This window comes from Leptidea sinapis, chromosome 13 (assembly GCF_905404315.1).
Source record: "Leptidea sinapis chromosome 13, ilLepSina1.1, whole genome shotgun sequence".
NCBI lineage: Eukaryota > Metazoa > Arthropoda > Insecta > Lepidoptera > Pieridae > Leptidea > Leptidea sinapis.
Window position 1 is genome coordinate 14,402,446 of NC_066277.1, and position 288,358 is coordinate 14,690,803.

Here is a 288,358-nt window from a genome sequence, read left to right on the forward strand (position 1 = left end):
GTGTGCTTACAGACAATGTAACCTGACCTGAATAAATAATTTACATTGCTGCTTATTGACCAAGAATATTTTAAGCAACTGAAGAAAATGCGACATTGTACAGATATATCAGTCGAAGCTTAGTTAATAGTGTGACATTTAATTTTAGTGTTAACTCATATTATTTATAAAAAAATATCACATAATTTATTAAAGTATCTTAGTACATGTAATATGTAAAATAAATTCAAAAATCAATTAATTTTATATACAAAAAATAATAAGTACGTCTTTTTTTGGTTTTAAAATATTAGTCTCAATATCGGTGGCAATAATTTGGTGTCAAACTCAGTCAGTTCCGTTTTCTCAATAATTGGTCCTGCGCTGCCCTCATCCAACCTATTCTCGATCTGGTCACGATCGCCGGTCCATCTTGTGGGGGGCCTACCAACACTACGTCTTCCGGTACGTGGTCGCCATTCGAGGACGTTACTGCCCAAACAGCCCTCTGCCCGTCGAGCTATGTGCCCTGCTCACTGTCACATCAGTGTAGCAACTATCTGGGCTATGTCAGCAACTTTGGTTCTTCTACGGATCTCCTCATTTCTTATTCGATCTCGCAGGGAAACTCCTAGCATATAGCCCTCTCCATTGCCCTCTGGGCGACGATTACGTTTTTTTTTTATGGAAAAGGAGGACACGCGAGCGTACGGGTCACCTGTTGTTAAGATCACCGCCGCCCACAATCTCTTGCAACACCGGAGGAATCACAGGAGCGTTGCCGGCCTTTAAGGAAGGTGTATGCGCTTTTTTTGAAGGTACCCATGTCGTATGTCGTAGCACAAGGAAGCTCATTCCACAGCTTTGTAGTACGTGGAAGAAAGCTCCTTAAAAACCGCACTGTGGAGGACCGCCACACATCCAGATGGTGAGGATGATATCCTAATTTGTGGCGTGTCGTGCGAAGGTGGAATTCGGCGGCAGGAATCAGGTTAAACAGCTCTTCGGAACACTCCCCGTGATAAATGCGGTAGAAGACACACAATGAAGCGACGTCTCTACGCAACGCCAAGTGATCCAGCCGTTCACAGAGCACTGGGTCCCCGACAATTCGAGCTGCTCTGCGTTGCACGCGGTCAAATGGATCGAGCTGATACTGGGGTGCGCCAGACCAGAGATGACAGCAATACTCCATGTGTGGCCGGACCTGCTCTTTGTAGAGCGCTAGTATGTGGGCCGGCTTGAAGTATTGCCGTGCTCTATTAATGACGCCCAGTTCCTTTGAAGCCAATTTGGCTTTGCCTTCCAGATGACCACGAAATTGGCAATCGCTCGAGATTACGAGACCCAGTATTCCAATACTAGGCGAGGCTTTAAGGGAAGTGTTGTCGAAGAGCGGTGATACGACAAATAGGATTTTTTTGTGGTAAACGCGCAAACTTGAGTCTTCTGGGGGTTAAATTGGACAAGGTTCAATTTTCCCCATTCCGCGACCTTCCCAAGAGAGGACTCGATAGAAGACACAAGTTTCTCCCGGCACTGGTCGACGATTTCCCGAGAGAGACCTGCATGGCCCATGTATACGGCATCACCAGTGCTGTCGTCTGCATAGCATTGTCCAACATATCATTGATATGCAGAAGAAACAGCGTGGGAGACGGCACACAGCCTTGGGGCACTCCAGCATTCACGGGCTTCAGATAGTAGTCTTCCATGGTCTTTGCCATGATTACGATATTGCCTGCGAAGGTGAGTGATGTATTCGCCGTTGATATTGATGCCCAGCCCGTTCCAGTCTAGAAGCTTAAAGACATCATCCAGTACAGCGGTGTACAGCTTCGGTGATATGGCAGGCTTCGAGAACTGATCCTGGAGAGGCACTGACATGGTGGCGTTCCCATACAAACACTTCAACACTTCGACATATGGGTAATCAATGTGGCACTTCTGAAGAGACTGATGTACCGCCCAGATCTCGATCGAATCAAAGGCTTTCTCATAATCCACGAACGCAAAGCATAGTGGCTGGTTATACTCGTCCGTCTTCTGTGTAACCTGCCGCAGCGTATGTATGTGGTATATGGTGCTAAAGACTTTTCGGAAGGCTGGAAGTCGTCGAACCTGCGCAAGAGACGATTCGTAATAACCCTAGAAAACAGTTTATATATGTCGCAGGCACATTGTCAAAGCGGTAAATTCTACTTCATTCCTTACAATTTAACGGCCTGGTTTTAGAGGTAAGATTGATTACTTCCCAAGATTGCTTAGCGGCCGTATTAATCGTGTGTATGTGTGCGTGCGTCGATTCGCGCGCTCTAGTATGAAGTTGAAGTGCTGTTCTATTACTGTATTGTACCACTACGCGCTCAATGAGTGCCACTCATGTTATGACTACGTGATTTTACAGTCAACTAGCAGTGAAACCCGGCATTGCTCGGGTTAAATTACATCGCATGTTTAATGGTATTTTAGAATTTTCTAGACCATTTCGGATCAATTTTATCAGTTCCACGTATTTTAGAACCTCCCAGATCTATATATAATTATAATTTCACATTTTTGCCACCCACAACCATCCACTTCCACCCATCCCGACCAAAGTCCCTTATGCACCAAGGGACCGACGGGTATTTGCCATCCCAACAGGAATTTGATCGAAGTTGCAGATGATAAAGAAAACCGCGGACATACGTACGAACAGTAGCATTTTATATAATTTATATTAAGATTTGTTTATTAAACAAATTGCATTTCTTATGAATCAGGCATACATCTTTACCTTTTATAAATAGGTACCTACATAATTGCAATAGTCGAAGACGGATGATATTGTGTTAATTATTTATAATTATTATAATCGAATGGAGTATAGCTTCAGTGTTTGATAAAACAACAATTATATTTAACAGATTACATATACCAGGGCTTCCATAACTGAGCGCCACGACGCCCTTGGGGGTCATCCTACATGTGCAAGACAGGTTTCTCTGCAGTTGCAGCAAGTACAGAACGAAAATAAATTAAGAGACAGAGACGAGAGTGGCGATTCCAAATTTTGTTACTCGTTTTGAGAAACTATGCTCAGCAAAGCAAGCACATCCTTCTCATTAAAACCAAACGAAAAGAGAAAAAAATGGTGTGCTTGCCTTTTATCTTTTTTTTGCTTTTATGTTTTGTTGTTTATTTTTTAATGAAAAAAATGATGCTATTTGGATTTTTTCTGACAAATTGCTATTAAGCTAGAACTACAACTAGTAGGTATGGCAATAAGCCTGGCCTTATAGCATGGCGTCGCAAAAACATGGCAACTTCCCAAGGGCGTGACAGTTAAAATAAGTTTGGGTATGTAAATAAGTGTACGTATATATGGGCGCAAATCGCCACCTACCGTCAATTGTTTGCAACTATTGATATTTATGTTTTAGTTTATCGTTAAAATGAATATATTATTATAGATATATCTGAAATATATAAGATTTAAATACAAATAGCTATTTGTAAACATAAAACTGTTATTTATTAAGGTCTAACTAATTTAATAGACACTGTTTTGACTGTTTGAATGTTTTGAAGATGTTTGATGTTTCATTTATTGTTAAAATACTTAATTGTATGTATAAATGTTCAAATTAATTTGTATTAGAATTAATATTGTTATTCTGTATCAAACTTTATTATTTTATGCAAAAAGTCTTTCTTAATTGTATTTCGAAACTTGCTTGCAGCGCCATCTTCTTACTTCGTAATGATTGTTCAAATTACTTAAAAGAAAAAACTATTATATAAATCATTTGAAATTATATAAATTCACTAAAATATTTATTGAGCTGTATTTACGAATTATTTTACAATACCTAATTTTATTTATGTTTTAAAAGAAGTTGTATCTACTCTGTTTCATCTATTGTACGGAAGCTATAAAAGCGATTGTTTTATGTAAAGATGGTTCATATCTATACTAGCAGTTGTGCTTCAATAAACTGAGAAATTCCTAGTGTTGCATTTCTTAATGATGGACTATTCAAGGAAACCCTGGTTAAACGCCGACATATACAATGTAAAATATGGCTACATGTTTCTAAGTATTATATTATTCTCTTTGTAGATATGATTATTATCAAATAATTTAATAATATTTAAATAGCTTTTCAGTGTCCTCTATGCGTAGATTACAAAAATAATGGTAAATAATTAAATTAAGAAAGAATTAGACATATCAACACATTATTATTGGAAATGGGGATTTGATGAGGAAGAAAAAATTGACTTTTTTGTACATAATGGAAGGAATTGACAAGTGGAAGACAGGAAGAAAGAAATCATACGATATGTCGGTGATTGATGTATATGAAGACCTACACGTCATATACTTAGAATACATTTATAGTTATTTATGCAACTGTTGTGTAATAAGGGGTATTAAAACACGAATGTGGGTTATGATAATAGTATCACATGAGTGTTTTAATACCTAATTATCAACAGTTGCATACAAGATTCTATCTACACCCAGAATATGATTCCTTTAAAAGATTCTGAAACAGTTAGCTTACTGCTAACATTCAAATTCAAATATTTTTGTTCAAAATAGGATGTGAAATCACTTATTGAAAGTCAAAAAAAAACTACCACCCATTCCAAAATGAATGCCTCAAGCCTGAGAAGAATGGGCGCAACAAACTCAGCGGGCTTTTTTTTTCATCAAAAATATGTTTTACAATTAAAGTAACATTTACAAAGTAACATTGTACAATTAAACTTATAATTTAATAGCCTGAGGGCGGTCGCTCCATTCCCAATCTGTGGTATCATTAAGAAAGTCATTTTTTTTTATGGAATAGGAGGACAAACGAGCGTACGGGTCACCTGTTGTTAAGTGATCACCGCCGCCCATACTCTCTTGCAACACCAGAGGAATCACAGGAGCGTTGCCGGCCTTTAAGGAAGGTGTACGCGCTTTTTTTGAAGGTACCCATGTCTTATGTTATAGTAACCTTTACCACACAAACGTTTTTTAACAATTCTTTTGAATAACGTAATACTTTTGTTTTGAACGTTTTCTGGGATCTTGTTGTAAAAGCATATACATCGCCCCACAAAAGACTTACTAACTCGACTTAGCCGAGTAGTAGGCATCATCAGTTTATGTCTGTTCCTGGTGTTAACATTATGGTTATGACAGTTTCTGGCAAATTTAAACAGCCAGTCCTAGTAGTAAGCTAATATCATCCACTACTGATTATACATACAAATAAACTAAGTATTAATGAAATAATTATTTATTATAGTATATAGTTTATTATATTTTGTGTTGTGCAATTATTAAAATTCACTTTACAACACTCGTTTAGATGATATAATGGTGGACGATATTGGGTGTTTTAATGTTGGTAATAAGCCAACTGTTTCAGAATCTTTAATAGAGGATTTAAAGCATGGGTGTAGATATAAATATTAATACTTCAAATAAATAACTCAATAACTATAAATTTCTGTCTCTTCCCCGAGAGAAAAGCCACTAACAACACAATCAATTGACTTATTAAAGATTCCAATACGGATTCAAACTAAAGTATTTTTGATGTCAATAATATTACGTGTGGTAACAATGTTATATAATATACGAGATGTTATTAAATTTGCCCATGCATGTAGTCATTTAACTATAGACGAACGAAATAAAAATAACGAGCCATTTTACGAAAGTAACATTATATGCTTAGATCATATATACGTCTAGATAAACTGTGACAGCTATGAAAAAAGTCGAAAAAAATTGAGGTTAACAGTTAACCTCTATTTTGAGCAGTGAGCGCAAAACCAACACAAAGTGACATACAAATCGCTAGTGTAAGACGTAGCTTGTCACGCACACTAAAGTATTAAAACTGGCCTGTTTTCATCGGTTCTCTGGCAGCAAAAGGCTCTATCTAAACGTATATATTACCTAAGATTAAATGTATTATAACAAATAAAAACACAATACATTATGGCGACGCGGACACTTAAGTAAGAATATTCATTTATATTTTATAGCTACCTAAAAATTAAGTTTAACTTATTTTAATAAAGTATTTTAAAACTCAGGACTAGTTGATATTTGAATGTAAAACTTAATCAATAATATTATTTTACACAAAATTAAGTCTGATCTTATTTATTTATGACTTATAATAGTGTAATGTATACAGGATGCTTCGAAACAAAACAACAATGTCATTAAGGTTACATTACCTTCATGATTACATATAATACATAACAAAGATTTTTGTAAGAGATTAGATAAAAAAAAACATTTAAATATTAAAGTTAGCGATAGTCTGTCTGCATTTTTCATAACAATCTGTATGAGCCACTGATCTCTACTATTTATCACTGGACTGGCGGCTGTCAAAGTGCTTTTGTGCCTGTTTGATATTCGCCATATTGGCGCTGTTGGCCATAGCGAGAGTCGGCGGTACTAAAACTAGTGATGACGACCTCAGTTAAAAAAACATCGATAGATGTAGGGAAACTATTTATAAAATATTTGTATTATTACATTATTACGTTGATTGCTGAAGTATATATAACACGGAAAACGAACGAAATTAATTCAAAATGCAAAAATACTTCAGACGCTTCTGTCGCAGCCATTTGTATTATACGTCAAAATTAGTTCTCAGGACCCTCGCGAGTGGCGCTCAAGTAGGCACAAAAGATTTGCTGTCAAACATATGGAACAGCCTGTCCAGAGTTGTATGAGCAACAAAGATATAACAAATATCTTGTGTTCAGTAATAACAAAAAGCTTTTAATGGAGGATATTAATTACCAATTTTATAGGGTTACCGCAAAACCTCTTAAAGGTATCTTAGGTGCAGCAAATCTAACAACAATAGTTCTACGACTTTTGTCGAAACATATTAATACTGTCTCAAAATAAATTTGATATTATTCGTGGGGACTTCTAGAAATTTTAACTCTATGTCTTGTAAATTATACAGTTATATTTATCAATATTAGATTTGTTTAGGTGTATAGCGCGCGACGTGAGCACAATACAAGCAAAAGAACAGTAGCGTTACCAAAGAATATATAATAATATAAGTACGGAAGTTTCACTCCGCAGAATCAATTAATCAAATAGGGACTCTTGCGGTTATACAATAAGGTGTAATTCAGATCGCACAGCGTTCAAAATTCGAAGTTGCCTCTCTATGGCGTGACTCTTACCTCTTCAGACGACCTTAGGGTTGACTTCTTTACCTAAAATTGAAGCTACCGAGAATAAGGTCATATTATAAAAAAAAGCTAAGTTTAAATCAATATTCTTTCGTTGTCAAAACTACATTAGTTGCAGATAGTAATGCGTTGGAAGACCACCACATAGTCAAATAGGTAGCTATCATTAATGGTAATTTCATTAGAATAATAATCACTTAAAATTGTATTAATCAACGTATTTAGGAAGCTTAAAAAATTTAAATTTGGATCGCAATGCCCTTTAAAATTCTCTGGTTTACTCATGTTTCTCTTTTTTTTAAATATCGGTCGGATCTGTGAAGTAGGTGACGACAAAAATCGCGAGTGCGTCACTGCCCACTCGTGAGTCCCCACTGCTGGCCTACTCTGTAGAGGCCGCACGTACTTACGATTTCGATACTGACACGGGGAGTGAGACAGGCCTGACGTTACACAGCGGTCTCCTTGAAATTTGTAACTAATAATAAATAATATAATATAAAGCGCTGCTCATTTAACTCGGACAGCGATCAGTCTCGGCGGCGCGCGTAAGGCGTGACACTCAACAGTTGTGTCTCCCCAAGATTGCCTAGCGGCCGTGTAAATCGTGTGTATGTGTGCGTACGTCGATTCCAGCGCTGTAGTATATATTATTACAGTACTGTTCTATTACAGCTTTTTATTATTCAGGATTGAAATTTTTGCATTGAATACGCGTTTGTATACAGATAATTGAAACCAATTGGTATGAGTGATTTAAGATGATTTTAGTACAGAAAATCAGAATTGAAAAAGTCGTAAAACAGTTGGACACATCTGAGATATATAGGTAAACTTCATGAACACTCTTAACAGACCAGACTTATGAATATACTCTCTAACACACGACACGATCGTACATACAGTGGCGTGGTGTAACACGTACATATAAGTAAGTACGGGGTACTTGTGTGGGGCTACGTACGGGGGAAATAGTGGCCGGTGCGCGCGGGTAGCGGAGGAGGTGTATCCTGCAAACGATAACAGTTCTTAATAATATACACATAGGAATGAGTATCCTTATATTAAACAATTTGTTATTAAGGTTATCAACTGTAAAGTAGATCCAGTAGATGAAGCCATAACCTGAGAGTTGAACAAGGCATACAAGATTTTATCAAGGATACGTCACTCGAACAACAAATTGTTTAGATTTGCAAAAGCGACATCTCAAGCCAATTTCCAAATATTGGGGTTGAGCAGGTTATCAACTGTAAAGTAGATCCTGTAGATGAACAACCTGAGAGTTGCACAAAGCATATAAGATTTTATCAACGATACGTCAATCAAACGGTTGGCTCAGTTGGAAAAGCGCTCGCACGGAATGCGAGAATATTTTTTAAAGTGATATCCCTCACTTCATTCGGGCAAATAGCTCGATGGGCAGTGGCTGTTGGGACAGTGAAGTCCTCGAATGGTGACCACGTACCGGAAGAGAACCGTAGTGTTGGTAGGCTCCCCACAAGATGGACCGACGATCTGGTCAAGATCGCCGGAATACGTTGGATGAGGGCAGCACAGGACCGATTGCCATGGCGATCTTTGGGGGAGGTCTTGTGGCTGATGATGATCCCTCACTTGTGGGATTAATTATACGAATTAAATTTATAACCAAAATTTATGTTTAGATATGAAAGAGAGACATCTCAAGTCAATTTTCTAATATGCAATTATTGGTGTTAAGCATGTTGTCAACTGTAAAGTATCCTGTACATGGAGCCACAACGTGAGAGTTGAACAAGACATACCAAGACTTAACAATCCATGCGTCACTCGAACGGTTAGCTCAGTCTGTAAGAGCGTTCGGACGGAACCCGAGAGGCGCGGGTTCGAGTCCCGCATAGTTAATAAATCGCACGACACGCCACAAATTAGGATATCATCCCCACCATCTGGATGTGTGGTAGTCCTCCACAGTGCGGTTTTCAAGGAGCTTTCTTCCACGTACTACAAAGCTGTGGAATAAGCTTCCTTGTGCGGTGTTTCCGGGACGATACGACATGGGTACCTTCAAAAAAAACGCGTACACCATCCTTAAAGGCCGGCAACGCTCTTGTGATTCCTCTGGTGTTGCAAGATAATGTGGGCGGCGGTGATCACTTCACACCAGGTGACCCGTACGCTCGTTTGTCCTCCTATACCATAAAAAAAATGGTTAAATGTTAATTTTAAATGTTTTTACCTACTTTAACTTTCAAAGTCAAATAAACTTTAATTAAGTTCCAGTTTGCTGCCGTTGCCATATGACAACAATGACACGAGGCCACCGTGTAGTACGATGTTAAAAAGTTAGCACACAAGATATAAATTTGGCTTATACTAAAGCGCTTTTGAATCGTTCCTACAAATATTACCTCTAAATTACGGAATTTACCATATATTTAGAAAAACGTTGAGCTCGTGAGAAGAACATTATAAGAAATTCACCGGGCAGTCTTGTCAACTATTTCTTATTTTTGTTTTGGAACGAAAGAGGTCGCGGGTTGGAGTCCCGCATCGATCATAAATTTTATTTTCAAATTTTATTTGTGTATTTCTATGATGTATATATAGTAACCGGATGGCTTACGGGGTTAAATAGAGTGCTTTACATGCTATGATGCCAGAGAGATATATACATAATATATAAAAGCCATAAAATAAAATTATTGAAACAAAATAAGCTAAAAAATCAACACACCTGCCAACACAAAATGCACACTTGCTACACTACGATCGTGAAATAACACTTGGAGTCTGAAAAAAAAACAAAACATGCAAATTTGTGTGCAGGAAAGTAGAACAAAAAATAAATAAAAAATATGTACGGTCGGGGACTTCCGTCAGCAAAGAAATTCTTTTAACTCTCAAACTTGGATAATATTTACAAACGATTATATATATTTACAATAATTGTCACTCCTACCCACTAACCGTTATATCCGCTGAACTGAAAGTTTCTCTCTATAATCTGCATATTTTTTTTCCTAGTATTTTTTATTTTCAACTTAAATAATGTAAAGTATTGAATATATAATGAAATATCAAAGTGTATTATAATATATACAAAATTGTGAAATATAAATTCAAATAAAAAAATAAAAGAAATAACAAAACAAAAAAAAAAATATCAACAATTTCTTAACAGATTTTGTTCCTGCACTACATTATGTACTATCGATAAAATTCAATCGTAACCCAACTCTATGACATTTTACCAACAGGCATAATAGACAAATATGTCGAAATTTTATTTGAACATACATTTCCTAAGTAAATGTTATGATTTTATTAGACACTGACAGTCCATCAATAATTGTCATACAATCTTTTTCGTGCAAATGTAGACCTAAGTGTGTTTATGATTTAAAAAGAAATATCATCAAAGTTGGTCATGAACATAAACTTATTATACTACCGTAATCGACAACCCCTGTGTGAAAGCGATATAGCTATCCTTACATAAAAACCTAGGTGTGAGAAAGAGACGGAATCGATGAGAGAGAAGACCCATGAAACCGTTTTGAAACAATTTAGTGTCCATTAGTCTCCTGTTAAATTGGACCGCGTTTTAATTTGTGTTTTGGAACGAAGTTTCTTACGGCAGGCTTGGAGGAGATAGGGATATTGCTGCGGGACCGAACTGAAAAAAATGTGGTAGTAAAACCGTAAGAAAAAGTCGTGGAATAAAACCGTTAAATGAGACGTGCGCAGGCGTGACAGTCGTATACACAAGCGAGTAGTGTATAATACCTTTCTCTTTCTAATGGACTTTATCATGTGTATAATAATAATAGTTTCAGCAATAGAATTTAATGACGAGACTGATTAATAAGAATTACTTATAATAATAATAAACTTTTTTTGTAATTATTTCTATTTCTATGTAATTTTATGTTGTCAAACAAAAATAAAGAAACATATTTTGTTATTTTAATTGATAATTTGGATTACGTTTTTTTTTTATTTTACGTAATTTATTATTTCTAAAATACTGAATTTCCTGTACTTAAATAAAAACTCATCTGCAAAATTTAAGAGAAAAATCAAGAAAACCTACATAAAATTGAACACGATTTTTTTTTTACAAATTATGTCGATTCTACATTTGCCAAAGGACCTTCGTTCCTACCTGGTGTCCCACGACACCACATCTTTTTTTTAATTTATACGAGTATCACCACTGAAGTATAATAATAATAATAATATTTTTCCTTATTTTTCTGTGTTTTAACGGATATTACTTAGAAAATTATAATGGTGTCGTGTTCTTACATATAGCAACAAGCCAACTAAAGAAAAATTTAAACATTTCACAGGTAAATACTTATATTCGTCAACACTATTTTCGTAATGTTTATTTTAGTAGAACATATTATGCACTAAAATACTAAATATTACATTTTATATTCGCAGTAAACGCTCCATTTTTAACCGACTTCAAAAGAGGAGGAGTTCTCAATTCGCCGGTATTTTATTTTTATTTTTTTATGTTTGTTACCTCAAAACTTTCGACTGGGTGAACCGATTTTGACTTTTTATAGTTGAAAGCTGGTGCTTCCCGTGTGGTCCCATTGTAATTTGGTCCAGATCTGACAATGGCATCCATGAGAATACCATAAAAGTCGTAAATTTGATATACATACGTATAGCAAAGTGGATGATAAATTTACGAATAACTCAATATCGCGCCAACCGATTTCTTGATTCTTTTTTTATTGGAAAGGATATACTTCAAAGATAGTTTGGTGAGAGTTTGTTGAGGTTCTGATTACGGAATCCATGGCAAAGTAACGGAACTCTTCAATTAAGCGCTTACGTTCATTGCTGCATTAAAAATTTAGCATATGTACACATATTTAGACAAATTCTTAGTTAGTGTACTTCAAATTCACTAAAAATCACAAAATATTTTTTTTTTAACAAAAAAACAACCGACTTCAAAAACGCTATTCCAAAACAATAGATATAATATGCACTAAAAAGTATTAAAATAATTGCGTATTTTTATACAATCTAATTATAGTTACGATTATTGTTATTTTTGGAATCGGTGTCCTTCCGCCACGACCCGCTCTCGCCTCTCACCTCCTCACGACTCAAGCACATCTCACCTATAACTATGTGTGTAGTTACAAACCTATCTTGGATGACACCGACTTCAAAAATTACAATAATCAGATTTATTAATCAGATTGTATAAAAATACGCAATTATTTTAATACTTTTTAGTGCATATTATATCTACTGTTTTGGAATAGTGTTTTTGAAGTTGGTTGTTGTTTTGTTAAAAAAATTTTCATAAAACTATAATCATTTAAAAAAATATGTGTTAGATAATAAAATATTGTATGCGTGAATATGACGTTTATAATAAGCAAAGTACTACACACTTCACTAACTCATTAACACATCTGTAAAACTAGTAGTAGTAGACATGAATATTTTAAATTTAGTCTCGCCGTAACGAGGAGTATTTGTCTATTACGCACTAAGTTTATGGTCATGAGTCAATTTTGTCGATGGTAAATTGCTTGACCAATTGAGCTCTGTAACCAAAACATTGGTCGAATTATTTAAATAAGCACGATCAGAGCTTGACGATTAAATACGAACTACAACGAACATAACCGAACGGTTTCAGTGGGGGCATAAAGCTATTTCGTTACGTGACATTTCAAGTAGGGTAGGGCGGGGCTAGTTGAGCAAATTTTTACTTCAACGGATGTAGCTCCTTAATGATAAGTCTCAATAAATTGTTATGCGGCTTGATGGATTTGTTGTTTATCGCTTAACAAAAGTGTCAATAGTATTTTTTTTTGTAATAAGTAAAATTTAAGAGCTACAGCTGTTTTAATGCAGAAAGTCAAGTACGCTCAATATACCCCATAGGTGGGGTAAGTTGAGCAAAGGTGTGGGGCAAGTTGAGCACTAAGAAAGTATAATGAAACCATAGGTTCAATGTTGACTAGTGATGAAATAAAATAAGTGTTTAACAATCAGTTCTTTATTTATAGTCTTTTAGTGACAGAGAAAACAAAACTTATAGTAATTTTCTTTGAATAATTAACCAAAAGTAGAATCAACAAGACAATAACGTATCTTAGGAATAACTTCACCATTAGATTCAGTCTTTCTGTTTAAAATCAGCTCTACCCTATAAATTAGCTAAGCACGTGAACCCTGGAGTTCATCACGGCATATCAATGACTAAATAAAAAATTACGAAATAAAGTGATTTGAATTTAAAAGATTTATAGCCTAAACACATAATCGGATTTAGTACGGCCGAGACATAAGACGCGGTCTGGTAGCAGACCATATTCGATGGTATGTCCCACAAAATTATTATACCTTTCGGACGGTACCGAGTACGACGGCGGACCAACTAGTGCGATGCGTTCACCGTCGGACCGTACCAAATCCGACCATGTGTTTAGGCTATTATATAAGCTTATTATCCATTTAATATACCTGTACAGTGTTGTCGTGTATGTAGTGACGCGGCAGATGCGGGCGAGGCATCGGCTCGTCGCTGTCGTCATCTTCCTCGAAATCTGGCAACATTGTAATTCAAAAATTTATTTCCTTATTTCAATCTAGGTCGGCAGGTTTTGTTTTTATGGATTTTTTTTTTTGCATAGATATATTACTTTACAAAAGCTAGATTAGTTATTTTTTTTTATGGAATAGCAGGACAAACGAGCGTACGGGTCACCTGGTGTTAAGTGATTACCGCCGCCCACATTCTCTTGCAACACCAGAGGAATCACAAGAGCGTTGTCGGCCTTTAAGGATGGTGTACGCATTTTTTTAGGTACCCATGTCGTATCGTCCCGAAAATACCGCACAAGGAAGCTCATTCCACAGCTTTGTAGTTGTTGTAGAGGAAGAAAGCTCCTTGAAAACCGCACTGTGGAGGACCGCCACACATCCAGACGGTGGGGACGATATCCTAACTTGTTATAACCAGACTTTTTCTTTAATTGAACCTTAAATGTTTAGGCTCATTACATATAAGTATATTGTAATAAGTTCTAATAGAAAAAATAATTATACAAGTAGTTGGATATTTTCTTAGTATCCAAAGAACAAAATATATTTAAAATTGCGTGCGTACAAAGTACACATGACAGAAGTGAAAACTGCATTGTGCATGCATCTGCACCTCTAAACTGCATATGAAGTCCTGGTACATGTTGCTAGGATGACACATGATTTAAACCGCTATGAAAGACATTACTATCACCGCTACCATATTTATGTTCTCCTGGTGTCTATGTAGTGATACGTCAGAATGTATTAAGGTATACTCGCGTCATACATAAGACAATCTCTTCTTCAAATATGATTGCCTGGTATCAAAACACTGTATAATGGTTCCTATCTCATTTTCTCTCACGATAATTCTTATGAATTTAGGTGTCTTTCTCTTTTTAGTTTCATCTACTTTCAAATCACAACGATGCTAAAGAAGTTTGAAAATTAATTAATCCAAAGAATCGAATATACCTACCCTTTTAAAAGAAATATAATAAAACTAGCTGACGTTGTTTTGCCATATAAATTGTATTGATCTTTTCTTTGCTAGTTGATAAGAGATGGCGTTAGTTGTATTCATTAGTAACAATCACACTTCTTTTATATTTTGTATAATTCACACTATAGTTTTATAAATTATAGCCTATTTGTTATTCTGGTGTGTAAGCTATATTATTATAAAGTTTCATCAAAATCTATTCAGTAGATTTTGCGTTAAAGAAGTTCAAACATACATCCAGACATACAAACTTTCACATTTATAATATTAGCAGGATTACTTTCCAAGATATCGGTAACAAGAAAAAAAAACAACATTTATATACCTTCACACGTGTTACAACAAGGAACCATGCACAGATAATGCGTAAAATATGTAACAACACGTACATATACAGCGTGGTGCTTTGATGGCGATATTAAATGAACACACGGGTAAAGCTGTTCACCTTAATCGAAAAAAAAAATAATTCTAAAATTTAAAAATAAATAAATATTTTTTTTAAATTTTTAAACAAACAACTTATATAGGTACTTGAAACAAAATTTAAATCACCCTAACGTGGTTGTATAAAAAGCGCGCGGCTACTAGATTTCTTACAGGTTGTTCCGAAATGATGTTCTCGGTAAACTGATTTATTAAGGTGAATTATGTATTTTTTTTTGTGATTACGGTTAAATAATTCCACCCGTGTGTTTATTTAATATGGCCATTGTATCGTCACGCTGTATGACATGTACAGCCAACACGTGTTTACAAATTAAGCGTATATCGAACCCACAATAGCAAAGTCGATTGACATTCATGAAATAGTATTTTATGCAAAAGTCGTATAAGAAGAGTCAAAAAACGTGAGTGTACCAAAATTTAGGGACGATGCGGGACTCGCAGCCGTGCGAATCGAATCGAATTCGGACGGTTGGCTACTGATACAGTACTGGTAAGAGCGCTCGCATAGAAACCGAAAGGCGCGAAATTAAATTTCTACATCATACTAAGCCGCAATGCATTGTAAGGACGTATCACTTACTATCAGATTAACGCTTTCCTGGTCTCCAACTAATAAATTAATACCTTCTTTATTACAATATCGTTTATCAAAAAACACGAGGAATATTTTTTAAGGATTTTTGTTTTATTACGCCAAAGTAGAATAACTTGTTGCGTGGGTACATAAGTACACGTACACTTTTTTTTTATTGAAACAAAAGTTAATTACCTCTTTGTTTTCTTGCATCAAATCCACCTTTAACTGTCTCCTCCGCATCGGAACCTTCTGGAAAACATTTATAAAATAAACAAATACACAGAAAAGAAAAACACAATTAAATACATTGAGAGTTGTCGAAGGTACGCTAAAAAAAATCTGCAACAATACTAAAAAGCCTGACAACAATTATTACAAGGCCAAAAACAATATTTCACACTTAGATTAAGGATTGGTCTCCGCTGCGCTTCAACTAAATACCACTGGCGTAGTCACAAAGTGCGGCAACTGATACTACGCCCAAATGGGCGTACTCGAGCCAGTCTCGAACAATGTGTGACGTTGACGTGCCACATGTTCTGTTAAACTTTGCTAATAGTTGAAACTATTAGATATAGTCTAAGATTTGACATAATAAACGGTAGAGAAAAGTGTGTCGCCCACCTGTACCCATAGCAGGGGCGTGCATATCATATAGGCAATTAGGCAGTGCCTACCTTATTATGAACCTAAAAAAATATAGCACTAGTAGTGTTAAAGTTAATTTAGTTTAATTTGTTTCCGTTTTTTTAAAACCAAACTTCTATTTAATAACCACCCATAAAAATTTTCCTTACGCTAGATACTACAGAGCTACGATAAGCAATCTTTCATGTTCCAAAGCCCAACTACAACTAGTTAGATCCGCAATGCCTACTTTACCAGAAAGCCAATGCACACCCCTGCCCAATAGAATACTGTTACATAGCATAATCTGTACTGTCTCTATAATTTATTTAATCTATAATGTATTTTAAGTCACTCTTTTCAAATGTAATCATTCCGTTTTACCAGTCCGGCTACAACTTAATCATCCGCCCTCCATTTATATAAAAGAGTATTATAAGTATATTTTATCTTTCAATAAATCACAGTCTACGTGGTTTCAGAAGTGGGATGAATAACAGAAGCAATGTCGTCTAGCGGATCTCTGAACAAAAAGCTCCGAGAAGAGAGAACGGAATACGCTGTCTTATAAAATGCTGAGAGTTTAAAATTATTTCTTGTCACATGTTAAGAATTTGTGCAGCGCGCTTCACACTAAAAGGAGCCAGCGATTAGTAGGACGTTTGCCGATCAGAATTAATTAGTCTCCTTTCCAAAGGACAATGATAGGGTTGATTAGTGGAGAAACTGGGCTAACAGCCGAAAATAAAATAGATCAGAAAAGGGCCGTAGTGTCTTCAGATAAATTATCCTATTAACTCTATATAAGCTGAATGAAAATCCTCGTCCATATTCACAGCACAAATAAAAGCAATAGGTAAATTTATATTCAATTGCAATTTTTTAGTGTTTTGAGTGTAAGCGAATGATATAGTGTTGCATTTGCGTGGAGCATTAGCCTCTGTTCGCTGCCGCCCGTCGCCGGCAAGACCCCCGAATAATTGGGCAGCAAGATTATTGGAATAATAATCTACATTCATTTATCACACACAATACAAATTAAATCCATATACAATAAGATTGGCAGTTAAATTATCTTTTACACTATAAATATTTCATAAAAATGTACCTAACTTTGCCTGATCATCACTCTTTTGCCCGCGTTATACATTTTGGGGTTTAAAAAATAGATGCAACCGATTTTCAGATCTACCAAATATATACGTGATACACTTATTGTATTCGATTGCCATTTTGCAACCCTATTGTGGATCTGTGGATGTAACAGAATAATATGAAAATCGCGGGTGAAAATTTTAAGTTGTATGTGTTTTTTAATGCTTAATCATAATAAAATAAACTAAAAGAGTTTTGTCAACAGAAAAAATATTGGGGGTGGGTCTTAATGGTGGTGGGTATGAAAAATAGATGTTGGCCGATACCTAACTCTCACCCATATCGGGTAGGTTAGGTTAGGGGAAAACAAAATTACACACAAATTGGTTAAGCCGTTTTGGAGCAGTTTGGTAACAAACACCGGGACACAAGAATTCTATATATAAGATAAAACACACTGAGTCATGCAAAACGTGCGTGCAAAAACTATTTGAACATGCGAAAACACCAACATATAAAACAGAACGAATATCTCACCCGAGTTTAGTTCGCGGACAAGTGTGGACATAGCGTTAGTGACCGAATCGGCTGCGTACAATAGATCGCTCCGTAGAGTTCTGTTCTCTATGCCCACTGGAAAACGTTACATTTTTTAGAGCAGGACGTTCAGCTGATGTTAATTGATACTGACCATTACAATATAGTGCCACTCAGGATTCTTGAAAAGCCTAAAAATTCTGAGCGGCACTACAATTGCGCTCGTCACCTTGAGACAAGCGATGTTAAGACTCAATTGGCCAGTAATTTCAATAGCTACGGCGCCCTTCAGACCGAAATACAGTAACGTTTATACATTACTGCTCCACGGCAGAAATAGGCGCCGTTGTAGTAGCCATAATCTAGCCGGCATCCTTTGCAAAGGAGCCGCCCACTGGTAATTCAATCTATGGCGAGCGTGTTTGTGGGGCGTTGAATATGCTTTAACAACAAGATCCCAGATAATGTTCAAAACAAATGTATTAAGAAATTCAAAAGAATTCTTAAAAAACGTTTATGTGGCTAGTATAATGTAAATTACTTTCTTAATGATACCACAGATTGGGAATTGAGCAGCGACCGCCCACAGGATATTAAACAATAAATGTTATTGTACGATTTTACATTGTAACCATGTTTTTATATAAAATAAGAAGCCCGCTGAGTTTGTTGCGCCCGTTCTTCTCAGGTCTGAGGCATACCTTTTGGAATGGGTGGTAGTTTTTGACTTTCAATAAATGATTTTATATCCTATTTTACATAAAAATATTTGAATTTGTACTAAACGCAGAACGAATTTAATCAAAATATGCGCAGACAAATACAGTGTATTTTATATCATTTAACCACACACTGTATTGTTCTAAAACGTTATATGACTCCAGTTGGTGATCATCCTTCTGTTGTCACTTGTCGCAATTAGATAGCACCTTCTGTGCTATATCCCAGCGGATACTCCAAAGGGAGTGCCGCTTGCGTCTCTCTCTCTCTCTCCAAGAGAAGATCGCCTTTGATGAAGGCTTAGAGGGCACTTGCACAAAGCCAACCTCAGGTGGTGTTTAGTGGGTAGGCACTTAGGTTTTTACGTGAGAACCACATTACTAACGCAAATTTAGGCTACGTTGGTATGTATGAGCATTCACCACCTCCCTCCCGTCGTTATAATAATAATATGTAATAATATTGACACACTTTTTAAACAAATTATCTTGCCCCAAATTAGGCATAAAGCCTGTGTTATGGGTTGCAAGACAACGATATATTTAATACAATATACTTACTTAAACATACATATAAACATCCATGACTCGGAAACAAACATCCATATTCATCATATAAATGCTTGCACCTACCGGGATTCGAACCCGGGCACTCTAGCTTAGTAGGTAGGCTCGCTAACCACTCGGCTAAACAGTATATATAGCGGAGAGTAGTCCTTTCCCTGTCTGGGCGCAAAAAAACGTTACAAATTCAAGTGTGATTCTGTGCTGAACGACCTGCGATTGAACGCATACATGTAGTAAGGATGATATCTTAGATTGTGTAGTGTTGTGCATTACATTAGTAAACAGCTCTTCGGAACGGGATTCAAAAATGCGGAAGTAGTATGTTAGGAAGGTGACACGAGGAGTCTCTACTAGGCTCCGTAAAATTGCTCTAAATCTTTTAAAGTGGACTGTGTTATATTTTTTAATAAACTCCCAAATGATATTAAAAAATTACCAACTAAATAACTAATGCATCATAAAAAATTAATTAACATCTAAGGCCTATTATAATGTGAAAGATTATTTGAATGATTTTAGTTGGGATTATTGTTTCTAAATTTATTGTTAATAGCTGATACCCCGCAACTTAGTCTGCGTACACACAGGACGAAAGAAAAAAATGAATGAACACTCATAACATAATACGCTGTCGCAACACTTTTTGTAAATAATTATGTGTTCTGCAAAGCCATGAATACTTTTCGCAGCACAACCGATGTATAAAATATTTTAGGTAATTTTTATTACACCTCGGGTTACATTATTGGAGTTTTAGTAAGGATCCCTAATTTAAAAAAATATATAATATAGCCTATATCACCCGGGGTAGTGTAGCTTTCCAACAGTGAGAGAATTTTTCAAATCGGTTCAGTAGTTTCGGAGCCTATTCAATGCAAACAAACAATCAAATCTTTCCTCTTTATAATATTAAGTATACATGAATACTGTTACACTCAAATTAAATGCTATTGTAACTTGTTTACTTCATCCTGACTTGCACTAAATCTTAATATTTATACATTACATGACACATTGTTTGTCCGCGATAGACTCCTAAACTAACGAACGGATTTAAATGGTGATTACTTCATGGAGTGCAGTTTAGTCCAACTTGAGAGATAGGATAGTTCTTATTTCGATTTAGGACCCATAATTATTTTTATTTCCAATATTTGTTTTGTATCGGAAATATTTTCTGTGAGAGAATTTAATGACGCACGGTTTGACAGTTCTATTGTGAAGCAATTTCATTATAACAACTACAGAACAACGTCTGTCAAGAATATATATATATATCGAAAATGGTCTTTGTTTGAGGCTCTTTCACGCCTAAACCACTGATCGTATTGACATGAAACTCAAAAAAAAAACCACCATTCGAAATTTATCCTAGATGGTTAATGGCTTCTTATTTTTCGAATTTCAACGCTCCTTCCTTTTAAAATTCGCCCAGCGAAGCGGGTGGGAACGGCTAGTAACTTATATAGTTTTAGAGTGAATAAAGATTTTTTTGAATTTGAATTTGTAAAGCTCTACCCACCCGTCTGGCAGACAAACCTGAACATAATAAATGTACTCACTTGTAGTCGGTCTTTGGTTTTGATGATAACCCCTGCTCTCACCGCCCATGCTCTCCATTCCACCTACACATAAACAGGATAGATATAACAATAGCGTCTGGATCTATATTTTATTTAAATGAAAATAAGGGACGAGACGAGCAGGACGTTCAGCTGATGGTAATTGGAACGCCTTGCCCATTACAATGTAGTGCCGTTCAGTATTCTTGAAAACTCAAAAATATTCTGAGTGGCACTACAATTGCGCTCGTCACCTTGAGACATACGATGTTAAGTCTCATTTGCCCAGTAATTTCACTAGCTACGGCGCCCTTCAGACCGAAACACAGTAATGTTTACACAATATTACTGCTTCACGGCAGAAATAGGCGCCGTTGTGGTACCCATAATCTAGCCGGCATCCTGTGCAAAGGAGCCTCCCACTGGTAAATATGTGCAGGCACATACGTTCCCGTGACTAGCGAAATGTAGCTCACATTGAAGAACTATGCTCTCTAATTAGAGTAATCCCTGTTTTGCGCCGAGACTTATTGATGTAGTTTGTGTATTTATATGTATTGACTGTCCGTGTGTCACATGTGTTTCTGCCGAAAATAAATGTAGACTTATACTGTTGTGTTCCAATATTTATAATATTTACACACTTTCACACAAATTATCTAGCCCCAAACTAGGCATTAGCCTGTACAAAGACAACGATATATTTAATACAATATACAGAACAGATTTTTTATCCTTATTACTCACACCAATAAAATTTGAAAACAAAATTTATGAACCCGCGACCTCTCGGGTTCTGTGCGAGCGCTCTTCCAACTGAGCCAACCGTTCGAGTGACGTCACGTTCATACGCCATATCACTTTTACACAAATTATCTAGCCCCGACTAGGCATAGACTGTACTATGGCTACAAGACATTGATATTATATAATAATACAATATACATACTTAAACACACATATTTATGTATGTTTGATGTCATGGATGTTTATATTATGTATTTACAGATAAACATCCATGACTCAGAAACAAACATCCATATTCATCATATAAATGCTTGCACCTACTGGGATTCAAACCCGGGACTTCTAGTTCAGTAGGCAGGGTCCCTAACCACTTCGCTGTATCGGTCGTCAGTTCCAAGGTAATGATACATTTTCTCTTTAAGGCGAAGAGTAAGCAGAAAACACGCAAACATGTTGTTTTTAGACAAGTTTTGTGGTGAAAGTATAGCATTTCGAGCTATGAACACTATTTAATCCTGTTACACATATCCTTAAGTCTTATTTGTAGGTTGCTAATGCTTGCAGTTGGTTATAGTTAACACTGCCGAGCCTTTTTGAACTACCACTTTTCTTTGAAGTTAAACAAGTATTTTGGCATGGCGTGACGCATTTTTTTGGTACTTCTCTCAGAAAAGTTATTCATTTATTCAGATAAGTAGTGAATAACTAGGATTGTAAGCATATACACTGTTTTCCACGCAAGAATTTTGAAAATATTGGCTTTGTCACATAGATGGCGGGCCGGCAGCTGTGAACTCATATCGCTCAAGGTCGCTGGCATTTAGTGTCGCCTTAAGACGCCACCTCCACGAGACGGGAAGTTCTCCGAAAAAATGTTTAACCTGATTCCTGCCGCCGGATTCCTACTTCGCACGACACGCCACAAACTTGGATATATAGATTCGAAAAAGCCCGTACACTTTTCTAAAAGGCGGGCACTGCTGCTGTGATTCCTCTGCTGTTGCAGAATGGCGGCAGTAGTAATCACTTATCATCTGGTAACCCGAACACTCGCAAATAATAATAATCCTTTATTCAACTAATAATATGTGGTACAAAATGTTTTTGTGCCCTACCCTCTGCGATAGGATACCCTGAGTTGCAGAGGCTAGGTCCTTCCGAAAGGCTATCCATTATTAAACATAATTAGCAAACTCACTAAAAAGAGGTATGTGTGTGTGCGTGTATGTGTATGAGTGCGTGTGTGTGTAAGTGTGTGTGAGTGTGTGTGTGTTTTTTTTTAAGTATTTGTTAGTATGTCAAACTGTGCACAAGATTAAATAAATGTTAGTAATTGAATATTAAGTTTTAATTTTAAGAACATTTTCTGTATCTTCGTATTTTAATACTATTAGCCATGATTTTAAAGATTTTGTCAACGAGAATTTATTTATTTTACTTATATTTTTATTATATTTACTGAAGTAGTTGTAAGCGTATGCCGAATTAAATTCATACTGTACATATAGCTTTAAGGTAGCTATTATTTTCAAAGATGTAAACTAAGTGAAATTTCTGTACTATTACTCTTAATTTTATGTCGTATCGATGCAATCGCTAGTGGAGGTACCGCTTAAGTCTCAGATAAGCATGATTTGTGATACCGAGAACTAAGGGCATATTGACACTGTTATGCATCTGCATTATGATGCCGCTAAGCAATAGATTGGTTAGTATCTGGTTCTGTCAATAGCTCCAATAAATAGAACTCGAAGATACTAAAGCTACGGCGAATCGGAGATGTATTGAAATTTTGGTGTGTGGGTACATGATCGCCTTTCTTCTCATAATATTTGTTAGGATAGTCGTTCGTTAGGCGCGTCATATGATGCCAGAATAATCAAAGACATACAGGGCGATTTTTTTGCGCTCGAATTCAAAGTTTATTTACGATTAAATCTAAAAAAAAATGTGATTATATTATAATACACACAATGTTATAATATAATAAAGCAGTAACGTGTCAGGTTTGAAAAATAGACAAGACAACAGTAACAAGCTAATATTATTTCTAGTAAATATATATATATATATATATATATATATGTATATATATTTATTTTTTTGGTTATCTGGATGCTTATGTCCAACATCGACTGCTATTGTTCTTTCTACATTATTAAAAAAATGAATAGGCACACGTCCTTACCTAAGCTGTGTGTCATATCCACGCGTTCTCTATCTCCAAGTGACGGCGTTTGAGGCGCACTTCGGACGGCGCCACGGCCGTGGGACTCTCTGTGAATAAATATACATTCATAATGTCCTTTAATAATTGACGTACACTAAACAAGTAAGACTCACAATCGCGCACACAAATTGTCTAAAGCAAAACTTTGCCTACGCGATTATTAGACTGAGTGTTTCGACCGCGCTTTGAATACAACGCCACGCAATCACGCAAAAAACGTAAACCGATTTCAGGGAAGTTCCTCTTTAAATTAACAAAACTGAGTAACAAACTTTTTTAACATTTTGCTAAATAATTACATTTCAATTGCTAAAACAAAGTGTTATTTTGAATGAATTTTTTAATGTTATTTGTATAAGTTAATGTATAACGTATACACAACGCCGCTTGGACATTTTTTGACGACCTTTTACTAGGCGATTGGGAGTCTAGTTGTTTATTGTTAATGCTTTTCACAAATACCCTCATATTCACCTTTCTGGCGCGGAAGGTTGCACGTGCGCCCCGGGGAGCGGCGGACTCTTGGTGGAGCGTGGAGACGAGTTTGGTGTCGACCGGGGCGAAGATTGTTGAGTCTATACAATGTATTAAAAGATAATATTACACATAACATATGAACTGTCAATAGTCAATAGTAAAGACAGAAACACATGCGTAGAGACGTCGCTTCTTTATGTATGGGCAGGAGACAATACCGCATTTATCACGGGGAATGTTACGAAGAGCTGTTTCACCTGATTCCTGCCGCCGAATTCCGCCTTCGCACGACACGCCACATATTAAGATATCATCCCCATCATCTGGATTTGTGGCGGTCCTCCACAGTGCGGTTTTCAAGGAATTTTCTTAAATATACTACAAAGCTGTGGAATAAGCTTCCTTGTGCGGTGTTTCTGGTACGATGCGACATGCGTACCTTAAAAAAAGGCACGTACACCTTCTTTAAAGGTCGGCGGTGCTAATGAGTACTATGATTTCTAAGATCATCGTCAAAATTCGGCCAAAATACTAACACGCATTTATATTAATGATAATGGAGTTCACTTTTATGCAATAAATGAAAATACAAGTAATAAACGTACCCTGACGCGGTAAAAAAGCGGTGCACGCGGGCGAATTTTAGGCATGCAAGTTAAGTACGTAACAGCGACGTGATAGTTTGCACAGCGTGGCAACGTCGCTTGTCAATGTTCAAGGATTCAAGTTTATGCCACCTAGTTATCCAATACTTTGAGCGTTAAAGTGTTTTTTGAACTAATAATAGCACTGATATCGTTCCCTTCTTGTTTATCGTGAGCAAATGCGATAACAATTATCTTTTTATGCAGTAGGAGGACAAAAGAACAAATTACAGGTCTTCTGATGTAACACAAGAGGAATCACAAGAGCATTAACGACTTTATAAATCGTTGAAGCGTATATATTAATTCGAAAACCAAAAAATATTCGCGGGCGAAGATCGAACCGGGGATTCTGTTTTGAGTGTCAACGGTGACATCTATTGCGCTCCCGGCGGTGATTAACATTGATGTTCAATACACATATAAGAACAAATCATTTTCAGTCTGATAGCGGAACGGCAAAAGTGTGATTAAAAACATTGTAAGCACACTTTATCTCCTTAATCGTGTGTCAACTGTCGCGGTCCGAATCGGGTTCTAAACTCAGAAAACGTAATCTAAGCTGAATAAATGTTTTAGATTGCTGCTTATTGACAAAGAATATTTTAGCCTCTGATATCCCAACACGTCTCGCGCGCCCGCAGAAGCCACGTGCTGAGCTATTTTTGCGCCAAAGCCGGCGCCGGCCACTTGAGACGCTATATCCACTTGTTTACAATAGTCGAGGTATCATTATGCGGTTTATGTTACGGGTTGCTAGACAAACAAGCTTGGTTATTGTAAACTAAAAACGTCATTTATGATAGATTCGTGCTATGATATTGTCGCTCTTACAGAGTTGTACGAGAATTTGTGACGCAACGTAGTGTAAATGCAATGTATAGATATAGCAGTCGATGCTTATTTTGGTGTACTTTGTGGTTAGTTCCATACTTCGGCTTTGTTTTTATTCGACGAGTATTTTCTATATATCTTAAAACTATATATATTAAGGTGTTTAACAACATGGCTACTAAATTTATTGCATATAAGTGTATTCCATACTGTAAATTTCAAAACAAGTTAACTTAAAATTTAAAATGAAATATTTTCTAGAGCATTTTGAAGTGTATACGGACAGAAATAGGTGTGGTGGCATTAGTACCATGACGAATTCTGTACATACAGTTATTCATTAGCGTGAACATTACCTTAAGCATCCTCATCAGCCCCTCCAGCTGATGCATGAGTTGCTTCCTGGACTCCTGCAGCGAAGATAGGTGGCCCTCCAGTTCATCCTTTCTCTGCCTGAGCGCCCTTAGCTCGGAGACTAGCGGGGGAGCGGTGCCACTACCAGCCTCGGCTTCCTGCTGACGTCTGTACCAAAGTATTAGATTTCCATAAAATACTCTTTGAACTACATACCTACATATAACACCATTATTACGTATCTATACCGGTGTTGATACGTCACAAAAGCCGACCAATCACAGCGCGCCATTCATCCGACGAGGGTATAAAAGAGCGGTTTGCGGCTCATCCAAGAATCTCAGCGGATACTCCATAGAGAGTACTCTTTCTCCCCAAGAGAAGATCGCCTTCGATGAAGGCTTAGAGGGCACTTGGCCAAAGCCAACCTCAGGTGGTGTTTAGAGGGTAGGCACCTAGGTTTTAAGTGAGTACCACATAACCAGCGCAGACTTAGGCTGCGTTGGTATGCATGAGCATTCACCACCTCCCTCCCGTCGTTATCCCGGAGGGTAGCCTTTTCCCTTTGTCTGGGCGCAAAAAAAAGCTCATTCAATTCAGTGATCAGTCTCTTGCCAGAATATGGCGAATCAACATCTCCTGAGCATCATGTGTAGGAGCAAAACACGTATCGAATTGGTTGAAGACATCTTGGCGGAATTAACACTTAACAAAAGTCACATAACATCTGGATATATACACCCGCTCGGAAAGTGCTCTTGTATGGAAGTTCGTCACCTATTACGTACAAATATGCTTTACAAAGTTTTATGAAAATCCTCTGATCTTCATTGCTTTTCTTTTCTTGTATTGGTCTTCATTTATAGGTATATTGAACATTTAGACATCCTACGATACGGGCAAACTATGTGCCCGCTAAATCTTTTTTTAAAAGGCTGCGAAAAGAATTTAATCAGAAAAGAATGCATAAGAATTGAATGGCTGGTATTTGCATTTTATTTCATAAAATTATTTTTTTTATTATTATATTTGAGTGTTGTGTAAACTTTTAAAAAAATCGGTTAAAAAGTATGTACTAAATAACAATATAAAAAAATACTACATGCTGTTTAAGGAATGAAATTATATCAATCTATGTAGTTGGATTGATTGATTAGGAGCGGTGTAGGTCAAGTTTTGAATAACAGTTATTTTGTATTAGTTTGTCAATGATTTGCTTTTGCTTGAGATTTTTTATGTACATTTCTTTTTCTCTTAAATGTGTTCAATAATTGTAGGTAACCTATAAGATAGTCCGTTATATATTTTTTTTGACAATAAGGGACGGGACGAGACGAGCAGGACGTTCAGCCAATGGTAATTGATACGCACCGCCCATTACGATGCTGTGCCGCTCAGGATTATTGAAAAACCCAAAAACTCTGATCGGCACCACAATTGCCCTCGTCACCTTGAGACATCAGATGTTAAGTCTCATTTGTCTAGTAATTTCACTAGCTACGGCGCCCTTCAGACCGAAACACAGTAATGCTTACATATTACTGCTTCACGGCAGAAATAGGCGCCGTTGTGGTACCCATAATCTAGGCGGCATCCTGTGCAAGGGAGCCACCCACTAGTTAGATTTAACTTAGAGTCCTAAAACTCTCCTGACCTGAGTCTAGCTATCTCTCTCATGATCTCTCTGTTCTTGGCTTCCAATTGAGATATCAGTTCGCGCTGCTGTCGCGCCGCGTCCACTTCTGAACCTTCGGATGAAGAACGACCCTGAAACGATAAACATCATCGTGAAAGCATGAGTGTCAAGAGATTTGTTATGATAAATGTGAATTAGTGGTATTTAAAAAGAGTGGAGTTAAAGATGTTTGTGGTTTAACTGGTTTTCTTGTGGCATTACTGGTTTTTGAAGTGAACACTTCTTCAGCTGCGTTGGGCACTTTTTGGTAGGGGATAATCTAATGGTTCGCGTCACCAACATGCTCATGACTCGCGCACGCGATAATTAAATAATTTAAAAGCTTATAAACATACATAGTTACGACTTTGGATGTGTGAAATCTCGTAAGTTCGCGTCAGCGATATGCTTAAAGCAGTATATCTGTAGCTATACAGCTGACGTATTGTGCAACATAAGTGCTGTATCATTATGTATATCAGTCTCTTATAAGTGAAATTGAATAGATTTGGTGAAAAGTTTCAATGTATATTATGATGCATTATTTAAATAGTGTGTGTTTGATTAATATATTTATATTATTATTATTATATTACATTACGTCAAATTCGTTCTGACCAATGGCGTCGTTTTTCAAGTATTTGAATTTCTTAGATCAATAATTATGCAAATTTTAGTTAATATTTCAAAGTCATTTATAATTAAATGTTTTTGGATTATATCAACTAATATTTTATCATCGCTAACTAATATATTACTGTAGGCGTAATATTAATTCAAAATATTACTGAATCAAATATATTAAGAAAAATTTACTCAAATCATCATATAATATATAAGTATATGTTGTTATTTCCTTTATTCTATGAAAAAAATCTTATCCCGAAAAAAAAAATGTTAAAATTCAATTAATATATCTTACCAATTCAGGTGTGAGGGAAGCTGATCTGCCTGCGCGTGGCTAAAATAAAACAACAAAACAATACATCAAACTACTCCATTTTGTAATTTAATATTAATGTCAAAAAATATTTGAAATGGCGGGAGATGATCGAACAAATGACTTTCTTAATGATACCATAGATTGGGACTGAAGCGACCGCCCTCAGGCTATTGAATAATAAGTTTTATTGTACAATATTACATTGTAACTATATTTTTTTATAAAAAAAGAGAAGTTTGCTGATATTCTTGCGCCTGTTCTTCTCAGGTCTGAGGCATAATTTTTGAATTGGTGGTAGTTTTTGAATATCAATAAGTGACTATGGCAAATTAGTTTTATTTGTTCCTTTATACATTTTTCATCATAGATTACTTTACATTAGAGCTCTAGTGCAATAATAAGTGTTTTTATTTTATTTAATTTATTCATAAAGGCTTACCAACTAAATACAATTTATTAACTTATGCACTAAGAATTAAACAAATATAATAAAATAGTTTAAATGAAGTTAAATTAAAGGTAGGCACAACATTACTATACGAAATACATGTGATATTTTAAAATCTAAAATCTATAAATTTTGGAGAGCAATATAAATTTGTTTTTTAAAATTAAGAAAGTTTGAAAGGAAAATATCAGTGTTTTCATCTATATTAAAAGTGTTTAATGATATCCCGGTTAATTTTGGGTCTAATGGCAAGTTTTATATTGCAAGGATGCCGGATGATGTCCACAGCTGGACATAGGCCTCCCCTAAAGATCTCCACGAGATACATTTTAAAAAGAAAGTATGTTACTATATAATATATAGTACACTATAGTACACCATAGTACACTATAGTACACTATATATATAGAAACATACTTTTTTTTAAATGCATCTCGTGGAGATCTTTAGGGGAGGCCTATGTCCAGCAGTGGACATCATCCGGCTGATATGATGATGAAATTCTTTTTATGAAGCAATATTCAAAAATGTTTAATGTATATACACTAATCCCCCCTATCCTCTCTATAACGCGATTTCAGTAATATAACCCATCCATAACATGGGCATGCATATATCGCAGGAATTTCTCGCATACATATTTCTGTACTATTACATTTATAATGATTTGTACAGCTGTTCATAATTAGCTTCGCGTACCTTAGCACGTGTGCCAATTGTGTTATTACTAAATTAAATTAATTTATTTACTTGTGTATTAAAAACCTTAATAAAATAAAAAAAACAAGGCAAACATTTGGAAATACTAGTCAGGAGTTGTGATTAAATATTATTATTATTACGAATAACGTGGTCCTAAATAAATAATGAATAACAACTTAGTGTTATAGGCAGGATTACCAGTAAATTTATTAATTACTAGCTGACCCCACAGACGTTGTTCTGTATATAATAAATAAAATATTTTTTTTTATATGAATTTGTCAATAATATATCACAACATCAAAAATTACTTCGTAAAATATACACCCTGCTGTCGTACTGAAATTGTTTCACAGCAGAACTGTCAAACCGTGCGTCAATAAAATATTCTCTCATAGAAATTATGTATGGACACATCAAAGGAAAAAAAAATTGTTGTTTTTATTTAATTTAGCAGCATTTTCCTATTTATTCACCTTTTAAACCTTCCCTGGACTTCCACAAATAATTCAAGACCAAAATTAGCCAAATCGGTCCAGTCGTTCTCGAGTTTTAGCGAGACTAACGAACAGCTATTCATTTTTATATATTTAGATTAGATAAATATTACGTAAATATTTGTTACTGTTTTTCGATGGGTTGTATATAATGTTATTTTTTGTTCCCCGTAAGCGTCATGAATATGAAACGCGTAAGTATCGATCATGACACTCTCGGCTTACACGCGTTATACGACCTTGAGCGTACTGACCAATACAAAACACTAGTTTCCTATAGCCTTTTCTAGACGGGTGTAATCCAGCGTCCCATAAGGGTTCACCTTGCTTGATGCAATCCATGTCGACTGCAGATGTAATCTAAATATTGCCATGACCTTCATCGTCCTTGGATTGTGGGTGCGTGATTCCATCCGCGGTTTGTGAGCGTGGATTACATGCGTTCAGCCGGCGGATTACATCTAACAAAGACACTAACACCAGTGGGAGACTCCTTTGCACAGGATGCCGGCTAGATTAGGACTAGGGTACCACAGCGGCGCTTATTTCTGCCGTGAAGCAGTAATGTGTAAACATTACTGTGCTTTTCGGTCTGAAGGGCGCCATAGCTATTGAAATTACTGGGCAAATGAGACTTAACATCTTACTTCTCAAGCCGCCACTCACAATTTTTGGGTTTTTCAAGAATACTGAGCGGCACAGCATTGTAATGGGCAGGGCGTTTCAATTACCATCAGCTGAAAGTGCTGCTCATCTCGTCCCTTATTTTCATTAAAAAAAACACTTGTGCTGAAACAGGCAGTGAGTGCGGACAGTTTCGAGAATAAAATCTCGCGCGAAGACCATGTCTATGATAATTTTATACTAACTGATACATACAGCGAACGATTGAAATTTGCATAGGGGTGTCAACGTGTGTATGAGATACATACATACCATAGTGCGTGTTTCGTGCGCTAGTCTCGCCGCATAGCGCGCTATCAGTCTATGCTCGTCGTCCACACCGCGTGATATATGATCCGCTATACCTTAAATACATTAATAATTGATTAGCAAAACATGTTATAGAACAAAATCGAATTGACACAGTCTCACACAAAGAATCGATTTTAAAATTACACATAGGGTTGCCATACAACGATATATTGATGTGTGCGTATTACATCAATATACATCCACGACAGGGAAGCAAAACATTAATTTTCAACATACAAAAATTGTTTTTTCCCCGCCTCAAAGAAAAGCTGTCTTTTAGTCCCTGGTACGAGGGACAAAAGTGGCCGATTCTCTCCCGGCAAGACGACTACATATCTCACGAAACGATAAGTAGGACATTTCCAGCCGCTATTGTCAATATTCCTACTTTTCTCCTTAGGTGCATAATATACTATTTCGATTCGATCTCGCAGGGAGCATCAACCATGAGCTTTCTCATCAGGCCCATAGTTAACGACCACATGTACTAATAATATATACCAAAATGTAATATAAATACGTACTTCTATGTGTGGACCTCGAGGAGCGACTATCAAGCGACCCCGTGTTCACGTAGCTGGCCACGTACTCGGGGAAACCGTTGTGTGTCGGTACGGGAGATGGTGGCCTATTTACAAATGTAAGTGTTAAAATGTTAAACAGTTACTTGAAAGAAGGGGCATTCCACGTGAAGCAGACAGCACTATTGTGGTTACTTGTAACACTTGGTACGGGTTTTAGGAATTTTAGTACCCGATAACTATATATTGTAACGAGTCAAGTGAAGTGAGCAGCGGGTGTCTGACAGGTGGCGCTAGTGTAGCGGTGTGAAGTATGACGCGAGTAGAAGAGGAGAGGGGTGGTGAAGGGTCTACAATGTCTTTCTAGGGATTAAATTAACTATTCTGCAGTGATAAAGTGATGGTTAATAATTCCAAGAGTATATATTTAAAGGTTAAAAATTATAATTATAAAATCTGTACAGTAGGTTGTGTTGGAATTCTATTTTTATTTTCCCTGACAGCTTTAAAATATAGTACCGCAAAAATATTGTGTATCCGGGTCGGGGACATACATATGTATTTCATAATCGAATATAACTAAAATCGGAAGCATCAACATTATTTACCACTGCGCTTCATGTGGAATGCCCCATTGGTTGTTGTTTATCATCGAAAATAATTAACTGAGACTCCTTGACGTTCTATAAACAAATAGACTCCCAATCGCCTATTAAAGTCGTCAAAAATGTCCAAGCGTTGTATATACTTACCCCCTTATTCAAAATAGTCTGCTAACTTAAAGCATTGCTAATTCTCACTCTGTCTTCTTCTATTGACCTAAGTCAGAATGAGAAAAAACACTCCTAAGCGGCTGTTTAAAGTTAGCATAGGCTAATGTATAAGTATATACAACGCTCGGACAATCAATGTATGTTTTAATGTTATCTACATACATTCAAAGTAACACCTTATTTCGTGGCAGTAATGCTTAAAGTCTATTGTATAGTTTATACGCCCATAAGAAGTAGTAACACTACGTCACGCGCTAGTAAGACGCGAACACGAGACAAGAACATTTTGTTCTAGAAATTGAAATGTAATTGGCACTCACCTGAAATACTATATATTTGGACAGTTTCTCACTGAACATTTGGTAATAGCGTGGCGTTGTTTTCAAAGCGAGGTCGTAACGCAACTAAACGAAAACTGCCTAATAGACGATTTTGAGCGTGATTGCGAGTTTAGCTGTTTATTGTACGTCAATACTGAGACTGCGCAAACGCTTCTTGATCAACATTATTTTGTGTAACAACGTAACTCAAAATATTTAAGAATTTCAAACAAATTTAATTTGCTAAAAAAAACATTTATTTATTAGGAAGACCAACAGCTATTAGCTACCTTATATGTTAATTTACATAACTGTGACCCAATTATAGGTCTCCGCCAGTAGTTACAGAATAATTAATTTCAACGATACTAATAAACACTAAAGTAAACTAATAAAATACAATGCACAATTTAAATCAATTAAATAATTAAAACAGTTATTACACAAGTAAAGATTCAGTGACATTACAGTACTACTTTTAACTACTATCTTAATACTTATTGACATGAAGTTAGTCTGGAAAAGATCGATTGTATTATCACTACATAATTTATTAAAATTATTACTTGCTCGCCAAAGGAATGTATTTTGTCTATAGTTGGTACTAGTATGAGGAAGATATAAAAGTGGGTTGAACCTAAGCGGCCTAGAATGTATTTAGAGTACATTCCACGGGGGTGTTAAGTAATCGCGCACACGGGGTAGAATTATTAACTCACACAATATGGCTGAGGTCGAGAGTCCGTTCAGGCTGGTCAGGGTACCGTGGTAGAGTGGCACGAGCTCGCTCGGGCACGCAGCGAAAAGACTTGCGCAACGTAGCTCCTATTTGCTTCGATGGTGATTTCTGCAAAAAAAACTATAATTAAAACAGAGAGAGATGACCGAAACATAACTCCGTGAAGCTCCTCCGTAAATTCCAGCGAGAGGTTTTACCAGTGGGAGGTTCCTTTGCACAGGAAGCCGGCTAGATTATGGGTACCACAACGGCGCCTTTTTCTGCCGCGAACCAGTATGTGTAGACATTACTGTGTTTCAGTCTGAAGGGAGCCGTGGCTAGTGAAATTACTGGGCAAATGAGACTTAAAATCTGATGTGTCAAGGTGACGAGCCCAATTGTAGTGCCGCTCAGAATATTTGGGTTTTACAAGAATCCTGAGCAGCACTGCATTGTAATGGGTAAGGCGTATCAATTACCATCAGCTGAACGTTACGCTTGTCCCATCCCTTAATTTCATAAAGGCTGTGCCACTCAGGATTTTTGAAAAACCCAAAAATTCTGAACGGCACTACAATTGCGCTCATCACCTTGAGACATAAGATGTTAAGTCTCATTCGCCAGTAATTTCAATAGCTACGGCGCCCTTCAGACCGAAACATAGTAATGTTTACACATTACTGATTCATGGCAGAAATAGGCGCCGTTGTGGTACCCATTAAGCCGGCATCCCTGTGCAAAGGAGCCGCTGGTAAAAGGATTCATTTGCAACAGCTCTTCGGAACACTCCCCGAGATAAACCCGTTAGACGACGCACGTTTATTAAAAAAAAATGTGAGCCGTCACGGGACGCCTGGCAGATGTGAAACATCGACATTGTTTTGTAAAAGTAATATGCAGAAAAGAACATATTGTGATAGGAACTAATATAATAGTGATAGGATCATAATGATAAAATAAAATATTACGATTTTTTTCCAGATAACGATAGAATAAACATTTATTTTCATTAAATACAAAAATTTACGAATTTATTTCAAATCGTGACTACTTAATTCGTTTTATCAGTGACTTCGGTAATAGTTATATTCAATGTTGCCTCTGAGGACGGTATTACTGTGACAAGGCGACGCGTCGCCACGGCATGCGTCGCCACGCCAGAAATCGGTTTTACGTGCGGCTATAGATGTTTCACATCAAAAAGGATTCGTACGCGCGTTTATCTGTACAGGTTTTTATTTTTTTTATGGAATAGGAGGGTGGAGGGATGGCCTCCGGTCCTCGACACTAACCTATGCGAAATATAGCGGCACGAGGCCGCTACTTCACGCCGGTATTCTGTGCGAGTGTGGTAATTAACCCGGACGAGTCTGGCCCGATTGTGCTGACGTCAAAAGACGGCAGCGTGACTCTCCCACTTCTAAAAAGCCCTTAGTCGCCTCTTACGACACCCATGGGCCTGGGACGCCCCTATTCTTTTTACGCCCCGGGGAAAGTACAGGGCGTACCCTTTTAATATTAAAGTGGTAATGACTCACGTAGGTGGCGTACTCCTTGACCTCGTGTTCGTTATTGTGCGGCGGCGTCACGTGACCGCGCCAGAAGCAGTCCTGGCACAGCGTATACGCGGCGCAACGCGTACAGCGGTACCGGAACCCGCTCAGAGACCCGCGCCGGCACACGCTGCAAGCCAGCGGGTGGACCACTGCAACCACGGGAATACATGCCATAATCCAGATGGTGGGGATTATATCGTCATTTGAGGCGTGTCGTGCGAAGGTGGAATTCGGCGGCAGGAATCAGATGAAACAACTCTTCGGATCACACCCCGTGATAAATAAGTTAGAAGACGCACATTTATTTAAAAATAATAGTTTAAAAAAAAACTAAAGAACACATTGATATAAAATTCAACTAAAAAATAGAAAACTATTATTTATTTTTTAGTTATCTTTTTCAGATTGAATGAAGGGATTTTAATATTTGCGAATAAAAATATTTTAGTTATATTGAAGGATCACTTAATTCAGCTAGCCCGAGATCCCCGAACTAGCTCTTATAATAATTAGATCAGTTAAATCACGCATTAATAATTTATGATGGAAATATAAATTCACCGCCATCTACCTATTCGCTTCTAAACGAATTAGATACTTTAATTTTGTGGAACTGTCTTGACATGTCGCGCGTTTCCTTTGTAGTTTACAATAAATTACTAGATGGCGCGATATTTTTAAATAAATAAATCGCTTATTAGTGATTTAATAATTATATAAATTAACAATAATCATATTTTGCAATTGAAAAATTGAATAATTTTATCAAATTAGTGTAATGTCATCGGTCCTCGATAAATCTACAAAGTTTGAACGAAATCTAGCCGTTTAAAGTGGGTCAAAATCGCGCCCAAAGAAGTCGGTTACAAACATACAAGTGAAGCTAATATAAAGCGTGTAAAAAGGGTTCGACTATCACTGCGACCAATAAATACCACGTAATATAAGGCGAGACTGCTTAAGTAAAAATTGAAATTTAGTTTAGTTTTAAAAAAAAATTTTATGAACCGTTCGAGTGACGTCGTCATAAAATGTAGTATGCTTATGAGCCGGTTATCAACTTTAAAGTAGATCCTGTAGATGAAGCCACAACCTCAGAACTGAACAAGACATACAAGATTTTATGACGATACGACACTCGAGAAGAGTTAGCTTTGGAAGAGCACTCGCACGGAACGCGAGAGGTCGTGGATTCCACTCCCGCTTCATTCATAAAATTATGTTTTTAAATTTTATTTGTGTATTAATCCTAGAAGTGAGGTTAATCACTTTAAAAGCATAACACTCTTTAAAAAGGCAATAGTAAAATTTTTAAATCTTAAAATTTTCGATATGTAACATTTAAATTTTTGTGACAATGAGATAATACGCAATGCTAAAATGAGTTTCAGAATGCACCGAATCGCATTGTTTATATTTTTAACGCGGAGTAATTCCCGGATGAATGGTCACGTGGAGTTCGAAATTTAGATCACTTTGCCTCAAGCTCGCAGCAAAAACGAGTTTTCACGTAGCAATAGCGCCCTTTATGTGATGGTGAGGTGAAAATAACTATTTCAGTTTTATTTGTGTAAAACCTGGATTTCTTTTTTGTGAAACATATAATTGTATTAGATTTAAATAAAATATCCCCAGAACGGTTTTACCTCTTTTAATTCGATCAACCATTTTAACAATTATAATTTCGTTTTATTTCAAAAGTGATATTATAGTTTATATATACACTTCTGGGATTAATAATACAAATTGAATTTGTAACCAAAATGTATGGACGTTGCGGGACTTGAACCAACGCCTCTCGGATTCTGTTCGAGCGCTCTTACCAACTGAGCCAACCGTTCGAGTGAGGCTCAAAACCCCGTTTTAGGGATTTGTCTAAAACGCAAATATTTACCATTCTCGACGCTGGCTAGCCGGTGAAGTAAGGGCAGCCAGACGAGACACGGGGGTCCAGGATCCGACATCAGCGTATCCAGGAAGTCATTCACAGTGACTTTGTTGTTCTGTTGACAAACACACGTACAGTCAGGGGATATAAGTTTATTGTAGTTGTTGTATATTGCAGTAAGTTTTGCTTACTTCGATCTTATTTATAACATAACGGACGAGACGAGCAGGACGTTCAGCTGATGGTAATTGATACGCCCTGCCCATTACAATGCAATGAAATAAACGTTTGTGTGGTAAAGGTTACTATAACATAAATGACTTTCTTAATGATACCACAGATTGGGAATGGAGTGACCGCCCTCTGGCTATTAAATAATAAGTTTAATTGTACAATATTACTTTGTAAACACATTTATTCGATGAAAAAAAAGCCCGCTGAGCTTGTTGCGGCCATTCTTCTCAGATCTGAGGCATTCATTTTGGAATGGGTGGTAGTTTTTTGACTTTCAATAAGTGATGTCACATCCTATTTTGGATAAAAATATTTGAATTTGAATGCCACTCAGGATTCTTGAAAAACCCAAGTCTTCTCGAAATCGAATCAAGGTGATTATAATTATTGAAGCTATATTCCTTTAGCGCGTTAGGGAAAAAATATCAGAGTGAATTTTTACGATGCGCGCGCACACCGTCACGCAAATTCGACACCATGACGTTAGCTGGTCAACTAGACCATTTGTATCATACTTCAGCTACCAAAGCCTCGCCTTGTAACTCATATGCCTCATGAACCACAACCAATGGACGTAAATGAAATAAGTTTCAATATATATACAAGTTTTAAAATAAAATATAGAAAAAAATGTCTCTAATTGCAGTTAAATTATTTTTTACAAAAATAATACACGATAATTGTTGTATTTAATACCTTCTTTATTACAACATTGTTTTTTCCACACACCTAAAATAGCACGAGATTTTTTTTATTTATTTAAGGATTTTTGTAACACAATTGGCAATTCCAGAAAAACTTTCCAAACCACAATCATGCCGAAATTGAGTTAAGGCGAAGAGAATGCAGAAAACACGCAAACAAGGTGTTTTTAGACAAGTTTTTTGGTGAAAATATAGCATTTCGAGCTATGAACACTACTTAATCCTGTTACACATATCCTTAAGTCTTATTTGTAGGTTGCTAATGCTTGCTGTTGGTTATAGTTAACACTCCAGAGCCTTTTTGAACTACCACTTTTCCTTGCAGTTAAACAAGTTTTTTGGCATGGAAAAGCGCATTATTTTAGTACAACTCTCAGAAATGTTATTCTTATAGCTTGTCCTTTTCTGTGTAGGTATATTTATTCAGATTAGTTATGAATAACGAGGATCGTAAGCATATAAAGGCCGGCCGAAGCCATAATAAGAGGCGGGCCGGAAGCCGTGAACCCATATCGCTCAAGGTCGCTGGCATTTAGTGTCGCCTTAAGAACACAAAACCGGACACGCGATTAATATTAACGGACAGACAAAAAATGGCAGCCCTACTGTCACTCTTTAAATGACATCACGACTTACGGCCGTTCCCAATATACTATCTACAGATAGAGATAAATTACTACATTCTACTGTCAGTAATTAGCTGTTAATAATCTGAAGCTGTCCCAAAATACCCGATAAGTCATTCTTATCGCCTTATATTGGGACGCGTGATTTGCAATTTCCCTACAAACTTATATCGCTGGTAAGCTATACGCCGTCCCATTGACAGACGTGTTCTGATGAGGTGATTTACCGTCGGTAATTTTTATCTCAAGTAAGAGATAGACTGAATATTGGGAACGGCCATTAGTAATCATTTATGGATTACACTTACATTTATTAATCTTTAAACACGAATTCCTTAAAATGTGATGTTTGGAACGTTTTTCACGAACTACCTCCAACTACACACATACTTTTTTTTCTTCTTGAATGGAAAGTAGTTTTAGTAATGTATACCTGATTGAATATCGACAGTGCCAGCGAATCGTTGTAACTAAACGAAGGTGACTCGTACACAGCGGCGGGCAGTGATAATACTTCCCTGAGATAATCCGACAGTCTCTTCATAAGCAAGTGTCCATTGCCATCAGACAGTTGGGAAAATATATCTGAAAACATACAAATTCTGTTTAATTTGACCCGATAGTGTTCGCTGTGATAGTGACGCTGTTCTGTCAAAAGAAAAATATCGCAATGAAATTCGACACGAGAAGAAAATATCGACGACATTATAGTACGGTAAACAATGCTTTTTTAGGCCATAGAGAATAGTAGATTGTTAACCAAGGGTCGAAAGAAACAATTCCCGAGGTACCTATTTAGACTTACTATAGTCCGAGTAGGAATTGATTCTTTTACCCGTGTTAAGCACTTTACTTTTCATTTCGAATATGAGGAAGATAAAAGTAGTTGTTTATCTAAACTATTTATTGATAATATGTAATAATATTAGTAGTACCTATTTAAAATTATTTGTCAAATTAGGACAATATATGTCGACTTTTTAAATTTTAAATATGGAATTCACCGCGTAATTGTTGCGGCTTATTCTGTTCAAAGAAGTTTACGCTATGTTCACACTGGCTGTTTAGAAAGGCACATGGCCGCAGTATTGTTTTTAATTAGTTCGTTACATAAAACTCTTCACAGCTGACAACAGTTCTATTTTCAAAGTTCATTCCGGCCCTCAGGTAGGAAGTAATTTGTATGAGTTTTTCCCTCTCTATGCAGGGAAGCAGCATTTTCCACCCAATAATCCGATAAAAATAACATTACTTTCCGAGTATGAGAAATGAAAAATGCTTTTTCAAAGACTCAATAAGGTAGATGCTGTAGATGAAGCCACAACCTGAGAGTTGAACAAAGCGTACAATAGTACAAGCGTATATATATATAAATGAATTGCTGTTCGTTAGTCTCGCTAAAACTCGAGAACGGCTGGACCGATTTGGCTAATATTGGTCTTGAATTATTTGTGGAAGTCCAGGGAAGGTTTAAAAGGTGAATAAATATGAAAGTGTTAGGAATTAAATAAAAACAACAATTTTGTTTTTCCCTTGATGTGTCCCCGTCGTCCGATATTTGTTTTGTATGGACATATTTTCTATGAGAGAATTTATTGACGCACGGTTTGACAGTTCTGCTGTGAAACAATTTCATTACAACAACAGGGTGCATATTTTACGAAATAATTCTTGATGTTATGAAATATTATTGACAAATTCATAAAAAACAGTATTTTATTTATTATATACTGAACAACGTCTGTCGGGTCAACTAGTTTAAAATAAAAACCTCAATATTTTTCTTTTGTAAATACTTTTGTTATAATATTTGGTGTTTTCTAAAGATCTCTACTTCTTATCCTCCGTATGATTACAGGTGATTTGTATTTGTTTTAAAAAAAAATTTTTCGCCCATTCATTTAATATAATGTCGCCCTACTGGGCGAGTCATCTGCTCCTAAATTACAACTTATCCCCATAAATGTTAGTATACTTACATCTCAGTTTGTCCATTAGTTTTCCAGCACACATAGTAGCCAGCGCTACTTTGATTGAAAATACTCGAATCTTGCCAACGTTTTCTCTGAAGCATAAAAAAAATATTTAATATAATTTCAGACACGTTCAATACAATACTAAAGTCTCAATACATTCGAATCAATTGCAATGCTTTATACTTACCCCCTTTTTCATAATGGTCCGCTAACTTTAAACAGCCGCTTAGGAGTGTTTTTTCTCATTCTGACTTAGGTCAATAGAAGAAGACAGAGTGAGAATAAGCAATTCTTTATGTTAGCAGACTATTATGAATAAGGGGGTTATACCTTAAGCCGTTCCCGCCCGCTGAGCTGGGCGAATTTTACAAGGAAATAAATTAAATTTTATTCATCTTATTACAAATACAATAAAAATACATACATACATACATACACTCACGCCTTGTTTCCGTCGGCGTAGGCAGAGACAATAGAATGCCACTTGCCAATAAAAAAAATAAGTAGCCATAAACCATCTAGGATAAATTTCGAATCGAATGGTTATGAATTCATGTCGATACGATCAGTCGATTAGGCGTGAAAGAGCCTCAAGCAAGGACCATTTTCATTATATATCTATATATATAAAAATGAATTGCTGTTCGTTAGTCTCGCTAAAACTCGAGAACGGCAGAACCGATTTGGCTAATTTTGGTCTTGAATTATTTGTGGAAGTCCAGGGAAGGTTTAATAGGTGAATAAATATGAAAATGTTCGGAATTAAATACAAACAACAATTTTGTTTTTCCTTTGACGTGTCCCCCGTCGTCCGATATTTGTTTTGTATGGACATATTTTCTATGAGAGAATTTATTGACGCACGGTTTGACAGTTCTGCTGTGAAACAATTTCATTACAACAACAGGGAGCATATTTTACGAAATAATTCTTGATGATATGATATATTATTGACAAATTAATAAAAAACATTATTTTATTTATTATATACAGGACAACGTCTGTCGGGTCAACTAGTATTATATAATAATATATAATTATATAGAATTTTCAAAATTTAAATTTAGTTTAGTAAGAAACGTGCCGTAATTTGACATAAGTTTGAAATAGTAGTGGCGATTGGCGGATTGGCGAAGAAGTATTATCGGGCTACGTTTGAAAGCGAAAAGTTGCTAAAAACGTAGTGGATTTCGGCTATCTCCGTTTTAAACAAGATTACAGATAGAAGACTAGGTAGAAAAAAATTGCAACTAAATGAAAAAAGAAATCAAAGATTCTATAAAAAAATAAATTTGACAGAGGCACATCCGTTAACGCAAATGAAAATTGTAGCAAATGAAACAATAGAATATAATAATAATGAAATAAAGAACAAAAACTAATGACATATATCTTGCAGTACTGAATTCGGACTTTGATATTATAGTGTTCACAGAAACACAGCGGAGTATTGAATAATGAGTTTATTGATGATAGATATAATGTGTTTCGTCGAGATCGTGAATCTAGCGAGTCATGCAAATTGGATGGAGGGGGAGTATTAATTGCTATTTCTAGAAAATATAAATGCTACAGGGTAGATTTGTGGGAATCTGATCATGAAGACCTCTGGGTTAATATGGTCCTAAACTCAATAACTATTTCGATATGTGCAGTATATATACCTTCACCGCTTAAATATGGAACTATTGAAGGTTTCATAAAGAATGTAGAACATACTATTATAAATGACCAATTACAAGTGATAGTGCTTGGTGATTTCAATATTCCATCCATAAAATTGAGTTATGAAGATACTCACGGCACAAGAATGACCCCATCCAATAGTGGTCCTGTAGTTACAATTATCAATGATTTTATGGCACTAACAAATCTATCACAGTATAACTGCATATGTAACGCATACGGTAAAATATTAGATCTTGTTTTCTGCAACTTTAATAATATAAAAATAGTACAAAGTGACTTTTCTGCTTGCTCTATAGATAAGTATCATCCGCCTCTTGAAATAAACTTTAAAATAGATGATAAAGAAGCTTTGCTGTCTCCTAATGTGATCATAAAATGTAATTTTGGAAACGCTGATTATGAAGGCATCAATGACAATCTTGAGGGTCTTAATTGGTCGTCTCTTTTCAGTGAGTGTCAAACTGTAAATCATATGACAATGATATTTTATGCAGAGCTGCGTAAAATAATTGAAAAATGTGTGCCTAAGAAAAAAATTTAAAATAAAAGTTGTTATCCTGTTTGGTATTCAAAAAACTTAATTAAAAGATTAGCTGAGAAGAATAAATATAGAAAACTGTACTTAAAATATTGTAATCCTATGGATGAAATTGAATTTATGTTATTACGAGAAATATGTGAAAAAATTATTAATTTAGATTATAAAAACTATTTAGAAAGGGTAGAACATAATATTAAATTAAATCCTAAATTTTTTCATTCTTACTTAAAACAAAAGCGTAATAATAAATGTGACTATCCTGCTCTTATGTCTTTTAATGGTTACTCATTCACTGATGGCTTGGATATTTGCAATCAATTCGCAAATCACTTTTCAAATATGTACATAATGTCAGACAAAATATTAAAAACAGAACCATCTATTAATACAAATTCCATACATAACTCACAATTAGACAGTATCAACATAACTAAAATGGATGTTATAAAACTATTAAAAGGCCTTGATGTTAATAAAGGGCCCGGACCAGACGATATACCACCCATATTTGCTAAACGTTGTTCTGTTTTCCTAGCAGAACCGTTATTGCTAATATTTAACAAATCTTTGTGTGACGGTGAATTCCCAAGTATTTGGAAAAGAGCCAGGGTAGTTCCCGTATTCAAAAGTGGGGATCGAAAAGACATAGCAAAGTACAGACCAACATGTATTTTATCAATATTTTCTAAAGTTTTTGAAAAATTAATTTGTCCGCTATTTGTCATGGTACATGAAACCAGTGATGTCAGAAAACCAGCACGGGTTCATTAAAAAAAGATCAACTATGTCTAATTTAGCCTTCTTTGTGGATGACGTAACAATGGCTCTGGATAATACAGCTCAAGTAGATTGTGTTTACGCGGACCTATCAAAGGCGTTTGATGTAGTTGATCACTATATTTTGTTAGAGAAACTCCGGAGATACGGTATCTGCAGGATTCTACTTAGCTGGTTTGAGTCGTACTTAACGAATCGCAAAATGAATGTGGTTTTAGGAGGATATCAGTCCCACACATTTGTTGCGACGTCAGGAGTACCACAGGGCTCCAATCTTGGGCCCTTGTTATTTGGAATATTCATAAACGATATTATTGAATGTTTCAAGTACTGTCAGTTCCAAATATATGCTGATGACCTAAAGATATACAGTAAGATTAATGACATATGTGATTCGATTCATATGACTTGGATAGACTTTCTGATTGGTGCGATCTCAATAATTTAAAATTAAATCACTTGAAATGCAAAAGCATAACCTTCAGCAGAAAAATTAAAAATGTTGAGTTCGATTATAGTATCAAAAACAACATTTTAGAAAAAGTAAATCAAATAAAAGATCTTGGCGTGATCGTAGATTATAAATTAAGCTTTATACCTCATATTGACCATATAGTTAAAAATTCACTAAAATTGTTGGGATTCATCATCAGGAATACAAAGGCATTTAGAAAGTCTTCTACTAAACTAGCACTTTTTAATTCGCTTGTTCGAAGCAGACTTGAATACTGTTCTATTGCATGGAACCCATATTATCAAATTCATAAAAATAGGGTAGAGAGAGTCCAGAAGAAGTTCTTACGGCACCTAGCATACAAGGATAAAATACATAAAAAGGTTAACACCTACACTGATCTTTTAAAATTTTATAAAGCGTCGTCACTGTCTGATCGCAGGGACTTAATTGATCTCTCTTTCCTAAAAAATGTTATAGATGGAGGAGTCGATTGCCCAAATCTGTTGAGTAGGGTTCAATTGGCGGTACCAAAGCGTAATGCTAGGTCACATGTTCTCAAAAAACTAACGTTCAGGCCTAGATTAACTAGATCGAACCTAGGCAGATCCGCCCCTTTGTATAGAATAGTTGTCACCTACAACAACTTGGTTAAAAGAGCTGGTATAGATATTTTTCAGCACTCTGCCACATGTTTCAAAAAAGAAATCAAAAAAATTATGAAAGTACTGCAAGATGGTTAGTCATTGTTCGTAGTTATTGTTTTATTCTTTAGTTTTTTCTTGGTTATTAAGTAAGAACATAGTTATTTTATTGTTTTATCAGCCTTTTGCTTGTGGCTTTAATTTGTAAAATTTTTATCAAAAATTGTTTTCAAAAGTTTTAGTTTAACAAAGGATGTATATAATACTATTAAGCATGTCGAGTTAGCCTGTAAGTGGAGTATACAACATTATAAAAGAATGTTTAAATGTATCTGTAGATTAAGGTAGTTGTATGCACGTTGGCTTCCTAATAAATAAATAAATAAATAGAATATGTTAAAGAATACGTTTACTTAGGACAACTAGCGTCATTTTAAAATAATACAGAGAAGAAAACACACCGAGGGATAACTTTATACTGGAGAAAGTATTGGGGGTTAGAAGAAATAATGAAAAATAATAAAATAAAAATAAATATTAAATAGAAACTGTATGAAGTAACAGTACTACCGTGTGTTACATATGGTTGCCAGACGTGGTCAATAAGGCAAGAAGACGGAAAGAAAATTTCTGAATGTCAGCGAAAAATGGTAAGGAGTATTCTTGGGTCTAAGGCTAGATAAAATTAGTAATGAAAACATAAGAAGAAAAACAAAAATAGTAGATGCACAGAACAGAATAAGGCTCCTTAAATGGCATTGGGCAGGACATATTTGTAGGATGGAAAATAATAGATGGACGAAGCGCTTAACAGAGTGGGTACCACGAGAGGAAAAAAGGGAGACCACGTAAGAGATGGAGGACATCTTAAACGACGACGATGTGGATCCCATTGGATGCGGACGGCACGGGAAAGAGATGTTTGGAAAGATTTAGGAGAGGCCTACGCTACAGAAGCGACTACTACTTTTAAATTTTAATAAAATTACAGTAAACTAGTATAATAACCTATTAAATTAATTAAAAGTCATATATATAGTTCTAACTAGAGAAAGATGTTAATTAATGCTGTAGTACAAAAATAAAGGCTTATTTTATTTTTTTATACATGCGTTGACGTCCGTAAAGGACCGTCCTTCGAGACAAGTTCTTCTTGGGAAACACACTCAACGTTTCGAGAAAAACACCACTAAAAATACTTATAAGTCGATACGATATGAGAATGAGAGAGAGAGGCTAAATTTATTCGTCCATTATTAGGACAGGCAAAGGGTTCAAGCCCATACAGCCGTATTCATTATTTAATAAATAATTGTCAAAGCCATATTTGCAAGACTTTTATACAATTGTTCTTTCTAAAAAACGTAGAATAGCATGAGGAATAAATCATTTTAATCATTTTTGCTTCGTTAGGCCAAAGAAGAAAGAAGCATGCATGAAGAAAAACTTGTGTGCATACATAAGTACACAAACGCTTTATTTATTATTTTCTTTTATAAAATATGTGTTGTGCATTGCTTATAATACTCTAGGTTCCCTAATCGCGTACAAGAACACCATACAGGTAGTTGAAATAATTTTCTAACAATAGTAAAGTGGAAATCCGCCAGAGACAACACATTTTCTATATCCTGAGGAAATAGGTGGTGTGACACAGGAAATCCTAGGGGTCGATCGACTATCGACTATATATGCTTCATATGACAAAAGAAAACATAATAATGAATTTTATTATTAAATTGCCCTTTAATGCAACCTTCTTTGTACAATTTTATGCATCCTGAATTTCCCCGCCCAACTTCATTTAAATGTCTCCTTTCCCTAGTTTTCACTCCTTTTGTAAATATTTTGTGTAAATATATTGAAATAAACAAGATTAAGTTTAAATATCACTAAGTACTTATATTTCCTAATTTAAGTAATTATATTTGTGTATGTTCTTTATAGTCTAACAGCATGAATATTTGTTTATGGGACATTAGAAAATAAAACAAATACCCTAAGCTGGGTGGTCTACCTTAATGTGCCATTGGCACACTTGTGGTATACCTTCCACAGAAGCCACAGTTTGAAGAATAGAAAAGACTAATTAATTTACACTAATATTAAATACATATTCTTCTTTGAGATGTTGAATCAATCTAAAATTTCACTAATATATTGTAGCATGAGTGTATCAATAACAAACAGATTATTTTTTAAAACAACATTTTGAAAGAAATTTTGATATTGAGACCACTACCATAATCATGTAGCTTTCTTAAAAATGAATGTGGAAAGTTGCAATAATATTGAATAAACTTTTTCTTTTATGAGAAATAGTGACGAGAAGATGGTGATAAGTCAAGTTAGATAGGACGATGTTAAGTCTCACTAGCCCAGTAATTTAATTAGCTACGACACACAAATAGTTGAACTGTTGTCTCTCACCACCAACCCCCGGTTGGGTCTTTGTCCACCACATACCAATGTGTTTTTGCTGTTCTAATTCATAAGTAAATTAATATAAATTTAATAATAATAATTTATAATAATAGTAATTTTCAACGCCATATAAGGTCGGGAACTTTTTCAAATTCAAATATTTTTATTCAAAATAGGATTTAAAATCACTTATTCAACGTCAAAACCTACCACCACCCATTCAAAAGAGACTGCCTCGGACCTGAGAAGAATGGGCGCAAGAAACTCAGCGGGCATTTTTTTTAAAAATAAAATATGGATTACAATGTGATATCGTACAATAAACATTTATAATTAAAGAGCCTGAGGGTGTTCGCTTTATTCCAAGTCCGTGGTGTCATTAAGAAAATCGTTTATGCTATAATAACCTTTCCCACACAAACGTTTTTTAACAATTCTTTTAAATTTCGTAACACATTTGTTTTGTACATTTTCTGGGATCATATTATAGAAGCATATACATCGCCCAACAAAAGACTTACTAACTCGACACAACCGAGTAGTAGGCTTAACAAGTTTATGTTTGTGACACTCTTGTTATTCCTCTGGTGTTACAAGAGAGTATGCACTGAGGTGATTACATACCATCAGGTGACCCGTTTTCTCTCTTGTCCTCATTCATAAATTCATGCGGCAATCAGATATGGGGAGTTGCCAACAAAGTAATAAGGCTTGGCTGCAAAGGGTGTAAAATTGAATATTAGTAAGGGATAGTGAAATACAGGGTATTTGGTTATAGCCACAAGGGCTTCAGAAATAGTGCCCATTACATAATAATATATTTAATCAATCACCATCCCAATCCACTCGCCTGGACTGTACTGTATTGTGAAAATTTGAATTGCGATTGTGTCAATGTTAATATGATAACGAAGTTTAAAAGAAACAGTGGGGCTCATTGTCTATTTATGTATGTGGTTACTTGTTCTTCTAGGTGATCACTAAATAAATGGTGAACCACAAGCCCTCCGTAATACTATTCCATTCAAGAAAAATAAGCTTCAGATAATAAATAAATTCATATTGCCATACAAAACATTACAAAAATAAAATGAATAATTAGGCTATGCGATGAAACAATAGGCAAAAGGGAAATACTCAGCTCACATATACGGACACATTGTTCGCAGTCTGATAGTGGAACTGCAAATGTCTGCTTAAAAACAATATATGGACACTATTCTCATCAGTCATGTGTCAACTGCCACTGCCGAAACAAATATGAACTGAATAAATGTTTTAAAGTGGCTGCTTATTGACCAAGAATATTTTAAGCAATTGGAGTAAATGTGGCAATGTATAGATGTAGCAATCGAAGCTTATTGTGGTACAATTTGTGGAGTGTTCCTTATTTCGGCATTGCTTTTATACAACATGATTTGGCTATAGTATATATATGTATAGGTTATTAGCTTCAGATATCAACTTACAAATTATATGTTTGTCACCTGTGTGTGTCACTTACCCAGTACTGTAAGCTGATAGAAGCCAATTTAACAGCAGCGCCGAACATGATTCAACTGAAACCTGGTTTGCCGGTGGTAATCTCTTGTTCAAGTTGTGATACAGAGAGGAAACCAGTGTTTCAAGTCTGGTGACATTGACGCAGGCATTTGGCTCCAAGGTGTTGAGGGCATTTTCCCGAAATGCCTCTATTACATTCCAAATGTCTATAGCATGTACTGAAATTTAAAAACAAACTTGTTATAAACTGAGCAACAAATGGGAACTTAGGGAACTTCAAGCTACATCCACCCACTTCAAAGCCCCAAATTAGAAACATTAGAATACAAATGTAAATTTCGCCACTATATACAAGACTATAATAGCTCAGATGGGACATTGAGTAATCTGGGAAGCAGAAGACCCCGGTTCAAATCCAGATGTCCTATTAGTTTTTTATTTGTTCAAGTTTTGTATGTTCTTAAAAATCCAAGCAAGACTCAGTCATCTGGATATTATATAAATTAATGTATAATATATTATTTTAGCTGTTGACTGGTGCAGTTCACTTAAATAAATTCAAAATTATAATTATTTTTTGTTAATTACGAATTTTTAGAAGTATCTTCAAAATAATTATTATTTAATTTTCTCTATTCATGTAATAAAATAATGTCACAGCAGAACTGACAAACTGTGCATCAAAAATTTATATAATAGAATCATTCATATAGAAATAAATTATGAAATTAAAATATATTAAGTAAGGATCATAAATCTACATAAAAACTGTCACATCTCTCAATTGGGATCAAACTGCATACAGTGTGCAAAATTTTATAAAAATAAGTTTATCAGTTGTAGTTCACCATGGACTTCATATATTGTATTTTAGTATGTAATATGCTAATTATGAATCACTCATCTGGTAGTTGTCATCATTCACATTAAATATACTAAATAAATGTAAAAATGAATTGCTGTTCGTTAGCCTCGCTAAAACTCAAGAACGGCTGGACCGATTTGGCTAATTTTGGTCTTGAATTATTTGTGGAAGTCCAGAGAAGGTTTAAAAGGTGAATAAATAGGAAAATGATGATTGTTTTTCTTTTGATGTGTCCATACATAATTTCCATGAGAGAATTTATTGACGCACACTTTGACAGTTCTGCTGTGAAACAATTTCATTACGACAGCAGGGTGCATATTTTACGAAGTAATTTTTGATGTCATGATATATTATTGACAAATTCATATAAAAACATTATTTTATTTATTATATACAGAACAACATCTGTCAGGTCAGCTAGTACTAAATAAATATTTATTTAAAAACCTAGTTACACTTACAGTTACATTTCTTCTGTACAAATCTCAATTTGCATGCTGTTCTGTATGATGAGAACCTAATCATATCAAAGTTTTGATCCCTCATCTCTTGTAACAGTTGAGTACGAGGATCAACTGAACTAGATGTTGCTACTGGAGGCATCATTCCCATATTTTCGCGTTCCAATGACATGATCACCTATTAAAATTATTTATTTAAGTATGTAACATATGGATATTTAAAAATAAAATTGACAGCAAATAACTGAAAAATTAAGTAGTGAATACATTAAAAAAAATAACTTAATTGTGACACTTGTATGCTGTAAAAATATTTTGACTGTATATTTAATTAGTTCTACTGGTAATAAACGTGATTATTATTAAATAAATTTATCTATGATGGTTCAGACAATCAATATTTTATGGTTGGTACAAAACACAATAATTTTAAGGTAACAATGAAAATATATATAAATAGGCTAATGCTATCAAACATATACACAACTTACGTTGTTGTTATTTCATATCTTATCTCTATCAATTTATAATTAGAAGACAAGTAACGTTTCTTTAATAAATCGATTGAAAGGCAGTTTCAAAACAGTTACGACTGTGTTACACTGTTAAAGCACTCATAAAATACCCTTAGGGGCGCATTGCTCGTTTTTATTCATTTCAAATCATTATTTGAGAAACTCTTAAAGTTTCAAGAATTATTTTTATTAGAAAAATTAAAAATTTATGCAAATCGCAAGACGCAACATTACAGTCCTCTACAGTCTACAGTACGGACTACACCTGCTGTCAACTATCTGTCGACTGTCAGATGTCAATTTTTAAGGAAAAAAGGCTTTTGTCAGGTCTCTTTTTTTGAATAATTGAACGGCATGAGATATAGATTTATTAGCCTGCACGAAAATCATGTACCTAATTCCCAAAAACATCATTCATCATTTCAGCTGGAAGACGTCCACGACGATCGGTCCTCCGCTACACTCATTCAAACTATTTCAGTGATCTTCACCAGAGGAGGGGAGGGTAGCCTGCACTGCGTTTTCCGATACGTGGTCGCCATTCGAGGACTTTACTGCCCCAGCGGCCATATTCTGTCCATCACCCTACCCACCGCCACTTCAGTTTTGCAATCACCTGGGCTATATATTTCCATAAAAAAGATCACTTAGCTGGGGATCTTAGTGTAAACGTCACTCTTAGATGGATGAAAGCGGTTGAGTCGAGCGCTGATATGGCACAAATCGCTTATAGCGACGAGCTTTTCAAGATGTTTTGCAAGTGAAGGAGGAGGTGGAGAGTTGCCAGCCTTGACGAATAGAGACGATTCTAAGAAAAGGAAGATAATGGTAATAGCGAGGTAGTTGGACGGTAATGTTAGGTAGGCTGTGGCATCATTACTGGCTCTCCTACTCAATTGTTTACGTCGTAGGCCAGTGAGTCTGTCCCTGCGAGTAAGTTCTCTTGTGAGCAGTGATTTTTGGCAAAATGGCAAAGTTTTCTTGGACAGCCATGACGAGTGACGAGATTGGAAGAATTCCAGTAAAGTGATGCAAATAAATACTCAAACGTCAAATAGTCAATGCGTTATTCAAGTAAAACATAAAGCAGAGTTTCTGGTTACAGGATCATCCTGCCACCACAAGTAGCGCCTGTTCACCAGCCTGACGTATGTGTCAGCCATCCCTAGACCATATTTAAGGCAGGGGAACAACCCCACCCATTTCGCTGCTCCAAGCAGTGACATTAAAGCGAGCATAATGAATTAGCCTTTGTGATAATATAAGGGAAATCATTTATATAACTAAGGAATAGAAAAGGTCCTAAAATCGAGCACTGTGGAACCCCCATTTTTAACAATTAATCCAGAGGACCGCTTTCAATTGACATCCACCAGTTTACAATTTAAATATGTTTTCATTAAGTCCGATGCTATACTTCTAATACCATAGTGGTGAAGTTTTCCGACTAATGTTTCGTGTTTAACGCAATCGAAAGCCTTGGATAAATCACAAAAGAAGCCAATCGCATTACGAGTCTCTTCCCAGGCTTCAAAAATATTATGCACCAGCATCGGTAGTTGAAAGACCCTGGGTAAAACCAAACTGTTTGGAGTATAATAAATTGATTTAATATTAACTAAGTTAGTAGTGTCACTGCTACAGCTAAATCTGGTCCAAAAATATCAACCAAAGACTTGACAAGTTTAACTGATATGCCCTAAAGATTTTATTATGCCTAATTTTTAATAGATTTAAAAGCTTTTATAACATAAGAACTAGAAACATGATCAAATTTAAAAGTTTTATCACATTCAAGAATATTTTCTTTCAAACGTTAAAGAGCGGAGTTTGGTGATGATTTCAACGAATTCGTAGGTACAGATATATCTATCTGTAAAGAATGTTTCGAAAATGGTTGCAACGTTGAAATTCGACGTTACAGATTTGTTATTAATGTTTAAATTTAACTCAGATATTTTATGGGTCGGAAGGGTACCAGCTTTTTCATTTATTATTTTGCAATTCATTTTTATTACGTTAGAACTATTGATTATTTTGTCTCGTATATAACTTGATTTAGCTATAATACAATGTATTTTTAAATTTTTAGAAAACAATTGAACATATCATTTGAACTCATCACTACAGTTATATTGACGCTCCGCATATAAGTCATAAAATTTAGCCTGATTTTGTGTAATTCAACTGTTGCCCACTCGCTAAAAACTATTGCATTAGTGAAATGGAATTTCTTAAATTATAGAACTTATTAATATCAAACATTTCATTTGATTTTAATGTATTTTGTAATAATCTCTAAAAAGGGTGGCCCTCTTTTTATGCGGTCTCATGTAACTGGCACAAAAGTTGTTTTACAAACAATAAACCTACAACCTACACTTGTATGAAGGTCCATCAAATATTGTTTAAATCAATCGTCTTTTTTTGGTGACAGAAATTCCTATATAGTATAATAACTGTTGATTTTGAGTCCAATTTTATTGCTTTTAGATTTTGTATTAAAATATGATACCTTCACCTCAGCTTTAATTTTTTGAACGCACGGAGGCGTAATTATATTGCTAATTTCTTTTTAGCCTAGATACCAACCGCCGCATCGACACAAGCCTGACAGCACTCCTGTTTTCGGTCCGAGGCCATTTTTTAAGAGACGGTGATGAAATGGCTATGGCCGGGTCTCTGATTAGCCTAATAATACCACCAGTGGACGCAACCGTATTTTTGTACTATCAACAAAAGTTTAAGCAATTCACATGGTATTTTTTTTTATAAAACCGCTTGCGGATGCATTATAACAAAATTCCTTTTAATTAAGTGTTGGGTAATTCAAGTCTATTCAAGAGAGAATAAAAGAGATACCCAAAGTAATAGTATATTGTACTTATTCGTTGTTAAGCTTTGTTGAAGTTATAATAGAAAAATTGCCAGTGATTATGATTATACTGTTTTACAGTCTAAACCCGGAATGAATTTTATCAATTAATCTCATGATATAATGTTTGGTAATGATAGCACGAGATGAGATGTTGTCGACAAACCATCTTTAATCAGTTAGTTATTCGTAGTTAGTTTAACTGCTAGAATGTCTGCTATCCGCCAAGCTGGATTTACCGCGATCGGTAAGTATGTGTTACTCTAAAATTCTTAAGCAATTGGTAGTGGACCGTTTTTTTTAACTTGTTAATTTATTTGTTCGTTTTTTAGTTTCTATGTGTGGTTCAAATCTACCAAGCTGACTTAGATACCTTGTCCTAAAGTATTGAACTTTTAAATGGTTCTGTTCTGATGCGGTTCTGAGCGGTATCTCTCAGTATCGAAGATGCAAAGATAGAATAATTGCCCCTCATCCGGGAGGGGCCGTCTGTGTTTGAATTTATATTTTGTACGTTTATTCGAAGCTTGTGAACAAATACAAAGACTGTGTGTGATGTTGACTAGCTAGCACTAAGCATTTAGGTGCCTTGAACTTAGGGCGGTTAAAAGACAAATAGGCATACCATACGTCGGTTAGGGCGCTTAATATCCCGTGTGTATTTACCATAAGTGGTACCACCGTCTAGAATTGGGATCCACGTATGGAAGCCGAATATCTTTAGTTAGTATGACATAGCTACTTGGCTGAAAGTTGGCTCCTAACAAGGGAACTCCTGAATGTTTAATAGCATAGACATTTCTATGGCTGTATGCTATCTCCTACACTGCATACCAATGATATGTTAGACACCTCCAACAAACAGATGAAACTTGTGTCTAATATAGAGTCCTCTCTTGAGATGGTCGGGGAATGAGTTGAATTGGGTCTTGTCCAATTTACCCCAAGATGACTCAAGTTTGCGTGTTTACCACTAAAGAAAAACCCATTTGTTGCATCACCGCTCTTCGACAATACTTCCCTTAAAGCGATTGCCAAATCTGCGGTCATCTGGAGGAAAAAGCCACTTTGGCTTCGAAGAAGCTGGGCGTCATAAATAGAGCACAGCAATATTGACCGCGTGCAACGCACAGCAGCACAAATTGTTGAGGACCCAGTGCTCTGTAAACGGCTAGATCCCTTGGCGTTGCAAAGTGCGGTTTTCAAGGAGCTTTCTTTCATGTAATACAAAGCTGTGAAATGAGCTTCCTTGTGAGATGCGATACGACATGGGTACCTTAAAAAAAGCGCGTACACCTTCCTTAAATGGCCGACCGATGCTCCTTTTTTAATAATCAAAAACAAGATGCGTCGCAACACACACTTAGGTCGATTGTTCCCCTCTATTGCTTGTTCCGCGCTCTCGCTTGTTCCGCGCTCTCGCTTGTTCCGCGCTCTCGCTTGTTCCGCGCTCTCGCTTGTTCCGCGCTCTCCCTTGTTCCGCGCTCTCGCTTGTTCCGCGCTCTCGCTTGTCCCAACGTGTCACTTTGTCGTGCGTGCAGCCGGCGTTCATCGAATTATGAGACCCTATCACAAACAATATATTCTAACCTTAGATTAAGGATTGGTCTCCGCTGCGCAACAAGTAGATACCGCACTATCTAAGAACAATAGCTTCTTTATTGCGGCAACTATTAGATGCTTGTGTGCGTGGCATCTTGACCCCCAATGGCAACTTGCAAATTTCGTAACATACGCTTCATGTTATCTTACATTGAAATTAATAAAATACAAAATAACTCCTGATGTTATGTGATCTCAGTCTCTTTATTGTTTCTTGTAGTATTATTAATTTTACAAATTTTTACTACGTAAGCCGGCATTTTATTTCAATTATCAGCAAAGTTTAACAGAACATGTGGCACGTCAACGTCACACATTGTTCAAGACTGGCTCGAGTACGCCTCTTGGGCATAGTCATAGTTGCCGCACTCCAACTAGATACTACTCCTGTAGTTGGAGCGCAGCAGAGACCAATCCTTAATCTAAGATTCGAACCATGTTTCAGTCGGGTACCTGGGCCTGAGCATGGGTATAGTATACTCTTGGCCTTCGTCAACTCTTCGCCTGTTTTCTTCAACGAATACGACCCTGGATAGACCCATGACAGAGACAGAACTGGCACTATTCGGCAGTCTGTCATCTATAGCGGCTCTGGTCAGTGTGCCATGCGCTGGTTTCTTAGTTGATGTCCTTGGCAGGAAGTATTCCTGTGTACTCTTCTCTTTGCCGCAAGTTGTAAGTACTTTATATTTTAATTTTGTTTTAGTTTTACACTGAGTACTGGCTCCTTAACAGAAACCATTTAAGTATGCATTTTTTACTAAACACGGAAGTATCTGAAATTCTACTAATTACTTTCTCTATTACTGTTATTCATCATTTCAGCCGGAAGACGTCCACTGCTGGACAAAGGCCTCACCCCAAAAAAAAAAGATCGCAATGACGATCGATCCTGCGCTGCCCTCATCCAACCTATTCCAGCGATCTTGACCAGATCGTCGGTCCATCTTGTGGGGGGCCTACCAACACTACGCCTTCCGGTATCCGTGGTCGCCATTCGAGGACATTATTGCCCAAACGGCCATCTGTCTGTCGAACTACATATGTGCCCTGCCAATTTCCACATCAGTTTCGCAATCATTTGGGCTATTGTTACTGTGACAGAAAGTTGTGACCGTAGCTAGTGAAATTACTGGTCAAATGAGACTTAACATTTTATGTCTCAAGGTGACGAGCGCAATTGTAGTGCCGCCAAGAATTTTTGGGTCTTTCAAGAATCCTGAGCGGCACTGAATTGTAATGGGCAGGGCGTATAAATTTCCATCAGCTGAACGTCCTGCTCGTCGCGTCCCTTATTTTCATATAAAAATATTTAGCCCGTATTAGGAACAAAGTGTAGAGCAAGATTAACTTTAACTATTAAAATAGCGATAACCAAATTCAATATTTGCAGTAAGAAGTTGTTGCACGTAGCTTAAATGCCAATATTGTTTTTAAGTGTATTGAACTTACGACAGATAGTTCAATATATTGGAATCCTTATTCCTAATAATACCTACCGAAAAACAGGCTTGAAGCCTGTTTTTATGACAATTATTGACGAGACGAGCATGACGTTCAGCTGATGGTCATTGACACGCCCTGCCCATTACAATGCAGTGCTGCTGAGGATTATTGAAAAACCCAAAAATTATAAGTGGCACTACAATTGAACTCATCTTCTTGAGGCATAAGTCTCATTTGCCGACCGAACTTCAGACCGAAACACAATAATGCTTACACATTACTGCTTCACGGCAGAACTAGGCGCCGTTGTTGTACCCATGATCTAGCCGGCATCCTGTGCAAAGGAGCCTCCCTCTGATAATATAGACTTATTTCAGCATCAATAGCAAAGCTGTTTGTCAAAATAATACAATTTACCGACGTTATAAAATTCTGCTGTATACTTTATTTTTTCAACTTGCTTCTTGCTACCTAAAAAGATTTTTTTTTTAATTTTGGAAAATATCATTAGAATAATATAAAAGTTTAGGCTTACGACATTACTAATAAGTAAAAAATATAAATCCAAAAATTTGTTTATACTTTGGCAAAGCTAAGTTAGTAAATATTTCTTGGGGACGGTTTTCAAGTATCCGCAGAGATAAAATCGTCGTACAACAAAAGATAACAAAATTAAAGATCTTGTTTGCTTTGTTCAACTCTCAGGTTGTGGCTTCATCTACAGGATCTACTTTACAGTTGATAACCTGCTCAACGCCAATATTTGCATATTAGGAAATTGACTTGAGATGTCGCTCTTGTAAATCTAAACAATATGTTATGTTTTTTTTAAAGGTATAACCATCACTTCTAGGATTAATACACAAATAAAATTTGTAAAACAAAATTTTATGAACGATGCGGGACTCGAGCCTACGACCTCCGGCGATCCGTGCCGTTGCTCTAACCAACTGAAAATTAAAGATGTTTCATTATCAATTATGGCGTACTTATAATATACAAGATTTTATTAATGTTATCGACATTAACTGTATTTGTTTTAAGATTTTTGACTTTCGATATTATTCTTTTAACTTTAAATTTGTATTAATTATTTAGATATGCTTGATTTAAGAACTTGGAATTTAAAATAATATTTGTAGAAGTTATTTGATTCGCCGTGATTGTATAAAAATCTTAGAAGGCCTGATACAACAAGACTACTAGCGCTTCATTTTCAATAACCGAAAATTTTGTTACTCGACCCAACTTTGTATGAAACTTATTCTACTTTGTTGTTCAAGTTAAAAGTAATAAAACAATCCATAAAATAAAGCGATTAAAAGCTTAGATTGAGGATTAGTCTCCGCTGCGCTCCAACTAGATACCGCAGGCGTAGTCGCAAAGTGCGGCAACTAATACTACGCCCATGTGAGCGTATTCGAACCAGTCTCGAACAATGTGTGACATTGACATGCCACATGTTTTGTTAAACTTTGCTAATAATTGAAATAAAATGCCGGGTTGCGTAAAAAAACTTTGTAAAAATAATACTAAGAGAAATAAGAAAGACACTGGGATCACATATCATCAGTAATTATTTTGTATTTTATTAATTTCAATATTAAATAACATGAAGCGTATTTTACAAAATTTGAAAGCTGCCACGCACACAAGCATCTAATAGTTGCTGTCATAAAAAACCTATTGTTTTTAGGTAGTGCGGTCTCTAGTTGGAGCGCAGCGGAGACCAATCCCTAATCTAAGATTAATAGACTGTTTTTCAACAGATTGCCTGGGCAATGATATGCTGTTGCTATAAAGTGGAATTGATCTTAGCAGCATTATTTATATCTGGTCTTGGTGGGTGCATCTTCATGATAGTACCTATGTTCATCTGCGAATTCTGCCAGGAAACCGTTAGAGGAATGATGACGCCAGTCCCTATAATATTCTATGGACTTGGTATGCTTTTGTCGTATGTTTTTGGGGGCTGTTTGGAGTACGCGAAAATGAACTATGTGTCACTTAGCCTTGCTGTCATAGGCTTGTTTCTAATGGGTTTGATGAAGGAATCCCCCACGTTTTTGATGAAGAAAGGACTTGAAAAGGTAAGAATTCATTATCGAATACCTTTCTAAAAGGCCGACAACGCTCCTGTAATTCCTCTGGTGTAACAAGAGAATGTAGGCGGCGTTGATCATTTAAAACCAGGTGACCCGTACGCTCGTTTGTTCGTTCTTCCTTATGTCAACTGGTCCATAAAGCAATTGGAGGTATGATATGGAATGTTTTTTGCGAGGAAGTTCACTACTACCAGTGACCACCACTCTTAATATGCCAGTAAGAAGAAGTATGCACGTTATTCCGTTATAATCCATTTTTTATAAAAAAAAGCCCGATGAATTTCTTCGCCCGTCCTTTCAGGTCCGAGGCAGTTTATTTCGATTTGGGTGGTAGTTTTTGACGTTCAATAAGTGATTTTGAATCCTATTTTGAATGAAAACATCTGAATTTGAATTTATGTTTCTGTTTGAAGGGCGCCTTAGCCTGAAGCTTCAGTTCTACTAAGACTAATGCATGGTGATGATGGTATTCAAATAACCGGGGTCCAATCAAATTTCTACTACTACTACTGGGATTATTTATACAAATTTCATTTGCAATAGAAGCAAACGGTGCAGCCATGGGTCGGTTGGCTTGGCAATAACACCCGTCGGGATAGAGAATTGGGGGCATATTTCACATCGTCCTTTTTTGAGAGGAGGAAAATACATATTACAAATAAAGATCCTGAAGCAGGATCCATTCGTTGGGCTCGGGTGTCAATTCAAATTCAAGTTCTAATATTTTTATTCAAAATAGGATGTGACATCACTTATTGAAAGTTAAAAACTACCATCCATTCCAAAACGAATACTTCAGACCTGAGAAGAATGGGCGCAACAAACTCATCGAGCTTGTTTCAAAGTAAAATTGTTATTAGCCAATTAAATAAGAAATTTAAACTTATTATTTAATAGCCTGAGGGCGATCGCTCCATTCCCGATCTGTGGTATCATTACAACAGTCATTTAAATATGTTATGGTAACCTTTACCACACAAACGTTTTTAAGAATAATTTTGAATAAAGGTAATACTTGGTACAAAAGACCCACAAACGAAGAGACTTACTAACTCGTCTTAGCCGAGTAGTAGGCATTAAAAGTTTAAGTCTGTTCCTGGTGATAACATTATAGTAATGACAGTCTCTAGCAAATTCACTTATGTGCCTATGAACATACATTCTATTATCAAGAATATATTGAGAAGCAACTGTGAAGATGTTCATTTCTTTAAAATTTGCTCTCAATTATTCTTTAGGCCCTAGGTTATATATTTATAACCCAGTCCTAAACGACCCATTGCGCTAATAGCCCTCTTCTGCAGCACAAATATTGTATTAATATCGGCAGCGTTGCCCCATAGCAATATACCATAGGACAAAATACTATGGGAATAACTGAAGTAAACTATCCAAATGACGGCACGAGACTCAAATAGCCAGATTTTGGCGAGTCACCACGTAGAGGCGAAATACGTGTCAAATTTTTTAAAGACAAATATTGGCGGAATTAACACTAAGGAAATCTCAAATCATTTGGATAATTATGGATTTCCGCAAAGTAACGCCTACTTCAATAAATTTTCCTAAAGTAAACTAGTCACGCCGTATCTATGTCAGTTAATTGTCTAATCTTTTTAACCGGGGGCCCCTTAAAAATTTGAAATCCAGAGTAATGCCAAGAAATATTGCAGATTCCACCGGTTTTATCACCTCTCCGCTTAACAAAACACCTGCATCTACATTTTTGACATTTGGTACGCTAAATTTTATATATTTCGTTTTCTTGCTATTTAAGAATCGGTTATTAGCGCTAAATACACGATGACGGTCACTTCGTGATACATAACTTGGTTTCTTTTCACATTGAAAATCAGTGAAGTGTCGTCCACAAATACTACTATTTCATGTTTTTTTTTCTATATATAACATACGCGAACACCCCCTACTGGCTCAAACCCTCCCCTATGCTGGTAGCTCGTAAGCTTTTCCAGTGACATGGGCATCCACGTGGGCCGTGGAGGTCGTAAATACTACGCAATGGTCGCGAGGTGTTTTAGGACACTCGAACCTCGGACCGGCTCATCACCCATAAATTTTGGTTGAAATAAAAAAAAAACATTTTATAATACATTTATTTAAACGGCAGGAGGCAGCGGAATCCATAGCGTATTTCCGAGGTGTGAAAGTGAGCTCGAAGTTAGTAACACAAGAACTGAATACAATCAGGAGAGCGCTGAACCCTGATTTTGAGATGACAGAAGGTAATAATAATAATAAACTGCTAAACATAAGTAAATAAATAAAGGAAACAAATAAAGGACGTTGATGCCTTGAGACCAGATTGATTGTCTGTCATTATATAGAAATGTTCATTGGTCATGTTCATCAAAAGGTGTGTGTGCTTATGTATGCACGCAAGAAGTTATACTTCTTTGGCCTAACGCAGCAAAAATCACTAAAGTGATGAAGTGAAAGTAAATCTCTTTTTTTAAAGTAGTAATGTAGGTATTTAAGTCATTTAATATCATCATTTTTGTTTAACTCTTCATTTCTTTAATTTTAATTGTTCAACTTTGTTACTCTTTTCGCACTATTGTAAATGTTGTTTACACCTGTAAAGACATGTCATATTGTACAATCCCTTGTGTACTTGCTAAAATTTTAATTTTATAATGATGTGTTGTTAGTGTAATTATCTTAATAAATAAAATAAAAAAAATAAGTGATTTATTCCTCGTGCTATTCCACGTTTTAGAAAGAACAATTTTTATTGATTGCAAAGATGGCTTTGACAGTATTAATTATTAAATAATGAATACGGGCCCCATACAGCCGTACTATTACGGCTTGAACCCTTTGCCTGTCCAAATAATGGACGGAGAAACAAAAAAAAAATAACGAATGACGCAAACGTCAGAAAATTTTAGGAACCAACTTCAACCTGTTACTTTTGTGTTACAGTGATGCGAGCGCATCTTAAAATTTCACTCACATCATCAAAAATTTTATTACAGTTTATTGCGGCCCATTCTTAAGTAAACTATTATCATTTGCGAGTACATTACTAGTTATAATTAGCTGTAATATAACTTACGTGATTATAATCTAGTACTTATTCACCGCAAACATTGTTAATAAGTCTGAGGCTTAGTGAACTTGACTGATAAAGATTGTACATTGTAGTCATTGAAACGTAAATAATATAGCAGTTAATATGGTGAATTCTTAGATTAAGGATTGGTCTCAGCTATGCCAACTAGATACCGTAATACCTAAGAACAATAGCATTCTTATTACGGCAACTATTTGTTGCTTGTGTGCGTGGCATCTTGACACTCTTCAAATTTTGTGACATAGCAAAATTTGAAATATGTCATTGTAACATAACAAAATTTGAAATATGTCATTGTAACATAACAAAATTTGAAATATGTCATTGAGTGCTTCGTGTTATTTTATATTGATGAAATGTGATCCCAGTGTCTTTCTTATTTCTTATAGTATTATTTTTACAAAGTTTTACTACGCAACCCGGCATTTTAGTTTCAATTATTAGCAAAGTTTAACAGAACATGTGGCACGTCAACGTCACACATTGTTCGAGACAGGCTCGAGTACGCCCACTTGGGCGTAGTATTAGTTGCTTCACTTCGCGACTACGCCGGCAGTATCTAGTTGGAGCGCAACGGAGACCAATCCTTTATCTAAGGGCTACTAACTCTTTATATGCAGGGTGTAATAGTTAAGTATGCCCAGGTGACTATTCCGTAACTATAACAGATATCAAAAACTTTAAACTGAATAGAGTAGGTACGTTCCCTAATCAGTAAAATGACATCAATAACTTTTTAAAAAACAAATAAGAAATATCTAAAATTTTGATATTAAATTAATATTCAGGTAAAAATTGTTTCAATTGACTATTACTTCCGTATATTAATAAATATTATAATCCGTATATAAATATTATATATTATACAAAACGATAGTTAATTATTATTAAATACTAGTTGACCCAGCAAACTTTGTACTGCCATATTAATGGTAGGTAGCTAAAATTTGTTTTTTACCTCCTGAGAAAGTAAGGCAGATATAAATATTCTAGTTAGCTATTTATTTTAAGCTATTCTTTCAATTTGATTTTTGAATGACGGGGGACACATGAAACGAAAAACAAAATTATTGTTTTTATTTCATTCCATTTTCATATTTATTCACCTTTTAAACCTTCCCTAGACTTCCACAAATAATTCAAGATCAAAATTAGCCAGATCGGTCCGTTCTCGAGTTTTAGCGAGACTAATGAACAGCAATTAATTTTTTTATATATAGATTACTCCAATCGCGAGTAAGGATTAGTACATTTCCGAAAGTAATAAAAATATTTATTTGGACGTCGTCAAAAATCGACGTTGATTTTCAAGTAAACCGAATGTTTTGAAGGCTTTATCACTGACATATTGTGGCAAGCTCACCGTGATGTAATTTATTGTGATAGGCTTAAAGAAACAAGTTTACAGACGTGTTAATTTATAATAAAGCTCCTAAAAATATAAGCGATGGCTCTTACGATTCTGAATATCATCTAGAAAAATGTATCTAAAGTACCAGTAAAGTCATATTATTATAACTAAACGACACATAACATCAATCGTAATTCATTAAACAAGGCGAATGTGCTTTTTAGATTTTTTTTTATAACAATAAGGGACCAGGCGAGCAGGTCGTTCAGCTGATGGTAATTGATGCGAACTGCCCGTTACAATGCAGTGCCGCTCAGGATACATGAAAAATACAAAAATTCTGAGCGGCATTACAAATTCTCATGGCTCAGTAATTTAAGACGAAAACACAATAATGCTCACATATAACTGTTTCACGGCAGAAATAGGCGCCCACCACAAGGTAACCATAAAATAGCCGGCATCCTGTGCAAAGGAGCCTCCCACAGGACAAAAAATTGAGGTTAAGCTCTATTTTGAGCAATTGCACGCACCTCATACAAAGAGACATACGTATAATCTGCGCGCAATAAAGTAATAAACCTGGCCTGTTTTCATCGCTTGTCTAGCATCAAGAGGCTCTATCTAGACGTATAAATTACCTTAGTAAATTAAGATGAAAAAATATTGCATTTAGTTATTCGGTAATAACTCAAACGTGATTAATGTTGTATGAATTTTAAAAATGATTCCAATAAAAAGTTCTGACTCCTGGAAGTCTATCTCTATGATTTAAAACACAAAATATTTTTAAGTAAAAAATTAGATTTTTCGATTGCAATTTTCTTTAACCTTAAAAAACATATGATGGAAATCGTTGGCAAGAATCAGGTTGAACAGCTCTTCGGAATACTGGTGGCAAATGCAGTGGAAGAAGTACAATGCACAGAGTGCCAAGTGTGAGTTCTTTTACATATACAATCGCGTAAAAGTTAACTACGATTTATCTGGCGTTGAAAGAGCGTTATGATGTTTTCCTATACTATCACTAGATGGCGCTCTTTCGACGCCATACAATCGTATTATTGATGCCAAACATAAACCAATCTACACGATGCCAAACGATGTTAATTTTACATTTAGTTAATGTTTTAGATGCAATAAGCGAGGAGGAAAAGCTAAAACCATCAATGACAACGGAAAAGCTCTCATTCTGGCAATTCATCAGTAAGTACCATATAAAAACTTTCTTTTTTAAATAACTCAATCTGATATAATATATATTCTAAGTACACTCTCCTTTCATTTTCTACAATATATACAATAAGCCTGGTTACAATAGTGGAACCGTTTGCTAGCTATTGAAAAACGAAATTCATTCATCAGCGACAGCCTTAAGGATTGAATCAAGGAAATGACACTTATGAATGTCAGAAGTTTGCATTTCTTTTTATATCTACCGCCACTTCGGAAAGGGTTGAGCTTTAACGAGAAGAAGTGGCAGGAAACTCATTACCACTCTTTTAAATCAAAATTTACAGCTTCATCTTTTTACAAATCATATCAGTTATAATATATAAGTAATGCAACAAAAATACTCCGAACGTCAAATACTCAACGACTTACACGAGTTAGTCAAAAAAAGTAAACGTAAATAAATAACATAGCAGATAACCATAAAGTGAGCGCCCATGCTCTGCTGAGTGATCCTTTTTTTTCCAGAAAAATCACGTTCAACAAGAAGAGCCCTGATGCTATGTCTAGTGTTGTACACGGCATCGATATTCCAAGGCTTAGTGGTCGTTCAGGTATATGCGGAGCCACTGTTCGAGGAAGCTGTGCCGAATATCTCAACTACACTATCGAGTGTTTTGTTCGCTATCATCGTCATTGTCTCTGGCTTGATGGCTTCTTATCTCATGGAGAAAGCTGGAAGGCGGGTGAGTTCATATAAAATAAAAGCGTAAGAAACCAATGTGTGTTGCCAGTGATGATTTACCGTACGCAGACGTGGTCGCTAACTATGGGCCTTATGAGGAAGCTCATAGTCGCTCAGAGGGCAATGGAGAGGGTTATTCTCGGAGTTTCCTTGCGAGATCGAATCAGAAATGAGGAGATCCGTAGGAGAACCATAGTCATCGAAATATCCCAGAAGTGGCAGTGGGCAGGGTACGCACCCCGACGGACAGATGGCCGTTGGGGCAGTAAAGTCCTCGAATGGCGACCACGTACCGGAAGACGTAGTGTTGGTACGTCCCCCACAAGATGGACCGACGATGTGGTCAAAATGAAGGCCTATCGTCATGGCGATCTTTGGGGGAGGCTTTTGTCCAACAGCGGAAAACTTCCGGCAGATATGATGATGATGATGAAAAGCTTAAGAATAAATTTCTTCATTATGTAATAGCTGATAAGCGGAAGCTAAATTGTACTATCGATTTGCTGGTGTTTTTATTAATAAACATAATATTTTCATGATTTTATCGATTATAGTTGCATTATTAGATGGACTATTATTTGTGTGATACTTAGATTAAGGTTTGGTCTCCGCTGCGCCCCAATTAGATACCGCAGGCATTGTCGCAAAGTGTGGCAAATAAATACTACGTCCAAGTAGGCGTACTCGAGCCAGTCTCAAACAATGTGTGACGTTGACGTGCCACATGTTCTGTTAAACTTTGTTAAAGAGATAAAGACACTAGGATCATATATCACCAGTAAGTATTTTGTATTGTATTAATTTCATTGTAAAATAGCACGGAGCGTATGTTACAAAAATTTAAAGATGCCATTGAATGTGCCACGCACACTAGCATCTAATAGTTGCCGTTATAAAAAAGCTCTTGTTCTTAGTTGCGGTATCTAGTTGGAGCGCAGTGGAGACCAATCCTTAATCTAGGGTATGATAGTTGACTAAGGGTCGATAAACCGTGAAATAAAGACAGTAAAATTAATACAACTTGTCAAATTGACAGTTGACATAGTACTGTCAATTGTCTCTGTAAAATATGTTTTAACCCAGAATCTCTCACTTATCGCATTGAGATAATGAAATGGGTCAACGTCTTCATAAAATATTAAATCTAAGCAATAATACACAAAGCACATATAAATTAAATGACGTAGAGATTATACAATGAGAATGTAAATCGTTTTTAGAATAACCACAACATATACGTTATCGAGACTTCTATTATCTTTTTCTATCTATATAATATATATATATAATGAAAATGGTCTTTGTTTGAGGCTCTTTCACACCTAAATCTCTGATATGAATTCACCACCATTCGATGCGAAATTTATCCTAGATGGTTTATGGCTACTTATTTTATATTGTTTAATTTATTTTCATTTAAAATTCGCCCAGCGAAACGGGTTGGACCGGCTAGTGTCATATAGTATTATGTATTTATATCGCTTATAGTCGCCTGCGCTCAACGGCGCCTTTTTCTGCCGTGACACAATAATGTAAGCATTATTGTGTTTCGGTCTGAAGGGTGCCGTAGCTAGTGGAATTACTGGGCGAATAAGACTTAACATCTTACGTCTTAAGGTGACGAGCGTATTTTAGTGCCGCTCAGAATTTTAGGGATTTTCAAGAATCCTTAGTGGCACTGCATGCCCATTAGCAGGCCGTATCAATTACCATCAGCTGAACGTCCTCTTCGTCTCTTCCCTTATTGTCATAAAAATTCTAATCTTATTCTAGCAGCGACGCCTCTGTGTCTTGTCAAATCAACGCTGACAAGTCTCAATAGCTGGCCTAGAGGATGGACTATGTCAATTTATATTATTGTGACATCTCACTCATTTCACTGCTCCCATAAACCAATCGAACGATCGGCTTGATCGGTAAAACATAAAACTGCTGGAACCAATTCGACACTAAGCACCCTTAGGAGCTGTTAACTCTCGAACTCTGGAACGGGCGTCGAATAAAAAAATATCATAAATTCAAGAAATTGAAGCGGTTCTTCACTGAGGATGATCAGAGGAAAAAAATACACTAGAATTGTAAACCTCCTTATTATGTACCTAAAATTGCTTCAAGACACTGCACGGCAGAACATTAGTAAATTTATGTTCTTCTAAATGGGCAGTAATACAAGACTCAGGCAGACTTCGAATTTCATGCAAACGATCGCATGATATTCGAATCGAGGACTCTTAAAAAGTTCTAGATAAAATCTGCTCCATAGCATTTTTGCACATGAATATGATATTATCTGAGTGAGAAACAAGGGCTGCATCTAATTTAAGAAAGCAAAATAGATTTCAGCCTTTATTTTAAACTCTGATGTTCAGCCTGAACAAAGTCGGATTGAACAACTAGTTTCTATCCAAATTCTGCCCAAATTTGAAAATCTATTAACAACAAGTAATTGCGGAGTCAACATCTCCTAAGGATACCTCGTGTAGAGGCGAAACACGTGTTGTATTGAATAAAACAGAATTTACACTCAATAAAAAAAATATATGGCCGTTGGCGCAGTAAAGTCCTTGAATAGCGACCACGTACCGGAAGAGGCAGTGTTGGTAGGCCCCTATAAGATGGACCGACGATCTGGTCAAGCACAGGACCGATCGGTGTGGAAATCTTTGGGGGAGTCCTTTGTCCAGCAGTGGACGTCTTCCGGCTAATGATGATGAAAAAAATTTAACAAATAATAAAAAAAATAACTAGTTCCTACTTTGCCTTTATATATTTCCAGCCTTTATTGATCTACTCGTCCGCGGTGTCCGGCGTGGCTTGTCTAGTACTAGGCTCGCAGATTCAGTTCCATTGGGGGCCGCACTGGATATCAGCTATATTTCTCTACACCTACTGCATCGCTTATTCTGTCGGGCCTGCTATGGTGCCTTTCGTTCTCGTCGCAGAAGTATTTTTACCTGAGGTGAGTTATAGTTTCTTGGTAATTGAGAAAGTTGGAAGTTCATCTATCTTAAATGCCAGCAACGGACCTGTGATTCCTCAGGTTACCCGTTCATTTCTTTGTTCTCCTAATTCCTTTATTTTTTTCTTATTTATTCCTAGCTTAATCATTTGAATCTTAGATAATTTATACGTCTAGTTACGTCGGTTGTCTATCAGCAAGAGAGAATCCCTAAACCGATAAAAACAGGTCAGGTTTAATACTTTAGTGTGCGTGACAAGCTACGTTTTACACTCGTAATTTGTATGTCATATAAAAGTTAGTGTACGTGCATTGCTCAAAATAGAGGTTCCTTGTAATCTCTTTTTTTTTTCAATGTTTTCATATCTGTTATATATCTAGACGTATTAATGATCTAAGATACCTAGCTATCTTTATAAGGCTATTATTAATTTTGTATTTTGTGTGGAATAATATTGTTATTTTCAGGTCAAAAGCATCGTATCCGTGATATCCGTAGAGTGGGCCTGGATTTGCAACTTCATAATACTCTTCATCTTCAATCCCCTCGTAGCTGCCGTTGGTCTCGGGCCAGTCTTCTATCTCTTCTCTGCTGTCTGCTTCGCCACTGTAGTCTTCTGTATCTTCTTCCTACCAGAAACTAAGGGTTTGACAGTGGATGTTATACAAACGCTGTTTGTAAGACGCAGAGGCGCAGCAGTAATATAGATTTAAGGCTGTGTTGGGAGTTCTATTATAAACTAATAAAAGAGCAACTTTTCTATGATTGTATATTTATTTCGATGTGTCCAAATTTTTTATTTGCAGATATTTTTTTTTGAATTTAAGTGTTACTTCCGCTAAGTTTTGTTAGTCAACATGCACATCCTGCCCGAACGCCATATAGTTCAACGCGTCCTCCACTAAATAATAATATCTAACCCCATCATTCGGTTGACAACTGCTGGACTATTAATAATTTATGTCTGGATGTATGTTTGAACTTCTTTAACGCAAAAACTACTGAAAGAATGTTGATGAAACTTTACAATAATATAGCTTAGACACCAGGTAAAGTAATAACACATAGGCTATTATTTATAAAACTATCGCGTGAATTATACTTTATATGGCAAAACAACGTTTGCCGGGTCAGCTAGTAAAAAATAAACAAACAACATTGGAAATTTGGAACAATTTGACAAAGCTAATACACACAAGTAAAAACGATGAATGAGTTGCAAAAGTATAAACTGCAGTGCAGCCAACAACGACCTTCTCCGAATACAATAAGGAATGATCTTACATGCACAAAGATCTAAATGATAAACAGAGTTAGCTAATTGATAAGAAGAAATTAATAAATAGTACAGGGCATGTGATTTGGAATGTATACATTAAATTTATGTGTTTAGTTTTGGGAGAATGAGTGTGTGAGTTCTTCTTCTTCTTCTTCTTCTTCTTCCACGAGTTTCTCTGTTTCTTCATAATCTTGTGATTATAACCAGGAGTCAAGATGTTTTTAGGTATTATTATATACTGAATACTTTGGGTGTTACAAGTTTGTTAAAAGTTACAAGCTCTTACGAACTTGCAAGAATTGGTGCCCTGAATCCTTCTGAGGTGTCCCAAGGACTCTTAATGTCTTTATCTTACCTTTGTCACTACCTTAAACTGTACGGTAGGTATACTAACTACCGTAATAGACGAACCCTGTGTGAAAGCGATATAACTATCCTTACATAAAAAACCTAGGTGTGAGAAAGAGACGGAATAGATGAAGACCCATGAAACCGTTTCGAATCAATTTGGTGTCCATTACTCTCCTCTCTAATTGGACCGCGTTTTAATTTTAGTGTTTTTATCGTTATTGTTCTATATTTTAACGGACATTCATTTATAAAAATAAAGGGGTAGTGTTACATATAGCAACGATCCAACTAAAGAAACATTTCACAGATAAATCAGTATTTAATTCGTCAATTCTACTTTCGCGATGTTTATTTAAGTACAATATATGCATTAAAATATTAAAGAATATATTTTATATACGCAGTAAATATTCTATTTTCTTTATTTAGATTATAATCACCTAAGAAAAAATTTGTTAGATAATAAAATATTGTATACGTGAATATGACGCCGTTTATCAATATTTGTCATACGGATTGACCAAAAGCAAAATACTACACACTACACTAACTCACAAACACATCTGTATAACTTGCGCATACAAACATTTTCCCCCTTATTCATAATGGTCCGCTAACTTTAAACAGCCGCTTAGGAGGGTTTTTTCTCATGCTGACTTAGGTCAATAGAAGAAGACAGAGTGAGAATTAGCAATGCTTTAAGTTAGAAGACTATTATTAGGGTTTAAATTTAGTTTCGCCGTAATGAGGAGAGTGTTTGTCTATTACGATAGTATCCAAAGTTTGTGGTAACTACAGAATTTCATGCGAAGACAGCTCATGTTAACAAGAGAGTAAATTCTGGGGCAACACTTCGGGTTTAACCCAATCCAAAACTCTAATCCAAGCAGAAGGGCTCAGTAGGAAAACTTACGCATCCTAGACAGGACGCTAACGGGCACTGCAGATTAAACAAACACTTCGGAAATTGCAGAGCGTGTAGATTCTGTAATCATGTAGATGAAACCTCGTAACAGATGCTCTTTGAATGCATTACTTTTATTATTACCATCTTCTTTGGGATGACCAATTGATTCTTCATCCACTTGAGATACGTCAGCTCATTCCAAAATATATATAATAAGATTCATGAAAATAATCAGTCTTACCAGTGACCTATAATTAACAGTGGATTTCTAGCTGTATCTTTTTATTCATGTCATTGCAAACTTTAAGCTTTCCCTGAGTTCAACCCTATCGATAGGTAGTATTTTGGGTATTCTAGGAGGTGTTCTAAATAAAGTCTTTATTAAGTTATTTTATACTTTTCAGTTTTTGAAGTCGGTTTTTTAAGCGTATTTTTTTTATATTTTACCATGCTATAATTATTTTTTACATTACTATTTTTAATCGAGCGCATCCATTCCATCATACAGTAGAAGTGTTCTTTAACTGTGAAATTTTTCATCATTGATTAGGATATCTTTTTAGCAAACATTTTGAGCAAGCTGCTCCATTTGTAGTAAAGTAGGTAAAAAAAGATTCTGATATAGGTACTAAAGGTGATATAAGTACAATAATAATTATTTACGCACTGACACGAAAGTGTCTCCGTTATCACTGTTTATTTTAACTATGTTTTTTATCCAATTAAGATGAACTAAACTTTATTACTAACTGTATAGAGTTGTAAATACTGGTCAGTATTTTGCCGTTCAGGGGCTATAAACATTTATAATTAATGATAACCTCGCATAGTGATGTATAATATTTCTAATGATTGTCGATAAACGCTATGAGACCGCTATTCAGTTAAATATTTAATTAGAAACGTCAGATATATATCAAAAATAATCTCTTGAAACATCAGAAAAAAAATGTCCCTGGGTTTTCTTTAGGTGTCCCTATTTTAATTTTCGATATCTTATCGAAATACCAATACCGCGTTTATAAGGAATTTCGTTCAAATAATTATGGTTTGCGGGCTACGGTTTAAATTAAATTTACTCATTCACACACACAGGTGTGAATTCAAGTTTGAGGTATGCTGCTGTGAGGATCAAGGGATTACGATGGGGTTTTGGTAGATTTATATATGGTGGTTTTTTGAGAAGGGCGGTGATGGCCAAGTCGGAAGCTACGAGACGAAAAGAAAGTCGCGAAAGGAGTCAAGCCCTCGATTGATATTAAGATTTTCAGCTACAGAGTCCACTGGTTCACTAATACAGGATGTAATTTTTTTTTGAATAATCATTCGATTTCCGTCAAAAATTCAAGAAAATTTAAAAACTAAATATACTGCATATTGGTTTTTTACAAATTGAGGGCATGACTTCTTTTACGACTTTCCTCCAAGTTTCATAGTTAGTTAGTTAAGTATTCTCAGTTATATATTTTTACTGTAAAAGTAACCTTACTCACACTTACTAACAAGATGTTAGAGTTCATAATATCATAAATAGCTTAAGTAACGCTTGAGCGCTAAAAACTGTGAAATGGATCATGTGGGTTGTTAAACTGTCTGTAATGATGTGTATTGCTTATTAAAATTATCGATAGTTTAATATAATATACGAAACCGCTACGACTTTGAACATTTAAACGGATAATTATAACGAAATGCAAAGAAAAAATATATTATAAAAATCATATTGTTATATTTAATTGTGATCTTATACTATCGATACCAAATTTTTATAAGTTTTACCTTTATGATTATAAATTTCATATATTATATTTTACCTTTCATGCTATCTCATTTATTTTATTTTAATTTAAGTTAAAGTAAGTATTTCTGAATCCCAAGCTATCGATTAATTAATTAGCTATTGATATTGAGCACATCACATTTAAAATCAGCATACATGTCTTTGATTCGAGTAATATAGAATTTTTACTGCATTTCGTAGTGCTAGGAATATTGTTTCCCTAAATATTATGTAAATTTATATAAAAAAACGACAAACGTTAGTAAAACTAAATAATCCAAGACTATATTAAATAATAATAATTTTAACTCGCATAATAAATCAAAGGAGATACTAAAAAAAATCGACGTAATTATTCATTATGTATAATATTGAAAGACACAATTATAAAAAACAAACACGATACGATATATTTTTTTTAAAATAAATTTTACCGACTAAGTTCATTCGTGTCCCAGTTAATAAACAGGTAAATACATTATAAATGACATGAGAATAATACTTCTCACAACACAGAACCTTAACCAGGCTTCTTTGCACAGGCTGCCGGCTAGAATATGGGTACAACAACGGCGCCTAAATCTGCCGTGAAGCAGTAATGTGTAAACATTACTCTGTTTCGGTCTGAAGGGCGCTTAGTGAAATTACTGGGCAAATGAGACTCAACTTCTTATGTCTGAAGGTGACGAGCGCAATTGTAGTGCCGCCCAGAATTTTTAGGAGTTTCAAGAATCCTGACCGGCACTGAATTGTAATGTGCATGGCGTATCAATTACCATTAGTTGAACGTCTTGCTCGTCTAGATCCCAATTATCATAAAAAAAATGTTTATTTAATTTTATTAAAACGGTTAGCTGTTGTCCCAACACTAGCCAATTTGTCGCTGCACAATGAGCCCGGCTAGGTCCTTGCATCTTAGTTTGAGCAGTCTGCGTTTGCATGATCCGGGTGTAGTATCGTTGTTAAGTGTTAAGCGATTAAATAATCTATGTTTATTGCATTCCTTGTGTTCATTAATTAATATCGGCATTGAAGTGGCTAATTAGATTCGCGTATGTATCTATTTATAAGTTACATTATGCATGTTTATACTTACAGTTTAATATTAGTTCAGATAGCTATTTTAATATGACTATCATCAAATTATAAAATACTATTAAACGATACTTTATTTCTCAGATTAATACATAGCCTGGTTGTTTTTGAGATGTTTACTTATATGCGTCTTTTTTATTAGTATGTAATTATTTCAATTCATTTATGATTATTATTACTGAATAAATTATAATTGATCAATTAGTTAATATTGGCAATTGCAAAATGCGGGTATTTGTCTTATATTGCAGGGATTTAAAAAAATATATTTTATCCTACAGGTATTTATGTATTCGGGAATAATGTATTCTAAAGCCATCGGCAATTAATGATTTTAAAATATGTAGTAATAAACTGATAAGGATTAATATTGTATTTGTGTAAACAGCAATTCCACTATACATCATTTTGCTATATCTCAACGGGTTTTCTTGAAAAGCTTCCAGATGACTTATTTTTTCCGACAACTCCCTAACAAATATCGTTAATGTATACAAAACATATACAAAAACTAAACAATTTATATACCAAAACCTTCCTCGAGAATCACGCTATCCATTGGTGGCAATCAGTGCAGTAGTTTTAGATTTTAACAGACTTTTTACAGACAGACGCGGCGGACGACTTTTTTTTATATTATTACTAGCCGTTCCCGCTCGACTCGCTGGGCGAATTGTAAAAGGAAATAAATTAAACAATAAAAAAATAAGTATTCGCATTTGTAATTAAATTTCGCATCGAATGGTGGTAGTTTCATGTCGATACGATCAGTGGTTTAGGCGTGAAAGTGCCTCAAACAAAGACTCCAATGTCCAACTGAGTAAATAGTTGCATAGTTCAATAATTAATAACTACTTATTCATTGTCTATTTATTAAATAAGTAAATTTTATTTATGTATGCAAGAGTAGGCACTAATAAGTATACGTATGATGGTACCTCTAGAGGAGGCCTTCACCTTTGAGATCGAGGGGTTCTTAATATAAAAATTTATTTTTAAATTAAAAGTTATAGAAATAAATTTATTTTGTATATAATATGTTAATATTTATGGAATATGTACAAATTATTTAATTTAGTATGAAATATGAGGCTTTTTTATTTTTTATTTTTATTATTATTATTATGATGGTACCTGTGTCATCACCGCGGCCTACCTCTCTTGTAACACCAGAGGAATGACATGAGTCTTTCCGGACATATAAAACGTCGAATACATATGAACAATTTGTTATGTTTTTAAAGTGATAACCCTCACTTCTAGGATTGATACACAAATAAAATTTGGAAACAAAATTTTATGAACGATGCGGGACTCGAACCCACGACCTCTGGCTTTCCGTGCCAGCGCTCTGCCAACTGAGCTAACCGTTCGAGTGACGTAACTTCATAAAATCTTGCATGCTTGGTTCAACTCTCACGGAACATACATACTCGTATTAATTTGAAAAACAATAAAACATTGATACACGGGTCGACGGCGTTTTTTATGTTTGGTTAATAATATTCGTATTATTGGTGTTTTAATAAAAATAATGGTAAAACTTGCTAGTTTATAAATATTAAGTGAATAAGCAAAGATCTCATTGGGGAGGAACAAACTCCATTCAGCAGGAACTTGCCTAAGTATAAATAATTGGGTATTGCATTGTTTAATACTAAGGCCATTAATAAACTTAAGCTAGTAAGAACAAAATATAATATTGTAATAGTGTTATAAGTAAAAATTTATACGCTACTTATGATGTATAGCAATGATTGTTTGAGGCGTCCAACATATCATTGACGAATATGCAGAAGATACAGTCTAGCACAGCACACAGACTTGGGGACTTCAGCGTTCATGGGCTTGGAGTCTCAATCCCGAGGCCATAACTACCATTGACAACAACTTGTATGCTGTGCCCAATGAGGAAGCTGTTAGTCCACTTGCATAGACAGTCGGGAAGCCCAAATAATGGAAGTTTTGGGAGAAGCGCCATGTGCCAGTTATAATTAATGGCCTACCCTAAATCCATGCTACGTACCAGGCCTTCTCTATTGCTTTAGATAGCAAGATTACAAATGTTATATTTTATACCCTTTTGAAAGAAATAGGTTTCTGAGTCCGAAGTTATTCTGATGATGCCAGATGACGTATCAAAAGTTGTTTTTTTAGAAAAGTGATTCTAATCAAGACAATAAATGATGACGATTTCATCGGACGGTAGTTTAAAATACAGCGCCACTTAGATTCTTGAAAAACACAAATTTCTCAGCGGCACTACGATTGCGCTCGTCACCTTGTGACATATGATGTTAAGTCTCATTTGCCCAGTAATCTCACTAGCTATGGCGCCCATTAAACTGAAGCACAGAAATGATTCACATCAGAAAAATATGCCTCTAGCCGGTATATTGTAAATCATGCTAATAATGAAACGAATCTAAAATTGCGAAGATACAAGTCCGTCTGACAGTAAAATAGGGATAGGCAAGTATAGCAGATAGGTGATATTACATGTGCAAGAGGAAGCGAACGATAGCCGTCATTTTAGATTCGTTATTGTTGTTCTTTATTGGCACGAGTTATTTAAAAATCCTCCCACTGGTAGTCAGCTCATTGCCCCAATTTTCGGTCCAAACTTGCTGATAGTAGGTAATATTTTTATCCCTTACTCAGCAATTAAACTGGATATAATATTATTTCCATGATCTTTTACTCTATTCAGTGTAAAAATGTAATGCATGAATAAAGTTTGGATAGCGTGCTTGTAGGTTTTGCTATGGTATTAATAATTTTGATTCAAAGTCATTATTAGGAAAATTATATTTATCGTATTCGCCTTTTTATTAAACTGATACATTTTTTTTAATTTACAGATTGATTTCAAAACATGCGCAGTGTAAAGTAAAGTACCAGGATGGAAGGAAAGACAGAAGTTCCGTTCGAACGAGCCGAGCGACTAAAAATACTTATTCTGACATCAATAGCTATTGTGTGCAGTTTTCTGTCATTGGCCGTTCGACATTACCCAATACTGTTGTGTATCGTTGCAATTTTGGCTGTGTATTTGCTTAGTGGCAACCGATATCAATGGATTTATATATGGAGGAAGACTGTTTACCGGGATTTGAAGTAAGTTTATACTTAAATTTATGCTATAAAATATTTTGCAATATCTCGTGTTAAAGTATAACAAATTAACAAAAAGAGTGCTTAATTTGACTATACTTTCTAGGTTACCTATTCAGAAAAATACAAATAATTAGTATATAAAGCAATACCTTTTTAATATTTATATGCGAAAACTGTTAATGTTTTATAGTTAAATATATCTTCAATTATTGAATATTATAATATATCAATATAGTTTTCCGAATATTATATAAATAAATTATCACAGTAATATCTGGCGTCTTCATGGTTATTATAATTCTGATGAGAAGGGAATTAAAAGTGTAAAATTGTATTTGAACAAATTTTGTACTAAAATTCACCGATACGATTACGTATAGCGTAGCACTGCTATTACCTAGCGGTTTGTGCGCAGGTTCTGTCAAAATAATTGTTTTCCGTTAGCAAGTATTAATAATGTTTAGTTAATTAAATACTAATCATGGTGGCGTGGGCACGGGGAAGGGCGCTGGTGCGGGACGCGACTTGCGTCGACACTCTGGCTCTTTCTCATGTCCAAGTTACGTCAGTTGGTGCTGGGGCTGCTGCTTCGACTGCCGAAGACAGCAAAGGTCGGAAATATGTCGGTCTCAGTGAGTCTACTATCTTTGTGCTGTTTAGTGTCGAGACACTTGGCTCGTGGGGCCCTGAGGCGCGAAAAATGTACAAAGTACTATATTCTCGCCTCAATAAGGCTACTAGCAACCCAATTCGGTCAACGTATCTGCCCAGCTATCTGACGTGAAAATGCTGTCAGTATTCTTGGTACGATTCCACGTAATAATAGTTATAATTTAATGTAATCATAGTATTGTACATATAGTTATAAGATTTGTTTTGTTTGAATAAATATCCAGCAATACAATCATGTTCATCAATAAAGTTTTTTCGATTTATTCACATCTTATGTTTGATCTAGAAATTAGTATAACAAGGTTTATAGCTTTTATCCATGAATTTATTTATCCATTAAAGTGTAATTAGGAATGGATATTTTTATTTGAAGACAGACTTATAGAAGACTTAGAAATTGAAAAGCCGTATAATTTACTTGGCTTAAATCCTCCTAGCATTTGTAATATTATTTAATACACAAGCTTTTAATGTATTAATTACTGTTCTGTCAAACAAGGAGCGTGTTGTGTTGATTAGATTACATAAAAGGTCTCAACGGAATCAAGCCTGTTAATTAATTTAACATTTAATTAAGTTAGTATGTCCACCTGTTCTATTAAAAATATTAGATACTAGCTGACCCAACAGACGTTGTTCTGTTCATAATAAAAAAAAAGGTCTTGCGGATGGAATTTTGGAAAATCCGTTCTTAGCTGACCTCTACTCGGTGAAAAGAATATTCTTACCAAATTTCAAGTCTTTAGCTCTAATGGTTTCAGGGATATCGCGATGAGTGACTATATATGTGGAAACCTATATATATAAAAATGAATTGCTGTTCGTTAGTCTCGCTAAAACTCCAGAATGGCTGGACCGATTTGGCTAATTTTGGTCTTGAATTATTTATGGAAGTCCAGAGAAGGTTTAAAAGGTGAATAAATATGAAAATTTTCGGAATTAAATAAAAATAACAATTTTGCTTTTCCTTTCATGTGTCCCCCGTAGTTCAGAAACCAAATTGAAAAAATAGTTTAAAATGAATAACTAATTAGAATCTTTGTATCTTTCTAACTTTCTCAGGAGGTAAAAAACAAACTTAATTTTAGCTACCTATAGTTGGTAGATTAACTACAGTTGTTGACTGTGATGGCAATACAACGTTTGCTGGGTCAGCTAGTCTCTTATATATATATAGATAAACACAAATTAAGTATGAATATACAGATTTCTTGATTTTTAACAAGAAATGTATTAACAAGGTTTAAACTCGATATAGAGTCGAGAGAAAGGAGTAGCTAACTAAAAATAGTGATTCACAAAATGTTATTTATTTTTTAATTCTATTTGATCTCATTTAATCTTTACCAAAGCTTCGGATGCAATAACGCTCTGTAACAAAACCAGTGCAAGAAACTCTCCTAGTATTCTCGCTATTTTGCACCCTCTTTAAATATCACTCATATACTCACCAGTAGTATACTTCGTTGTACAGGATTCCATTAAAATGTAGTATGCGATCATTATTATGAAATTACTAGACTTGCGAGTTTTAGCATCCTAAAATTATGTCTTAAGTGACAAACGCAAATGCGATTGCTGATATTTTTAGATTTTTCAAGAATACTGTGCTGCATCGGCTGTCTTGTAAGAGGCAGGTGTTACCATGAGGTTCATCTTATTCACCTCGTCATATTTTCTGATATACTGTACAATATTATGGCACATAAACCAATACTTGAATAGTGAGAAGAGTTTAAAAATTCAAACATAATGAATAATAAACTAAGTAATAAAACATTGTACCTATTGTAAAATCAATATTTGTACTAGACTAAAAATTATAAAACTCACACTAAAATTATAAAACATAACAGCCTGTACCTGTAGTCAAATAGTTGCAGGGAAACAAACCATAAAACAAATAAATGAAATATTATTCCACATTTAAAAAAGGCTTACGAACTAGATAAACACGTTATAATTATTATTATAACCACTTTCAAATCAACTAGTTTAGTGTGTAATGGGCACCACGCCAAAATTTACTTAGACTTGGTTGCATCTTATTAGCTGTTACTGATAAGGTTTAAGTCAAATTTAACGCTGATTTTAACATAGACTGCGGAATGTCTTGCACCATTGTATTCCTTGACATAGTTGAGGTTAAGAAGTGAAATATCAAGTCAATATAGAATATTTGTTTGAAACTTTTGACAGGTCACTATTTATCTTTTAACTTTCACAATAGCTTTAACCGGATATAGATATTGGAGAGAGAGAATAGAATATTGGATGGTTACGGATAAATTTATGACGCCATATAAAAATTGTCAAATGGTGCAACTCATTTTTTGCTTAACCTGTACTTTAAAATGTTTGTTATTGCTATAGTTAGTTGGTGCAACTCAGCCTTATTGATTATAGCTTGTCGAGTTTTGACATTTTGTTTATTTGGTTATATTATATATTGTTTTAAATTGAGAAGATATTTAAAGGGTGGTGGTAAAAATTTATCGATTATTCAAAATTGCTCTTTGAACCGATTGTACTATAGTTATAATCACAATAATCACAATATGAGAGTAGTTTTTGAGTGTTGATTTCGCAAACCTTGCAGGCTAAGCCAAGTGTAATAAATCTGTAACTATTGTTTGTGCTTAAAAATAAAAAATATATGGAAACTACAAGTTGTCAGAACGATCAAAGCGGCAAAACGTATCCAATAAAAACAGACTACCAATGACAAAAATACAATACCGACGAAAGTATTGAATCGAAGCCCGCTGCTTGAATATGATTCATAGCATGAGAGTCAAAATCATATCCATCTCATACACCCCTGAAAAGGTTGCCTCCTAAAGCAGTAGGAAGGTAGGTCGAGAAGACGAAAACCTTATTGTGAAACCATATCTTCTTACACGTTGAGGTGTCTTACTTACTATCTTATGAATTACTCGTACCACTCGTCTTCTTTGTGTGCACACATGAAATTTATACCGTATAAGAAATATTATTTAATAAGGCATCATCTTCCGAATATCCATAATCATCGAAATGTAATGAGAATTTCTTGAGTGATATTTCCGCTAAATTTAATCTTTCACCAATTCGACACGTGTGTCACCTCTATGCGAAGCATCTCCAGGAGATGTTGACTCGCCAAATTCTGAAAAGAGACCATCATCATCATTAGCCGGAAGAAGCCCACTGCTGGACAAAGGCCTCCCCAAAAGATTTCCACGTTGATCAGTCCTCCGCTGCCCTCATCCAACGTATTCCGGCGAACATGACAAGATCGTCGATCCATCTTGTGGGGAGCCTACAAACACTGCGTCTTACGCTTCGAGGACTTTACTGCCCCAATGGCCATCTGTCCGTCGAACTATGTGCCCTGCCCACTGCCACTTCAGTTTTGCTATCATTTGGACTATGTCTGTAACTTTGGTGAAAAGAGACTACTTATACAAAACAAAAAATAGTATCTAATTGTAGCCCTGACTATAACTTAAATTATACTTTGTACCAATCAAAAATGTAAGATTATTTCTCTGTGCGTGTGAGTCTATAATTGCGTTTGAAATCAATGACAAGTCCTCCACTATAACAAGCAATACGTGACATTAATTCAAACCTACAAATTAATCATTCCGCATTAGAAAACAGAAATGTCGCGTACGTATAATATCGACGAGCAGGAAATAGCGGCCCTGGTGTGTAACCGCACCGCGGTTGTAATAATAAACGTATGTTGAAAGTAATTTGATCAGCTGGTTTCCATGTTCAAACAAAGTGACAATATTGTTATGCCCCGCGGTTGTGCCTCTATTAACTTTAGCATGCCAACTCTTTAATAGCGGTTTTTTATTTATTAAAGTTCAGTAAAGTGTCGTAATGAAAAATATTTTAGTTTGAAAGTGATATAATAAAAAGACTTAGTATAATATGTAAAATAGCTTTAATTTAATACGGATACATAAACAAATAATTTTCTAGACTTATTTTACTCGTCCGTGACGGAAGCATGTTTATTTTATTAAAGAAGCACCAACATATTCTTTTTTATGGAGTTATGAGGATAAACGAGCGTACGAGTCCATATACCATGTGCCGTATACCAAGTAGATTAACGGCCGTTCCCAGTATACTATCTACAGATAATAATAATAATAATATTGACACACTTTTCACACAAATTATCTTGCCCCAAGTTAAGCATATATAGCCTGTGTTATGGGTTACAAGACAATGATATATTTAATACAATATACTTACTTAAAAATACATATATTCATAGAAACATACATAAATACATTTAAACATGCATGACTCGGAAACAAACATCTATATTCATCATATAAATGCTTGCACCTACCGGGATTCGAACCCGGGACCTCTAGCTTAGTAGGTAGGATCGCTAACCACTCGGCTATACAGATTGAGATAAATTACTACCTTCTACTGTCAGTTATTAGCAGTCAATAATCTGAAGCTGTCCCAAAATACCCGATAAGCCATTCTTATCGCCTTATATTGGGACGCGTGAATTGAAATTTCCATACAAATTTCTATCGCTGGTAAGCTATACGTCGTCCCATTGATAGACAGCGTGTACGGATAAGGTGAATTACTGTCGATAAGTTTATTGGAACAGAAAAGTCAACGATAGTTACGATTTTTATTTCAAGTAAGAGATACACTGAATATTGGGAACAGCCGTTAGTTTGTCATAGCAATCTTCCTCGAAATAAGATTCATATAATAATATGTTGGGAACGGGAGCGAAAACGGGAACCGGAACTCAAATAGGACATGAGATAATCTTCAATTCAAAACTTGCTTATTATTGTTAAAAACAATTTACAAACGCGAACTAAGTTGCGGGCATCAGCTAGTATAAAATAAAATTAAAGTGGTAAATATATGCGTCATTTATTTAAATTTGTATTTTGATGACATTTTGATGCAGCAATTAATTTTTATCATTATCTGTATTGAACGGGTACAGTGTAGGTATATATAAATTCAAATTCAAATATTTTTATTCAAAATAGGATGTGAAATCACTTATTGAAAGTCAAAAAAAAACTACCACCCATTCCAAAGTGAATGCCTCAGGCCTGAGAAGAATGGGCGCAACAAACTCAGCGGGCTTTTTTTTTCATCAAAAATGTGTTTTACAATTAAAGTAACATTTACAAAGTAACATTGTACAATTAAACTTATTATTTAATAGCCTGAGGGCGGTCGCTCCATTCCCAATCTGTGGTATCATTAAGAAAGTCATTTATGTTATAGTAACCTTTACCACACAAATGTTTTTTTAACAATTCTTTTGAATGTAACACCTTTGTTTTGAACATTTTCTGGGATCTTGTTATAAAAGCATATACATCGCCCCACAAAAGACTTACTAACTCGACTAAGCCGAGTAGTAGGCATCATCAGTTTATGTCTGTTCCTGGTGTTAACATTATGGTTATGACAGTTTCTGGCAAATTCACTTATGTGCCTATGAACATACATTACATTATCAAGAATATATTGAGAAGCAACAGTCAAGATGTTAATTTCTTTGAATTTTGCTCTCAATGATCCTCTAGGACCTAGGTTATAAATAGCGCGAATAGCCCTCTTCTGCAGCACAAATATTGTATTAATATCAGCAGCGTTGCCCCATAGCAATATACCATAGGACATAATACTATGGAAATAACTAAAGTATACTAGTCGCGCCGTATCTATGTCAGTTAATTGTCTAATTTTTTTAACCGCGTATGCTGCAGAACTAAGTCTGTTCGCCAATTCTTCAATATGGGGGCTCCATTGTAATTTGGAATCTAGAGTTATGCCAAGAAATATAGCAGATTCCACCGGTTCTTTCACCTCTCCGTTTAACAAAACATTTGCATTTACATTTTTGACATTTGGTACGGTAAATTTAATGAATTTAGTTTTCTTGCTATTTAACAATAGGTTCTTAGCGCTAAACCAGTACACGATGTCAGATAAAATATCGTTCACTTCGTCATACATAGCTTGGTTTCTTTTCACTTTGAAAATCAGTGAAGTGTCGTCCGCAAACAATACTACATTATGTTTTTTCTCTATAAGATTAGGAAGATCATTTATATAGATAAGGAAGAGGAACGGTCCAAGAATAGACCCTTGTAGTACCCCCATACTGAGAGGAGTCCCAGGAGATCTCCTGCCATTCACGTCGATCCTCTGAATTCTATTGTTTAGATATGAAGTCAGAAGATCGAGCGAAGTTCCATTTATGCCATAGTAGTATAGCTTCCTGACCAGCGTTGAATGTTGAACACAATCAAAAGCCTTAGATAAATCACAGAAGATGCCAAGTGCATTCTGCGATTCCTCCCAGGCATCAAAAATATTCTTGATCAGCTCAACACCTGCATCCGTTGTTGAACGTCCCCTAGTAAAGCCAAATTGTTTCAAATGAAGTAACTTATGAGAGTTAAAGTAAGTAAGCATTTGGCTTAAAATTATTTTTTCAAAAATTTTACTAAGGGTCGGCAAAACCGACACAGGACGATAGTTGTTCGGGTCAGAAGAGAATCCCGACTTAAATATTGATGTAATTTTACTATGTTTCAGAAGGTCAGGAAACACGCTACGATTAATACAATTATTAAATACTATTGCAAGATATGGTGCTATGACATCAATTATTGAACTTATTATTATAACAGAAATGCCCCATATATCAGCAGTTTAATTCATGTCTAGAGATTTAAAAGTTTTAATTATTTCTCCAGGGCTAACAAAACTAAAATTGAAACTTTGTTGACATCCTTTAACATTTTCCAGAAGAAGTGACTCAGCAACACTGGTGGAGGAGACAAGAGTGTTTGTGATAGAAACTGGAATCTCAGAAAAAAAATTCTCAAAAGCAGTAGCAACTTCCTGCTGAGATTGAATTATTGTATTGTTTATTGATAGATTATATTCAATGTTGCGGTTTTTCAATCTTCCAGATTCCCAGTTAATAACATTCCAAGTCATCTTTATTTTATTTGGTGCATTTTTTATTATTTGTCTGATATGCATAGACTTTGCAATAGAACAAACACTTTTAAATAATTTAGAGTATTTTTTAACATACTCGAGAAAAGATGTATCATGATTATACAATGATCTCTCACTATACAGTTCATATAGCCTTTGTCTGCTCCTATGAATGCCAGCTGTTGCCCAATCATTAAATGACAGGAGACCACCTGATTTAACTGTCTTAGAAGTAAATATAGAAGCAAACTCTGTTTTAAATATTTTAAATAACATATCATACATTTCATTTGGATTAATATTATATTTGAATAAATCCAAATTTGAGAGTTTAACTGACACATTGCCTCTATATTTCTCCATTCGCCTATTATTCACAGGAACAAACGTAAACTTTTTAATTTTAGTACATTTATTGACCTCAATATTAAAAGAGGCTAACTGACCAAAGTGGTCTGAACTCAGTTTGTTAATTATTGCCTGAGAAATGGGTTTATAATTGGTAAATATGTTATCAATACAGCTTTTGGAGGTGCCAGTTACTCTAGTAAATATATACTAGCTGCCTCGACAGACGTTGTTCTGTAGATAATAAAAAAAACTGTTTTATAGGAATTTACCAATAATATTTCAAAACATCAAGAATTATTTCGTAAAGTCCCTGTTGTTATATTCTCTCATAGAAAATATGTCTATATAAAACAAATATTGGAAATAAAAATAATTATAGGTCCCAAATCGAAATAAAAACTATCTCTCAAGTTGGACCAAACTGCACTCAAAAACGTTTGTGTGGTAAAGTTTACTATAACATTAATGTCTTTCTTAATGATACCACAGATTGGGAAGGAAGCGACCACCCTCAGGCTGATGAATTATAATTTTTATTGCGTTGTAACCTTAGATTAAGGATTGGTCTCCGTTGCGCTCCAACTAGATACCTCAGGCGTAGTAGCAAAGTGCGGCGACTAATACTACGCCCAAATGGGCGTACTCAAGCCAGTCTCGAACAATGTGACGTTGACGTGCCACATGTTATGTTAAACTTTGCTAATAGTTGAAACTAAAATGCCGGGTTGCGTAGTAAAACTTTGTTAAAATAATACTACTAGAAATGTGTCGTGGTGTTAAACTTTGAACTCCTCCGAAACGGCTTGACCGATTCTCATGAAATTTTGAGTGCATATTGGGTAGGTCTGAGAATCGGACAACATCTATTTTTATTCCCCTAAATGTTAAGGGTGGTCCACACGATTTTTTTTTAATTTTTTTGACATTTTTTTTAAATTTTTTTGATTATGTGTCAGCATTAAAAATACATACGACTTCAAACCCATCTACGATCAACAGTTACTTTTGTACCGCGATTTTAATATCGGCAATGCAACGTTTGCTGGGTCAGCTAGTTTCAATGTAAAATAACACGTATGTTAAAAAATTTGAATCATGCCATTGAGTGTCAAGATCCAACGCACACCAGCATCTAATAGTTGCCGTAATAAAAAAGTTATTGATCTTAGTTAGTGCGGTATCTAGTTGGAGACCAATCCTTAATCTTAGATTGTTACATTATTTCGTGAAAAAAAGATGGCCGCTGAGTTTCTTGCGCCCGTTCTTTTTATGTCTGAGGCATACTTTTTCGAATGGGTGGTAGTTTTTGACTTTCAATAAGTGTAATCATATCCCCATTTTGAATAAAAATATATTATAAAGCTGCAGTGTTTGTTTGTTTGTTTGAACGCGCTAATCTCTGGTACTACTGGTCCGATTTGAATGATTCTTTCAGTGTTGGGTAGTCCATTTGTCCATTTTTTTTTTCAAAATTAGGGATCCGTAATAAAATTGCTATTTTGTAACACAAGGTGTAAAATCGAAAACCTATTTTTGCGTGCGCTGCAAAAACTATTGACAATAGAACAAAATGATGTACAGGCTATAATATAGGCAATATTTTATTATTTATAAAACTATCGCGTGAATTATACTTTATATGGCAAAACAACGTTTGCCGGGTCAGCTAGTTTTGAATATAAATATTTGAATTTGAATAAACAAGCAGGATTTCCCATTACAAGCCCACCATATTATAGTTAAAACTATTATAGTTAATTCTCAGTGATTAACAATGCTCATTAAAATATTTTGAAAGTAAAAGATGACCTATTTTGACTTTGTAAGTATGTAAATAATAAACTTTGTATATTTTTGATACTATGGGCAGGATGATAGTAGCAAAGAATCAAAAAATATTTTGTTATAGTATACTAACACAAAATAAAAATAGTATCATTTTTTCTTTTAGAAGACCATAACGCTTAAAAAGTATTCCAGGTACTTAATCCTGTCGATAAATTATTAACATCAAAAGACTGGCACCTCCAACTATTCTAAAAGAATATTAAAATTTCAAATATTTTTTCCTTCGCCTGTATCGAACTAAATACCAAAGAGGATGTAACGTTCTATGCTTAGATCATTTATACGTCTAGATAGACAATGACAGCTGTGAAAACGTCGAAAAAAATGAATTTAGAAATAACCTCTATTTTTGAGAAATCCACGCACACTAACACAGTTTGCCCTGTGCTGCCCCGGGGCGTAAAAAGAATAGGGTAGTCCCAGGTACAAGGGTGTCGTAAGAGGCGACTACGGGCTTTTTGAAAGTGGGAGAGCCATGCTGCTGTCTTATGACGTCAGCACAATCGGACCAGACCCGTCCGGGTTGCTTACCACACTCGCACAGAATACCGGCGTGAAGTAGCGGCCTAGTGCCGCTATGTTTCGCATAGGTTAGTGTCGAGGACCGGAGGCCATTCCTTAAGGGCCGGCAACGCTCTTGTGATTCCTCTGGTGTTGCAGGAGAGTGTGGGCGGCGGTGATCACTTAACACCAGGTGACCCGTACGCTCGTTTGTCTTCCTAAAAAAAAAAGTGTTATACAAATCGCGATTGTAAGACGTAGCTTGTCACGCACACTAAACACTAAATTCCTGGCCTTATCGGTTGTCTAACAGCAAGAGACTATCTAGACCAATAATAAGTTACTCTATGATCTAGACGTATAAATTATCTAAGGTATTATGTGTATCATTGTACCAACGCATGTTATTGCGAATTAGGTTTGTTTTCGCGTACAAGAACTACTGAGGTTCAAAGTTCAAATGTTAAGAATCTCTTTACGATTTATTGTCCCCTGGTACAATGGAACCGTAACACAACAATGAAACGTCCTATATCGTAGGCGAAGATGATTCCGAGAGATTCATTTTATAAATAGATCTATTTGATGATAATATATTAAGGCTGGGTAGCATCAGCTAACTTTAGCAATAACAAATATGTTAAAGTACCGGTTAAGCAAAAAATGTGTTGCACTATTTGACAATAATTCTTACATGACGTCATAACTTTAACTGTTAATGCTATTGTTAATGTAAAATATAAAACATGTGTGTTAAAGATCCAATTAGAATATAGTTAGATATCTACTATGGAGTCCATAGAATTGTATTATGTCTACAGTATGGACACAAAACACTCCTTAAAGTGTCTACATAATAGATAACATGATAATTTAAGAGATATTATTTTTACCAGTGGGAGGCTCCTTTGCACAAGAAGCCGGCTAGATTTTGGTACCACAACGGCGCCTATTTCTGCCGTGAAGCAATAATGTGTAAGCATTACTGTGTTTCGGTCTGAAGGGCGCCGTACCTAGTGAAATTACTGGGCAAATAAGACAACATCTTATGTCAAGGTGACGAGCGCAATTGTAGTGCCGGTCAGAATTTTTGGGTTTTTCAAGAATCCTGAGCGGCACGTCCCTTATATTCATAAAAAATTCTGTTATTTTTAGATGTCGTTGTGCTCGGGCAGCGTAATAGTTTAAAAGACATATTTTATAAATATAATATATTTAACAAACACTTTATTAGCAACAAAAAAACACACAACACAACAATTTAACATACTAAATTAAATAAGGTAACAAAAATAAAAATATAATTATGTATGTAGGCTAGAAGTTATACTACTTTGGCCTAAGCAAAAATCCTTAAAATTATTTATTGCTCGTACTATTGTACGTTTGTAGAAATAACAATATTGTAAAAATCTTGCAAAGATGGCTTTGACAATTAATTATTAAATAACGGAACGGCTGTATGGGCTTGAACCCATTGCCTGTCCTAATAATGGACGAAGAAACAAAAAAAAAATAACGAGTGTGGCAAACGTCAGAATTTAGGAACCAACTTCACCCTGTTACCTTTGTGTAAGCAGTGATGCGCGCGCATTTTAAAATTTCACTGTCATAATTTAGTAATAACGCGCCCAGAGAAGTACCTATAACTTCAAAAATTAAAAAAAAATAACTGCGCATGATTCCCTGCTAAATGGAGCTGACTCAGTATATTGTTGTGTTATTGTTGTCAACACTAACACAACACTGGTTTTGCAGCAGCCCCTCGTGACATTTGGAGTAAACAGTTGCTTTAGCCTTCCTATTTTTTTTTGCTGCGGCAACACTAAGGCATAGTTCGAAATTGAACTTCTCCCAATTAATTTTAATAAATTTAATTGATAAAGTATATATTAATCTAGCATACATTTTGTTTAATTTAAGTAAAATAAATTATAAAAACTCAGTGTATATATAAACAAGTATTATTGTGTGTTACTTTAAATAACTTAAGTTTATTGTGCGTCTCCCGTGATCTGTCAGCTGTTATAAAAATGATGACCCGAGGAATCAAAGCCCGTCAAACTGAGGAACAGCTCCAACTAACCCTCGTGGAGCTAAGAAAGTAGAAGGGACAATACGAACAGCTGTTTAAAGAAAGGGACTTTGAATTTGCCAGAAACTGTCATAACCATAATGTTAACACCAGGAACAGACATAAACTGATGATGCCTACTACTCAGCTAAGTCGAGTTGGTAGGTAGGTATAGTAGGCGATGTATATGCTTTTACAACAAGATCCCAGAAAATGTTCAAAACAAAAGTATTACGTTATTCAAAAGATTTGTTAAAAAACGTTTGTGTGGTAAAGGTTACTATAGCATAAATGACTTTCTTAAAGATACCACAGATTGGGAATGGAGTGACCGCCTTGAGGCTATTAAATAATAAGTTTAATTGTACAATATTACTTTGTAAACATATTTATTTGATGAAAAAAAAAAGCCCGCTGAGTTTGTTGCGCCCATTCTTCTCAGGTCTGAGGCATTCATTTTGGAATGGGTGGTAGTTTTTGACTTTCAATAAGTGATGTCACATCCTATTTTTAATAAAAATATTTGAATTTGAATTTGAATTGTAATTAATTTGTATAGGTATCAAACGGAATGACTGAATATTATACTTTGTTGATTTTGTCGTTTTTTTTCTAAATTTATAGTGTTATAAAATAAAAATAAATAATAAATGCAATAATAATAAATAACTAATCATATTATAAGCTGTATAATATATTAAAGGTGGCATTAGGTACTATTCATGAGATATAATTGTATTGGCGATCATTGAATATTTAGCTAACCAACTTCAACGCCAGATGCCGCGTACGGCATAAAACAGGAGACCATAGCCTTAGACTTTTATATGCATAGTCTATATTGAGATATGCGCCAAAAAATTGATAAGCCTGCTATATTTGCAGCACTTATTTTCTCTTAGATCGCCACCTAAAGAACCCACATATATATATATATATATTTATATATATATATATACGAGTATAGCCGAGACGACCTGTATAGCCGAGTGGTTAGCGATCCTACCTACTAAGCTAGAGGTTCCGGGTTTGAATCCCGGTAGGTGCAAGCATTTATATGATGAATATGGATGTTTGTTTCCGAGTCATGGATGTTTAAATGTATTTATGTATGTTTATATGACTTTATGTATGTTTAAGTAAGAATATTATATTAAATATATCATTGTCTTGTAACCCATAACACAGGCTATATATGCTTAACTTGGGGCAAGATAATTTGTGTAAAAAGTGTGTTTATATTATTATATATATATCGGTACTATGACTTTAATAATACAACAAAAAAGAACTAAATTTGATTCCATATCCGTCAACTTAAATTACTACGGGATATTTTAAACTTTGACCCCTTTTGTGAATGGCAGTAAATAGAGCAATCATTCAATGAAGTGTAAGACACCTCTTGGTAGTAGCTACAATCCTGGTACTTATAGTAATGAGTGCCATCCGTGAGCAGGTTTTTTATTAAATAACGAAGCTTCTGAATTTTTAGATAGTTTTCTTGCTTGATTCGAATATCTTTTCGACATAACTGTCTATGAAAATATGTTAGTCTATCTGCTAAAAAAGTTTAAAATTATTCATTGTAGGTTACCTTATAAAGTTTTTCTTTGATTAACACGAGTGTAAATTTAAATAAAACACTTTGAAAACGAGATCTGGAAAGGTCTTGAAACGTCGGGTTAACTAAAATAAAAATGAATCTTTTACGCAAAAATCTAATGTAGAAATAGTTATTTCGCACGCGTTTTAATCCTTTAAAAGTGTTTTATTTAAGCCTTATAAAGGATTTTTAAAGTAAAACTTTTATTTCATCGTCTCAAACTTTTTCGTCTGTGTGTTGCATGACGCGTGACGGTCGGGCGACGCCTATAGTTCGTAGCAGCTGACCGTGTAGTCTATAGACTATTACTCATTTGTGCCAGTGCTCCATGCTATTTCCCATTATTATTCCAATTTATCAAGTATAAAATTAAGATTGATAAAGCGATTTTTATACCCTTAATGGAATATCATTCCATAAATTTTTAGTTAAATTTCTATAATGTGAAAAAAAGCTTCACTTTTACCGTAGTTTCATAAAACCACACAATCCTTTTTTTCTTTTCTTTGTTAAGAGATTTGTCCTGACAAATTATTTCTCATCATAAGAACAGCTAGTAAATTAATAAAAGCATTGCACGAACCAATAAACACTCTAAGTACACGCTTCGCCTGTTATGCAACAAAAATAGGATGAAACCAGAATACCGGATACGGGTCATTATTCAATTGCGCTGCATAACCTTGACTACTCACAAATTATGTTCCCCTAGTACCTATACTGTTATTGATACGGGATCTGTATGGAATATTGAAATTGACAACTCAAATATAAAAATTATTATGATAATAAGGGACGAGACGAGCGGGACGTTCAGCTGATGGTAATTGATACGCCCTGCCCATTACAATGCAGTGCCGCTCGGATTTTTGAAAAACCCAAAAAGTCTGAGCGGCACTACAATTATTGCGCTCGTCACCTTGAGACATTTGTCTGGAAGGGATCGGTTCAAGCGATAAGACCGCCCATTGCGTACCTGTACTTAGCTTAAGACCTTTTCATTATATAAATTTTTATTTTTTTGTCTGTATGGTATGCAATAATGTGTCTATCTATATATCTATCTATTTAATTTCACTAGCTACGGCGACTTCCAGACCGAAACACAATAATGTTCACACATTATTGCTTCATGGCAGAGATAGGTGACATTGTGGTATCCATAATCTAGCCGGCTTCCTGTGCTAGGGAGCCTCCCACTCGCAGTAGTAGAACATAAAAAGCTTGAAAGAAATTTTATTGAGCGACGCATAGCTGAGCGAAGCTCCCACCGGGTGACTCCAGTTGATTTCTGTGTTAAATTGTTTCTCGGCCATTTATGGATCGATTTAAAAAAAAATTCAACTCCTATGAGTTTTCTATAAAGCTTTCGAAATTTTCTAGGTTATTGTCGAGACAGAATTTTGAATTTCGACTTGATTCAATTAATATAATTAAAAACAAACATGATTTACAAATTATTCTAAATAAGCACTCGCTTTTTATATTTATTTAAAAATTGAGCCGATTGATCAAATCACAATCAAATATTAATTGTAAAACTGCTATCAATCGACAGTGATTCGACTGCCAGGTTCTAAGTTATTAAATTTGCAACAAATAGGGCGCTAATTCCTCATGTTAAAATATGGCGCCTAATTCCAGAAGGTTATTTTATTGTTTTTGTTTGGATTAATTTTGTTTTGTTTTTGTACACAATCTTAGTTTACCTTCGCTTCGCTTAAAATAATATACGCCGCAGCGAAGTGGTACGACGAGCTATTGCGGAGTCCTAGTTTTAATAACTGTACTTTTCATTGCAGGGGATTGAAAGTGATTTTAGCCACGATGTTCAATGTTTGGCTTTGGGAACGAAACGGTACTACAGTTACAACAAGATGGGAGGAAATAGCTAGAAAGACACCTGATAAAAAGGCTCTCGTTATGGGAGATAGAGCCTTAACCTTCCGAGAGGTAAGAATAACTAAAATAGCATTGGCTATGATAGGTCGAAAGGAGAACAGAATACAAAAAAAAAACAAACAAATATTCTGAATCTCTTTTAATCCCTCATTTTCTTGTATAAAAACAACATATATAAATATTAGCTTTGTGTTTGTTTGCACAGGGAGACGAGCTTAGCAATCGTATCGCCTGGTATTTTAAACACCAAGGCTTTAAGCCCGGCGAAGTGATAGCCCTATTTATGGAGACACAGCCAGAGTATGTATTCCTGTGGCTCGGTCTAGCAAAAATCAGGGTTACCACGGCGTTGGTTAATACAAATCTACGAGGCAAGAGACTGGTGTACTGCCTCAGGATTGCTGAATGCAAGGCGGTGGTATTTGGGGATGAAATGTCTGATGGTGAGTTAACATGAAACATAACGATCCTTAACAATTCTACTTCTTCTTTGCTACGCGGTGTGTCATAAATTGGTTAAGCCTATTTTGAAGAAAAAGTTTTCCAAATAAGAGATAAATAAGGGTCACCCGATCGTAAGTGATTACCGCCACCCATAGTCCATGCATGGCGTGGTGTACCTACACCCTTTTTTGAAGGATCTCATTACATATAGTTGAGGAAATGCCGCGCTTTTTGCGCTTTAGCTCATTCCAAATTTTACTTGAACGTGGTAGAAAATTCTTTGGAAACATTGTAGAGGAATGCCACATATTCAAATGGTGAAGAGAACAAAGTTTGTAGCATGTGGTGCGAAGGTGGAATTGGGCTACATTGATCGGGTCAAACAGCCTTTCCGAACACTCCCTGCAATAAATGCGGTAGAAGACACACAAAGAAATAACATACTATGTAAATAAAGTAAAACGTGGTGCATGCTATTTTTTTCCATTGGGGTAGTCAAATAACTAAATAGCTCCCTCGGGTATCAACAAACAAAAATATTAATAAATTATTTATTGCCATAAAAAACACTACAAATATAAAATAAATAATTAGGCTACGCGGTGAAACAAAAGGCAAAAGGAAATGGATTTATGTTTCCACGCAGCGCTGTTTTTCAGCCAGTCCCTCCTCCCTAAGGTGTTGAGTGGGAGTGAATGTATTGTGGCTCCCCGATTACCTAATTAAGCTATCTTTTTTTTTTATTAAATGTTATATTGAAAAAAAAGTGTTCTGATTACCCAAGTGTATGTGTGTCTATGCGTGTGTGCGTGAGTGTGAGCGTGTGTTTAAGTCCGTACATAGAAAAAATCTTTTAGAGAAAGGTATTTCCAGTGAAAGTGTTTCAATTTCTCCGCAGCAAATTGCTTTTTAGTAGAGCAAAACGGTATTTTTTTAAGCACTCGATACTCATTTTTTCAATGTTATTATATATATTTAATTTCAGCCATCAAAGAAATCCAGACAGAACTCCATGACATGCCACTCTTCCAGTTCAACTCGCCAGATAGAACAGCAGCTCCAATACTCCAGGACACCATCCCGCTGTCTACAGAGATAACAGGGATGTCAGTTGAATCGTTCAAAGATTCTGAACCAGCTAAACCAAGAGATACATTGTTGTACATATATACCAGCGGGACCACTGGTTTTCCGAAAGCTGCTGTAGTAACGAACATCAGGTATGTAGAACGAAAAATCTAGTAGCTGACCTACAAACATTACATTTTTTATGGAAAAGGTGGAAGCGAAAAACGAGCGTACGGGTGGGTCACCCAGTATTAAGTGATCACCACCGCCCACATTTTCTTGCAACACCAGCGGAATCACAGGAGCATTGTCGGCCTTTAAGGACAATGTACGCGTTTTTCGAAGGTACCCATGTTGTATCGTCCCGGAAAACCCAACAAGAAAGCTCATTCCACATCTTTGTTGTTCGTGGAAGAAAACTGCATTGTGGAGGAACGCCACACATTCAGGTGGTGGGGATGATGTTTTAATTTGTCACATGTCATGCAAAGGTGGAATCCAGTGGCAGAAATCAGGTAAAACAACTCTTTGGACTAAAGACACATCTGTCTTTTTATGCAGACATACGGGAACCTGATGGGATGTGACCCCATACTGTCTTGTAAGAATCACAAAAGCATTGCCACCCTTATAAAATATCCAATAAACGGATAAATGAAGCTGAAAACCAAAACCACATTGGTAATTGGTGAGAGTCAAAGACGCTTTTTTGTCTCCCAAAGAGTTGAACAGAGAGTAAGGGAATGCATTTGCCTCACATATTTATTTATTTATTTAGGCAATCCAAACATATTACAATAGCTTCTAAACTAAAGTCTTAATGGGCTGCGTTCAAGCGGCATTTGATGACGTGCTTGCACAGATCCCCTCCGCTGAAATCGTAGTCTTGGGTGATTTCAACGGGCACAATGCCGAATGGCTTGGGTCACGTACCACAGACTACGCAGGGTGATCTGTGCATTATTTTGCATTGGCGTATGGTCTCTCCTAATTGGTTGAGTCGCCAACGCGGCTCCCGGATGTGGATAGCCATCCTCACTCCTCACTGGGCGCAGCATTCAGGTCGTTGTCGACGGTTATTGCTTGAATCCCAAGCCCGTGAACGCTGGAGTGCCCCAAGGCTGTGTGTTATCGCCCACACTGATTCTTCTGCATATCAATGATATGTTGGACACCTCCAATGCTATGCAGAAGACAGCACTGGTGATGCCGAATACACGGGCCATGCAGGTCTCTCTCGGGAAATCGTCGACCAGTGTCGGGAGAAACTTGTATCTTCTATCGAGAAGGTCGCGGAATGGGGTAAATTGAACCTTGTCCAATTTATGTCCCCCAGAAAACTCAAGTGTTTGCGTTAACCACTAAATAAACCCCATTTGGCGTATCACCGCTCTTCGAAAACACTTCCCTTAAAGCCTCGCCTAGTATCGGAATACTGGGTCTCGAAATCTCGAGCGATTGCCAATTCCGTGGCCATCTGGAGGGCAAAGCCAAATTGGCTTCAAAGAAGCTGGGCGTCATTAATAGAGCACGGTAATACTTCAAGCCGGCCCATATTCTAGCGCTCTACAAAGCGCAGGTCCGGCCACACATGGAGTATGGCTTTCATCTCTGGTCTAGCGCACAGAAGTATCAGCTCGTCCATTTGAGTGTTCCGAAGAGCTGTTTAACCTGATGACTGCCGCCGAATTCCACCTTCGCACGACACGCCACAAGTTAGGATATCATCCCGACCATCCCCAGTTTTTGAGGTAACTAAATCATATCGATAATGAACTGTTGATAAATGTTTATTCCATTGATTGATAATTGATGATTTTTTTAAGCCATACTTACTATGAATGATAAAGACGTGTCCTAAAATATAATATGATAATGCACGACATACACATGTTTATTGTGAGACAAAATATTAAGAATGCGTAATGTTTAAGCAGTTGTGTAAATTTCTTAAATTACCGTGAATATTTTTGTATTAATACATAAGTCGTTTCGGCCAATAGTGTCGGATGAGACTTGTTATACTAAATTAGGTTCTTTTCTCTTGAGAAAGTTCCGGAATGGAGTTAGATGGTATCTTTCTGTATCTTCTCCCCGCCATTTTAATGGGTAGTGTTTACCCAGACTATGACATCCACGTTACTTTTTTCCATGTACTGAAATTTGAGCGAAGTTCAATTCCGCCTTTATCTGGAAGTGAAAGTAGCATTGATGTCTGATATGCTTGTTGTTCTCAATAAAACGAGACTTGTATCATATTTATTAATTTATCTTCAGGCCACAGCTTGCCTATAGCGTATCATCAACTGTAAGCTATGAAGAGGGGCTCTAATCATCTGAAATGATTTTTTTTCAGTCTTCTGAACACTGTTCTACAGCATATATAGGGATTTAAACAATATTTTTTGTTTTTAAACCTCAAATATAAATAACAAACCTCAAAAAAAATAACCCTCAATTCTAGGATTAATACACAAATAAAATTTGAAAAACATAATTTTATGAACGATGCGGGACTCGAACCCACGACCTCCGGCGTTCCGTGCCGGTGCTCTAACCAACTGAGCTAACCGTTCGAGTAACGTACCGTTATAAAATCTTGTTTGCTTTGTTCAACTCTCAGGTTGTTGCTTCATCTACAGGATCTTCTTTACAGATGATAACCTGCTTAACCCCAATATTTGTTATTTTTTTTATAATTTTTTTTTTCAAATTTTATTTGTATATGAGGATTTGTCTGTGGAACTATTTGGGTTGAGAAAAAAGAACAAAATGTTAAAGTCACTGCACCACGTTCGTGGCTAAGCGTTCCACAATCGCGCGATTTGCAAGACACTAATTGCATCGAATAGCTACTCTATTGGAGCAGCTTTCTGTTCTACAGCTATTCCCAAACTAACATCAGTGAGAGATAAGATAAAGATAAGACTACCTTTTGAAGGGGGGCAATTATTACATTTAACCTAGTGAGGTACTTGCTCATTTCCCCTCTCTAAAATGTCAACATTGATTTGTCAATGTATGCGTTAGCCTGTGGTTTAATATTCAAAACTGTGGAGAGGAGCTAATACCACTTTTTACAGATTTTTAACCGACTTAAAAAAGGAGGAGGTTCTCAATTCGTCGGTTTTTTTTAATGTTTGTTACCTCAATACTTTCGACTGGGTGAACCGATTTTGATAATTCTTTTTTTATTTGAAAGCTGGTGCTTCCCGTGTGGCCCCATTGTAATTTGGTCCATGAGAAAACCATAAAAGTCTTAAATTTTCACGTCTGTAAAGCTAGAAAGGTCAAGTCGGCAGAATCACTCGTCTTATATCTCAAAATTTAGTGCTCATTTAGTGCTAATTTAGTGCTGATAACAGATATTTGGTGATGTGAACTAAAAATGAGAACACTGCTAACTTTTCATTAAGCTAGCAGTGTACCATCGTGACTAGAAAGGTCACGTCGGCAGAATGTCTCGTTTTATATCTCAAAATTTAGTGCTCATTTAGTGCTAATTTAGTGCTGATAACAGATATTTGGTGCTGTGATAGGGGGACTAAAAATGAGAACACTGCTAACTTTTCATTAAGCTAGCAGTGTACTATTCGTGACTAGAAAGGTCAAGTCGGCAGAATCACTCGTTTTATATCTCAAAATTTAGTGCTCATTTAGTGATAATTTAGTGCTGATAACAGATATTTGGTGCTGTGATAGGGGGGCTAAAAATGAGAACACTGTTAACTTTTCATTAAGCTAGCAGTGTACCATTCGTGACCGCGTTATGATACAGTTGGAGTGAGAGGCTCATCACCTAATAATTTAGTGCTCAATTAGTGCTGCCTGTACAAGCAAACAGATTTTTCAAAAAAAAAAAAAATCAGTTTTTAAGTACTTATAGATAACTGCTGACATAACGATACGAGCAATCATAGAGCTGAAAGATGACTTTAAAATCGGTATTGGTGAAATTGAAAAGAGTTACTAATTAGTGCTCAATTAATGCTACCGGTAAACCCAGAAATTTTTTTAGAAAAATTATTTTTCAACTGCCCGCTAAAAAAATCGAAGGTTTTCAATAATCGAAAAGTTATGGGTATTATTCTCTATTGCAAATATTGAGTTTTCATCAGATCTCAACGTTATAAGGTAACAGAAAACTACCCTGACTCCCCTCGCGATGTAGCCGCTGTGTGTGTGTGTGTGTTAAAAAAAAAAAGAGGAGTTGCACTCGGGGACTGCCGCGGTAAAGCTATTGCATAGCATTTTTTATCAACTTATGCAATTATAATTATTTATTTATTTTATTTATGCAGTAATTTTTTCCTTTGTTTTTTTTTTATTTGATATTAATTCAAGTTACACTTTTTGAGCGTGGTGACCGATAAGAAAATTTTTTTTTCTTTTATTAAATAAATTAGAAGTTAATATTGTTCAAAATATTTTTATTATCTTACACTACATGTAGGTTATTCAAGAATATTTATCATTTAAACTATAGGTTTATGGTAACTGAAATAAGAAACATTAGTTTCAGACTTGATATCTAAATATCTGGAAAATACCGTGTCAATGGTGGTCCCATATTTTGTTGTGGATTCATTTCAAATTCAATATTTTCGAAAGAAAAGTTGTCAACCGCTCTGATTTTTATTCAGCGATGTTGATGTTGAAATCGCCAGCCAAAATTAATGGAAATTTATAACCTTTTGCACCATGTATTTTCGGCCCTTCTTCTTTTTTTTTGGATACAATAAGTGATCCAAAAAAGTGTAAAGAAACTGGTAAATTTATTTATCGTAGTTATATATTTTAACACAAGATGGCACTCGTTTCCTATTGAATGAACTACAACTGTCGACTGACACATTTTTATATTACATATAGCTATGAATACCCGCTTCGCTGGGTCATTTTTAATTGTATACTTATTTGTTAATGTTAATAATCTATCACTACTTACTTCACATTTTTTTCACATAAAAGACACATTTTCTTTTTTCTTATTAATTTATTGATCTTACTTATTTTTACATTAAAATCTTACGACTAAGTAGACATTAATATCTTTTATCATCTAACATTAACTGATATCCTAAACATTTTTATTGAAATACATTCTTATATACTACATTTACAGTTTTGCATTCTGGTGCATAAACAAATAAATTTTCTTTCTGTCCTACGCGTGAAAAAGCTACATAGAGTTGACCATGTGAAAAACAGGATTCTTTTAAATTAACTCCACAAAATCGGAACGTCTGACCTTGCGCCTTATTGATAGTCATACTATAAGCTAATCGTACAGGAAATTGTAACCGTTTAAAATAGAATGGTAAATCATTCGAAATTATTGGAATTCTTGGTATAAAAACCAAGTTTCCTTTTTCTTTGCCAGTGAGAACTTCTGCCTCAATGATGTTGTTCAAAATTTGTTTTACGCATAATCTTGGCATTGCACAATTTTGGCGTATTAAGATTTCGCATTAATATGACTGGTGATCCAATTTTCCGGATTTGGGAATTCTGCTTTAATAACGTCATCGATTTGATTTGAGTGAATTTTTTCTTTCAGCCAAATTAAATTGTGTGAGTGTGGCAACCCTCTCTTTTGCCACTCAATGGAGAACATCCAGCTATTAACATTTCCGAAAATACAACTCTTCACAATTGCATTAATGAATTTTACTTGTTTCTGTTTAAACACGCGCGCAATTAAATCATGTCTGTCATGTGACCTTTGTCCAAATTGTAACTCATCTTTAATTTCCTTCCATGACGAATTGCACGTAAACGTTATGAATAAGTCAGGACGACCATATTTTCTCACATACGCCATTGCGTCTTGTGCATATTGAAGCATATGCCTAGGGCTACCAATGAATGTAGAAGGCAAAATTACTAATCGTCCCAAATTTTCAACATCCCCATGAATATATTCATCCGTTCGTAATTTATTTTGATTTAGACGAATAAATAACAATCTTTCTGCTTCTATTTTTGCTTGCATATCAACAATAAACTGTAAAAACAATTTCCGACAATTGAGTATTTGATTGTATTTATTCACTCTCTCCATTATCCGATATGCGTAAAATTCCTTGGAAGAAACTTTTTTGTTTGTAGGGCTATTTGTTTGTGGATCAACATGCTGAATATTAAAATGGTAACCGTCTTCACCATGACAAAATATTAGTGGATACTGTAAGGCGTCATACATGTGATGAGTTTCAGCGATGCGTTCCAACTTATTACTTCTTCGTTGTACCACAATATCCCTATAACTACTTTCATTGTCCACCATAACTACGGCTATTTCATTTACTTGAGGTGCATTAAATCGTCTTTCGTGTTCGCCAATTGGCTTTTTATCTGCCCGAATTATTATTTTATAATTATCCGAAACCATTTTTTCCATCGCAGTCTTAAATATCTTTATCAACTCATTATTTTCATGTAGAAAGCGCTGTAAATGAAGAATTATATCTCGACGCAATTTGATCCAGTTCGTCTTCTTCATTTCCTACAAAGTAAATTTGTAAAAACTTCGGAGTATTATTTGGGAGTGACAATAATGATCCAATTTTATGATATACTTGTCCCTGTATTTTAAATACTGGATTAAAAATTCTAGAATTTTCCAGATCATTCTAGATATTTCTGGATCATTCTAGAATTTTCTAGAACATTCTCATTCGATTAGAATCTAAATGTAGATTTTAGAACTTCCCAGATCATTTTAGAATTTTCTAGAACATTCTTATTTAATCAGAATTTAGATTTGATGTAGACGTAGATTTTAGAACTCCCTACATCATTCCAGAATTTCCCAGATCATTCTAAACATTTCTGGATCATTCTAGAATTTTCTAGAACATTCTCATTCGATCAGAATCTAAACGTCGATTTTAGAACTTCCCATATCATTTTAGAACTTCCCAGATCATTTTGGAATTTTCTAGATCATTCTAGAATTCTAGATCATTCTAGAATTTTCTAGAACATTTTCGATCGATCAGAACATTGGTATACATATTAAAGCTTTCTAGAACATTCCAGAAATTTCCTGAACAATCCAGACCATTTTAGATCAATAATAGTCACATTTTCAAAGTTAACATCTTTCAACCCCCGTATCTTTTACACCCTTATAATTATCGACTTGCAACCACCATAGTGCACAATGGGAACCTTGTACCTATTGCCACATACAAACACTTTTGGTCTGCGATGCGTAGTTTTGGCTGCAAGGTGAAATATAGGGACAAACACCTCCAATGTTAAATATAATAGGTTAATATTTCAAAAACAAGAATGAAAATAAAAAAGTAATAATATTGAGGTTATTTTTGATAAAATTAATTTTAAAAAAAGCAAACGGGAAGTTAGTAAAATTTAACTTGCAATATTTAATTACAGACAGACAACGGGACAGGTGAACTAAATAAAAATGCTTATCATAATAATAAAATTAAAAAAACTGATAAAAAAAAAGAAATTAAAAAAATTAAGACGTACCCCTGGCTCGAACCTGGGACCTTCTGCTCAAAACGCATACGTGATAACCGCTGTTCCACGGCAACTGTAATGACCGTGGCGAAATATGTATATACATCTAAGGGGGGGGGATTAGGTTATTTTCGTTACGGAATTTCTGGATTCGGTCTCCACGCTCAAAGCCCGCGATAGAAGCTATGCAATAGCTTAATTTTTTTTTTTTTTTTTCAAAGCTACTACTGCTAATATAACGACGCCAGAAATCTTAAAAGTGAGAAGAAAACTATAGAACGGAAACTAATTGAATTAATGACGTCACCATTTAGTGCTCAATTAGTGCTGTTAGTAAAGCAAAAGATTTTTGAAAAATATTTTTTTTTTCAAATCAACTACTAGCTAGTATAACGATGCTAGCAGCCTTAAGAGCTAGAGAGAGACCTTAAAACGGAAACTAATGAAATTGAAAGACGTCACTATTTAATGCTGAATTAGTGCTGTCGTTGTAGTAAAGGAGTTTTTAACAATTTTTTTTTATTTTCTTTTAGTTGATTTAAAAAAAAATAATTTGCAGAAATCCTTTGCTATACTGGTAGTACTAATTGAGCACTAAATGGTGACGTCTTTTAATTCCATTAGTTTCTGTCCTATAGTTTTTTTCTCACTCTTAAGACTGCTGACGTCGTTATATTAGCAGTAGTTGCTTTGAAAAAAAAAAAAAAAAATTTAAGCTTTTGCATAGCTTCTATCGCGGGCCTTGAGCGTGGAGACCGAATCCAGAAATTCCGTAACGAAAATAACCTAACACCCCCCCCCATTATTTAATAAAAGAAAAAAAATTGTTTTCTTATCGGTCACCACGCTCAAAAAGTGTAACTTGAATAAATATCAAACAAAAAAAAAACAAAGGAAAAAAATACTGCATAAATAAAATAAATAAATAATTATAATTGCATAAGTTGATAAAAAATGCTATGCAATAGCTTTACCGCGGCAGTCCCCGAGTGCAACTCCTCTTTTTTTTAACACACACACAGCGGCTACATCGCGAGGGGAGTCAGGGTAGTTTTCTGTCACCTTATAACGTTGAGATCTGATGAAAACTCAATATTTGCAATAGAGAATAATACCCATAACTTTTCGATTATTGAAAACCTTCGATTTTTTTAGCGGGCAGTTGAAAAATGATTTTTCTAAAATTTTTTCTGGGTTTACCGGTGGCATTAATTGAACACTAATTAGTAACTCTTTTCAATTTCACCAATACCGATTTTAAAGTCATCTTTCAGCTCTTTGATTGCTCGTATCGTTATGTCAGCAGTTATCTATACTTAAAAACTGATTTTTTATTTTTGAAAAATCTGTTTGCTTGTACAGGCAGCACTAATTGAGCACTAAATTATTAGCTGATGTGCCTCTCGCTCCAACTGTATCATAACGCGGTCACGAATGGTACACTGCTAGCTTAATGAAAAGTTAGCAGTGTTCTCATTTTTAGTCCCCCTATCACAGCACCAAATATCTGTTATCAGCACTAAATTAGCACTAAATGAGCACTAAATTTTGAGATATAAAACGAGTGATTCTGCCGACTTGACCTTTCTAGTCACGAATGGTACACTGCTAGCTTAATGAAAAGTTAGCAGTGTTCTCATTTTTAGTCCCCCTATCACAGCACCAAATATCTGTTATCAGCACTAGATTAGCACTAAATGAGCACTAAATTTTGAGATATAAAACGAGACATTCTGCCGACTTGATCTTTCTAGTCACGATGGTACACTGCTAGCTTAATGAAAAGTTAGCAGTGTTCTCATTTTTAGTCCCCCTATCACAGCACCAAATATCTGTTATCAGCACTAAATTAGCACTAAATGAGCACTAAATTTTGAGATATATTACGAGTGATTCTGTTGACTTGACCTTTCTAGCTTTACAGACGTTAAATTTTCTATACATACGTATAGCAAAGTGGATGATAAATTTACGAATAACTCAATATCGCGCCAACCAATTTGGATGATTCTTTTTTTAATCAAAGTCTGTTACATTAGCAATAGATTCGTTCTCCTTTTCTATCCTGCTGTAGTTTTATTAGTTTAAGTTTAAGTTTTATAACTGTCTTATTTGACAAGTGGGAGGCTCCTTTGTACAGGATGTCGGCTAGATTATTGATACCACAACGGCGCCTATTTTTGCCGTGAAGCAGTAATGTGTAAGCATTATTGTATTTCGGTCTGAAGGGCGTCATAGCTAGGGATATAGACCTAACATCTTATGTCTCAAGAAGACGAGCGCAATTCTAATGCCGCTCAGAATGTTCGGGTTTTTCAAGAATCCAGAGCGGCACTGCATTGTAATGGGCAGAGCGTATCAATTACCATCAGCTGAATGTTCCTTATTGACATAAAAATACGATTTCCAGGAAAATAGTCCTCAGCCCGCCTAAAGTATATTTAGTATATCTATTTTTATTTTATTGTGTGTGATGTAAGGCCGGCTATACAGAGTTATTAATTATGTATTTTTTCCAGATATCTGCTAATACCACTAGGAGTACATAAGTCCGCGGATCTCTCCTCGTCTGACGTCATCTACGACCCCCTCCCGCTCCACCACACCGCGGGAGGAGTGCTCGGAGTTGGGCAGTGTATTATTCTGGGCTGCACTGTTGTGTTGAGGAAGAAATTCTCTGCGAGTAATTATTGGAGTGATGCTGCAAAACATGGCTGCACGGTATCTATTGTTTTACTATTATTGGTATCCTCAAAATAATCTTTAAATAATAAATTCTATATAACTTCATAGGTACGTCCTGAATGAGTTTTATCTTGTTGGTTAAGTTCTCAAAGCAGGCTTCATCATGATCGCTTAAATATAATTTCTTGTTGTGGCGTCGTGTGGCGAGTCGTAGTACCTCGCAAGCTCGAAGCTCTTGGTATCGCTTTAAAGAGTGGCAGTGAGTTACTTGCTAATTCTTCTCATTAGAGCATTACAAAATTGTAAATAGTAAAATATTTTTACTCATCCGTGGTTACTCATAGATACATACATATCTATGATCATCAGATCTATCTTTTTACAATGGGACTAAATTGAGAGCCTTGTAATTAAGCTAAAAAATACTATCTTTCGCGAGTGTACAGTCGCACGCTAAAGTTGGCACACTGGCTAGTTTTCAGTGGTTGTCTAGCAGCAAGAGGCTATTTACGGCCGTTCCCAATATACAGACTATCTCTTACTTGAGATAAAAATAAAAAATCATAACTATCGTTAACTTTTCAACCCCATAAAATTTATCGACGGTAACTCACCTTATCCGTACATGGTGTCTATCAATGGGACGACGCTTAAGCCATAGCTTACCAGCGATAGAAGTTTGGGTATATTGGGACAGCTTCAGATTATTGATAGCTAAGTACTGACAGTAGAAGGTAGTAATTTATCTCTATCTGTAGATAGTATATTAGGAACGGCCGTTAGATATATAAATTATATAAGATAGATACCTACCAAACACGTTCTATATAGATATGTACATTCGCTGTCTGATAGCGGAACGGCAAAAGTGCGCATAAAGACAATGTAAGCACACTTTTCGCCTTATTCGCGTGTCAACTGTCACTGTCCGAATAAAATCTTATTATATATATTTTAGCTTATTGACCAAGATTATTTTCAGCAACAGGAGTAAATGCGGCAATGTATGGATATAGAAGTCGTAGCTATTATATTATATTATGGTGTAATTACTGGCATGTTCCATATTTCGACTTTGTTTTTATGCGACGTGATTTCTCTGTCTTTAGAACGTCATTGATAGATACCACAAACTATATCATAAAATCTGATTTGTATTTTCTAGGCTGCTCAGTACATTGGCGAGATTTGTCGTTACCTCCTGATGGTTCCTCCAGGGAGCAATGATAAGGCCCACAATGTCAAAGTGATGATTGGCAATGGGCTCCGTCCTCAAATCTGGGAGGAGTTCGTCAAGAGATTCAACATTCCAAGAGTTCTTGAGTTCTATGGAGCTACCGAAGGCAACTGTAACCTGGGTATGTAAAACTAGCTATTGTTATAGTTATAGTTATCATTTAAAAAATAACAAATTGTTTAGATTTGTAAGAGCGACATCTCAAGTCAATTTCCTAATATGCAAATATTGGGGTTGAGCAGGCTATCAGCTGTAAAGTAGATCCTGTAGACGAAGCCACAACCTGAGAGTTGAACAAGACATACAAGATGTATCAACTATATAAAATGTCATTCGCACGGTTGTGTCGCGGGAACCCGCATTGTTCATAAATTTTGTTTTTCAAATTTAATTTGTCTACTAGAATCACTTACTAGAGTAGCAAATAGCAATCATTTCTTTGTTTAGCATATTTAAAACACAGAAATCACAAAGCCAGCATAATTTGAAGTGTTACCATATAAGCAGCTATTGCATATTTATAGGCACTCTGCATTCTTTTACCGAGGAGAATCCTTCGGGTCACCTGATGGTAAACGATCACCGCAGCCCATACTTAAATTCCTGTATCCCCTAGTTGGGGCAGAGGGTATCCTCAGTGCATCTCTCTCGCGATCGGTCCTGAGTATCTCTCTTTATTTCACTCCAGGTCTTTCCGATGTCTTTCGCTTCGTCAATGACAGTCCGCCGCCAGGTTTGCATTGGACGGCCATGTTTGCGTTTTCCTTGAGGGTTCCAATCTAGGGCTTGCCTCGGTATTTGGTTGGGATCCCTCCGGAGTGTGTGACCTATCCAGCTCCATTTGCGGCGTTTTATCTTTTGATCGGTTGGGACTTCATGACAGCGTTGCAAAGATGATCGTTGGAAATTTTGTTGGGCCAGTGAATACCGAGGATATTTCGAAGGCATCGGTTTACGAAAACCTGAAGTTGATGAGAGATGGGCTTGGTGACCTTCCACGTCTCACACCCATATTTATTACCCGGTCCCGGTCTTTACGTTGGACCGGAATATTTTCAGCTTTACTCTCCGTGTCAGTTAAAGGCATAAAGGCATTTATTTTCTCAAAATTGATTCCTTTAGAATTCTTTTGATGTCATTTCTAATATACTAGATAATAATATCTCTTCGGAAACAAATGGCGCTCTGAGAGAGAAGAAGCGGCACAAGAAACTCTCCGTGATTGCCATACGGATCGGAGCCGTGCAAAGGTTGCTCGTGCAGCCCATTCTCTCACGAATCACAGGAGCGTTGCCTATAAAGCGTCAAATAAATGTAGCTATGGATTTGAAAACCAACTTTACCTATTGCTCCATCAATGGTTGTATTTGAACAACTCTTATTACAATTTCAGTGAACCTGGACTCCAAGGTGGGCGCCATTGGGTTTCTCAGTCGTCTTGTGTCTTCAATATACCCTCTCACATTAGTCAAGTAAGTGTTTTCTTCTCTGTGTAACGATATTTAACTATATTTCGTGATTAACGGAGATAAAACCATGAAACTTCGTATTTAGGCACTTGATAAGTAGTAATTTATAATCATTTGTTCGAGCATTTTTGAAACTTTGGCCTACATGGGGATGAAATAGAATATTAAATTTCGTAGGGAAATACTGTTAAAGAGACTGTCCACAACAGGCAAGACAAGGGATATGCACTGTATCATAGAAGAGCGCATCCAGCAGCCGAAAGAGCAGTTTGTATGTGTATTATTTGAAAAGTATCCTAAAAATGAAAATGCTGCCAAACTAACTATTCCCCGACGAAGTCGCCAGTAAAATCTAGTATAGCTATAAATATATACAATAATCTAAAACTTTAACAACACGAAGCAGAATTTACGATAACAGGATCATCCTGTCAAAACAAGCGACAATTCACGAGCGTGACGTATGGGCCAGGCATAGCCTGCTTCGGTTACATATTATACTAGCTGACCCAGCCTTATAACATATTAAAAAAAAACAATTATTAAAATTTTGATGCAACCGATTCTCAGACCTACCAAATATACGATATATAGATATTATATAGTACAATTACTGTATTCGATTGCCATCTTGCAACCCTATATCGGTTTGGTGGATGGAACAGTATAATATAAAAATCGTGATACAAAAATAGTTGTAGATCGTAGAAGGCCGAAAAAATTTAAATTTTTATGTATTTTTATGTATTATTATTTAACATTTAGGGAGATGAAAAATAGATAGTAACCGATTCTAAGACCCACCCTACTACACTTTTATACCTTTACAATAGCAACAAGAACTAGTAAAGCTTAACTCCTAGAGAGGAAAAGAGTTGTAATGTTTAACTACTTGTGTTAAATACGCAATAAAGGTCATTTATATTGTTCGAAATTGATTCTATTACAATCTTTATTGATGTCAACTAACGGACTAACATCGCTAAAGAAACAATGGATCACTAAGAGGGAAGAACCTCTTTTACAAAATAAACAATACCGTTCCCACTATGTCATTGCTATAAAAAAACCATAGTCTTCTCCCATTAGGCTGTTTTGATCGCTTAGATAATTGTTTTTACTGTGCCTCCACACGCAATATAACATTTTATAACAAACATAATATGATCACAGTGTTTTAAAACGATTTCATATCAACTAATGTTGACGACCCCTATACCCAAGTGGCAAGTGACCTTTGCCACTGAGCTAGAGGTCCCGATTTCGAATCATTTCAATGATGAATATGAATGTTTGTTTTCGAGTCATGGATGTTGATTTGTATTTTTGTATGTTTAAGTAAGTTATATTGTATTAAATATATCGCCTTGCACCCATAGTACAGGCTATGCCTAGTTTGGGGCAAGATAATTTGTGTAAGAGTGTGTCAATACCAAAAAAAAATGTTAGTAAGCTATTCTATACAAAATTGTTGGTTTACAAATTTTAACAAATAAATCATTTGATATATTGTTTGTAAACATATTCAAATCTTGTGTAGTGCGATTGATGCTCCCAATTTCAAATAATTTTTCTATGGATGACGCCAGAGCATATAAAGTAGCTGGGCTTTATATTATAATAAGTAATGATATGAAAGATAGGAATTTAAATTTAATTACAGATGCGATGAAATCACTGGTGAAATTCTTAGAGATGACAAAGGCAGGTGTATCACCTGTAGTCCATCTGAGCCAGGTATGTGAATACTTAAGTTTACCAAGGACAACCAGACAAGATTTTTTTTTATTGAAAGAGGAGGACAAATGACGGGTCACGTCTTGGATGTTAATTGATCACATATTCTGTTGAAATACCAGAGGCATAACAGGAGCGTTGCCGGCCTTTTAGAAAAAAGTACGTGCTTTTTTGTCGTAATGTCCTAGAAACACCTCAAATAAAAAACAAACGTATTTGTATAAATACGTTTGTTTCACTTCTCCATGAGTGTTATGGCAATGAATATCACCAACATTTTATTCAAATCGTATAGCAAAGAGCCAATTATGTAATATTTATTTATGCAACTGCTGTGTGTTTTAAACACGTATGTGGGCTTATCACACGAGACGAAGCCGAGTGTTATAATAGTATCACATGAGTGTTTTAATACCTAATTATAAACAGTTGCATACAAGACTTTATCTACACCCATAATATGAATCCTGTATAAATGATTCTGAAACATTTATCTTACTGCTAACATTAAAAAAGTCAGTCCTAAAAACCATAATAATAGGAATGTTGTTATGAAAACGGGTGATGTAATGTTGTACTGGGTTTTATTACAACACTCGTTTGGATGATGTAATGGTTATTAGGACATTGGGTGTTTTAATGTTCGCAATAAGCTGTTTTCGAACCTTTAATAGAGGCTTTAAAGCATGGGTGTAGATAAATACTTAGAAGATATTATCCATATCGCAGGTTTACTTCTCGGGAAGATAGACCCGAAACAGGCGATATTAACGTTCGCAGGCTATGCCGACAAGACAGCCTCGGAAAAGAAAATGGTGCGAAACGTTAAAGTGGATGGCGACTGCTATTTCAATACTGGAGACATACTAGTCATGGATCATTACGGATATTTCTACTTCAAGGATAGAACTGGGAACACGTTCAGGTTTTATACTCACATAATTAATTAACGTGTAAAGTTTTACTTCTTTTCGACTACTTGGAATTACTAGCGTTTAGACCTGGCAGCCCAATAATGCGTGTCCAATTACAATGGCTCTCCATGTCTAGTCCTAGAAAGAAGAGTGTTGGTTTTTTTTCGGTAATAAGTTAATACGTTTTTTAAATTATGTATAAGTACTTCATTTGATTAAAATATTTGTAAGCTTCAAATTAATTGCATGCTGTATCTACCTTAAACGATAATGCATTTAGAATTAACTTTAGATTAAATATTTTCTTGTTGCCTGAACTAATGTAATTATCACTGGTGGATCGAATAAATAAATACATAATCTGATTAGTAGATATCTAAATTTATGATCGAAGGTCAAACAGCTGTAATTACATAATTTTTTGAGGGCCTAATAAACTTGGTAATAAATTACTTGGTTAAATGTTGACTTTATCGCTGATAACACTGTCAATACAATAATAATTCTGAAGTATTTGCCGAATGTCAAGCAGCCTTGCAAATAAACGCGGAGAACGCTATAGTTACGTCCGAATTAACAAACTTTTTTTTCTTTGAATTGTTTTTTCTTCTTTTTCTACTAATTTAAAATGCCACTCTTAAGACCTATAACAGAACCGTGTTGTCTACGGCTGCTGGCAAAAGGTCGACTTGGTACCTACACCTACTGAAAATCAGTGTTGGAATTGGGGTGGTACTAATTTCAATTCCAAAAATGTTGAATGCGTGTCCTTTTCATGACATCGTATTATTTTTATTTTGTTAATTTTATTATGTATTACGTGTTGTATTTTTTTTTATGGAAAATAGGACAAACGAGCGTACGAGTCACCTGGTGTTAAGTGATCACCGCCGCCCACATTCTCTTGCAACACGAGACGTATCACACGAGTGTTGCCGGCTTTTAAGGCTTACGCGCTTTTTGAAGTATGTCGTATCGTCCCGGAAACACCGCACAAGGAAGCTGATTCCACAGCTTTGAAGTACGTGAAAAATAACTCCTTGAAAACCGCACTATGGAGGACCGCCACACATCCAGATGGTGGGGATGATATCCCAGCTTGGGGCGTGTTGTGCGAAGGTGGAATTCGGCGGCAGGAATCAGGTGAAACAGCTCTGTGCTATAAATAAATGCTTACTTTACTGATACAGCATTTATACTATCGTTATTTAAATTTTATTATATAATACTGTAGTAATATAGTCTTTTTTCATTATTATTAGATGGCGTGGTGAAAATGTATCAACAGCTGAGGTTGAAGGTGTGATCAGTAACTTGGTTGGACTTCGAGATGTGATTGTCTATGGGGTAGCTGTAAGTACCTGTTGTAAATTATTTTGATGAAATTTTTTGAAGTTAGGCGCGCTATGTACTTTGCCACCTGGTTACATTATCTTTAACGAGAAGAAGTGGCAAGAAACTCATTGCCACTCATTTAATCTACAGATTTACAGATTTAGAATTTTATATAAAATTACTCAATCGTTTTGACTTACTTATGTAAGTTAAAAAAAAGAAAAGAAGTGATTTATCATAAAAAAAAGTCTAAAGATTAACATACTTAATGCTACCAATTATATATTTCAATTACTTAAAATGGTATATCATAAAAATAAAAATAAAAATCCCTGAAGACATTCCATTCCAGTGGCAGGCTCCTTTGCACAGCATGACGGCTGGATTATGGGTACCACAACGGTGCCTTTTTCTGCCGTGAAGCAGTAATGTGTAAGCTGTGTGTTTCGGTCTGAAGGGTGCCGTAGCTAGTGAAATTGCTGGGCAAATGAGACTTAACACCTTATGTCTCAAGGAGACGAGTGCAATTGTAGTGCCGCTCAGAATTTTTTGATTTTTCAAAAATCATGACCCGTGAGCGGCACTACATTGTAATGGGCAGGGCGTATCAATTACCATCAGTTGAATGTCCTGATTGTCTCATTCCTTATTGTCACAAAAAAAGACAGGATCAACTACGTACCACAAGTAGCGCCCGTTCACGAGAATGACGCCCAAGACATTGTTAATGGTGAGCAATTAAAATACTAATGTGTGTTCTTATGTATGCACGCAAGAAGTTATACTTCTTTGGCCTAACGAAGCAAAAATCATTAAAATGATTTATTTCTCGTCCTTTTCAACATTTTTAGAAAGATCAATTTTGAAAAAATTATGGGTAGGTACCACAACGGCGCCTTTTTCTGCCGTGAAGCAGTAATGTGTAACCATTATTGTGTTTCAGTCTGAAGGGCCCCGTAGCTAGTGAAATTACTGGGCAAATGAGACTTAACATCTAATGTCTCAAGGTGACGAGCGCAATTGTAGTGCTGCTCCGAATTTTTGGGTTTTTCAAGAATCCTCAGCGACACTGCATTGAAATGGGCAGGGCGTATCAATTGACATCAGCTGAACGTCCTGCTCGTCTCATCCCTTATTGTCATAAAAAACGACAGGATAACCTAGGTACCACAAGTAGCCCAATCACGAGAATAACGCGCATGATATTGTTAATGGTGAGCAATTAAATAACAAATGTGTTTAGGTACTTATGTGTACACGCAAGACGTTATACTTCTTTGGCCTAACGAAGCAAAAATCATTAAAATGATTTATTTCTCCTCCTATTCAACGTTTTTAGAAAGAACAATTTTGTAAAAATCTTGCAAACATGACTGTGACAAATAAAAAAATATTAAATAATGGATACGGCTGTATGGGCTTGAACCCTTTGCCTGTTCTAATAATGGACGAAGAAACCAAAAAAAAAAAAAATCGAATGACGCAAACGTCAGATTTAGGAACTAACTTCAACCTGTTTCTTTTGTATTAGTTATCTTAAAATTTCACTCATAATTTTTCCATAACGAGAATTAAAGAAGTATAACTTCAGTAAATAATTATTCTTTTTATTTTTAGATTCCAAATATCGAGGGCAAAGCCGGTATGGCAGCTATTGCAGATCCAAACAACAGTTTAGACCTTGAAGGATTAGAGAAAGGGTTAAGTACATCCCTACCGGCATACGCGAGGCCTTTATTCCTACGAATTCTTCCGGAGCCCCCTTTGACTGTTACATTTAAGCTTCAAAAGAAGGAATTAGTTGAGCAAGGGTTTGATCTCACCAAACTTACTGACCCAGTCTTCTTCATGGATCAGAAAATGGGGAAATACGTGCCTCTCACCCAGAAGTTGTATGAGGATATTATGAATGGATGTGTTCGACTGTGAACACAGGATCTCTTACTCAAAATATATTATTGTTTAGCCATAGACGGGACCTTACCCGTTAAGTACAGAGGCTATTTAAATGAATTGAGTGGAATTCTATGGCTCTTATTTTTAAAGTTTAATTATTAATAAAAATTTGAAAATAAAATTTATGAACGATGCGTGATTCGAACCCGCGACATCTCGCGTTACGTGCGAACGCTCTTTCCACTGAGCCAACCGTTCGAGTGATGTATCGTTGATAAATCTTGTATTTCCAATCTGGTTTGTCTTGATGAAATAAATTCCACTAAGTTACATCCCCTGTGGAGTATTTAAGGTAAGCCTTATATGTTCCTAGAGCCACATACATTGTATGGTCATATGATTGAGGACAGCTATGAAAATAAATTTCATATTAAACATTTCTATAGAATCGTAATATTTCATATAAAGAAATAAAATACTACGTAGGTGTTCCATTTTTAAATTAATATCCAAACACTGAGTATCTCAATTTAAGTATTGCGTTATAAAAGCATTTCTTTCATTCAGTTTACACCAAAAAATGGCAGTCTAGCGAAACTCTCTAAGAAAAAAGCAATTCACTGCATTGTATGAAAAGTGCAGTCATTGATAGATTGACAGATGACGGCTATAATCTTCAAAAAACGGAGATAGCCGAAGTCCACTACGTCTTACGGCCGTTTTTAATAACCTATCTCTCCTTAGTTTAACTTACTAGAGAACAAATCTATTCTTTAAGCTTAATTACATTTCAATAACCTATCGACAGACAGCATTGGATTATAACTATGTTGGATATAACTATCGATTGATAAGATCTTGTTATTAAACGGTGATAGCAATATATCCGTAACTAGAGATACGTTATTGAAAACGGCCGCTAAGCAACTGTAAGCTTTCAAACTTAGCTGTAATAAGTACTATTTCAAACTTATATCAAATCATTGCACTTTTCCTAATAAACTAAATTTCAATCTTTACTTAGGTAGTACCGCCTCTTATTTCGTAGTATTTACATCCTCTTTGATAATGGCAAATAAATCTGGGCTTTGAAACGAGGCTGTCAAAGGTTCTTAATCATATGACCACCAATGAGTTTTATGATAGAAAGAGTATCATTTCCCTTTAGTGAGTATTTTTATTTCCTTGATTGTGTGAAATTGCTCAATTTGATCTTTATAATATCATGATCCATTATTTAGACTTTAACTTTATCCCTGTTTTATTATAGTATATTATTCAATGTTAGTGTAAAGCTGTTATGTGTATGATGTGTGTATAACTTAGATTATGGATTACTACATATACAACTAGGTACCGCACTACCTATGAACAATACCAATGTGGCAACTATTAAATGCTTGTGTGCGTGGCATCTTGATACTCAATTGCATCTTTAAAATTTTGTAACATACGCTTCGTGTTATTTTACTACTTACTGATGATATGTGATCCCAAGTCTTTCTTATTTCTTGTTGTAGATATTATTATTACAAAATGTTTTAATTTTAATAATTCAAGACCTAAATTTGCCAAATCGGTCCAGCCGTTCTCGAGTTTTAGCGAGACTAACGAACAGCAATTCATTTTTATATATATAGATATATAGATTATTATTAGCGAAGTTTAACAGAATATATGGCACACCAAGGTCAAACATTGTTTGAGACTGGCTCGAGTACGCTCACTTATCAAGCTCAACAGGGTCTTCTTTCCCCGCTGATTCTCCCAAGCCCGTTCCCTTGGCTGTGGTTTCGCTAGATAGTAGATAGGGACAGCGGGAATCTCGTTAATCCATTCATGCGCGTCACTAATTAGATGACGAGGCATTTGGCTATTTCCTCCCGCTTCGTCGGTATTTTGTGACCAATCCATTTTGATCATTGAGTTTTCACAAAAGGATTACTTGTAATCATTATGGATCCCCGAGGACACCACTGTCCCCCCTCACTGACGTTGCGAAAATTTCGCCGTGGTCCGGTTCGATGTCTCTAGTGGGGACCAGTCTCCTGAGTTTTGCAACCCAGGGTAAGAACTGGCGGGAAGAAACGGCGGGTCCGGCGTCAACCCTTACCGCAGGAGCCCGGGCCCTGACTCTAGCCTATCGCTCAAGCGGTTCTCGGTCATCTGATTAAACCGCGTCCAATTCATACACGACCCTCTCAACGCAACAATCGAAACGCTATCGAAGAACAACTCCTCCAACCGCAGCAGTTTCTTAAGATCCATATAGGATGCTCTGCTCCATACACCGCGCCAGGATATGGTGCAAGAGGTAACGCTGATCTTTGCTGCTCCGTGCAGTCCCAAACGGCTGCGTACCCTCTCGATCAAGTCCCCGTGTTCGGCATATTTATTACGTTTCCACGATGGGCTTGATCGAGCGGGCGCTAGCCGGAGACTACCTGTGCGTCAACGATAACTCCCTCACCATCCCTTTTGCAAATGATGTCCGGCTTCCTAAGTCCTTTGTCACCAGTCTGGACGTGGGGCTCCAGTTCAACGGTCCACCTTTGCTCCGATAACGCCGAGGCGAGTATGTTCACTACCCTGTTGTGTCTTTCTATCCGGCCGCCGTGTGTTCTAAAACACTTTTGTATTATATGAGCCGTCGTCTCCCTGACCATGCAGCCTGCACGGCAGTTCGACACGGGCTCCGATATCTCTGTTCTGCGTCCCCTAGTAGTTCTAATTCGGGACGGTAATGCATTACTGTGGCACTTAACATAGTCCACGTAATCGCGGCCGGTTATTTGATTGCACTTCGCACGAATTCAGCGGGTGGATCCTTTAACCTGCGACGACTCACGTAGTTTGTAGCCGTCAACTGATCCGTGCAGTTTTTGTTTCCAATACAGGGAGATAGACCTTTGGCCTGTTTTCGGGCAAACCGTTGACAACTTGGATAACAGCTGCTTTGCCCACCACATCTTGTTAATAACCCTTTTGGATTTAGCAGCGGCTGCGGCAGCCCCCCAATCCGACGCCCCAAACCTACCGTATCGTAGATGATATCCGTTCCTAGAAGGTACCCTACCCCTGGAGGCAAAGAAGCCAGTATAATGTCCATCACCATGTTGAATAGGATCGGAGACAGCGGGTTCCCCTGCCGAACTCCCTTCCCCACTTTCACAGGGTCACTCACACTCACACCAACGTAGTGAGGGCTGTTTGGTAAAGGCGAGCAACGTAGTCACAGAAAGCCATGGGTAGGCCTCTCTCTACAAGTAGCTTGACAAGCACCTCGTGCGACACTGTGTCAAAGGCCTTGGAGAAGTCTAGCACAGCCATTCATCCATAACATGACATTCCCGCAACTTGCTCCTGCTATCCCCCATAACCGTATCCAACACCGCTGTGTTTTCTAGGCAGCCGTCGGCGTGGACGAGTCCTCGCTGACGATAGTCCGGGGGGCAACAATTCAAAATTCTCTGAGCCAAGAGGCTATGCATATGCCTCAGCGGTATCGATGCAATCGAAATTGGCCGGTAGTCGCCGGGGCCCGCAGGCTCCTCGTTCTTTGGCACGAAGATAGTTCTGCTTTGTCGCAGTAGTTCTGGGATTTAGCCTATCCTCATCCATTCGTTGAAGAGGTCCGCTTTGGATTGCAGGGTTATACTACGCCAGTCGTCAGGCGTAATGCCGTCAGGACCTGGCGCAGTTTGAAGACCGATACGGGCCTTTCTGATCTCTTGAGCAGAAAATGGGGCCCAAAGCTGGGATTAGTCGCGCGTGCCTCCGTGCCGCTCTTTCAGCCGTAAGGCCTTCAGAGCTTCCGGTGTGGGCCCAGCAGCGGTCGACACTGCCTCAAGTATAGGCTGCCAATATGACAATATATCCCCAAGAGAGTGCTTCACGCCCCTAGTTGCGCCACCATACCTCAGCTGCAGCACGACTTCGTGATTTTTTGAATATCTCCTGAACCCTAGCGTACTCCTCGCGCCTCCGCTATCGCGAAGTCATCTTCAAGCCGGTGGCGTTTCCGGACTTGTGAGTTGTCTTCCGCCCCCCCCTTCCTCCTGACTCCAGGCTCATTCGCATCTTCCGTGCCGCCTCCCTCTCACAGAGTAGTTTGGCAAGCAGTTCCGACACGTCTGGCCTATCCGAAGTCAACTCGGCGAAGGGGTCATCAAGGTCGGTGGTTTACACTCTAGAGTCGGTTGTCGGGTGGTCTTCCACGGGCGTCGTTGCTTCGCGGGACAGCTCCACCTCCCTGACGGTGGCCGCAATCCGCATCTCCTCGAGGTACTCGAGCACTTTGCTTTTGTACGCAGTGGAGCGCCTTTGGCCCTTAATCGCCTCCACAGTCCTTCCGGAACCTGAGAGACGAGCCGCCAGGGTAATAATGGTGCACTTCCCGGTCTCCACAATTAATCCCGCTTTAGTACGCGCTAACATCGTCAACTCCATTCATCGCTCCACCTCCTCTTTACCCTATCTGTAGGGGCGGCTTCGGTGTTCGAATGCACCGGGTGGGGCCGTCGTTTATGGACGCCCAGCCCGATAGCAGTTGTAAATGGTCATGTGCAAATCGGACAAGTGAACTGGAGATGACCACCGCTCGGCGATCGACCAGATTCAGGGTCCGGGTTAATAATCGAGATGCTCTCTGACTCCTGCGGGAGGTCAGAGGTCAAATCCACTGCCGTGGTACGGCTCACATTATTTGACATAGCTTCTCTTGATTTTTCGGCCGTGGGGGCTGCTAACCCTTCACAGCCGATTCGCCCTATCGGGGCGAATCGGCTGGGGGCTCATTGGGGGCTCACCCCCAATGCATCACCCGCTATGTGGCGTGGATCATACAGGTGATAATGCATGCTCCCCGCCCAGCCTCCAGGCAAGCCTGTTGACCTAGTAGTAGAGCATGCTCCTCGCTTGAAGGCCAGTGAACGCGGCGAGATTCAGCACTCTGGCCGTTGATGGCTGAAAGGATGTTTTGGCGTTCGCCCCCCCCCCCCCCCAAATGGATATTTCTATCCAACGTTAGTTAAGAGCAACGGCACCGCGTGCAGGTCGTGGGTAGGAGTTGGGCTTCACTAATGCAACTGCAATTTACGCGCAGCGCATTAGCTCTTCCCCATTGCAAAGTGTAGTGCACGCACGTCATCGCCTCAAAGAGACTCAGTCTATGATCCCCCGTCCACATTTTTTTGCCAGCAAACCCATGAACGGGCCGTACACCCCCAGTGGAGCAACTCGGACTCTCCAGCCTATTAGGGCCCTGCTTCCGGGAGCATTAGCGCGTTGCATCAGTTAAGAGAGTCATAGTTTCTCCCGCCGTTTACCCGCGCTTGCTTGAATTTCTACACGTTGACATTCAGAGCACTGGGCATAGACATAGTATTAGTTGCTGTTTTTTGCAACTACGCCTGCGGTATCTACTTGGAGCGCAGCGGAGACCAATCCTTAATCTACGGTGTATAATTATATTTTAAGGTCGAGAAACTCTATGTCTATCTTCCTAAATACGAAAGTTCACACTCGTAATTATTCCTATTATACTTTAAAAAGTTTTTAATTTAAATGTGGGATATTCGTGTTAGTTAAAGTAGATAGGGACTACTACCGAAAAATTATGTTAAGGCGAAGAATAAGCAGAAAACACGCAAACAAGGTGTTTTTAGACAAGTTTTGTGGTGAAAATATAGCATTTGGAGCTATAAACACTACTTTATCCTGTTACACATACCCTTAAGTCTTACTTGTAGGTTGCTAATGTTTGCTGTTAGTTAAACTTAACACTCCAGAGCTATATGAATTACCAGTTTTGTTTGCAGTTAAACAAGTTTTTTCTCGGTATGATGCATTTGTTTAGTATACTGCTCTCATAAGAGTTGTTCTTATAGCTTTTACTTTTTTGTGTTGGTACATTTATTAAGATAAGTAATCAATAATGAGGATTGTAAGCAATTAAACTGTTTGTGCCTGCTAAAACGTTAAATTTTCGACGCAAGAATTTTGAAAATATTGGCTTTGTTACATAGGAGCCGTGAACTCATATCGCTCAAGGTCGCCGGCATTTAGTGTCGCCTTAAACAAAACTAGCAGTAAAAAGTTAGACATTATTCAAATTAAACCGTTGAAAATCAAGTTAAATCCAGTAGACCTGATTGGGTAGACTAGTATTACATTAAATACCCCATGCAAACCATTTTCTCAACCAACTGAAGTGAGCGGGCACTGAGATACTGAACGCTCATTGGTCAGCATATGATCACAACGTATTCTAATTGGTCGGGTACTATTCAGAATAATCGCTATTGGCTACCGTAGATATTTATGATATATCTATTTTCTTTTATGTGGTTTCTGCACGGACGTGTAAAAAAGAAGCGCCGTGATATTAGCAAAGAAAATGATATTTGTGTCAATATACGATAAGTTTTGTATTCACTGAATAAATTATTGTTTTAATATTTTATTTTATTTAACGAATATTGGGTTCAATCAATAATCCATAGCGGCACTGGATTGGAATGGTCATTTCAATGGTCTTATTATAGTACGTCTAGATAGATTTGCTGCTATAGAACCGAAGAAAACAGGCCAGGTTTATTAGTTTAGTGTGTGTGAAAGCTATGTCTTACACTCGCGCTTTGTATGTCACTTTGGGTCAGTGTGTGTGCATTGCTTAAAAAAGAGGTTAACTGTCAAACTCAATTTCTACATCGTTGTCTAGATACAGCTTTTTGCTGCTAGAGAACCGATGAAAACAGGCCAGGTTTTTTTTGTTTTTTTTTGTTTTTGTTGTATTGGCCAGGTGTTTTACGTTAGTGTGCGTGAAAAGCCACGTCTTACCCACGCGATTTGTGTGTCACTCTGCGTCAGTGTGCGTGCATTGCTCAAAATAGAGTTTAACTGTCAACCTCAATTTTTCGTCGTTTTCACAGCTGTCACAGTCTATATCATAAATGATGTCTACACTTACTATCAGTTGAACGTATTTCCAGTCTCCTTACTTTTTCTCATAAAAAATCTTCAATATTTAAAATACTTCCCGGCCGTGTGGAATAGACGGGGAACACCCTGTATAAAGCATATCAGAACGCCATTAGGTACGAATGTACCTAACGTATACTTGCTTCGGTTCTTTGTACAACCATTGTAGTATCATTTTTAGGGTTCCGTATAAAAAAAAAATAAGCTCTTATAGGATCACTCGTGCGTCTGTCTGTCACACCCAATTTTCTCCGAATCTACTGGATCAAATAAGGTGAAATTTGCTAAAATGGTGTAATCTTTGATTATGTCTCAAATTAAGGTGTGCAAAGTTAAAATATTTTTTTTTTAAATAAAAGTCGTTTTCGGGGGTCTTATTAGAAAATTAAAAGAAAACTTGGTTTTGCAAACCTTACTGTATCGTAAATAAAATTTGAAAACAATATTTTACGGGACTCGGACCCACGACCTCTGGCGTTCCGTGCCAGTGCTCTCCCTACTGACCCAATCGTTCGAGTGACTTATCGTCATAGAATAGTAAAAAAAAGTAGCTAGTGAAATTATTGGGCAAATGATCTTATATCTCAAGGCGACGAGCGCAATTATTGTAGTGCCACTCAGAATTTTTGAGCATTTCAAGAATCCTGAGCGGCACTACATTGTAATGGGCATGGCGTATCAATTACCATCAAGTGAACATCCTGCTCGTCTCGTCTCTTATTATTATGAAAAAAAAAGATCATGAGAAGTATCACATAAGTAGATCACATTTATAATGCATAGAACATTGAATAAAACCACCATTTAACACCACAGTTACTTTATTGTGTTAACAAAACTAAGGATATGTTATCAAAATTATAATTCATATAATTTCCAATAAAATACTATCTATAAAAATATGAATCTGACAGATTTGTGCGGGAATGTGTTTCTTATTTCTATAGAAATAGAGTCCATTTCTAAGACAGACAAAAATCAATGTTTCCCTTCATCGTGTTATTTTATATAAATCGACCCGACAAACATTGTTATATCCAAACAAATGAGATTAGGGGTTGGTCTCCGCTGCGCTCCAACTAGATACCGTACTACCTAAGAACAATAACTTTTTTATTACGGCAACTATTAGATGCTTGTGTGCGTGGCAGCTTGGCACTTGAAATTAATGAAATACAAAATACTTAAATTCTTTGCACTTATTTTCTATTTAAATTAACATAAAATATTTAAATAAGTTAAACCAAAGTACATATAAATTATAACTTAGATATTTTATACGTCCAGATAGAGCCTCTTGCTGTTAGGCAACGCATGACAACAGGTCAGGTTTATTACTTTAGAATATCTACGTCTTACACTCGCGATACGTCAGTCACTTTTAGCGTATGTTGCTAAAAGTATATGATAACAGTTAGATGCTATATTTTTTCGTAGTGTTCAGTCTATCTAGACATAAAAATTATCCATTAGGCAACACGTATGTATGTATTCTCTTTTCACACAATGCTCGTTTTGCACAGTAAAAAAAAAATATTTTTGTCTGACTTAGAAACCGACAGTAATCTTCAATGAACGTCGGATATAACATATTTAAATGAAATATTTTATAGGACTAAAACTCGTATAAAAATTACATTTTTATAATGATATAATCCTGACGTTTCGTTGTCTTTGCAGTCCAACTTGTTGACTACGATTTGGTCAGCAATAATTACACGCGTTTTAAGCCCCGGAATAGTATTTTATTTAATCTTTATTTAGGAACTCAACATCAATACTTATAAGTTAAATAAAATAATGAAATTTGGAAAGGCTGTGTCTATTTCTATAACATTTAGAAGTATTAAATTAATTGCACATCAATTTATATAAAAATCGTAGCGAACAAGATGGTACCTATTAACTTAATGTCAACATATTCTAGATACAATATTCTACACTACTTAAGTTTAAAGCTTTTTGTTGGATATAATCTTAATAATGAAAAAAAAAAATTAGGTATCAATTGACTTTCTCAATCTATATATATAAAAATGAATTGCTGTTCGTTAGTCTCGCTAAAACTCGAGAACGGCTGGACCGATTTGGCTAATTTTGGTCTTGAATTATTTGTGGAAGTCCAGGGAAGGTTTAAAAGGATATATATTTGAATAAATATGAAAGTGTTAGGAATTAAATAAAAACAACGGTTTTTTTTTTCCTTCGATGTGTCCCCCGTCGTCCGATGTTTGTTTTGTATGGACATATTTTCTATGAGAGAATTTATTGACGAACGGTTCGACAGTTCTGCTGTGAAACAATTTCATAACAACAACAGAGAGCATATTTTACGAAATAATTCTTGATGTTATGATATATTATTGACAAATTCAATAATTTTTTTTTTATTTATTATATACAGAACAACGTCTGTCGGGTCCACTAGTAATTAATAAAATATACCTACACAGCACTAATGCCAAAATACGTCAGCTGTATAGCTACAGATACACTGCTATAAGCATTTCAATGAAAAAGTGTCTAACTATTCATATATATTTTTTAATTATTTATTTATCGCGTGCACCAGTCATGAGCATGTCGGTGACGGGAACCCATAAGATTTTTCCCGACCGAAAAGCGCCCAATGCAGCTAAAGAAGTTTCCACTACAAAAAAGCAAGGGTAATCAGAACACTTTGTTTTTTTCTAATATTAAATTTTATAAAAAAAAAGATAGCTTAAGTAGGTAATCGGGGAGCCACAATACATCCACTCCCGCTCAACACCTTAGGGAGGAGGGGATGGCTGAAAAACAGCGCTGCGTGGAAACATAAATCCATGATTCCATGTCAGGTGAAGCTGGGTCTTTTCCTTTTGCCTTCTGTTTCATCGCGTATCCTAATTGTTCATTTTATATTTGTAATTATTTGTATGGCAATAAAGAATTTATTATTTTCTATTTATTATTGTTAAAAACTCACAATTGGTATTTGTAAAGAAAATTTTGATTGCTGAAAAAGCGCTCTTTCGGCATTTTATATGAATGGAGACAACAGTGGTCGTTCGGGACATACAAGCGAGATGAAAAACAATGAAACAAACAGAGCCTGAGTTCTTGAACGCGCCATGTGTATGATCTAGTAAAATCGGGTGAGTTTCATGTTTTGTCATACTATAATCTATACATAATATAAATCAAATTGGAGTGTCTGTTTGTAATATTAAAAAAAAACGTTTTTTACTACATGTAAATGAATATATATACGGTATACCAAAATCACATTTTTTACAATTTTTGTCTGTCTGTCTGTTTGTTCCGGCTAATCTCTGAAATGGCTGGAACGATTTTGACGGGACTTTTATTGGCAGGTAGCTGATGTAATAAGGGGTAACTTAGGCTACGTTTATTTTAAGAAAAATTATTTTATTTTAGAAAAATAAAGTAATATTGCTATGTCCAAGAAACTGTTTAACTCTAAAAATAATTTATGTGGCAAAACAACGTTCGCCGGGTCAGATAGTTGTAATGTAAGGATAAATACCATCTTATTCGCAGTTATTGCAAAGTAATTTTTAACTATATAAGTACGCAATTCCTTAAGTGGCTGATACAATATTATTCACTATAAATTCTTAAAACTACAGAGTTACACTATTAGAACAACATCAATTCCATAATTATAAAGGCTGACTTATACTATATTATAGTTATTTCATATGAAGATGAAGTTACCCCAAAGTTTTAAATTACTTCGCCCTGTCATGTAATTCTGTAGTCTAACGAACGTTCCCAATATTCAGATAAAAATCTTAACTATCGTTAACTTTTCTGTCCCAATAAACTAATTGGACGACGTATAGCTTACCTTTTAGCTTATTTTATATAAACTTGGTATGGGAAGTATAATTCACGCATCCCAATATAAGGCGATAAGAATGACTTATCGGGTACATTGGGACAGCTTCAGATGACTAACAGTAGAAGGTAGTAATTTATCTCTATCTGTTGATAATATATTGGGAACGGCTGTAAGATAATTTATACGTCTAAATAGAGTCTCTTGCTGTAAGACAACCGAAAAAACAGGCCAGGTATATTGGCTTAGTGTGCGTGACAAGCTAAATCTTACACTCGCGATTCGTATGACATTTTATCTTAGTGTGCGTAAATTGCTCAAAATAACGTCTAGTTCTTAATTCAATTTTATTTCGACGTTTTCACAGCTCTCATAGTCTTCAAAGACGTATAAATAATCTAATTCTGTAGTGGCAAAGGTAAGATTTAAATTTGGAATAACTTACTTCTTGTTTATAACTAATTCAGGCTATTTCTATTGGGCATTTAATTACTCTAAGTACTTATTCATTCGGTTCGATTATAGTTGATCTTCTAACTTTAATTTAAATCGAAGCGATAAAAATCTATTCAACTTAACTTGACCTTTCAACCATTGTCCTCAGTATTATCAGTTCAATTTATTTGTTTACATTTACACTTTAATGTGACGTTTTCTTTTTTGAGTTTTATTACGTGTTAAATAATAAGAAACAAAAAATGTGTAGGTAGCAACACAACAGTGAAGAGCAGCAGCTGACAGCATCTTTCTCGCTCGGGTACACTCGGCGGTCCCGATTTCACCCGATCAGCCTAACCTACTACCTAATTACACTTGTCAGAAGTGAAACCTGAATTTTGCATGAACCTCTAAACTGCTTATGAAGTCCTGGTACATGTTGCTAGGATGACACATGATTTCATCCGCTGTGTAAGACATTACTATCACCCCTACCAAAATTTATGTTCACTTGGTGTCTATGTAGTAATACGTCTTGCGCATGACGCCAGAATATATTAATGTATACTCGCGTCATACATAAGACAATCTCTTCTTCAATTATGCTCGCCTGGTACCAAAACACTGTGTAATGCTTCCTATCTCATTTTCTTCCGCGTTAAATTGTATGAATTTCTTTTTAGTACTGTCGCTGGATTTATAACAGTTGTATTGTTCACATCCAACTTAATACCTGTTCTCAACAACTTAATCAAACCATGTTATAGTTATTTATGCAACTGTTGTGTATTAAGGGGTATAAAACACGAATGTGGGTTAATCACATGAGTTTTTTAATACCTTATCATCAACAGTTGCATATAAGACTTTATCTACACCCATAATATGAATCAGTTAGCTTACTACCAACATTAAAATAGCCAGTCCTAGTAACCATTACATAATCTAAACGAGTGTTGTAATGAAAACGGATGATGTAATGTTGTACTGAATTTCATTACAACACTCGTTTATCCAAACGATGTAAGGGTTATTAGGATATCGGGTGTTTTAATTTTCGCAATAATCTGTTTTAGAATCTTTAATAAGGATTTAAAGAATGGGTGTAGATAAACACAGTATACGCCATACGAATGTAGTTTTAATAGCAGGATTGGATCACGTAATGTGAGCTGCGTTATTTATACTAAACTTATTTGATCCACACAGTGACGGGAAAGGAGTTACCTTCCGCGATAGAAGTTGACATAATAGCTGACTTATTTTACTCGATTCATCACGCAAAAAATACACTAGTTTGAGGGAATATTAAATCCACGCATCATGCAATATTATACAAAAAACATTCATCTAAATAATATAATTCTATACTATTCACTAATTAATTATTAATATCTAATCCATTTATACCTAATTAACCGTTTAACAATCTTTAAGCGTAATTCTTACGCCAATGTATGTATAAATAAATTGTTTATATGATATCTCGCAAATATATTTGGCCGTTTCTACTTCCTTCAACCCTCAGTATGTAAACATAATATTATGTGTGATAAAAACAAATAATGGGTCAACTCTTTTATCAGTGGGAGGCTCCTTTGCACAGGATACCGGCTAGATTATGGGTACCACAATGGCGCCGTTAAGCCGTAGTGTATTACCGTGTTTCGGTCTGAAGGGCAACTGAGACTTAACATCTTATGTCTCAAGGTGACGAGCGCAATTGTAGTGACGCTCAGAATATTTGGGTTTTTCAAGAATCCTGAGCGGCATTGCATTGTAATGGGCAGGTCGTATCAATTACCATCAGCTGAATGTCCTACTCATCACGTCCCTTATTTTCATAAAAAAAAACTCCGTCTCGACGTCTTGTCGTTACAACACGATAGGGTTGTCAAAAAAAATTGCTAAAAATATGATAATAATAAGTTGATAATAAATTTCAATGAATATGTAGAAATGTTGTAGTACGAGAATACCAAACACTTGCAACATATTTCATTTACGTGAAAGCTCGTGCCTGTATACGAGTACCGATTTGCAATAGAATAAATCGGTATCAGCGAAGACAGCGCGGACAGTAAACGGACGCCACTTTTCTTTAGCATCACACCCCATCGATGATTGGTCGAGCGGCCCAGTTGACTCACTATTTCTATTTATTACACATATCATATTTCCTGCAGCTTTTTTACTGACATTAAAAGCTTTTCTGCAAACATTTTAAATACAACGTTCCCAATATATCTGCAACTTTAAAAATGTAGAAAATATTTATCTCTCACCTTACTCTTTTCATTTACCTGACTTCTAATATTTGTATGAAATTGGTATATTTTTCATATAGATTTTTTTAACACTAAATTACAAATATGGGACAATCCGCATACACATATACGACTCAAGCATGTACAGATAGCATAAACACTGCGGGATATTAACAGGAATGATGAATAAGAAAAGGAATATATACCTATGCTATAGGAATATATCAGCACGGCTAAGATTCATAGCTTCAATAACGAGTTCTACATTCGACCTTTTAGCTTTCTCACCCTATCAGTTCAATGGTATAATTTCACTTTCATTAGAAGCCTCAGAACTTGCCACTTATAAAATATTTATCATTGATATGTTTCTGTGGCCAATTGTGGTATTTTAATCAGTTTTGAAAATTTCGGTTTATTGTTGTAAAGCTAACATGTAGGTATGACTTATGGTAAAACTTAGGGTTTACTAGAATGTAGACTTATTACTCATAGACGCCATCAACAGATCTAATCAAAATAATAATCTTCTAAATGAAGAGAAAACATTAGTGGCGATTTTACCATACATTCATTCACGACTCATTTCACTTTGGTTAACATTGCATTATCATTAATTGACGTTTTTTTTTTCAAGGTAAATATCACACATAACTACAGTCTACACTTTTGGCTTCAGAATACCTGCAACTGTATTTTCAAACCCTTTATTTTCCAGTCTCATCTTATCCGGAATTGTGATCAATTTCAGTTTCGTCCGGTATAATGAATACCTTGGGTATATGTCATCGTTCGATTTTTCGTTTCTCCATCATCAAAATCCACGGACCTTTTAAGCTTTCGTCAATTTGGCTCTGAGATTTCCCTTTCGTTTCTGGTAATATTAAGTAGATGTACCAGGCGCCCAGGAGCGTGATAGAGGAAGAAATATAATAGGCGGCGTGAAGTCCGAGTGAGAAGGCGATTGTTCCATAGTATCGCAGGACTAGGAAGTTGCTAAGCCACATCCAGGCGATGAGAAAGCTTGAGGCAAGGCTGCGAACCTGGTACAAATAATTTTAAATTTAGGTTAGAGTTGCAACTAACATTGAGTGAGAGAAAGGCATAGGATCTAATTGGACTGCGCCTGACTTCCTGGCATAAGATAAAATGTAAATATATTTGAATAGTAAGCTCGAAAGTGATCAATAATTTTAATAAGTATAAAAGTACTTACATTTATTGAAAACAGTTCCGTGACTAAAACATAAGGAACAGAACCAAGGCCTATGTTGTAGAAAAACAAAACCATAGACAACAGAATCACAGGCAGCCATATTGTAACGTCATCCGCGTCGCTTTGATCAATCTTCACTGGCCATTCCACCACATATGAGATATTATCTGAACTAAGCCGATGCCATGGCTTTGTCTCGTTATATTTTATTGAATCATTGTAACTAGTGATGTTCTCAAAATATATCCTATCTTTGATGGTTTTGTCTTTGACAATTTTTTTGTAAGACAACAGTTTGTGGGTGATTGAGTTGAGATGTGGATCGCAGTAAACTCCAAGAACAGCTAGGCAGAAGGCGATTCCAGAGCATGACCACAGCAGTAAAGTCTGGAAAGCATAAATGTAGATTTACTGCCAAAAGTACAGTATTATGTAATGATTTACCTAACGGATTTAAAGGTCGTAGCTCACTAGGACAACCCAGCATACGACCCATATCAATATTACAACTTCATGTGTGGAATGATTGGTGAAGTCAGTGTTTGGGTCCAAGAAGACCGTTAGTGTCGTTGACGATAAACGACGCAACGGCGATACGACGCTATGGCGATACACCGCACCCAGTCTCTACCCAACCTTTATTGCTAGCCATATTTTGGAACATGAAGGTCGTATATCATTCTTTTTCTACGTGTTTCATTTTCTTCTTCACTTTGCAAGAAAAGACAGACTATGACTAATCGATTCGTGAACATGCACTCGATTTAGCGTTTTATGTAAAAATGTAATCATTTTATATAAAAAAAAGTGGATTAAATTATTAGAAGTTTGACTCCAGCAGGTATTTCTATTGCCAATTGGGTATCTGGGTATATTTTTTGCAGGCCTTTTAGATAGGATTTTAAATGAAAGAGTAATAAATTATCATTCTCAACCACTTTTGTCAGGGATAAATTTATCTGTAGAACCCAGTTTAGCGATTATCTATACCGAATAAGTAATTCATCTTTCAATCTCTTTGTTACTATTTCTATATCAGTTCTTGATAAATTTATGGTGTAAACCATATAAAACTAGAACTCTCATGTGTGTTAACCAGAATCCAAATTCATTTAACGTTACACCAACGTTGGCAACGAGTGGACGCCGTGTGCCTCTTGGGTCTAATGAGCTACGACCTATACAAAACATCAAGTGTGAATGGTAACAAAAATGGGGGTGCTTCCGTAATTCTAACGTGTTGTAATATTATTATTTTTTATCTTATAACATTATTTCGAATTTCGTTACAAGCTATAGCTAAATTAAGTAATAAAATATATTAATACCAAATAAATAATTGTCATAAAGCATTAATTCTTTGTTTTTTATTGTTCTCACTTGAAAGTAGGAGTTGAACTTTATTGTAACTTTTTTTTTGTTTATCCAGTGGGAGGCTCCTTTACACAGGATGCCGGCTAGATTATGGGATATGGCCTTTTTCTGCCGTGAAGCAGTAATGTGTAAGCATTATTGTGTTTTGGTCTGAAGGGCACCGTAGCTAGTGAAATTACTTGTCAAACGTGACTTAACCTCTATGTCTCAAGGTGAAGAGCGCAATTGCAGTGCCGGCATTGCATTGGAATGGGCAGGGCGTATCAAATACCATCAGCTTGTCTCGTCCCTTATTGTCACAAAAAAAAGCATTTACATTGGGTAAATTTAGATCTTGATTTTATATGTTGAAAGAATACAATATGTTTAACAGAACGACGGGCGGATCGTTTCCTATACGACCTCATAAAGCACCATTAATACGTAAATGAAAGCAAGTGAACATGAATGCAACATATATTTGCTCACCTTTCTACCAACCCTATCAACACTACCACAGGCTACTGCCGCTCCAAGCACCAGAGCTGTGCCACACAGCATTGAACCAGCTTCTGACGACTCGAACAAATCCCGGGGCAGCGTTCTGAAAGATTACAACGTTACGTAGGTTTTACACTTATTTAAGAGCTATCATCATCATCATCATCAGCCGGAAGACATCTACTGCTGGACAAAGGCCTCCCCCAAAGATTTCCACGACGATCGTTCCTGCGCTGCCCTCATCCAACGTATTCCGGCGATCTTGACCAGATAGTCGATCCATCTTGTGGGGGGCCTACGAACACTGCGTCTTCCGTTACGCGGTCGCTATTCGAGGACTTTATTGCTATATGTCCGTCTTTTTTGGTCTATTTTGGTCATTATTTTAAGCCTGAAGTTTTAAGTCGACCACGCTGTTCCAATGAAAATTGTCAATTTCACGTACAACATTTGAAAATAGATTCAAATTAAATAATTTTAAATCAAATAAGACCAGAGAAGATGTAGAATAGAATTTTACCGAGAAGGCCTGAATTCTAAGTTGCCTTTAATAGATCCACGCGCAAATTACCAGTGGGAGTCTCCTTTGCACAGGATGAAGGCAAGATTATGGGTACCATAACGGCGCTTATTTCTGCCGTGAAGCAGTAATGTGTAGACATGACTGTGTCTCGGCCTGAAGGGCGCCGTAGCTATTGAAATTACTGGGCAAATGAGACTAAACATCTTTTGAATCGTATTAATAACCATCAGCTGAACGTCCTGCTCGTCTCGTCACTTATTTTCATAAAAAAAAATAAGTATAATAATGCACGCGTTAATTACACACCGTTTCAATGGAGTATGAGGGTATTTAAAAAGAAAAATATAATACCCGTTGTAAATAGTGAAGTTGTACGCTGTTACGTTCAGCTTTGGTATCCGGTGTGTAGAGTGTCGTAGCACGGCGGCCGCGAAGCTATTGACAGCGCCCGCTCCGCTCCCCGCTGCTACGGCGATCAGCACGAGGCAAGAGATGAGCGCACGACGGGCGTTACTACCGCGGACTGAGGGACGAAAGAATCTATAGAGCATATCAATTTATACGTCTAGATAGACCCTCTTGCAACTAGACTTTTATTATGACTATAGTGTGCGTGACACATTCGCAATTTGTCACTTTGTGTTAATGCATGGCTCAAAATAGAGGGTAACTGTCAACCTCAATTTTTGAAGTTATACTTCTTTAGGTGCGTTATGAAAAAATGATGAGAGTGAAATATTAAGATGCGCGCGCAGCACTGTAAGACAAAAGTAACAGGTGAAGTTAGTTTCTAAAATTTTTTGACGTTTGCGACTTTCGTTTCTTTTGGTTTCCTCGTCCATTATTAGGATAGTCAGAGGGTTCCAAGCCCGAACCGCTGTATTCGTTATTTAATAATTAATTGTCAAAGCCATCGTTTGCAAGATTTTTACAATATTGTACTTTCTACATCGCACGAGGAATAAATTATTTTAAGGATTTTTGCTTTGTTAGGCCAAAGAAGTATAACTTCTTGCGTGCATACATAAGTACGTACTATTTTTTCTACGTTTCCACAGCTGTCACAGTTAATCTCGACGGATCGATGTTAAGCTAATTATAATCCGTGCCACTGACTTTGAAACCACATAAAAACTCCCGTAACCCCGAAAATGTACACATTCTATGGATCTTTCTTCGGTTTACACAAATCTCAGTTTAAATACTCGCCACATAATTTGGCACACTAACACACAATTTGGTGCAGCATAATAAAGTTATTGTGTTTTTTTTTTCTGTATGTGATTAAAAGGACAAACGAGCCACTATATCGAAACGTGGCCTTTTGGTTGAAGTTTTGAAAGCTTTGAAGGGTTGAAAGAACTTTGAATTTACTGAAGATGTATCAATCTGGAATCACGATGCCAAGAGTTACATTCTATAGTTTTATTTGAGTAGACCAATGACATTCTATACACATTGGAGTATACTGTAGACAGAAAGATGAATGTACGCATTTGGTTAATTTTTTTTCGAAAGAAGGAAAATACATTTACTTATTGAAGACCCCGAAACGGGGCCCATATGTCGGGCTCGCGTGTAAACACCCCTTACCGACTAAAAACCTCTTCTGTGCTGATAGCCCTAAAGGCTTTTACAGCGCAGCCAGGCGGGGGCCTTGGAGGCCAAATCCGTACCTTTATCTTTGGTATTGGGTTATGGGATGTAACGGTTTGGGTAATGGCGGTAGTGAAAAGTTTTTTGGCAGCTGTCATAATTTTTTTAATTCTGAGTTATAAACTAGAGTTGGCCCCAACTGTCAAATCGTTCGATAACTTACTTACGTGCAACATTTGTCGAATTTGTTTGCAAACTGAATTTTCAAACTAAACATCATCTCGACTAATATAAGAACAGAGGTCAGTTCAAATTTCTTTCTATCCCAGAGAGGTTTGAAAATTTGAATGAAATAATAATATGTAAATCGTTGTTAATATTTATCAACTAGTAAGTCTATTTTTATGTGCGGTTTTTGAACGCATCATGGAGGGCTTACGATATTTGTGTATAAAAAAACTGTGTCTACTTATGTGTACTTCTTTGGCGTAATAAAGCAAAAATCCTTAAAATTATTTATTCTTCCAAGTAAGGAAGGAAGGAATTCCTCTCTACTTTTGTAGAAAGAACAATATTGTAAAACTTTGCAAAGATGCCTTTGATAATTAATTATTAATTAACGAATACGGCTGTGTGGGCTAAACCCTTTGCCTGTCCTAATAATGGACGAAGAAATTTGAAATTTTTAGGAACCAACTTCACCCTATTACTTTTGTGTTACTTAAAATTTCACTCTCATAATTTTTTCATAACGCGCCTAAAGAAGTATTACCTTGATAAATACGAGTATATTTATATTCTATTCCAATCTTATCTTATTTTGTATTAAATTCGTTACAGAAATCAGGTCAATGAACTTCTCCGAACACTCCCCGTGATAAATGCAGAAATAATCTATATATATAAAAATGAATTGCTGTTCGTTAGTCTCGCTAAAACTCGAGAACGGCTGGACCGATTTGGCTAATTTTGGTCTTGAATTATTTGTGGAAGTCCAGGGAAGGTTTAAAAGTTGAATAAGTATGAAAGTGTTCGGAATTAAATAAAAACAACAAATTTGTTTTTCCTTTGATGTGTCCATACATAATTTCTATGAGAGAATTTATTGACGCATGGTTTGACAGTTCTGCTGTGAAACAATTTCATTACAACAACAGGGAGCATATTTAACGAAATAATTCTTGATGTTATGATATATTATTGACAAATTCATAAAAAAAAACCATTATTTTATTTATTTTATACAGAACAACGTCTGTCGGGTCAACTAAAACAATAAAATTACGTCTCCATGTCTTTCTTCATTGTTCCATATCTATAGGTTGTACGCAGAAGAAAGTTCCATAGTATTTCACCCTTATTAACTTGTTCACCCTTACCCGGTTACTCACCCTTATTTATTTAGGATTCAAGTTTCAAAAACTTTTTAAATATTGAATGAAAGCTTGTTTTTAAACGTTTTCATTTAGTTTAACCTTCCTGTATTATTTTCTCCGCAGATCATTTACTTTAATGTCATGTTGTGTATTTTCTTCTGAGAAGTCAAATTTGAGTGCGGCTGTCACTTCCTTCCATTACAACATAGTAGCTTAAAGACGGTACTTATAGAAGGTACTGCAAGATAGAAAAGGAAATCAAATCTATTGTTACTGTAACCTATTTTTTATTAACAAGTCGTAAGCAGTCAGCCACGTTAGGAATTATCTCCTCAGTATTTTGAATATTAAACCACTAGCTAACGCACACATTTAAAGTCAAAGTCAAATATACTTTATTCAATTCGGCTTCAACTTAAAGTAAGCGCTTTTGAAACGTCACTTTAAAGATTTCTTTTAAATTACTGGATCTACCATATTATGGTCAAAAAAAGTAAAGAAACTCAACAGCCACTCTTTTCAATCAATACAGTATTTAATTTAGATAGCAAATAAGTTGTATACTTCGACTTAAAAGCCATAAACGTTGGTGTCCCGCAAGGTTGCATGGTATCCCCTACATTGTTCCTTCTACATATGAATGATATGCTGCATGCTATGCTTCTAAGTGACACCCATTGACATTAAATATATATTAATATAGATGATAGAATAAAATAAACAGAACAAAATCTTACTCACACAACTCTCTACATGTAGTCTGCTCACGCTTTTCACTGCGCTTCTCAGAGTTCGACTCCAGGCCACTGTTTCTCTTCAGCATCGGCTGGAAGGTATCCGACTCATCTCTGCCGAGGTCATGTCTGCTGTAACTTCCCGAGGTTCTGATCCTGACTTCCTGCTGTTCTATCACATCTGTCAAATCCTCTGTGAAGTCCGATCCGTTGAACCAACACATAACCTTCGCCGCTTTCTGAAATTATTACATACAAACATTGACCTACATAAGACAACTGGATTCAAAAACAAGCTCAAAAATTGTCTGAAGCAAAACTCTGCGTACGCGTCTATAAAGCAGAGTTTTCATTCAGTTGTGTCGATCGCGCTTTGAATACAACGCCACGCAATGAAGAAAAATAAAACATATGGCATATCAAATCTTAAAAAGGTGTCGTACTGCAATATCCCTTTAAATTAACAAAATTGTGTAACTTGACGTTTTTAAACAATTGCATATGAATTGCTAAAACTAAACACATCGCTGACGAAATGATTGATTATGGAGCAAAATATGCGAAAGAAACGAAAGAGCAAGACGTCTCTTTCACACATTTTGCTCCAAAATCAATGATCCTCTCATTAGATGAATGAGCGTATACAGCAATTAGACTTTGAACATTACTGCCACAAAATAAGGTGTTAATTTGAATAAATGTTTTAATGTTATCATACGTCATAAAATATCAATCATAAAAGTAAAATATTGTAAGAAATGTCCGTGATTTAGTTTTGTTATTGAAATAAACGAGCGTACGGGTCATCGTGTGTTAAGAGATCCCCGCAGCCCACATTCTCCTACAACACCAGAGAAATAAATCACAGGAGCGCTGCGGGGTTTTTAGAAAGGTGTTCGCGTATTTTATGAAGGTACCCATGTCATGTCATTCTGGAATCACAAGACCATTAGGTAGTTCATTCCACAGCTGGGATATGGTGTGAAAACTATTGAACCCATCGGAATAATACTTATACCATAAGATTACCATATTATATTATGTTAGTGACTACTTATCCGGACTCTACATTTTTTTTTACTTGGAAATATCTTAGACAATTTATACGTCTAGATAGAGCCTTTTGCTGCTAGAGAAACGATGAAAACAGGCCAGGTTTATTACTTTAGAGTGCATGATATGCTACGTCTTGCACTCGCGATTTGCATTGCATTGCTCAAAATAGAGGTTAACTGTCAGCATTTTATGGAAAAGGACAATAAAAGAGCGAACAGGTCATCTACTGTTAAGTGGTCACCACCGTCCACATACTCTTGCAACACTAGAGGAATCACAGGAGCGTTGCTAGCCTTTAAGGAAATAAATGTAAGTTTGTCACGGTATATCTAGATGCTTAGAGCTAAGGGAAACATATTCTCAAAAAATACCTGAATTTTTCCCGTATTAATGAGAAAGGACGGAGTCTCTGGTAACCATAGCAACGATATCAACAACAAAACTGGTGGTACCGCCATCACTAGTGATAACGCGTGTGCTGATAACAGCCCCCCTCCAGTGTAGGCAAAAAGGATACCGCAACTGAAAAAAAAATGGGTTTTACAGAATAGAAAACAGAATATGAATTATTTGGGAATGTCTCACTGTTTTTCCTGTTAAAAGAAGTTACAAATTGCCTCATAATATTTAGTTAAGTTTATTTAATTCCACCTTCGCACGACACGCCATAAATTAGGATATCATCCACACCATCTGGATGTGTGGTAGTCCTCCACAGTGCGGTTTTCAAGGAGCTTTCTTCTACGTACTACAAAGCTGTGGAATGAGCTTCCTTGTGCGGTGTTTGCTTGTCGATATGACATGGGTATCTTCAAAAATGCACGTACACCTTCCTGCGGCAACGCTCCTGTGATTCCTCCGGTGTTGCAAGAGAATGTGGGCGGCGGTGATCACTTAACACCAGGTAACCCATACGCTCGTTTGTCTTTTTCCATAAAAAAAAAATAATAAATTTGTTTACTTTATGCTTTTTTATTACGTCAACTATTAGACGCTCGTGTGCGTGGCATCTTGACACTCAATGGCATCTTTCAAATTTTGTAACATACGCTTCGTGTAATTTTACATTGAAATTAATAACCCTTGACCCTCCCCCTTGAGGGGGGGGGGGATTCTCAGACCTACGAAATATATCGTACTACAATAATTAATGTATTCGATTGCCATCTTGCAATTCGATAGCGGATTTGTGGATGGAACAGAATAATATAAAAATTGCGATACAAAAATAGTTGAGGATCGTAGAAGGGCGAATTTAAAGTTGTATGTATCGATTCTCAGACCTACCCGATGTACACACAAATTTTCAAACAAATCGGTCTAGCCGTTTCAGAGAAGTTTGGTAACAAACACCACGCCACGAGAATTTTATATATTAGATGTAGATGTAAATCGTCGGTCACAAATTAAATTGAAAAATGTGTCGCCACAGCACCGGCGAAGGGGTTCACAAATGTGTCAATCACGGGGTCGCCTGTGACAATCACGGGAGATGAGGTATAAGATCCTAAAAATTAGTGTGACGTAAATTATGGATGGCCCTATATCTGATGTCCAGTAAATACGAGAGGAATCACAGGAGCGTTAGTTCACCTGCAAGCTAGAGCTGGTAAGGCAGCTAGTCCTCTAGTCCTCGGCGCTATCTCAGCGCAGTACAGAGGTGCCAGAGCCAGTGCACCAGCTCCACCAGCTCCTGCAGCCACCCTCGCTGCCCAAATACCTCGCCCTCCACACCATGCCGCTAGACACCAACTTATCTGAAAATGGCGATTTAATTATTTAAGTGAACCTTCTCTGCACGCCTGAGGGTAATTTTTTATGACATTAAAGGACGAGACGAGCAGGACGTTCAGCTGATAGTAATTTATCAATTAGAGACGCCCATACAATGCATCCTGCTCAGGATTCTTGAAGCTTGAAAAACCCAAGAATTCTTTAGACATAAGATGTTAAGTCTCATCTCTCACGATGCCCTTCAGACCGGAACACAATAATGCTTACACAATACTGCTTCACGGCAGAATCAGGGGCCATTGTGGTACTCATAATCTAGCCGGCATCCTGTGCAAAGGCGTTTACTGGTGTATGTTAGGTTGTATTAAAATTTATTATAAAATCACTTTTGGTCTCATTTCCTGGACTGCATCATGACACAACTGGCTATTTCAACCAGACGACTGTGACATGTTTCAGGAAAGAAATCAACTTACAATAAAAATCAGTCCGATACAAAACGCGCCTGTCTTTCTTCCCCTGACGTCTGCAAGTACAGCGAACATTGGTGCAGCTGGTAATGCCACCAGACACGGCAGAGCTGCCAACCATGCTCCACCAGTTAGAGCCTCATTACCAAGAACACCAGACACCCATCCTGTACTGCATCCGTGTGTGAAACATGACAGATTATCTGGAAGACGATAGAAACAGATATTTTCGCGTGATATGATACAGTAACAAGGAGTTCTTAACCTTATATAAGAACTCCTTATTAGGTTATTAATAGAGAGAGTAAAATCCTACAATAAAAATTTGTAAGTGAAGAGCCTGATTCCCAGTCTGTGGTATCATTAAGAAAATCGTTTATGATACAGAAACCTTTCCCAAACAAACGTTTTTTTTGATTATTCATATAAATTTCGTAACACATTTGTTTTGTACATTTTCTGGGGTCATATTGTAAAAGCATATACACTCCCAATAAAAGACTTACTAACTCGACTTAACCGAGTAGTAGACATAACAAGCTTACGTTTGTTCCTTGTGTTAACATTATTATTGTTACATTTTCTAGCAAATTCCTTAATGTACTTATGAATATATTATGGAGCAAGCAAAAATAATCGCAAGTTTTCTAGGGATCGTTACGGATCGTTATATCTTCTATATTAATTATCATAATATAATTAGTATAATCTTCTATAAATATATAAGAAAATGGTCATTGTTTTAGGCTCTTTCACGCCTAAACCACTGATCGTATCGATCGAGACATGATGGTTTATGGCTACATATTTTTTTATTGTATTTGGAATAAGATGATTACAATTTAATTCATTTCCTTCTAAAATTCGCCCTGCGAAGCGGGCGTGAACGGCTAGTCTGTATATATATAATGAAAATTGTCTTTGATTGAGGCTCTTTCACGCCAAAACCACTGATCGAATCGACATTAAACTACCATCATTCGATGCGAAATTTCTCCTAGATGGTTTTATTATTATTTTTCGAATTCCAACGTTATTTCATTAATTTATTTCCTTTTAAAATTCGACCAGCATAGCGGGCGGGAATGGCTAGTTACCAATCTACTCGTATAACAATATTATGAAAAGAAAATTATACAAATTAATGCTTTACTTACAGACTAAGGCAGCTGTAATACCACGTAGAGTTCCTCGCCAACACTTCGAAGACTTTCTTTCAATACGGTTTCTGCAACAAAGTTTACAGTATTACACAAATTAAATTTGAAAACAAAATTTATCAACGATGTGGGACTCGAACCCGCAACCACTCGCCTCTCATCGGCTCGAGAGGTCGCGGGCTTCCGGGGTCTGAGTCGTTTGAGAATCCTAGAAGTGAGGGTTAACACTTTAAAAAATAACAAATTGTTTACAGTATTAGTCCATTATATTTACTATATTGTAGCTGTAAGTACACTGATAAACAAAGTCTAAGACTCCGAAACTGTGACATACTTTATCGAATAATCCTTTTTATAACGAGTTTGCCACTAAAAAAATAAAACAAAATGAAAACAGTGTAATATAGTATCGTTCATAAATTTTGTTTTCAAATTTAATTTGTTAAAACTGTGATTCTCATGAAATTTTGAGTGCATATTGGCTAGGTCTGAGAATCGGACAACAACTATTTTTCATCCCCCTAAATGTTAAGGGTGGTCCAAGCCAATTTTTTTTTTAAATTTTTTTGACATTTTTTTTTAAATTTGTTTGATTATGAGTCAGCATTAAAAAATAAATACAATTTCAAATTTTCACCCATCTACGATCAACAGTTACTTTTGTATCGCGATTATAATATCGGCAATACAACGTTTGCTGGGTCAGCTAGTAAAACTTTAATAAAGTCATCAACTGAAGACTAAACTGGCTTAATTATAAACTTATATTATATAACCGATACAAAGTTTCCTTAAAGTTCTCACCAAACGTTTGAACTTCTCAGGCGTGAAGCACCACTTCGACTATCAACTTGTTTTATTACATTCTGTCCCAATGACTAAGTGATCGATCAACTGTTTTGCAACCTTTGAATAAGTTTAAATTTTTTATGAAAATTACGGAGTCACCTCTATTTGATTCATGTGGAATAATTGAGGTTGTTGAACACTTATTAAGTGAAAGTGTCCAATTTCAGTCTACTTTACCAGTCGGCGGCTCCTTTGCCCAGAAACCCGGCTAGATTATGGGTACTACAACGATGCCTATTTCTGCCGTGAAGCAGTAATGTGTAAACATTACTGTGTTTTGGTCTGAAGGGCGCCGGAACTAGTGAAACTACTGAGCAAATGAGACTTAACATCTTATGTCTCAAGGTGACGAACGCAATTGTAGCGCCGCTCAAAATTTTTGGGTTTCTTAAGAATCCTGAGCGGCACTGCATTGTAATGGGAAGGGCGTATTAGTTACCATCTGCTGAACGTCCTGCTGGTCTCGTCCCTAATTTTCATAAAAAAAGAGTCGAAATTGTAGGACTTTTGGGTTTGAACAGATTTGATACGTGCAAGCTTGTTAATATTCTTACCCATCGTGCATCTAAGGATGCCATAAGTCTGTTTGAATCCATAAGTCATATTTCTTGACCCTATAACTTGCTTTTATTTGTTATCTGTATATATTATTATTAAGTTAAGAATTTTGTTTAAGTTTTACTTGAGTCTTAAAGTACTTAGATTATAATGGGGCTGACATATACATAGATATCAAAGCCCTTAGTAAAGGAATAAAAAAACTGTTTTGTATTTGGTAAACCTTAGAGTATTTAACCAATTCAATTTAAATTTATATATTTTAATTGAATTTAAATTCATTTAATAACCTGGTCGCAATAATTGCATTCACATGGTGTTGCGTCGTCACTTAAATTACGGTACGTAACCTAGAATATTTTTGTTTTTAGAAATGTATAATACTTGTACCAGTTCCTTCCGGGAATGTTTTAGAATTATGGGATAAATACTCTATATCCCTAAGTACAATATACAGTATCCATTTCTGTATCCCTAAGTACGTGAGTTCCGAATTTTTTTTATGGAAAAGGATGACAAACGAGCGTACAGATCACGTGGTGTTATGTGAACACCGCCGCTCACATTCTCTTGCAACACCAGAGGAATCCCAAGAGCGTTGCCGGCCTTTTAGGTATACTCCCTTTTTTAAAAGATCATCTCGAATCGTCCAATAAACACCGCACAAGGAAGCTCATTCCACAGCTTTGTGTTAGGTGGAAGAAAGCTCCTTGAAATCCGCACTGTGGAAGCGCACGTCACACATCCAGATGGTGGTGATGATATCCATTTATCCATTCTAATTTCATGATAATCGATTTAATAGTTATGACATCCAAGAGTCATTCACATTTACAATAGTCTTAGTTGAGTCAATTCTTAATTGTATACAAAACATGCAAATTGAATCCAAAAGGTTTGGAAAGCGTTGGAAATTAATCGTATTACCAAAGTTATTGTAGACCACAGTTGCGTGTTATAAATATATGCCTCACATAAATAATTCACACCGGCGATGTTAGCAAGCGCAAGGGTAAAGTGTATAAACCGTTTATGACCTGTCCGGTAATATTACTAACTCATGACACGGGGTTTCATCGTTGGTTTACTTGTATTAAAGTAAGAATCGAGATATGTAGAAACGTTAAATGCGTTCATAAATGGATTACATGTCCACAAACATTTAAAGAAAAACTTTTGAAATGATAACATCTTATGGGAAGGTAAAGCATAACGTAACGCGTTACGGCGCCACTCTGTCTTGTTTCTCTTTCTCTCGTGCATACGGTAGCGGTAGGCAGGCTGCTCACCTGGTGTTAAGTGATCACCTCCGCCCATATTCTCTTGCAACACAAGAGGAATCTCACAGGAGCGTTGCCGGCCTTTAATGAAAGTGTACACGCTTTTTTGAAGGTTCCCATGTTGTCGCACAAGTAAGCTCATTCCACAGCACGTACATGGTGGTGCGCACTAGACCAGAGATGGCAGCAATACTCCATGTGTGGCCGGACCTGCGTTTTGTACAGCGCTAGAATGTGGGCCGGCTTGAAGTATTGCCTTACTATATATAAGACGCCGAAAACGAAGCCAATTTCGCTTTGCCCTCCAGATGGCCGCGGAATTGACAATCACTCGAGATTTTGAGACCCAGTATACCGATACTAGGCAAGGCTGTAAGGGAAGTGTTGTCTAAGAGCGGTGTTACGACAATTGGGATTTTTTTGTGGTTAAATTGAACAAGGTTAATTTTACTCCATTCCGCGACCTTCTCAAGAGAGGAGCCGATAGAAGACACTAGATACTTGTGAGCACTTGTCGAAGATTTCCCCAGAGAGACCTATATGGCCTCTGTATATGGCATTCTGTTCTATGGTGTTCATAGCTGTCGTCTACATATCAATGTATGTGGGAGGTGTCCAACATATCATTGATATCCAGAACAAATAGTGCGGGATATAGCACACAGCCTTGGGGCATTCCAGCATTCAAAGGCTTTGGGTTCGAGCAATAACCAACAATGTCACTAAAACCAGGCCGTAAAATTGTAAGAGATGAAGACGATTGACAATCTACCGATTAATAATAATATCACGGCTTTGACAATTTACCTGTGACAAATTATAAGTAATATAAATTAAAGTAATTGTAAGCAAGAAACAAAATAGGTGCAAAATCACGACAAATCGAGAGGGGATTTATATTTATATATTATGGTACTGAAAGTGGAAAAAATGGGTTGAGATTATCCTAGATGAAAATCTTAGCCAAAATAAATAGAGCGATTGACCGTATTATGTCTGTAAGGCTAGCCTTGGAGAACCAAACCTGCCTCAACATTGTTTGTGTTTACTCGCCCCAGGTCGGCTGCCCCGAAACAGACATACATGACTTCTGGGAAGAATTGTGTCCACACATGAATGCTTTACCTATAACTGAGCAAAGAATTATCTGCGGAAATCTTAATGGACACGTGGGCAGTGACGCAGATGGGTATGAGAATAAAAATAAATAAAGAAGGAACCACAATACTAGAATTTGCAGCGTCTCTAAATCTAGCGGTAGTAAACACATTTAACAAAACCCAAGCAAAAACTATTCTGCGTATTTCCAAAGGTCCCCTGCATAACGAGAAAGATGCCAAATGGTGGAACAATAACGATAAAGCCACTGTATCCGAAAAGAAACGCCTATTTAAGAAATGGCAAGAGAGTGGCTCAGAGCAGGATAAGCTAGCATGCAAGAAGAAGATTGAGAAGGAAAATGCAGAGTTCGATCTTTATCTACAACTGGAACTAGCTTCAGACACAGAGATATATAAAATAGCTAAATACTGGCATAATAACATGAAGGATTTTAGGACTACAAAATACATCAAGGCCAGCAAAGGAAAGCTACTCACATCTGATAAAGATATTTGTAAAAGGTGGTACGAGTATTACCATATACTGCGGAATGAGGAATTTCCCAGACAGGCTGAAATCGAAAAACCAAGGATACAGGGACCCGTAAATCAAATAACCATCACGGAAGTCTTAAAGTCAATTCTCAGAAAAACCACAAAGCCTGCGGGCCTGATGACATACCAGCCGAACTGTGGAAGTCCCTGAAGGCAGATGGGGACGTCTGGCCAACTAATTTGTTTAATAATATCCTAACAACTGAGGAAATATCAGATGCATGGAGAAAAAACATATTTGTTCCCTTCTACAAAAATAAGGGAGACGTCAGAGAGTACGCAAGCATTTGTGGAATAAAACTCACATCACACACCCTGAAAATTTGAGAACGCGTGCTCAGTGAACGTCTAGCATCTATAATCTTGCAAACGGAAAACCATTTTGATTTCACAACCGGAAAGGGAACCATGGACGCAATTCATGCTGTAAGGCTGATTATGGAAAATGCTAAAGGAAATGGCAAAATTTGTGGATGGTATTTATAGACCTAGAAAAAGCTTTTGACCAAGTCCCAAGGACATTGATATGGCAATCGCTCAGAGCGCACAGTATACCTGAACGCTACATACGTATCATAAAAGATATGTACAACAACGTCAAAACCTGCGTCAGAAGCTCAGCCGGTCTATCCAACAGCTTTGATATAAAAGTTGGCGTCCATCAGGGTGGTGCACTTAGCCCCCTGCTAAATCCAAAAACCAACTCCATGGAATCTCTTCTATGCTGACGACGTAGTACTAATATCTGACAGTGTGCGAGAGCTACAAGAAGACTTAGAAAGATGGAGAGAGTCGTTGGAACCAAATAGCTTGCGCATTAGCAGAACAAAAACAGAATATTTGTTTTGTAATTTCAATCCCAACCCTTCGTCCCTGCCCTACCTAAAACTAAAACTTTTAAGTATCTAGGATCCGTTCTCTCCGAGGATGGCTTTATAGAAGCGGACGTAACACGGAGAACGACATCTGTATGGATGAAGTGGCGTACCCTCACAGGGGTGCTATGTGAAGCTAAAATGCCAGTAAAAACTAAAGGCAAGGTCTAGGCAAGGTATATATTACCAGCCTTACTGTACGGTAGTGAAGTTTGGGCAAGCAAAAATACCCATGATGATGAGCTACATACCACCGAAATGCGTATGCTGAGATGGGCGGGAGGAGTACCCAAGGATAAAGTACAAAATAAATATATAAGAGAAAGCTTTAAAGTTGCAGCCATAAGCGACAAAATATCAGAAACTAGGCTTAGATGGTACGCAATAGAAATGTTAGTCTTAACTAGTTCAGCAAAGACTAAACTGGTTGGTCCAAAGGCCAATAGGAGAAACTATTTTAACTGGTCTGGTAGTCTGTACTGGTTTATTCTATCGCCAAAAGCATGAACTTATCTGGCTTAGGAAAGACTAGTTTGTCCTAAAATTGGGTTTGGCCGGTAACGTAATGCGTAGGCCCGACGATTACGTGGTGAAAAAGTGCCTTTCCATGGCTGCAAGAAATAGGGGTAGGGGAAGACCCCAAACTACCTGTACATGAAATGCCTTGGCCTCAGTGACGTGGAAACACGATCTAAATGGCGCAGCATGATAACAAAAGCTGACCCTGCGTAACGCGATAAGGCGATGACAAAGAAGAAGAAAGATATAAGTAATTTAAAGTATTAATTGTTGAATTGAAATGCTGTAAAGTTGCCTATAAAATAAATAAAATGTTGTTATAGTTTCATGATAAACACAAAAATAACGACAGTGAAAAACGGTGTTCGACATGAAAGAATATTTAACGTTTCCTACGATTTCCAACTCGACTTTAGTATGGTATCTTGACAACTAAAAGCTATTTTTCGTTGCATAATAATTATTTCACATGACGCAGTGACCTAAAGAGTTGCATAAAACATTAACTTAGTGAATAATGCATGAGGCCTGCAAGTATGTTACTGGTTTTAAAACAATTTCAACAGTTTTAAAGAAAAATTTAATTAACACTAATCTGCTGTAAAGTGTTCTCGAATGTTGTAGTTCTACAATTGTTTAAAGGTTATTGAAAAAATACATCGATACATTCAAATCATTAAAATTTTCGTGAGACATTAGTATATGAATTGGTAATCCATTATTTATTTATATTTTTTTATGCAATAGGAGGACAACCGAGCGTACGGGTCACCTGGTGTTAAGTGATCACCGCCGCCCACAATCTCTTGCAACACCAGAGGAATCACAGGAGCGTTGCCGGCCTTGAAGGAAGGTGTACGCGCTGTTTTTGAAGGTCGTAACGTCCCGGAAACACCGCACAAGGAAGCTTATTCCACAGCTTTGTAGTACATGGAAGAAAGCTCCTTGAAAAACTGCACTGTGGAGGACCGCCACACATCCAGATGGTGGGGATAATATCGTGGCGTGAAATAAAAAATATATAAATTGAATACGGCGGTATTTCGCTAACATCTATATTTAGGACTTATATAGTGGCCTAGGAAAAATTAGGTTTGTCCTAAAATCGGGTTTAGCTGGTAACATATATTATATTGTACAGATGTATTTATATAGTATTTTATACACGTATATGTTATCACTAGAGACCGGATTACATGCTACAAAAAATGCCCAAATTATGCATGCATATAATATCTAAGTAAAATAGCTAAAATATGCACGAAAATCTATAAAAAGGGCCAAAATATTATGCATATCGCATATGCAATTGCAATATGCAATTAAACACAGGAAAAAATAAAAAGTTATATTTTTAGATATTTTATTTTATTTTATTTTATGGAGGCTTGAACTGACAATCGTGTTTGTGAAAAAAACTATTACAATATATACCTGCATAGGTAACAATGAAATTTAAGACTTACCTTTAAAAATATGTACCTAAGTACTTTTCTAAATGTTCTGTAGACAAATTTTTTCTACGATCGCTTAGTAAATTTTTGTAAGCGGAAAAGGAGCGTTCTACGTCTACTGAGGTTACTGGGCAGAATTATAATTTAAGTGCAATGTTTGGGCTTACTATGAAAAGCATCGAACGATGAAGGAGATCGAGCGTAATTTATGCATAGTTATTTTTTTTTTCTAAAATATGCAACTAACGCTGGAAAGGTACTAAATCTAATCCGGTCTCTAGTTATCACCAAGCTTAATAAAATATAAAGCTCGTGAATATTTGGCGATTAAACGGAGCCGCCAAAAATTTCTTCTCTTTTCAGCTGAAGTTAATGTTAATTTTGTTACTTTAAGTACAAAAGTACATATAAAATGACTAACGATCTGTTATAAATATATAAATTTACTCTTATTAGTTCCCAATGTCACGGCATGCGTTACAAGAATAAGTTTATTCTAACAATATACCATTTTATAGTCTGTGATGAGAAGATTCTTTTTAGCGACATAATGCAGAATAGAACATGAAATTCTAAAAGCTTTATCATCAAAATTCTAATTGCAAATGTAATTTCACTAGCAAATAGTTTAGTGGGCGCAATGAAACAGAATTGGAGCACACAAGTCACAAACCAATTGCAAACAGACAAACCGCAAACTATCCTGTGTAGAGTTTGTGGTTTTTCAAATTTGAATTTACAAAATTAAGAATCTTCACTTTTTTTTTATTTAATATTAATTAAAATAAGGGACGAGACGAGCAGGACGTTCAGCTGATGGTAATTGATACGCGCTACCCATTACAATGCAGTGCCGCTCAAGATTCTTGAAAAACCCAAAAATTCTGAGCGGCACTACAACTGCGGTCGTCATCTTGGGACGTAAGATGTTAAGTCTCATTTGCCCAGTAATTTCACTAGCTACGGCGCCCTTCAGGCCGAAACACAGTAATGCTTACACATTACTGTTTCACGGCAGACATAGGTGCCGTTGTGGTACCCATAATCTAGCCGGTACCCTGTGCAACGGAGCCTCCGACTGGTATGTATAAAACCAAATCGCTAGCCGCTGTCTGTACCAATCTATGCTTAGATCTTTAAAACTACGCAATGGATTTTATTACGTTCTTTTAAATAGATAGAGTCAATGACGTTCTATACATACAGGACATATCGCAGTCTGATAGCGGAACGGCAAAAGTGTGCTTAAAGACAATGTACGCACACGTTTCTCCCTAGTTGTGTGTCATCTGTGAATTAATGTTTTACATTGCCGCTTATTGACCAAGAAAATTTTATACAACTGGAGTAAATTACTTAACTTAACTAACTTTAAAACTACGTAATGGATTTTATTACGTTCTTTTAAATAGATAGAGTCAATGACGTTCTATACATACAGGACATATAGCAATCTGATAGCGGAACGGCAAAAGTGTGCTTAAAGACAATGTACGCACACGTTTCTCCCTAGTTGTGTGTCATCTGTGAATTAATGTTTTACATTGCCGCTTATTGACCAAGAAAATTTTATACAACTGGAGTAAATATAGCAATGTAAAACGACATGATTTGTCTATATGTATAGAACGTTTTGGATAGAGTGATTTAAAACGAAGGTCTATATGTATAATACATGCAAAATATAGAAGAGAAATACTAATAATTTGAGAGGTTTCTAATATGATGTCGGAAATATTTTTTGTGTTTTCATTGCAAACGTTGGCTGAACACTACAAGATACTATATCAAATTAATGTACTACAGCATTGTACACCTTAATAAGGTCTATAAAAAAGTTCACAATGGTTTATGTCCATCTCTTAGGGATAACTTTACTTTTAACGAGAAAAATAAAAAAATAATAAAAAACCAACTGACTTCTTCACTATTCTAAAACAATTGATATAATATGGACAAAAAAGTATAAAAATAATTGCGTACTTTTATACAATCTAATTAATTAATCTAATTCTAGTTACGATTATTGTTATTTTTGGAGTCGGTGTCAGGCAAGGAAGATTTGCAACTATATACATAGTTAATAGGTGAGATGTGCTTGAGAGCGTGGCCGTACTTTTTCAGGTGTGTTAATTGTGTTATCAGAAAATTAATTTAATTTGTTAAATTTGTCTATTAAAAACCTTAATAAAATAAACCTAGGCAAACAATTGGATATACTTGTTACGAATTGTGATTCTTATGCGGAACGAACTACTGAATTTAAAATAAATCTTAAACACTATCTTGCGCCATATATAAAAATGCAGAAAAAACAGGAAGTACCAAACGAAGAATTTATTTTGAATTTTTTATTGATTTAGATGAACAAGATGATGTGCACTTATGTAAAGAAAACAACATAAATTCAAATGGTGAAACTTTTGAACATCATATTAAAAGAAAATGTCAACATTGTTAGTGAATAATAAAAAGCGGCCAAGTGCGAGACGGTCTCGCCCATGAAGGGTTCCGATGCAGCAAGTTACATAATATAGAAGTTATATAGAAAGGAAAATAATATTAAATTATTTAAATGGAAAAGGCAAAAAATCTTTGCTCAAACTAGAAACCTCAATATCATTTTTGAAGACCTATCCATAGATTCCATTGATGAAAAGAAATTTTTGAGTCTCAGTTCTAAGTATGGGAAGAACCCCAAAAAAATATTGTTTTTTTCTATTTTTGTGTGAAAATACTAATGCGGTTCACAAAATACATCATCAAGTTTCAACAGTCGTATAGTTCTTACAGTTTTGGAAAAAAGTGGCTCGGACAGACAGAGAGACATGACGGATCTATAAGGATTCCGTTTTTGCCATTTGGCTACGGAACCCTAAAAGTAATAAAACTGTTAGTTTATTTGAAATGCTATTGTTTATTAATAGTTCATATGCATAAGTATTTTATTTAAAATGTTCTTAGTATAGTTTGATTTCAATAAAACATACATATTTCGTTCATAAAATAGTTTTTTAAGTATTCGATTTAAACCCCTTGCAGCGAGAAAAGTTAAATATGATGAATCATTTATATGTAACGCGTTATACGAGCTCCTAAAAACGCGTTATACGCGATTTAATGCGGAACCACTCTACCGCGTTATAGGGGAGATTACCTGTACTTATAATTTCATATAGCTAGCTGTAAATATGAATTTATCTAGAGCAAAGGAATCGCGGGAAAGCTTTGGTATGTATGTTTATCGATTTATATTTGGGAGAGCCGCACGTGTGAAATTGAATCTAATAAATAATTCAATGCGAATACTGGTTTGAAAGTAATATTGAAGTCATAAGACATTTATTATATTATTTTTGAGGGTAAGCCTTGGGGTAAAATAATCCCATTCTAAAAGGTTTTTTATTTGTTAACAATGAGGAAAAACACCACGTCACGAATCGAAATAATAATTATCCTATCTCTCAAGTTGCATCAAACTGCAGACAACCTGCAAAGATTAAAATCGATTCAGTAGTTTATTATTTCATCGTGGACTCTTGTCTCTTTTAAGTGTATTACTATTTTGTTGCGTAGATCTATCAGTGTGAAACTCATGGGAAATCAAAACATTGATTGCTTTAGAAATTTCTTTAACTCGATATCGGCGTGTCATTTCGAACAGCCCATGTACGTGGGTATCACTGAAAATGTTTAGAACTGGCCAGTTAGAAACATTGCTTATGAAAACTCTTTTGGAATTTTAATTTTAGAGCTCTTTAGTAACTCTTGTCATTTGTTTTTGTGAATTGGCGGCAAATCTAAAACTCTTGTTACACGTGAAAATGAACCTAACGCGAGAAAATTTTCGGTTAATGATTTATTATGACTTTCGCTGTGGGCTTACTCAACACCAAAGCTATGATAGGCTGCGATTAGCATTTCTTAATGAAGCCCCATCTCGTGCCACTATTTACAGTTGGTTTAACGAGATTAAGCGTGGACGTAGCAATCTCAATGATGATCCGCATGAGGGACGTCCTTTAACAGCGACTACTGAAGATAACATCAGTGCTGTGCGACGCATGATAGAGGAACAGAAGAGAGTGACCTATCAGCAGATACGGGCAAGACTAGGTATTGGTATGAGTCAAGTTTTTCATTTTCTAAACGTTTTCAGTGTTACCTAGGTATTACAATAAGCACAAAGCTACAGGTCTTCTTTCGAAAGACGCCTGGGGGATCTTCATTTCTCACAATAGGTCTCTTCTTTATAGAATTTTGGCTAATTCTGTGCTTCCCCGAGGCATAAAGAATATGGAAGTCCCAGGCCCAAGGGTATCGTTAGAGATGACTAAGGGCATGTGCCAGTGGGAGGCTTCTTAGCACAGGATTCTGGTTAGATAATGGGTATAGTAGCAGGAGTAGTAATGTGTAAACCTTATTGTCTTTCGGTCTGAAGGGGGCCGTAGCTACTGAAATTTAATTTTATTATTAATTTAATTGTAGCGTTATATTTTATAGTGATTCCACAAGGAGTACCTACGCACTTACGACACGTCACAAGTTAGGATATCATCCCCACCATCTGGATGTGTGGCGGTCGTACGTACTACAAAGCTGTCGAATGAGCTTCCTTATGGATGTTTTTGGGACGATACGACATGGGTACCTTCAAAAAAAGCACCTACACCTTCCTTAAAGGCCGCCAACGATCCTGTGATTCCTCTGGTATTGCAAGAGAATGTGGGCGGCGATGATCACTTAAAACCAGGACATTTATATTGTTATGTATTATCTATGTTATTTTTATTTCTATGGTCCTGGCAGACGGAATAATGAACTCTGAAGTATCTTACAAGGGCATCTGTTTACTTTATAGCCATGTAACACTCCACTTCATTTTTAATCATACAACTGGTAAATAAAACGCCACGCAAGGTACAGTGGACAGCTAAGTCAGCAACAAACAAGAATAACCACACAACACTAACCATTTTGTCATCTTATAATATGTAATTATAATTTTGTTCTACATCAAGAGGCTTTATAATACATTAAATCCACAGATAAATCACCCTACAATGATCTTTGATTATAATAGTGTTTGTTTACGCCCTCTAGCTGTTGTCCATGACCGACCTGAAGTTCGTCGTGGAGTCGCCGTGCGTTGTGCGTCAACTGTCACGCGCACTTCATTGCATTACGATCAAGACTTCTCATGTTCGACACACGTATTTTTAATTAAAAAAAATTGTAATACGAATTATAATAAGAAGGAAGAATCAACAAATTTCAATATTCGAAGTAAACTTCTAATATATAAAATTCTCGTGTCATATTGTTAAACATTGAACTCCTCCGAAACGGCTTGACCGATTCTTATGAAATTTGGAGTGCATATTGGGTAGGTCTGAGAATCGGACAACATCTATTTTTCATCCCCCTAAATGTTAAGGGTTACCACCCTTAACATTTTTAACCCTTAACACGCGAAATATTTTTTTAATTTAATTGGATTTTTTTAAGTTTGATTAGTTGTCAGCATTAAAAAATACATACAACTTCAAATTTTCAGCCATCTACGATCAACAGTTACTTTTGTATCGCGATTTTAATATCGACAATACAACGTTTGTTGGGTCAGCTAGTTTATTCATAAAATTCAATCCAGAAAAACGATTAGGCAGGAAATAATCGATAGAGCCAGCTGAGCTTCGCCACTGTGGTGACTTGCTAGACTTTGATTTTTGTCATTTTCTCTTTTTTTCGTGTCTCGGTAAGTACTTACCTAAGCTTTTAAAAATATTTTTTGATTGTTAAATATGGATGCACACATGATATAAGAAAACATCGAGGCTTTTGATTACTTTTGCTGATGTTTATGAAACGAAAACGTAATTCTGTTTTGAGAATCAAAAAGAAGAAATTGAACAGAAGACTTATATACAAGAAGAGATTAAAATAAAGCTAGTTGATATAATAAAGGTATGAAATAAATCCGTTTTTATAATTCCCTACTTTTAACAACTTGCTTCAGCTTGCTGTTAAAGCATGTATATTTTTAAATAATCATATATTCATAACGTTTTCAGTCTATTTATTACTTAAGTGGTTAGTAGAACTAGTACCAAAATAAATAATATTTATCGATTCAAAACACATTCTGACCCCATTAGACGCGACACTCAAGGATGTATTAAGCTTTTATAACTTCAAGGCACGTGCAAGAGAACCCATTTATAAAGAAAAGGTTATCCACTCAATACTTTATTTGTATGTTGGAAATTGCAAGTGTTGTGTCTGGAGATTGGGCATAGGTGGTTTATACTCAGTAAAATAACTATTGGTCAGGAAAAAGCACTGCACCCGAGGACGTCCGCTCCCAACCAATGACCGACAGCCTAGCGAAACTCTTTAAGAAAAAAGCGATTCACTCGATTGTATGAAACGTGCAGTCATTGATAGATTGACAGATGACGGCTATAATCTTGTAAAAAATGGAGATAGCCGAAATCCACTACGTTTTAAGTAACTGTTCGCTTTCAAACTTAGCCGGAAAATACATCGTCGCCAATCGCCATATTGTAATTACAACTATGTCAAATGACTGCACGTTTCATGCGTAACTAAATTTCAATTTTAACTTAAGCAGTTTCGCCTCTTATTACGTAGTATTTACATACTCTTTGGATTGGAAGTGGCGTTCAGGACTGTGACAGCTTTAGTACACAAAAATGCGCTATAGCGCCAGGCATGCTGGCAGCCATTTTGTGCGTCAGATCTAACTGAATTGACATTTGGATATTTCTTGTCATTTATTTAACGTAGCTACTTTTAATGATCTGTGGTGAAAATGTAAATATTATATTTTTATTCATAGAATGGTCATCATTTGGTCATGAATATTTTAAAGTATTTTCGCAGCTTCATAACATCAAAAATTATATCGTAAAATATGCTCCCTGTTGTTATAATAAAATTGTTTCACAGCAGAACTGTCAAACCGTGCGTCAATAAATTATTTCATAGAAAATACGTCCACACAAAACAAATATTGGAAATACGAATAATTATGGGTCCCAAATCGAAATCAAAACTATCCAATCTCTCAAGTTGGAATAAACTGCACTCCATGAAGTAATACCCATTAAAATCCGTTCAATATATTAGGGAGTTCACTGGAAACAAACATCAGGAAACTGGATTTATATATATTTAAAGATTAATAACATAAAGAGAAGCTATTCAAAGCAAAGCCATTCTCCGTTTTGCTAAAAGTTTAAAATAAGTTCGCTGCAGCGCTGAAATAGTAATTTATCGTCTAACCAAATAGTATAAACACGCCGCCCTAGAGCACTTACAGTATTCTCGCCACCAAAAGGTCTAAAGCGAATTTCATGGCGCTTTTTATATATATATTGTTCTAATTATCAATTTAGCTGGAAGACGTCCACTGCTGGCCAAAAGCCTTCCCCCAAAGATCGCCATGACGATCGGTCCTTCGCTGCCACCATCACCGCCGCCCACAATCTCTTGCAACACCAGAGGAATCACAGGAGCGTTGGCGGCCTTTAAGGAAGGTGTACGCGCTTTTTTTGAAGGTACCCATGTCGTATCGTCCCGGAAACACCGCACAAGGAAGCTCATTCCACAGCCTTGTAGTAAATAAAAAAATAAATAAAAGAAAGCTCCTTGAAAACCGCACTGTGGAGGACCGCCACACATCCAGATGGTGAGAATGATATCCGAACTTGTGGCGTGTCGTGCGAAGGTGGAATTCGACGGCAGGAATCAGGTTAAACAGCTCTTCGGAACACTCCCCGTGATAAATGCGGTAGAAGACACACAATGAAGCGACGTCTATACGCAACGCCAAGTGATCCAGCCGTTCACAGAGCACTGGGTCCCCGACAATTCGAGCTGCTCTGCGCTGCACGCGGTCAAATGGATCGAGCTGATACTGGGGTGCGCCAGACCAGAGATGACAGCAATACTCCATGTGTGGCCGGACCTGCGCTTTGTAGAGCGCTAGTATGTGGGCCGGCTTGAAGTATTGCCGTGCAATATTCATTATTCCGGCGAACTTGACCAGGCCGTCGGTCCATCTTGTGGGGGGCCTGCTAACACTACTCTTTAGGTACATGGTCGCCATTCGAGGTTCCGTGCAAGCGCTCTTTCCACTAAGCTAACCGTTCGAATGACGTATCGTTGATAAATCTTGTTTGCTTTGTTCAACTCTCAGGTTGTGGCTTCATATACACGATCTACTTTACAGTTGATAACCTGCTCTACCCCAATATTTGAGATGTCGCTCAATCAATCCTAAACAATTTGTTATATGTTTTAAAGAGACAACCCTCACTTCTGGGATTAATTACACAAATTAAATTTAAAACGCAGAACGCGAGAGGTCCCTGGTTCGAGTCACGCATCGTTCATAAATTTTGATTTCAAATTTAATTTGTGTTATTAATCCTAGAAGTGAGGCTTATCACTTTAAAAAATGTAAGATATTGTTTACCTTTAAATTACTTAAAAGGATTTTAGGAGGGTTTTATATAACGCGTTCTCTAAAGAGTCTCTAAAAGTCTCTTTCCGCATAATGTGTTTGCACAAAAAAATAACGCTTTATAAGGAAATGTTTAAAAATGATTTGGTGTTCGAGATTTATATTATATTCACTACGGAACTCTGACTTATCATTAATCATTCTACGCCGACGTAGAGTGAAATGTTTTCCTTCATAAATATGATAAAGACATATTATACGGCCTTACATATAAACTTGGTACAGAGTAAGACAACACAACAGTATAAATTATAAAAAATATAAATAAATAGAGATCAAACGAAGACGATACGGGCGATATGAAGTTTGTAAAAAACCTCGTTTTAAGACTGCCTACGTTAGGTAGTTCTAATGATGGCAAGGTCCGACTTTGTAAAACAATGCAAATAATACATTAAATTTAATTAATAAAACATAATATTCTTGCAAGAAATAATTAATAACATGGCTACTTAAACACGATTATGATGAAACAGAAAATCTTTAAGCCCCAATCTTAATATAATATAAATTACGTGACACGTTGTTTGTCCGCGATGGACTCCTAAACTAATGAACGGATTTTAATGGGGATTACTTCATGGAGTGCAGTTCAGTCCAAATTGAGAGATAGGATAGTTTTATTTCGAATTGGGACCCATAATTATTTTTATTTTCAATATTTGTTTTGTATGGACATATTTTCTATGAGGGAAGTTAGTGACGCACGGTTTGACAGTTCTGCTGTGAAACAATTTCATTAAAACAACAAGGAGCATTCTTTACGAAATAATTCTTGATGTTTTGAAATATTATTGGCAAATTCCTAAAAAACAGTATTTTTTTATTATCTACAGAACAACGTCTGTCGTGTCAGCTAGTGTTACTATATTAATACAAATAAATAGAGATACATATAGTTTCATATAATATTTACCATCTTTACTCACACTGAACACACAGACAAACTGAAAAGAGAATGACACTCTCCTGGAAGCATTCATAGTCATGCACAAATGTAAACACACACAAACATATTTCATATTTAGTCTCAATAATATAGACAGTAAAAAGCAATTATATAATTAGTTATTAGGTAGTTAGAGTGGGGGGAGCCAGGAAACTCATAGCACAGGTTCTACCTAGTTTGAGCTCCTGTCTCCCAACTGTAGTTTTAAAGTTTTAAGAATAAGTATTGGTGTACTATTGTAACTATAGTACATATTGGGATAAATATACGTATTTGATTCGATTTGATTTTTACACCTGAGAAATGATAAATGTGTACAAAAAGACATTTTGTTTAGGATTGTATATGTTAGTGGAATTACTAATTATTATGACCGTAATAACGATCATCATGTTCACGAAGCATCCTTACACAAACAATGAATTCAAGCTCTGAATGTTGATGCATCCAATAAACGATAATTTATATTTATACAGTTTATTCATTATTACTTTTTATGAAATAATTTATATTATTTAAACACGATTCATATATTGGATGCAGCACCTTAGTATATAGTAAATTAAGTAGTTTAAAAGAAATATTTATAGTTACTATTCAAAAGCGCTTAGTTTAAGCCTAATTGAATAAAGTTTATTTGACTTTGACTTTAATGAAGCGCTATCCGGACAAGCACGACCTTCATTAATGAAAAAAAAAATAGAGGAAGACTCTACACAGGGTCAAATCGTGTCCAAGGTGTAGTTTAGGTAGACTTGAAATAACATATGAATTTGAAGCCTCCTCCCTTAAGGAAATTATTAGCAAATAGCATCATGGAAGCTGTAATCCTAAAATAAAAATAATTTGTTTTATTTTTTAATTGTAGTGTATGTAGTAAGTGTGGATGCATAAAGCACTATGTAAGACAAAAGCCTCATCTAACCTACTCCCGCGATCTTGACCAGATCGTTGGTCTATCTTGTGGGGGTCCTACCAACACTACGCCTTCCAGTACGTGGTCGTCATTCGAGGACTTTACTGCCTCAACGGCCATCTGTCTGTCGAGCTATTTGCCCTGCCCACTGCAGTTTCGCAACTATCTCTGCTATGTCGGTAACTTTGGTTCTCCTCATTTCTGATTCGATCGCGCAGGAAAACTCCTAGCATTGCCCTCTCTAATGACCTCTGAGCGACAATGACAAACAACACACACTGGTGTTAAAATCCTTTGTCTTCAGACAATGTGGTATTTTTGGATGAGAAATTTGGAGAGATTTTACTTCGGATACGTTTCTTGTCATTGTCTTGATACGCATCACTAGCTTTCTGACCTTTGAGACTATATATGAAATATACTATTCCAGTTAACTGAACTGAAAATAAAGTCGATAAAATTCGATGTTAAACAGCACCTACATTGCTATTAATAACAAAACTCAACATAGCATGAGCAAGCCTGTCTAGTTTCCGCGCAATCGGGCGCTTAACTCATAAGCCTTCAGTCATGTAACATGTGCAGTTAATTATACAGGGTGTATTCTTTATTATATAAGAAAACTGATTAACTATCTACATGTTATACAAACACAAAGTATGCATACTAGTTAGGTAAATACTCTTAGATTACATACACAAGTCACTTTTAAGACAAAATCACATAAACATGGTACCCGAAACAAACATAAACTACAATTAACTAAAGCTAGGACAAATTATGTTGCGAAAACTTTACAGTTTGAAGGAGCTTTGCTATATATGTAATGACTTGTCGAAAGATATACACTGGCCTTCAAAAGGAAGTATCACACTTTTAAAATTGGGATAACGTTTTAAGTTCACAAGATATACTTTCGAAATAAAAAGGACTCCAAAGAGAATTTAATTTTGTACATAAAAACTTTATAGTCGGTAACCTTCTTTTAGGAATTGGCTGAAAAAAAACTTCAAAAACAAAACCATTCCTTTTTCAAAGTGGACGTTTCCGAATTACAATTTTACCATTCACATTTTTCTTTCTGTTATAAATTTTTTTCAAGATCGATGGGTCTTGTTTTAAAATTTTATGCTAAAAAGCACATAACATTTATTTATCATGCCTCTTTCAGTTGAAGAATGAGCTAGGATCATGGCTTTTCTGGAACTAGGCATTAGTATGCGTCGCACTGCAAGAATGGTGGGTGTGACGGTACGAACGGTCCAGAAGGTAAAGTGAAGGTACGAAGACGAAGAGACTGGACACCATCTGAGGAGACCTTGTAATGGCAGACCCAGGTGTACCAGTGCCCGAGAAGATCGTTATATTATTTCCACTGTGTTAAGAAATCGCCACCAAAATGCAGTTGAAGTCCAGCAACAGCTACTTCAGACCCGGAGGGACTACATTAGTGATAGTACAGTGAGAAGAAGACATGCTGAAGCAAATTTGAAACCTCGAAGACCAGCGAGTGGCCCAAAACTCGAGAGACAGCATCGAGTAGCGAGACTGCGATACGCCCGTGAACACATGCAGTGGGATGAAGAAGAATGGTTAAGAATTTTGTTTGCAGATGAGTCTCGATTCTCCCTTTACACTTCTGATGGAAAGCGAAGTGTTTACAGGCGACCTGGTGAGCGATACCTTCAAGCCTGCATCTCAGAAAGAGTCCAATACGGTGGAGGCAGTGTACATGTATGGGCTGGCATATCTTCAGAAGGTCGCACAGAGCTAGTAGCCATAGAAAATGGCACCAGCACTGGGCAAAGATATGCTCAAGAGATTCTCAATGAGTATGCAGGGAAGTATTTAGCAAATATGGGTGATGGATCGATGCTGATGCATGATAATGCCCGGCCACACACGGCTCATATCGTACAAGAGTATATTCAGGAGGTCGGTATCAGCGTGATGGCTTGGCCATCAAGAAGTCCTGATCTCAACCCGATTGAACACGCCTGGGATGAGCTTGGGAGGCTAGTCAGAAATCGCAGACCACCACCTACTACCCTCAGGGCACTAAAGTAGGCCCAGGCAGAAGAATGGGAGAATATTCCCCAACATCGGCTCCGAAACCTAGTGTTCAGTATGCCAAACCGGCTCGAAGCTGTAATCAGAGCTCGAGGAGGCAATACCCTCAGTCACTTAAAAAAATTACGTTTAAAAAACCGACTTCAAAAACTGAAAAGTATAAAATAACTTAATAAAGTTTTAATTTAAACACCTCTTATGCAAATCTTATATCATTAATATATCGACTATTATTTGTGTGTACTACCTATTGATAGGGCTTAAGTCGGTGCCTGCCCCCTTGGGTTGTTTGGCTCTAGACGAAGCTATTCAGCTCAAAGTCACGCGTGGTGAGTGTAGGTTCCTACTATTACATTTTGCTTGACACCGACTTTTCAAAGTCGGTTAATAAAACACCACCAACAAAGTTTCAGAAACAGTAACTGGTTTAAAAACAAAAGGTACCTATTAAGTTTACATATCCAAATATAATTACATACTTCTTGTAAGAAAACAAAAACATTTCAAGGTATCACTTCGCACTTGCCACAATAGGGCTTTTCAATATCTGCAGTGTTTGCACTAAAAGATTAGTCTGATAGTCAATTTTATAGTGTCATTTATATTCTTGGGTAGGGCGGCAGGTATAGACAACATATTTGTGTTGTAGAAAAAGCAATTCGATCAGTCTAAAACATGCGTTTAAAGGATTTATTGAGAGAAAAGCTTATTCGAATCAATATTATGATGTGCATATATGAGAACCACGCTCATAAAAAGACGCATCAAGCAACTAAAAAAAGTGTGTGTAAGTGTGTACCTATTTATGTATGCACGCAAGAAGTCATACTTCTTTGGCGAAACAAGGCAAAAATCAAAAATTAAATATATTTGTTCCTCCTGCTATTCTACGTTTGTCGAAAGAACAATTTGTAAAAATCTTGCAAAGATGACTTCGAATTTTGCAAACGTCAGAAAATTTTAGGAACCAAATTCACCCTGTTACTTTTGTGGTACAGTGATGCGCGCGCATCTTAATATTTCACTCTCATATTTTTTTCATAAAGTGGCTAAGTAAGTATAACTTCAAAAATTGGTTTGTATATTTATTATTATTACTATTATTGTAACTTTTGTGCTTTCATCTGATATACACCAAATAACTTGTAAAACTTAAACGATGAAGATTTTTTTTAATTTAATTGAATACCATTCTAGTAAGTATTCCTATAAGGGTATAAAATTAAATCATTATTAATTCTACAATTTATTGAATTAGGCGTTACTTTGCGGAAATCCATAATTATACAAATTATTTAAGTTTTCTTTAGTGTTAGTTCCGCCAATATTTGTTTTTAAAACAATTCGACACGTGTTTCGCCTCTACACAAGGCATCCCCAGGACGTGTTGTCTCGCCAAAATCTGGCACGAGACTGAATCAAATGAGCCGGAAGCCGCTCTTTTATACCCTCGTCCCATGAAATGACGCGCTGTGATTGGTCGGCTGTTGTGACGTATTACCCCCGGAAGAGACACTAGTGATGGGACTAAATTTGTTTGTTCATTCAACAATGTAAACATATTATTTTTGTGTTTTATTATTTCTAATTGCTCTAACACATTTAAGCGAAATCCTTTTTCACATGTATGTAAAATTATTATTGTTTCCGAGTGAGTGACCCGTATCAATTAAATGTTTCGCGAAGTGTGATTTTTCGGGATGATTATTCGTAAATGCGGCAATATGTTCCTTTAATCTAATTTCGAAATTTCGACCTGTTTGACCTATATATACCCCGTTACAAGTGTCACAACTTAGTTTATAAACGCCGGATTTTTCGGAAGTATTTAATCGATCTTTGCCATTACATATTCGACTGACATTGTGATTCGTTCGGAAGGACACATTAATATTGTTTTTCCTAAATATTTTAGCTATTTTATCCGATATTGGACCAATATATATCAAACTACCCACATATTTGGTATTTGATTGTGGTGGGACGGGATAAAGTTCTGAATTAATTAAATGTTTTTGTTTATTTTTAAATAATTTGTTCACTAACTGTTTTGTATAGCCGTTGGAAACCGCGATTTGGTATATTGTATTAAGTTCTTTCGCGAAGCTGTCACGGGACAGTGGGACTGACATTAATCTGTGAACATAGCAGCGGAAGGAATAGTTTATGTTGTACGGGGTGGCAAGATGACGCGGGAATAGCAATATCTGTATATGACGGCTTTCTATAGATTTTGAATTCTAATTTATTATTTACTCTTGTTAATGTTGAATCCAAAAAAAATAGAGATTGGTTTGATTCGAATTCCAATTTAAACTTTATTTTTGGGTGGATCTTATTAATTTTATTAATGAATAGATCTATTTGACGTTCGGTGCCTGTCCAGCAAATTATTATGTCGTCAACGTATCGGTAATAAAACAGGATATGTGGGTCTCTCACCACGTAATTACACTCAAAATTATCCATAAATATTTCAGCCATAATTGGACTAAATGGTGATCCCATTGCTAATCCTTCCTTTTGGCGATAGAATTGATTTTTGAATTTAAAATAATTTTGTATCATACATAGCCTAGTAAGATTGATGATGTCATCCTTTTCACCGGGATGTATCCTCTGTTTTTCAAAGAGATCATCAAGGATAATTAAACTTTGTTCATATGGAACATTGGTAAATAAACTATCTACATCGAGAGACAATAATTTGGCATTTGGTGGAAGGTTGGTATTTTTTACTTTATTTATCAAATCTAGACTATTTTTAAAACTATACTGAGGATTGAATAATGATTTGTTTTTTATTATCAGTCTCGTGCCAAATTCTACAATTATTAAACAAATGACAGGAGTTATATCCGTTTTCCCAAGCTGCATTTATCAATACGTCATAATAATAAACAACCTGTATAGTCATACGTCGTCACTGAAACGAACAGCTAATTTAGATAGAATCGATACTGAGTAAGTCCAACACGAATCGCTGTTACAAACAAGGTTACTTTGTACAGGCACAATTGTAATTTAAACATTATTGTAAAGCTTAGCAAAAAGCGGAAATCCGTTATTTTGTTATTAATTTTATTTTTTAGCAGACTCTTTTAGTGTCAGTCTCGACAAGTCATAGAACCTTTCAGGTCCTGTGGGGGATTATGTGCACATTGCTTATCTAGTGAGTCAGCTGTTTCATTGGTTTTGATTCTTCCACTGTGTTCTGATACTTGGGTATCATCTAGGGTGATTGAAACGGCTTATACCTTATGGTCAAAGTGCTGGCGATCGTTTAGTATACCTAACATATATGAGGAGCGATGTTAGAATGCAACTATTCTAGATTTAGCAAAATCCTTTAATCATGTTTGCCACAATCTGTTTAACTCAAAAGTTCCATCATGCTTTTCGCTGGTATTGTACTGCGCGCAACATGCACGTCATTGTTGATATGATTGTTAAGACTCTAAGCCCGTGAACGCTGGAGTTTTCTAAGGCTTTGTGCTACCTCTAGAACTCCTGCATATCAATGATAATATTACGAATTCTCCAACATGCAGTTAAGCTAGCATTCTAGCTAAAGAATGGTCTCATTTCTGGTGTAGGGTATCGCAGTATGCGCTAGAACATTTTTACCGGCGTGCAACTCAGAGCTGTGTAGGAAAGTCAGTATTATAAAGAAATGTCGCTGTGTGTGTGTTTTCTACCGCGCTTTTCAAGAGTTGTGTTCCGAAGAGTTGCTAATTTTATTCCTGCCTCAAACTTCCAACAAAGCATAGTCTACACTAGTATCGGAAATCTCGAGCGATTACCAATTCTGCGGTCATCTGGAGGGCAAAGCCAAATTGGCTTCGAAGAAGCTGGGCGTTATTAATAGAGCACGGCAATATTTCAAGCCGGCTCAGATTCTAGCGCTCTACAAAGTGCAGGTCCAGCTACATATGTAGTATTGCTGTCATCTCTGGTCTGGCGCACCCCAGTATCAGCTCGATCCATTTGACCGCTTGCAACGCAGAGCAGCTCGAATTGTCGGGGACCCAGTGCTGTAAACGGCTCGATCACTTGGCGTTGCGTAGAGACGTCGCTTCATTGTGTGTCTGTACCGCATTTATGACTGGGAGTGTTCTGAAGAGCTGTTTCACCTGATTCCTACCGCCGAATTCCATCTTCGCACGACATGCCACAAATTAGGATATCATCCCCACCATCTGTATGTATGGTGGTTATCCACAGTGTGGTTTGTGCAGGAGAATGTGAGCGGTGGTGATCACTTAACACCAGGTGACCCGAATGCTCGTTTGTCTTCCATTTTCATAAAAAAGCACCACATAAAAATTATACTACCGTCTAGAAGTGAAAAGTTCCTCCACAGACCAGTTCTTTCGGTCGTTCTTTATTTGACGTATAACAAAACTGAGAAGTCTACTTCTATACAAGGTAAGTACTTAAAATGATTTTGTGAATCCTATAGTGTTGCAACTTACAATATTTGTGGTGTTTGAATAGTTATTTATGCAACTGTTGTGTAATAAGGGGTATTAAAACACGAATGTGGGTTTATGTGATAATAGTGATCTCATGTGATGAGTGCTTAAATACCTAACAATCAACAGTTGCATACAAGACTTTATCTACACTATGAATCCTCTATAAAAGATTCTGAAACAGTTACTGCTAACATTAATAGAGCCAGTTCTAGTAACCATAATATCATCCTAAAGAGTGTTATTATGAATACGGATGATATAATGTTGTACTGAATTTAATAACAACACTCGTTTGGATGAAGTACGGTAAGTTATTAGGACATTGGGTGTTTTAATGTTGGCGATAAGCTGTTTTAGAATCTTTAATAGAGGATTTAAAGCATGGGTGTAGATAAATAGTACGCTGTGCGATGAACTACCGATGAATTAATAATGTTCTAAGTAATACTACGACAAGAATAGAAATGGAAGCATTCAATAATCACTGGTGAATAATTGAAAATATCGATTTTTCGTACAAACATGTTATTGTTTTGTGAAGTATTGTAGTTTAGTATCTTTATATGACACAGTTTCTCTACATACGTAAATATATGTATGCCAGAAGGTCTTATATTTTCGAACTGAGACTTACTTTCGAACGTTCCGGATTGAATTTTATTTAACTATTTATAGGGTTTATATTGTATGTAAATGATATAAAAGGCGTTTCTTAGCGTTCCCACTGCTCTACAGTCGTATAAGGGCCCATTAACCGTCTCTGCATACTATGGAGTCTACTACACTTTGAATATACTACCCACGCCATATGTTTATTGTAGCTAAATTTATAGTCTTTAAAAATTTAAGGTACTTTTAAAACTATAACGGCCTGCGTAAAAGTTGCATTTTTATTATTACTTAACAATAAAAAAAAATTAAAATAGTAAAATATTATTTTAGTTGAAAGAGGACACTGTCAGTAAATTTATAGTAGTTACATATAGCTTTCTTGGAGCCATAGGGGCTGATATGATGATGATGATAGCTCGAAGAACAAATGGCCGTAGGGGCAATAAAATTCTTTGACGGCGACCATGTACTGGCAGATGATACCTCAAGATGAACCGATGGTCTGATAAAGATCAACGGATAGGTTAGATGAGGGCAGCGCAGGACCAATCGTCGTAGAGATCTTTGAAAGAAGTCTTTGTCAGCAGACGATGTCTTTTGGGTGAAGTAAATATAAGAATACAATGTAAAAACCAATCAGGCAATACCATACATGTTCGCTGGCGTGTTGCTTCAGGTCGTTCTCTTCCCAAATTTATAACGCGGGGAGCAGCAAACATTGCTTTTGTTGGTAAGAAAATGTTATATAGTTAGAGTTTTTCCTAGAAAGCATTATCATTATTAGTATAATTTTTTATAACACTTTTATTTATTTGATGATTATTGATTAGTGCATGCCCACAACTCTTTTCAGTTTTTTTTTATGATTAGGTTCATTGGTTTGAGTGTAGGTTTATAATGATTACAATGTAATAAATCAGATCGTTAACGCCTCTTTCAACTTAAGCGTTTACTTGATAAAGTTGCATGAAAAGCAAAAAACGCAAACGTAACTTGGCTAACCTTTTTATGTTAACACAATATTCAATGCTAAATCACAACATGTTTTTACATCTGAACTCCGAACTCACGACACATGTAGCGGACATTTTATTATAACTTTCTTGGAATAGGAAGTAATGCGTTAAAAAATTCAGACTAAAATTTTCTCATTTTATTTTTTTATGACAATATAACTGAGGAAATATGCACCACTAACCTTATTATAAACAAAAGCGTAGCAAATTATGCTATTATTTTCTAAGAAAAAAAAAATGGGCTTTATTTTAATGGGTTTAATAAAAGTCGCTTAGAAAGTTACGAGTATGTACCAGGATAACCTTTGATTCTTTATTATGCGGTAAATAACCGCCAATAATAAGGAAAGACTTTAAGTTTTTAATGAGAAATAAATATCTTTAAAACTTACATTCATTATTAACTAATATCCGGACGACCGAGCCTTGCTCGGATTTTTAAGAATGTACAAAACTTGAACAAAAAAAAAACTAATAGGACATCTGAATTCGAACCGGGGTCTTCTGCTTTCCGGATCACCCAATGTCCCATCTGAGCTATAATAGTCTTGTATATAGTGGCGAAATTTACCTTTGTATTCTAATGTTATTGTAGCTGTTTCTCATTCAAACATGGATAAAACCATTTTTTTTTTAAATTGAAACCTAGCTAGATCGATTTATCACCCCCGAAATCCCCTGCATACTTAATTTTATGAAAATCGTTGGAGCCGTTTCCGAGATTCAGATTATATATATATATATATATATATATATATATAATCTGAATCTCGGATCTGAATCTCTATATATATATATATATACAAGAATTGCTCGTTTAAAGATATAAGATAATAGACAGACACATCAAAATACGAACCATAAGAACGGAATGATATTGATTTAGTTGTTGACAGTTCGTAAAATTATTTTCAAACAAAAATTTGCATTTTGCGTTTTATTTTTCGCAAGCAAAATTTTTGTGTGCTGTATATTGTTGCAACAAATTACAATAATGGTCAACAATCTAATTACTTGATTAAAACTATACGCCCTTAAGATTATCTATAGAAGTCATTATCCATAGGCTGAGATCTGTAGAGTGTTCTTACACTTTGCTCAAACTTTACTTACATAAAACTAAGTTGAGTATAAGCTTACAATAATCTTTGAGTTCGTTTTTATAATCAATTGACAGCTGAATTTATACTGAGCATAAGCTGAGACACATCAATGCCCTTTGCATGGCAAATGCAAAGTTCGCGTATTATCAGACTCAGCTAATGTTGAGGTCAATTATCAATAGCACTCTTTCCATTGGAAAATTCAATCGTACGTATTGTTTTAGCGACTCCAAATTAACATGGCGTTTAGAGCAAGCCGTACTCTCTACTACTACTGACATAAATCAAAATCCAGGGGATTAAGATCGGGGTTAGACGATGGCCAGTCTTCAGCTCTGATAAAGTTCGAAACATTCGTTTCCAACCAAGACTGCGTAGACCGAGCTTTATGACCCGGCGCCGAGTCTGCTGGAAGGACCATTCTTCGTTATTGAACATGGTGTTATTAAGGGGCTTCACTACCTCCTCATTAATAGTATCTTGATATACTTGTGCCGATGTTTTGATATCTTTTTCACAAAAGTATGGCTCAGTCACTCCTTCATAGCTAATACCCCACCAAACCATCACTGAAGTCGGATAGTGCCTAATTTGCACTCTGTCGACTAATTAGGAAGGTTCCTTAGAGCTACGAGCAAAACTACGGTCATTTTGTTTGTTAAAATGTTGCTCAATTGTTAAACAAATGTCATCCGTAAACAGATTTTTTCTATGACCTCCCTTTGCGTACCGCTTCAGAAGTAAATTCGATTTTACCACCCTATTTCTTTTTAAATTATCAGTTAATGAAGACCAGTACGTTTACTATAGGCTGCAAGTCCTAAGTATATATAAATACTAAAATAAAACAATGGTTCTTGGGTTAGGGACCAAGTTGGGTTGGGCTGCGGATTAGTTACAAAAGCTATTTAATATGAAATTAACTCTAAACTTAATCCACTTAACGAAACTTTGTAGGGTACTCTTGAAACTAGCTCTGATCGATAACGCCGGTCTAAAATACATTATAAAGCCACATACTCACTAGCTGCAACAGCAATTCGCGTCGTTTCGCTGAGCGGTTATTAAAGCCATCAGAAACTTTGAAAGTAAATTTACGACTATCTTATGGCTCATATGTAGTTGTAATAGTCTGTAGTACAATTTTTGGGTTATTTGTTCTTCTACCGCATTTATTACGGGGAGTGCTTAGAGGAGCTGTTCGGATTGGTTTCAGCAACGGACATTGCTAAATACAACCCTCATCACGTTGAGGTCTGGCATTCCGCAACCGCGCGTTTTGCATGATATTTCTAGCCTCGCTCAGCTACTTTGTGGAATTAATTACCGGCTGCTGTTTGTTGTTCTCCCGAAACGATATGACTAAGGGATCTTCAAGCATAGAGCATACCACCACCTTATTTTATTTATTTATTAGGTTTATTTACAATCACTTACAATAATACACACAAATATAAAAAGTAGAACAAAAAACTGGGAGATAATTAATGTAGCGATTACTTACAAATAAACACAGCATGCACAGAAATAATTAATTTTAGGTATTATATAGAATAAGTTATGAATTAAACAGTTTTTTTTTAATTAATAAATGAGTAAGTTATATAGTTATACACAGTTAGGTACATTAATTTTCCAATTATATGATTTTAAACATTACAAATGTTGCTGCAAATGGTCTTGCGTTATTTGGCTATGGAATCAGCAAATATTGTCAATAAACCTTAAAGACCGGCAACGTATTTCTTAACCCCTGGTGTTGCGGTGTCAATGGGTGGTTGCCTCACCATTCCCCATCACATGAGCCTCTTGCCCATCTGCCTCCTCTTATATAAAAAAAATGTCTCTAATGTTCTATCTTTCAAGTTCCAGTTATCAAATTTAAGTCAAAGACTTCGAAAAAGACTGTAACTTTCTAATCTTTAATATGCGGGTCTTGTTGACAAGTGGAATTTCTTGATAAATCATTTATGACAATTTTTTTTAAAAATTACGTAAGCCAAAACACGTATAAATATATTTTCGCGATAGAGCACCTTTGTGATATCTTTCATAAGTGCCAGTAGAACATTTCGCGGAAAAGTTGTATCTGAAAATTGCATTTGCGATCACAGGAGCGTTTGGGAGGTTAATTATTAATTTGGAATTGTAATTGATATGTCATCCAATGCGTGGATCCCTTAAGAGACTTTCTTTATAAAATATATTGTAACTCTCTGTTCGAGAGAACCGAAGAGTGAGAAACGCCCGAGAGGAAGACTGCAGATGTGTTGGTACGACGCTATCAAAAGACTGGTGGGTACCCACTTTGGGTGGAAACTGCTCAAGACCAGAAAAGATGGCATAAACTGAAGGAGGCCGGACACCTTGGAGGTTGAGAATGGCTAAAGAAGAAGAAGAAGAACTCTCTTTTCATGCTATAGCTTCATTGACGTACAATAATTTATAAACAACCAGACTCACAACTCACAAAAACTGTCTGCAAAAGCAAATTCATCTAGGCGTCTATTAGGCAGAGTTTTCGTTCAGTTGCGTTTCGACCGCGCTTTAAATACAACGCCACGCAATGACAAAGTGTTCAATGTAAGCTGTCCAAATAACAGCATATACAAACTTAAAAGGGATGGACAATTGTAGTTAGGTAAGTGCCCCTATAAATTAACAAAATTGTCTAGCTAAGAATTTTGCTAAATAATTATGAATTTTGGCCATTTATTTACTAAGTTAACCCATATACAGGAAAGGCCCTAAATACGTTGTTATTTTGGAACTTGATAGAAAAGCCAGCATTAATATACAGTGATAAATCAGTGATGAAAATTAATTTTCTCCTGATGAAAATTGTGAAAAACTTTAAAATCCTTTCAAATATTTGAAGTTTATTATTTAATAAGTTCTCACGTGGTCTACTTACGTAAACGAATATTTTTAAGTATTTCACTATACTAAGTAGATGTATTCAAAAGATCAAGACTGGTAATGCATATAGTAGACTTTTCCTGACATTTTTTTTGTTAAAATAAGGGAGGAGACGAGCAGGACGTTCAGCTGATGGTAATTGATACGCCCTGCCAATTACTTGATAGTAATTTACATAATTGATGCTTGAAAACTCCCCAAAAATTCTGAGCGACACTACAAATATATATGTCACCAGAGCAAACAGCTACGTCATTCCTCTATACTTAAACGAGACTGCCTTAGAGATTCAAAAATTATATATAAATAAAAATAAATATAAGTCATAGTTAAAAAAGTACTTTTTACAAAATCCTTCATTAATATAATTTTATCTGCGATAAGCTAAGTAGACAACTAATTTGTAATTACTAACATTTAGTTGATAATTATTTTTTATTTTGCATTTTATTGATTTCTATACTTTGTTTAAAATAAGATCTTGTAATAACTGTATTAATTGAAAATAATTGTTCTTTTCTTTTTAAATATTATGTAATTTAATTTTAAGCAGCTTCACACACAGATAAGCTTCCTAAGGTTTAAGTGTGTGTTATTATATTGTAAGCTATAACTACATTGTATTTTAAATTAATATTATAAAAAAAAAAACTGCGCTCGTCACCTTGAGACGTAAGATGTTAAGTCTCATTTGCCCAGTAATGTCACTAGCTACGGCGCCCTTCTAACTGAAACACAGTAATGTCTTCACATTACTGCTTCACGGCAGAAATAGGCGCCGTTGTGGTACCCATAATCTAACCGGCATCCTGTGCAACGGAGCCTCCCACTGGTATTTACCATCACTTCTAATAATCTTAATACTACAGCTCTATAGTTGGAAATGGCCAGTTAGGCACTTTAATTGTGAGTTATGTTAATTGTTATTGTAACATTTTAGATGGCAGACGATAAGTTGTGCGTCATTACACGATAAGTCGGTTCGCAATTAATTTGTAATAAAAACATTTATATTACCTTTTTTATTTAGATTCCATTCAATACTCTGCTAACCCCGCAGTAGCCCGGGTTAATGTTTTATAAAAATGTTACAAATTGTTACAATTTAATTTGTTACCAATTACAAGAGAATATTAATTCTAAACAAAAATATTTAATAACTTTTGTTATAAAATGATTTAGTTTGGAAATAAAATGTTCACTAACAATTAATGTTTACTTACTTTATTAACTTCTGTGTTGAAGAACCTTTATGAATAAATTAAAAAACTACCTTCCAAAGTTTATTATCAATGAGGAACTTAGGCTGTATTTTACTGTAAAAATAGAAATCTTAACGAAAATTAAAATTAAAATAACTATAATTTTAGAATTACGCATTTTAATTTCGTTGAAATATATTTACCCCTTATTCATAATGCTCCGCTAACTTTAAACAGCCGCTAAGGAGTCTTTTTTCTCATTCTGACTTAGGTCAATAGAAGAAGACAGAGTGAGAATTAGCAATTCTTTAAGTTAGTAGACTCTTATGAATAAGGGGGTTAATTTATTGGTCCATAGTAGGTGTGCAATGTTTCAAATCAATCCGACGTTTTGCATGGATTGAAAATCACGTTCGAAGATTCCGCTACATACATACTAAGATAACAAAAGTACTATAGACACTACTATAGACAGACTAATTAAATTATTGTACTGTCATCAGTGATTTATAAGTATGTAAAATTTCAAATCAATCCGACGTTTTGAATGGACCGAAAATCACGATCGAAGATTCCGCTACGTACATACTAAGTAAGATAAGAAAAGAACTATAAATAACTAGCTGACCCAGCAAACGTTGTGTTGCAATATAAATTGTTTTGATCTTTTGCTTGCTAGTTGATAAGAGATGGCGCTAGTTGTAGTCATTAGAAACAATCACGCTTCTTTTATATTTTGTATAATTCACACTATAGTTTTATAAATTATAGCCTGTTTGTTATTCTGGTGTGTAAGCTATATTATTGTAAAGTTTCATCAAAATCTATTCAGTAGATTTTGCGTTAAAGAAGTTTCAAACATACATCCAGACATACAAACTTTCACATTTATAATATTAGTAGGATACTATAGACAGACTATTTAAATTATTGTACTGTCACTAGTGCTTTATAAGTTTGCAGTTTCAAATCAATCTGACGTTTTGCATGGTTCGAAAATCACGTTCGAATATTCCGTTATAAAGAGATGCATACCAAGTTAAGAAATGCGTGTTAAAAATGAAATTCGCATTTTGCTTAGATCATTATGAAGAATAACAGTAAAGTTACTTTAGATAACTTCAATTTTATAAAGTATATTTACAATACATTTTATCCTGCCACTGATGACTTTATTCTCAGTTTCGTAAAAGGACCCATGTTCATATTGGGTGACATAAGAGCAATTGAGATGGGATGGTGTTTGCAGGATATCATGTTTCAACACCAGATGTTTTCTTTGTGAAATACAGGGTGTATTCGTTAAGTTTGATACAGATATCAAAAAACTTTGAACTTATATCAAAAGATAGTTATCTAATCCGTAAAATGATATCAATAATTTTTAAAAATTATAGTTTTCAAAATTTTGATATTAAACACTTCCATAGTTTTACTATGATATTAGTAGAAAGTAAACCTTTTAGTTTCCTTATTTTAAAAGGTTATTTTAGCTTATTACTGATATTAAAATTTGGGGAGGTCTGTGTCCAACAGTCCACGTCTTCCGGCTGATGATGACTATGATGATTGATATTAAAGGAAACGTTTTATTAGGAAGAGCTGACAACGAGCATACGTAAGGGTCACTTGATGGTACTTATATGATCATCAACGTCGATGTATAAAATGTAGTTTAAAATAGCCACAACCACAGTCAGAGCTTCCTCTAATTCCGTTATGATCACATGATGAATCCCCAAGATGGAGGCCAGTGGGAGGCTCCTTTGCACGGAATGCCGGCTAGATTATGGGTACCACAATGGCGCCTATATCTGCCGCGAAGCAGTTATGTGTAAGCATTACTGTGTTTTGGTCTGAAGGGCGCCGTTACTAGTGAAATTACAGGGCAAATGAGACTTAACATCTCATATCTCAAGGTGACGAGCGCAGTTGCAGCGCCGCTCAGAATTTTTGGGGTTTTTCAAGAATCCTGAGCAGCACTGCATTGTAATGGGCTGGGCGTATGAATTGCCATTATTAAAATTTTGTATTTCAAATTTTATTTATGATCATAGATATTATATTAGTGTTTTATTAATTAGCATTTTGTGCAGCATGTTATATTTTTTTCGTATTGGCATTTAACGAGTTAAGCAATATTAACGGTTCTATCTCAGAGCGCCATTTGTTTCCGAAGCGGTAGTAGTATCTAATATATTAGAAATGATATCAAGAATTCTAAAGGAATCAATTTTGAGAAAATATGCCTTTATACCTTATGATAGAGCCTCTTGCGGCTAGACAACCGATGAAAACAGGTCTGTTTTATTAATTTACTGTTTGTGTCAAGCTACACTCACGATTTGTATGTCGCTTTGTGTCAGTGTGCGTGCATTGCTCAAAATAGAGGCACATTTTCACAACTTTCACAATCTGTCTAGACGTATAAATGAACTAATTTATACACTTAAACTGCTTATTCTGGAATTTCCGTGAAATTATGTTACGTTACGTTCATGCGCGTTGAACGCGCATTGAACACTGGAAGCAGGAGTTTACGTCATTACATTTTAACGATACTTTCTGCCACAATAACTCACCCTAATACTTCAAAGTAAATTGATGTTAATGGTCGTGTTTCGTTTTAAACAAGATTAACTCGAAATACGAATATCTGTTTCAGTAGAACCTCAATGGAATTATTTTGACGCTCAATTTATTTTAATCTTCAAGGAAATTTGACTTAATTTTACCATTGCCTCGTTTTCTCATTAAAATTTAATATCATTTATCAAAAATTTAATATAAAGATGTTTGATGAGAAGCCATCTATTTATTTAGAGTTTTAGACCCCGGTTTGGAATTTTATGAGGACTAGAATTATTTTTTGCCAAAAAATATGTAATAGTACAAATACAGAAGTCTCACTCCGCAAAATCAATTAAAGAAATAGAGCTCTTGCGGCCATACAATAAGGTATAATTCAGATCGCACAGCGCTATTAACCTTCATTTTTATTCACCTTGATGTTGCTTCTCTTTCTACCGAGTGCCTCTTACCTCTTCTGACGACATTAGGGTTATCTTCTTTACCAAAAACTGTACCTACCTATTATAAGGTCATCTTATAAAAATAGCTTAGGTTTTTCTTTAATATAAATTGGTATGTACCAAATCGTAACTACACGCCGTAATAAAAATATTAGCTTCACATGTATGTATGTTTGTTTGTAACCTAGACATTTGGGCGCGATTCAGACCTACATTCCACGGCCAGATTTCGTTCAAACTTCATAAATATGTCGAGGAACGATGACAATACATTAATTTGATAATTTTTTTCCATTTTTCAATTAGAAAAACAAGGTTTTTGTTAATTTATATAATTTTCATCTATCGTCGATAAGGCAGGAAATGATGTTAATTTAAAATTTCAACCATTATATATAACCTATTTATGTAATATTAGGAAATTTTCGAATACCAAAGAGAAGTTTGTACTATTTAGCGTATTTTTTAGTTTTCTTTAATCAATATTCATTCGTTGTCAAACCTACATTAGTTGCAGATACTAATGTATGCGTTGGCCATGGTTTGACTATCAAACCTATTTATGGCCGTTTTCAATAACCTATCTATCCTTAGTTTAACTTTCTAGAGGTAGAAAAATCCTTTTACGCTTTCTTACATTTCAATTACTTGTCGGCAGTATTGAACTATAACATATAATATAACTATATTGAACACAACTATGGATAGATAAGATCTTGTCATTAAACGGTGATAGCAATATATCCATAACAAGAGATAAGTTATTGATAACGGCTGTTAGTGTATAGGAAATAAATAGGTAGCTTTCATAAATGGTAACTTCGAATGGTAATTTCATAATGATTTGAATGACCTTTAATATGCTTTGATTTTTTTAATGTTTCTCCAATTTTAAGAGATCGGTGTGTAGCAGGTGAGCGTGCACAAAGGTCGCGCGTGCATCATCTCTCGCTCGTGAGTCCCTACTGCCTGGCCTACTCTGTAGAGGCCGCCGTACGTACTTAGAATTTTGATACCTACATGGAGAGTTAAGGTGTTGCAAAAAGTCGCACAATACGTCAGTTTTCACTATGAGATTATGACATATACAGCATAATTTTAATTCAAGATGGCTACCGTTTCGAATGTAATGGTTTCTTTTGTTCTCTTTTACAATATAAATATCTATCAAACCTAACTACTTAACATAAGGTTCAATTGACGAAGCAATCCAGATTTATCAGTGGGAGGCTCCTTTGCACAGAATGTCGGCTAGATTATGCGTACCACATCGGCGCCTATTTCTGCAGTTAAGCAATAATGTGTAAGTATTATTGTGTTTCAGTCTGAAGGGCGCCGTAGCTAGTTAAATTACTGGGCAATTGAGACTTATTCCTTTTCAATATTCCTGAGCGCACTGCATTGTAATGGGCAGTGCGTATCAATTACCATCAGTTGAACGTTCTGCTCGTCTCGTCCCTTATTGCCAAAAAAAATCTGTAAAGCACATTTATTTTGTTAAGCGAATAACAAATAACGAAGTTAAGTGTCGTTTAGTTATAAAATTATGACTTTTATGAATAATTTTCCAAATAGATTTATAATTCAAACCTTTTAAAAGCACAATTATTCAATGAAATAATAAAAGATAGTGTCGAAACAAATAATTTTGGACTCCTTATAAAGTTCTCTGTAGAAGCAATACAAAGTACAATACATAAATTCTTACAAAGACTATCTGTTTCTCAGAAAGAAACTCGTAAAAATAAATGCTTGCTTCAGATGTGAACAACTCTGGGTTATGTAATAAAATCTTGGAGCTTCAAAGAAAGCTCTCATAGATGTTCATTTCGAATTGTAGATGTAGTTTTATATCACTTGATTTCTATAAGACTATTTTAGGGTTCCTTAACGACTAATGAGGTGGCTTGAGCACTTTGAATGAATAGAATGAGCTTCCTTGCATGGGGGATTTGTTTTTTTTTTACGAAAGTGTCGAGATAAGAAAGATGTTCCCCATATTTAAGGTAAATGATCGACTCTCCCTATTACAATGCAGTTCCACTCAGGATAAACGGCCGGCAAAGGACTTATAATTGTTTTGGTGTGGCGAAGAGTCTTGTCTCTAGTCTTGGAGACATATGACGTTAACTCTCATGTGCCCAGTAATTTCACTAGCTACGGCGCCCTTCAGACCGAAACACAATAATGCTTACACATGTCTGCTTCAGGGCAGATATAAACACCGTTCTCGTACCTATAATCTAGCCGGCATCATTAAACTAACACTGTATTGCATAATATAATTATCTAATAACTATATATTTTAATTTAGTTTTAACGACACCACGTTAATAGCGGCAAGTAAGGAAAACATTGCTGAATTATGGCCTTAAAATAAATCGTCAGAAAACAAATATGATGATTGTCGATCGAAGTCAAAACAATGCACCAGATAAAGTCGAGATTGCTAATTCCGAGGTTGTACAGTCATAAATATACTTAGGATAATTTGTCGCTAATACAGGTGGCCCGGAAGACGAAATTAAAAGGCGAATAGCTATTACCAGATCTGTAATGCAGAAGTTGAAGAGGATATGGCGGGACAGGAATATCACCAAAACCAACTAAAGTCCAGTTAGTGAGGTCTCTAGTGTTTCCCATACTACGGTGGTGCCGAAACATGGACAGTCAAAGAACGAGATAGACAAAGGATTGACGCACTAGAAATGTGGTGTTGGAGACGAATGCTACGAGTATCTTGTACACAACGCCGCACAAACGTCTTGAAGAACTCAAAGCGAAAGAAAGGCTTTCATCTATAGTCAGAGCGCGTATCCTCAGATACTTCGGAAATATCACGCAACGTGGAGAGCATGCCATAGAGAGACTTGTTGTTCAGGGAAGGGTCAACGGCAGTAGGTCAAGAGGACGCTCCTCAGATACTTCGGAAATATCACGCAACGAGGAGAGCATGCCATAGAGAGACTTGTTGTTCAGGGAAGGGTCAACGGCAGTAGGTCAAGAGGACGCTCCTCAGATACTTCGGAAATATCACGCAACGAGGAGAGCATGCCATAGAGAGACTTGTTGTTCAGGGAAGGGTCAACGGCAGTAGGTCAAGAGGACGCTCCTCAGATACTTCGGAAATATCACGCAACGTGGAGAGCATGCCATAGAGAGACTTGTTGTTCAGGGAAGGGTCAACGGCAGTAGGTCAAGAGGACGCTCCTCAGATACTTCGGAAATATCACGCAACGAGGAGAGCATGCCATAGAGAGACTTGTTGTTCAGGGAAGGGTCAACGGCAGTAGGTCAAGAGGACGCTCCTCAGATACTTCGGAAATATCACGCAACGTGGAGAGCATGCCATAGAGAGACTTGTTGTTCAGGGAAGGGTCAACGGCAGTAGGTCAAGAGGACGCTCCTCAGATACTTCGGAAATATCACGCAACGTGGAGAGCATGCCATAGAGAGACTTGTTGTTCAGGGAAGGGTCAACGGCAGTAGGTCAAGAGGACGCTCCTCAGATACTTCGGAAATATCACGCAACGAGGAGAGCATGCCATAGAGAGACTTGTTGTTCAGGGAAGGGTCAACGGCAGTAGGTCAAGAGGACGCTCCTCAGATACTTCGGAAATATCACGCAACGAGGAGAGCATGCCATAGAGAGACTTGTTGTTCAGGGAAGGGTCAACGGCAGTAGGTCAAGAGGACGCTCCTCAGATACTTCGGAAATATCACGCAACGAGGAGAGCATGCCATAGAGAGACTTGTTGTTCAGGGAAGGGTCAACGGCAGTAGGTCAAGAGGACGCTCCTCAGATACTTCGGAAATATCACGCAACGTGGAGAGCATGCCATAGAGAGACTTGTTGTTCAGGGAAGGGTCAACGGCAGTAGGTCAAGAGGACGCTCCTCAGATACTTCGGAAATATCACGCAACGTGGAGAGCATGCCATAGAGAGACTTGTTGTTCAGGGAAGGGTCAACGGCAGTAGGTCAAGAGGACGCTCCCTATGCGCTGGACAGACCAGGTCAAAGCCCTAACCAACACTCCCCTAAACACATGTGCCAGAGAAGCAACAACATAACTGGCGTAGAATCGTTCGGCGTTCGACGTGACCACGACTGCTCTGTCAAGAGTGATCCGACGAAGTAGAAATATATTTTAATATTGTTAAATTGTAATTGTCATGTGACTATAAGTCTTAATGAGAGAGAGATTAAAAAATTACCATTCATAAATGTATTTTCCTTGACTGATGAATAGAGTGATTTTGATTTGATTTTGTATGGAAGTGTATTTGTGTGTACAAACGAACGTACGGGTCACCTGGTGTTAAGTGATCAGCCATATTCTCTTGCAACACCAGAGGAATCACAGGAGCGTAACCAGCCTTTAAGGAAGGTGTAAGCGCTATTTTTGAAGGTATCCATGTCGTATCGTTCCAGAAACACCGCACAAGGACGCTCATTCCAGAGCTTTGTTGTACGTGGAAGAAAGTTATATGTGTGAAGCATAATTTCTATTCCAAATACATTTGCTGACAGTCTAGATAACACTGAATGAAAACAGGGTCGCATGAAATCTGTATATTACCGGAAAAGTCGGCACCGGAATCCGAGCACGTATGAAAAGCAACCCTTACAATAGCAATCCGGATGCTTATAACCTCAGCTGTCTTCTTTAGAAACTTCAGCTCTTTAAAAACTTCGTAAGAGAATTTGTACCTCTATTACATACATAAAAATACCGATCAAATTCACCGAGTCTAATTTTTTTTTCAATTTCGTTACAGTTGAATTAATTACCTATTTAAATAGCCTTACGGCGATCGTTCCATTCCGAATCTGAAGTATCATTGAGAAAGTCATTTATGTTATACTAATTTTCACCACATAAACCTGTTTTCCAAATTTTTTGAGTTACCTTGAGTGTAAATTGTCCTAATATTTGTCTTCAATCAATTCGACACGTGTTTCGCCTATACACGAGGCATCCTCGGGAGATGTTGACTCGCCAAATTCTGGCACGAGACCAAGTCTCTCTTCGAATTGATTGAAGACAAATTTTAGCGGAATTTACACTCGAAATAACTAAAAAAAATTCTTGAAATTCGAAAAATTGGGAACTCGTGTGTATATTTTTTTTATCATGTTGTAAAAGCAAAGCATATTCATCGCTCAACAATAAACTTACTAGTTCGACTTAACCGAGTAGTAGGCATTACAAGTTTTTGTTTGTTCCTGGTATTAAACACAGATAATTATCAATGTTTCTAGAAAATTCGCTTATGTGCCTTGTTTTTAAAGTTATTTTGTTAAAAGTTGGTATAACTCTCGCATTTTCATAGTTTTCATTTACTTTTTCGCAGTACTTCGAAAGTACTGCACTCGTTACTCTCTTGAGATTTTTTTATGCTTAAATTACTTCTTTTCATTCACAAGTAGGTCGGATAGTTTGTGTATTTTGTTGCCTCTATTTGTATGTTTTGTATTTAGAATATCTGTCAAATGATAAAGCAGTAAATATTGACTTCAAGGAGTCGAGATCAGCCCTTGCTACTTTTTCTCATGAAAGCTAAAATTTTACTGGTGGTAAATAGTACAACATGTAATTTTTTTTTTATGGAATAGGAGGACAAACGAGCGTAAAGGGTCACCTGGTGTTAAGTGATCACCGCCGCCCACAATCTCATGCAACACCAGAGGAATCATAGGAGCGTTGCCGGCCTTTAAGGACGGAGAGATATATATAAAATTTGTGACATATGTGTGCCTGCGTCGATTCAGGCGCTCTTGTATGAAGTTAATAAATAGTAGTTAAAAACAAACAAAAAAACAGGTTTTTATAGAAAACCGAACTAATAAATTGATAATTTGTATTGAAATTAAAAAATTAACATCAATTCCTGCCTTATAGACGATAGATGTACATTACATAAATTAACAAAAATCTTATTAGTGAAAAATGGAGTAATTTTATCAAATTAATGTATTGTCATCGGTTCTCGATAAATCTACGAAGTTTGAACGAAATCTGGCCGTTTAAAATGGATCAAAATCGCGCCCAAATGAGTCGGTTACAAACAAACACACACACATACAGGTGAAGCTAATAAAAATCGTATAAAAATGTTGTTCTATTACAGTATTGTACCACGGGGCGTGGAACTAGTTGTCAATGCCTACGTTAGCGCGCGGCTACTAGATTATTTACAGTTCCGATATCATGGGAAATTGATTTACTTAGATTAATTCATCATCAGCCGGAAGACATCCACTGCTGGACAAATCCTCTCCCAAAGATTTCCACGACAATCGGTCCTGTGGAGTCCTCATCCAACGTATTCCGGCGATCTTGACCAAATTGTCGGTCCATCTTGTGGGGGACCTACCAAAACTGCGTCTTCCGGTACGTACCGGAGTAAAGTCCTTGAATGGCGACCACGTGGTCGCCATTCAAGGACTTTACTGCCCCAACGGCCAAATGTCCTTCGAACTATGTTCCCTGCCTACTGCCACTTCAGTTTTGCAATCATTTGGGCTATGTCAGTAACTTTGGTTGTCCTACGGATCTCCTCATTTCTGATTCGATCTCCGAACATAGCCCTCTCCATTGCCCTCTGAGCGATCAAAGCTACTAGCTTCTAAGCTTAGATTAATTATGTATTTTTTTTTTATGATTACGGTTAAATAGCTCTAACCAAGTGTGCATTCACCATTGTAGGTTCACGCTGTATAAAAACTTCTTTTCATATCTAACGGTTACGGCAAAACCATGTATTTTTGTAGTAAGTTCCTAGATACTTTTCAAAAACGCAAAACAAAATGGTGAGAAAAAATTGTGATCAAATACAAATCGACGACCTCTATAGCCCAGTGATTAGTGACCCTGCCTACTGAGCTAGAGGTCCCTAGTTCGAATCCCGCATGGAAATTTATAATATGTATTTATGTATGTTTAAGTAAGTATATTGTATTAAATTTTAAGTGTTTATTTGTAAGTAATCACTAAATTTAGTTCCTAGTTTTTAGTTAATGTAACCAACTCATTTATTAATTAAAAAAACAGTTTAATTCTAAACTTATTCTATATAATACTTAAAATTAATTATTTCTGTGCATGCTGTGTTTATTTGTAAGTAATCACTACATTTAGTTCCTAGTTTTTTGATCTACTTTTTATATTTGTGTGTATTATTGTAAATAAACCTAAGAAATAAATAAATAAATATATCGTTGTCTTGTACCCATAGTACAGGCAATGCCTCGTTTGGGGCGAGATAATTTGTGTAACAGTGTGTCAATATTATATTATTAAATACAGTTACTACGGAAAATACTATTTTGTGAAAATGTCCAAATGACTAAGAGACTTAATCTCGTTTAAAGATAAGATACCAGAAAATGCTAAAGTGCTCTCAAACTTTAACCTAATTTATCTTTGTTCGGAACTTCTCTGTCAAAGCTTACTAATATTGATTCATTGTAATAACCCTGCCATATCACAGAGTATACAGTTTCGCTTGATATAAATTGCAACTTGAGTACTAGTAGAGCGGTTGAGTCATAACTCTAGGGTGAATAGAAATTAAATTTGACGATGTTATTGAATAGGATGGTATATACTATAGTATTTATTGGACCGGGTATCTTCATATCGACTGGTGCTCTTATAAAGGACCAATGCAGCTGCAAATAACAGAATACATAGAAAGTCACAGTGCATAATCTTAATATATATAAATTACGTGTCACGTTGTTTGTCCGCGATGGACTCTTAAACTAATGAACGGATTTTAATTGGGATTACTTCATGGAGTGCAGTTTAGTCCAACTTGAGAGAGAGAATAGTTTTTATTTCAATTTGGCACTCATAATTATTTTTATTTCTAATTTTTGTTTTGTATGGATATATTTTCTATGAGAGAACTTTTTGACGCACGGTTTGACAGTTCTGCTGTGAAACAATTTCGTTTCAACAACAGCGAGCATATTTTAGAAAAGAATTCTCGATGTTACGAAATATTATTGACAAATTCATAAAAACAGTTTATTATTTCTTATGTACAGAACAACGTTTGTCGGGTTAGATAGTATGTTATAAAGTAACATGTGACTGCTATGCAATACTTTGCGTTAAATAAAGTTTGTTTTGGGATATATACCCTTTTAATATAGCATATAATTGTAACAGAATTTAAAACTTCGACTGAGTTTGTATTATAAGTTTACATGCCTTATGGGTAAGGATAAAAGCATCTATTAATTATAAGCCAACGACGTCATATTATTATCTTACTCTGCAAATAAAGATGATTTGATTTACGGCCGTTTTCAATAACCTATCTATCCTTAGTTTAACTTACTAGACGTAGACAAATCTATCCTTTTACGCTTACTTACATTTAAATAACTTATTGACAGATTGCATTGGACTATAACTATATTGGACATAACTGTGGATAGATAAGATCTTGTCATTAAACGGTGACAGCAATGTATCCGTAAGTTTCGGCCGTTAAAAAATAACCTGCACGAAATAGCAAAACAGTTACTTTATTAATAATAACAGTTATCGTCATTATTGTAGAAGATGTGTAAATATAATTTCAAGTGTTCATCTATCGACGTCTTTAGTAAAAAAATATTTAGATAACGCATAGATATAAATAAAGTTATAAAAGAGACGGATACCCTTACATACATTATTGGGCCAATATGTAAAAGGATGAAATGAGTGTCATTATATAGTTTATAAAATAAAAAAGCATCACTGAGAATTCGAGTTTTTGGCAATCTGAAAGCGGAGTTATAAGAGGTTTTGTTAAATTGAGGTTATGCAATATATGGGCAACAATCTATTTTAAAATAGCTGATTTTGAAATGCGATTGTTTTTTTGTTGTACGATAATGATCGTACAAGTTTAGCAATATCATAAGTCAAATAAAAAGAAGAAAAATATTAATAAAACAACGGGAAATGACAAATCGCATAGGTACGCACAAACGATACTTTGAAACGAGTGATTGACAATTGACATTCTAGACAATTCTGTGTCTGTCACTGTCAGCACAGATTAAAAATACAGAACGAGATTCAGAATCGACTTTTTCTTCGATCGATTTCTTTATAATATTAAGTTGATATTTAATTTTTTTAACTAATGACATTATGTTATGTTAATTACAATGTATTTTTTTAGGTACTTTTATTGAATCAATCATCTGTTGCAGGTGGTTTTAGTTTGAATTGTATAAACCCTTCACATTAATCAATTAAATAGTAATCGATATCCCAATTTAATCGTGAATTTTAAGATAATGAAAACATAATTTTAAGATTTCTCGTTTTCTAGATTGTGAATTAGGGTAATTTTCTATATTTTGAAATAGAAAAATATGACATTTTTTTTAAACCCTTATCTCAACTTATTACATTTTTGCCCAGAAATCCTTGTCTCCTTTAATATGCTTAAAATGTAAAAAAAAAAAATTTTTTTTCATTAAAACGACTAATTAGTTTGTTATTTTTAAGTGTATTCCCTCAGTGTTGGAATTAGTCTCATTCGAATCCGCGCCTATGGCTACGTCCCAGCGCTCTTAACAACCAAGCCAACCATCCGCATGTCGCATGATCCGTAAATCTTGGTATCTCTCAGCTCTCAGGTAGTACCTCAAATTCAATTTAATCTAATACCTTGACTGTACATGGTAGTTGAGGAATTTGATTCTGATTCTAAATATGGAAAAATCTTAAAGTTTATATTCCTCTGGCACTTCCGCACAAACGCAAAGAAAGATAGCTCTTAGTACTATCAAATGTCATCAGGAATTAGGCTTAGGTACGCGAATCAAATTCCTTGACAATACAGGATCTACTTTACAGTTGATAACCTGCTCAACCCCAATAATTGCATATTAGGAAATTAACTTTAGATGTCGCTCTTTCAAATGTAAACGTTAGACTAAAGCTACACTACACGTTACCTGCCTATGGTTTCACAACTCTCTTAAAAAAGGGGTCACACACAAACACACACACACGCACACACACACACACACACACATACACACACACACACACTCACAAACACACGCGCGCGCTATTGTAATCTTTTATTTGTTAGTATATATAGTACATTTTTAAGTCTATTCTGTTTATATATGTTTTCTTTTTATAATTTAAAATTTATGTAATCCTTTGTGGCTTTATGTAAAACCTAGGTTAAGATTGTAAAAATAATGGTTGTGTACGCTGTTGATTACATTAATAAATGAATAAGTAAAATATTTATAGAAGTGGAAGGCCTCTTCATACCTACTGGACCCTACTGTCGGTTACAATCATGGGACACCTTATCCACTGCTAGACTACCTACCATATGCACTAAAGAGCCTCAACATCTTTTTTCTTCATAATACTTAATCTGGATTGATAACATATTGCTTAAGTCAAGCTAGCAATAATCACAATGCATTTCTCTTATTTGCTATCACGTTAAGTATTCCAATCAAGCAAGAGGTGGCAAAAACTCGCCTTGAGAAAAACACACAATTTTTCACAGGCAATCTAGCCGGTAACTAAGATTACGATTTTAGAGAGAGATTTGCAACCAGATAAACGAACAATGTCTAAAATTTAATGTTGAAAACAGCTTCATTTCAATAACATTTATAACATGGTATGGTTGAACAAAACGCTGAGATTGCAGGTCATATATCAGTCTCTAACATATTATATTTTTGAAGTGAAAACCTCATTAGCGGCGGTGAGCACCCCTTTTTTTTGGGATGGGTATAAAATGTTAAACTCGCGTCAGGACACGTGACCTAAACGAAAATTCGTAAGACAGCCGTTGAAATTATGGATGAAAGTTGATTTTTCAGAGAGATAAACTTATTATTGTAAAATAATTGCAATAGTTCTGAAGTGTAAATTTTTTTATATGATATAAATTATCATTTTTGTGTACGATAGCGCAATAAATGAATATTGTATGTAACCACATAAGCTAGTATTTGTATACTGATAAATAAAGCAATTCGTGCGACATTATTCCCAAACCATTCCAAAATATTGAAAAATGCACAATAATGTTCAAGTTTTCACTTCTGCCGGCACTCCCGAAGTGCAACCCCCTTTTTTTAAATCATTAGGCCCTCAAAGATGACTAATTCACGATACCACGCCTTTAGCTTGTTTGTCTTTCTATTGAATAAAACGGCCTACATATTAGCTGAGCTTAAAAGCTGTATGATACATAATATTACGTGGTATAGCAATGTTTGAAACTCATCATGTAGCACTTATATAAGTGCACTCAGCTGGCGTGTGTTGAGCAGCCATTGTGCTGAAACCTTGGATCAAGATGAGTTGAACTGTCAAGGCTAAGAGAACAACCAATCATTAGCGTTGTGATTTATGTGTACAGTTTATACGTTGATGATTTATCTTCTCATATATAAAATTCTCGTGTCGCTATGTTTGTTACCAAACAACGGTCCTTCGAAACGGCTAAACCGATAGACAAGACGGCAAATTCTGTAGCTTTTGATGAACGCAATCAATTCGCAGATTACTTTCAAACGTCAGAAGGACAATTGTACTGGTTTTCTTAATAAAAGTAATAATAAAACTAGTCAACTAAAGAAACTGTAAAAAATGTAAGTCACATTTGTAACTTAATTTAAATTATGATGATGTAAATATTATATAGATATATAGAAACTGAAAATAATTTGTTTTGCAGTTCTTATTAAATTAAAAGTACCCGCCGCTATTTTCAATACATAACATGAAGATACCAATTTAACAGACTACCTTTGTTGGTAAAATAAATCTAGATTTATTATTACCTTTTTTATTCAATTATTTATTCATGTTGTCGAACGTATGTAACTCAACACATTATTAAATATAATTTGAAAACTTACCAGATTGTTTTAGTTGTTCCCCAATTTCCTTCCACGCAATGTCTTTCTTGACATTATCCATATATTTTGGATGTTTTAAATTATATATAAATTCGTAATTGCGAACAATTTCGATTAATTTTTCGTCGTCCATATTACAGCGAACGCGTACGTGTGTCTACTTGAACCGATGGTAACAAAATGGCTAATAGAAAGAGAAGAGTGGCAACGCGTTTATAACGGCGATCTTACGCGGTTATAACGCGGGTGCTCACCGTTTCGCCGCCTGCGCGCACCGGTGTGGCAACGTCGCGTGTCATGCACAGAGCATATCGCCACCGGCAAAATATTCTCGCCGACAATACTTGCCGCTCCGTGCATGGCATGCTACGGTGCTGGTCGGTAACGGAACGGGCTAGTGGGCATGGTCTCATACTTTTTAATACAGAGAATATTTTTTTGCGTGACACGTTCATAGCACGGTCATGGTATGATACGTTGTAGTGGGCAGAGACCTTTATCCTTTAGGAGTATGAGAAATAGTTGTTGGCCGATTCTCAGAATTAGTTTAGCCGTTTCGGAGGAGTTTGGTAACAAACGCCGAGACACGAGAATTGTATATATTACTAGCTGACCCAGCAAACGTTGTATTGCCGATATTAAAATCGCGATACAAAAGTATCTGTTGATCGTAGATGGGTGAAAATTTGAAGTTGTATGTATTTTTTGATGCTGACTCTTAATCAAACAAATTAAAAAAAATGACAAATAAATAAAAAAAAATTAGTGCTGACCACCCTTAACATTTAGGGGGATGAAAATAGATGTTGTCCGATTCTCAGACCTACCCAATATGCACTCAAAATTTCATGAGAATCGGTCAAGCCGTGACGAAGGAGTTTAACTACAAACACCGCGACATGAGAATTTTATATATTAGAAAATACTAGCCGTTCCCACCCGCTTCGATGGGCGAATTTTGAAAGGAAATAAATTAAATTTTATTCATCTTATTACAAGTATAATAAAAAAATGATGTAGGATGAATTTCGCAACGAATGGTGGTAGTTTCATGTCGATACGATCAGTGGTTTAGGCGTGAAAGTGCCTCAAACAAAGAAAATTTTCATTATATATATATACCCCCTTATTCATAGTAGTCTGCTAACTTAAAGCATTGCTAATTCTCACTCTGTCTTCTTCTATTGACCTAAGTCAGAATGAGAAAAAATACTCCTAAGCGGCTGTTTAAAGTTAACGGACCATTATGAATAAGGGGGATAGTAGATATTAATAAAACCGTTTTTCTATCTTGCCTATGAGTAGAGAGATTCAATTCTAACTTCCAAACAAAGCGTTCTGTACTAATGAAATGACAAAAACACCATAAATCAACCAATGGAAAATTGTGATGCGGACTTTGCAACTTCTTCTAACAACAAACTTTTAACACGAATGTTATGATTCTTCAGTTTAATATTCTGTAAGCATATTATTTAAAGTAAATTTAACTATACATTTATTTATGACTACACAAAACATATTACATATATATATAGTAAAATTAACAAATTTAAAATAGGATGTCATTAAAAGGACACGCACTCAGTAATTTTGGAATTGATTTTTTTTTATGAAAATAAGGGACGAGACGGGCAGTACGTTCAGTTGACGGTAATGATACGCCCTGCCCATTACAATGCAGTGCCGCTCAGGATTCTTGAAAAACCTAAAATTTCTGAGCGACACTACAATTGCGCTAGTCTCCTTGAGACATAAGATGTTAAGTCTCATTTGCCCAGTAATTTCACTAGTTACGGCGCCTTTCAGTGCGAAACACAATAATGCTTACACATTACTGCTTCACGGCAGAAATAGTCGCCGTTGTGGTACCCATAATCTAGCCGACATCCTGTGCAAAGGAGCCTCCCACTGGATAATAAGGATTACCCCAATTCCAACACTGATTTTAGGTATCTACCAAGTGGACCTAATGACAGCAGCCGTAGACAACACGGTTCCTGTTGTTATAGGTCTTAAATGTTTTTTTTATTCTATTAAATAGGATATATTCTAATTTTTTTATTTACTGAAGCTGTTTATTTTCTGATTATTATTATTATTACGTCTCTGAACCTTTTTGTTTCTCTAAAAGAAAAGATTTCAGTTCGTTTTTAAAAGAGAACAAACTTTTTTGATCTTTAATAGGTGGCGACAAATCATTCCAGTATTTGGAGGCGCTGTATTCAAAGCTAACCCTAAATGCTGTGGTACCGTGTAGAGGCACTTCGAGGAGAGTTTTGCCGTGACGCGTCTGATAACTCTCATTTGTTTAAACAATTTGTTATGTTTTTTATAGTGATAACCCTCACTTCTAGGATAAATACACAAATAAAATTTGAAAAACAAAATTTTATGAACGATGCGGGACTCGAACCACAACCTGAGAGTTGAACAAAGCATACAATATTTTATAGCGATACGTCACTCGAACGGTTAGCTCAGTTGGTTAGAGCATGGGCACGGAACGCCGGAGGTCGTGAGTTCGAGTCCCGCATCGTTCATAAAGTTTTGTTGTTTTTCCAATTTTATTTGTGTATTAATCCTAGAAGTGAGGGTTATCACTTTAAAATCATAACAAATTGTTTAGATTTACAAGAGCGACATCTCAAGTCAATTTCCTAATAAACAAATATTGGGGTTGAGCAGGTTATCAATTGTAAAGTAGATCCTGTAGATGAAGCCACAACCTGAGAGTTGAACAAAGCAAACAGAATTTTATAGCGATACGTCACTCGAATGGTTAGCTCAGTTGGTTAGAGCACGGGCACGGAACGCCGGAGGTCGTAAGTTCCAGACCCGCATCGTTCATAAAATTTTGTTTTTCAAATCTCATTTGTTTGATATATATATTTGATATTATAGAATATTTATTACAATTTACAATTATTCACAAGAACCGACATAATGATAACGTAATAATGTCCCTTAAAAAGGTGACTTTCATAGTTCCAACACGAGAAATAAGAAATTGCTCGTCACTAGTTAATACCCTCCATAAAATACACAATAGTTTTAAGAGAATTATTTATACAATTTAATAATTTGGGTCTTGCCTATTTTCTAAGTTATCCTTGACATGTTTTTATATAATACTAGCTATCCCAGTAAACGTTGTATTGCCTAATATGGCAAATAATAAAAATAAAGTAATAAAAAAATTTTTGACCGATTCTTAAACCTACCAAATATATCGTACATACAATTTATCGTACTACACCTAATAATAATATTCGATTGCCATCTTGCAACTCTATTGCGTATCTGTGGATGGAATAGAATAATACAAATGATTTAAGTCTTCTTATTAATATAATAATACAATATAAAAATCGCGATAAAAAAAATAGGTTCTGATCGTAGACGGGTGAAAATTTGAAGTTGTAAGTATTAATTAATGCTGAAAAAAATAAAAGCAAAAAATTACGTCCAAAAATATAAATGAAAATTAGGGGGATGAAAAATAGATGTTGTCCGATTCTGCACCCTAGCCGATATGCACGCTAAGATTCACGAAAATCGGTCGTGCCGTTTCGGAGGATTTCAATTACGTACACCGTGACACGAGAATTTTATATATTAGACTAGCTGACCCAGCAAACGTTGGGTAAGCCGATATTAAAATCGCGATACAAAAGTAGATCGTAGATGGGTGAAAATTTGAAGTTGTATGTATTTTTAATGCTGACTCATAATCAAAAAAATTAAAAAAAAATGTCAAAAAAATTGTATGGGCCACCCTTAACATTTAGGGGGATGAAAAATAGATGTTGTCCGATTCTCAGACCTACCCAATATGCACTCAAAATTTCATGACAATCGGTCAAGCCGCTTCGGAGGAGTTCGGTCCCGTACACCGTGACACGAGAATTTTATATATTAGATATAGTTATATACCTACTGTGTCTCTCATAAGCGATCAGGTATGGGACTAGACCACGATTGGCTTTCACAAGTATGTAATGTGAAAGCTACATAATATAATTATTAATACACAATAGTTGAGCTGTAGGAGATTGTGCCGTTTCTTCTCTGTCAACACGAAGAGGTGCTCAACTTAATAAATGTTACCGAGTTATAGGAATCAATTTTGAAAAAATACTTAAGTGATTTTTATAACTATTGTACACAAAAAACTTTTTCTTCTTGTGTCTGTACTGGCTCTTCCTTCTCATTTCATTTCATGATTCTAGGCCAAAAAGAAACACCCTATATTGGTCATGAATATCCGGCGAGATTTGAGCTTTTGATTTAAATGGCCTGAAATAACTTGATATTCATGAAACGACATACATATCTTATAATTGTTGTCGTTTAAATTGAATAGGTATCGTTTCACAGAAAAAGTTTTGACAGAAGTACACATAGACGGATGAACAAAAATGGAAAAGAATGTTAACCTTCAAAATGATCCTTTTTGGTGATACAGAGTCCTTAAAATACAGAACAACAATTATAATATATTGATAATAATCACTAGTGGATGCAATTCCATTATGAATTATAGGCACATAACTTAAACATACACTTAATATATTATATTGGGATCATAATATTATAAGTTGTGTGTAAGAAATACATAAATAAATCGAACAGAACTCACCGAGGCATCTTCTTCACGTTCAATCACTGTGAAGTACGAAGACTGACTAACGCCCAGTCGCCTGTTGGTTAGGGGGTAGGAATTATATAGAGCTGTTACAGCCACTTGCTATATTAATGTTATTATTAAACTATCTGATCCGACAAACGTTATTTTGCCATATAATTTATTTTTAGGGTTTGACGGTTTTTTCTCCGACGTATTTTACAAATATAACTACTATGAAAAGTATTTTAATTTTTTGGCTTAATATATAGTATGTATATCTGACACAGACAGAGAAATAAGAAATTCTGGCTGACTGGCTTTTAATCATTTTTTTTTCATTGCATAGAAATTTTATCTCTACAGATTTATTATAAGTATAGATTAAATTATTTAGCATCATTACTTATAAAGAAACCACGTATAATAATACGTGTAGAATAATATCCATTCTAGAATTTTATTGTACAAATCTGTGCTCTGAGATTTAAATAGAAATACTTATAGATTTAAGCACATTTCTACTAACAATTAGAGGAAAAAATATTTTAAGTTTGAAATAATGATTCTTCTACTACATTACCGCTCTTCTTTAGCCCCAATGTATACATATAAGCGTAATTAAAATATAGTAATGTGGAGGTATGTGTGTATGGTAGTGTGTGTGTGTCTGTGTGTGTGCATGTGTGTGTGTGTGTGTTCTTAAAATATTTTTAGGAGAAATATAATATTATCTTGTCCAGGTGATTAATGCACTTTACATACCTACATAGAAGATTTTATTATATACAATATGTTTGTAAAATGTTTTTTTTTTTTATATAGAAAAGCCGCAAGACTAGTCTATTATATCCATTTATTTATTAAGTTCTTCATACACGCCGCTTTCACTTCTTGTACTCACAATAAGCAAAAATATTAACTCTTAGTACTGTTAACCTACTTACTGTTAACTGGGCAAATCAAACTTAAGATCTTATGTCTCAAGGTGACGAGCGCAAATGTAGTGCCGCTCAGAATTTTTGGGTTTTTCAAGAATCCTGAGCAACACTGCATTGTAATGGGTAGGGCGTATCAATTACCATCAGCTGAACCTCCTGCTCGTCTCGTCCCTTATTTTCATAAAAAATATCAAACACTGGTGTCTGCTAGAGATCAGTGTACATCATTGCGAATAAACGCGCCCTAAATTTGTCCGCCGCCATGAAGGAGGGATATTTAGTACGTCACAAACATTTATTGAATTAGGCGTTACTTTGCGGAAATCCATAATTATACAAATGATTTAAGTTTTCTTTAGTGTTAGTTCCGCCAATATTTGTTTTTAAAACAATTCGACACGTGTTTCGCCTCTACACGAACCTATAAACTAAGTTGTGAAACTTGTAACGGGGTATATATCGGTCAAACAGGTCGGAATTTCGAAATTAAATTAAGGGAACATATTGCCGCATTTAGGAATAATCATCCCGAAAAATCACACTTCGCGAAACATTTAATTGATACAGGTCACTCACTCGGAAACAATAATAATTTTAATATTTTACATACATGTGAAAAAGGATTTCGCTTAAATGTGTTAGAGCAATTAGAAATAATAAAACACAAAAATAATATGTTTACATTGTTGAATGAACAAACAAATTTAGTCCCATCACCTTTGTTACGTGTCTCTTCCGGGGGTAATACGTCACAACAGCCGACCAATCACAGCGCGTCATTTCATTGGACGAGGGTATAAAAGAATGGCTTTCGGCGCGGAAACTCCATAGGGAGTGCCGCTTGCACCTCTCTCTCCCCAAGAGAAGGTCGGCTTCGATGTAGGTTTGGAGGGCACCTGCCCAAAGCCAACTGCAGGTGGTGTTTAGTGGGTAGGCACCTAGCAATTTTTGTGGCTTTCAGATTTTGTAATATTATAGATGCACAGGAAAGAGACGTTTACATTTCGAGTGACATCTTACCATAGACAATTATTTATTGAGTAATGTTACTACTGTACATATAATGACATTAATATTTATACGATACTAACGTCACTCAATTGTTTTGCCTTCCCGGAACCCCTTCACTAAAACTTAAGTTTCATGGTATGGTACTCTAGTTCAAATTAACTTCTAAGTATTATTACGAATCTTTTGTTTGGAAATAGGTATAGAAAAGTGTTCTTAGAATATTTCAGGCAATTTTTTAAATTTTTCTCTCTGTAAGAACCTAATAAAATAATTCGTGATATCGGTTCAGCTGCTCTCGAAATTTGCGCTTAGCAACACAATCAGCAATTCATTTTCATATTATAAATGATTATGTTAAGCTTTATGAAGGATCGTTGTAGCAGCTCTATATAATTATCTCCTGAATATGGAGTGAAAGAGTAGCCTTCAGATAACCCCCCGCCTGCCCACTCAGCAACAGTTTGTCAAAAGGGATGCCAGTTCAGAAAATATCTCAATAACTAGGGAGATGAAAGAATTGCGTTACGTGATAAATGATTATTTGATTAATGAATGTCCGAAACTAAAACAGATTTAATTACTTTAATTTAGTTGGATGAAGTAGACTAATTACTCACTAACGGCCAATCTTTAGATTCAATCTTAACCACAAATTGATAATCCAAGACAGAAAGTTTCTGTGATTAAGAAACGTTTTTGTGATCTCCTTTTTTTGATCCATGGAATGACGTATTTGTTTTTTTAATTATGAATATATATTATATACTGACTAGCATCTGTCCCAATACATTCATGGTGTTTTACTGTGTTTATTGCTTAAAATTCAGGCCTTTAAAATGTTAATCCCTTTTTGGCTGTCAGATCATATTTTTATGTTTTGTTTAAATTTTTTTAAGAGTTGTGGATTATGTATAAATATATAAATAAATAAATTGCTAATTATTGATAAGCTTTTTTTCTATACTACCTTGTTTCAAAAATTTAGAAAGACTTACTAAAATACATTATTTTTTACGGATTAGGAGGACAAATGACCGTATCTGGTGTTAAGTGATCACCGCCGCCCACAATCTCTTGCAACACCAGGGGAATCACAGGAGCGTTGCCGGCCTTAAAGGAAGGTACCCATTTCGTATCGTCCCGGAAACACCAAACAAGGAAGCTCATTCCACAGCTTTGTAGTACGTGGAAGAAAGCTCCTAAAAACCGCACTGGGGAGGAACGCCGTACATCCAGATTATTATTATTTCGGAAGAGCGACATCTCAAGTCAATTTTCTAATATGCAATAATAAGGGTTGAGCATCGACTGTAAAGTTGATCTTGTAGATGGAGCCACAACCTTAGAACAAGCCACCATGTATTTTGTTACAATTCAAATTTTTATATTTAATCCCAGAAATGAGGGTATCATTTGAAAAAAAAAAACAAAGTCTTTTAAAATTGCGGATTCAAATTTAACTGGAAATAAGTCGACCATGCAATTCCAATGCGATTTAGTGAACTTTAAATTACCTCTCAAGTGAAAACAAATCCCATCGGCGTTTTCATTCGCCATAAAAACGCGAATTTTAAAAATACCAAGACCAAGTGTCCAAAAAACAGCATTTCCAGAGTCAAAATGGATGGAGTGTCGTATTATAGGAAAGTGCCCCTTAAAACAAGCAAAATTGTGTAACGTTTTACTTCTAAAGAGCGTATACAATAAACTTTGAACATTAATGCCACGAAATAAGGTGATAATTTGAATGAATGTTTTAATATTATCTGTATAAGTTAATTTTCAACCGACTTCAAGAAGGAGGAGGTTATCAATTCGATCGGTTTTTTATTACGTATATACTACGCCGCTTGAACATTATTTGACATTTTAAAGGAGTCTATTTGTTTATAGTATGTCAATAGTGGTGGGGTGAAAGCAGCGCCGACAGGAGGGGGCAATAGCTCTAGTCATTGTGCCACTGACTCTATTTAATATAGTATATATGATGAAAGTCACCGGCATAGCCCAGATGGTTGCGAAACTGAAATGGCAGTGGGCAGGGCATAAAGCTCGACGGATAGATGGCTGTTAGGGCAGTAAAGTCCTCGAATGGCGACCACGTACCAGAAAACGTAGTGTTGGAAGGCCTTCCACAAGATAGTCCGACGATCTGGGCAAGATCGCCAGAATAGGTTGGATGAGGGCTGCACAGGACCGATCGTCATGGCGATCTTTGGGCGAGACCTTTGTCCAGCAGTGGACGTCCTCCGGCTGAAGTGATGATATGATAAATATAGAATATATTTAATATTATTGTGATAACGGTGGGTGCTTAAGACGGCATGTTATGTAATAACTTTATCAAGGTGAGTTTAATAATAAATACGAAAATTTTGTTATGTATGATTGATGACTAACTTATTCTCCATTCGAGTCCGCTTAAGCCGTGTGTTACAGCTAAGTATCATTAGACACCCACCAAACAAAGTGATCAGCGTGCCTTCTACTTCTTCACGTGTCTCTCCATTACTGCAGGTCAGCTTTTTAAACTTTTCCTTGTACATGGCTGAAAGGAATAGTTCTTGGACTGTCTCGATGCCAGTCCACTCCCTTATATGTCTGAGCCAAGACTTCTTTCTTCTTCCAACACCTCTTTTCCCAGCAATTTTCCCCATCAAAATAGTTTGCAGCTGGCGGTACTTATCGTTGCGTAGTATATGACCGAGGTACGAGATCTTACGCTGTTTGATAGTTCTCACTAAGTTAATGTTCTTCTGCGGGGTGCTTAGCAGAAACCTCCACGTGTGGGCGGTGGTGTCGATCCACGATGAAACCTCTCTTAGGCGTTCTGAATAGAGTGACACCTACCTCTCCGGTGCACCCTGGAAACATTGCGCCTGTGACTGATTTGTTATTGCGCTCGATTTTCACTAATTGCTGCGTAATAGCAGTCCTTTGCTGGCCAGTGGCTAATATCTGCTCCACTCTTCCGGCGGTTAGTGGGTGCCAACCGGAAGATTTTACAGCATCCACCTGCGTCTTTGGCCTGCGCAGTTGATCGCCGTACGCGGGGATGACGGAGTCCTGGGAGGTTGAGCGGGACAGGGGTCGGGGATTAGTTACCCCTGTAACGTAATACGCTTCCTTCGGTCCTGATTTCAAGCTAAACGGTAGCCCCGTGAGTAGCCGCCACGAGGGTAATGGTCAAGTGTCCCCGCCTTGGCAGGGCCACAGGCGAGGTTCGGCTGGTCCCCGCAAGGGAAGGTGCTCAGCCATGCTGACGGAGTAAGAATGGGTGGAGGAACTGATGGATAGGATCGAATCCATCAGCCGCTCATCTCGAGCTCCCGATGTCGCGCAAGAGGCCAACCAGCTGGACCTATATTCCCCTTGCAGCCCTGATGGTTAAGTTAACCATCCCCAGTTGCGGGCTCGGTGGAGGGTGGGGAGCAAGGGGAACGAAGTTTTTACCCGGTAAACTATGGACAACCCAAGATCCAAAAAAACCCCTAAACAAAATAATTCCCCGGCGGAGAAATCCACCGGGACCACACAGACCTCTGGAGCGTGTTCAGCACCTGCTGGCACCCAGAAATTACAGACCAAGGAGCCTAATAGGGAACCGTCTATGGGCACAGACGCCGCATCAGCAGTGTCTGCCCAATCAGTCAGCAGACTGGAGGCAGGTTGGAGCCTCGTATCTTACAAGGGCCGAAACCAAAACAAACCCCGAATAGGGGAAAGTCACTCGGCACATGACAACACAGATCGCCATCGACCCAACAGGAGGCAAAGGCGCATAGCAGCTCGCCTTCGCAAGGCCAACGCTCAGAAAGCTAGCGCCTCAATGCCCTCCTCTGAACCCGAACCGCAACCCAGCACCTCACGAGGTTCGGATATGCCGGTCAGGCAAGCCCGGTATGATCCTAGGAAGGCCCCAGACAACCGAAGGCCTCCTTCCAACAAAGCAGGCGGAGTAGCCCAACCCTCGACATCCACCAAACGCACTCGCTTGGACGACACCAACTCTCCGAGGGGTGACCACAAGAGGGCCAAATTGCTAAATCGGCCCAAACCGACATCATACGCCAACGCTGCGAAAACCGACCCTGTTGTGGCCATAACATCTACCACTACAGGGCAGATTGACGCGAATATGGCACAGCTTATACAAAGCAAGCTTGAAGATAAGCTCATGACAGCCATGATGGCCGCTATGAATGAAGACAGAGAAGGGCCTGCGTTTCTGGGCAAACCCGTCTATGATGGGGGCATCCTAAAACTGTGGTGCTCTAATCTTAAAACATTGGAGTGGCTGAAAATAGCTGTCCCGGAAAACCACCTCCCTAACGGTGACACCCTGGCAGTAAAAAACATCTGGGAAATTCCCAACCGCGTCAGGTGTGGCATTCTACTACCAGGTGAATGGAAGGACACCAAAGCAATCGGCGGGATGCTACGGTTCCAGAACTCTTGGGCCAAAGTAGACAGCTGGTTGTTACACGCCCTTTATCACCACAACGACCACAGCTTCATCGTGGTAAGCATCCCGGAGGACCAAATCCCCAAAATCTTGGAGCATGAGCGCCGGCTATCATTCATGCTGGGCTCAGTATATCTGAAGTTCCAGGGGCCAGGAGGTAAATACACCGAGACCCCCCCCTCTAAGGATACAAACGGTGAGGCATCGACAACAACTGGGAATAATATAGACGACAGTGATGCACTGCCGGAACCCATGGACGCTCAAGCAATTGACCCAGCAGACGGCAACTGCGCCACTAGCTCTCCCTCGGAGGAAGTGCTCGACAGCCTAAAGGAGCTCGAAGAGCTTCTGGCGACGGGCACCAAAGGCGATGCCGACTGCACCAAGGGCATTGAAGAGCTCTGCAACGGGGATGGCGAGGAGGGTGTGCTATCCAAAGATGGCATCCCCTTCTAAGTACAGCACCATCCAAATAAACCTCCACCATAGCGAAACCGCAACGGCCCAACTTCGGAAATGGTTGGAGGTTAACCCTACAGCTCTCGCCCTAATCCAGGAGCCGTGGGTTAGGCGGGGCCGGATATGCCATCTCTCCAATATCGGAGGTAAGCTTATACATTACTCAGGACCAGAACACCCTAGAGCCTGTATCTACATTTCTAATAATCTACATGTGCAACCCCTAACAGATTTTTGTTACAGAGACTTATGCGCAATAAAAATACTGGACAGACACATCCTTCCAACTCACCAGAGAGCGATAGTGGTCGCCTCCGTCTATATGCCTGACGGGGAAGACCCACCGCCGGAAGAACTAGTCAAACTGGTGAACTACTGCGAGACAACCAAGAGCGAGCTTATTGTGGCTGCAGACTGCAATGCACATCACCCGCTCTGGGGCATGCAAACAACCAACAAAAGGGGTTAGCAACTCACTGAATACCTTTTTTCTACTAACCTTAATATCTTGAATGTAGGTTCAGAACCCACCTTTGTAAATAGAAGGAGCAAAACAATTATAGACATCACCTTAGCAACTGAGAGAGTGTCTGATTATATATCCAATTGGCATGTGTCGAAAGAAGCATCCTGCTCAGACCACAAATGGATACTTTTTAACATGGAGGTAAACATCACTACACCGCCTCCCAAGAGGAAACCCCGCAAAACGAATCTTACTCAGTACAAGTCGCTGATGGAATCACGTCTAAAGGACGAAACACTCCCAGCCAGGATAATCGGAGTAGACAACATCGAAAACCAAATAGAAAAAATATACGAATTCATGACTGCCAGTTATCATGCTACATGTCCCCTCACCAGCCCTCAATCAGACAGACCAAGACCCCAGACCTGGTGGGGACCTGAATTAGAAAGGCTCAGGAAAAAAGTGAGGAGACATCTGAACCGCGCAATGAACACAGGCGATCAATACGACTGGGACATCTACAAAGAGTGTAAGTCTGAATACAAGAAACGCATCAGATACAGAAGATCAGAAGGCTGGCGTAAATTTTGCAGCAGCATCCAATGCCATAACCAGGCCAACAGGGCAAGGAAACTAATCAAACCAACCCAGGCAAATCCTCGGATCCCTGCTGAAACCTGACGGTACATTTACCAACTCACCAGAGGAAACAGAGCGAGTCCTGACGGAAACTCACTTTCCAGGATGCAAAATAATGCAGCATATCGAGTGGGTAAATGAAAACATAACCGCTGAGGAAGCTGACTGGCAACAAGCACACAAGTTGGTGACAACCGATAAAATAAAGTGGGATATAAATTCCTTTCACCCCTTTAAGTCAGCAGGACCTGATGGGATCTTTCCCGCCTTGTTGCAATGGGGAGGAGAAGGTCTCCACAACCGGCTGATCAACATTTTCAGGGCGTGTCTAGCGCATAGATACATCCCTAGGATATGGAGGGAAGTTAAAGTGATCTTCATACCTAAACCAGGTAAAAGTGACTATTCTAACGCTAAATCTTACAGACCCATAAGCCTTACCTCTTTTACCCTGAAGACCCTAGAAAGGTTGTGTGAAAGAGAACTGAGGGAGAATTACCTTAAGAACATACCCCTACACCCCAACCAACACGCATACAGTCAGGGTAAAAGCACCGAATCTGCACTCCACGCTGTAGTGAACGTTATAGAGGGCGCACTTTCGGAAAAAACCTTTTGTCTAGGAACTTTCGTGGACATTGAAGGAGCCTTCGATAAGACAAAATTTACAAAAATAAAAGAAGCATTACACCGCCATGGAGTATGTACAACTCTGTCATCATGGATTGAAAACATGCTCAAACACAGAGTGATTTTACTAAATGAAAGTGAGACACAGAAAGCATTTGTAGCTAAAGGCTGCCCCCAAGGAGGAGTTATCTCACCTCTTTTATGGAACTTGGTAGTAAATGATCTAATTACCACTCTAAACGAAAATCACTACTTTACGGTAGGCTACGCAGACGACCTAACTATATTAATAAGCGGAAAGTTTGCCAGTACTATATGTGAAGTAACAAATGCAGCATTGAAAATCGTGGAAAGATGGTGCATAGATAACGACCTATCAGTCAACCCACATAAAACGGAATTGGTAATGTTCACAAACAAAAGAGTTCTGGGTAACTATAAACTGCCAAAACTGTTTAACACCGAACTCCAACTAAACAGCGAAGTGAAATACTTAGGAGTTATACTTGACAGCAAGTTAAACTGGGCGGCCCACTTGGAAACAAAAATAAATACAGCTACCGTAACCTTCTGGCAATGCCGTAGAATGTTGGGAAAGACATGGGGACTTGCCCCGAACATCGTACTATGGCTCTACACAGCTGTGATACGACCTATGATATGTTACGGCGCAGTTGTATGGTGGCCACGCACCAAGCTGATCACTACTTGTAATAAACTGCAACGATTCCAAAGACTAGCGTGTATGGCTATCACAGGATGTATGCGAACTACACCTACCGCGGCTGTAGAAGCTATGCTGAATCTTCCGGCACTACACCTCTATATAAAACAAGAGGCGGCCTGCGCCGCAGTAAGGTTGAAGACATTAAATCTTTGGAAAACCACTCAATCCCCACACCCAGAGGTTCTAAATGAGGTGATTGAAAAGGAGCCTCTGCTGTTGGCAGTAAGTGATAGATCTCCAAAGGAATACATATTCGATAAGAGATACAAAATACAGCTGTATGAAGAACTGAAAGAGGACCTCAGTACAAAAAACCTCAGGATTTTCACAGATGGCTCAAAGACAAGGTCGGGCACGGGATACGGAGTGTTCTCGGATGACCTAAATATAAGAATAGCTGCAATCTTCCAAGCAGAATGTATGGGTATCATAGAAGCAGTCACTGCTACTTTGACTCGAAAGGTAAAAGACTACTCCATCCGCATCCTTTCAGATAGCAAATCAGTACTACAAGCCCTACAAAGCCACACTATCACCTCTAAGCTAATATACAACTGTCACCAATGTCTGAGGGAGTTATGCGAAAATAACAACCAAGTAACTCTTCAATGGATAAAGGGACACAGTAACTCACGAGGGAATGATGCCGCTGGTGAATTGGCCAGGAGAGGCTCAGCGATGACAGCAAAAGGACCAGAACCAACTATCCCTCTCCCGCCTAGCTGGCCTACGAAGGTAATACGCCAACACACCAAGGAATTACATAATAAGTACTGGATGAATGTAAGTGGGTGTAGACAAGCAAAAGAAGCTCTACCTCAAATAGACCCCAAGCTCTCTCGCAAGCTAGTAAAACTTCCACGACCTAGGTTATGGAAAATAACTCATGTACTAACGGGTCACGGCCCTTTTAACAAGCATCTGTTCAATATAGGTGTCACCGACAGCCCACTGTGCAGAGCCTGCACGGAGGCGGACGAAACGGCCGCACACGTCATTTTGGAGTGTAGGAGTGTGGCCTCATACCGGGCCAAACACCTGGGGTCACCGAGGACTCTCCCCGAGGTCATGGGTGACATCAGAGGTTTGATACATTACCTTGAGGAACTAGGGTGGCAGGATTAGCCGCCCTCCTCACCACGCAAAATAGGCGCGCTGTAGTCGTCGAGTTGCGGATAATAGCCCGTGATAACCTAACCTATATAATGTTCTTCTGCATTCGGACCAGTGTGCGTAAAGAAGTTAAAACTTCTAAAATATATAACATATTAAAGATTTAATACTTTTATGGGCAACCTTATGCTTTGATTTATATTAAATATCATGATTCTTTATTTACAGGAAGCACCATAAAAATACCATATTAATTCCAAGTTGAATATTTTATCCATGAAAGAATCTCCTATCCTCACTGCTGTATTGAACAACTCCAGCTGATCTTGGGAAAAATGGTCTTAACCGAATTTTCATTTCAAGGTTGGTACTCTTCCCTTAATAAAGGGAATATCGAACCTTTTGGCAACACTCACAATTCCACATTTAAACAGTTTATAATATGAAAAAGTTTCATACTGAACGTACTGAATTAGTACCGAAACTTCGGTAGTACCGAAAATTAAAATTCATAAAAATAGTTGAATTGTAAAAACAAAATCCTTAAAATTCCTAATATAAATTGATTCCTAACCGTCTACATTTACGGTTGAATTTAGAGTATTTCAAAGTAGAGTTTCATGAAGTCTAATTGATGTACTCAATCACGCTACCTCCATTACCTGTCAATTTATGGCGAGAATTTAACCAAGAAACCACTTACGCCTGATAGCGTCTCCATGTCTCTACTACCTAAGATGGATAAATGTTTATATTAAGGGAATATTAATGAAATAAGACCTTTGAAGAAAACCATAAGAATATTGGTAGACTGATTAGACATTGGCTGTATGTTAATCCATGGAGACCTTCACGCGACAGTATTCAATTAGTGGCAATTATCATAATTATAAAACAAAGTCCTCGGCCGCGTCTCTCTCTGTCTGTTTGCGATAAACTCAAAAATTAGAGCACTGATTTACATGCTATTTTCACCAATTATTAGCGTGTTTCTTGAGGAAGGTTTAAGTATATAATTTGTTAAACTTTTGTATACATATTTGTAAACATTATCGATATTTGTTGGAGTGTCGGTAAAAAATAAGCCGTCTGGGAAGTTTCAACGAAAATGATGTCGAAATCTTTTGAGATATAACAAAATAATGCATGAGGAATTGTGTACATTACATAGGTCAGAAAAGTCCGCTAATAATATCTTAAAGGGTAAATGTATACAATTGTATAATAAAGTCCCAGCCACAGTTCAGGCACTTTCTGTAAATAAATTTAAATATTTTATTAAAAAATAAATGTTTTATTAAAAAATGGCTCTGTCATAAATACTACTGCTCCACAGCTGAATACCTAAGTGATCCGACAGCCTGGGACTTGATTTCGATTATTTTATAGCAATCGTAATGACAGTACAAAATTGTATAATTCATTAAAAAGAGCGCAAAAAAAGAAAGCTGGGAAAGTTTCTTATGCTGCTTCTTCTCATTCAAAGCGCCATTTGGTTCCGAAGCTGTACTAGTAACTAGTATATTAGAAATGGCATTGAAAAGAATTCTAAAGGAACCAATTTTGAGAAAATAAAAGCCGTTAATGCCTTTTTATATTATATTTATATACTTCTGAGGCCCAAGGGTAAACTGTTGCAACTAATAATTGTACTGCAAACCCAAGGGATATTACCTATTTCAGTCGGCTGATCAATCTAGGTTACTACTCGATGATGATATACATAGACTATATCAATTATATATTTGATATTTTCATGCGGTATGAATATACATAGGCGTAATAATATAATAAGGCGTCACATATTGTCTACCTATCTAATAAATATTTTGATTTGATTTGCTTTGATTTAACCTAATGGTAAATTGTCATCTATCTTCTTACCCATTTATAACAAGGAGTATTCAGAAGGGTTTTTTGATCTGCGATACATGAAAGGCAAGGTCGCAACAAATTAGTTATTTGTTCAATCATTTCTAAAATATTTGTACTACTATTAACTTAGATTCAAACAGCCTTACAAATGAACTTGGTATAAACCTGAGAATAGTACAGTATTGACAGTTTTATCAGCGATATATACATTTTGCATATTCTTGGTTTATTCTCAGCTAAAACTTAATACCAAGTTTATTTGTAGGGCCGTAAGACTATTAAAGAAACGAAATGAAATTTATTTATCGCATCGAATACAGTATATATCTCTCTTAATTTTATTGTAGTGTCTTCTATTCGGCTAATTTAAATTAGCATGCAAAGAGTTGACTTAAAATTTAAAAAATCCTTATCAATATTTTTTTTTGTCGATTGACCATTTAAACAGGAAATCAAGGGTTATCTATGGTCTTTAATAAATATAATGTTTTAAGTATTTAACTCAACTAAACGTTTAAATTTCATGGAACACTTCTCCCAACATTTGATGTTTAATCGTTTATATCGTTGATTTTTTATAAGACAATAAGGGACGAGACGAGCAGGACGTTCAGCTGATGGTAATTGATACGCCCTCTCATTACAATATAGTGCCGCTCAGGATTCTTGAAAATTCCAAAAATTCTGATCGGATGATTTGCCTTTGCCGTTTTATGTCCAGCGCGTCTCTTACAACCGTAAAATTTGGTCGAGTCCTCAATTTGGTCGGGCCATCTTGTTGGAAAACGACGGGTACAAGAAAAGGCATAATATGATTTCCCTAAAGCGAAAATTACCTTCATCACTGAAGAACTAAACCATCAATTTGTGATACGAGATTTAACTTTTTTACATGATTCTCGCTTAAATATAAACGTTAACAAATTTCGCGTATTAAATGGCGCTGTTAAAAAGATATGGATCGGATTTTTTGTTTGCCTATTCATAATATAACAATAATAAAATACGACGATACTCGAATATCTTCCGGGTTCAATGTAAATATCGAGGCAAGTGCCCCATTCCAGCTGAATATTGGCGAATCGATAGAGGGTTTTGCGAGTTTTACAGAAAACGTGCGTACGAATCCTACGAAATGTGTTTGCTTATATTACGGTTAGAATTTTACGAATATTCACAAGTTTGTTTGTAATTTATGTTTGGTTGGATATAAAGGAGTTGGTTTTCACGATATATTACTAAACAGTTTGTTATTTTAAATGTTTCCCACACCGCTGGGATAAAATATACAAATTTAATTTGTACCAAAATAGGTGGGCGATGCGGAGTTCAAACCCGCGCCACACGTTATACGCCCCAACGGTCTACGCATAGCATTCAATAAAATTAATAATGATTTGCTGTTGGATAAGCTTTGGGATCCCTGCATGGTGACCTATTCCGCTGGGTCAAGTCCTACATAAACAATTGTTATCAGGTAGTTTTAACCGGGGGTTACATATTATAAGACTTTTTATCGATGCCTTCTGGGGTCGCACAAGGATCCCACTTATCTCCATTATTATTTTAACTTATACATTAACGATATTACTACTTACAATAGTACTGCAACCTTCTCCTCTTCAGCATGATATCACAGCTAATAGTTGAGAACTGCGGATGTAACGTGAACTGTTATTGCGATTCAATTGACGACCTAAAATGAACTGCTTTGCAAATTCATACCACGATATAATAAGAGCGATTGAATTTAGGTCGACGTCATATCCAATCGGAAATTTAATCGCAAACTGTTGTAGTTCGTTCATTCATTCGTACCATGAGGTAATATTTCAACCTAATCTGGTAGGTTGTGTGTCAAAGCGAGCGATTCAAAAAAAGTTGCTACTATCTTAGCAGAAAGTGAATCGTTTTGTTAATAGCTATTAAAAATAGTGAAAACATACATAAAACGAAAATAGGATTGATGAAAGAACTTTATTGCACTTTTTTGTAAAACGAAATACTTACTGAAAATAAATACCGAAAATGAAAATACTAAAGATTTACTGAATTTCAATTCAATTTACCTCGATTCATGAAACATGTGTGATGGTCTTGCATTGCGAGAGAAATTCATTAATTGAATGGAGGTCAAAACAATAGGTGATTAGTAGTAATTAATATTACTCTACCATTTGGAACAAAGCTTTTTCATTTGACATGGTTTAATGATGACTAAGACGACGTCTGCATTTGAGTAATGAGGGGCTAAGTTGCAGAATGCTGATTATGGAAAAGCTTAATATTTGTTTTGCAAAGAAATTGCCTTTAGGATCCCCACTTCTGTATTTTCTAAAATATAAATAAAATAAAATAGCCTTTATTATTACTAGTGACTTAATTTTTCTTATAAATACAAATCAGATTAGTTTAACTAGTAATTTGTCTCTCGACAAAGGCCTCCTCTAAGGACTTCCACCTTATTCGGTCTCTAGCTACTCATCCAGTCCAGGTCCTGCTATCCTTTAAAAATGGTCCTCCCACCTTCTAAGCTGTCTAGCTTTCCTTCGTGTACCGTCTCTTGGATACCATTCCGTGACGGTTTTTGTCCGTTTCTCTTTCTTTTCCCTCAGAATGTGTCCAGTCCATTTCCACTTTTGCTTTTGACACATCTTGTGTGCGTTTTTGAATTTTGTCTGACTCGTAATGATTTCTAACTTTACTTTGTCTCGTCTCCGAACTCCACTTCCTAAAATATAGCCCAGACTAAATCCATGTAAAGACATGCATTTAACAATTAATCACTTTTATCATCAATTTAGTTGACGTATATCATCGTTACCGATACACGATACATATATTATACACAGCCACATTACACAAAATTTGTACTGAGATCAAGCTTTTGCATTTGCTGTCTACTGCTACTGGCACTCGCCATACACATGTTGCTGGCATCATGTATGTAGGAGCTTCCCATCGGAAAAACATTTACCCACTACCAACAGCTAAAAATAAAAAGTATTTGTTATGCATTGTAGTATCAATTGTGAACTTTACTTAGTTCCGCCAATTTTCCAATTTGCCCTGTGCAGTGTGATCATAAGAGGCAACTAAGGGCAGTTACCTTATTTGCTCAGAATGCCGGCTAGATTATGGGTACCACAACGGCGCGTTTTTCTGCCGTGAAGCAATAATGTGTAAGCATTATTGTGTTTCTGTCTGAAGGGCGTCATATCTAGTGAAATTACTGGCCAAATAAGACTTAACATCTTATACCTCAAGGTGATAAGCGCAGTTGTAGTGGCGCTCAGAATTTTTGAGTTTTTCAAGAATTACCATCAGCTGAATGACCAGCTGGTATCGTCCCTTAATGTCATAAAAAAAAGTTTTCTTCCAGTCGCTACACGGATATCATGTAATTTTGTTACGAGGCGCAGAAGTAGTGCGGCTCCCAATTTGTCCTCATCACTTTCTCTCCCTGTTCAGAGCCATTCCCGAGGCCACTCAAGAGCATTCATGTACGGTTGAACCAATAGCAGATTTTATTTCGTCGATCCACCGCTGTGGAGACCTTTCGCTCGGCCTAGTGCCTTTGACTTCACCCTTGATGACAACACAATACAGTAATTATAGTACAGTAGAGTAACTCAGCGGTCACCTATTCAAATTCAAAATTTTTTATTCAAAATAGGTTAATCACTTATTGAAAGTCAAAAAAAACTACCACCCACTCCAAAATGAATGCCTCAGGCCTGAGAAGAATGGGCGCAACAAACATCACTCATTTGCCCAGTAATTTCACTTGCTACGGCGCCCTTCAGACCGCAACACAGTAATGCTTACACATGACTGCTTCACGGCAGAAATAGGCGCCGTTGTGGTACCCATAATGTAGCCGGCATCCTGTGCAAAGGACTGGTAAATAAATATATACAATGGGGTATTATGCATAATCTGTCTGAAAACCATGAAACAAATGACACAGTTTTATTGTTATTTACAAAGCCGTCACTGCATACTGGACTGAAAATTTTAAATTCTCTTTCCGAAATTCTATTGGCTCCAGAGAACAATTGGTTTTCACTTTTATTCCAGTTCACGTAACCTAGAATTTAATAACACTATACTGCTTGTTATGTTATAGAGTAACTAATGGATTAATTTGTTCTGCTTTTATGCTTAGGTTTCTTGGTCTAGAATGCATAATTAAAAACATATTTAGGTCACTTGATGACAATTTCTTACGCCTTACGCAGTCCCGCCTAATGAAGTTTGTGAACGTTTTGTTATGAATGATACCCATGTTATACCGCTTAGAAAATACGTATAAAACTGTTTCATAGCATACTATGTATTACATATTATAAGAAATAACTATAATATTAGAATTGTTGAAGTTATACTTCTTTAGGTGCGTTATGAAAAAATTATGAGAGTGAAATATTAAGACGCGCATCACTGAAACACAGTAAAGTAACAGGTCAGCCCTTGTCCATCCGATCCAAAAAAAGGAGACAATTCGGATCCGGCAAACTACAGGCCTATTGCTTTAACCTCCCTGCTCTCCAAAATCATGGAGAGCATAATTAGCCGCCAACTTTTGGTATACCTAGAGGGTCACCAGTTGATCAACGACCAGCTTTCGCCATGGTCGGTCGGCAGGTGATCTTCTGGTATACCTAACACATAGATGGGCGGCGGCTATTGAAAGCAAGGGGGAAGGCCTGGCAGTTAGCCTGGATATAGCGAAGGCCTTTGATCGTGTATGGCACAAGGCGCTCCTCTCTAAACTTCCATGTTTTGGGCTTCCCGAGAGCTTATGCAAGTGGAGCTCCAGCTTCCTCACAGGGCGCAGCATACAAGTCGATGTCGACGGTTTTTGCTCGAATCCCAAGCCCGTGAACGCTGGAGTGCCCCAAGGCTGTGTTCTATCTCCCACGCTGTTTCTCCTGCATGTCAATGATATGGTGGACACCTCCAACATACATTGTTATGCAGACGACAGCACTGGTGATGCCGTATACACGGGCCATGCAGGTCTCTCTCGGGAAAACATTGACCAGTGCTGGGAGAAACTTGTGTCTTCTATCGAGTCCTCTCTCGAGAAGGTCGCGGAATGGGGTAAATTGAACCTTGTCCAATTTAACCCCCCAGAAGACACAAGTTTGCGCGTTTACCACTAAAAAACCCTCATTTGTCGTTTCACCGCTCGTCGATAACACTTCCCTTAAAGCCTCGCCTAGTATCGGAATACTGGGTCTCGAAATCTCGAGCGATTGCCAATTCCGTGGCCATATGGAGGGCAAAGCCAAATTGGCTTCGAAGAAGCTGGGCGTCATCAATAGAGCACGGCAATACTTCAAGCCGGCCCATATTCTAGCGCTCTACAAAGCGCAGGTCCGGCCACACATGGAGTATTGCTGTCATCTCTGGTCTGGCGCACCCCAGTATCAGCTCGATCCATTTGACCGCGTGCAACGCAGAGCAACTCGAATTGTCGGGACCCAGTGCTCTGTGAACGGCTGGATCACTTGGCGTTGCGTAGAGACGTCGATTCATTGTGTGTCTTCTACCGCATTTATCACGGGGAGTGTTCCGAAGAGCTGTTTAACCTGATTCCTGCCGCCGAATTCCACCTTCGCACGACACGCCACAAATTAGGATATCATCCACACTATCTGGATGTGTGGCGGTCCTCCACAGTGCGGTTTTCAAGGAGCGTTCTTCCACGTACTACAAAGCTGTGGAATGAGCTTCCTTGTGTGGTGTTTCCGGGACGATACGACTTGGGTACCTTCAATAAAAGCGCGTACACCTTCATTAAAGGCCGGCAACGCTCTTGTGATTCCTCTGGTGTTGCAAGAGAATGTGGGCGGCGGTGATCACTTAACACCAGGTGACCCGTACGATCGTTTGTCCTCCTATTCCTTAAAAAAAAGTAACAGGTTTAAGTTGGTTCCTAAAATTTTCTGACGTTTGCGGCAATCGTTATTTTTTGATTTCGTCGTCCATTATTAGGACAGGCAAGGGGTTCAAGCCCATACAGCCGTATTCATTAGTTAATAATTAATTGTCATAAGATTTTTACAAAATCGTTCTTTCTAAAAACGTAGAATAGCACGAGGAATAAATTATTTAATGATTTTTGCTTCGTTAGGTCAAAGAAGTATAACTTTTTGCGTGCACACATAAGTATATGCACTTTTTTTATTAAAAGGCATAAAAGGCATTTATTTTCTCAAAATTGATTCCTTTAGAATTCTTTTTGATGTCATTTCTAATAACTACTAGATACTACTACAGCTTCGGAAACAAATGGCGCTCTGAGAGAGAAGAACCGGCGCAAGAAACTCTCCCAGCATTCTTTATTTTTTGCGCTCTTTTCAAAAAAAATATACAATATTGTACAGTCATTTCTATCGCTATAAAATAATCATCATCTAGTCCCAGGCTGTCCGATCATTTAGATATTCAGCTGTGGAGTAATCGGATTTACGACAGAGCCATTTTTTATAAAAAATTAGAATTTATTTATAGATAATGCCTGAACAGTGGCTGGGACTTTATTATAGAAGTGTATACATTTACCCTTAAAGCTATTATGTATCTTATGAAGCCTACTAGAATAAGTTACAAGCAATCCCTTATTTCTAGTGTTATAATAATGAAAATCACTATTAAGAGCAAATGGTGACGATTTTTGTGAACGTATATTAAATTTTCATAAATGTACTGACAATGAACAGTCATAATATTTATTTCTTTAAATTTTTCTTTGAGAGACTGTCTATAACCAAGCTGATACATAGCACGAACAGCTCTCTTTTGCAGAGCAAACACTATATCAATGTCAGCAGCATGACCCCATAGTAAAATACCATACGTCATGATGCTGTGAAAATAACTGAAGTACACTAATCTAGCGGTCGCAACATTCGTGTACTCTAATCTTTCTAACTGCATATGCCGCAGAGCTGAGTCTATCTGCTAGATGGGCAATATGTGGACCCCACTGAAGCTTTTTATCAAACGTGATACCCAAGAAGACCGTAGTGTCCACACGTTCAAATCTCTGGTCATTTCTGTGTGTTTGTTCTTTCTCCGCTGTGTTTGGTGGAATGTACCGTAAACACTTTGTTTTTTACTGTTTAAGTGCAGATTATTCGTCTCAAACCAACGCACTATCTTTGAGAGTGCATTGTTTACCTCGTCATCAATATCTGCACGTCGCTTCACTTTAAAAATAAGTGAAGTATCATCAGCAAACACGTATAGCATGTGGAACACATATGATTATATATATATACAGGTTTACCCGAAGACCGTTTGCCATTTACATCGACTATCTGAACTCTTTCGCTTAAATATGATTTAACAGATTTAGGACTCTATTTTTCACTCCATAATGCTTTAGTTTTAGGAGTAAATTTTCATTGTGGACGCAGTCAAATGCTTTGGACAAATCACAAAAAATGCCCAAAGCATCCTGTGACTCTTCCCAGGCGTCAAAAATGTGCTCAATGAGTCTAGTACCCGGATTAATTGTTGATAAGCCCCTAGTGAAACCAAATTGATTTTGTTCATTAATTTACAAAAATGCATTTGTAGCTGTTGAAGCAAAAGTTTTTAAAAATTTTACTAAAAACAGGCAGCACTGAAATAGGTCTGAAATTAGCAGGGTCAAAGGAACTGCCCGATTTAAACAAACGTATAACTTTGCTGTATTTCATGAGGTCAGGGAACACACCTTCATCTATGCATTCATTAAATATTATCGCTAATTCAGGTGTTAATATTATTGCTAATTCAGGTGCTAATATTATTGCTAATTCAGGTGCTATTATTTGTTACGCGTGAGAGTATATTTATTCGTCAATGTATATCCTTTTACAATATAATCCCAGAAAATGTTCAAAACAAATGTGTCACCGGGACTTTAAACGTGGTAAATTTAAAAGAATTGTTAAGAAATTTCTGTGTGGAAAATGTTGTTATAATATAAACGATTTTCTTAATGATACTACAGACTGGGAATGAAGCGGATACCCTCAGGCTCTTTAATAGTAAATGTTTATTGTACGATATTACATTGTAATCCATATTTTTATTTAAAAAAATAGTAGTTTATGACGTTCAGTAAGTGATTTTGTATCCTATTTTGAATAAAAAATTTGAATTTGAATATTATAATAGTTAAAAAAAGAAAAAAAAAATATGATACTGCGTTGAATAGTTACTTTGGGCATTTTTTTTATCTTTTAGGATACTTTTCAAATAATACAAATATAAATTCCTCTATCCGCTGCTGACAGCGCTCTTCTATGACACAGCGGATATCCCTTGTCATAGTGGACAGTCTCCTTAATAGTATTTCCCTGTGAACTTTAATCTCCTATTTCATCCCCATGTAGGTCAAAGTTTAAAAATGCTCGAACAAATGTTTATTAAATATTTCTTATCAAATGCCTATATACAAAGCAACATGGTTTTATCTTCGATAATAACGAATTTCCATACAAACTGCCATCCCCTTTTTTGACCCCCTCTATTTATTGTTTTGCAATAAAAGGTAGCCTGTCCTTTTTCAAGCTCTAGTCTATCTCTGTACTAAATTTTATCAAAATCCGTTGGGTGGTTTAGGCGTGAAAGCGTAACAAAGCACTGTATTATAATGGACAGGGCGTATCAATTACCATTATCTGAACGTCCTGCTCGTCTCGTCCCTAATTATCATAAAAAAGTGTATTTTTTTAATTTCAAACGCCACAGCCCTAACCTTCATGAACTGATATTTAATGATTCCAAAAAAAGTGCGCCCACTTTCATAAAAGGGCGGGAAATGCTATTCTGTAGATGTATTCTTATATTACTGGATATTAATCCCATAAAAGCGATATCCGTTTATTTCTTAATTTCTTAATCAACAAACACACCCGATGTTATAACATCAAGGGCGCCATTACATTAATTGAATAGAAATGCAAACAATAATAAAGAGTAATCGTTATTACTCCACCATTAGGTGGAATTATGTATTAAATTTCTTAGAGAAAAGAAATTAATTTTATTAACCGACTTCCAAAAATGAGGAGAACCTCCAATTCGTCGGTATGCTTATTACCTCAAATTTTTGGACTGGGTGAATGGGTTTATTAATAAATTAATCTAATTCTAGTAACGATTATTGCTATTTTTGGAGTCGTTGTCAACCAAGGTGGGTTTGTAACTACATGGGTTTGTAACATAGTTACAGGTGAGATGTGCTTGAGTCGCACGCGCAACGTGAGGAGGCTAGAAGCGAGAGCGGGGCCGCGGCGGGCGGACACCGATTCTAAAAATAATAATAATCGTTACTAGAATTAGATTAATTAATTAATCAAAAGTGTAGCATCAAAAAAGCCGATTAACGTGTAAATGCAGAGCCCCACGCACACACTTACACTACTACAGGCCGATAGGCGGCCAATATGAGAATGGTCCTCGTCTGTGACAGATCAGTTTGCGTCTCAATAAAATATTTTATAAATGCCGTCGTGCGTTGTTTTGTGGCCATATGTGATTGTTTAAGGGAGCAAAAATTGTGTAACTAGTATCCACCGTAACCGCACACACACTAGCATAACGGTGCTTCACTTGCTTATATCACGGCGCGGAGTCCTTCTTTTTTTACTCGTCCGTGATTAAAAAATTTAAATTAGTTATGGCAAAATAATAGACAGACATACCTGAGGTTCCGAGGAGAGGTGGTCGTCGCCTTGCGTAGGTGCTAGTGTGTGTCCGTTTGGCGTTTGGTGAATGTATGCGTTACACCGAGTACTTTGATGCGATGCGAATATACCGGTGACCACTGATGAATGATTTATTAACCGGCGCGAGAGTCAATTGGCATTAGATCAGCCAATCGGATACTAATGCGCCTGTTGTCTATAGGTATCTCTCTATTTCTATAGAAACTGTCTGCACTATAGTTTGCTATTGCTATAAAATACAAGAGAATAGACAATTGCTACGCAAACAGAGTATATTGAAAAAAATATGATATAAATTATTTTATTGTATTTAGGTTTAAACTGATGCTCTTGTTACCAATGCTCTAAATAAATAGCACACACAAAACAACCTTAGATCATTTAAACGTCTAGAATGTGACAGCTGTGAAAACGTCGAATAAAATTGAGGTTGACTGTTAACCTCTATTTTTAGCAATTCCTTTGAGTGTAAGTGGTAGCTTGTCACGCACACTAAAGCAATAATAAACATGGCCTGTTTTCATCAGTTGTCTAGCAGTAAGAGGCTCTATCTAGACGTAAAATTATTCATAAAAAAACGATATTCTTTGACAATGACATCTGCCATGCTTCGTAACGTTAAAATTTGCAATATCACAAGAATGAGAAATTCCAGATAGGTCAGCATAAGCATTGAGAATTAATAATGTTTCCTCACAGAGAGTGAACAATTTTAAATATTTAGGTCATCCAGTAACCTATAATATATGACAGACATGAGTGAAGAATGGAGATTAAATCTAGAAGCTTAGATTTAATTACCAATAGCTTTTTATTACGGCAACTATTATATGCTTGTATGGCATCTTTTGAAATTTTGTAACATACGCTTCGTGTTATTTTACATTGAAACTAATAAAATTATTACTGATGCTATGAAAAGAGAAAGAAAGAAGAAAGAAAATGATCCCATATGAGATCCCAGTGTCTTTCTTATTTTTTGTAGTATTATTTTTACAAAGTTATGCTACGCAACCCGGCTTTTTAGTTTCAATTATTAACAAAGTTTAACAGAACATGCAGTGCCTACCTTAATTTAATTTAAAATAAATTTATTTCAAGGAATATCAACAGCTATTTACACAAAATAAATATACAATAAAAACTTAGAGCTAGTTACAGATATTCACTAATAGACAATAGAAGTAGTAAGAATCAAAATTATAAAGAGTAAACATGTAATATTATAATCTAATAATAACCACACTTAATATTTACAGGTTAGTCATCGGATTCAAAAAATGTTTTCATGATACATTGTTTCATTGCTTTGACAGTTGTATTAAAAATATCCAAATTAATTATTTCACTGCTTAGTTTATTACAGGTGGAGCTAGCTCGGATGATATAACGTTTGCTTCGGTAGTTAGTAGATGATTGAGGTACATACAATAAACGGCTATAGCGTAGTGCAGTTGACGAAGTTCTCGATGAAATTGTCCAAAGAAGATCTGGACAATCAACCTTATTTTGAGCTATTTTCAAGAAGAAAGCAATTTCAGAGATCATACGTCGTTTCCCGAGCGGAAGTAAATGTTGCTTTTTACAATGTTGCTCGTATGACTTTGAATTGTATCTGTCGATTGTACGGTAGGATGGAAAGCGTAAGAACTTTTTTTGAATATTTTCTATTCGAGAAATATATGTAGAATACAAGGGATTCCAGATTTGAGATGCATATTCTAATTGACCACGAATGAAGGCGCAGTACAATATCTTCAGTGTCTTGACTTGATGGAAATCACGTGAGCTTCTTATAATAAATCCAAGGGCTTTCATAGCTTTTGATAAAGTTAAATTTATATGTTGGTCAAATTATAGCTTCGAATCAAGTAAAACACCAAGGTCTCGTATTGTACTACTCCTCTGCACATTTTCACATCCCAACTGGTATTTGAAAATTATAGGATGCCGCTTTCGCGTGAATTTTATTACGCTACATTTCGTTGGGTTTAGGTCTAGGCTATGATCATCACAATAATTTTGCAATCGGTGTAGATCTTCTTGTTGTGCTATTGCATCATCTAGTGACGATACCTTGTTGTACATTTTGATATCGTCAGCAAAGCACAATATTTTGGCGGTACCTAAGCAGGTATCGACATCATATAAAAATATATCGAACAATAGAGGGCCAAGCAAGGAACCCTGAGGAACGCCACTCGATATGGGTACCTCAGAGATATAATTACTCATAACAACAGCTTGAGTGCGATTATGAATATATATATATATATTATCTTAACAAAAGCAAAAGCTGTGGAATGAGCTTCCTTGTGCGGTGTTTCCGGGAAGATACGACATGGGTACCTTCAAAAAAAGCGCGTACACCTTCCTTAAAGGCTCGTAACGCTCTTGTGATTCTATAATCTATACAAATTATTTTTAAATATATTTATTGGTGTTGAGTAGTTCATCAATTGTAAAGCGTATCCTGAAATGACACTTTAACTGGAGAGTTGAGGATAATACCAACTATGCAAGTATCGGACCGTTGATTAAGTTATTGCTTAACCACTCAATATGGCGTACGTTAAGAATTGTATAAAGTTTTCGAATCTATCAGTTCAATACTATACCTACATTATAAGTTCAAAGGGAAACAGCACTTCCTAAAACTAGAAATCGAATGAGGCGTGTAAATTTTGTCATGAGGCCGATCGACTTACTCGATACGCAATAGATTCTCAAAATATTTTTGATAATATTACATTATAGTTCATAGGCACATAAGTAAGTAACATTTATTTATTTATTTATTTCACATACAGCAACTATCATTACAGGTATTACCTAATGCGACAGTTACAAACAAACAAGAATAACAAACACAGCAAACAACAATCAAATCAAACTAAAACTAAACATACAATCAAACTACATTACATTACAAATAATATATCACACCAGAAATAGAAAAAACTTAAACATACTACTATGTACCATAACATACTACATATAACAATACCCTTGTGAGTTCACTCCACGTACACTCAAAAATGTCCACTTTGTTGTGGAGTTCATTTATATGGCGAAGGGCTCTAGTTAAAGGCGACTTTGCCAACACTTTTGTTCTCGCCATCGGAATGGATAGTAGTGGCGGATGGAGGCGCCTCCACACGTACCGGTCCGGCACACGAAGATTCAAGCAGCACAGAACTCCCGGGTTGTGCTCCTTCCCGCGCAACAACTTCACCACATACGCTGCTAGAAAAAAATCCCTACGGACGCTCAACTCAGTATACCCAACCACCCGACACTGTTTGTGCTGGGTACATAAGTGGGTAAAATGGGTATACTCCATATAACTTGAAGTATAGGTGCCTAACGAATTTGTTTTGGACACGCTCTAACATCAACCTGTACTTGTCCTCATAAGGGCCCCATATCCGAGTTGTACTCCAGACGACTCCTTACCAGTGCATTATAAAGTACCTTGACGGTTGTGATATTAGTGAACTCTTTAGAGTGTCTCAAAACAAACCCTAAATTTCTATAGGCCTTTTTGCAGATTTTAATTATATGCTCTCTAAACATCAAGTTCGATGTAAACAAGACACCCAGATCCTGTATCTGCGTCACGCGCTGCTCTGTATCCGTGCCTATCTTGTAGTTATACAATATAGGTTTACTGGCTCGGGTTAAACTTAAGACACAACACTTAGCAGGATTGAAGTTCAATTTATTCTCCCTGCTCCAGTCTATCAATTTTGAGATGTCGTCTTGTAGGTGGTCGCAATCCGATTTTTCTCTTATTTGGAGCATTAACTTTACGTCATCCGCAAAAAGGAGACATTTGCTGTGCCTTAGGACCTCCGGCAGATCGTTTATCGTTATGATAAATTCAAGAGGTCCAAGGTTACTGCCTTGACTTACTCCAGATCTCGTAAAGTAGGGCTCCGATTCGTATCCATTAAAGTCTACATACTGCTTTCTGTCTCTCGTGTATGAAGCCCAGAACTGTAATGTTTTTGGCGAGCAACCTACATCCGCTAATTTCCTCAGCAATACGTCATTGTCAACAGTGTCAAATGCTTTTCGGAAATCTAGGTAAACCACATCTACCTGTATTCCAGAGTCCATTGCTGGGAATAAGGGAATAAGTGAATTTGCGAGAAACTGTCATAACCATAATGTTAACACCAGGAACAGACATAATCTTATAATGCCTACTACTCGGCTAAGTCGAGTTAGCAAGTCTTTTGTAGGGTATATATGCTTTTACAACAGGATCCCAGAAAATGTTCAAAACAAAAGTATTACATTATTCAAAAGAATTGTTAAAAAACGTTTGTGTGGTAAAGGCTACTATAACATAAATGACTTTCTTAATGATACCACAGATTGGGAATGGAGCGACCACCCACATGCTATTAAATAATAAATTTAATTCTACAATGTTACTTTGTAAATGTTACTTTAATTTTAAAACATATTTTTGATGAAAAAAGAAGCCCGCTGAGTTTGTTGCGCCCATTCTTCTCAGGCCTGAGGCATTAATTTTGGAATGGGTGGTAGTTTTGTGACTTTCAATAAGTGATGTCACATCCTATTTTGAATAAAAATATTTGAATTTGAATTAGGCCAGTGTGTTATGGTAGCACTTCACATGGCTATTTGTGCTCGCTATTGGGTGTTTGTTGTATTTGGCAAAATATATGACGTTCAGGCAAACATGCAAATAAAGGCAAACACAACCATCCACACATGGCATTCAAATAACAAACACACAGACACTCTCTCACTCACAACACAGACACAAAAGCACGTCCGGACAAGTTCACGGCGCGTGCGCTTCTAAATATGGCCATTGTGTGGACGGTTTATTTGCTTATTTGCCTATTTGACCCCTTTGATGTGCCTCGAAAAACCGACAAGCGCACGGTAACGCGTATTTGGTATTGGCCTTATTTGTCAAATAGGCAAATAAGGCCAACACTTTGCCAAATAAACTGTCCACACATGGCAATTACTTGCCAAATATAACAAATACACAAATACAAATAGCCATGTGAAGTGCCACCTTTAAGAGCGACAAAGGCATGAGTTTGAAATCCCGCACGGTCAATAATTCATAAAATAAAAAAAATGGACAGTAACCATGTTTAAAGTTGTAATTTAGTCAACAAACAAATTATCGCAAACGAACCAAAGCTGCAGATTTTCAATGCCAGGCGAGTGAAGTCCTCGGAGCAGTCGTGTTTGCCGCAACACAAGGGACATATTATGAAGTCAAAGCTCTCATAGTTGTACAATTGAATCAGGACATCATCTGCGTTTCGGTGTATGTATAATTTGACCGGTTCCCATATGTATTGTTCAGAAAATTCTAGAAGAACCAAAGACGTCAGAACCTGAAGTTGATATTCTTAAATTAGTGAAAGTAATTTATTTATTTATATATCTATTTATCGTCCAATTAGCACGGCAGTGCCACTTAAACTAATTAGACGAAACACTAAATGGAAAAATTACAAAAAAAAGGATTGTGTGGTTTTATGAAACAACGGTAAAAGTGAAACTTTTTTCACATTATAGACATTTAACTTAAATTTTTTGGAATAATATTCCATTAAGGGTATAAAAATCGCTTTATCCTTTTTCCCGCAAGATCGCATGATTTAACCGTTTCAGACTTTTTTTGTGGGGTTTTTTGAAGTCCCGTGTTTACGTGAACAAGCCCGAGACTCTGGAAGCCCTCAAGGACAACATTCGACACGAGTGCGAGAATCTTTCGCCCAAAGTTATCGCTGAAGTGATGAAAAATGCCATAAAACGAGCCCGTAGGGCAATCAGTTGTGACGGCGCCTATTTGGCCGATATCATCTTCTCGACTTGACCAATACAATTATAAAGGTTCAAATAAACATTATCAAAAAACAGAATCGAAGTTTTTCATTTAGACAAAAAAAGAGAGCCAAACAACATCGGATGACTTCTTTTGGCCCATCCTGTATAAATTATTTCTGAATCATTTCTGGGTGTAAAATTGCAGAGTATGTGATGTCTTCCGGCTGAAAGATAAGACTGGAATTCACTGATTTGTAAAACAAATTAACATAAATATAAATTTAAATGTGTTACCTCGGCAACGAAACAAAGCGGATATATCTTTACGTAGCGACTGCAGTGAAACAGGCGTAAACTATGCAAGAACAGGCAGACGCTTAAAAGGAACACAAGTTTTGCTGAGAAGTGTTGTTGTAACAGCAGATTATCTGTAAAAACGGAAAATTAAAAAAAAATACAAAATTATCATAACTAGGGATAGTCACGAAGATGAATAAGAAAGAGTGAGCGCTTGACTGAAACATAAGATGAACTAGTCAAAACGAGTTAATGAAAATTGGCTGCTGGATCTGAACAACATTATCTTAAATGATTACAAAGCCTCATTATTTTACGTTTATTCGGTATACAAACAATAATAATTTCAGTAAGCTCACCTTGGTATGTAACAGATATCTTGTTCACTAATAGAGCCAGGGCTAATAAAACAGCGGCAATAGTCATCTCATTTTAATATAACTCTGTATAAAACTAATGATATAAAACTTAGATATAAAATATAAATAAATACCGTAGCTCTGTGAGGCTCACAAATTTGTAGGCATTTTGACATTAGCTGACCATAATAATTATTCTGTACTCTATGAACACTGTATTCTATAATATATTTTTTATCAATGGAGCGACACCTGGGTTAATAAGGAATATATTGCAATGCAATTTTGTATAAATTGAGACTTACTAAGTTTCTTGCGTCACTTATTCTCAGGATTATAGCATATCTTTTCAAATGGTTGGTAGATTTTGATATTTTATATGAACTTGAAGTTAGCGAGTATTTGTTTGTGTTAACATTAAGGTTATAACAGCAAAATTACTATAGTTTCTATGAACATATATAACATTTGTAAGAATATAATATAGAGATGCAACAGTTTAAATCCTTATTTCTTGGAATGTTTCTCTTTACGATTCTTAAGGACCTAGCGCGAGTAGCCCTCTTTGCAGCACAAAGATTAAAATTTATCCTGGGACATTATACTATGAAAAATAACTAAAGTTATTTTATATTATATGTCAGTTAATTGTGTCCTCATTTTGCCTTTTGCCAATCCTTCAATATGGGGATTACATTGTTATTTGGAATCAAGAGCCAAGAAATATAGCAGATTACACCGGTTGTACCACTTCTCCGCTTAAAAAAATTTCGTTTGCATTTACATTTTTGACAATTAGCAATAGGTTATTTGTGTTAAGCCAGTACACAATGTCAGATAGAACATTAATTACTCCGTCATATAAAATTGGCCTCTTTTCACTTAGAATATGAGTGAAGTGTCATCTTTTTTATTGAATTAGGCGTTACTTTGCGGAAATCCATAATTATACAAATGATTTAAGTTTTCTTTAGTGTTAATTCCGCCAACATTCGTCTTTAAAACAATTCGACACGTGTTTCGCCTCTACATGAGGCATCCTCAGGACGTGTTGTTTCGCCAAAATCTGGGAAGAGACTCATTTTGATTCGTTCGGAAGGACACATTAATATTGTTTTTCCTAAATATTTTAGCTATTTTATCCGATATTGGTCCAATATATGTCAAACTACCCACATATTTGGTATTTGATTGTGGTGGGACGGGATAAAGTTCTGAATTAATTAAATGTTTTTGTTTATTTTTAATTAATTTGTTCACTGTTTTGTATAGCCGTTGAAAACCGCGATTTGGTATATTGTATTAAGTTCTTTAAAGAGTTTGAGTCTCTTGCCAGATTTTGGCGAGACAACACGTCCTGAGGATGCTTCGTGTAGAGGCGAAACACGTGTTGAATTGTTTTAAAGACGAATGTTGGCGGAATTAACACTAAAGAAAACTTAAATCATTTGTATGAAGTGTCATCTGCAAACATTCTTACCTTGTGCTTTTCTTCTATAAGGTTATTAAGAACATTACATGTAAGGAAGGAAGAGGAATGATCCTAGAATATACCCTTGTGGTACCCAATACTGAGAGGAGTCCCAGACGATCTCTTGCCATTCACATCGACTTTCTCAATTCTTTTACCTAAATATGAATTCAGAAGATCGAGCGCAGTTCCTTTTACGCCAGATAGCTTCCTGACCAGCTTTGAAAGTTTAAAAAAATCAAAAGCCTTAGATGAATCACAAAAGATAAGTAGGTAGCCTATTAGTTTTGTCACGAAACGTACTCTCTATATAAATAGAATATCTTTGGTCTCTAATGGTAGTCCTTGCCAGGTCTAACAATAACAATAACTTCGAAGCGTGACAAAAAATAACTTCACATATAAATATTTTATAATAAACAGACGCGAGGCAGCCATACGTTATTGTAATAAAAATCTTTCGTAAGTTACCTTCCTATTCCCAGTTACCAGGTGCCGAGGTTCACCAAATAAAAACAGACAGTCTAACTCACAAACCGATATATTTGCCACGTTTGCTGTCTTTGGAAATCGAAGCAGCAGCCCCAGCTCCAAATGACGTGACTTGACGAGGAGGTAGAGTGTTGTCGCGTCCCACACCAGTGCCCTTCCTTGTGTCTCATCCTATAATCCTATTTTCATGTTGTACAAGTTATAAAGTGTATGCTGAAAAACCTTATGTTATGAAAATTACATAATCAAGTCTTTATACTTATAAATAGGAAGGTTTTTTTATGAAAATAAGGGATGAGACGAGCCGGACGTTCAGCTGATGGTAATTGATACGCCCTGCCCATTACAATGCAGTGCCGCTCAGGATTCTTGAAAGACCCAAAAATTCTGAGCGGCACTACAACTGTGCTCGTCACCTTGAGACACAAGTTGTTAAGTCTCATTTGCCCAGTAATTTCACTAGCTACGACGCCCTTCAGACAGAAACACAGTAATGCTTACACATTACTGCTTCCCGGCAGAAAAAGGCGCCGTTGTGGTACCCATAATCTAGCCGGCATCCTGTGCAAAGGAGCCGCCCACTGATATATACACGTTATACGACGAAAGCTCTTGTAATTCAAAGCCAAATTTAAATATTTTTATTCAAAATAGGATACGAAATTACTTCTTGAACTAGAAAAACTACTGCCCATTCGGAAATCAACGCACAGACCGGAGAAGAACTGGCGCAAGAAACTCAGATCTGATCAGTTTTTTATAAAAAAATAAACATAAACGGCCTCTGCCCCTTCCAAGATTTTTGTTGATAATTACCACCAATATATAAATAAATTGCTGAATTTTATTTTTTAACTTATCACCACTCTTAAAATATTATAATTGCACACACATTTAAACTCTATTTTTATGAATTCTGTCTTATTTAAATTACTTTTTCCTAAAACATGATATCAATGTCGCAATTTAAACAGTAAAATTCAGCTGGAATTTTAAATGTCACGTAAAAGGATGCACAGTATATCAAAGAGCGTAAAAATAAAATAAAACAGTACTAGAAAAACCCATTTAGCCCAGCGGCAAAATCGCTCGTTAAATGGACATATAAAACTGGCATGGGTTTTATTTCCGAAGTTACCTAAAACCAACATTAAACATTAATACAAACTTTATTTTAGTTTTATAACGCGTGACCAAGTCTGAATTCAGAACAACTTAGATAACTTATACGTCTAGATAGAGCCTCTTGCTGCTAGACAACCGATAAAAACAGGCCAGGTTTATTACTTTAGTGTGGGTGACAAGCTATTTATTTGTATGTCACTTTGTGTTAGTCGTCGGTGTATATCATTTCAGCACCAAAAGGTTTGGCGCCACTATTGTATGTAGGTCACACTATAAGTTTTGCGTGACTTAAAAAAACAAAATGTTATAACCTCTCCTTTACATTTTAAAAATATTTTCATGCGATCGAACCATTTCTTAAAACAGGAGGACCACAGATTTGAAGGCATGTTTTCTTCGTGCTGATTGAACGCTATCACTGCCTCTTCGGTAAAAGTGAAACCTCTCATCAGATCTTTGATTTTGGGTAAAATGCAGAAATCACAGGGTGCAGGATGGGTGACGAGTTGTACTTTTTCGGAAGCTAAAAATGACTTACTTCTGTTGACCGTGTGTGAAGAAGCATTGTCATGATGTAGGAGAACGCGGCTTTTTGGTCGTCTTTCGCGACCTTTTTTTAACACCCTGGGTAAACAAATGGTAGAATACCACAGGGTGTGCAGATGGGACCACTTTTGTTGACCTGTTCTCATTTTCAAATACCCATTCACAAGATAGCTGTTTTTTTTTGGGTAAAATAAAATAAATCCACGTTTCGTCTCCTGTGACAATGTCATAAACAGCATAAGAATGTCCGTGGTCGTACTTCATTAGCACTTGTGAGCACCATTCCACGCGAGCCCGCTTCTGCTCCGTTGTCAGTTCATGAGGGATCTAACGACAACAAAGTTTCCGAACTTTCAATTTTTCGTGTAAAATTTTCTGAATTTGACTCATACCAATCCCCAATAGTCCTCGAATTGTCTCATAGGTAATCCACAGGTTTTCTGCAATTAACCGCTTAACAGTAGCCACATTATTTTCGTTGACGGCAGTTGAAGGACGCCCTTCAGAAAATTCGTCATGTAAAGAAACCCGACCTATCTCAAATTTAGCAAATCATCGCAACTGTGCTCAAGCAAGGTGCTTCTCTCCCAAACGCACTTGGTAGACGAGCGGCACAGTCTTGCGGACAGAGATAACTTTTAAAATCATAAAAGATCATCGCTCTAAAATCTTTTCGACTTAATTGTATTTTCGTTGCCTACGTTGGTGTGACGTTGATAACTTTGATGTGTGATAAAAGACAATTGACAAATGATTTCCCGCCAATTGTTTTTTTAATTACTAAGAAGGTTCATTTCAATTCTGTCCTTTTGTTTATAACACTGCTTTTTTGTGTGTATAAAATAAATAGTGTGTATAAATAACTGGAATAAAAAAAGACATGAACTGTTACGAGAAGATTACCACAATACATAATTGAAAAAGCATTTAATTCAGTTTAGCCGTTTTTTTAAGTCTATAAACAAACCGACAAGTACAGCAATCTACAAAAACTATCTGACCACGGTTGCGTAAGTCTGTACAGCTTGTTGAAGCAGGTTTTTGAATATAATATACTTAATGAAAAACACTTAAAATTTTCTTACGTGCATCATTGGTTTCAGGCTAATTATTATTAATACAAATACTTTCAACCAAAAATCGTTAGGGCATCATAAACACTGTTTTAAAATCTTCTATATTCTCAAATACACTGAGAACTAACTTTCCGTTGCAAAATAAACACAATAAAACTCCGGCAACCATTTATTTTCATGACGCGTAGCAGCGATAAAAGGAAATAGGACCGAATTCAAATACTTATCCGATAGTAATCATGATTTCGTTGCAATAATAAAATGAATTTTATTCATGGTATACTTGAAATTAGTATTATACTAGTTACAGGTTTAGGAGCAATTCACGTTCTAGAAGTTACCGAAGGAGGTGATGAATACGCGTACGAAGTTGATAGTCTTAAAGAGGGGGCTGATGTTAAGACATTTCTAGAGGAACGTTATAAATTTAAAAATGATAATACATCTACAAGGTTTAAGATATTTCACGAAGAACGATCTGATCCAGGTTTGGCTATTTACGATTAATTTGAAGAACTCAAAATAAATGAATGTGATAATGGAGAAATTAAAACAATTTTGCAAATAAATTGCGATCCAGAGCTGTTGATACGTATTGCATAATTTTATTTTTCATTAATAATTAGGTATTGCAAATATTACGATGATAAATATGGTATTTTATTTTTAAAGTAGATCGATTAAAGTTTTTTCTATAGTATTAATAGATTTGATATTGTCCGGCTCTTGCTTTTCATCTAAATTGTAGTTATGTTTCATTAATTTAGTATTATGTATGATGAAAGAGTTAGAACTGAATAACGATTAATGTTTTACCTTGCCATTAATCTTATATATGAAATTTTCGTGTCCCGGTGTTTGTTACCAAACTCCTGCGAAACGGCTAAACCAATTTGTTTGAAAATTTGTGTATATATCGGGTAGGTCTGAGAATCGGCCAACATCTATTTTCATACCCCTAAATATTTTTTTATTGTTTATTTACATTTTTTATTTTTATTTTATTTTGATTCAGCGTTAAAAATACATACAACTTCAAATTTGCACCCATCTACCATCAACACCTATTTTTGTATCGCGATTTTAATGTTATTCTATTCCATCCACAGACGCAATAGAGTTGCAAGATGGCAATCGAATATAATGATTATTGTAGTACGATAAATTTTATGTATGACATATTTGTTAGGTCTGAGAATTGGTCGACTTCTATTTTTATACTCAAAATATTTTTGGGCAATACAACGTTTCATGGGTCAGCTAGTAATATTATAGAAAGAAGAATATTAAGATCTTCTGTATCACACCTTAGAAGTAGCATTGATGGTGTGACATCCCCAACTCCAAATGTTGAGAACATTAAAGTATCAATCAAGACTATTATAATTATTACCTGAAACATCATTCGGCTATACACTACCAACTGTGATTACCAACGCTTTCAATCTATGCTATAATATTATAAAGAGGCAAGATTTGATTGTTTGTTTGCATTGAATAGGCTCCGGAACTACTGAACCGATTTGAAAAATTCTTTGACTGTTGGAAAGCTACACTAACCCCGGGTGATATAGGCTATATTATTTTTTTTTATTAGGGATCCTTACTAAAACTCCAATAATGTAACCCGAGGTGTAAAAAAACTTACCTAAAATATTTTATACATCGGTTGTGCTGCGAAAAGTATTCATGGCTTTGAAGAACACATAATTATTTACAAAAAGTGTTGCGACAGCGTATTATGTTATGAGTGTTTTTTTATTTTTTCTTTTGTCCTGTGTGTACGCAGACGAAGTTGCGGGGTATCAGCTAGTATATATTAAAGTGTTTGATGTCAGAGTAATGTATGATTTTTCTTTAGTCTTCCCTGAACCGTCGGATGAAAGACAACTAGCATGGGCATTCAGGGCGTACGCAGCTCGACGTATCGTCGGAGGAATGGAGACCAACATATGCATGTACCCTTACAACGTGGCCATCTCGCGGAGTGGCAAGCATTGGTGCGGTGGATCCATTATCGATGAACAATGGGTGCTTACTGCTGGACATTGCATGGAGTCGTAAGTTTTTTTGTAACTACTGATGAAATAATGGAACCTATGGAAGACTTTTTTCATATGCGTAGGTTGTTCACGTGAAGAGTCTTTTAACCACACCAAAAACAAGAAATAATTATTTTATTTCGAAAAAAATTACAAACACTAAATCTAAAACAAAATTTACAAGATATCCCTAATTTTGGCCTGCCTCTCGGCAAAGGCTTCCTCTATAGATCTGTTGCTTCCTGTCTCCTCCTTACTCCCATCTAGTAAATTGCCTCCCTCGATTCTTCTTCATTTTCCTTTTGTGCCTCACATCAAATGTCCTATCCACCTCGATTACTGATTATCGTCTTTCCATTATTTCGGTGAGTTTCATTTTAATGCGGAGAACTATGTTTCTCATTCTATCTCTTCTTTTAAAACCTGACATGCTCCACTCCATTTGGCTAGTCTTTCTCTCAGAGGTTTGGTCAGTATCCGTGTTTCGCAACCTTAAGTCACACGTCATATAAGTACACATGCCTCAAAGATTTTCCTTTTCAATGCCATGCATGCTTTTCATTGTCTTTTTGTTTCATAATCATCTTTAGGGACCAATTTCTTCTATCCCATTGTAGTTTTTGTGTTGGTTTCTTGTGAGATTTGGTGTTTGATTTTTCAATACGTACATCCATGTACAATTGTACAACCCTGAATATAGTGTATATATTTTAATCAGCTTATTGTTTTGAGGTTGAGTTTACGTTTATGCCGGTTGGGATGGCGGGAGTTTGCATTGCGCAGAAGTATAATAGACGCTCTCACTCTTTCTAATAAGAAGACCACACCATACCACCACCACAACCACAGAGTAGGGATCGATACTTAAGTATTAAGTCTTACTAACAACTCGTATAATTATATACTTACAACCAAGTATCTCAATAAACCTAAATTATTTTGGAAAACTTTCTGGCAAAATATATCTGGATTATTGCTTGATCTCTTATTAAGCCCAACCGAAATACCAATGATGACTAATTAACCCTTTTAGTTTAACTTAACCCACTACCACATTTTATTGCAAAAGAAAGATTACTATATTTTTTTTTAATTACTTGCAGTGCTTTTGATGGTGATTCAAAGAAACTTCAAACTTTTATCATCCGAGCCGGTAGCTCTTTCCACAACCGGGGTGGTTATCAAGCAAGAGTGAACAAGGTAAGATCGAATTGAAAATATGTCGCAATATATAACTATATAACTACTTATTTTAAGTATAGTATGTCTGTTTGTATTTGCGCACTCTTTCTAGTTTTTGGCCTGCTACTGTAATGTCAAAGTCATCAATTTCTTTCTTAGATATGACCATGAGTTTCGTCTTTGAGGTGTTCATCCTAAGACCAGGTCTTTCGCTGCACACATTTACTCGGGTGACAAGTTTCTGAAGATCATTAGCAGATGATGCTATGAGGACTGTACCATAAGCATATCTAATATTATTTATTTTCTGGCCATTTATTTTGACTCCACAATCTAAGTCCTCTACTGCTTGTGCTATTATGGTTTCCGAGTACAAATTAAGTATCGTAGGTGATAAGATACATCCCTGTCTGGCACCCCTTTTAATATTGACACGGGGGGTGGGTCAGGGATTGGAAATAATACTCCGCTTATAGGAACGAGTCTTTATATGCGTTCACTTTTTTTTCGAACTTGCACTACGCCGGTCTGCCGCTGTTCCTCTTGTGGGCGGCGGTACCTTCAACGCGTCACACCGCACCAAACACTAAGTCTCTTCTATCTTCTTCTTGGAACACTTCCACTTTTCACTATTTCTTCTTTTCTTCTTCTTCTTCTTCTTTACACTTTCGAGTCAGAACTAGAACTGCCGTAGGACACTCTTAGTACGGCTTATATACCCCCGGATCTGTTCTATTTTTGAAATGATTCTCTCATTCCATCTTTAAATTTAAATTGTACTAGAAAATTCTTTTAACTATTTTTATCCTGCTTACACATTTTCCATCCCTTTTTTTCTGTTCGATTTGATCCTGAACTTACTAGAAATTTCCATTAACTTTACAAAACCCAAAAAATTCTATACACTGGTAGGTGTATCGAACCCGGGTCTACAGCTTCTAAAGTAAACACTTTTACGCCAAAGCTACGAGTATTGCTGACGGAGCTGTTGAAATTATCAATGTCTTGAAGTTTGAAACTCTCGTCATTTACGTTGCAGCGCTGCTACGCAACAATATCAACTTTTGCGGTCTCATCATTATCAACCCGAACAGTAGCTCGTTTATTCCAGTACAGATTCCGGATGATTCGTATGTCTTTGCCATCCAACCCGATATTTTGTAATATTGCAATTAGGCGGTCATGCAAAACTCTATCGAAAGCTTTTTCGTAATCGATGAAGCAAATAAAAACATCCTGCTGCATATCTAAGCATTTTTGCACCAAAACCTGTACTGCAAATAGAGCCTCTCTTGTGCCGACTCCTGATCTAAAGTCGAACTGGTTATGGTTATCTGCGAGTTGTTCGTCACATTTAGTTCTTATGCGTTCGTGAATGATATTTAGAAATAGTTTTAATACTTGACTCATAATGCTAATTGTTCGAAATTGTTCGCACTTTTTCGCATTGGCTTTCTTAGGGAGCGCAATGAAAGATGACGCTAACCAGTCTTTGGGTAAGTGGCCAGAGTCATAAAGGGCGTTCAAAAAATTTACAAGGACACCAATATTTGCGTCCTTAATAAGTTTAAGTACCTCTATGTGAACATCATCTGGGCCCGCTGATTTTCCAGTTTTAGGTTTTCTTAAAGCCTTTGTAACTCCGTCTTTTAGTTCTTTCTTTCAAAAACAAGAAAAAGTTCGCAAATACAAATATCTAGGTACGTGGTTAAATGACAACTGGAATAGTGACCAAGAAATTAAGACCAGAATTGAAGTGGCTCGAAGCACCTTTAGTAAAATGAAAAAAGTACTGTGCAACCGTGGTCTTAAGATTTCCTTGCGCACTCGTTTACTGCACTGTTACATCTGGCCCATACTTCTATACGGATGTGAGGCGTGGACTATAAAAGAAGACCTCAGAAAACGTATAGAAGCTTTTGAAATGTGGGCATATAGACGTATGTTGGCCATAAGTTGGACCCACAAGGTCACAAATGTGGAAGTTCTGCGCCGCATCAATCAAAAACGCGAACTCATGCAAACTATCAAGATGAGGATAGTCGCATATTTGGGGCACGTGCTTAGGCACGAGAGGGACAAACTCCTACAACTCATCTTGATGAGAAAAGTTGCCGGAAGAAGAGGCGTAGGTCGCAGAAAAATGTCTTGGCTGCGCAACATCCGAGAGTGGACTGGCATTGCGAGTGCGGCAGAACTATTTCGCCTCGCGAAGGACAAACAATTAAAACTACAAAGCTGACCGCCAACCTTCGCTAGTCGCAGAGGCACGCGAAGAAGAAGAAGAATGTCTCTTACTTCGATACCTGCACAGAACCAGACCTGTCTCACTTCCCGTGTACGTATCGAAATCGTAAGTACTCGCGGCGGCCTCTACACAGTAGGCCAGCCAGTAGGGACTTACGAGCCAACTGTGACGATTTTAAAATTGGAGAAACATAAAAAAACGAAGCATATTAAAGGTCATTGTGATCCAAATTTTTTATTTATTTAGCTTCCTAAAGACGCTGAAACAATCTTATTTAAACTGATTAATAATTATTATTGTGAGATTTCCATTTATGATATCTACCTTTTTAATACCTATACTAAGAAGGAGGTGGTGTTTCGTTTTTCGTACTCAGACCAAGAGCCGACCGCAAATTGTTATTTGTTATTGTTAATTTAAAACCTACCTAAGAGGGCGTGTTCAAGTCTAGCTCACGTCGTGGGTCTGTTGAAGGTCGTATGTACCTACCTACCTACCTACTACCTACCTATTTAAATAGTTCCTAATTTTTGAAGGAAAAATGAACTATGTTGAATTTTATGTCATGGTCTTTCAACACATACATTACTATTTTCAACTAATGTAGGTTTGCCAATGAAAGAATATGATTTAACATTAGGTACGATTAGATACTAACCTGTTTTTATGAGGTGACCTTCGAGGTTCGAGTCCCGGATCGTTCATAAAATTTTGTTTTTCAAATTTTATTTGTGTAGTATCCTAGAATTCAGGGTTATCACATTAAAAACATAAGAAATTTCTTAAGGTGACCTTATCTAGGTAGGTTTACGTAAAGAAGACAACCCTTATGTCGTCAGAAGAGTTAGGATTCACACGATAGAAAGAGAGGCATCTTCTAGGTGAATTAAATTTTGATTAATAGCGCTCTGCGATCTAAATTACACCTTATTGTATGGCCGCAAGAGTTCCTATTTCTTTAATTGATTTTGCAGAGTGAGTCTTCTGTACCTGTACTATTATAATATTATATTCTTTAACAGTACTAAACGGTCACCTTATGTCTGGACCTCGCTGGAACATGAGGCCCCTCCCGTACCCCATTCACCCCCTCGCGCTCGTCCTGTTGCGCCAGTACGGTTTGCACTTTGCGTTTTCATAATCGTTACATGTCGTGTTATTTTCATGCTATCACTACTTTGTTTTTAAAGTTTTTATTGTTACGTTTTGACTTTTTTTGATTTTTAATGATTATAATCAACATACATATGCAGCATAACACGTTTACATCAATGAATATTACTGAAAATATAAATCGTAGTTTATTTATTGATCGCTATGTTTGTTTTGGACACGGTAACAAAGACGTCTCCTTCCCCCAAATATGTGCGAAGGGAACGATGGCTGGTCCTTGCGTCAACTCGTCAACTCTTGCTTGTGGTTCCAGATCGACCTTGTTATCATTGTATCTGTTAGATGCAATTACTAATTATGACAGTAACAACGATAATCTTTACACAAACAATGAATTCAAGCTCTAAAGGTTGATGCATCCAATATACGATAATATATATTTATATAGTTAATTCTTTATTACTTTTTATGAAATAATTTATATTATTTAAACACGATTCTTATATTCGATGCAGCACCTTACAATTTAATTTGTTTTGTATATTAGAGCCATTGTTAAATACTCTATTTGATTGAAAAGAGTGCCCGTTGAGATTCTTGTATTTTCTTCTCACGAGCTCAACTTTTTCCGAACATATGGTAGATTCAGTAATTTAAAAGTAATATTTATAATGACAGCTCAAAAGCGCTAAATTTAAGAATACTAGAATAAAGTGTATTTGATTTTGACTTTGAAAGCGACGATGTGACGTCATCGACGTCAGACGTCCAGAGATAATGAAACCAGAAAGTAGATAAAATATTTTTTCGTAACGAGACACATATTCTACATACTTTCGCAAGATAAATTGGGTGGAAATCAAACTGCTATAAAGCCTCAGTTAAACGATATAATCTAGATTTAACTAGATATTTGGAATATGTGACTTAGCACCGGTATCCACCAAAGCGGAGAGGAGAGGAGACGTGAGGAGATATGCCGTGAAGCTGTTAGGTTATTTCCACCAAAGCTGTGTGAGCTTGAAATCAGTCAAGTGATGTCTACGAAAGGAAGAAGTCATCATGCCTGCCTACACGCAATTTCTCTTCCGCCGCGCCGATTGATTGCGCGACACGGCACAAAATTCAGATAGTAATGACTTTGATAGCGGTTGAAATCATGTGTAGCAACATGTACCAGGACTTCATATGCAGTTTAGAGGTTTAATGTAAATGTTGCATCGGATACGGCGATTCCGTTGATTGAGGTTTTGGACGCCAAAATTTATTTGAAAATATGCAGTAGTCGCACTGTATCAACAACAAGATCAAAGACAGTAATTGACGCAGTATTGCGATATATTGTGATATATTAAGACCAAAGCTTTTATTTCATACTTTAGTTAGTTACCATAAGCCTCTTGTATTATTTATCGAAAATGTAAGCTCTGAGTCTGAATACATATATGTAATAAATATATACGAATAAAATGTAAAATAATTATCAAACTTTGTATCACTATGATCATTAATAAAACCTACTATTATACTCTTCCCGTTTACTGTCAAGGCACTTGGCCCGTGGGGCCCAGAGGCGCGAATAATGTATAATAACTATCTTCGCGCCTCAATAAGGCTACTGGAAACCCAAGCTGGCAGCTATTTCAGCCTATTTCAGTCTACGGATCAGCCTTGCTATCCAACGCGAAAATGCTGCCAGTATTCTTGGTACGCTTCACGACCTCTCGCATTCCGTGCGAGTGCTCTCCCAAATGAGCTAACCGTTCGAGTGCAGTTTCGTCATAAAATCTTGTATGCTTTGTTCAACTCTCAGGTTGAGACCCGAATCGTTCGTAAAATTTTGTTTTCAAATTTTATTTGTGTATACAAACCTCTGCCTGCCTGTTAACTGTTTTTTATCCAAAATGGACGTCCGGCATTCCTATCGCCGTAGCCTGAGTACTCTGAGGTTAGGTACTTAAAATAACTCTTGAGATTCTTCGTTAAAAATGATAAAACGGATAGGTCAAGTGATAAGCCAGCTTATCTGCCCAATTATGGGAGCGTTCTGTTGTATAAAATCTGCTGAGTAACTGTAATTAGCCATGATCCGCCCTTTACATAAAATCAGCTATTCTGTCCAAATTTTACGTTCATATTAGTTTCCCTTTCACACTGTAGCCTTATCCATCACTTTACACTCTTTTTTTAGCTTGACCTGTATGTATAAACATACATACATGTATTGAGGACCGATGACAATACATTATCTCGATAAAATTATTACATTTTTCAATTTGCAAAACAAGAATATTTTAATTAATATAATTTTTTCCTTTATCGTCTAGCCTAATCGACGAAAAGGAAAAAAGGAATTGATGTTCATTTTAAATTTCAACCAATGCGTGTTTTTTAGTTTTTTTTAAACTACTTTAGTTGATTTATTTATAACTAGTTGATTATAAATACTATTCTGTCAATAGAAAAAAAAAAAAAGGATTTAAGTATTTGGAAATTATCTAGGTAGTCTAAAGCCATCGGAAATATTATGCAAAAAAAGTTAATGAGTAACAATGAAATAAAAATGTTTTTCTGAATGATTTTTTCATATGTTATAAAATGATAAGGATATCTTATTTTTAAATAGCTTTTTCATTATTGTAAGTTTTTTATGTTATTAAAATGGATATATTATGTTATCTTTAAGAGACATATATACACATATGCCATCTTGGACGGCTTATTTTTTTCGATAACTCCAACAAATATCGATAATGTATACAAAAATGTAGACAAAAACTAGAAATTATATACCAAAACCTTAAAAATAACATGAAAATCGGTTCAGTACCTTTTGTGTTTATCGCGATAAGACAGACAGATAGACGCGGAGGAGGATTTTGTTCTTATATTATGTAGCGATATAACAAAAACATAACATATAAAAAACCATAAAGCTACAATTAATACTATTAAAAATTTATGACTATAATCTCATCTAAACGTTGGTTAAGGAATCATTTAGACCATAGTTTCTCAACCTTATTTTGTTCACCGCCCACTTTGAGAATATGTTTTTTTCTAGAGTATTTTCGTGTATTTTTTTGCCTTTTTAGACTATATTTTTTAATCTACCCACGCCCCATCTGCGCCATCTCAATGCTCCCTAATTTAGTCTGGGTCTTCTACTGCCCCCCGAAAGTCTCAAACGCCCACAAGGGTGCGTTATCGCCCACGTTGAGAACCTATGATTAAGACGAATAGGACAGGTAAAACAGAGCACACAAAATTACTCTAGAATTTTCTGTTGACTAAAATGGAATCAGCCAATTGCCCCTGATCCCACATATGCAGCAAGATTATCACTTCTCGAACAGAAATAGAAATATGCAGGGAGATCTGTTCACAACTTCGCCTTAGCATATGGTATGACGCAACTGGTTATTGCGCCAACGCGAATCCCAGATGTGCAAGATCATACATCTTCACTGTTGGACCTTCTGTTGACCTCACATCCGGACGGCTACCTTGTTTCCGTTGACCCTCCTCTGGGATCGTCGGACCACTGCCTGATCCGGAGCACCGTGCCGATCACGCGCTCAACACGGCCCCGCTTCTTAGGCTGTCGCCGCGTGTGGCACTATAGGTCAGCAGAGTGGGACGAGATGCGGTGCTTTTTTGCATCCTACCCGTGGAGGCAGATCTGTTTTTCGCTGGGAGATCCAGATGCCGCTGCTGACGCTGTTGCTGATGTGGTACTGCAAGGTACGGAACTCTTCATTCCATCCTCCTCTGTGCCTATCGGTGGCAGGTCCCAACCATGGTTTGACCGCTCCTGAAAAATGGCCTCTCGCCGAAAGCAGGAGTGCTATCAGGCTTGGGTCAATGCGGTGGTATCTAAGGATATGAATTCCAGCGAACTTAACAGCGAACGAAAAAACACTTCAATCATGCCTCCAGGTCCTTCAAAAGAGTTATTGCTGACGCGAAGTCGAAGCACATTGGCAGAATTGGCGAGAGATTTGCACGCCTTATCTCGGGAATTCGTGAGTTCTGGTCGCTCGCCAAGGCTGTCCAAGGAAACTTCTGCCAGCCAGCCATGAGCCAGAGGGGCACCAGCTGATCAGCGACTGCCAGTACGGTTTCCGTCAGGGTCGCTCAGCTGGTGATCTTTTTGCATACCTCACTCATAAATGGGCGCAAGCGGTTGAGTCGAAGGGAGAGGCGTTGGCGGTGAGTTTGGACATAGCGAAGGCCTTTGATCGGGTGTGGCATAAAGCGCTTATAGTGAAACTGCCATCCTATGGGCTTCCCGAGAAGTTGTGCAATTGGGTCACTAGCTTTTTGGCTGATCGGAGCATCAAGGTTGTTATCAACGGTGCACGCTCCGACTTAAAACCCATAAACGCTGGTGTCCCGCAAGGCTGCGAGCTATTTCCTACGCTGTTTCTTCTGCATATCAATGATATGCTGCAAATCAGCAATATTCATTGCTATGCAGACGACAGCACAGGGTATGCTTACTACACCGGCAGTGCCAACATGTCCCGGGATAGCGTCGACGAGAACCGGAACAAACTTGTGTCTGAAATCGAGACTATGCTTTGCAAAGTCTCGGAATGGGGCCGACAAAATTTAGTCCAATTCAACCCCAAGAAGACACAAAATTGTGCGTTCACCACTAAAAAGTCTCCCTTTGTCGTATACCCTCGATTCGAGATCACTCCTCTAACTGCCACAGCCTGTATTGGCATACTTGGCGTCGATATATCGAGCGACGTTCAGTTCCGTGGTCACTTGGAAGAGAAGGCCAAACTGACCTCTAAAAAGCTTGGTGTACTCAGTAAGGCGAGACAGTACTTCACTAAAAGCCACCGCCTGCAACTTTATAAGGCGCAAATTCGGCCTCACATGGAGTACTGTTCTCACCTCTGGGCGGGTGCTCCCCAGTACCAGCTTCTTCCATTTGACCGCATACAACGAAGAGCGGCTCGAATCATCGACGATCAAGTCATCTCCGATCGGCTTGATTCTCTAGCATTGCGTAGAGATGTGGGTTCTCTCTGCATCTTCTACCGCATTTATCACGGAGAGTGCTCAGAGGAGCTGTTCGGGTTGATTCCAGCGGCCGAATTCCACCATCGGACATTATGTGCAAAGTACCATCCGCATCACGTAGACGTCTGGCATTCCACAACCGTGCGTTTTCTTCGAAATTTCTTGCCTCGCACAGCCACTTTGTGGAATCAACTACCGGCAGCGGTCTTCCAGAGCAGATACGACTTAGGGACCTTCAAGAAAAAAGCATACTCCCACCTTAAAGGCCGGCAACGCATTTCTTGACACACCTGTTGTTGCGAATGTCCATGGGCGGTTGCCTCACCTCTCCCCATCCCGTGAGCCTCTTGCCCGTTTGCGCCCTCTCATAAAAAAAAAAATTAGAAATATATTTATTTATCATAGGGAGTGCATTTAACCACACTTGGTAAGCGTCATAAAGCTACATCAGTTCGTGGAAGGGCTTGACATGGGGAAAAAAACTGATAAGAAACTCCCAGCCCATCCTTTGAATTATAAAAAAACTTAACCCATATAATATTATACAATTTTAGGTGGCCAGCGCAAAACCAGACAAGAACCATACATCATTATCCTCAATATAATCTACTAAGTATAGCAAGCCTTTATTGTCAAAGAAGCTTTAATATATTTCTTGAAATTGTGCTCACTGAGTCCTAGTATACTGTTTGGCCTTTTATTGAATGAATTCCAATTGTTTCTAGCAAACACAGAAAAGAATAAAAAGCAATATACAGTTTTTACTGTATAACAATTATATTATTTGAATTGATACTTAACCTAAGTTCTATGTATTATCAATTTGGGATTGAATTTTATACATCTACCTAATTTTATGTACTATATCGTGTTTGGTCTTTTATGTTAAAATTGAACACCAAGACATGAAGGAGACCTTAACTCCAGCTTACTTATTAAACGGCACAAACAGTTTCTTCTTCTTGAATTCAGTTCTTTCTTGTTGAATTGAATGAATTCAAATTACAATTTTCTTAAATTCAGTAATGTTTTTTCTAACATAAAATATACTGTGTGTTTACCCTGTACGATAATTTACACGGATTTGAAGTAGAATACGAGTATACCGCAAAAAAATAAATCTAAACTCCTTAGATTAAATGCTGCAGCAATTGTCCCGCCCGTGCGCACTCGGCAGGTAAATAAATGAAATGGGTGTATGGGCGGGGAAAAATGAAAATGGCCGCAGGCAGTGGTTTCCAAACTTTTGTAATTGGGTACATTTTTACTCTTTTTTCACTTTTTTTAATGTGCTTATTTCCTGAAATTAATGTGCTCACTACTTGATACCAATATACGCCTTAAGATATAGTACATGCATATTTCACATCCTGTATTTTTGGTGGTGATGGCCCTATATATATTTGTTGGTTTCAGGTATTTTTCCCTAAGGAATACTCGCCAGGAAATGCGGATTATGATTTTTCATTGCTGCGTTTGGACCGGCCAATGCCTATAGGGAGAAACATAGCAGTTTTAAATCTACCCTCAAATAATTACGTTATTAAGAGTGATGACATTTTGATTGTCTCAGGATGGGGAAGCACTGATGTAAGTGAAATATACATACTGCCTCAAGTTACACGGGTTGACGAAAATTTAAAAGTTTCTCATTGTGTAGACTGACTAGTCAATATTTTTGGTATAATATCTGACGAGGAAAGAACCTCTGTATTGTTTTTAAAAGGTGTGACGTCATTACTGTTGACATCACAATTGCTATCTTGCTGAAGATCACTACTATCTACACGAGTAAGTATTTTATTACTTTCGTTTATTCAACGGGCAGCGTTACGACGTCCCAGAGAGGTCCGTACCGTACGACAGCCCGAGCACGACTGACTCAACTCAAGTGTCGACCGTGCGGCTGTATTTATAGGACCCGGTGCACGTGCTACTCCACGTGTTGTTTTTACAATAATTTCACATCACAATGTTATTGAAGGATAAATTATGAACTAATTTTAACTAAAATTAGTTAAACTGAATTATTCTCGTTTTTATAAAAGGTGTGTTGTAGTTTGCGCCGATATATCATTATCAACCTTATTATTTAAACGATCACAAGACCCAAAACATAATTTAAATAAATTATCTTGACGGAACACTAAAAATAAAACTTATGCTTAACATTTTTTATAAATATATAAAAACACACACAGCTTTTTTTTTATTTGGAACACAAAAAAGGAAAAGAGGACTAATAACGCAGTTATCAAAAGATTATTACAAACAAATATTGCACACAATGTTATTTTGAGATTAATTAAATATAAAAAATAATATGAAATTAATTAAAATAATAACAATGAGCTTAATAACTATTTTTATTTATTTTTTTATGGAAAAGGAGGACAAACGTGCGTACGGGTCACCTGGTATTAATTGATCACCGCCGCCCACATTCTCTTGCAACACGAGAGGAATCACAGGAGCGTTGCCGGCCTTTAAGGTCATTAATTAAATTTCCCGAAGACACCAAAGGAAGTGCGGTGCGAAATTTAATTAAATTGATGCTGTTTCAATGTGCTGTTAATTGCTGATTTGAATTGTAATTCAGATATACCTAATATGTCAATCGGAAAAGATTATATTGTTATAACTAGTTGGTACGAAGTTGGTCCGAATTGAGCTAACTGCAAAAAGGGGACACATTTGTACACAGCGCTGACATACATCTCTTGGGACCGAAGTTTAAATTGTGTACTAAATCACTGCAGTCATATTGGTTATTACACAGTCCATATAATGTTTTCGCCCCGAGTAGTGTCCTTCTGGATTTTAGAATATGTAAGTTATGTATTTATAGCAGATCGGGGTAAGTAAATTTAGATTGGTCACATCTATAACGGATCGATCTTAGAAATTTAAAGCCTTACATTTACAACATTAAAATAATCTTATACAACGTAAACCAGAAAGGGTATAACATGGTACTAATAGTATGGTGATGTTTAAGTTTTAATAAATAAATAAAAAAAAAGAAGACTTCCCTACGAAATAAAAATATTATTTTTCAATTTCTTTTCTTAGACAACCCTAAATTTAAAGAGACTGCCAGTTTTAGGCGGGGCCTTTGTTTATAAACAGAATGAGGTCACCTACCTATGGACTTAAACATAAACAATAATCTATGATTAAGGAGTATGAACACTACATGAAATGTGGCTTGTGTCTATGTTATTATTCATTCATTTTTTACTTCCTGTTATTGAAACAAATTTAATTTGTATAACAAATTACATAACATTACACAGTTTCACGTCTGTATTCCTGAAGGGTTAGTGGTGTATTTTTTCCACCCACGTTTCACTATGTTTAATTCCCACGTAATAGGGGGCGAGCATCTACATTTCTGAACTATGGGCTGCTAGTGAGAAATTTCCTACGAAAAACTCAATAACTGCCCCATTCCATACCCAGGCCGGGGACAAAACCCCCGGACCGGGAATGGAGTACATATTATTAATACGAGGATGGTCAAAGATATCCATATTTGACAAAAAAAATCCGTGAAGAACAATTTCTTAATAGGAGTCTATTAGAATATATCTTTATTAGATAAAACATTTTTGAATTAAAATGTCAAGACTCATTTACCCAGTAATAAGAACAGCTACAGTGCCATTCAGACCAAACCATAATAATGCTTACACATTTTTGCTTCACGGCAGAAAAAGGTGCCGTTGTGGTACCCATAATCTACAATAACAAATTTGGAATTATTTTCAATGTAACTTGAAGAAAACTTCAAATAATTCTACATTGAAGTATGTGTATATGCCTTTAGAATAGACATTTACACACACACAGAACAGTAAATATCGTGTTTCAAAGCACAATTCAAAGAGTATTAACGCAGACAGGCCGATTTTTTCAACCAATATTTAAAAAAACACAAAATGTAAAAACACAGTTACAATTACACTAGTTTTTATCTTTTAAACGTGTTTTATTTAAATTTGTAACACTCGCGGAAATCAGAGTAAATAATAACATAACATAGTTTCATAAGATTAGAATTAAAAAATCTTTATTGGGTAATACATAACTACAGTAAATACAAATTTAGAAGTATTTTCAATGTCAGCTAAAGCAAATGCACATACAAAATAACTTTGTCTTCATCGCAAAATGAGAACACAAATTGCTTCACAGCTGCAATGAATCGTAGGCATTTTACTATTATCTGATATTATGTCACATCTACGTTTTTCATCTGTTTAAGGTCAAAGAGAGTTCAAAAAACAGTTGATTAAGGTTGAGGGAATCATAGTTTTTGCGAAAACTTAGCATTTTAAATATTGTATTAAATTATAATCCTAATTCATTTCTGACTTCACATAGTCATTAGAGATGACCTAAGGAATGTCTGGTTCAAAGCATAGTATACCCATTTAGTTTCACCTTGTATACTTATTAAAATAAGATAAAAAAACAACATTATTAATAATTTAAAAGAACTGTGTGGCGCGTGATGCATTGTTAAAAGTACCTAACTCAACACATAGTTGTGTTAGTACAGGAGACCCCAACACAACACTGATTTTCAGCAGCCTTTCATGACATTCGGAGTAATTAGTTGCTGTATTTTATGTCAAGAGGAATGACAGTAATATTTTTTATGGCAGAGAAGACAAAAGAGCGGACATAATATTTTTTTAAAGAGAAGAGAGAAGAGGAAGGCAAGAGGACAAGGAGGTCGAGGAGAACGATAAGAACCTTACGTGCCTTCTTTTGAAGGCACTGGGTCCGCTTGTTTTTATATAATGATAACTAGCGGACCCAGGAAGCGTTGTATTGCCATAAAAAGAAATAAAAAATAATATTTTTTTTTATAAAAAATAGATGACGACCGATTCTCATACCTACCAAATATATCGTACATAAAATATATTGTACTACAATAATTATTATATTGAATTGCCATCTTGCAATCCTATTGCGGATCTGTGAATGGAACAGAATAATATAAAAATCGCGATACAAAAATAGGTGTTGATCGTAGACGGGTGAAAATTTGAAGTTGTATGTATTTTTTAAAATTGAATCGTAAAAATTGTGTGAAAAAAATAAAAAAATATGTTTAGGAGTCGGTCACCACACCGGGACACGAGAATTTTATATATTAATAGATCCCGCATTCCAATCATTTAATAAAACGTACGCATTGATTCTAGGAATCTGGATATGGTCATATCCCGGACCGGTTACGTTTCGTACCAGTGCCGGTGATGGAAGTTGAGGCTTGCCAGAAAGCCTACAGGTTCTACATCACTCCCAGAATGCTCTGTGCTGGCTACGCTACTGGGGGAAAAGATGCTTGTAATGTGAGTTTATATTTTTCAATTATTTATCTTTGTCAATATTAGGATGGCTGTTGGCCGTCCTCTCTTTCTTCTTTCGATTCTTGGGTGCCAGATTGTTACCTTGGTGCCTTATACTCCACTTATCAGTTCATATTATGGTATTGCTTCACTTATTGTTGATAAGTGGAGCAACAAATAGTTTCATCATCATTAGCCGGAAAACTGCTCGACAAAGGCTTCCCCCAAAGATTTCCATGACGATCGGTCCTGCGCTGCCCTCATTTAAGGTATTCCGGCGATCTTGACCAGATCGTCGGTCCATCTTGTGGAAACACTGCGTCTTACATGGTCGCCATTCGAGGACTTTAATGCCCCAACGGCCATAATATGTTCGTCGAACTATGCGCCCTGCCCACTGCCACTTTAGTTTCTCAATCATTTGGACTATGTCGGTAACTTTGGTTCTCCTACGGATCTCCTCATTTCTGATTCGATCTCGCAGGAAAACTCCCAGCATAGCCCTCTCCATTGCCCTCTGAGCAACCATGATTGAATATCAGAAATGTATAATCTTATAAATAATTAAAATTAGTTAAAAATGAAACAAAAACGTGTCTCTGAATGATCATATCCTTCGATTACCGTTCCTTGTTTGTAGTAGGCAAGACGGTGCAGGGGAAGGGTCGTATTACATGAAGCAATTAAAGGATATAAAAGAGTATGTTAACTAACTTTTTTAAACTGTTATGTATAACAGTGTAGATTACGGACTCAATCAACTTTATGAGTAACCAATACGATGAAATGAAGAAAGATCACGAAAGTTCTAAATTAAAGTTAGCCGACCTTGGGAAAAAAAATGCAGCCCTTACTAATACTATAGAAGACTTATGTGTGCGTATTAATCAAATGGAACAGCAACTTCGTCAATGCAATATTGAGTTGCAGTGTGTACCCGAATGCAAAAACGAAAACCTTATTGATATTATAACAGAACTAGGAATGGTCATTGGCTGTAACTTAAGCTCTAATGACGCACTTCATTGCACTCGCACAGCGAAGACAAAAGCGGATACTCCTAGACCTCGCTCCATAGTTGTTCAACTTTCCTCTATACGGATGCGTGATCAGGTTATTGCTGCCGTCTCTAAGTTTAACAAAGATAACCCTCAAAACAAGTTGAACAGTGCTCATGTGGGTCTGCCGAGTAATAATATAACACCAATTTTTGTAAATGAGCACTTGTCACCTACTAACAAATCCTTACATGCTGCGGCAAGAATTAAAGCAAAGGAGAAAGGATATAAATTCACATGGATTCGCAATGGCAAAATTTTTATGAGGAAAAATGAGGGTTCCCAATATATTCTGATCAAAAATAAAAATACGCTGGACAATCTTATTTAGGTGTTAATTATTAGATTATTTTTAGTAATAAATAAATTTAAAATTCGATAGTTTAAATGTACTATCAGAACTCAAGAGGCTTCAAAACTAAAACACATAATTTTTATCGCCAAGTGTTATGTAATATGATTTAGTGGTTCTAACTGAGACCTGGTTAAATAGTAGTGTGGCGAGTAGCGAGCTTTTTGACCCGAGATACATAGTGTATAGAAGAGACAGACACGATTCCAAATTCAGTTTCAAAAGTGACGGTGGTGGCGTACTTATCGCTGTGTCGAGAAAATTTAGTTCACGTAGAATATGTAGTTGGGAAACAGACTTAGAAGATCTTTGGGTTCTTGTTGATTTACCTTTTTCTAAGTTTAAAATTATTCGTCAGATAGCCTTTTGTGTAATTTACATGACTCCACCAGTTAATCGTTCTAGGCTGAACGGTTTTTTGGATAAATGCAGCTCTATATTAGAATGTAATCAAACTTATGAGAATTGTATACTTGGAGATTTTCATTTGAGCAGCATTAATTGGCCGTTACTGAATGACGCTCCCAGTGATTATATTATTCCTGAAATAGGTCGCTCCTTAATTGATTTTATTCATACTAATAATTTAAAACAAAATAATTATATTTTTAACCATTCTGGGAAAATTCTTGATTTGGTCTTAACTAATTTGCCAACTTGCACAGTCAGGCAATCACACGATGCCTTAAGCACTATTTATGTATTGCATCCTCCTCTGGAAATTGATATACTATTTATGCGTGAAAATAAATTACATTTTAATGAAAATAACCCGCAACTCAATTTTCGAAGGGCAGAATATGATATTATACGCTCAAAATTAGCACAGATTGACTGGAAAGATATGATAAGTAAACATGACAACGTTAATGATATGGTTAATTTATTTTACGCCAGTATTCAACAAATAATACGTGAAACGGTTCCTTTAAAAAATAAATGTAATCATAAATATCCTTCTTGGTATGACCGTTCATTAATTAATTGTTTAAAAGAAAAAAATAAGTTAAGATTGCGTTTCAAACATTACAGAAACCCCCGAGATTATATTGAATTAAAGTTAATAAGTTCACGTTGTACCCGTCTGGCTTCTGTTTGCTATAACCGATATTTAGTCAATTTACAAAAAGAATTTAGGCATAACCCAAAGTTTTTTTGGAGTTACATTAAATCGAAACGTGGTGGTACTAGTGCGTATCCGGCTCTTATGACTGATGGTGAGGTGATAACTTCAGATGGCCCCCAAATCTGTGAACTTTTTTCTTCATATTTTGGCTCTATTTATACAAATAACAGTGGACAACCTTACAATAACTGTCAAAACTCTGATTATTTCTATAATGTCAGGAATAATAGTCCGTTATTGATGCCGCCACAGATTGACGATAATATGATTTTAAAAAAACTGCAATCACTGGATAGAAATAAAGGAGCTGGGCCAGATGGAATTCCTTCAATTTTTGTGGTTGAATGTGCTGAGCAGTTGGCAGTACCCCTCTCATTTATATACAATAAATCTCTCAGTACGGGATGCTTTCCGTTATATTGGAAAACAGTCAAGGTGGTCCCCATACATAAGTCAGGCCCTCAGGAATTAATTAAAAACTATAGACCAATCTCCATTTTGTCCACATTTGCCAAAATTTTAGAATCCTTAATTTGTCCTTTTCTACAAAATCACTTCAAATTGTTCTTACATGAAATTCAACATGGCTTTGTACCTTCAAGATCAACAACAACCAATCTCGTAGATTTTTGTGAAACTATAACCGAATTACTGGATGCACAGAAACAGGTCGACGTTGTATATACTGACTTCAGTAAGGCTTTTGATCGAGTGTGTCATAGTATCTTGATCGCCAAATTATCAGCTTATGGTATATCCAACATATTTTTGGAATGGTTTAGATCATATTTGTCTAGTCGCTACTTTTTTGTGGTGGTGAATGGCTTCAATTCCTCTCCTCAATTTATTACATCTGGTGTACCGCAGGGCTCTCATTTAGGGCCCCTACTTTTCAATTTTTTTATTAACGATATCGTCAATTCCATAAAATCATCAAAACCTTATCTCTATGCCGATGACTTGAAAATATTAAAAGAAATTAATTCAATCGAAGACTGTACCAGACTTCAATCAGATCTCGAGAGCATTACTTTATGGTGCCATTATAATGGTATGGTATTAAACTCAGATAAGTGCCACTTTATTACTTTTTCACGGAAAAGAAGTAACGTAGCGTACAATTATAGCATTAATGGGACTTCTATTCATAAGTTAAATCAAGTTAAAGATCTTGGCATTGTTTTTGATGCTAAGTTAACTTTCGTTCCCCATATAGAGTATGTTACCTCTCGGGCATCTAAAATGTTAGGATTTTTAATTAGAAACATAAAAGTATTTCGTGACAACTTTTTAAAAATTTCACTTTACAACTCATTGGTACGGATGCTCCGTACCAATGAGTTGTAAAGTGTATTGGAATATGGATCGGTAGTTTGGAGACCTCACTATGTGACACACATGTTAAGAATAGAGCGAATTCAAAAAAGATTTATTTGGCATTTAATTTATTCGAACGGATTTTCAAGAAAAAGTCTGTCTACCTATGCTAATAGACTCGTATTTTTCAAAATGACTTCCTTAGAAGACAGGCGAACTCTAATCGATCTTATCTTTGTATTAAAACTTTTAAATGACAAGATTGACTGTCCTCAGCTTCTGAATAAAATTAATTTTCGTGTCCCTAGTAGATATCCCCGGAAGCAAATTGCTCCGCTAGTTCCACCGGTTCGAAGATGTATGTTTGGAGCGAACTCTCCTATTCCTAGGCTGTGCAAGATGGTAAACATATATAGCGATTACATCGATATTAATTTCACGACTTCTGTCTATACAGTTCGTAAATTATTTGTATGTAAGTTAAGTGAATAAAATGTAGTCATAATAATTATGTTTCTCAGTTTTATAATATATATATATAATCATCTTAAATAATAATAATTTCAAACCAAATCATTTAACCATTATTACTTGTTAGCGTATATTTTTTTTCCTCTTAAACTAATATTTACTTTGTGAAAATTATTAAAGCATGTGGTAGATACCTGTAATTGTTTGTTACATTAAGCACATTATATTTAGTCTATATTATAAATATATAACGCATCAATGTAAACAAATGTTGGTATTTCTAAATTAATAAATAAATAAATAAATGTATAAATATAGTATTTCTGTTAACCGCTTTTACATCACAGCATTATAGTAACTATTTTTTATGTATTAGATGGATATGTCAACCGCATATGTATGTCAACCTCAAGAGATAGACAATGCCATAACGGACTTAAAGGGTTTAGACAGCGTTTTCATTGAAAGCTCCCAGACAGCTTTTGTTTTTCCGACATCTCTAACAATTATCGTTTATATATACAAAAATGTTAGCAAATACTTAGCAAATTATATGCTAAAACCTTCCTCGAGAACCAAACTATCCAATGGTGAAGATAGCATTGGTTCAGCAGTTTTTGAGTTCATCGCGAACAGATAGACAAACAGACGCGGCGGCGGATTTCGTTTTATAATATTCATTACTCAGTTTTAACATAAATAGTATTAGTTGGTATGATATAGGTTTATTAATTAATCTGAGTAAAAGGCTTTTTTATAATATATGTATATTTTTTATTATACTTTATAGCCAAGTGGTTAGCGTTCCTACCTACTAAGCTAGAGGTCCCGGGTTCGAAACCTGGTAGGTGCAAGCATTAATATGATGAATATGGATGTTTGTTTCCGAGTCATGGATGTTTATATGTATTTATGTATGTATAAGTAAGTATATTGTATTGAATATATATCGTTGTCTTGCCACCCATAACACAGGCTATATATGCTTAATTTGGGGCAAGATAATTTGTGTAAAAAGTGTGTCAATATTATTATTATATACTAGGCCATTACCCGCGACTTCGTGCGCATGCAATAGTTACTTTGGGCAGAATTTTTTATTTTTTAATATACTCACTTTGCAAATAATACACAACAAACTGCTGTGGTAAATACATTTTTATAAGCATAAAAGTTCTATAGTTAGAAACTATAGAACTTTTATCCCCCAATTTCACCCCACACTGGTCTAAATTTTAAAAAAGCTAGAACAAAACTTATATTCATGGTGTTATTCTTGATAATGACGAATTTCCATATAAACTTCCACCCGATATTTCAACTCCGCCAAGCCATTTATTCGCTATAAAAGGTAGCCTATGTCCTTTGCCAAGCTCTTGTCTATTTCTGTAATAAATTTCATCAAAATCGGTTCAGTGGTTTAGGCCAGAGAGCGTTTTTTTTAGTGAAAACAAGGGACGCCACGAGCAGGACGTTCAGCTGATGGTACGCCCTACCCATTACAATACAGTGCCGCTCAGGATTCTTGAATAACCCAAAAATTCTGAGCGGCACTACAATTGCGCTCGTCACCTTCAGACATAAGATGTTAAGTCGCATTTGCCCAGTAATTTTACTAGCTACGGCGCCCTTCAGACCGAAACACAGTAATGTTTACACATTACTGCTTCACGGCAGAAATAGGCGCTGTTGTGGTACCCATGTTCTAGCCGGCTTCCTATGCAAAGTAGCCTCCCACTGGTAACACAGCGTAACTAACAAACTTACATTCACATTTAAAATATTAGCAGGGATTATTATTTTATAACCTATTTGTATTTATCTCCAGCATGACTCTGGAGGTCCAGCAGTTCGTGACGGAGTTCTCCTGGGCATCGTGTCTTTCGGCGGCAAGCAGTGCGGTGACCCTCAATCTCCAGGTATACTTTATCATCTACTTTCAGAATAATTCATGTCTCGTTTAATGTTCCAAGTGTGATCAAAAGAAAATTACAAGTTTAATTCGTACCATAATCCATTGATGATGCGGGACTCAAAACCGCGCCGCTCGGCTTCTTTCCATCCGCTCTTACCAACTGAGCCAACCGTTCGAGTGACGCATCGACACTAAATCTTCGTATGTCAGTTCAACTCTCAGTTTCTGGCTCCATCTACCGGATCTACTATGAACTACTTTTCACTCCAAAAATATTAATTAAAACTTTACTAATGAAAGAGTATCAATAAAGAAATCCTGCCAGTGGTATAGGTAGTAGCCAGGAACAGCACAGGGCATACGAGTTTGCCCAGCAGTTTATAAAATTGGGACTTGTGTGCTAAACGTGACGAGTTGTGATACACGGTCTCATAATCCCTGGACCTCGCTGGAACATGAAAACCCCTCCCATACCCCATTCACCCCCTCGCGCTCGTCCTGTTCCGTCAGTACGGCATGCAGTTTCATTACCGTTAGGTACAAGTCGTGATATTTTATGACTATATGACGTTTTAACTTGTGTTGATATTATATCTGTACTTTATGTTGTTCTGTGTCGCTAACGTAATGTCTAGATATAATATAATAAGTGAAAACGAATCTTAGAGCATTTTTGTCATATCAGGAATGATTTTTACCATATTTAAAGGCTAATGCGAACGAATGTTCGCCGAAATTTCTTAGTGGTACCTACTACCTGCGTTTATTTGTGGACATATTATTTGTAATTATTACGGTAACTCAACCATACATATATATTATCCAATTAGGGGAACTGACTGAGAGTTCCGCCGCGAACACGATTCATGCAATTGGTTCGAAATATCGGCATTAAAATAAAAATAATAGGGCAACTGGAAGCGTTGGCAGATATCTCGGTCAACGGATGAGCCTAGCTATCCAACGCGGAAATGCTGCCAGTATTTTAGATACGCTTCCACGAAACGATAGTTTTAATTTTATGTAGTCATAGTATTGTAAATATAGTTATAAGATTTGTTTTGTTTGAATAAATAATTAATAAAATATATATCCTAAGTACCCCTCATAATAATTACAATGTTAAAGTTCCGTAAAGTTAGCGCTGGCAATATTTTAGTACATATTATTATATTATTCTAACCCCTCGTTTACACGAAGGTTTTATACATGTATTTGACAAGTTTCATGCAAATTTCAAATACAAGTTGTGTGCAATGTTTTCAAAATACAAAAACATAAGATTTGTCGTAGACAAAATTTGTATGAAACTTGTCTGATGAAATTGTTTGTCACATACGTGGTGTACATGTATATGATCTCATGTTTTATACTTGTTGTAGGCTTGTAGCTAAACTTGTTTGACATGTCAGTTCAGTAGTTGATGAATATTGCTGTTCAATTGACTAGTAGTACCGACAATAGAAAGTGAAGGTACTGCGTAACTTTGCTTCATGAGTGCAGTATACTTGTACATAATAAAAAATTAATGAAATTCAAGAAAACCACGCAAGTAGGTACTGGTCGCGATCATTTTTGAGGAGACGACACCTAGAAGGGGCCTATCGTTCCTTATTGAATGCTTTAAGAATAGAAGACAGAAGTGGATTCAGAAATTTTGTTAGAATGGGACCAGTGAATTTGGAGAATTGGCTTCAAAAAGTTGCAACATACATTTCTGCAGAATTCACATTATCGAGATACAATCACTCCAGCAGAGCAATTATTATTTTTTATGCAAAATGAGGACAAACGAGCCTACGGGTCACCTGGTGATACGTGATCATCGCCGTACACATTCGAGGAATCACAGGAGCGTTGCCGGCCTTAGGGAAGGTGTAGGTGCTTTTTATTGTTGGCTGTTTGTTTGAGATTTCTAGCTATTGGTGATTAATATTCATCTATATTGTATTTGCATCGGATATAAAAGGCAAAAGTAGTCAATGCATTACTGATACTTGCGAAACTATAATAAAAGTATTGAAAGAGTATCTTAATGTAAGCCAAGATAAATATTGCTACTACAGTTGATTTGACCACTACATTTATCTTTTTATTGTCATCTTTTAAAAAAAATGCGGTTTGTCTGGTAAATGTTTAAAGCATTATCCAACTAGCATGGATAGAGTATAAAACTTGTTTTAAATATGTATTATACATAATATATAATTAAAAATACTTGTTATAAGATGTATGCTTTATGTTGGAGTGAACGCTGACAATGTATCAGTAGTAGGGATTCGCCGGTTCTGGCTCACAGTAGTAGGGATTCGCCGGTTCTGGCTCCTCGATTCTGGCTCACTTGCTCGTGATGCCTACTAAAAAAAAAAAAAAAAAGTTTGGTGTCAAACTGGGGGTTTTGATGTATTTCCGAGCGATTGCGCTGATCCGTTTTTCGATATCTCTTATAGTTTCAAAGTTAGCATTTTAAATTAAACAGATCCATAATCATTAATAATCACTGGTCATTTAGCTAATGATTGGTGAGCGACTCAATGTCTAAATTTCCATGAACGTGATACAGGTAATTTACTAATTACCTCTATCACATTCGTTACTACGATTAAAAAGACAGTTTCTGTATTTATTATTTATTTTTAAAACATGATTTAAATAAAGTATATAATAAAACATCATTGCAGATTGTATCATTTTCAAAATATTTGATGAAATCATTCAAACTCTTCTTATTAAACTTAAAGTATAGATACATTATGCAGTACTCGCCACACACTGCGGTATATTCATTCTGTACTCTTGCAGTATTGTAGTTATACATTCTGCAATTCCTTTGTAAAAACATCAGCTGGAATCCCTGAGGTGGACGACCATATGAATCGAAGTATTGTCCAATACCCTGCTCATCAATGTGTATTGCAACCCAGTGAGTGCCTGGCTTATTATCACTATCTAAATTGCTGACAATATAACAGGGCGTTACAACATATATCGGCAATCGGTTTGCCGCATAAACATTATTTTTAATACTGGGATCGATTTTGTTCAAATAATTCTGTATCTCGATTGTATTCATATTAGTTGAGAACAGGGTCTTGTCAGTTGCGAGGATTGAATAGTTATGTGGATCATAATAACATAAGCACTCAATAAATAAGGCTTTAATGTATCTTATTCATGTATTTAAAACTTATATGGTTACAATAAAACAAAATATCATTACAAGCGATTCAAATATAAATCTATGAACATTTGATGAAATTATATTTTCATCAATTTTATTATAATATAAAAGCTGATTGAAAACGAACTTTGTACCTACATACTTACGTAGTCATTAGTACAATCTGGAAATGTTGACTCCATTAAACTATCAATAATTGAACTTATCATTTAAGTGCCATTATGTTTCACCACAATATTTAAAAACCAGTACTAATCATAAACAAATTTACTTTTACGATATTTTAGTATAAAATGCTAGAACTGTTCAGAAAAATAATCATTGAAGTGGCGTATTCAGTCAAATTATTATATATTTTGTGTGTTGTGTAATTGTTGAGTGATTTGCTGCAATGGAGGTAAGTTTTATCTATTATTCACTTTGAAATTAAAAAGTAATATCATTTGTTATATTAAGATATGTATGTATAATACTATTCTAAAGCAGTCTTATTGTTGTTGTAGAATGCATTCACCCCAACAATGGCAGAAACTACATATAAAACATTTTACTATCCATTATCTGAAGATAGTCAGGATTCATTAAAAGTTCCTCAACTTAAATCCTTGAAGAGGGCCAGCTCAAATGAAAATATAGATGCATTATTCGAAGTGAAAAAAACAAAACAAAAGAAAATATCATCATCAATATCCAGAGCACATGAGAATGGAAGTATTTACATTACAACTAATGCAGATGACGGAAGAAATGCATCACATTTGGTTAAAATAGAAATCTATGATCTCAATAAAATAAAAAACACGCCTGCACAAGAACAATGGAAATACGCTGATTATAGATTAAAATATTATACAATCGACAATAATGAAAGTTATAAGGACATAAAAAAGATTTTATACAATGTTACGAAGAAAATTTTAGAAACAGAAAATTATAAGAAATATAATTTTAACAATAAGTAGGTAGCTATGAAGAAATACATAAATATTAGTTCAGTTTAGTTATTAGTTTATTTATTCTCTTATACAAATAATATTATTATATTCTCATCATTTGGAAAATTAAACATAACGATATGGAACTCTGCTTTGTATGTAATGAGGTTGAAAAAATGATCAAGTGAGTTATTTTCTTTGTAAATTATTTAGTATTATATTATTGATGAAATGTGGCTAATATCATTCACTTATGTTGTAGTCAACCTGTTCTACAAAGTGGAGGAGGTTTTAAGAGAAGAAGTGCAGTATTACAAGGCAGTGAAGACAATGATACAAGTACAAAGAGAGGACGACAAGGGAAACCATCCACATCATCGGGGCTCACCAGTGTGAACGATGAAATGGTGAACTGTTCTTTATGTCAAATCTTAATACGGAAAAGATATTATGCAAATCATCTTAGAAGTAACCTCCATAAGAATAACGTAATGCAATTACATAGTACTTTAAAAAATGTCACAGTACACGAATCGGCTTTTGGTAATAGAATTATCTCATATAAAATTAAGAGTAAATCCAACCAATTACAAACATTCGAAACACCAGAAATGTTTTTGAATTCTATTAAAAATGAAATTATTTCACTATTTGAGGAATCTGTTCGATTGCTTACAATTTTTAAAGTTAATTTTATTCTGCACGCTAATTTTGTTCAAGAAACAAAAAATATTTCTAATGAATTTGAATTTCAAACATGTAGTTATACTATAATGCAGGGTGAGGATTTAAATTTTTTCTTTTCGTCCTTATGTGATATGTTGATGACTAAAATTAGCACATTTGAGAAAAAAGATAGTGGTTGGAGTCTTAAGAAAATAAATGCATTAGACATGAATATAAACAAATTCAATCCATTACGTGGAAAATCATATATTGAATTACCTAAAGAAATCAAATTAAAAAAAAGTGTTATAAATGTACAAAACTCGGATGATTTATGCTTTAAATGGGCTTTGCTTTCTGCATTATATCCAGTTACTAAGAACTCTCAGAGAGTTTCATCTTACAGTAAATATTCAAATAAATTAAATTTTGACGGAGTTACGTTTCCTGTTAAAATGACAGATATACAGAAAGTAGAAAGGTTAAATAATTTAAGTGTAAATGTTTTTGGTCTTGAATACAATTGTAAAAAGAAAGTACATGAATTAGTTGGTCCATTGTATTTAACAAAATCACGGAAAATTGTTCATATTAATTTATTATTTATTTCGCACGGAACAATTAATCATTTTTGCTACATTAAAAACCTATCGCGTTTAGTAAGTGGTCAAATTTCAAACCATGAACATGCAATCTACATCTGTGACGGTTGTCTTTTACACTTCTCAACAAATGATAAGTTATCAGCTCATCAATTGAATGATTGTTGTCATATTAAAGTGGAATTGCCTAATACAGAAAAAACTTTAAAAGATTGGTTTGAACAACCAATTTCAAACAATGTCTTAAAATTTGATAAATTTAATAAGATGTTACAAATACCCTTTGTTATGTACGCGGATTTTGAAGCTTTCCTTAATCCAATTCAGACATGCTTTAACGATCCATCAAAACCTTATACAACTAATGTTCACAAACACGAAGTTTATAGTTTTGGGTACTATATTAAATGTTCATATGATGATAGTTTATCAAAATATGAAACATATAGTGGTCCTCATTGTACTCATGTCTTTATGAATCAGTTGTATAAAGATTTAGAAGTGATTTGCACAAAAAATTATTTTGTCATAAGTCCAAAACCTTTGACTTCCAATGATAATGAAATTATTTCACAATGTAAAGACTGCTTTATATGTCAATCTAATTTAAATGGTGAATGTGCATTATACTTTGACTCGCATACAGGAAATTTTAGAGGAGTTGCACACGAAGTATGTAAGACAAAGTTTAGAATCCCCTATCACATTCCAGTTTTTTTACACAATCTTAGTCAATATGACTCTCATTTTATTGTTCATGCATTAAATTCTATTGAAGGGGAAATTGATATTATTCCACAAACGAAAGAAAAGTACATTTCTTTCACAAAAACGATAAAATTAAATAATCATAAAATTCAATTGAGATTCGTTGATTCGTTTAAATTTTTACCTTGTAGTTTAGACAAACTTGTTCAAAATTTGAAGGAAGAACAATTTCAAACATTAAAATATAATTTTCCAAATAATAATGATTTTTTACGTCTTAGAAAAAAAGGAATTTATCCATATGAATTTATGTCATCACATGATTCCTTAAAACTTTCAGCACTCCCTAGTCGCGATAAATTTTACAATACATTAACCGACACACATATTTCCGATGAAGATTATGAACATGCCAAGGATGTTTGGCAACACTTTCATTGTCAAAATATGTCAGATTATTCTGATTTATATCTTAAAACCGATGTTTTACTTTTAACAGATGTGTTTGAAAATTTCCGAGCCTTATGTTTGCAAACATATGGTCTAGATCCAGCTCATTATTATACAGCACCTGGGTTAAGTTGGGATGCTATGTTAAAATGCACAAAAATTAAATTAGAATTACTTCAAGACTTTGAACAAATAGCTTTTATTAGATCGGGCATTCGAGGAGGTGTATCTCAATGTAGCAATCGTTATGCCAAAGCTAATAACAAATATATGCGAGAATATGATAAAGACACACCAAACTCATTTTTAACTTATCTTGATGCTAATAACCTTTACGGATGGGCCATGTCTCAATTCCTTCCTACAGGAGGTTTTGAGTGGGTAGATGTCACAACTAATTTTGATGTCCCTGATGATTATGAATATGGTTTTATTTTGGAAGTAGATCTAGAATATCCTATTGAACTGCATGATTTACATTCTGACCTACCCTTATGTCCCGAGAATATATGTATTGGTAATACAAAAGACATAAAATTAGTTCCAAACCTTCGTAATAAAATTAAATATGTGATTCACTACAGAAATTTAAAGCAATGTCTGACAATGGGTTTAAAATTACAAAAAATTCATAGAATTTTAAAATTCAAACAATGCGCATGGTTACAATATTATATAGATTTAAATACAAGCATGCGTAAACTAGCCACATCTGATTTCGAAAAAGATTTTTATAAATTAATGAATAACTCAGTGTTTGGAAAAACAATGGAAAATATCGAAAAAAGAGTAAATGTAAAATTATTGAGTCATTGGGAAAATCAGGGTAAAATTCTAGGCGCACAAGATTTAATTGCTAAGCCAGAATTCCATAGTTTATCTATTTTTAATGAAAATTTGGTTGCAGTTCAATTACGAAAGACGAAATTGTTCCATAATAAACCTATTTATTTGGGATTTTGTATATTGGATATTTCTAAAACTCTAATGTACGACTTTCACTATAACTATATGTTTAAAAAGTTTCAAAACAAATTAAAATTATTGTACACAGATACTGATAGTTTAATATATCAAATTTTTACAGATGATTTTTACAGAGATATAAAACCTGATTTACATTTGCGTTTCGATACCTCGGACTATACAGAAAAAAATATATTTGGCTATCCAAAACTCAATAAAAAGAAGTTAGGCTACTTTAAAGATGAAAACAATGGTAACATATTTAATGAATTTGTAGGACTTAGATCTAAAATGTATGCATTAGATGTTGAGGGAAAATTCACAGCTAAAGCTAAGGGGGTTAATAAAAGTGTTACTAAGAATATGAAAATGGAAAATTATAAGACTTGCTTATTTGAAAATAAGAACGAATATTGTTCAATGCTTAGATTTAAGTCAATAAAGCATAATATTTTTACTCAAAGAATAAATAAATCTAGTCTGTCATTTAATGATACCAAACGGTACATTTTACCAAATAATATTGATACCTTAGCTTGGGGTCATCATAAAATAGAATAAATATTATATTAAATTTTAAGAATAAATTATTATAGTTTTAAAAAACCAAATGAGAGATTATTGTATTTAGATGTATAAGTTGCGGAGTAAAACATGATGTACTGTGTATTGTTTCAATTATAGATTTTTCTGTTTAAATAAATGGTGGTTTAATAACAGATTGTTTCATTACTATACTAAACCTTAACACACATAGACGTAGTAGATAATGCATCATTTCAATCATCCATTCACTGCAATAGTTGCTGGTCCAAGTGGATGTGGAAAATCAGTTTTCGTAAATAATTTTATAAAATTTTTGAATGATATCTGTGATGCAAATTTTACCCAAATCACCTGGTGCTTTGATGAAATGCAGCCTTTATATAATCTCAACCACATTAATTATCTTCAAGGTTTACCTGATTTATCTATGTTTGACGGAAAAAATCCTCAACTTGTAATAATTGATGACCTGATGAGGGAATCAGATGGTCGTATTGTTGATATATTCACGAAAGGAAGTCATCATAGAAACTTAAGTGTGTTTTATTTATCTCAAAATTTGTTTCATCAAGGTAAAGGACAAAGAGATATATCACTCAACTCAAGTTATATAATATATTTCAAAAATCCTCGAGATAAAACCCAAATTCGATACTTATCTCGTCAAGTATTCCCTGAAAATCCGAAATATTTGGAAGATTCTTACAGAGATGCTACCAATGAAGCTCATGGTTATTTAATGATTGATTTGAAACAAGAAACAAATGAATTGTGTCGCGTTAAGACAAAGATATTTCCATCCGATGGATATTGCACTGTTTATGTACCCACAAAAGCGTTTAAATATGGTAAGAATCAAGAAATTTCGATCATTTATAAATGATGCATAGACGTTTAAAGACGCATAAAGATTTGTTAATTGCTCTACATAAACTGAAGCCAAAATATCAAAAAGCTTTATTAAAATCATGTAACAAAACAGAAATAAATTACATTTGTGAATGTATTCATAACGTACTGCGGGGTAACGTTGAATTGGCCGAGAAAGAAAAATCTAAATTAAAGAAATATAAAAATATTCTTCGAAAATTGGTAAGAAAAGGTACGAATAAAATTAGAAAAAATATAATTGTACAAAAAGGAGGTTCATTTCTACCGATAATATTGGGTTCTATTCTAAGTGGATTGATTAATTCATTTATTTAAGAAAATGGATAATGCTAAAAAAATGTTACTTATTGAACCATCATTATTGGAGAAGTTAAAACAACACAAAGAAAATGATACGCCAAGATCTCGATTAGATACTGATATGCAAAATATCTTAAGCAGTGACATAGAAGATCGAAAGAAATGTATTTTATATTTGCAAACCCTTCAAAGATATCTAAACTTCGTCAAAGAGGATCGACAACCATACCACATACCACTTATAAATGATAATGATTCATATATTGGTTTTAATCAAGGTCATAATGAAATCGATACTGATTATATAAATCATGATGTGAATAAAATAAATGTAGTTCCTACTCAAACATCAGTGGAGGTTAACAAAAATATTGGGGAAATATACACGAGCTCTGAAATACTGAAACTAATACCGAAAACATATGCTAAAAAAGGTGAACTTTTACTAAATTTGATTTCCTTGAATAAAAATAAAATAAGCTGGGATGAATCTGGTACCGTGATTATAGATAATGAAAAAATACCTGGGAGTAATATTGTGGACTTGGTGAGTGATACCTTGAGAGCTCTTCAGAAAAGTGAACCTATAGGTTGGGAAAAATTCGCAACAACTTTGAAGGAAATAAAAGTACCACTCACTTATATCGGGAACCCAAAGCGAGTTGATTTTATAAACCATTTGCAATTAAAAGAGGTTGAATCTAAATCAGTACCTGACGAAGAATTTTCTACACCAACAAGTAATAAGTACACAGGGAAACTAAAAAAAAGATCGGACTGGGAAAAATGGACCCCATATTAGAAATAAATAAAATTTATTATGATGCATCACATCCTGCTGGCTACAGCACTATTGATAAATTGTCAAAAGCAATGAAGGGTAAAATGGACAGAAATAGTGTCTTAAAGTGGTTACAATCACAAGAAACATATACATTACATAAACCTGTTCAAAGAAAATTTTCTCGTAACAGATATATTTTGTCTAATATTAATGAGTTATGGCAGGCCGATTTAAGTGATATGAGATCTTATTCTGAATATAATGATGGTTTCAAATACATACTTTGTGTTATTGATGTCTTTAGTAAATATGCGTATGTTCGAGCAATGAAAAAGAAAAACTCTGAAACAGTTAAGGAATGCTTTGAAAGTATTTTTGCTGAAGCTAATACTACACCTACACATATACAGTCTGACAAAGGAACTGAATTTGTTTCCAAATATGTACAAAAATATTTTAAATTAAAAAACATAAATTATTATACAACCAATAATCCAGATATTAAAGCAAGTATTGTCGAAAGATTTCAGAGAACTCTTAAAACGAAAATGTGGCGCTATTTTACACACAAAAATACTCATAAATACATTGATGTTTTACAAGATCTAGTGCATTCATATAATCATAGTTTTCATTCTAGTATAAAAATGTGTCCATGTGATGTTAATAATACAAATATAATGAGTGTATGGCAAAATTTATATGATAGAGAAAGTAAGATAAAAACATCAATTAGTATGGTGAATCCAAGAATTCACGTTGGAGATTATGTTAGAATAACAAAACATAAACATATTTTCCAAAAAGGATATGAATCAAATTGGAGTGACGAAATATTCATCGTATCTACCATAATACACCGATCTCCGTTTGTAGTATTTACTTTAAAGGATTTAGAAGGCGAAGAGATAGTTGGTACTTTTTATGAAAAAGAGTTACAAAAAATCATATTCGACCCCACTACTAAATACAAAATAGATAAAATAATACGCTCTCGATATACCGGTAACAGAAAAGAATTGTTGGTGAAGTGGAGAGGTTATCCAAATAAATTTAATAGCTGGATATTAGCTTCTACTTTGAAAAAAATATGAATAAAGATAGTTTTTATTTAACTTTACTAAGCAATAGTTCTATGGATTATTTTCCTGATAATACAACAACATTATTTTCTACGAAACTGCCAAAACCAACAATACTAGAAGGTGAATGGAGGGTTGGAGTAGTAGAATTTCAGTACCCATGCACTATGTTCACCGTTCAAGAACATGAAAACATTATTTATATAACAAAGTTGATGCAAGTACCCAATGAAAGTAAACCGTCATATGTTTATTACAAGACACATATTCCAGCCACAAATTACGATAACATAAATCATATTTTGATAGCACTGAATAACACTCGAGAAAAAATTAAATTTAAGTGCGATGAGGTTTCAAGGATTGTAGTTGCTACGATAACGGATGAATCCATAAAATCTGTAACTCTATCACCTAAATTATGTCTTCAACTAGGGTTCGAACCAAACAGGAATCTCGTTGAAAAAAATTTTGGAAAGTGTCCAGCTAATTTGCATTTGGGTTTACCCTCTCAATTATTTGTTTATTGTGACATAGTGGAGCCTCAAATCGTTGGAGATGTTATGACACCCCTTTTACGAATAATACCATTGGATCCCTCAAAATACATATATGGAGCGTACAAAATGCACGTTTTCTCTCCTCCCCATTACCTACCTGTGATGCGTAGAGAATTTGATACAATTGAAATAGATATAAGAACAAGCACCGGTCAAAAGATACCATTCCAATTTGGAACAGTGTGCATTAAACTCCACTTTCAAAAATTATAATGTACGACAAACGTGATAATATTTCATGTCCATATGAACACTATTATACTCACCAGGCCGGATCGGGTATTGGAGTTATTTATAAAGGAGCACCGTATCAAAGAGGTCATGGAATCGGAAGTTTTCTTGGGGGGCTGTTTAGATCTATTTTACCACTACTGTCTAGTGGTGTTCAAACTATTGGTAAAGAAGCATTAAGTACCGGTGTAGGTATATTATCAGATATGGTTAATGCACGCCCCATGGAAGATTCAATAAAAACTCGTCTAAAAGAAGTCAGCTCAAATTTGAAACGAAAAGCTGATGCTAAAATAGATAATATCAACATGTTTGGATCTGGGTATATAACAAAACGAAAACGTCGTTCTGCGATCATTCCATCATTGACTGCGAAAGCGAAAGCTATTAAGAAATTAAAATTGAATCAAAAACAAATCAAAGATATATTTACTGATTAAATATGTCATTTTTACATAGTCAGTCTTGTGAATGCATTAAGTCCGAATTGGATTTATTTGCATTACCATCAACTCAAACTAGCATTGAAAGTGGACTATGGATTCATTATAAGCCCATTTCATCACTTGCTGATGATGGGCCAATAGAATTTCAAGTACCTGGGGCAGGTGATGACTATGTGGATTTATCCCATACTTTACTCCATATAAAAGCTAAAGTTTTGAATCAAGATTATACAAAACTGACAGTACCGACAGTTGTGGCCCCAGTTAATAATTGGTTACATACACTTTTCAGTCAACTTGATGTATATTTAAATCAAAAACTTGTATCGCCACCGAATAATACATATGCATATCGAGCTTATATTGAAACTCTATTGAATTATGCACCTGCTGCAAAAGAATCTCATCTCACTTGTGGTCTATGGTATGAAGATACAGCTGGAAAAATGGATGCAACTGATGAACAAAATAAAGGATTTATTAAAAGACAAGAATTGGCTAGTGAAAGCAAAGAAATAGAAATGATAGGACATTTACATGGAGATTTATTCAACCAAGAAAAATTTTTGATTAATGGCGTTGACATGTGCGTAAAGTTAGTTCGTTCTAGAGAAAATTTCAATCTCATGGCTTCATCAACTGACCATAAATTTAAAGTGTCTATTACAGATGCAACTCTTATTATTCGAAGAGCACGAATCAACCCAACTGTGCTACTTGCACATCAAAAAGTTTTATCATCTACCACAGCAAAATATCCAATCACGCGAGCAGAAGTCAAAGTTTTAACTATACCATCAGGCATTCAGGGGAAAACCCTTGATAACATATTCCTTGGTCAAATACCCAAAAGGTGTATAGTCGGTTTTGTGAATAATGCATCCTTTAATGGTAGTCTCACAAAAAACCCATTCAATTTCGAAAATTATGATATTAATACATTTTGTTTATACATAGATGGACAACAGATACCTTCAAAAGCCTTACAGCCATCGTTTGACAGTAATATTTTTACTACGGTCTATCATACGTTATTCTCAGGAACAGGTATACATTTCCTAAATGAAGGCAATGGAGTATCAAGAGAGCAATATGCCAAAGGGTTTTGCTTGCTAGCCTTCGACTTAACACCCGATTTATCAGCAAATTCTTCAAGTCATTGGAATCTTATAAAACATGGTAGTGTAAGATTAGAAGTTCGTTTTGAATCAGCTCTTACACAAACAATTAACTGTATTGTTTATGCGGAATTCGATAATGTTATTGAAATTGATAAAAATCGTAATATTTCTGTAGATTACAGCAGTTAGAATATAATAATTAATGTTTGAATCGTTTGTATCCTTGTGTATTTTTTATGTTGATTAAATACTAGATTACCTTATAAATTTATATAATAAAAATATGTATATAAAATGATATTTTGTTTTATTATGGTGAAACATAATGGCACTTAAATGATAAGTTCAATTATTGATAGTTTAATGGAGTCAACATTTCCAGATTGTACTAATGACTACGTAAGTATGTAGGTACAAAGTTCGTTTTCAATCAGCTTTTATATTATAATAAAATTGATGAAAATATAATTTCATCAAATGTTCATAGATTTATATTTGAATCGCTTGTAATGATATTTTGTTTTATTGTAACCATATAAGTTTTAAATACATGAATAAGATACATTAAAGCCTTATTTATTGAGTGCTTATGTTATTATGATCCACATAACTATTCAATCCTCGCAACTGACAAGACCCTGTTCTCAACTAATATGAATACAATCGAGATACAGAATTATTTGAACAAAATCGATCCCAGTATTAAAAATAATGTTTATGCGGCAAACCGATTGCCGATATATGTTGTAACGCCCTGTTATATTGTCAGCAATTTAGATAGTGATAATAAGCCAGGCACTCACTGGGTTGCAATACACATTGATGAGCAGGGTATTGGACAATACTTCGATTCATATGGTCGTCCACCTCAGGGATTCCAGCTGATGTTTTTACAAAGGAATTGCAGAATGTATAACTACAATACTGCAAGAGTACAGAATGAATATACCGCAGTGTGTGGCGAGTACTGCATAATGTATCTATACTTTAAGTTTAATAAGAAGAGTTTGAATGATTTCATCAAATATTTTGAAAATGATACAATCTGCAATGATGTTTTATTATATACTTTATTTAAATCATGTTTTAAAAATAAATAATAAATACAGAAACTGTCTTTTTAATCGTAGTAACGAATGTGATAGAGGTAATTAGTAAATTACCTGTATCACGTTCATGGAAATTTAGACATTGAGTCGCTCACCAATCATTAGCTAAATGACCAGTGATTATTAATGATTATGGATCTGTTTAATTTAAAATGCTAACTTTGAAACTATAAGAGATATCGAAAAACGGATCAGCGCAATCGCTCGGAAATACATCAAAACCCCCAGTTTGACACCAAACTTCTTTTTTTTTTTTTTTAGTAGGCATCACGAGCAAGTGAGCCAGAATCGAGGAGCCAGAACCGGCGAATCCCTACTACTGTGAGCCAGAACCGGCGAATCCCTACTACTTGTATCAGACTGGATCATACATGTCTCAGACCTATATGTGAACGCAAAATTGTATTTTATACTTAATACATGTTTAAAACAAATAACAAGGTTTTGACAAGTATTCTACAAGTTTTGTATAAAACAAGTTTTTGACATGTTTCTTGGTGTAAACGAGAGATATGACACATTATATAGAAGAGATTTTAGGCTTTACGTCAATATATTTCTTACATCAATACATTTTTTTTCCAGTATGTTTAGTGTGTCCTTAAAATTCTTTGTTTCTTGATAATATGGAATAGTCATAAACAGTTGAACCTCGTGACAGCATTATAAACGATCAACCAATTTTCAAATTCAAACAATTCCAATTTTTCTCAGCAGACCTTGTATAAAAATGCCTGAAATAACATTGCGAAATTGAAATCGAGGCGAAACTGTCCCGTTCGCTCAACAAAGATAAAACGGAACCATTTATTAAATTCTTTTTATTTTAAGTCCTATTATAAATTAATCTCTGTGTGTTAACTGGAATGAACACATAAAAAAAAACAAATCAAGTGCGATCTTGACAATCAATAAACAATCACAATTAAGGGATATATAAAATCTTTAAAATAAATACGTATAATTTATTCTTTCTTCTGATGTATATTTAAAGCAAATCTTATAACTATCAATACTATGACTACATCTTATATCTTTAAATGAGCAATTCTTGCATATATATATATATATATATATATATATATAATTGGAATCTCGGAATCGGCTCCAACGATTTTCATAAAATTTAGTATATAGGGGGTTTCGGGGGCGATAAATCGATCTAGCTAGGAATCATTTTTAGAAAATGTCATTTTATTCGTGTTTTATCGATAATCAACTTAAACATAAACTTGGAAGAAAAATAACAAAAAGGAGGCGTTTGAGTAGTCTCAACTGAAAAATATGACTCTTCCTGACATCTATTGGCGAATAATAATACTATTTTTTATGAGCAACCAATTGCTTTAACGACACAACAGCAGATGGCGTTGTTAAGTAAATAGTAAATATTAAAATATTACTTATTTAAAGACCCCGGTTCGAATCCAGAAGTCCTATTAGTTTTTTTTTGTTCAAGTTTTGTACATTCTTAAAAATCCGAGCAAGGCTCGGTCGTCCGGATATTAAAATTAATACTATGATTACGTGGAAGCGTACCAAGAATACTGGCAGCATTACCGCGTTGGAAAGTAAGGCTGATCCGTTGATTAAAATAGCTGCCAGCGCTTGGGTTTCCAGTTGCCCTATTGAGGCGTGTAGATAGTACTTTGAACATTCTCCGCGCCTCTGGGCCCCACGGGAAAAGTTTCTCCACATCAAACGGCACAAAGATGTATGACTCACTTTGCCCGTGCTGTCTTCGACAGTCGAAGCAGCGGACACAACACCAACTGAATAGCGTCCTGATGGAATTACCCTGCGGGCTTAGGCACGGGAAAGGGAGCTAGTGTGGGATGCGATTTGCATCGACACTCTGGCTCCTTCTCATGTCGAAGTTACGTCGTGAATCTCTCACTACTGGGATTAATTAAATTATATTTACGTAACCTGAGGGGTCGCGGGGTCGAATCCCGCATCGTTCATAAGTTGTGGTTACAAATTTAATTTAATTAATCCCAGAAGTGAGGGTGTCACTTTAAATAAAACAAATTGTCTAGTTTTCACGCCGCTTTTTCAACATAAGGTTATTAAAGGTAGAGAAACCCGAAAAAAACAGCAATCTTTTGAATGGGAGTTTGAAAATGAGAACAGGCCAACAAAAGTGAGGCAGTCAAGAAACGTTGGTAGACGTGTTCAGCTACGGGTCCCATCTGTACAATTCCACTTGAAGATCAAAAGAGTGTTAATGACGAGTGGTATTCTACCATTTGTTTACCCAGGATGTTAAAAAAACGTTCGCAAAAGACGACCAAAAAGCCGCGTTCTCCTACATCATGACAACGCTTCTTCACACACGCCCAACAAAACTAAGTCATTTATTGCTTCCGAAAAAGTACAAGTTGTCACCCATCCTGCACATAGCCCCGACGACCTAGCACCCTGTGATTTCTGTATTTTCCCCAAAATCAAAGATTCGATGGGAGGTTTCACTTTTACCAATTCCGATTAGCCAGTGATAGCGTTCAATCAGCACGTAGAAAACATGCCTTCAGATCTGTGGTCCTCCTGTTTTAAAAAATGGTTCAATCGCATGAAAAAAAATGTTTTAAATGTAAAGAAGAGTATTTTGAAAAGCAACATAATACACTGGCCTTCAAAAGTAAGTATTACACTTTTAAAATTGGGATAACGTTTTAAGTTCACAAGATATGCTTTCGAAATAAAAAGGACTCCAAAGAGAATTTAATTTTCTACATAAAAACTTTATAGTCGGTAACCTTCTTTTAAGATTGGCTGGAAAAAAACTTCAAAAACAAAACCATTCCTTTTTCAAAGTGGACGTTTCCGAATTACAATTTTACCATTCACATTTTTCTTTCTGTTTCAAATTTTTTTCAAGATCGATGGGTCTTGTTTTAAAAAATTTATGCTAAAAAGCACATAACATTTTTATTTATCATGCCTCTTTCAGTTGAAGAATGTGCTAGGATCATGGCTTTTCTGGAACTACGCATCAGTATGCGTCGCACTGCAAATGGTGGGTGTGACGGTACGAACGGTCCAGAAGGTAAAGCGAAGGTACGAAGAGACTGGACACCATCTGAGGAGACCTTGTAATGGCAGACACAGGTGTACCAGTGCCCGAGAAGATCGTTATATTATTTCCACTGTGTTAAGAAATCGCCACCAAAATGCAGTTGAAGTCCAGCAACAGCTTCTTCAGACCCGGAGGGACTACATTAGTGACAGTACAGTGAGAAGAAGACTTGCTGAAGCAAATTTGAAACCCCGAAGACCAGCGAGTGGCCCAAAACTCGAGAGACAGCATCGAGTAGCGAGACTGCGATACGCCCGTGAACACATGCAGTGGGATGAAGAAGAATGGTCAAGAATTTTGTTTGCAGATGAGTCTCGATTCTCCCTTTACACTTCTGATGGAAGGCGAAGTGTTTACAGGCGACCTGGTGAGCGATACCTTCAAGCCTGCATATCAGAAAGAGTCCAATACGGTGGAGGCAGTGTACATGTATGGGCTGGCATATCTTCAGAAGGTCGCACAGAGCTAGTAGCCATAGGAAATGGCACCCTCACTGGGCAAAGATATGCTCAAGAGATTCTCAATGAGTATGCAGGGCCGTATTTAGCAAATATGGATGATGGATCGATGCTGATGCATGATAATGCCCGGCCACACACGGCTCATATCGTACAAGAGTATATTCAGGAGGTCGGTATCAGCGTGATGGCTTGGCCATCAAGAAGTCCTGATCTCAACCCGATTGAACGCGCCTGGGATGAGCTAGGGAGGCTAGTCAGAAATCGCAGACCACCACCTACTACCCTCAGAGCACTAAAGCAGGCCCTGGTAGAAGAATGGGAGAATATTCCCCAACATCGGCTCCGAAACCTAGTGTTCGGTATGCCAAACCGGCTCGAAGCTGTAATCAGAGCTCGAGGAGACAATACCAGTTATTAAAAATTAAATAACATGTAAATACATTTTAGTTGAATTTTTTTACACTAAACTAAAAATGTCTATTTTCATTGTTTTATCTTTTTTAAGTTAAAAATGTTACTAATGTATAATTTTAGTTTCTAAGAATTAAAGCCTATAAAATTTGCAACAAAACGTTTTTAATCTTAAATCTCTACCTTCTATAGTTAAGAAAAAAAATTAATTTGAAAAGTGTGATACTTACTTTTGAAGGCCAGTGTATTTTGGTTATAACATGTTGTAGTTTTAAGTTACGGAAAACTTTTAGTGTGACCTACGTATTGTAGATAAAGTTATATATACTTTTAGAATTTAAATCATAAATATATATTTACTAGCTGACCCAGAAAATGTTGTATTGCCATAAAAAGTAAAAAAGAAATTGGGGTATAAAAAATAGATGACGACCGATTCTCAGAACTACCAAATATATCGTACATAAAATTTATCATACTACAATAATCATTATATTCGATTGCCATCTTGCAACTCTATTGCGTATCTGTAAATCTCGATACAAAGATAGGTGTTGATCGTAGATGGGTGAAAATTTAGGGTTGTATGTATTTTTTAATGTTGTATCATAATCAAACAATAAGAAAAAATGTCAAAGAAATTAAAAATAAAAATTGGGGTGGACTACCCTTAACATTTAGGGGAATGAAAGATAGATGTTTTTCGATTCTCAGACCTACCCAATATGCACACAAAATTTCATGAGATTCGCTCAAGCCGTTTCGGAGGAGTTTAACTACGAACACCGCGACACGAGGATTTTATATGTATATTTACATATGGATGGGTATTGGGGCGTTGGTAAGAATAAGAATTTCTATTTAAGGCACTTCATCCCTTTTTATTTAGCTTTTTTCATATATTTCTTCTTCTTCTTTTCATCTCTAGGCATTTGTAAATTTTTTCAAGTATCGAACAATTTTGAGCTCGCGCGCTCACAAAGAGTTTTTTAATATACTATTGTGATATTCCGACAACTTCTGCGTTCACTTTAATTAAATGATCGCCAAAAGCTGGAGCTTTGTAAAGCTCACAATATTTACTGTGTTATTACGGCTACAGTTGAGATTTTAATTATGCATTTCTTTAAGAATGGGATCAAAAGAAATGCGGTGGAAATGAGTGTTTTGCGCCATCTCTTTGTTTGATAAACAGTGAAATTTGAGAGTGGTTTGAAGAGTAAAAAAGGAAGAGATACTTTGTGATCATTTATTGTATTTATTCATTATTTATTAGTTTTTCTTTTAAGAGGCGTTTTTAGTGCATTAAATTCCTCTGGAAGGCTCACTAGGATACTCTATGCAGACCCAACCAGTGATTTCCTTTGTAATTTAATTTCAATTAAATATTAGTAATGTTATGAAATAAAACTTTAAAATATTTATCTATCTTTAAGATCTTATAAAATGTATCTTTAGAAAAATGAAATTAGGTACCGATAAAGTAAATAGTTATACATAATGTATAAATTTAATATGATTCTCTGTTTCATTCGTTATAAATAAAAATTTGTATTTATATTTTGATTACGTATGCGTTCCAAATGTATAAATATAAAAATTCCAATATTGACAATCAAATATTTGTATGCCGATATATTGGCGAATTGTGCTGTACACAAATTAATTGTTAACAACTATATTACCACGATTCATACAGATAAATCATTTCATTTCATTTTATTTTATTTCATTTCATTTCATTTCAAAACCATTGAAAAGATTCTGATAAAACTTTCATAGTGTTTTCGCGACGCGGGCGACGGGTACTGACGCAAAAAATCTATATATTATTATAAATATTTTTTATTTTAACTTACATTGCAACGCAAGCTGGATGCAGCCTAGTATGATAAAAACACACTTTGATTAGTATTTGTTTAGATAATTTATACATCTAGATAGAGCCTCTTGCTATTATGGAACGCATGACAATAGGCCATGTTTATTACCTTAGTGTGCATAACATGTGCGTGGTGAATGTGGGTATGGTGTCGCACCAGAATAGCACAACCCCATCTCCTCCCGTGGGTGTCGTAAGAGGCCACTACGGGATTCAAACAACAGAGGATAACTTTCTGAGAAGCAACAACGTCTTCTGCGATTGCCAACCCCCCTTGGATGAGGCCTTTGCTGAAAATATAGCTTCAGTTCTAGACGTATTAATTACCTAAGAATAACTAATGGAGTTTGCGAGACAGGCTCTGTCATGCTCGCGAAACACTAAATTCTAAAAGTGACATTTCAAAAACATTAAATTCAAAAAAATTTAGTTATATAAATTAGAAATTAAATGTATTGACGAATTATGAGTGTTTCGTGGCTTTTCATATAAAACTAACTGACTCAGCAAACATTGTATTGCCATATGAAGTAATAAAAAAAAAATTGAAATTTTTGGGGTATAAAAAATAGATGCAACCGATTCTCAGACCTACCAAATATATCGTACTACAATTATTGTATTCGATTGCCATCTTGCAACTCTATTGCGTATCTGTGGATGGAATAGAATAATATTAAAATCTCGATACAAAAATAGGTGTTGATCGTAGACGGGTGATAATTTGAAGGTGTGTGTATTTTTTAATACTGAATCATAAAAAAACATAAAAAATAAAAAAATCAAATTTATGGGTGGGGTGACCCTTATCATTTAGGGGTATGAAAATTTTATGTTGGCCGATTATCAGACCTACCCGATATCCACATAAAATTTCATACAAATCGGTTCAGCCGTTTCGGAGGGGTTTGGTAACAAACACCGGGACACGGGAATTTTATATACTTACTAGCTGACCCAGCAAACGTTGTATTGCCAATATTAAAATCGCGATACGAAAGTAACTGTTGATCGTAGATGGGTGAAAATTTGAGATTGAATGTATTTTTTAATGCTGACTCAAATTTAAAAAAAAATGTCAAAAAAATTTGGCGTGGACCACCCTTAACATTTAGGGGGATGAAAAATAGATGTTGTCCGATTCTCAGACCTACCCAATATGCACTCAAAATTTCATGAGAATCGGTCAAGCCGTTTCCAAGGAGTTTAACTACAAACACCGCGACATGAGAATTTTATACATTAGATTATATTTAAATTTGACTTTAAAGGATTTTATTATTCCTCTTCCCCACAGGTGTCTACAGTAGAGTTCCACAGATTACCCCATGGGTGGAGTTGACAGTCACCAATAACGAAGCAAGCGACGTGCCAGAGTTGCAGGCGAAAATTAAAAAAGCAAGACAAAGAGAAAAAGAGTTGCAGAAGTAATGTTTACTGTTACTTTTATTTTTTAAGGGGGATGACAAACTATTCTTTAGGACAAAATGTTGGATTTTATTGTACTAATTTTTTTACTTAACTAATATGTTATGTATATTACAACCATTGTAAAATACTCTATTTGATTGAAAAGAGTTGCTGTTGAGTTGCTTGTATGTTCTTCTCACGATCTCTACTTTTAGCAGACTATGGCAGATTCTTTCTTTATTACTTTTTATGAAATGTTTGATATTATCTAAACACGACTCATATATTAGATGCAGCATCTTTCAAACTAATTTGTTTTGTTTATTACAGCCATTGTAAAATACTCCATATTTTGATTGAAAAGAGTGGCCGTTGATTTTCTTGTACTCGTCTCACAAGCTCTTTTTTTTCCGATCATATGGTAGATTCAGTAATTTAAAAGATATATTTATAGTGACCATCCAAACGCGTTTAGTTTAAGCCTCATTGAATAAGATTATATGAATTAGACTTTGAAACTATCGTTCTATCCATCTGACGTTAAGTTATCCTCTTGCAACAGTACCGGAAGTGAAAGAAAATGGCCGAATTGAGGAAGGTGTACCCTTTTTTTTAAAAGATACCCATTACCAATGTTATATCAAAACACTGATGTAAGGAAGTCCATTCTATTCTTAAATACTACAGAAGAGGAACAACAGCGTATCTGGATTGTGTGGATCATATACTTACAATACACTATCGTATAGACGCATCTCATATCGTCAAACGCTTTTTGAGAGAGAAGAGCATCTCTAACAGCAAGATAGACTACTTAGTTAATTTATACGTCTATATAGTCTCTTAGACAACTGATGAAAACAGGCCAGGAATATTAGTTTAGTTTACGTGACAAGCTACGTCTTACCCTTGCGATTTGTATAACACTTTGTGTTAGTGTGCGTGAATTGTTCAAAGTAGAGTCCAACTGTCAACCTCAATTTTTTTCTACGTTTTCACAGCTGTCACAGTCTATCTAGAGTCAAGACGTATATAAATGATCTAAGATAGAAAAGGATAACCGTTAATCGTTACTGATTTTGATTGACAGATCGTAAGCAGACAGCCACGCTAATATTACCTCCTTAGCTTAGCTCCTCCGTGGCTGTTTCAGAATTTGTAGTGATTTTATTAACATTTAAAAGAACTCTCAAGATATCAATAAAAAAAAAAGAAATAACTTTTATGAATGTTGACTTTTGGGGCAGTACTAAAATTTTGTTGTTGACTGTACGCGTGTTTTCTTAACACGCTGAAAAGCAAGTTTAGGCTAGGGTTACTATGGATGCGAGTTCTGACGAAAATTTGTCCTAACGAGTTCTGACGGATTCGTCAGAAGAAACAAACGCCTGGTATCCAATGACAGTGTTTACACTGGCAACGATGCACGCGTCAGAATATGCACGACGTCGTCAGAACCACTCGAGCGTTCAAACGAATTTGATTTTTTCGCACGACCTGCGTCTGCGAATTTCGAATGATTTGGTTTCCACCATGGATAACGATAAATTGATCAGTCTCGTGTACGAGAACAGGTGTTTGTGGGATATGAGAGACAAAAATTATCACAACAGATATATTTCTCGGCAAAAGTGGGAGAAAGTTGCTACAGAACTCAACACTCTACATTTTGAACTATCCTTTGTCTTTTCTTATAGAAAATAACTCGTTGACATGCTCTGTCTTTCCAACATTTAACAATAATAATTTAAATAATGGACTTTCAAGAAAATCAAATTCATCAAATTCGTTCATCTTCGCTGGACGGCAGAAACGAACTGACTATCAGAATAACAGAAAGCGCGCACAGTGTAAACGCCTTGTTCGGACGTACTCGTCAGAACAAATTTTCGTCAGAACTCGCATCCATAGTAACCCTAGCCTTACTCGAATAATTTTCCTACAAATATTTTCCCATCAATTGTTCCAACAGGTTCAAAGCCCGTGTTGAAGAAAAGAAAAACAAAATCAAATCATGGCTTCGCGAGACGCTCCAATCGCCAACATTCATCGAACTAGCGAAGAAGAAGCTACTTAATTCCGGTTTTGACATACGAAAAAAATTCCGACGAACCGACATAGAGCCGGAGGACATCGTGGATGACAAAACTATGGACGATATTAACTTGTCCAATTTGATTAATGATGTAATTTTGGAAAGCGATGTCAGTAATGATGGAGAGGTTCTACTAACGACCCTGGCTATGCATGAGCTGGTTTTGCTAGAAGGACAGTCCAGTGATGATGATGATGATGCTATAAGTACACTTATTGCTTTGATTAATAAATGAATAATTATTATTAAAATCAAATGACTATTGAATATTAACTTCTCTTATAATGAGTTTTCACAAAAGCGCCATCTATGTTATCTCTAGTGAACTAGAAACGAGCCGTTTGTGTACAAGTGCTGCACATCCGAGACGGCGTTTGTTCGTAATTTTACTTAGTTCTACTGATATATTATAGGTGGCGCTGTACAGTACTAAACGTTTACCTATACTTTTTTGTTTTTTAATTATATTACACTATTAAATTCAAGCTGAGATCTTTTTTCTTAATATATATATATGTTAATCTATATATAAATCACAATATATTTATAAAGGAGAGGAGATGTAATATTTAAAAATAATATACGTACCAAGTTATTTTAAACTTAATTTTATTCTTTCTTTTTTATTATCTTTCCATCGCTAAAATAACGTCATAGTCATAAAAAGTGAAATTGGGTCAATTATACAAAAACATTATTCAAATCTCTTTTTCTCTTCAAAAAATCTACAATTTTGTAACATTTATTGTTTTTCGCCATCTAGCAATGTTTTACTAAACTAAAGTACACGTAAGTAAGACAACTTTTTAGTTCAATTGTTCAACACTATGTGTCGCTAGATGCTTATATTATATTTTGATAATACATACATCAAAGAAAAAAATCTTCGAAAGCTGCTTCTTTTCTATAGGTAATTAAGCGCAATAAGAATTTTGTGTTTCAATTCATGGCATAGACGATAAAAGGAAACTAAATGAATATTCCTTGAATATGGGATCAGTTGCAGCCTGTGTATAGACGTTATCTCTTAGATTGAGATCTAGACTTTTAAGACTTACGGCCTTACAAATAAAATTGTCATAAAGTTATAACTATTCATTAACATAGAAACTGCAAAATGTTTACAAATAGACATTTTGCTTACGATTGGTTTATTCGGACGTATAACGTTTCCCGCGTTTATTTACAATGCTGCTTGTCATTCGGAAAACTTCAGAATTATCATTGTATTGACAGTGTTGTCAGCGATATTGTAAAGATTTTGCATATTCTTTGTTTATGCTTAGTTATAACTTTATACCAAGTTTATTTGTAAGGCCTTTAGACTTTAGGTACTAACGTAAAACTTACTTGAGGTGAGGAGTTACTGATAAAATGCGAACTTGACTTTTGTATTTGGCTTATTTTTATATATTCGCGTAAGCGCAGCAACGTCAAATGACTATAAATCAATGATTATGTTACTTTTAAACTCAGATAAATTTTACGTAAGTAAAGTCTCAGCAAAGTCTTATAGATCTAAATAAGACTGCGATACTTACTGAACGTTGAAACCGACTGGGACAATATCATTAGCGGTTACTCATGTACATTTTAATTAATATTATTTAAGCGCCAAAACATTACTGATAGAATTGTGTGCAGCATTTTTGCTACCGAAGCGGTTAAAATCATTGGAATCAAAAATAATTCTTACAGAATCAATTACGAAAAAAAATATTTTTATTATGTTTAGTTATAACAAAAAAAAAAAGGCAATTATTATCCAATTTTTACATATGTTACATTATTTGATATCTTAGCAATAATTCAATGTGAATTATTGATCCTATTAATTTTAATACTATAGTTCTTCTTATAGACCCCTCCCCATTTTTTTAAATGGAAATAGACATGGATAGAGCTCTGATGCAACACCGAAGGAATCTCAGGAGTGGTGCCAATGATTGGGGGAAGTAGACAATCCATAGTTCGTTTAATGTGCCAGAAAATTCCTGAAAAACTGCACTATAGATAGGCTGAGCATTTAGTAGCTAGACATTTCGATAAAAGTTAAAAAAAAATTAAAATTTTTATATTTGTTAATAAGATATGTACACAATTACTTATAATCTACTTATTATAGAAATTTAACAATTAAGCCTTATATATGTAGGTGTCAGAAAACTTATTTATACAACCCTATCTACGTATTGAGGGATAAAACTTTATTATTCTTAGAAATAATACATATATTATTCTTAGAAATAATATATATATAAGAACAACGATAGGTTACATTTCCTCAATGATTTTATGAACAAAACTAACTTAAATGTAATTAATGTGTCTCGCACTGTTCCTATAAGCAGACCAGAAGATAAATTTCATCCACCAATTGATTTTACTATAGATTTATCCAAGCACTTAAGAGAGGATACACTATTTCCTATGTTAAATTTTAGAAAAACTGACTACGCGAAATGTATCACAGAAATAGGTGACATTGATTGGTTCAGTGCTGATTCATTACAATGCAATGATTTCGTAGATTTTTTCTATAACAATCTCTGGGATATAATTAATAAGAATACGCCTTCTGGATCACGTAAAAGTACTCGACATCCTACATGGTTTTCCAAACCACTAATTACGACATTAAAAGAGCAAAGTAAATATCATCATCGATTTAAAGCCTACAACAACCCTCGCGACTATGATCAGTATGCTCTGCTAAGGACTCGCTCAAAATTATTGATGAACCAATGTTTCCGGTCTTATATATGTAATATAGAGTGCAGTCTTAAAAATAATGTGAAAGCATTTTGGCGATATTCTAAGCGTATTACCAATGATCTGCCTAAGTCAATTAGATATTTGAATAAAACTGCTAGCTCTGGAAATGATATATCGAATCTTTTTGCTGAATACTTCTCATCTGTTTACAAATCTAATAACTCAACTACAGCGTATAATCCAGATTTTCCAAGTTCCAGTTACTCAATATGTTCAATTAAATTTTCTGAATATGAAGTATATAAGCACATCAACAAAATCGACATTAACAAAGGTAGTGGACCAGATATGATACCACCAATATTTATTAAGATGTATGCGTCGTCTCTGAAAGTACCTTTGACAATTATTATAAACAAATCACTAAGTGAAGGGGTTTTTCCTGAGCTATGGAAAATTGCTAAAATCACTCCCATACATAAAGCAGGTGACAAAACTGACGCAACAAACTACCGGCCTATTAGTATATTAAACTGTTTTGACAAAATATTTGAGAGCATAGTTTATAATTCACTCTATAATCATTTCAAGCATAGACTCAATCCGGTTCAACATGGCTTTGTCAGTGGTAAGTCTACTGCATCCAATCTGTTAACATATTCAAATTACTTATGTCAATCTTTTAATAGTAAATCCCAAGTGGATTCAGTGTATATTGATTTTTCTAAAGCTTTTGATCGGGTCAATCATTTTATTCTCTTAAACAAGCTAGAACACTTAGGTAATGGTAATCTTCATCGTTGGTTACATAGTTATCTCATGAATCGTTTCCAGATAGTTGCATTGTATGGTTTTGAATCTATTCCTTTTGATCCCACTTCCGGAGTCCCTCAGGGCTCAAATTTAGGACCCCTGCTATTTTTGATCTTCATCAATGACCTTCTTGATAAAATGACATGTAAATGTTTAGCTTATGCTGATGATATTAAATTATACACCCAGATATAGATAAGAATTGAAGATTGCTATTTACTTCAGGATAACGTTAATACTTTAAATGAATGGTGTAAAACTAACGACATGTCAGTAAATATAAAAAAATTTCAATTTATTAGCTTCACAAAAAAAAGGAATACAATAAATTTTAACTATTCCATAGATGGTACCAATTTAGTCAGGGTTGGTGTTCTACGTGATTTAGGTATGTGGTTCGATTCATCATTAAGTTTTAAACATCATTATGAAACCATAGTGAAAAAAGCAAGTAGGATGCTAGGATTTATGATGCGCACATCAAAACCATTCAAGCACATAGATTCGCTAAAGATACTTTACACCTCACTAGTAAGACAGCAACTTGAGTACTGTTCCTCAGTCTGGGCACCCATTTACAAAGATAGTATAGAAACAGTTCAAAAGCGATTCATTAGAAAATTATGTATAAGAATGGGATTGAGACGAGCCATACCTGAGTATGAGGACCGCTTGGTATATTTTAAATTTCAAACTCTTAAATGCAGGCGAGAAATTGCTGACATGGCTAACCTACACAGGATTGTGCATGGGACTTTCAGCAATGATTTATTAACAGATGTTCTCGATCTCTAGATCTCGCAAGCAAGCCACTCGTATGCCTACAATTTTTGCAATACCGCACTGTTACAACAATGTCGCATATAATAATCCACTTCATCGTATGTGCCAATTATATAACGAGTTAAATAGTATTAAAAATTGTGAAATTGACATATTTAATCAAAGTTTATATAATTTTAAAATAACGATTAAGAAGCACTGTACCATAGAACTCAAATATTAGTTGTACTTACATATTCTCAATGTGATTGTAAATAATATAACGCTGTGTACAATAGTTAGATTAACAATTTTATAGTGATAAGATCTTTATTTTTATTTTATATTACACAGTTTTACTTTGTAATCGTTTTTGTACCTAAATTAAATAAATAAATAAATAAATATGGTTTGTGGGGGAAAATCCAGGAAACTGGGAAAACCTGGCTATCTGCTATCACTCAACCTAACTTAACACTAATGACTAGAACTTAAAACTAACTTAAAACTAAGTTAAATAAATACATAGATATGTATATACGTGTATAATATATAAATATAAGAGGGGTGTGTGGTGTGGGGGGGGGGGCTGGATCTCGGATAAGGAAAGGAGGGAGAGGAAATAGGAACGATAATAGTTCAGACCTTAAAGTCGGACTTGTTTAAATTTCATTTCTCATATAGATTTATTTAGACAGACTTATATGATATTATAAGTTAATATTTACGAGTAGTTTTATAATTATATTCCATCTAATTTAAAATAAAATTTGCACATTTTAGAATCCGGACAAAATCCGGACTAGAGTCAAAAAGTCCGGTACATGCGAGGAATAATCCGGACGAATGTAAAGGAATGTCACACTACTAGATGGTGACGGAAACAAAAAGTACAATTAATAATTAAATTATAAAACATATATATATATATATATATATATATATATATATATATATATATATATATTATAATTATTATAACTATTATAATTATTGTTATAGCTATTATAATTATTGTCTTTCAAAAGTTATTTTTATGCTAAGCATGCTGTGTACACACCTTCGTGGAGTTGCAGCCTATCTTGTATTAAGCTGAAAGTTTCTTTTTTGTAAATTATGTATTTGTTGTAATTTTGTTGTGTGTACCTATCAAATAAGTAAACATCAGTCTTAAGGGCGACCAAGTTTCCACAGATATCAAATAGACAATAAACTTACCACCACGATATGATATTAAAGTATACTAATAAAAATAACTGAATGGTACAACATAATAAAATATTATGTACCTACTTTTACAGTTAAAAGTAATAAGTAATATACATTCAACCTTTAACAAAATAACCTGTTATAATATAGATAACTATTATTTAACACCCAGAAGACTTAAGTTTGCGCGTTTACTAAAAAAAACCCCATTTGTCGTATCACCGCTCTTCGACAACACTTCCCTTATAGCCTCGCCTAGTATCGGAATACTGGGTCTCGAAATCTCGAGCGACTGCCAATTCCGTGGCCATCTGGAGGGCAAAGCCAAATTGGCTTCGAAGAAGCTGGGCGTCATTAATAGAGCACGGCAATACTTCCAGCCGGCCCACATTCTAGCGCTCTACAAAGCGTAGGTCCAGCCACATATGGAGTATTGCTGTCATCTCTGGTCAGGCGCACCCCAGTATCAGCTCGATCCATTTGGCCGCGTGCAACGCAGAGCAGCTTGAATTGCCGGGGACCTAGTGCTCTGTGAACGGCTGGATCACTTGGCGTTGAGACATCGCTTCATTGTGTCTTCTACCGCATTTATCACGGGGCGTGTTCCAAAGAGCTGTTTAACCTGATTCCTGCCGCTGAATTCCAACTTCGCACGACACGCCACAAGCTAGGATATCATCCCCACCATCTGGATGTGTGGCGGTCCTCCACAGTGCGGTTTTCAAGGAACTCCACGTACTACAAAGCTGTGGAAAGAGCTTCCTTGTTTCCTGGACCATACGACATGGGTATCTTCAAAAAAAGCGCGTACACCTTCCTTAAAGGCTGTCAACGCTCCTGTGATTCCTCTGGTGTTGCAAGAGAATGTCGGCTGCGGTGATCATTTAACACCAGGTGACCCGTACGCTCGTTTGTCCTCCTATTCCATAAAAAAAATTACCTATATTTAAGGTGAAAGATATTTAAAATATCTTAAAATAAATGTGATTCATGCAAGAGAAACAAAATGATTTATAAATATCATAATAAATACCTAGAATATAAAAATCGTAACCTAAAAGATACACAATTAAGACAATTCTTAAAATTTCTTGTATAAAGGCCACGGACGAGTAAAAAAAGAAGGACGCCGCGCCGTCATATTAGCAAGTGAAGCACCGTTATGCTAGTGTGTCTGCGGTTACGGGGGATATTAGTAACACAATTTTTTCTCCCTTAAATAATCATATATGACCGCAAATACTTATATAGTATCGTTTTTACACTTTTTCACAACGCACGACGGCATTTTTAAATATATTTTATTGAGACCCAAACTGATCTGTCACAGACGATGACAATTCTCATAATGGCCGCCTATCGGCCTGTAGTAGTGTAAGTGTGTGCGTTGGGCTAATTATTTACACGTTAATCGGCTTGTTTTGGTGCTACACTGTTATGTAAGGTGACACGGAGTCCTTATTTTTTACTAGTCCGTGAAAAAGGCTATTTAACTATATTATTTTTATTAACCTCTTACGACAATTCTTTGTTATAAACACTCTTATAAAACTAGGTCTCTTACAAATACAAATATAAATACTGATTACTTTACATTGCTGAATCATTAGAGACCAGAGATAACACATGCATTAAATCCTATATCTATTTGCATCGCAAATCTTTTTTTTTCTTATCGCAACACTTCAGGGAAATGTGCAAGATCTGTGAACGATAAAAATGCATTGACTGATAAAATGTGCAAGGTTACTGAACTGCTTAGAGGCTAATACGTAGTGCAATGGACTGAACATAAATAAATGTTAATTGAAACTCTTAATTTATTTTGGAATGTAATGGTGTTATATAGATTATGGACCATATGGAGTGACAGTAACATTGCAACAACACTAATTGGTAAACGTCATGAAGCGATTTATCAGTGGGAGGCTCCTCCACAGATCCGGCTAGATTATAATTACCACAACGGCGCCTATTTGTGCCGTGAAGCAGTAATGTGTAAGCATTATTGTGTTTTGGCTTGAAGGGCGCCGTATTTAGTAAAATTACTGGGCAATTGAGACTTAACATAGTATGTGTATCCGAAGCGGTAGTAGTATCTAGTATACGAGGGCGGCACTGAAAATTTCGGGAATCAAGAAAGTGACACAACATTACCATTTAAAAATGTATCTATTGCTTTTCGAAGTATTCTCCGCGAAATTTGGCACATTTTTCCATACGATGGAACCAATCATTGAAGCAACCATTCCATTCGGAAGTTGGGGTCTCCAAATTGGCCGTTTTGTAGGCGTTCACAGCTTCTTCAGGTGATGAAAATCTCTGACCACGCAATTTATTCTTTATTTTAGGGAAAGTATAGAAATCATAAGGGCTTAGGTCGGAGCTGTATGGTCCAATAATTCTATGTTTTCTTGCTCTAAAAACTCTTTTGTTCGGTGCACGGTGTGAGAACTCGCATTGTCGTGATGGAGGATGATGCGGCGGTTGCAGTTCTCTTTACGGAGTTCAGAAACGACCTGCGGCAAACAAATGCTAGCATACTATTCTGCATTAACCGTTCTTTGTCCCTCAAGAGGAATAGTCGTAACATGGCCGGTTTTGGAGACAAACGTTGCCACCATTTTTTTGCAACACTCCGTGTACGAACAATTTTTGTTGGATTTAACTCATTTTCGAACATCCAAACTCGTGACTGGTTTTTTGTTTCGGGTTCGTACGCGTTTATCCAGGATTCGTCACCTGATACGATGTTGTATACAGCATTTGAGGATCCTGCGTGGAATCTTTCGAGAGTTCTGACGCGCCACGTAACGCGAGCCGCTTTTGGGAAATTTAAAGCTGTCTAACTATAACGGTTTATGAATCAAATCAAAATCACTTTATTCATGTAGGTCAAGGACATTTCCAGTGTCATTACACTTAAATTAGGATTTATCCCCACCATCTGGATGTGAGGCATTCTTTCTTCCACGTACTACAAAGATGTGAAATGAGCTACCTTGTGAGGTGTTTCCAGGACAATAGGACATGGGTACCTTTAAGAAAAGCCCGTTTACTATATTTTAAGGGCTGACGCTGACGTTAATTGATGTCTCCTGAGAGACCCATTTGTTCTCCTCATCCATAAAAAAAACGTAATAACATCAAAACATTTTTTTTTCTTACTACCAGTTACCACTTCTTCGGGAAAGATTGAGATGAGAAGAAGTGTCAAAAATGAGATGCAGCTTGTGAACAGACAGACGGGCGAACAGCGGTGTCGTAGTAAGAGGGCTCCCATTACTTACCTATCGGTCACGGAACCTTAATCATAGCCACCATGAAGCGTTACCGGTCTTAGCGTTACGCAAAATAAAAATTAATAAGTCAATGTCTGATAGAGAAGTACAACGACACAAAATGTGTTATTAATAAACGCGAAGTAAAGTTATTCCAAGTTAAAAACTATTTCGGCCTTACAAATAAACTTGGTATAAAGTTATAACTGATGATAAACAAAGAAAATGCAAAATGTTAACATTATCGTTGACAACACTGTCAATACAATGAAAATTCTGAAGTTTTCCTAATGACAAGCTGCCTTACAAATAAACGCGGGAAACGTTATACGTCCGAACAAACCATTCGTAAGCAAAATGTCTATTTGAAAACATTTTACATATTCTTGGATTATGCTTAGTTATAACTTTATGGCAATTTTATTTGTAAGGCCGTTGGTCTTTCTCTAACCACCACTCTTTCTCTCTCTTACATACACTTCTTGAAGGGAGAAGTACATTTAAACTTGGAGTAACTTTACACTGCATTTATTAATAACACAGATTATGTTCAAAAAATTTTGTGTCTTCTACAGCGTTTATCACGGGGAGTGTTCCAAAGGGCTGTTTCATCAAATTCCTACCGCTGAATTCTACCTTCGCACGACCCACCACAAATTTGGATATCATCCCCACCATCTGGATGTACGGCGTTCCTCCACAGTGCGGTTTTCAATGAACTATCTTCCACGTACTACAAAGCTGTGGAATGAGCTTCCTTGTGCGATGTTTCCGGTAAGATACGACATGGGTACCATAAAAAGCGCGTATACCGTTCTAAAAGGCAGGCAACGCTCCTGTGATTCCTCTGCTGGTACCCATACCATCGAAAGAAGCGCGTATACCGTTCTAAAAGGACGACAACGCTCCTGTGATTCCTCTGGTGGTACCCATACCATCAAAAGAAGCATATATACCGTTCTAAAAGGACGACAACGCTCCTGTGATTCCTCTAGTGGTACCCATACCATCAAAAGCAGCGCGTATACCGGTCTAAAAGGCAGGCAACGCTCCTGTGATTCCTCTGGTGGTACCCATACCATCAAAAGAGGCGCGTATACAGTTCTAAAAGGACGTCAACGCTCCTGTGGTTCGTTTGGTGGTACCCATACCATCAAAAGCAGCGCGTATACAGTTCTAAAAGGCAGACAACGCTCCTGTGATTCCTCTGCTGGTACCCATACCATAAAAAGCAGCGCGTATACCGTTCTAAAAGAACGACAACGCGCCTGTGATTCTTCTGGTGGTACCCATACCATCAAAAGCAGCGCATATACCGGTCTAAAAGGCAGGCAACGCTCCTGTGATTCCTCTGTTGGTACCCATACCATCAAAAGCAGCTCGTTTACCGGTCTAAAAGGCAGGCAACGCTCCTGTGATTCCTCTGGTGGTACCCATACCATCAAAAGCAGCACGTATACCGTTCTAAAAGAACGACAACGCGCCTGTGATTCTTCTGGTGGTACCCATACCATCAAAACCAGCGCATATACCGGTCTAAAAGGCAGGCAACGCTCATGTGATTCCTCTGGTGGTATCCATACCATCAAAAGAAGCGGCGTATACCGGTCTAAAAGGACGTCATAGTTCTTATAATTCCTCTGGGGTTGCAAGAGAATATGGGCGGCGGTGATCACTTAACACCAGGTGACCCGTACGCTCGTTCGTCCTCTCTTATATAAAAAGAAACAATATTTATGTTATAAAAATGCGTTTTTCAATTTTTTTCACGCTTTTTATTAGCTTCACCTGTATGTATGTTTGTTTGCAACCGACACATTTGGGCGCGATTTTGACCCACTTTAAACGGCCAGATTCGTTCAAACTTTGCAGATTTATCGCGGACCGATGACAATACATTAATTAGATAAAAATTATTCCATTTTTCATTTTACAAACTATTTTTTTTATCTATCGTCGATAAGCCAGAATAAAATTGAATGCCAAAGAGAATTTTTCTATAAAAGCGTGTTTTTTAGTTTTTTTTTTAAACTACTATTTATATATTGAAATGTGAAATAAGAGCATTGCTTTGGATAACTTGTGACATTTTCCCTACCAATTTTCTAAGCCCAAAATAGACATAACAGCTTGCACAATATGATCCAGACATGTATAGTAAAATTTTCACTTGACTTAATAAGAAATATTATATTAATGAAACATTGCAGTACGCAAATTAAATGTGGAAACAAAATTAATGAATAACGCGGGACTCGAACCCGCGACCTCTCGCGTTCCGTGCGAGCCCACTTCCACATTGCTAAGTACATTGAAAAAAAGTGTGTGTGTACTCATGTATACACGCAAGAAGTTATACTTCTTTGACCTAACGAAGCAAAAATCATTAAAATGATTTATTCCTCGTGCTATTATACGTTTTTAGAAAGAACAAATTTGTAAAAATGTTGCAAAGATGGCTTTGACAATTAATTATTAAATAATGAATGCGGCTGTATGGGCTTGAAGCCTTTGCCTGTCCTAATAATGGACGTAGAATAATGTCCTAATAGTAGTATCTAGTATATTAGAAATGACATCAAAAAGAATTCTAAAGGAATCAATTTTGAGAAAATAAATGACTTTTATGTCTATTAAGAAACCAAAAAACTAATAACTAGCTGACCCGACAGACGTTGTTCTGTATATAATAAATAAAATAATGTTTTTATATGAATTTGTCAATAATATATCATAACATCAAAAATTACTTCGTAAAATATGCACCCTGCTGTCGTAATGAAATTGTTTCACAGCAGAACTGTCAAACAGTGAGTCGATAAATTCTCTCATAGAAATTATGTATGGACACATCAAAGGAATAACAAATTTGTTGTTTTTATTTAATTTAGCAGCATTTTCCTATTTATTCACCTTTTAAACCTTCTCTGGACTTCCACAAATAATTCAAGACCTAAATTTGCCAAATCGGTCCAGCCCTTCTCTAGTTTTAGCGAGACTAACGAACAGCAATTCATTTATATATATATATATATATATATATATATATATATATATATATATATATATATATATATATATATATATATATATATATATTTATATTTATATTTATATTTATATTTATATTTATATTTATATTTATATTTATATTTATATTTATATTTATATTTATATTTATATTTATATTTATATATATATTTATATTTATATTTATATTTATATTTATATATATATATATATATATATATAAATATATGATTATCATAATAGGATGCAGTCGCTCGTCGTACCCCTTTGCTGCGGCTTATATTTGAGCGAAGCGAGGTAAACTAAGTACTGTGTACATAAACAATACAAAATTAATCAAACAAGATTTGATCAATCGGCTCAATTTTAAATAAATATAAATAGCACGTGCTAATTTAGAATAATTTCTAAGTCATGTTTTTTTAATAATTATAATTGGATCAAGTCGAAATTCAAAATTCTGTCTCCCAAAAAATAACCTAGAAAATTTCGAAAGCTTATTATAAGTTCTAGATTTTTTAAATTCGGTCCAGAAATGGCACAGAAATCAATTGGAGTCACCCGGTGGGAGCTCCACTCAGCTTCACTCATAATAGTATGACATATATACATACTTCCAATTTAACTGACTGTCCCGAATTATTAACCTTGATAACATTTAATACCCCTGTTAGCCTTTTGCGTTTCAATCCTCTTATACATACACCATTAGTTAAAACCAAATACAGGCAAAATTCCTACTTGTGGCGAGTGAGCAGTAACTTTAATAAACTCGATAAGCGAGTAGGCTTAGACCTATTCTGCACTTGCAATTGTAAGAGCATAAGTATAAGTAGGTATGTAATTTATTATATAAGTATATCTATCACTATCGTTGACAGTATTAACTGAAGTTTTCGTAACTATTATAAACTAATATGTCGCTATCCGTGAAGACCTTTAATTGGCTTTTTGTCACTATTAGATTTTATTTAAAACTATTGTACGCTGTTGGTCTTCCTATATGAAATAAATAAATAAATAAATATATTAGTGATGTAGTCTTAGGCCATCGTGGACAGAGAATATCATGCGTAGTATATTATTATACTATGCATGTAAACACGATTTGTTTGTCCTATATGTGCCTTAGCTCAACTGCTAAGAGTGCAGCCGTTAGCCAATAACTAGGGCAGTGACATAAAGGTGTCTTGGCGGAAATGATCGAACCGATTCCGACCATTTTGCACGCTCTTGCGTAAAACAAGTTGCAATTTGAGATAGATGCTATACAGGGTGGTGCAATCTTAAACTAATAATAATAAGAGTAGTACTTTTACCAATAGTAGCTTTATTGTTGTCGAAAAGCAGTGAAATATAATCTATTATTCTTGACTTGGGTAGTAGGCTGGCGAATGCGTTACGAACGAACGCTAGAGTTACGCGGAAGGTGATTTCTTGATTATTTAATAATTTCGCTTATGAACAATTTTATAAATCAACTAGCTGACCCAGCAAACGTTGTATTGCCGATATTAAAATCGCGATACAAAAGTAACTGTTGATCGTAGATGAGGGAAAATTTGAAGTTGAATGTATTTTTAATGCTGACTCATAATCAAACAAATTTAGAAAAAAAATTCGTGTGAACCACCCTTAACATTTAGGGGGATGAAAAATAGATGTTGTCCGATTCTCAGACCTACCCAATATGCACTCAAAATTTAATAAGAATCGGTCATGCCGTTTCGGAGGAATTCAATGTTTAACACCATGACACGAGTATTTTATATATTAGATGTTTTATTTTACCTCTGTCATATATCTATACAACACCGCCGCCGTTAGGTATGGAGTATAAGTGGCCTAATAATTTTTTTTTTCTCAAAATTGATTCCTTTTTTGGTGTCATTTCTAATGTACTAGATATTACCACCGCTTCGGAACCAAACGGCGCTCTGAGAGAAAAGAAGCGGCGCATGAAACTCTCCCAGTATTCTATTTAATAAAATATACAATATTGTACTGTCATTGCTATTGCTACAAAATAATCATAATCTAATAGCGGCACTTAAGTCGGGCGCTGACTGTTATTGCGCAGAAGTCAAAAGTAAGGTACCTAGGGGGGGGGGGGGGGGGGGGATTAGAGGAATGAAGGGTAAGCTTGCGTAGTGCCGATTGGCTCGCCAGTCGTATTCCGTCCCCCGTACCGATACGGCACCCCGGACAATTCCAGTGTACAATCACGTTCAAAATTATATAGTTATTTGCTATTATTTTTTTTTTGATTATTGTTATGTTTGAGTTGGTCTATTCAATACACACACACACATGTTCTATTGTTGAGAATTTTTTGGACGACTCGTAATTAACTATGTACATAAGTTCTTAACACTTTAACGTTAAATATTTTTCAAAGTATAATTAATTTACGTTTGCAACAGTACCTACCCCTACGCAGCTAAATGCCACATTTCGCTCTTTGCTAGACTATAACTATTTGTCATTGAAATAATATCATTATTATTATTTTACTATAAATTAATTAAAGTAATATTTCTAAGGCGTGCGCGACAGTACCCATGCGCAGATATCCCCTCCACACACGTTTCGTTCAGCGCTAGACTAACATCGAAAATCTTGCTTTAATGTTGGCAGAGTATGTCATATATATAAAAAATCTCTTTCATACCGGCTCTAGTACCTCCCCCAAATTAAGTCTTGGAATGTACGCCTAAAACTCTATTAATTGATACATTCCATCATTATAATTTTAAACTTTTAACATGACAATAAATATATCTACTTCACAAAACATCTAAATTGTTTTATTTTACACTTAACTTAATCACTCTGTAGATGACAGAACTTTCCGGTCTAGTTGTGGAGTTGTCGAGCAATCGGTACTTATGTAACACCCTGTAGATAATTTTTATGGATATCTGATCGAATCTTTATAGCGCATGAGATGCAGAACAGAAAAATGTATAACTTTAATACCATTATCAGTAGGCTTGGAATTTGAGAATATAATACTAATGCAATTTCATAAAATTAAATTTAGCAAAAATATAGTGCTTTATATTTTAGTCGTTTTAGGCCTAATATGCATATCAGTACTCAAAAAACGTTATTGTAGGTAATGTTGCCAATAATTGCCTTACAGAATATTTAATAGACTTATATTATATTCGAGTCATGATTCAAATTTAAAAAAATAATATTTAAAATTTTAAGTACCTAAAATCAAAACAAAAACTGTAAAAGTAAAAGATATAAAATATATAAAATTTTCTCTCGGCTTTTTGGTTATATTAAGAAATACTAGCTGACCCGACAGACGTTGTTCTGTACATAATATAAAAAAAACTATTTTTTATGAATATGTCAATAATATTTCATAACATCAATAATTATTTCGTAAAATATGCTTCCTGTTGCTATAATGAAATTGTTTCACAGCAGAACTGTGAAACCATGCGTCATAAATCCTCTCATAGAAAATATGTCCATACAAAACAAATATGGGAATTAAAATAATTATGGGTCCCAAAACAAAATAAAAACCATCCTATCTTTCAAGTTGGACTAAACTGCACTCCATGAAGTAATCCCCATTAAAATCCGTTCATTAGCTTAGGAGTTCACTGAAAACGAACATCAGGACACTGGACTTATATATATATATATTAAGATATTAATATTTTTAAGATAATTTTTGCCGCGTCGTATTTTATTTTTAATGTATTGCTTATTTATAACAACACGGGTAGCACGAATTGACTAAAATATAGTGACGTTATTTCATTCACATTTATTGTCGTTAAATTTATCAGCAGCTCTCAAACTATAACGTGACGAATGCCCATGACGTCATAATTTCATCACGAAATTTATTTCTCGATGTCACGTTCAGTATTCACTTTCATAATAATTCACAATTATTGGTAAAGACATACTTAGATTCACAGATAAAGAAATATACATACATACATATTCTCACGAGTCATTGTGAAATTATAGCTGATAACGATAATATTTTAGCCCGATGGATCAACGGTAATTGTCGCATGACTAGGAGATCGTAGATTTATTTTTTTATGGGGTTTGATTATAATTATATATATAACTAGTGGACCCAACAGACGTTGTCCTGTACACACGTCTTAAAATCGGTCCAGCCGTTAGGAGGAGTTCACTAACATACACATGAGCAGGAGAATTATATTATATGGACGGAATTAAGAATCTAAACCAATCTCAAATTCACTGAAACAAACAAAAAAATCATCAAAATCGGTCCAGCCGTTTAGGTGGTGGTTTAATTGTGAATTTAAACCATTCTCGAATCCACCTGAAGACACACGCCAATCTTAAATTCACTGGAACACACAAAAATATCATCAAAATCGGTCCAGCCGTTTAGGAGGTAGTTCAATTGTGAATCTAAACTATCCTCGAATTCCCTTGAACTCACACAAAAAAATTCACACAAGAAATATATATATAAAGATTCTTCTGTTCGTGTGTTGACAGTGAAGTCCTCCTAAACGGCTGGACCGATTTGAATGAAATTTTATATGTGTGTTCAAGTGGATTCGAGGATGGTTAAGATTCACAATTTAACTACCTCCTAAATGGCTAGACTGATTTTGATTCTCAATACAGTCCATATATAATTCTCACACACTCTTTAACACGTATGTACAGGACAACGTCTGTTGGGTCCGCTAGTAGTTTTTTTTAATTCGGAAAGGAAAATATCTTTTCTTGATTTATGGGTACAAAGTTAAATAATTTATGGATGTATAGTTATTATAGTTATAATTTATGGAGCCTATAGATGTAAGGCAACGTATGACAACAGGGCAGGTTGATTACTTTAGCGTGCGTGTCAAGCTACATCCAACACTCGCGCAACGCACACTTTGTTTTAGTGTAGCTTGCGTTGCTGAAAATATAGGTTAACAGTTTGCCACTACTTTTTTAAACGTCTTATTTTTTAATGAAAATAATGGAGAAGAGGAGCTGGACGTTCAGCTGATGGTAATTGATACGCCCTGCCCATTACAATGCCGTGCCGCTCAGGATTTTTGAAAAACCCAAAAATTCTGAGCGACACTGCAGTTGCGCTCGTCACCTTGAGACATAAGATGTTAATTCTCACTTGCCCAGTAATTCCACTAGCTACGGCGACATTAAGACCGAAACGCGATAATGTTTACACATTACTGCTTCACGAAAATAGGCGCCGTTGTGGTACCCATAATCTAGCCGGCATCCTGTGCAAAGGAGCCTCCCATACTCTTCACGACTGTCACAGTCTATCTAGAGGTATTTGAATTATCTTAGGGTACGATGAGGTACATACCTCCGGCGTGGACCTCTATTTACATAACCGAATCGAAGCTGCAATTAGCACCTTCAATTAACCTGTAAATTTCCTCATAACAAATTGATAAGCTCTTAGTCTAAGAGCTAGTGACCCTGGCCCCCATTTTATTTTATTTATGTGAATTAGTGACAAGACGATTGCATTCACACCGTAAGTTATGTACGCCTCGTCAATTTCAATGCAGTGTCATTCAGAGTTCATATTCAAATTACAAACTTTTTTATTCACAATTGTATATGAAATCACTCATTGAAATTGAAAAAACTACCGATTCGCAATTAAAATCCTCAGACCTGAAAAGAAAGGGCGCAAGATACTCAGCGGGTTTCTGCTTTGTTTTTTAAATAAAATTTTGATACCATCAAATTTATAATTTAAATACCGTGTCGGTGGTAGCTCCATTCCCAATCTGTGGTGTAATTAAGAACCACACAAATTTCCTTTAACAATTCTTTGTTTTTAAAGTTTTCAACATTTTCTGGGATCTTTTTTATATTACAAATAATTTCTAAATAGTAAAGTTATGTTTATTGGTCAAATGGTCAAAGTATAACAAGAATTACGAATTGTTATCAAAATAAGAAAACTTATCGTCTCGATGCAGTTAAAATATAGCTCTCCTTTTGGTAGTCAGGAAATAAATCATGGCACTCATAAATTCACAAGTAAAAAATGTTTACCGCCCAAAGAAGTGGGCGCGTGTGACTAATTCAAATTCAATATTTTATTAAAAATAGGAGATTATGATATCTCTTATTGAATGTCAAAAAATACCAACCATTCGATAATAAAATCCTCAGACCTGAGAAGAACGGGCGCAATATGCTTACGGTCAATCCCAATGTATCTCTTACTTGAGATAAAAATCGTAACTACCCTTGAATTTTCTGTCCCAATAAACTTATCGACGGTAACTCACCTTATCCGTGCACGCTGTCTATCAATATGTCGACGTATAGCTTACCAGCGATATAAAGTTTTTATGGAAATTGCGATTCACGCGTCCCAATATAAGGCGATAAGAATGACTATATATAATGACTATATTGTATATTGGGACAGCTTCAGATTATTGACAGCTAATTACTGACAGTAGAAGGTAGTAATTTATCTCTATCTGAAGATAGTATATTGGGAACGGCCGTTAGCGCGCTTCTTTTTTTCATAAAATATGGTTGTTATGTTATATCTTACAATATAATTAATGAATTAATAATTACTGTACTTTATTCTCCTATTATTATTAATTAAAATTTATCTATTAATTTCCATGTTCCATCAGGCAATTATCTATTACATCTATACATATAAATAAAATTGGAGTGTCTGTTTGTAATATTAAAGTAATAACCGTTTATACTACATTTATATGAATATATATACACCAAAATAACATTTTTAACAATTTTTGTCTGTCTGTCTGTCTATTTGTTCCGGCTAATCTCTGAAATGGCTTGACTGATTTTGACGCGACTTTTATTGGAAGTTAGCTGATGTAATAAGGAGTAACTTAGGCTACGTTTATTTTAGAAAAAATCTTTTATTTTAGAAAAATAAAGTAATGTTGCAATGTCCAAGAAACGGTCTAACTCTAAAAATAATTTTTATGCTGAGACAACGTTTGCCGGGTCAGCTAGTTATAAATATAAATCTATGGACGCAGTTTAAGTTATTTTTTAAGTATTGAGTCTTCTTTCAGTAAAAGTTACGTTTTCAATATTTTAGGTACTTCCCCTCCGTGTGGCATAGCCGTGGGACACAATATTATACAGAATATAAAATTCATTTATTAATTCATTATATTAATTCATTAAAACCTGTTAGAAAATGGATTATTTATGCATCTGGACAAACAAACAGACGGTAAAAGTGTACAGCGGTCACGACAGGTCAAGTTAAATTCAAAGAATACAATGAATGAAAATCGTTTGGTCAGCTTCGACCACCTGTGATTCAATGTTACAAAGAAATATTCGATTGAATTTAAGTTACCGCTTTTGTCGACAGCAGTTTAATTATATGTCCTGGAAAAGTTAGCAATGTGTATATAAGTGTTTAGTTACATCCGGTATTATATTTTTTTATGAATAGTATAAAATAATAATAATATTGACGCACATTTTACACAAATTATCTTGCCCCAAATTAGGCATATATAGCTTGTGTTATGGCTTGCAAGACAACGATATATTTAATACAAT

At 35.8% G+C, this 288,358-nt stretch overlaps 5 protein-coding genes, 1 long non-coding RNA gene and 1 other non-coding gene across 9 annotated transcripts; 3 read left to right on the forward strand and 4 right to left on the reverse strand.

The window, feature by feature from the left end:
- Positions 1 to 8,005: 8,005 nt before the first annotated feature.
- LOC126967628 (dystrobrevin beta) lies at positions 8,006 to 50,853 on the reverse strand. Of its 2 annotated transcripts, XM_050812189.1 has the most exons (21): positions 50,590 to 50,853; positions 50,099 to 50,276; positions 48,771 to 48,987; positions 40,741 to 40,826; positions 39,195 to 39,346; positions 37,204 to 37,312; positions 35,292 to 35,458; positions 33,755 to 33,882; positions 31,946 to 32,049; positions 31,383 to 31,474; positions 28,779 to 28,817; positions 27,836 to 27,948; positions 26,184 to 26,349; positions 24,347 to 24,447; positions 23,831 to 23,919; positions 20,896 to 20,958; positions 18,048 to 18,143; positions 15,981 to 16,037; positions 13,696 to 13,778; positions 9,923 to 9,978; positions 8,006 to 8,213 (listed from the first exon to the last, which is right to left on the reverse strand). In XM_050812189.1, exons 2-20 carry the CDS (start codon positions 50,268 to 50,270, stop codon positions 9,952 to 9,954), a joined length of 2,061 nt encoding a protein of 686 aa, XP_050668146.1. In that variant the 5' UTR covers positions 50,271 to 50,276; positions 50,590 to 50,853; the 3' UTR covers positions 8,006 to 8,213; positions 9,923 to 9,951. The 2 variants fall into 2 exon arrangements, with proteins under 2 accessions (XP_050668146.1, XP_050668147.1); XM_050812190.1 differs by lacking the exons at positions 9,923 to 9,978; positions 18,048 to 18,143 and having other exon boundaries at positions 15,981 to 16,034.
- A 2,764-nt stretch (positions 50,854 to 53,617) lies between these two features.
- LOC126967648 (facilitated trehalose transporter Tret1-like) lies at positions 53,618 to 68,726 on the forward strand. The gene is made up of 8 exons (XM_050812219.1): positions 53,618 to 53,735; positions 55,536 to 55,765; positions 58,306 to 58,626; positions 60,770 to 60,884; positions 64,221 to 64,292; positions 64,788 to 65,005; positions 67,781 to 67,963; positions 68,432 to 68,726. The coding sequence occupies exons 1-8, from the start codon at positions 53,699 to 53,701 to the stop codon at positions 68,669 to 68,671; spliced, it is 1,416 nt and encodes a 471-aa protein (XP_050668176.1). The 5' UTR covers positions 53,618 to 53,698; the 3' UTR covers positions 68,672 to 68,726.
- Positions 68,727 to 73,209: 4,483 nt separating this feature from the next.
- On the forward strand, positions 73,210 to 119,193 carry LOC126967633 (long-chain fatty acid transport protein 1). Its single transcript, XM_050812200.1, has 12 exons — positions 73,210 to 73,333; positions 76,238 to 76,493; positions 92,359 to 92,509; positions 92,664 to 92,901; positions 93,888 to 94,122; positions 103,984 to 104,185; positions 105,315 to 105,507; positions 106,780 to 106,858; positions 108,519 to 108,592; positions 109,322 to 109,517; positions 110,769 to 110,859; positions 112,459 to 119,193. Exons 2-12 carry the CDS (start codon positions 76,279 to 76,281, stop codon positions 112,768 to 112,770), a joined length of 1,986 nt encoding a protein of 661 aa, XP_050668157.1. The 5' UTR covers positions 73,210 to 73,333; positions 76,238 to 76,278; the 3' UTR covers positions 112,771 to 119,193.
- Trnay-gua (transfer RNA tyrosine (anticodon GUA)) lies at positions 112,923 to 112,995 on the reverse strand. Its single transcript has one exon. It is a non-coding gene; the product is annotated as a tRNA-Tyr (tRNA).
- Positions 119,194 to 127,375: 8,182 nt separating the features above from the next.
- On the reverse strand, positions 127,376 to 188,623 carry LOC126967497 (probable metabolite transport protein CsbC). The gene is made up of 9 exons (XM_050811984.1): positions 188,585 to 188,623; positions 137,981 to 138,051; positions 136,830 to 137,026; positions 136,213 to 136,376; positions 134,991 to 135,141; positions 133,571 to 133,802; positions 130,209 to 130,380; positions 129,323 to 129,437; positions 127,376 to 127,867 (listed from the first exon to the last, which is right to left on the reverse strand). Exons 1-9 carry the CDS (start codon positions 188,590 to 188,592, stop codon positions 127,376 to 127,378), a joined length of 1,602 nt encoding a protein of 533 aa, XP_050667941.1. The 5' UTR covers positions 188,593 to 188,623.
- Positions 188,624 to 215,772: 27,149 nt separating this feature from the next.
- On the reverse strand, positions 215,773 to 222,028 carry LOC126967684 (uncharacterized). 2 transcript variants are annotated; one of them, XR_007730067.1, is made up of 3 exons: positions 221,840 to 222,028; positions 216,759 to 216,892; positions 215,773 to 216,028 (listed from the first exon to the last, which is right to left on the reverse strand). It is a non-coding gene; the product is annotated as an uncharacterized LOC126967684 (long non-coding RNA). The 2 variants fall into 2 exon arrangements; XR_007730068.1 differs by lacking the exon at positions 221,840 to 222,028 and adding an exon at positions 217,121 to 218,367.
- A 21,490-nt stretch (positions 222,029 to 243,518) lies between these two features.
- LOC126967498 (uncharacterized) lies at positions 243,519 to 269,313 on the forward strand. Its single transcript, XM_050811985.1, has 4 exons — positions 243,519 to 243,539; positions 244,971 to 245,061; positions 266,766 to 266,895; positions 268,851 to 269,313. Exons 1-4 carry the CDS (start codon positions 243,519 to 243,521, stop codon positions 269,206 to 269,208), a joined length of 600 nt encoding a protein of 199 aa, XP_050667942.1. The 3' UTR covers positions 269,209 to 269,313.
- The last annotated feature ends 19,045 nt before the right edge of the window (positions 269,314 to 288,358 follow it).

What these genes read in the sequence shown, in the direction of transcription:
- LOC126967633 (XM_050812200.1), top strand. Translation starts at nt 76,279, where the DNA reads ATGGAAGGAAAGACAGAAGTTCCGTTCGAACGAGCCGAGCGACTAAAA. An exon ending in ACTGTTTACCGGGATTTGAA is followed by an intron (nt 76,494 to 92,358) that starts GTAAGTTTATAC and finishes TTTTCATTGCAG; the next exon opens with GGGATTGAAAGTGATTTTAG. An exon ending in CTGTAGTCCATCTGAGCCAG is followed by an intron (nt 108,593 to 109,321) that starts GTATGTGAATAC and finishes TCCATATCGCAG; the next exon opens with GTTTACTTCTCGGGAAGATA.
- LOC126967498 (XM_050811985.1), top strand. Translation starts at nt 243,519, where the DNA reads ATGGATATGTCAACCGCATAT. An exon ending in CGGTGACCCTCAATCTCCAG is followed by an intron (nt 245,062 to 266,765) that starts GTATACTTTATC and finishes TCTTCCCCACAG; the next exon opens with GTGTCTACAGTAGAGTTCCA. An exon ending in AGAGAAAAAGAGTTGCAGAA is followed by an intron (nt 266,896 to 268,850) that starts GTAATGTTTACT and finishes TTGTTCCAACAG; the next exon opens with GTTCAAAGCCCGTGTTGAAG.
- LOC126967628 (XM_050812189.1), bottom strand. Translation starts at nt 50,270, where the DNA reads ATGTCATTGGAACGCGAAAATATGGGAATGATGCCTCCAGTAGCAACA. An exon ending in TGTACAGAAGAAATGTAACT is followed by an intron (nt 48,988 to 50,098) that starts GTAAGTGTAACT and finishes TTTAAATTTCAG; the next exon opens with TACATGCTATAGACATTTGG. An exon ending in TGATGCAAGAAAACAAAGAG is followed by an intron (nt 13,779 to 15,980) that starts GTAATTAACTTT and finishes CAATGTTGCCAG; the next exon opens with ATTTCGAGGAAGATGACGAC.
- LOC126967497 (XM_050811984.1), bottom strand. An exon ending in TTACCAGCTCTAGCTTGCAG is followed by an intron (nt 135,142 to 136,212) that starts GTGAACTAACGC and finishes TTTTTTTTTCAG; the next exon opens with TTGCGGTATCCTTTTTGCCT. An exon ending in AACTTCACTATTTACAACGG is followed by an intron (nt 129,438 to 130,208) that starts GTATTATATTTT and finishes GTAATCTTTCAG; the next exon opens with AACGCTGCCCCGGGATTTGT.
- LOC126967648 (XM_050812219.1), top strand. Translation starts at nt 53,699, where the DNA reads ATGTCTGCTATCCGCCAAGCTGGATTTACCGCGATCG. An exon ending in AGCTGGATTTACCGCGATCG is followed by an intron (nt 53,736 to 55,535) that starts GTAAGTATGTGT and finishes ACCATGTTTCAG; the next exon opens with TCGGGTACCTGGGCCTGAGC. An exon ending in TCTTCTCTTTGCCGCAAGTT is followed by an intron (nt 55,766 to 58,305) that starts GTAAGTACTTTA and finishes GTTTTTCAACAG; the next exon opens with ATTGCCTGGGCAATGATATG.